This window comes from Triturus cristatus, chromosome 9 (assembly GCF_964204655.1).
Source record: "Triturus cristatus chromosome 9, aTriCri1.1, whole genome shotgun sequence".
Taxonomy (NCBI): Eukaryota; Metazoa; Chordata; class Amphibia; order Caudata; family Salamandridae; genus Triturus; species Triturus cristatus.
Genome location: NC_140592.1, coordinates 734,172,102 through 734,460,459, shown reverse-complemented (window position 1 = coordinate 734,460,459; position 288,358 = coordinate 734,172,102). Strand labels below are relative to the sequence as shown.

The 288,358-nt window shown below is 45.9% G+C and overlaps 1 protein-coding gene and 1 long non-coding RNA gene across 3 annotated transcripts in view; one reads left to right on the top strand and one right to left on the bottom strand.

Annotated features, from left to right (window-relative positions):
* STX5 (syntaxin 5) overlaps positions 1–5,122 on the bottom strand; it is an 84,406-nt gene extending 79,284 nt beyond the window's left edge. Inside the window, exon 1 of one of the 2 annotated variants that reach the window (XM_085625968.1) lies at positions 4,988–5,122. The gene's annotated coding sequence lies outside the window, so the exon portion shown is untranslated. Of the gene's footprint in view, positions 1–4,546 lie in introns of both variants that reach the window. The other variant, XM_085625969.1, reaches the window with a different exon arrangement.
* Positions 5,123–63,703: 58,581 nt separating this feature from the next.
* LOC146798668 (uncharacterized) lies at positions 63,704–263,199 on the top strand. Its single transcript, XR_014969199.1, has 3 exons — positions 63,704–63,786; positions 90,931–91,041; positions 262,238–263,199. It is a non-coding gene; the product is annotated as an uncharacterized LOC146798668 (long non-coding RNA).
* Positions 263,200–288,358: the final 25,159 nt, after the last annotated feature.

The following is a 288,358-nucleotide window of genomic DNA, read 5'->3' as shown; positions in this document are numbered from 1 at the left end:
TGTTAATGTAATTCTTTTAATATTGTATTAGTATAAAATAGGCTGTCGCAAAATGTGGTGCTTAAAACAAGTGCTTTAAAAATACACACTTTTGTAATAAGTGATCAGGCTGTATCTAGAGCAAACTCTCTGCTGGTACTAACTTAATAGTACAACTCAAAAAGAATAAATATTTGTCACCATGAAACTTCAACCGACCCCATGAATTAACGCCTATACTGGCGCCAAAGCATCCTTTATATATGGTGATTAACCAATTGCACACATCTACATTTCTTTCAGGTTTCATGCATACTTTTGAGAACGCGTGTTTCTTCTTTAGCGCTCTATCCCTCTTTCTGCTTCACAGCACAGGAGCCCCTCCACCCTGCCCTATTATGAAAAGGGATATGGGGCCCATTTTCCGTGCTAGAATGAGAGCCCAAGTCACACTTTCTGGGCACGGAACAGGGTCTAGACAGGCTAGATGTATGGTGTTTTTTTTAAGACTTTGGGCATCTGGCCTGGAGTGATGGACTCTGGAAATGGGTAGAGTAGATAAGTCTGCTTCGCAGAACTGCAGGTATCAATGGTTTGCAGCTGCAGACTTTCAGCTGTTTTACTATCCATTCTTGCATTAAGAGAATAAATAGTGCATAGTTGTTGTGCCAGTGCTGCTTTGGGCCTCAGAGCAATGACCCAAAGGAGGGAAAAATTGCAGTAGAGGAGACATCTTGATTTGGGCATTAGTGAGGTGGGAGGGAGAGAGATGGGAGGACGGGGTGGTGTGAGATAGGAGCTCTTGTTGTTAACGAAGGGCAGAAAGACAGCCTGCTTTGCAAAGAAGGAGCTATCATTAATCAAGCAGGCGGAGTGGGACTGGGGACATGGGTCTGAGGGGACCACTGCATCACAATCATTACTTTAACAAGCATTGGCATAGCCAATAGGTCTCGCCTTTGGGACCTTATAAGTGTTTAGCTATGCAACAGTTGCATAACTAAATACTTATAAGGTCCCAAAAGCGAGACCTATTGGCTATGCCAAGCGGCCGTGTGTCTGCAAAAGTGATCCCGATAGAGATCGTGATCAAACATCAAAGCGGCTGCGAAAGTGAAAGTAATTGCGGTAAAGCGCGGCGCGCGCGCGCGCACATGCACTGTAGCTCCAGGCTGGCCTGGAAGCACTTTTTGGAGCCCTCTCAATAAGTCTCACCAGACCATCGCATGAGCTGGGTCAGGCAAGACCTAAAAAGGGGGTATAGTGGCTTATTTTCCTTTCTAGCATTAGCGCAGAAAGCACCCTTACCGCTAAAAGAGAGCAACATACGGGAGCTAATTTTTTTTTTAGGGGGGGGGGGGGGGAGGGAGAACAGGTGCAGATAGCAAGTTTCAAGACTGAAGTGAAGGTCTGGCATGGTGGGGAAGGGGATGAAAGAGGTAAGAACCTGCTTCTCAAGGTCACATCCATCATTCGTGCAGCAGGTGCATTGGGGACCAGGAGAGCAAAGGGCTCACAGCACCCAGGGATGGGTATTAGTGTTTATGGTGAATTCCGTTTTTGTTAGATGCATTTAATTTCTCACATTTAGTGGGGATCATGAGCTACAGAAAAGCAATACTGAAATGATCTCATATTCCCAGCCCCATGTGATCATCCATGCAGTTTCCACTTCCCCAATCTTAGCCATAAAGTTACGAGGGGGGCCCAAACTTAGAAACTTTTTTCTTAGGGGGCGGGCTCAGCTAAGTAAGGGCTGAAGACCTCGGTTTGAGTGTGCATCATGGGACCAATTTCGTTCCTACTGCCGCATTTTATCAAAAACAGAGTGACACTCCCATTCACCATGCACAACACATCTAAAGCAATTAACGTGAAAGACCACACAAGCATAGTCAAAGAAGGATGACAACAGAAGTCTCTATCCAGGCAGCCACTGGGTAACATATGGCTTTCTCCAAGGCACACCTACGTCCAGGAGCATTCAAAAATTAACTGTGACTTGTACAGCCTTTTACAGCTCCTTCACATAGGTCCCCAATAAAAACTGATGACTTGCTGACATCCACATTTGAATTAAAGATGGTGTTGATACAAACATGGTACTTTGTAAACAACTGCAAAAGCAATTAATTTATCACAATAAGAATACTGCGTGTAGGGATATTAAATTGAAAATAATTACAAATTAATTTGTTGTTCAAAAACATTGAAATTCCCCAAACAGCTCTACCTTTGCCACCTGTTGTGGCCAATAAAAAAAACTTGATATAACTGTTCGAAAAACGTGGAGTGAGGCACAAGTCTCCCTAAACATTTCATGATCTATAATTATAGACACTTTGAGAGAACATCATATCAGGTACTAGAGCAATAACTGTTTGCAGTTTCACAACTAGGTCTCAAGTTCTTGTAGTGCTATGGGCTGGATTCCGTAAAGCTATTTAGAGTTTGGCTTGTCAATTAAATGGAACTCCCCACTCCAAGTCAACTTCGACTATGAGAAAGTAATCGACAGCGAAACCCTTTGGAAACTCCTCCGCCACTATGATGGGTCAAATAAACTTGTAAAAATCATCAGTGACTCTTACAAGGGAATGGCTTGCAAGATAGTACATGGAGGACAGCTCACTGAAGCCTTCAAAGTAAAAATAGAAGTCCGCCAGGGTACTTTTTCTCTCTCGCCTTTTCTCTTCCTGCTAGTCATAGACTGGATCATGCAGATGTCCACAGCAATGAGAAGAAATGGGATCCTTTGGACGCAGCTTAATGATCTGGACTTTGCAGACGACCCGTCCCTACTCTCCCATGCTCACCTACAGATGTAAAAGAAGACCAACAATGTGGCAGCCACATCAGCATAACTTGGCCTCAACACCCACAGGAGAAAAACCATGATCCTAAAGACTTACACTGCCTGCACAACTGCAGTCACTCTAGCAGATGATGCACTGGAAGAGGTTGAGACCTCACCTATAGGGCAGTCTCATAGACAAGCAGGGCAGCACAGAGGCTGATGTCAAGGCAAGAATCGGCAAAGCAAGGGCTGCCTTCATTCAGCTAAAGAAGATCTGGAGCTCAAAGGCCCTAATGCTGCAAACCAAGACCAGGCTTTTTAACAACAACATAAAATCATTGGTTCCTCTGTATGAAGCATTAACTTGGAGGAGAACAGTGCCCACCACCAATAAAGTCCAACCTTCAACACATCTGTCTGATGAAAATCCTCCAAACCTGCCTCCACACACCATCAGCAACAACAACCTATGGCAGCAGACTTTCCAACTACTTGCTCATGAAGAAACCATGAAAAGACTCTAAGGCTGATTTAAAGCTTCTAACATATGCCTTTTATGTCTGCACTGACGCATGTTCCGCCTTGACTTTTCGGGACACAACCCATAGGTTGAGAAGACTGCTAAACTTGAGGCAATAATGGATGGGAATTTGTCTCCATCTCAGATTTCATTTCCTTTTGGCTATATTGAGGCACTTGGCTTCTACCTTTATTTTTTCATCTATGAATCACAGCATGGCTACATAGTGCCTAATTAGAGTTCTATTGAGATGTACGATGACAATTTGTTACCTGTATGATGTAAATATTTTAGTGTCACTTTCATTCTTCTTCGCCAGTTGTAAAAGGCTGAAAGAGCCCATGGCCTACTCAAACACAAAACTTCAATTAAAAAAACAAAATAAAAAATAAAAAAAACACACAGAGCCTACAATGTAAGCCCACTCTGATTTTCTAACATTAAATTGCCATCGTGAACAAACACCTAGGGACAACAGACACAACAGTAACCATAGCACCACATAATATTGTGAAACCATGTCACCGCTACACAAAACTACATAAGCAAACCCACCAGGTCATAATGGACTATGCAAAAGTAAAAGTGAAACTTGATTGATGCCACAGGCTACCGGGCGGCTACCAAAGAAACCACAGACCGGAAACACTCTAGCCAGGAGCAACAAACAAATCAAGGCATTCACACAACCCCTGCTCTAAGATACCACACTAGTTCCCTGTCCAGATACAAACCACTTACCACCAGACAACGCTATCGACAGAGAAGCATATCAATAAACGAACATCATTTTAGCGAGATGCCCCCGGAAGCAAACAGCTTGCTACCGACATCTGCGGTGGTCACAACTACGACATGGTCAACTTCTAATGTTGGGCAATTCAAAACTCTTCACCACAAAATTTACGTCTTTGGGGGCGTTCCCTTAGTCGCCCATATTATTATATAGGATGGAGGAAAGAGTAACAGACTGTAGTACCATTTCAAGAATAGAGGAGTAAACCTAATCTGCGCGAGAGGCCATACATGAAAAGACTGTGCATACAACAGTGTCCATGTCCACTGTGATAATGGTACACAACGTTAAATATACGAGTACGTACAATTTTCAACAGAGAATAACCCACATGGGAATTTGATTGGACATAGGAAGGGGACCTCGAAGGTATGAGGAACCCTGGGCTGGTGCTTAAACACCAAACGAGCACAATTCGGAAGGGTTACCCCTGTGGCGTTGAGGATATACGTACCAAGTAAGATCTAGGGTCATCCATGGGTGTTGGAGCTTGATGACACAACAGCTGGTATATCAAGATGGGTAGTTAGGGCTGGGGGAGGCGACGAGACCCCAAGCGATGGGTGCTACTATAGGCGGGGAGGTCCAACCGGGGCTCTTAAGAAACAAGTGACATCCATGTGAATGTGACGTCCCGAAGAAGTGGGGCAAACGAACATACGGTATCAGGGAGCAAAGAAGGTCTCGCTAGAATGGATCGACGTACCACCCAGAACAAATCCTGGGATCAACACAGGTAGAATGATATAGGCAGAGATGAAGAGATTATGGGATTCCCCTCTCACAATACCTGAGATTTCCCTCCCTGATCTAGGTTACTCCTCCCTTCAACTCCCTCGCGATGAGTACCCCTGCCTCAATTTCCCCCTGTCCCCTTTCTCCCGCCCCCTCTCACCAAGACTCTTCTCCGCTCTGCTTCCACAGCTGACTCTTCGCTCCGGCCACTGCTGACGTCACTGCCACGTACCCCACGCACAGCGTCATACGCCGGGAAACTAAGCCTCGCCTCTTTCCTGCCGGTGTCGTAGTCACGGAACTGCGTGCATGCGTCAGCTCGCCTCCCAGTCCCATCTGACGGTCAGCTGGTTACATATCGATACTAGATCCATTAATGGAAAGAAGGAAGCTTGCTTCAAGCTTAAATAAAACACAAAACAGCTAACTTTCAATACCGACCGTAGAACTGAGTTATCCGTGGCTGCGACGCTACGCCGACGGACTAAAAAACGTGAAATTCACAGCATAATCGTAGAAGCTTGACAAAAGATAGGGAAGAGGCGATGGTAGAGGAGGTGGTCTGACTGTTATACTGCCGACTTTAGAGCTGGGAAACCAAGGATCGATCCTCGGAGTCGTGTCCACGTCCTGTGATGCTGGGCAAATCAATTAACAATTTGCGAACATTCGTGACAAGAATTTTCAATTCTATGAAGGACAACGGAGGCGAGGATTCTGCTTCTCATTTCTTTGCTTTATTACAGCAGCCAATAAAAAACGATTTTTTTTATTCAATAAATCACAATAAACTACAAATCCCATGAGCACCCAGTACTCTATAACCATAGAGACTGTGCCTATATAATGTCCAACCGAGGCACACATATCCTCTTTCTTTGCGAAAACTGCAACTGTTAAGTCCAACACTGTCAACATAACACTTAATTGAGTTCTGTCCGTGAGGAGAACTTTTAGAAGAACCAAACATCACGAAGACCAACAGGGAAAACTTCGAATCCGATTGACCAGCTCCTGCTTGATAGTCCTGGTGTACGATCGCCACGCCTGGAGAAAGGGAAGACCACTCCCCGCGGAAACGTGAAACAAACACGTGTCATTTTCACTTGCCATTGGAATCTGAAATAGAGAGGAAATTACGTAATAACGGACATCCCCGAACTTTGTGGAATCAGCAAAATCTCATAACGGGGGAAAAAAAGACATCCAACATAATGCAATTGGAGTGCTATACAGACAATAATCTTACTTTCAATAAATCACAATAAACTACAAATCCCATGAGCACCCAGTACTCTATAACCATAGAGACTGTGCCTATATAATGTCCAACCGAGGCACACATATCCTCTTTCTTTGCGAAAACTGCAACTGTTAAGTCCAACACTGTCAACATAACACTTAATTGAGTTCTGTCCGTGGGGAGAACTTTTAGAAGAACCAAACATCACGAAGACCAACAGGGAAAACTTCGAATCCGATTGACCAGCTCCTGCTTGATAGTCCTGGTGTACGATCGCCACGCCTGGAGAAAGGGAAGACCACTCCCCGCGGAAACGTGAAACAAACACATGTCATTTTCACTTGCCATTGGAATCTGAAATAGAGAGGAAATTACGTAATAACGGACATCCCCGAACTTTGTGGAATCAGCAAAATCTCATAACGGGGGAAAAAAAGACATCCAACATAATGCAATTGGAGTGCTATACAGACAATAATCTTACTTTCACATTTATGAATCACGTAGATAAATACATAAATACCGGGTGGGATAATCCTCGCCTTCGTTGTCCTTAATAGAATTGAAAATTCTTGTCACGAATGTTCGCAAATTTGTAATTCTATGTCAGGACCAGAGGCTCCGATAATGCTTGTTCAAAGCTGAGCCACCACCACTGATGCAACATCCACAATAGGTTTGTAATAGAAAGATTTAAAAGTAGATTCCGTTGACCAATCGGCCGTATTCATGATGTCAGTAAGGCTTACTCCTAGAGAAAAAGACTTAGACACCATTGCGCCTCGAACAGAATGGGCGCCAAACTTAGATACATCAATGCCTGCTTCATTCATGAGCCAACATACCCATCTTGCTAAGGTAGCTGGAGTCACTGGCTTGAAAGGCTTTTGCAATGCAATAAACAGTTGACCTTGCATATCTGAACGAAATTCAGATGTACTTACCTCGTATGCTTTTAGACATTGCACCACACATACGTTAGGGTTATCCGGAAAAACTGGGTAAGACACCGAGGTAGAGTTACATTTGGTGCGTCTAGAAATAGTAAAAGTGACCCCTTCTGGGGAGAAACGAGGACCAGCCAGGTCTAAGGCCCTGATGTCGGATACTCTCTTGCAAGAGACTAGACATAATAGCATAGCCAATTTGGCTGAAAGTTGCTTGCGCGATAGGTATCTGTTCGCCGGCCAAGCCTCTAGGAATCGGAGGACCACTGAAACGTCCCACAGGAATTAATATTTCGGACATGGTGGTCTGACCATCCGAATGCCTCTAAGCAGTTTACAAACCAAGGGATGTTCTCCCACTGGTTTGCCCTCAAGTTGGGCGTGCCCCACAGAGATTGCTGACCGAAAATTATTTACTGTCCTATATGCAGAACCCGATGAAGCCAAAGAAGCTAGGAAATTCATGACCATGGAGACATTAGCTGTAGTGGGATCGGCGTTCTGTTGAACATACCAGCTACACCACTTGTTCCATGCTGATGAATACCGCTTGTGGGTATTAGCTGACCATGCCTGTTTGATGAATTCAGAAGCGTCCTTTGAAAGGCCTGGGACGTGTCATCTGTCCCGGAAATTCGCCACGCCACCAGGGGCAGCTGACCTGCGTCTATTAGCGGATGAGGGGTCTTGTGAGGGTCCAGCAACAGGTTCCATCTCTGAGGGAGGAGGACTGGTACAGCACAAGACATTTCCAAAACAATCGGGAACCACGCCTGTGCTCTCCACAAAGGTGTGACTAACACCAGTTCCGTCTGGTGACGCCTGGCCTGGGCCAGAACCCTGGTTATCATGACAAAAGGCGGGAAGGCGTAGCAAAGGACTGAAGAAGTCTGAAGAAAAGCATCCGAGGCCAGAGCCTCTGAATCTGGGCGCCAGCTGTAAAACCCCGGGAGCTGTTTGTTCAGACGTGACGCAAATAGATCCAACTGGCAAGGACCCCATAGGAGGTACAGCATCCGGAAGACTCGAGGGTGCAAGCGCCAATCGCTGTAGTCCCGTAGGTAACGGGAGTGTCAGTCGGCAACTTCGTTCCTGCGTCCCAGGAGATATTCCGCCACTACTGACAGTCTGTGCTGTAGACAGTAGTGCCAAAAATCCTTGGCAATCTCCGCTAGGGTACGTGACCTCGTACCTCCCAGTTTGTTCACGTATCGAACCACCGATACGTTGTCCATCCGCAAGAGGATGCAACAGTCTGTCTTCTACGGAAAAAGGCTGCGGATGGTGAACAAGCCTGCCAGCAGCTCCAGGCAGTTGATATGGAGAGAGAGCTCCTCTGGAGACCACCGGCCCCCCGTCGAGATCCGACCGCAGCAGGCACCCCAGCCCCAACGGCTGGCGTCCGACTCGATCACCACCTCGGGTTTCGAACCGAATATGGCTCTGCCATTCCACGACTCCATGTGATCTAACCACCACAACATTTCCAACCCCGCGTCCTCTGAAAGAGGAATCTGTTCGGCATAACCAAGGCCTTTGCGGATATGTTGAATTGTTGGAGTGCGCGGTGTGGAGGGGGCCTGGGAATATTGCCTGGATTGAAGAGGCCAGTAACCCCACTACTCGGGCAATGGACCTCAAGGACACAATCTGCCTGTTCACAATCAACTTCAATTCTTTCTTGATCGCTCTGATCTTGTACGTGGGCAGGAGAAGCTGGCAGCTGTGGGAATCTACCTGAAAACCCAGAAACTCCATAGATTGCGTAGAGACCAGGACTGACTTTTGGGGATTCACCACAAGTCCTAGGCTCTGAAGGAGATGAATGGACCACTCCAGATGTGTAGTCGCTAACTGAGGAGACCGTGCCATGAGAAAGATGTCGTCCAGATAGACGATCAGTCGCACTCCGCGCGCAAGGACTCTACCACCGGACGAAGGAGTTTCGTGAAGCACCATGGTGCGGAAGAAAGTCCGAAGGGAAGAACCGTGTATTCGTAATAAACGCCTTGCCAGAGAAATTGAAGGAAACGCAGATGCGGGGCATAGATGGGCACGGACAAATATGCGTCTTTCAGGTTCACTTGGACCATCCAATCTCCTTCCTGTAGAAGGTCGTGTAGCAGATGAACGCCCTCCATTTTGAAGTGGCGGTAGACGATCCACCCATTGAACTCCTTGAGATTCAGGACCAACCTGGACCCGCCCCCTTTTTTCTCGACCAGGAACATGTTGCTGAGAAAACCGTGAGGGTGACATTGAGTGGCCGCTATCACTCCTTTCTTCAGAAGGGATCTTATTTCTTCTGAGATAAAAGTATGATCTTGTTGGGAAAAATGTATGGGGTGGGGATGGAAAGTTTAGGAGGGAGTCTCATACATCTCCAGCTTGTACCCCTGCACCGTCTCCAAAATCCAAGGATCCTGCGAGAGGGTGTGCCAAATTGTTGAAATAACTGAATACATCCCCCCACGACCACCTCTGAACATAGTGTGAGAAAGTGGCTCTGTGTATACTGTTCCCAAATAGGTACATTGTGTACAGAGTCCACAGTCCCCAGAGGTTTGGTAGAGGCTAAAGTTAGATATAACCTTACTCTCTAAAGTGGTAGCTTGGTCGAGCAGTAAGGCAGTATCAGAGGACAGTGTAAAGCATTTGTTACACACACTCAGTCAGCAAATGGTCTCACACACTCAATAACTGAACTCTAGGCTAATGGTTTATAAATAAAAAATATGTTTGTTTTATTTTAGAACCAACAATAGGTATCAAAATATACTTTCTCAGAATGAGATGCTTTAGATCAGGGTTACTCATAGTACGGCCCGCGGCCCGGCAAGCCTTCCTCGGCGGCCCGCGGACCTTGCAGACATCCTACATGTGTTTAAAAAAAAAAATTAAATAGTGTAAACACTGCCGGTTGCAGCAGCCCGGACTCTGAGACTCTGCCCTGTGGGGGCCGGGGGATTCCAGTGATTGTCAAAGTGGAGATGCAGGGGCCTAAGAGGTGAACTACAACAAAGCTTTATTAACATGTAAATGGTCTTTTAAAGACCTGTGAAGTACTTGGTGCGGCTGTGTGTGAGTGCTGGAAAGCTGTCTCAGGGCGGCTGTGTGTGCGCGTTGGGAAGCTGTCTCTGCCCAGGCTGAGGGCTGACACACACACGGGTGAGATGACAGAGGGAGAGGGAGGGAAACAGAGGGAGGGAGAGAGACAGGGAGAGATAGAGGGAGGGAGACAGAGAGAGAGAGAGACGGAGGGAGGGAGAGAGAGGGAGGGAGGGAGACGGAGGGAGGGAGACAGGGAGGGAGACGGAGGGAGACAAAGGGAGACAGAGGGAGAGGGAGGGAGACGGAGGGAGACAGGGAGGGAGGGAGGGAGACAGAGGGAGATGGAGGGAGACAGAGGGAGGGAGGGAGGGAGACGGAGGGAGGGAGGGAGACGGAGGCAGGGAGACGTACGGAGGGAGATGGAGGGAGAGGGAGGGAGACAGAGGGAGGGAGAGAGACAGAGGGAGAGAGACGGAGGGAGAGAGATGGAGGGAGGGAGACGGAGGGAGGGAGACGGAGGGAGGGAGATGGAGGGAGACAGAGAGGGAGGGAGGGAGAGGGAGGGAGACGGAGGGAGATGGAGGGAGACTGAGGGAGGGAGACGGAGAGAGACGGAGGGAGAGAGACAGAGGGAGAGGGGGGAGACAGGCAGGGAGACGTACGGAGGGAGAGAGAGGGAGACAGAGGGAGAGGGAGGGAGACAGAGGGAGGGAGACAGAGGGAGGGAGACAGAGGGAGGGAGACAGCGGGAGGGAGACAGAGGGAGGGAGACAGAAGGAGGGAGACAGAGGGAGGGAGACAGAGGGAGGGGGGCGACAGAGGGAGGGCGACGGAGGGAGAGACAGGGGGAGAGACAGGGAGAGAGACAGGGAGAGAGACAGGGAGAGAGACAGGGAGAGAGACAGGGGGAGGGAGAGGGAGAGAGGGAGAGAGAGAGAGAGAGAGAGAGAGAGAGATCTGTGTATGCTGGGTCTGGTGGCTCAGTGGACGAAGGCGTCTGCTGCAGGGACCTGTGTTCAACCTCATGGTCACAATTTTTTTTTTGCTTTAGCCCCGCCCCCCCCCCCCTCTGACCCCACCCCCACCGGTGCGGCCCTCGGCCACAAACCACACTGTAAATTTGGCCCCAGAGAGAAAGTTTGTGAGTACCCATGCTTTAGATAAATACTTTTGCAATATGCAATTGGCTTTTGTAGAAAGTCACAGGTTGTTGCAATAGGCAACACAAGTTCAGACACAATAATGCATTGGGTTAAATGGAAATTTTAAGTTATTTGCCTTTTTTATTTATATTTTTATTGCAACCTTTAGAATTACATTCAGAATTCATTACAGTTTTAAACTTAGAGATTGAACTTAAGTATTGGTCACATATAAGAAAATTTATATACATAATATCTAAGAATTTAGAGCATTAAGCATAGATAAACACATTTAAACATCATTCAATTATACAGATCTATTAAGATTACTCCAAGTCTCAATCGGTTTCCAGATCTTATTACCTAGGGCTCTCGCCGTTTTACCTTTACATGCAAAAATCGCCTTCTCCTGATTATACATACCTAACAACCTGGAAAACCACACCTGGAAATTGTGGGGGGTCTATATCCTTCCAGCGAGCTGTTAAAATTATTCTATAAACCGCCACCCCCAAAAAAAGACATATTTCCTCTTCCTTAGTGTGTCCCAATGAATTATCATAGCCCAACATATACAAGGTGGGTGATTCAGCTACTGAGTGCCCAAAGACATCCCTCCAAAAACCAGCTATCATATTTCTCAAATCTTTAAGTTTATCGCACTCATAAAGCATGTGGAGTAAATGTGCCCCAGTTTTCCCACATCTTGGGCATTCTGAAGTTGTCCTTTTCCCCCAGGAGTAAAGCTTAGATGGTGTAAAATAGAGATCATATATGGTCTTGTATAACTGAGCTTTCAAATTAGATGTAACAAACACCTTCATTGAGAGGGTTAAGGACATATCAATGTCCACATTGGGATTATTTAATTTACTTGACCATCTCGTTTCCGTTTTTTCCAAGTCATCCTGCTGGCTTTCAATTCGGATTCCATATATAGTGCCAATCCTAGTTGTGGGTTTAGTCAAGCAGTCAAATAAGGGGATATTGTCAAGAAAAAAATCAGCACTTTTTATATTTAAAATCGTGTTTATCTGTATAAATTTGAATACACTATTAGCGGGGATGGAGAATCTACTCTGCAGTGCTTGAAATCTATTGATGTTGCTATGCAATAAGAAATCCCCTATTGTTAAAACTCCCAAATATTCCCATCTTCTGGATATGCTATCATATACCTGTGCTGGTAAGACTGTAGAATGCCACAGTGAGGTATACCTGTTATATTTAGATATATTTAAGTGCCTCGTAGTTTTCCTCCAAATTCCCCAAGCACTTGTTATAATCTTAAACTTGACTTTCCTATAATACGAGGATTCCAGCTGCTTTACCAAGAGACCGTTAGCCTTCTCTCCAATAGCCAGCTCGAAGATTGATGGTATGTACTTATCCCCGATTTCTTTTTGAGGTGTTTTAACAAAGAGTAGTATGGTCATCTGCTGAAGAAGAGTAGCCCACAAGTAAAATCCCAAGTTAGGGATTGACAAGCCCCCTCTCATAACTGGTAACGAGAGATACTGAATAGATCTCCTTATTTTCCCATACCCCCAGATGAATTTAGCCATCTGGGATTCCAGGGCCTTAATATTTTTATCATCCACTAATAGCGGGATCGCACGGAATAAATATAAGACCCTAGGTAGAATATTCATTTTAAGGAAGTTACCTCTTCCAATGATTGAAAGATGTAAACCATCAACCCTTTTCAAATCATTCTTGATTCTTTGGAGAAGAGGATCGTAATTTATTTTAATAATTTCCTCTATTTTGGAAGATATCCGAACTCTTAGATATACTGCGCTATCAACCCTTCTTGGGTCCACAAATTGAGTATTCTGAGTGGAGATGACCATTGTTTTATCTCTATTTAGAGAGTATCCAGAAAAACGACCAAAGACGTGAGTAATCTGTTCAATTTCTACTATGGCCTCGGTGGGGTGAGATGTTATTACCGCCACGTCATCGGCATAGGTTAAAATTTTTGTTTCAAAGGGGCCTAGTGTAACAGGTTTAATTACCTCTGTATTTAGTAATTTTAAGATTAGGGGTTTTATATAGAAGGCAAAGAGGATCGGAGAGCATGGGCAGCCCTGACGAGTCCCTCGAGATATATCGAAGTACCCAGACTCAAGACCCATTACCAAGACCCTTGCCTTAGGTGTATAGTACATCGCTTTGATAGATTTCATGAGACGGGGACCAACTCCGTTTTGCTCTAGTACTGCCCATAAAAACTCCCATGAAACCATGTCAAATGCCTTCTCAGCGTCCAGGAGGATCATCGACATCCGTCCCCCCGCGACACCCACGGCATCAAACAGGGCAATAGCATGACGGGTGTGATCCGTGGTGCCCCTGCCCAGAACGAAGCCGTGCTGCCACGGGGAGACCAGGCGCTCGACGACCCCCCTGAGGCAATTAGCTAAAATCTAGGAGTAGAGCTTTGAATCAGTATTTATTAGAGAGATTGGGCGGTACGAAGCAGCCAGATTGGGAGGCTTATCTTTTTTTGGAAAGATAACTATATTTGTTTCCATCCATGATCTGGGAGGGATACCGCGGACCTGTATGCCTATAAATAGATCGAGGAGTAACGGTATTATAATATTGCCTAAAATTTTATATAGCTCCAGTGGAATTTTATCTGGGCCTGCGGCCTTACCAGGAGCGAGTTCTGTAAGGGCCGTTTGTACCTCTAGCAGAGTTATATCCCTTTCCAGATCTTGTCTAGTAGCAGTCTCTATTCCTGGAGTACCCTCCTGCTCAGTTGCCCATCTAGCGAGTTCCTCTTTAATTGTTATAGGATCCAACATATCCTCATTTTGATATAGTTTCTGATAATATTCTTTGAAGACCTCTAAGATGGCCTCAGGTGTTGTATGTTCTTGGCCACCTGTCTTAATACTATCAATTGAACTCAAAGATTGTTTTTGACGAGTGCGGAGGGCCAATTGCTTTCCGACCTTCTCGCCCGCCTCGTAGATCTTCTTACGATGAGATTGATAGGTCTCGGCCGCTCTTTGTGACAACCTGCTGTTTATCTCCATCTTAAGAATCGTCATCTCTCTAAGACTCGGCCCACCATCTCCACCTTGCATTATTATAGCGGTGTGCTTCTGCTCTATTCCGGCTAGTTCTTGGAGTTGTAGTTCATTAACTCTAGCAAGTTCCTTCCTCTTTCTAGCCACATAGCTTATTGTTTCCCCACGGATTGAGGCCTTAAAACAATCCCAGACCGTTTCTCGCGAGGCGCTATAGCGATTACAGTCGATAAACCCTTGTGCCCATACCTTGATGTAGTCTAAATAATCATTATTAACTAATAATTTTCTGTCGAAGGACCAGTTTGACCGAGGTCTGAAAATATTATTAGCGCTCATTGTGAGCACTAAGGGATTGTGATCCGAGATAGTCTTCGGAAGTTTGTTTATTTGTGTCTCATTCACACAACTACTTGTCATCCAGATGTAGTCGATGCGAACGTATTTATTATGCGGGTTTGAAAAATATGTGTATCCCGGATCTAAGTGGTGCTTCATATCCCATACATCCGCCAGGCCTAGACTTTCCTTTAGTTGTAAAGCAGCTCTAAATACCTTTGGTTTATATCCGACATATTTAGATTGAACATAGCTACATATTGACCCTTTTTGAGTCAGAGAGATGTTAAAATCCCCACAAAATATTAGCGTATGGGGCCAAGATGCTAGCTCCAGTTCTAAATCGGTAAAGAAAGAGGGATCATCCTGATTGGGTGCATAAATAGAACATATAGTAATACCTATTCTTAGCTCAAGAATCACCCACCTACCCATAGGATCAACAGCCTTACATATAGGCTGTCCTAAAAAAGATTTTGCCAGAATAGCTACTCCTCTTGTTTTAGTGGTATGGCTTGTACATGCCAATAAATCAAAACCCGGGACCCTCAGTACATTTCTTTCTAACCATGGGATATGTGTCTCTTGCAGACAGAGTATGTCAAATGTATTTTGGGTAATCAACCCACACATTTGCTCCCTTTTCCCTCTATCATTGAGCCCCGCTATGTTCCATGAGCATAATTTTAGCCTAGCCATATTCTCCTATATTTATTATCCAGTCAAATTTTACTGTGTGACCAAACTTAACCACAAACTCATGAATACCATTTCTATCTCTACTTCCATTTTTGATTTCTACAACTAAGGTTGCTGCTTTTACGTACTTTCCACCCCCCCCTCCCCCTTCCTCGTCCCCTCCCTTATCGAATGCCCTTACCCCCCCTGCCCAGACCCCCCCCCCCAGCTTCCCACATGTGGGGTGAATAGACTCCGTAAGAGTCTATAGTGATGAACGTGTAGTGGATGAACCGGTGCTCACAATTAAATAAATCTATACACCTCCCTACCCTAGTGTCTTTAACGCCTTCTCTTTTTTTTCCCCTTTTTTCCCCTCCCTAAATTTTTAATTTTTTTTCTCCCTTTTTTCTCTTTTCCCTTTTCCCCTTCCCCCTTTCTCTTCCTTTTCCTTCCTTCCCCTTCCCCCCCTTATAATTAAGGAGTACTTCATAGCAATTCAAAATAAATAAATAAATAAATAAGCCAGAGACAGCGTAGGGAGACGACATAGAGAAGAAAATACAAGGAATATTGAAAATTTTCAGTTTCACCTATTTTCTATCCACATATGTAAACAGGAAATGTATCCCTAAAGAGTATCCAGATATTCCTTAGCCTTAATTTCAGAGGTAAAGAATTTTATCTGATCACCATTGATCACTTTCAGACAAGCCAGGTTATTCAAAAATGCCTGAGATTTTTTGTCCTGAAAAGGTCTGATGAGCTGGCGGAGACGCCATCTCCGCTCAACCGTTGCATGACAAAAGTCAGGTCGTACGAAATAGGTTATTTGACCACTAGTTTTTTTAGCTTCAGGTCTCGCTTTTTCCCAAACTGCCTGTCTTAAAAGAAAGTTTCCGAAATATACCAATATTGCCCTAGGATATGCTCCGGGTTTAGGTGTATTTCTCACAGTGAGGGGTAGCCGATGTGCGCGCTGCACCTCAATATCCCATTTCCAGGCTGACAGCTCAGGGAGGGAGTCCTGAAATAGTTTAACCATGAAGGAGCGAGCATCCCCCCCCTTCCGCTCCTTCCGGAACTCCCAAGACTCGTAGGTTACTTCGCCTTAGACGATTCTCCATATCCTCGAGCTTCCACATCATATCCGAGAGATATTTGTCATGCGCATCAGTCTTTACCCGATTCAGAGCTGTTTCTGTTTCATTGACCAGTAATCTTGACTCCATCTCAGTCATTCGATTATTAAAGGTGCTGATTTTCCTTGTAAGTTTATGGACCACACCCTGCACCTTACGAAGCTCTGCTTGAGCCTTACGACCGTCATGGGAAGTCTCTTCCCTATGAGCGGCTATAGCTAGCAAAACAGTTTCTAGCGTTGGCGCTAGTGTGTCTTGGGAAATTCCTGGCTCCTGGTGTTGATCGGGGCCAGGGATGAGCCCCTGTGACTGTCTAGGAGTATCCACTGGGAGAAGATTACTGGTAGGTGTATAGTCCCATGTCAAATCTGTTGAGTCATGATGGCTTTTCCTGTGTTTGAGTGCCATTTTCTGAGCAGTTCTGACTCTATTATCGTTAATCTCCTCGTTGCTAGAATCACTCAGATGAGATGCAGTATCAGTTGACCACCCCAACTCATCTGAAAAAGAGTAAAAATCGCTGGGATCTTTATCCTTATCCCTATCCTTATCGGTATCTTCCTCACTCGGATTTTCAGAGCCTTGCTGCCTAGTTTCAAGTCCGTCTGATACGGATGCTGAAGCATGATCTGATTGCGGGCCTCCTAGGCTATTTATTTGGGCAGAGAGAGTTACTTGTGAATCTTTAGCCAAAAAAAGATTACTCCCGGGGTCGGAGATGAGAGTCAAGGGGAGATTACTAGCATTTCCACCCCCCCCCCTCTGACTAGCATTTCCCCCCCCCTCTGATTCGATCTGGGCGTGCAGCTGCGTCTCGTGTCTAGTACCTTTTGATAAGTCTTTGGGATAATCCCCTATTGGAGGGGAGATCCGTCTCACCGTATGGTCCTGAGGCTGCATAACCCCTGCTGAGGAGTTACCTCCGACTTCGGTCCCTGCTTCAAGCTCCGATTTTGCGGTAACTCGAGCAGCACCCGACAGAGCATCCAGCGCGTTCCGCGTACTAGGCTGGCTCTGCCCGCCCCGACCCGGAAGAGATCTTGCTGGGGTTCCGCGGAGGAGCTCAACCACAGAGGGGGCAGGCTGGCCGCTCTTCCAGGCGACGCCGCTTGCATTCAGCGCCTTGGATGGCACCCTCTCTGTTGCCCCTGCCACGGGTGCTTCTGTTACCTCCCGGGTGGCCAGTCTCATCGCTCTTCCCTCTCTCGCCTCTCTTGCCCTCGCCGCCGTGGCAGTCACAGCAGTCGTGCCTTTCGCAGCATTTTTCGAAGGCATCTTGCTACTCTGCTGAGCCCCTGCAGCACTCCGGTAAGTTTGATGACAGTTCTTGTGGGACTGCATAATGTTACATATATACTGGATTACAGATAGGCCGATCAACGAGGCCAGCGCTGTGACTCTGCTCGTGTCCAGTGTTCCGTTTTTCTTAGCAAATACCTCCTGCAGCATTATAGTTTCATAACCAGCTTGGCTCAGTTTCTCTCCTGAACATAGTGATAGCGATAGCCTTTAGGTTACAGCTCTCCACATATCAGCCTTTAGGTGAGGTTTTTCCCCTGTGAGCACCGGTCAGTTCGCACTGCACTGCGGTCTCAGGCGGCCGCCATCTTCCCCGACGGTCTAGGAAATACCGTTATTGTGGTGTTTTTTTTTCGTTTTAAGTTATTTGCAATAGATTACTTTCAGGATTACTTTTGTAATTCCAGGACTGGATCCTAGATTCAGTCCTGGGTCAGAAACAAGTGATAAAAGGCGACTTAGTAGCTGTTATGATTTTTAGACAATATTTTGCTATTTTAAAAGTTGACACAGAAGAAATTTCATAGACAACAGTCAATGATTCCCTATGGAAGAAAATTCAAGTTGCAGGTACAGTATGTTCGCGTTTTTTTTGTAATCCAGTACTGGGTACCTAGACTCAGTACTGGGACCTCTATCTAAAACAGGTAAGTAATTACGTTTTCACAGTTTGTACGATTTTTAAAGAATATTTGAAGTTTGCAAAAATCGACACTTAGAAGAAATTTCACAGAAAAACAGTCAATGATTTCCTATGGAAGAAAATTGGGCTACTGGTAAGTACGGTTGTGAATATTTTTCAGGGTCAGTACTGGGCACCAAGATCCAGCACTGGGATCTTACCTAATAGCAGGTGAGTATTTTCGTTTTCAATGGGAAAGCTCCGGTTTGGAAAAAGACTTCAAGCTCGGGGACGAAGATTCTTCAGGTGCCACCACCACTTCGAGAGGTAAGTTGGGTAGTTGGGAGGATAGGTAGGTACCCAGGAATTGGGCACAGGGGGCCGCATGGCACCGGGTGCAGGGGTGCCTTTTGGTGTCGGGAAATCTTACCCTCTGTTGATCGCAGTTGGGGGGGGTACCTGGTTCTGAGGCTGCAGGCGTCGTCAGGAGCGTCGAGGGAAGTCCTTTGGTGCCAGACTCGGGGTCACAGTCGCCGGGGGGTCATCCTCGTGGTCTTTGTTCACTCCGGCACAGGCCAGGCTTGGCGGGTGCAGAGTGTGCAGGGTTTGCGGTTCCGGGCTGATGCCAGGGATTAGATGCTGAGTTTGAGCAGAGTCCTCCAGGGTTTGTGAGGTTGCTGGCCACAAGAGGTGCCGGGTTGTAGCAGGCACAGGCTCGAGGGTCGACGGGCCGGTAGGGCTGGGGCCAAAGCAGTTGGTGTTTTCCTCTTCTTAGCAGCTGCACGGTAGGTCTTCTTTCTTCTTGCCCTTCTTTGTAGTTTGGAATCTGGAATCTGGGTTAAGGAAGGTTCAGGGTGCCACTAAATACTAGATTTAGGGGTGTTACAGATAGGTAAAGGGCAGGGACCAATGGGTCCCTGTCCTGGGGTGGGTACACCCCCTATTCTGCCACTCTCCTGTGGGAGGGGGTAGTAGCCTAGTCCTCATTGGGCAGGGCCACCCATCTTCAAGATGGCGAGCGCCCAGAGATGTGTTTCACCTCGCCTCCCCCACCTGAGGGGTGGGGTTGGCAGGCTGGCACATCCCCTGTCCTTATTTAGGGTTTCCGGCCAGGCTGAGTGGGGGCTGCAAGTGGCCTGGGGAAGCTCACAGAGGCGGCATGCCTTTGAAGCTTCCCCCTGTCCATCCTGGGGGAGGAGACCTAGCACCTCGCCCAGGATGTGCATTTTTGCAGGCCCAGGAGAGCAGGGGCTCTCGTAGCCAGGGGTCCAGCAACATGTCTGCTGTGTGGCAGCCTAGGCAGCCTCTCAGACCAGACGTGGATTGTAGGTTAGGTTTCAGGGGGGATCTCTAAGATGCCCTCTGGGGTGCTTGGTACATTAAATCCCACACTGGCATCAGTGTGGGTTTAATGTGCTGAGAAGTTTGATACCAAACTTCTCAGTCTTCAGTGTTGCCATTATGGTGCTGTGGAGTTTGTGTTTGACGAGCTCTCGGCACCATGTACTCTTAAATGGCAGCACTGGACTTACAGTGTCCAGGAATGGACCTGGGTACTGTAGGGGCACAGGGCTCATGCTCCTGTGCCCCCACCACGGGCATAGGGTACCCAGATAGAGGGGTGGCTGATGTATGCCAGAGCAGTGTAGGTGGTGGGTATGGCACACAGGGATGTGTGCCATGTCGACTCTTTGTTTTGTTTTGTACCCAGACACTCAGCCTACAAGGGCAGTGTGTGTGTGTTAGGGTACAGGGCCTCTAAGGGTGGCACATTGAGTGCTGCAGCCCTTAGAGGCCTTCCCTGGCCACAAGGCCCTGGGTACCTAGGGTGCCATTTACCAGGGGCTGGCATGTGGCCAGGGTTTGCCAATTTGGGGTTTGAGGTTTTTAGGGAAGGAACATAGGCCCTGGGCACCTGATTGGCAGGAGTCCAGGGCACACTCAGTCAAAATACATTCAGCAATTCAGCAAAAAGTGGGGGCATCCCATGCAAGAAAGATGGCACTTTTTCACCCCCCCCAATGAAAGGTGATGAGACTAACCTTGACCTATGGAGTCTTCATTTTCTAAGTGAAAGAACCTGGAAAGTCCATCTGCATTGGCATGGGCAGTCCCTGGTCTGTGTTCCACTTCAAAGTCCATTCCCTGTAGGGAGATGGACCACCTTTGTAGTTTTTGGATTTTCCCCTTTCATCTGCATTAGCCATCTGAGAGGTCTGTGGTCAGTTTGAACCAGGAAGTGAGTACCAAAGAAGTATGGCCTCAACTTCTTCAGGGACCAAACCACAGCACGGGCCTCCATCTCAATGGCACTCCAACGCTGCTCTCTGGGGAGTAGCCTCCTGCTTATAAAAGCAACAGGTTTGTTTTGGCCTTCATCATTGGTCTGGGATAGGACCGCTCCTATCCCTAGCTCAGAGTCATCAGTCTGCACTAAGAACTGCTTTTAGAATTGGTGCTGAGCACATTGCTTCTTTCAGGGTGTCAAAAGCCTTTTGGCAACTAACTGTCCAGTTAACCTTCTTGGGCATCTTCTTGGAGGTGAGTTCTGTGAGGGGGGTCACAATGGACCCATATCCCTTCACAAACCTCCTGTAGTACCCAGTCAAGCCAAGAAATGCCTTGACTTGGGTCTGGGTTGTTGGATCTACCCAGTCCAGGATGGCCTGGATCTTGGTTTGTAAGGGTTGTACCTGGCCTCCACCTACAAGGTGGCCCAAGTACACCACAATGCCCTGCCCTATCTGGTATTTGGATGCCTTGATGGTGAGACCTGCATTTTGCAGAGCCTCTAAAGCCTTCCCAAGGTGGATCAGGTGATCCTGCCAGGTGGAACGAAAGACAGCAATATCATCAAGATAAGCTGCACTAAAGGACTCCAGCCCAGCCAGGACATGGTTCACCAACCTCTGGAAGGTGGCAGGGGAATTCGTTAACCCAAAGGGCATCACAGTAAACTGAAAATGCACATCAGGTGTGGAGAATGCTGTCTTTTCTTTTGCTCCTGGGGCCATGCCAATCTGGTACTTAGGAATTGGGCTGCCCCTAATTTGTCTATCAGCTCATCTGCTCTTGGAATAGGGTAAGCATCTGTCTTGGTGACAGAGTTGAGCCCTCTATAGTCCACACAGAACCTCATCTCTCTCTTTCCACCTTGTTGATGAGGTTTGGGGACCAGAACCACTGGGCTAGCCCAGGGGCTCTCAGAGGGTTCAATGACCCCTAACTCCAGCATCTTGCTGACCTCAGCTTTGATGCTTTCCTTGACTTGGCCTGACTGGCAATAGATTTTGTTCTTGACAGGTGCACTGTCACCAGTGTCCACATCATGGGTACACCAGTTTGTCAGGCCAGGGGTCAGAGAAAAGAGGCTAGCATACTGTTGCAAGACTTGCTTGCAGTCAGTCTGCTGTTGGGCAGAGAGGGTGTCTGAAAAGACTACACCATCCACTGACCCATCTTGTGGGCTGTAGGAGAGGAGGTCAGGGAGAGGTTCACTCTCTGCTTCCTGCTCCTCATCAGTCACCATCAGCATGGTGATGTCAGCCCTTTCATTGTAGAGCTTAAGGCGGTTCACATGGATAACCCTTTTGGGTGTCCTGCTAGTGCCCAGGTCAACTAAATAGGTGACCTCACTCTCTCTCTCTAGGATAGGGTAAGGGCCACTCCATCTATCTTGGAGGGCCCTTGGTGCCACTGTCTCCAAAACTCACACCTGTTGCCCAGGTTGAAATTCAACCAGTGCAGCTTTTTGGTCATACCAGTGCTTCTGAAGCTCCTGTCTGGCCTCAAGGTTCTTGGATGCTGTCTCCATGTACTCAGCCATTCTGGACCTTAGGCCAAGCACATAGTCCACTATGTCTTGTTTGGGCTCTTGAAGAGGCCTCTCCCAGCCCTCTTTTACAAGACACAGTGGTCCCCTCACAGGATGACCAAACAGAAGTTCAAAGGGTGAGAAACCTACTCCCTTCTGTGGTACTTCTCTGTAAGCGAAAAGCAGGCATGGTAACAGGACATCCCATCTCCTTTTGAGCTTCTCAGGGAGACCCATGATAATGCCTTTCAATGTCTTGTTGAATCTCTCAACAAGGCCATTGGTTTGTGGATGGTAGGGTGTAGTAAATTTGTACTGCACTCCACACTCCTTCCACATGTGTGTCAGGTAAACAGACATGAAGTTGGAACCTCTGTCTGAAACCACCTCCTTAGGAAACCCTACCCTGGTGAAGACACCCAGGAGGGCCTTGGCTACTGCAGGAGCTATAGTAGTCCTAAGAGGAATTGCTTCAGGGTACCTAGTAGCACGATCCACTACTACTAGAATACATCAGTTCCCTGAGGCTGTGGGAGGTTCAAGTGGACCGACAATGTCCACACCTATCCTTTCAAAGGCCACCACTGGTAGTGGGATGAGAGGGGCCTTTGGGTGGCCACCTGTCTTGCCACTGGCTTGACAGGTAACACAGGAGCTGACAAACTCCTTCACCTTTTGGTGCATCTGGGGGCAATAAAAGTGACTCACTAGCCTTTCCCAAGTTTTGGATTGCCCCAGATGTCCAGCTAGGGGGATGTCATGAGCCAAAGTTAGGAGGAACTCCCTGTACGTCTGGGGCACTACCACCCTCCTGGTGGTTCCAGGAGTGGGGTTTCTTGCCTCAACATATAGTAATCCCTCTTCTCAATAAGCTCTGTTGGTACCACTGACATCTCCCTTTGCTTCTGAAACAGCTTGCTGCCTCAGGCTTTCAATAGTGGGACAGTCTTGCTGACCCTGGCACAGCTCTTCCCTAGAGGGTCACCCTGGGCCCAAGAGTTCAACCTGGTAAGGGTCAAGCTCCATGGGCTCAGTTCCCTCAGGAGTATCCAAATCCTCTCCCTGTGGAGAGGGGTCCTGAATGTTTTGCTGTACAGAAGCTGGTTCCCCCGTCTTCTTACCTTTTCTCTTGGTTGGTTGGGCCATCATTTCAGGCTCCAGACCTACTTTTTCACCCTTCCTCTTGCTCTGTGCTCTGGTTTGCACACACACCAATTCAAGGATGCCCAGCATGGCTGCATGGGCCTTTAGCTCAACCTCAGCCCAGGCTAAGGTTTCCAGATCATTTCCTAGCAGACATGCAGCTGGTAACTTCGGAGAGACCACTACCTGTTTCAGGCCAGTAACCCCCCCCCCCCCCCCCCCCCCAGCCTAATGTCACCTTGGCCATGGGATGACTAGCGGTGACACTGTCAGCATTGGTGACTGGGTAAGACTTCCCAATCAAATATTGCTCAGGGGAAACCAGTGTGTCTTTCACCATAGTGACACTGGCACATGTATCCCTCAGAGCTTCTACCCTAGTTCCATTCACCCAGGGGTATTGCAAGTATTTCTTTAAGTTGGGTGGCCACACAGCTACAGTGGCAAACTCCACTTCCCCCAGTGAGACTAGACTTGCTTCAGTGTGTTCCCAGATTTGCACAGGGTACACTTCTGATACCATCCGTATACTTGCTGCCCCAGGAGTAGCTGTACTGGGTGCCTTAGGGGCTTTGTTGTGGGGGCAAGATTTATCTACAGTTAGGTGTCCTTACCTCTTACAGTTATTACACCAGGCCTTTAAGGGATCAAAGTTCTTCCCCCTATAGGGTTGAGGCACATAGGGAGTACTTTGGGTCCCACCCCCCGAACAGGTTTTTGGGGCCCTTTGGAAGACTCAGACTTTTTATCTTGGGGAATCTCACCACCTTTCCCCTGGGGGGGGGGGTTGTGACCACCTTCTTCTGGTCACCCCCAGTGGCTGTCCTTGTCACCCTAATCTTGATCCAGTGGTCTGCCTTCTTTCCCAATTCTTGGGGAGAAATTAAACCTAGGTCTACCAAATGCTGATGCAACTTTTCATTTGTGCAGTTACTTAATATATGTTCCTTCATGAATAAATTGTACAATCCAGTAAAATCCTGCACACCATGTCCAGCTAACCAACCATCCAGTGTCTTTACTGAGAAGTCTACAAAGTCAATCCATGACTGGGTCTGAGTTTTGTGAGCCCCCCTTAATCTAATTCCATACTCCTCAGTAGTGAATCCAAATCCCTCAATCAGAGTCTTCCTCATGAGGTCATAGGATCCTGCCTCTGGCCCAGAGAGGGTCAGAAGCCTGTCTCTGGAGTTACCAGAGAACAGTTCCCACAGGAGTGCCCCCCAGAGAGGTTTCTTTACTCTCTAGGGCTGTGAACCATTTGGTGATGTCATCACCTTCCTCAAATTTAGGGACAATCCCTTTGGGGATTTTAGGACCAGAAGTTTCCTCCCTAGCCTGGTTTTTATTATTGCTGCCACTATTGATGGGTGCTAAACCCATCTCTCTTCTTTCTTTTTCTAGAGCCAGGAGCCTGGACTCTAGCTCTAATCTTTTGGCCAGCCTTTCTAAAAGGCTGTCCTCTTCACTGGTGGGTCCCCCAGTGATCTCTCTGGTACCAGAGTCACCTGTGTGATCTCTAGGTCCCCAGATGCTAATTCTTGGATTGAAGGGTATGGGGGCCCTCTCCTCCCTAGGGAATAGTGTGCGTGGGGGGGGGGGGGGTTATTATCCACCTCCTCTTCTTCCCTTTCCTCATCTGACTGGCCATCACCATGTTCAGATGGGTGGTCCTTAGCATACTCAGCCAAGTGCTCCTGGAGCCCTGGTTTGATTGGATGTAGGCCCATTGGTATATATATATATATATTTTTTTTTGAAACCTTTATTACAGAATTCAAAAGATATACAAAGATGGGCCTACAACCTTCGGGCCGGCCGCTAGCAAACAGTATGAGCATAGAATACAGTCAGTAAACAGTCGCTGCAGCGTGAGAGAGGTCACAGGAGTTGAAAGAAGCGTTGGCGGCCACACCGTCCGGACCCTCCACATGGCGGTTCCATTTTTATATAAGAAACGACAAACAAATCCACAAGGCAGCCAAAAGTCAAAGCAACAGTATGAGCTCCCCAGGGGAGGACCCTACCGATCCACAGGAATAGCGGGGGGGGGGGATAGGAGACAAAGTGGACTCAAAGCCCAGAACCAAGGCGACAAACAGGCTAAGGAGACGGGGCCAGTGCCAGATCAGGCGTCAGCGGCGGGGTACAAATTCCGCCACGGTAGGTGTTCCAGGGGCCCCACACTTTCACCCATTTCCCAGGCTTACCTCTCGCAACATACACTACCTTTTCCCGAAACATACACCAATCCATGTTGTCCTTCCACGCCGAGACCGTTGGCAACCTCTGGGAACCCCACAATTGCGCAATGTCACACTTGGCCACCATATATCCCAGAGTCACCCACCACCTCTGCGGCACTGAGTAGTCAGTCGGCTCCCACACATTTAGCAGACATCTCCTCGCCTCGGGAAGCAGCGTCACATGCGTGACCGCCTGCAACACCGCGTGCACATCACGCCAGAATCGCGCCACCTCTGGGCATTCCCACAAAATATGGAGGAAGGTCCCTAAAGAACCACACCCACGCTTACACAACCCATCCACGGCATATCCCATACGCATCAGACCCGGCCCCGTAACATAGACCCTATGGAGTATCTTGAGCTGGACGAAGCGAAGGCGAGCCGGTATGGCCACCTCTTTCGGGGAGGCCACCGCAGACACCCAATCCTCGTCATCCAGCTCCAATCCATCGGCCACCCACACCTCACGAAGGCTAGTCAGCAGTCCCGAGCGATCGTTGATGAGCTTTTTGTAAATCAATGAAATCGTGCCGTCCGGTACATGCCCATCTAGTACTCTATCTTCCAGAGGGGAATACTCCGGGATGGAGGCAACATCCGGGAATACGGAGCACAGCGCGTGACGGACCTGAATATATCGAAAGTACTCCCTGTCCTGCAACTGGAATTCAGCACATCGAACGTTTTGAATCCCCCCCTCGTCCAGAGATCGCCCACCTTGCTGATGCCTATCATGTCCCACTTCTCAAAGCCCTTCGAGGTCCACAGAGAGCCCAGCCGCTCAGATGCATACAGCGGCGTCGCCCGGGTCAACCGATCCTTCCACCCCATCGCCGAGTTTGCCGCGTGCCACACCCGTACCGCGACCCGCGTAGGGCCCGTCAGACGTGCGTCGAGCGATCTAGAATAAAGCGCCCGATTATAGTCGCCACCCGGCAGTAATAGTTTATCCATTTCAAAGGCCGGGTTAAGAGCGGGCCCATAAAGGCCGTGGTTTATAGCAGCCAGCTGGGAGGCCCAGTAATATCATTTGATGTCTGGGAGGGCGACCCCCCCGTCGTACCACGGGAGCGTCAGCTTCGCAAGGGCGACACGCGGCCTACCCTCCCAGAACAAGCGTCGCTGCAAACTCTCCACCTCGCGAAAGTAGCGCGCCGGGACAACGTCCATCGTGTTCTGTAAAGCGTACAGGAAACGTGGCAGCGACATCATCTTAAACAATGCCGCACGGCCGAGCGGTGAGAGCGGCAAGCGCCTCCAACGCGCCACGTCCTCCTTTAGGCGCTGGAGGGGGGGGAGCAAGTTCTGTTTATATCGGGCCTCAGCGTCCAGGGTAATGTAGATACCCAGGTACTTAAATCCCTGCGGAGCGATCTGGATAGGACAACCCCGCGGAAGGATAGGAGCCTCCCCGGAAAGGACATACACACAGGATTTAGCCCAGTTGATGACTAAGCCGGAGTTGCGGCCAAATGAATGCAAAACATCCACAAGTACAATCAGTGATTTACGAGGGGAAGCCAGGTATAAGAGAATATCATCAGCGTAAAGGGATACGCGATCCTCATACTCGGGGGTCCATCGGAGACCACGGATAGAAGGGTGCCACCGCAGCCACTCCGCCAGGGGCTCCAAGGCAAGCGCAAAGAGGAGCGGCGATAGCGGGCAGCCCTGCCGCGTGCCCCTGCCCAGCTCAAACGGAGCCGACACTCTACCGTTTACCGCCACCTGCGCCAGCGGTCCGGAGTATAACAGTTTCACCCAACCAATAAATCCCGGGCCAAAACCAAACTTAGCCAGCGTCGCCCAAATATATGGCCACTCAAGCGTGTCGAACGCCATAGTGGTGTCCAGGGACGCCAAAATGGCCGGCTCTCGTATGAACGGGACCCGCGCGAGCACCCCATGCAAACGCCGCAGGTTGAGCGCGGTGTTGCGATGAGGGATAAAGCCGGACTGGTCCTGATGAATCAGATCGCACACCACGCCAACCAGCCGATTAGCCAGCACCTTGGCGAGAATTTTAGGTTCCGCATTCAACAGCGAAATGGGCCTGTAAGACGTGACCCGATCCCGCGGCCTCCCCTCCTTATGAATAACCACGATAGTGGCCAGACGCTGGTCCAGCGGGAGGGAACCCGCCGAGCGGGCCGCGAGGAACATAGCACGGAGATGCGGCGCCAGCGTGTCCGGTCGTAGTTTGTACAATTCGATGGGAAGGCCGTTAGGACCCATGGCCTTGCCGGAGGCGACCGAGCGTATGGCGAGGGCAATCTCCTCAGATGTTGGGGTCGCGTCCAACAACACTTTATCCTCCTCCGAAAGGGAAGGCAGCGCAATGTCTTTAAGCAGGGCATGGGAGTCCTCTTCCGAGCGGGAAGATACCGGGGAATACACCCCACGAAAATATTCTGCAAAGCAATCAACAATTTCTCCTGGTTCAGTGACACACACACCATCCAATTTCTCAATCGACGGGACAACTCGACTCGCTCTCTCCTTTTTATCCAGCCACGCAATCAATTTACCAGCCTTATCACCCACATCATACAGTCTCCCCTGTTGCTCTCTACTGAGGCCCCTGGCTGCCTCCGTGACGAGGGCCTTGTAGTCCGCCTGCTTGAGTCGGAGAGCATGTAATTTGTCATCCGTCACCCCACACTCCAACTCGCCCTCCAACTCGGTTATCTCAGTTTCAATACGGGTCACCTCCTCCCGCTCGCGCCTCCGGGAATGGGAAATAAGGGACAGGGCCTCCTCCCGGAGTACCGTCTTAAACGCCTCCCACAGAGAAACCGCGGACGACACAGACCCCACATTGTCTTCAAAATATCGCTTAAGAGATTTAACCAAATCTGTGCGAATTGTGGGGTCACGCAGATACCAGGGATTAATCGGGGCCACCCTCCCCTCCCCCCTCGGGACAATGTCGAAGTGCAACAGGAGCGGGGAGTGGTCTGAAATACCCCGCGCCAAATGTCGTACCTCCCCAACCCGCCCCGCCTGTACCGCTGGCATCAGGACATAATCAAGTCTCGAAAGACTGCCATGAGCCCCGGAATGAAAGGTGTACTGTATCTGCGTAGGATGTTTCAACCGCCAACAATCCACCAGCCCCAAGGTATCCAAGAGGCCGGACAACCACGCTTGGGCACGGGGGAGATCCCTAGGAGGGTGACGATCCTCAGTCCCGGAAACCACAGCGTTAAAATCCCCCCCAACCACTAGAATCCCCTCCGGAAGGCCAAGGAGGAGGCGCCCCAGATCCGCAAAAATAATCGTTTGCAACCCTGGCGGGACATAAACAGAAACGAAAACAATCACTCTACCCTCCAATCTACCCACCAGAACCGTGTATCGTCCCCTGTCATCATGGAGCACCTCATCAACTTCCAACGGGAGCGAGGTCTTAGCCATAATGCCCACACCCCTCGAACCAGACGTGAAGCCCGAGTGGGCCATAAGGCGATAGCCCCGTCTGTTCATGGCACGAAAGGAGTTTCCAATGAGGTGTGTTTCCTGCAGAAAGACTATATCTGGTGAAATTCGTTTTAGGAACTGCAGGACCACCCCCCGTTTTATCCTGTCCCCCAGTCCATTAACATTCCAGGACAAAAGACTCAGTCCCCTACCCCCCATCATAGCCGAAGTCGATCAGTCGCCCCCCAGAGAGCATGTTAGAAATAGCACAACAATACTTCTGCCTTGTGGTACAAATAAACAATACCCAACCCCAACCCAACAGCCCCAACAAAACTCCCCCCTCCCTGCACCCCTGCATGAGCCCAAACAGCCCCCCCAACTTGCAGTGTGCCTGTCGCCCCTATGTGATTTAAACTACTAAAACTCCCTAGAGGAGGAAGGAGAACCCCCTCGAGACCCAGCACCTCCTCCAATGGAGGGGAGACAAGACGCAACAGACAAAAGACCCTAAGCTTGGCCGAAAGTGGCATCATCCGGAGTGAGTCCCCGTGTCAGTACCTCAGACCCGGTCCGGTGGGCACTCTCCTCCCTTCCCCCCCCCCATCCCGATCATGACCCCCAGACAAAGTGTCCAGCCAGTCCCCGGCCGTTTCAGGACGATCAAAAAAATGAGTGCGACCATCCGCCTCCACCCGCAGCCTGGCCGGGAAGAGCATGGCGTATTTTAAGTTCATGCCTCGAAGCCGCCGCTTGACGCCCAGGAAACTTAGTCTCTGCTTCTGGACCGCCTGCGTGAAATCAGGATAAAAGTTCACTTCCATGTTCTCCAGCTTAATCGGCCCTTGCAGTCTGGAAGCTTGCAAAATCGCATCCCTGTCCCGAAAGTTGAAAATACGGGCAATAAGAGGCCGCGGAGGGGCTCCGACCTTCGGCCTGCCTCCGGGAACTCTATGGGCCCTCTCCACAGCAAAGAATGTACTCAGTCGTCGAGGCTGGAGATGGGTAGAGATCAGGTCCTCCACAAAGAGATCCGCCGCCGACTCCTCCCGTCCCTCGGGTACTCCGATGATACGGATATTATTCCTCCGGTCCCGGCTCTCGGAGTCCTCCAGGCGCCGATCCATGAGCGCACTTGCCTGACGGAGCCGGTGCACCTCCGTTTGAAGGGCCGCTACCTCGGTCGTGAGGCCCGACGCGGTGTGGGCCAAGGAGTCGACCCGGTCATTCGTCTTGGAGAGATCAGCCCTCACAAGGTTGACATCAATGAGGACCGCCTCGAGTTTGTGCGCCAAAGTGTCGAATTGCTGGCCCACCGAGGTCTTCATCTCAGCAATGGCGCCCATGACGTCTTGCAAAGTCAGAGCAGTGGGCAAATCCGGGGCATCCGGGGGGCACTCGGAGGACTTGTGCGATCCGCCGGGAGACCCCTTCGGGAGGGTGTAGCGGTCCATGACGTTGGCCTGATGTGCGGTGCCACGCCGGGTCGACTTGGCCTTCAACCGATCCCCATCCTGCTTTGTGGCCATCGTCGTGTATCTCGCACCCGCACTAGCCACGCAGTGGAGAGCAGGCAATCAAGGCCGAGAGCCTCGGGGGCCACCCCAGGACGGCAGAGCGGGCCACCGCAGGCAGGCAGGCAGGGTCTCCCAGCGAGGCCACCCCAACACAAAGAAGCGCTGTGAACCCACCCGCGATAATGGCAAGGGGACTCAAAAGCGAAAGTGAAAGTGTGGGGTACGCGACTCGCCAGGCCCAGCCCGCCGTTGTTGTTCACTTCACCACAGGGTCGCCCCCAAACTCGAATCCGGGGTCAGGAGAGAAGTAGGCCGCAAACTTCAGTCGGTGCTCACTCCGGCACCCAGGGTCCAATTCGAAAACGGAAAACGGGTACCACCTCGGCTCAGGCTCACCAACACAGTCCCCTCAACCGATTCAGGATGAAGACAGGATAAACGTAGGAGGTTGCGGAGGTCCTCGGGAGCCTCGCACCTACGCGGCCATCTTGGTTGCGCGCTAGGCTCCTCCTCCCCATTGGTATATTTTTAAGTTTGCATAGGGACCTCAATTCCTTGAAAGACAAGTGTAAGTAAGGTGTGAGGTCGATCTCCTCCACCAGGTCCATGTTATTATTTTCACTAATAGTTGGGTTTGTTTGAGTCATTCTAACCTGACAGTTCTAATCCTCTACCCTGACTATAGTGACTATAGTGACGTTTATTTTTCTAAAATTCTAATGGGACTTAAGCAAGGCCCTTTCTCACACATAGGATTAGTCTCACCTGTAGTTCCGGCGTCTTGGTGGTTTCCTTGGTTGCCACCGAACCTTCCCCTGCGGAACCAGTTTCTGGCTCTCCGGGAGGGATAGAAGTTAGGATTGCTGGGGTTGTCCTGGTAACCACCTCTGTGATGTTGCTGGCCACGTGGGGTGCCTTGGTTGTTTCCTTGGCCGAACGACCGCCCTCGATTTCGTCCAGCCCTGGTGAAAACCGGTTTGAATGCGCAGCGAAGTGACTCCTGCACCTTGTCCAGGCCACTGAAGGTGGCCATGAATTTGGTCAATTCTTTTAAGAATGGTTGACTGAAGAGGAGGCCCTGGGCCACAGGACCCGCTTCTGACGAGGACAGTTCTGCCAATTTAGGGTCCAGCTTGAGGAGTATGGACCTCCTCCTCTCGCTCGACATGGCGCAGTTGGAGTTGCCTAACTGGCACACCGCCCGCTGCGCCCATCCAATGAGGGCGTCAGGATTTATCGGGGATCCAGATTCCTTGGAATGGAATCCCATCTCGAGAATTTTTGTTATGGGGCCTGAAAGGTCAAGAAGTTTATCCTGGCATGACCGCCAGGCGCGGTCTATGCCTTTCTTGGGATCCTTGGCATACTTTTTTAGGTAGGTGAGCATCGTTGGATCTACCTAGGGTGTTTCCGCGACTCAAGCCACCAAATCTGGCCTGGGGCATTCCGACCGAAGCCGGGCTCTGACGTTCTTATCAAAAGGACGGCGGAGGTTGGACTGAACGTAATCCGCCACCTCCTGCGGCGGGAGCCATGCGGTAGAATTAGGATGGACCATGTCCGTTGGGTCAAAGGTCAAAACTTTGGGTTGAGGAGGCTCTGTGTGATGCTCTTTTCTTAGCTTTTTCGCTGGTTGAGGACTCTCTTCCTGATCCGAATCCGTATCCGTGCCGGCGGAGGAATCTCCCTGGTCTCCTTGGGTAGACTCCGTCTGGTCCGCTCGTGCAACATATGCGCGGTCATTAGCCAAAGCTTTGGAGAGCCGTGCAAAGTCCTCAGAGTGAGGGTTGGAAGCTTTCGGGTCTTTAGATTTTTGACGGACGGGTGCAGCCGGAATCCATCCTTGCTGCAGCGCATATTTATTTAAGTGGCGCTTGAGAGGTGCAATAGCCCTCACCAGGGCAGAATTGACGGTACACTAGCATCCAGGGCCTCCACGAGGTCCTGCTCTAGGGAGCCCGACGGCTCCACTCCATAATAATCATCTTCATAGCAATAGTCGGCCATGGTAGGTTGGAGACTACCGAACTATAGCGCTGCGACAGATCAGAGGAGTAAAGGGGGAGAGGCACGACCCCAGGCAAGCCGGGCTAGACAGCCAACAAAAACTTCAGGTAGTGGAGGGAGGGCCTGCCCCAAAAAACCTCTCTAGGCAGAGCCTATGCTGTTATTATGCATCCCTCAGCACAATGAAGCCTTGGGCGTCAGCGGGGGCAGAAAATAGAAAATACTATGGGCTGAAATTTGAATTTTAATCGTTCCCGCTCTGATGTCCTCCGTAATGGTACCGGGACGAAATTGACAGACAAAATGGCCGTCGCGCATGCGCTGTATCGACCGCCCGTAGAAATAAAAATAGGACTCTGCGCGATCACTGACGCGCAGTCGTCACCCCCAGAACTCCCGCTCCACTGTGAACAGGCTCGGGCGACTCGCGCCCCGCCGGGGAGGCTGACACACTCCCCAACCGTCACACACATGACCAGAGGCGCTACTAGAAGGGCTACAGAGAGCGCGGCTCGAGCGCTGCGGAGTACCACCGATTCAGGTATGCACAAGCAGGGAGCCCTTTAGAGCGCGTGCACTCGTCAAAATTGCCACAAACCAAGCTCACAACTAACCTACAATAAGGCATGGAACATAAGCATAATTATGTGCAAACACAATACAGTGCCCTCAAAACCCATACACCACAAATACAAGAAAAGTAGTTAGGGGGAGGCACATAACTGGCCGCGCAGCAGCAAAGAAAGAGGACATGTGTGCCTCGGTTGGACATTATATAGGCACAGTCTCTATGGTTAAAGAGTACAGGGTGCTCATGGGATTTGTAGTTTATTGTGATTTATTGAATAAAAAAAATCGTTTTTTATTGGCTGCTGTAATAAAGCAAAGAAATGAGAAGCATAATCGGAGCCTCCGGTCCTGACATAGAATTAATTTCCCCGTGCCTACCATAAAAAAAAAATTAATGTGTCCTTGTGTAACGTAACCGGTGCTCATGTAAAGCGCTCCAATTTTGCATTTTTGATTATTGGATACTCGTCTATAGTCTAGATATGTTTGACTCGACTTGATCGGAGTAAGTTGTAGAAATGAAGCGGAGGCAAATGTATGGGTTCAGAAGCTTTATTCTACAACAGCCCCTACACAACTGTGCAGTTCAGAGGTAGCAGGTCCCCACTGACCATTGGAACCGTTAGGGGAATAAGGGAATGGAATGTGGAATGTTAGGGGACCAATGAGGGGGCAGGGATAACACTAGGGGCTCTCGCGCAGGAGAGCAATAGAACCTTGCTGTAACGCGCCAGGGGCTGGTGCGTGACCTTGATAGTAAATACAACACATCTTCCTCTCCTGTATGTTTAACAACAATGCAATTGCTCACAAACTAAATCAACTAGTTGTCTGGGTTTGATGATGGTTCTACCAAACCTTCCCCTGGGACCGTGATTGTCAGACACACCTTCAGCATCAGAATGTGGATTGCTAATGGTTCTACCAAACCTTCCCCTGAGACCATGATTGTCAGACACAGCTTCAGTATCAGAATGTGAATCTCCTTCATCGCTCTGAAAGGGCGTGTGAGAGTGAGAACTGACTACATCATTCTGGTCCGGAGTGTGACAATCAGTGGATTCAGCGGTGGGTGGTGGACCACTGTCTTGAACATTTTTATTTCTTGAACACATTCTATTATCAAAAAGCATGGAACTGTGTCCCCTTTCACGTACATCATAATCAACCCACAAATCTTTATTAGCACTATTGGGCTGACATTGACTCTACTCTTTTTCCACTGAATGGCATTTGGCCAACCTGTTCATATGCCAAACTTTGCCATCACTGAGTCTGGCTGCATTGCTATAAAGTTTACTGATGCAAAGGGGAGCAGTGAATATGCTTTCTCCTGCTCCAGCGCGAAAAGGGCAAATTTACATATCCTCCCTGCGCCACAGACCCTTTATCACACTTATTCATTCACACACATTCATTGGTGGGGCCCATTAAAACCAGCACTCATGCGTCTCACTCGAATCTGCACACAGGAGGAAAAAGAAGCGCTGGACATGTGGGGATACCTTGTTACCTATCGGGAGAAAAATTATTTACATTATATACAGTATATACATCAGTACCTATAGAATCCTAACTTTAACATCAGGGCACTCCACCACTTAGTCGACGGACCAATTAGTTGGACTGGTTGATGTTGATTTAGAACCAGCTAAAACACATTAAAGCTTTGGAACTTTTCGATTAATCGATACCTTATTGAAAGAATCACAGACTCATTTAGTTAATCAATGCTTGGTTTATCTAATTAATTCACGTACATTTGCATAATCAGAATTTTAAATAAATCAGAAATTTTCAGTGAATATCTTGACATGAGTTTACATACAATTATATTTACCTAAAATTTCGACATCGGCGACCATTTCCAGAAACCCGTCAACCCTGCATAATCAAATCCCTTCTGGTAAAATAGTTTGGTCAAACGCAGGTTAAAACCCAAATGAGTCCGGGAAAAGTTTGTTCGCTTCAGCACGATACAGTCCCACCGGTAGTCAAGGGACCAGGCAATCGCACTATCAAATCGAACTCCACACCAACAGTCACCAATAGAAGATACGGTACCAACTTTTTCTCTACTAACTACCCCTTCTTTTTATACCTTTCCCCCTACTTCTAGATCAAATATGCAACATTTTAAAAACAGAAGTGTCCTGATTGGCTGAATCCCCCTGAATTTGCAAGAAGTGGTGACTTTCCCAAGAGGGTTTTCTTCACATTGGACAGAGTATGACATTTCCCAAATTTGTAAGTTTTTCCTCGGCTTCTCAAGCGAAAGTTCCAAAGTAACAACATGCAGACCTCCGGGTACAGGTCGCTATTGTATTTTCAGTCATTTACACTGGCTGGGTCTTGGCAATCCTCCACGTTCCTAATCTTGACAAGGAACACGTAGTCTCGCGGTTAGAGGTCGCCTGGAGATCTTCAGAGCCATCCGAGTCTGCGCAGTCGACATTGCGCTCAAATGACAGTGGCCACTACCGAACTCCATTTTGAATACTGCGGCCTAGTAGGCCCGAATGCCAACTTAATCAAAAACAAACATAATATTAATTTATACACGGAAATGAAGATTCTAATGTTTAAACCCACACTAATCCCAATATATATTCGTATTGGCCTAGTTTATAGCAACATTTAAAGCAATAGTACTCACCATTCCGCCATACCAGGAGCACACACCATCACAGAAGCAACATAGATCATGAAATTCTCTATTTCAACACATCCTATAATTAGTTTGCGTACCACAGTTAATTATTTAATTTTTAGCCATGCAATTTGCATTGTTAGTCCCACGTGTATCTTGTGTTTATTAAGGTGCATGGGTTGATTAATATTAACACTCCAAACAGTTAATACAGATTAGTATTTAGAATGATTACGTAATTAGTATTTTCATGCAAAATAGAGAAGGTATACAAAATTTTGTTTTACCTGCTCCACCAATCCCCCCTTTGGTGGTGATTTCTTAACATCAGCACAAATCCCACTAAATTTCACAAACTTTTAATGGAAATGAATTTCAGTTCCCTTACTTAGTTAGGTTACATCATAGTTTCCCCCATTTCATCCTCTCTTGACTTCTTATACATACTTTCTTTCCATTCTTCTAATTCTATATCTCCTAACTCTCTTTCTTTCGTCTCCTCTCTTTTTCTTTTCGCAACTTCCAATTTTATTTTATTTCGTAATTTTCTTCTTTTTATGCAAACAGATCCTAATCTAAAAATCAGTATTAGTATTATCACACATGTTATTGGCATTAAAATCTTACCTACAAATGAACTACCTAATTTTGTTAAGAAACTCTTTATAGTAGAAAATCCTTTACCAAGCTTTTTCCAAACACTTTCAACCTCCAATGGAACTATTTCTTCATGCAATTCAGTTATATTCTTAATATATTTCTTCAAATGTTTGCTCTCGTCAGGAATGTAAGTACAACAGTGTTGCACCTTCAGCATTCCACAGACTCCTCCCTCTTCTGCCAAAATGATGTCAAGGGCAAGCCGATTTTGCATGACCATGGCCTCATAGCAACCATTTCAGTATTTACGAGTAAGAACCCTCCAGCAGTGCTTGTTGATAAGCGATCCACTACTGTTGACAATTTCCTAATCTTATGTGCACTCAGAGATATTCCAACGGCTGGTATCAGTGCTCCAAAAATATCCCCTACAATTTCCGACCAACTTTCTCTCCTTCTCCGTGTTAGCTGTCTACCTATTTTGTGCAAACCGTCCTCTCCCCTTCCCACATGAAATATCTTGGGGAAGACCAGACCTAGGTAGCATGTACCATACCAATGGTCCGGCAACCGATAATAAGCCCTGTTTCCACAGATAAAATATAGTCCAGGAAATACCGGATCGTTTCCTCCCTTAAATCCCCATCCTCTCATGATTCTATATACATCATGGCACTCACTTGCACCTATAAAATAATTATCATAAACAGTTTTATTTCTTCTAATGCACAATTTCCCTCTCTGAGGCCAATCTAAAGCCATAGCCGGACTTGTTTCTCCCTTCAACTGATTCTCCTTTTCAACATCCCAGACTGTTGTCTCCTTCTTTCCCTCAGGTACTTTTCTTTGCATCTTAATTCTCCTCTCTTTTACCAAGTCCAAGAAGGTCTTCTCTTCTTTTCTCAGACTACAAGTAAGATTGTTCCTAAACAATTCTTCTAATGTTAATTCTCTAGTTTCTAAGAAATATTCACCTAAAGTTTTACCAGGTTTTATCTTATTTAGTTCAGGGACTACGGGGACTTGTGCAAAAACATTATCTACATCCGAGTAATAATATTCTAATTTCCCTGTTTTATAGAATAGACTTGCTAACACACTACATTTTATTCCATATGTCACAGGAAGGTGGTGGTAGGTAACACCTTCTGACACAGATGCGGGTAACTGCATACAAACATAGCAATCCCTAACGTCCATAGTCTTTACATATTCATACAATAACTTTGAAAAAACTTTATTAGAAAAATCAGTTATAGACCTATCTTTATGTAAGTTAGTTCTATCTAGCTGTTTAGTCGCATGAGTACCATAAACCTCTTCTCTATTAGTCTTATTCTCAGAGGGATTTTATATCCTCTCAAACGTTACTCTAAACAAAATTATTATTGCTAATACGATCCATAAAAGCATTAGTAATCCTGTACAACAACAACACACCTTGCACCATCTTCGGAGAAACCCACATGAAGGTTTTCTACTCTCTGTGTTTGCCATTTCGGAAATGATCAGTGTCTTTTGACTTAGCCTCTCTTATTCACAACTATAAATGTGTCTAAACCCAAGGCTCTTAAGCGCCTACTTGGTTCTTTCGGTAAATGTGTCTCATCCGGTATTTCAATCTCTTCCTTGTTTACATCAATCTGGCGTCCGATCGTCTTTGTCCCTGTTTTCACAATCTTTGTTCAGAACTTCCTGATCATCCGTCTCTCTTCTCTGATATCAGACAAGATAACTCTCAGGATTTCCGAATCTTCTTCTTCCTCACCCTCTTCCGGTACAGTCACTTCTAGACTTTCTTGGCTGTCTGCTTCCTCTTGTATATCAGATAGTGCCACATACGTCCATTCCGGTGACTTATACTTCTGGTTGGGTTTCTTGATTCTCTTTTCTTTTGTCATGTGCGTCTGATCAGAGTTTTCTGATTTCTCTTGACTGGACACTTCATTTACTTGTTCAGCTTTCGATGAATTTACTCTCGTCAGTCGATATCTCAATTTTTTTATTTTATTTGGCCAGATTTCCTCTTTCAACGGTCGTTTCAGTCTATTTCTCTTCTCACTTGGTTCAGTTTTCCAAGCTCTCTTTCTCAAAACTCGTTCTTCCTGAACCTCTCCTTCACTCTCTTCGGATTCTGTATCAACGCGACCTTTGTCTTCTTTTGTTTTCATCTTCAGGATCTCAGGTTCTCTATCTACAGTTTTCCCTCCTCGTGTTTCTTCCACGCAATCTTCCTGCTGACTAACTGCCCCTTCTTCTACCTGGATGTGTGTAGTCCCTACACCTCCTCGGGGGTCTTCCGCAACAGTCTTACTCTCACTCTCTGTATCTAATTCCTCACCTTCTAGTTCTATGACCTCAGGTGGAACTTCTCTCGTGCTTGCATGTAGTGCTTCTTTATCAAGAATCTCTTAGTCAGTTTCCTCAAGGTTTTCTTTTATCTTTCCTTGTAGACCCACTTGTTCGGACTCTGATTCGGAGCTTGTATCAGTAATTTCCAGACGCCTTCTGAATGGTAAATTTTCTGGCTCCGCAACCTGACTCGGCTCCAATTCTCCCCTTCTCAGAGTTTGTCTTGTTCTTGTTTCTTCTGATTCTGACTCTGAACTGCTATCAGATTCTTTTAAATACTCTTCCTCAGGTCTGTTTATGGGACTAGGGATTCGGAGAGTATGACTGGCATGAATCCAATTCTTTACCCTGGCACATTTCACAGCAGTCGTCGTGGTCAGAATCACTTGACGTGGTTTTCCCCATCGTGGGACCAGGCAATTTCTCCTTCTATGCACTTTAATCCTTACCCAGTCTCCAGAACTTAAATCATGAGCTGGCTTCCTTTCAAGGTTGGTTGCATCCGATCCAACCTGATGAAACACAGAATGAACGGAATCAGCCAACCCCTTGCAATAATCCAACACAAAGTCATCAGATAGAGGCAGTAGTTTGTTGACAGGAATGAAAACATGTCTCATTGCTCTACCCATAACAATTTCATGGGGACTCAAGCCAGTATTCCTATCAGGAATCAATCTAGTAGTCATGAACACTAGAGACAAGACATCAGGCCATTTTAAACCTGTGGCCAAACACATTTTTCCCAATCTGTTTTTAATGGTGCCATTCACTTGTTCCACTACTCCAGAAGCCTCTGGACGATAGGCACAATACAGTTTCTGTTGTACAATCAATGCTTCACAGATCAATTTTATTATTTCATTCTGAAAATGCTTTCCTCTATCTGATTCAATCGTCACTGGGAAACCAAACCTAGGAATGAATTCTCTCAATAGGAGTTTCGCTACTGTAACTCCGTCACTCCTTCTGGTCGGGTACGCTTCCACCCAGCGTGAAAACAGACAAACAACTACTAGAACATACCTTAGCCGATTACATGGGGGTATTTCAATGAAATCAATCTGCATTCTGGTGAAAGGACCTCCCTCCCGTCCTATTGTTCCCAAACTCACCACTGTTTTGCTTCCTGGATTGTACTGCTGGCTTATGAGGCATCTCTGACAAAGGCTCTCAGCTACAAGCCGGAACTTTGCATTATACCAGGTCTGTATGAAAAGTCTGATCATGGCATCCCTTCCCACATGTGCTTGTCCATGGTACATCCGTGCCATGGTAGAGATCATGCTATCAGGTATTACTGGTCTTCCATCCTGATAAACCCAAACTCTGTCTACCTCACGTGGTGCACACCTTGATTTTATCCACTCTTGCCTTTCCTTTTCCCCTGCCTCTTCCTGTAACTGTCTCACTTCTTCCCAGGTACTCACAGTGTTAGTAAAGAGTAAGGGACATGAGTTCATTTCCTTTTCCCCGATTCCGATTTACAGAATTTTGGTTTTGCGCACAGTACTGTGCCATATCATTCGCAAATTCTATGGCAGTCCACGGAGGCTCCGATTATGCTTCTCTTTGCTTTACTGCAAAACACAGCAGCCAATAAAAACAACTTTAAACTCCAGCATACCCCGGAAGTACAACCCCCTCCAGTAGTATGCCCCAATCACTGTCAACAATTTAGTATATAAAGTCCGAATCACGACATCACTTCCTCTTTCTTTGCTGCTGCAGCAGCAGATAAGTGTTTTTCCTTACCTTTTATCATTTTGGTAGATTGTGGGGAATTCTTTGTTGAAATGATATGCGTCGCTAATGACTTATATTTCAGGTTTGAGCTGACGGTGTGACAGCTTGTAGCGCGGTCGGCGGATCTGTCCCGAAGCGTTTGTTCTCGGCTCCGGTCCCGCTGAGGACGTTGTGTCTCGTAGCGCGCGCGCGTCGCTGCCTAGTTGCGACGTTAGGGGGCGGTGGAGAAGGAGGAGGCAGACGCGACACGCTCGTGCGCAGAGAGCGGTCGCGTCGTTACCCGGACGCTGTGCCTGTGCGCGAGAACTCGTTTTCACCACTTTTGAATTAACGGCTCCTCGCGCACAGCACAAAAAGACTGCACCCATCTCTGGCCTCATATTTTGAACGCATACCGGAGCGTGTGACCGGAATAGAGCCTTGCTCTAGGGGAGGGTACTGGGGTTTCTCCTTCCACCTTGAATTTGACTCAGAACCTTTAGTTTAGGTTGTGTTTTCGTTGGTGCACTTGTTAGGGACCAGGTTCTGTCAGACCCCTGGGCTGCTCCCCCCCGTGAATCTCCTCCAACCCTCCCTGCTTCAGGCAATGGCGTACTACGCCGAAGAGGAGGATCAGTGGGTTGAGTGTGATAATTATGAGGACTATGAGGAACCTGAGAACTTGGAGGAGAATTTGGTTGAAGCCCTGGATACCCACGTCCAGGGTTCGGTTAACAAGGCGTTAATAAAAGCCCTCAAACCTTTCATTAAATCCCTCCTTAAGTATGGCAAGAGGAAAATGAAGACTCAGCATAGTGACGCAGGCACTTCGCAGTCTTCGGCCAAAGTATTGGCGCGTATGGCAAAAAATGTTATGAAAGACCATGGATCCATGGCTGCTTATACCACGGATGAATCATTGCCTTCTACTACTAACACTTCTGACTCGGAGGTGGAGTCGGTGAGGCCCAAAAAGAAAACAAAAAAGGTGAAACATACAGCTTATAAGGCGGATGACAGCCAGGCCCCTAAGAATCTATTATTCGACCCTCAGAGTCTTATTCATCCGCGATCCTCGGAGTGGGTTCCCTGTCCTGAAGTGGCCCATTATGTGGGGGTAAACTTACGGCAGGGTTTCGAGAAGGAGGTGCGCGCCACATTAAGATCGGAGTGTCCGAGACCATCTCTGACTGGCAAAGTGGCGGACACGCCAGAGTTAGACCCTAATATGGCTACGTTTATGCGAAAATTCGCAAAAGACCCGAAAAAGGGTTTGGATAGAGCCTGGCGGGGGTGCCAGGATAAATTACTGGATGTTTCGGGGCCCCTTACAAAAATATTAGACGCGGCGGTCAACGCTAAAAACCAGAATGTTCCATTGGACACCTCTGATATTATGGAGTGGGCTCAGCGGGCCCTGTGCTTTTTAGGTAATGCCAATGTGGCGCTGTCAATAGAAAGGAGGCGCTCCTTCTTAATGAGAATAGACTCTCAATTAGCGGAGATGGCCACGACCGAACCGGGTTCCTTGGCCAATGGCATGCTGTTTGGTGACAAATTTGTCAAAGAGATGGGCAAATACGTGGCCACTTTCTCAGCCCTAGACAAGGCGCAAGCTAATATCAAGAAGGTGTTCCACACTGGTGTTTTTGATAGGGCCGGACGCGCTAGAGGTCGAGGGTCCGGCCGAGGCTATAACCAGACCTCCCGAGGTGCGGAACAAAGAGGCAGAGGTGGTCAGAGGTCGCAGTTTTACCCCTCCCGCAATAGGGGTGGACGAGGTCGAGGCCACAGAGGAGCCTATAGAGGACAACAAAATTCCGGAGATAACTCCTATTCAGGTAACGATTTTGAATACCACAGAATGCATGGTGGGAGGTCGTATTGCGTTGTTCCTTCACAGGTGGCAAGAGATTACGGTCGATCCCTGGGTGTTACAAACAGTGCAGGGCTTCCACATAGAGTTCTACGCCACTCCGACTCAGAGTCAGGTGCCCGGCTCCCTACATTTTTCCCTACAAGAACAGAGTTTCATCGACAGGGAAGTGGAAGCACTACTCCAAAAGGGTGCGATAGTGAGGTCTATTCCCCATCCTCGGGGTTTTGTAAGCACGATTTTCTTGGTCCCGAAGAAGGACAAAGGGTTTCGCTTAGTGTTGAATCTCAGGGAGTTCAACGCTTGGGTGGTGTATCGCCACTTCAAGATGGAGGGCATCCATTTACTGAGGGACATCCTCCTAGAGCAGGATTGGCTCGTCCGCTTAGATCTGAAGGACGCCTATCTGGCGGTTCCTATTTTCCCGCCACACAGAAGGTTTCTCCAGTTTCTTTGGCGCGACCAGTGGTTCGAGTTTTCCGCGATGCCCTTTGGTCTGTCTTCCGCCCCTTGGTGTTTCACCAAACTTATGAGACCGGTGGTCCAATGGTTGAGAGAACGAGGGGTACGTCTGATAATTTACCTCGACGACATTCTAATTATGACACAGTCGAGAGAACTCTTGATGAGTCACCTGTCTTGGACTCTCCGACTGTTGCAGGACCTGGGTTTCCTTTTGAATCTGGAGAAGTCGGTCCTGACTCCATCGCAATCGATGGATTTTTTGGGTTTTCAGATCGATTCTCTCACGTGCCAGTTACTTCTTCCCTTGAGGAAGAGAGTGGCTATCAGGAAGGAATTGAGGAGAGCGCTTGCCTCTCCGACAATATCATTACGGACACTGGCTCGCCTCGTAGGCCTGTTGGCTGCGTCTATTCAGGCGATATTCCCGGGCCCCTTGCATTACAGGGCCCTTCAGAGATTGAAAATTTTGCATTTACGCAAGGGTCTCTCGTATGCACAACAGATAGCCCTTTCAGCGGAGGCTCGTACGGAGATCAATTGGTGGTTAGACCATATGGATGCCTGGAACGGCAGAGCCATTTTCTCCTCCAGCCCGGATGTAGTGATAGAGTCAGATGCGAGTCGCTGGGGCTGGGGAGCGCGGTGCGGAACCATGGAGACAGGGGGTCGTTGGTCTCAGGAGGAGCTAAAATTGCATATCAACTGCTTGGAACTTCTGGCGGGAGCGTTTGCGATTTGAACTCTGGCCCCGCAGAAGATGTTTTGTTGCATTCTACTACGCATGGACAATGTGTCCGCGGTGAGATACATAAATCGACTCGGAGGGACCCGATCTCGTCTCCTGGCAGAGATAGCCAAGGACTTCTGGCATTATTGCCTGGACCATCGTCTGGTGGTGACGGCGGAGTATATTCCCCGGTCATCCAACGTGATTGCCGATTGGAATTCACGACATTTGCGGGACAGCAGCGACTGGAAGCTGCATCCCAGCAGTTTCGAAGCGTTGAATCTCAAGTGGGGACCCTGTGTGTTGGACCTGTTTGCGTCCAGACTCAACAGTCAGCTTCCACGGTTCTACAGTTGGCGGCCGGATCCTCTAGCGGTCGGCTCGGACGCCTTCCTTCACTCGTGGACGACGGGCATTCTATATGCCTTTCCACCATTTGCCATGATCCCGAGAGTGTTGGCTCACACTCGCAGACAGAAAGCGGAATTAGTCCTGGTTACGCCTTGTTGGAAAGCGCAAGCATGGTTTCCAACCGCCTTGACCTTGGTCTGTGCGCCTCCGGTGCGTCTTCGGTCGTTTCCGGACATTCTCACGGATCCTCAGGGGCTGCGACATCCGTTAGTGTTGCAGAACCAGCTGGTTCTCATGGCCTGGAGACTTTCAGGCGTCGCTGGCAGGTGCCGGGAGTTTTGCAAGACACTCTCTTTTTCTTATCCCAGGCTTGGGCACCCTCCACACACAAGCGATATGAATCGGCTTGGAAGCGATGGGTTAGTTGGTGTGGTGAGCGACAGAGTGATCCCGTGGGATCCGATATTCATCTAATCGTGAATTTTTTGTCGGAATTAGCCAAGTCCGGTTTGGCGTACCGGACGGTGAATAACTTTAGATCGGCTATTTCAGCGGGCCATCCGCATGTGGAGGGCAGACCGGTGGGGGAACACCCCTTGGTTTGCAAGGTGGTGCGAGGGATTCGTTTAGTGAACCCTCTTCAACCTAGGTACACCGTACTTTGGGATGTTTCGGTGGTTTTGCGTTTTTTGAGGAACTGGCCGAATAATGAAGCCCTGTCTAGGAAACAATTATCGGCAAAATTGACAGTCCTACTGTGTCTAATTTCATGTAGACGGGTGTCGGATGTGCGAGCATTGGATTTGGCAGGTAGAGTATTTACTCCTTCGGGAGTTTCCTTTACGATTTCCAGGCGTACTAAGACGCACTCTCAGTGTGTTACATACCCTGCATTTCCTCATCACAGCAAATTGTGTGTGGTCAAGTGTTTGAAGGTTTATGAAGATTGTACTAGGGAGTTTAGATCTGATGTTTCAGGACAATTGTTAATTGCTCTTCAGCGACCTTTTCGCCCGGTCACATCTGCAACCCTGGCCAGGTGGGTCACTTGGTTACTGGGTCTTGCGGGGGTGGATGTTCGGCAAGGATGATACGGCTCATCAGGGAGACAACTCATCTTGGCAGAGGACGGATGACAGCGTTTCCGGAGAGGAAATTCGAAGTTCAAGTTTTGGACACACGTCGATGAGGAAATCGGTGGTCCAGTGTTCAACGGTCAAGTTGCTGGACTGTGTTAAAGTGTTTTCATGCAAAGAAAGAGGAAGTGATGTTGTGATTCGGACTTTATATACTAAAGTGTTGACAGTGATTGGGGCATACTACTGGAGGGGGTTGTACTTCCGGGGTATGCTGGAGTTTAAAGTTGTTTTTATTGGCTGCTGTGTTTTGCAGTAAAGCAAAGAGAAGCATAATCCTCGCCTCCGTGTCCTTAATAGAATTGAAAATTCTTTGTCGCGCTTGCTAGACAATTTTTCATTCATTCCCAGCAGACACATAGTCAGTACCCTTTGTGTGGGCTGTGCATTTTACGACAGCAATTTGTCTAGGCAGCTGTATCGCCTCAAGCAACTTGCCAACCACTTCCGCATTCCTTATAGGAGTTCCACTTGATGTCAAGAACCCTCTTTGGGACAAAATCTGGCCAAAGTCATGCACCACTCCAAATCAATACTGACTATCAGTAATCATAGTGACTCGCAGATTCTTTCCCAACTTGCATGCTCTTGTTAATGCAAACAATTCAGCAACCTGAGCATATCTCACTCCTTTCAAACAAGACACTTCCAATACAGCCGCGACAGTACATACTGCATATGCTGCACTTAAGATTCCTTCTTCCGTTCTCAGACATGACCCATCCACAAACATCACATAGTCACTTTCTTTCAGAGGCACATCTTTTATGTCAGGTCAGGGCTTGGTGCAAAAATCAAGCACTTCCAAGCAATCGTGATCCACATCATCCTTTACTTCCACATTCACAGCATCAGGTAACAACGTTGAGGGGTTTACATTCAGACACCTCACAAGGCTCACATTTGTAGCACCCAAAATGATTTTCTCATATTTAGTTAGACGGCTATGCGTCATGAACTGCGTACGGCTCCTTGTTAAAAGGATCGCAACATCATGGGGTACAAACACTCTCACAGGATATCCCATCACGATTCCTTCACTCTGTTCCAAACTCTTACAGGTAGCAGCCACTGCTTTCAAACAACCAGGCAATGCTACAGCTACAGGGTCTAGTACAGCTGAAAAATATGCAATTGGTCGTCTCAGTTTTCCATGCTTTTGTACCAACACAGAAAGCACACATCCATCTCTCTCACTGCAATAGAGCTCAAACTCTTTCTCATTGTCAGGCATTCCTAGTGCCTGTGCTTCACACAAATGGTCTCTCAGTTGTCTTAATGCCTTCATTTCCACTTTGTTCAGTTCAAGGGGGTCTTTCACATCACCTTTTGTCAGACGTACCAGAGGTTTTGTAATCAGCGAAAAATTACTAATCCACGGACGACAATATCCCACCATTCCAAGAAACATTCTCACCTCTCTTTGCGTCATTGGTGCTCTCATTCCCTTGATTATTCTAATCCTGTCTGCAGTCACTTTCCTCAGGCCCTTCTCAATCTTATGACCTAAATATTGTACTTCTTTCTTACAAAATTGTAATTTCGATGGGGATACCTTAAGTCCGCCAATCTGCCAAATGATTCAACAATGCAACTGTGTCCACCACACATGCCTCTCGTGTTTTCGATGCCACCATTAGGTCATCGATGTCTTGCACCAGTACTGAACTTTCGGGCATTTTCAAATCTTCCAAAGACTTCTTTAAAATCTGATTAAATATTGATGGACTCTCCGTATACCCCTGTGGGATTTCGCACCATGCCAAAGTACGTTCGCCGAACCGGAACACAAAAATCTGTTGGCTGTCAGGGTGCAATGGGATAGAAAAGAAAGCATGACACAAGTCAATGACTGTGTACCATTTCGCATCATGGGGAATCTGATATAAGATCACTGAAGGATTTGGTACAATGGGACAACAAGGTACAACAATTTTATTCACTTTTCTCAAATCTTGTACTATCCTGAAAGTTCCATTAGGCTTCTTCAAACCCATGAATGGTGAATTACATGGACTGCTCATCATTTCTCTCAAAATTCCCTGTTCAATCATCTTATCTATTACAGGAGTCACTCCTGCAATTATTTCTGGTGTTAACTTATACTGGGGAATGTTTGGGTAGCTCACTCCTTCTTTTACAGTTATCTTCACAGGGTCTACTCTTTTCATTAATCCCATATCTTCTCCTGTGAAATCCCATACCTCGGGTTTCACTGTTTTCTTCAATTCCTGAGGCAATTCCTCTGGGTCAAATACAGCAAATGCCTCAGTAATTTTGGGTTCCAGATTAGCCATTGTCATTCTATACAGTACATCCTCATCAGGAGTTTCAAAAGCTATGCCATCAGGGATACAGAAAATCGTACAGTTCATTTTACACAACAAATCTCTCCCTAACAGACTCACAGGGCTAGTATCACATACAACGAAATGATGCATATCGGTAAATCTCCCTATTTTAACTTTTACAGGATCAGTAAGATACGTTTTTATCTGTCTATTAGAAACTCCGACTACTTGGATTGTGTCACCCGAGAGAGGAAGATTTTTAACGTCAGCTGATCTAACAGTTGAACGAGTAGCACCAGTATCTACCAGGAAAGTAATATTTTCATCATTTACCTTTCCATCCACAAAGGGTCCTGTCTGGTCTACCTCTAGAGTTGCGCCAAGTACGCAATCCCCTTCCTCTCCTAGGCACCGTCAATAATTTTCTTCTGACTCACTCTCATCGCACTGCAGCCAATACTGCGAAACAGCACTAGCGCACGGTAGCTTTGTTACCTGTTCCTCGGTTTAGAATCCTGTCTCATTACTAGGGGTGGGCGGAATTTGCGCAATTCACTCTCGCAAATTATCGCGAAAATGTTAAAAATCTCCGCAAACACGCGGAAATATCACGAAGATGTGGAAGTTTTTTTCCCACCCGTTCGCGGTATTTTCTGCATGGTCGCGGCTCGCCAACTTACCCATGCGGTTGCTCGCGGGCGCGGCCATCTTGTTTTCACTTGTCTCGCGGTGCATGATCACGAGAAGAAAGACGTGATCGCGCGACGCATGACGTTACTGCGGGCGCGAACTGTCGCGAGACAGCGCAAATGGCTACCAACAATCCAACATCTCGTGGAGAACGCGACCGGATCGGGAAAACTTGTCGGCAAACTCGGGGATTCAGGTAAGGCGATCGCGCGCACACGAGAATGTATTATTTTACAGCGCGAGCAAGAAACAAATTATCGCTAAGCTGCGGAATGCGGAAATTTTGACATTTTCGCGCTTTCCGCGGAACGCGAAAATGCCAAATTATCGCAATTTCCGCGAACGGAACGGAATTTTGGCCCAGGCCTACTCATTACTGTATCTCTGAGGATTTACGCTCTGTGGACAAGATGGCTTTAGCACCTGACACTGTTGGGCAACAACCTGCTGCTGTCGTGGCAGATGATAACTCACCTCATTCTGCACCTGTAGATTCAATGATGCATTATCGCCATTAGCACTCGGGGGAAATTTATACTCGGCTTTCCAATGCCCTAACTTTCCGCAATTACGACATGGCCATTTCTTTTTTGCTTCCTCTAAGCTAATTTGTCCTTTTCCTTTCCCAATATTAGGTTTTTGTCTCACTTGGCCCATGCCATTTGCCTGTTCAATCAGCTGAGTTTCTTGTCTCTCCGCTACTTTAACCTGAGCTTACATAGCCTTCTTGTTAGAACTGGGGTCTCTAGTTGGCAATGGTATACACCTTTGTCCAAATAGGGACCCTTGCTTCTAAATCAGGATAAGGGGATTACACTCCTAGATAACCCCTGCTCACCCCCTTGGTAGCCTGGCACGAGCAGACAGGCTTATCTCAGAGGCAGTGTGTTAAGCATTTGTGAACACATACAGTAATACAGTGAAAACACTACAGATGGACACCACACAGGTTTTATAAAAATAAGTATTCTTTATATAGACTTAACACAAGACCACAAACGACAAAAATCCACAATGCTGTACGTAAGATTGACTTAAAGATGGTAAAAGTTACTTAGTTCAAGTTGATGAAAAATGCGACACAGTTCTCACAAAAGTACCTGGATGCGTAACGCAAAATAAACAAAAGGCTCGCAGAGGGAGATGCATCGGTTCTGTGCTCGGGGGGAGATGATGCGCCGCCCCTCAATTCTTGCACAGAGTAGGGGATGCGTAGTGATCCTTACCGGTGCGGGGGTGATGCGTAGGTTCTCGGCCTGTGGCCCGGTTGCGGTGCGCAAGATGGCGCCTCGATGCGATGCAACAATCCTGGTGCGATGCGAGAAGATGGCGCCCTTGATGCAACGATGCGACGGCGATGCGTTCATGCCCTGGCAGCCTTGCGACGACTCTGTACTTTGGAGCCGCGACAGGCCCTGCTACACGCTTCTCCAGCGATGCGATGGCGACCCTCTCGATGGCGTCATGCTTCTCTGGTGATGCAACAGCAGACAGCTTCGACGAAGACACGCTTCCTGGGAGATGCGGTGGTGGCACGCTTCTCCGGCGATGCGACGACTACAGCTGCGGCGGCGACACGCTTCTTCTTGTTGCGTCGCGCTTCCAGCTCCCAGTGACACGCAGGCTTCTGCAGATAGAATTCCCAGCAAGGTAATTCAGAGGGGAGCTGGTGGTGAAGTCTTTTGTCCCTGAGACTTCAGCAGGAGGCAAGCACAAGTTCAAGCCCTTGGAGAAATATTCTGTAAGATGATGAAAGTTCTTTGGAAAGTCCCTTCTCCTTTCCTTGGCAATGATGACACCACTGCAGGCCAACCCAGCAAACAGCACACTGGCAGAGGGGCAGTCCAAACTCCTGCAGAATCCTTGGTTCTTCTCCTTGGCAAAAGGTTCGTCTTGTTCCCAGAAGTGATCTAAAGTTCTTGGATCTGGGTCCCAATATTTATACCCCAAAATCCTTTGTTCTCTGAAGGCAGAGAGGCCTCTGCCTAGTCCAAACATGTTCTTGAGCACTTTGTTTACAGGACTGTTTCTTTCCTTTCACAGTGCAGGGCAGAAACATCAGACGCCCCACAAGAAGTGGAGCCAGCATTGTGGAGGGAAAGCACAGCTCTGGAGCACTTTGTTGACATGATTCCTTCTCTTCTTTCACAATGCAGGGCAGAGACATCAGCTGCACCCCAGGGGGTGGAGCCAGCATTGTGGAGGGAAGGCCCAGCCCTATTCAGGTCCCAGGTGCAACTCCTCCCTCCCATCTAGATGCAGATCTCCCTATTCACCACTGGGCTGACTCATTCTGCCCCTGGGAATTCCCCAGCCCTGTCACTCAAACTCCAGACAAGGAATACACAACCTAGCAGAGGCAGGCTTTGGATAGTTAGACAAGAAAATACCTACTTGCTAAAAGTGGTATTTTCAAACACAGAATGATAAAACCAACTTTACTAAAATATGTATTTTAGCATTCTGAGTTCAGGCATACTAAATTCGAATTTCTACCATGTTCCCTGAGTCAGTTAGGATTATAAAATGTAATAATCTAACTGCCCATTCTGGCCTATAGAGCATAGGTAGCCTTGCAATAGTGAAAAACGAAAATGGCTGTAATTCACTATTAGGACATGCTACACACACCAGGGCATGTCCTACCTTATACTTACAATGTACCCTGCCCTTGGGCCTACAATAGGGGTGTCTGATATGAAGAAAAGGGAAGGTTTAGGGACTGGCAATTGGGTGCACTTGGTCAGTCAGCATGGCAGTACCAGACTGCACATAGGTTCTGCAATGGCAGACCTGAGACACACTTTACAAGCTGCTTCTGTGGGTGGCACAACCAGTGCAGCAAGCCCACCCCACCAGCAGCATTTGATTTACAAGCCCTGGGCACACAGGGTGCGCTGTACTAGGGTCTGACAAGTAAATCAAATAACCCAATCATGAAGTCACTAATCAATACATCAGTTTACCATAGGGAGAGCATATTCACTTTAGCACTGATCAGCAGTGGTAAAGTGCACAGAGTCATAAAACAGCCAACAACAGGTCAGAAAAAATACAGAAGGAAGCCAAAACGTTTAGGGATGACCCTGCAAAAAGGGCCAAGTCCAACACTTCTCTTTCAGCTTGCGTTGTTTTGCCTCGATTTCATCACTAAAATATTTTGCATGTCTCAAGACTTCATCTTTTTATTTTGCCAGTCCACTGTATGCTGTTTAATCATTTCGCTTACTTCAGGTACCATAAACAAATCGATATACAAAATGACTTAAATCCTTCTCGCTCAATTTCTCATCACCACTGTATTGCTTAAATACTAACAACAACCTTTCATAATAGGCATGAACAGATTCTTTAACTTCTTGGTGAGTTCTATCAATTTTTACCCAATCAGCTTCTTTTGGGGGTACTTTGTTTTTCAGGAAAGTAATTACCTGTTCATACTTTCTCATTACCTCCGGATCAGGGACTTCTGTTTTAGGATTCCTAGGGTATTCTTGAGTGGGCCAAGCTACTGTAATTTTACATTCTGCCCATAGATTTTCCGGTACAATTATGTCAAACAGACCATTCAAATCAATCCACAATACCTTTGATAATTTAACAAACCTTTCTACTTGTCGATACCACTCCACAGGCTTTTCTCGGAGCCTGGGGAAATCATTTGTAAAGGACAAAATGTCCTGTTTAGTCCAAGGAACATGTACATAACCTCCTCCTGGTATCTCCCTCATATGGCGGTCCGTGATTACCATCTCCTTTTCTCTTACCGGAAATGTCGAAAAGGTCTTATCTGTTGTGTCCTCTCTCTTCTGAAACCACCTACTTTTCCATCTGTCTACATCACCCCATTTTCTTAACAAGGCAATCAATTCTTTAATCTGAGTCAATCTTCCTGCAGTATTCAGATTCTCAAAATCTTTTTCAGAGAAATCTACTCTATATGGTTTCTGCAATGATCTTATTTTCTCAAAGTCTATGCCCATTTCACTTGCTGTCTCTTCCAGTTTTTCATGCAAACTCCTCGCTCTCCAGGTTATACTCTTGCAAAGAAACATTAGCTCTTCATCCTGATATGCCTTTAATTTTTCAGTTGGAATAGTCCCTACTATTAATTCCTCCAATGTTACCTTCAATTTTGCCACATCTAAAGGTTGAGGTTCTGTATCTTTTCGCTGTAAACTTCTTAACCAATCGCTCAATTCATCAGCAGTGGGACCTACAGGGATTGTTTAATTTCTAACTCGCTCCGTATTTCTTTCCGGGGTCTCTGGTGCTGATTCGGTTATCATCAATGTCTTACTTACTGGACTTTGGTTCATCGTCACATTTTTAGGTATACTTAAACCCGATGTTCCCAGCAATTTTCCCCATGCATTTTCTCCGGATTATCTTCTTTCTGTCTCAATTTGTTTATTACTATGGTAGGGGACTGTTAAACAATGCTCACTATCCTTCTGTTTATCAAAGACAGGTATCACTGGCCCTATGGCTACAGGTACAGCTTCCATGTTTTTAGTTAACTCTCTAATCTTTTCAGTTAGTTCCAGAGTAGTTCTAGCTAGTTCAGCTGAATTCTCATTTTCAATCCTGACAAGCTGTGCTATTTCAGAGTCTCTAAATGGATTAATTTTCCCTAAATCAGGTGGCGTTTGCTCAAAACTTTTATTTCGCAGGGTTTCTTTTACTGGCGCACTCAGCATCAGCAATGTAGAATTTGGTTGATACGGGGGAGGATTTTTATAAAACATGTCCTCTAGCACATCATCCTCCGACTCATTAACACCATACTTATTACCTTTTGTCCCTGTATTGTTTCTCTTTTCTGCACACTTTCTCCCACTTGTCTCTTCAGTATTTCTCAATGGAAACATCCTATCAGACATGTTTGCACTCCGCCATCTCCTCATTCTGTCATCATGACTTTCTTGCCCCTGCGGTCTACCAAACATGTAATTATACCTTCTGCCACTCCGATGTCGTTCCCTTTAATACATCTCTTCTTCCCACTCTGTCAAAGCTTCGAATTGAGTAGGTCTAGGTCTTGGTTCTAACCTCATAATTCTTTCTCTTAAGTTCCTTAATACAGCTAAACTAAATGAACCACTTTCTGTAAATGCTAAGACTCCGTCTTTTGTATACTTTGCCCAATTATCTAACCAGATACATGTATGGTACCCATATTTCGCTACCATAAAGGATGCAGGCGATTTCGGTGGAGGAAGTATCTGTCCTTCCCTAGTCACAATTGGATATCCCTTTTAAATAGGCTTTTAATTTTCCAGAACCATGACTTTTTCTCCTCCTCTGGTGGAATGTAATACATAATTTTTTACTTATTCTTAGTCCTAAATCACTCGACTTCTCAAATCACTTCTCAATGACTATTCCGTTGGCTGTCCAATCCCAGAGCGACTCACACCAACGCACCAATCCTGTGCGTCTACATCACACTGTAATTCTCCAATCCCAAAGTGACTCACACTAACGCACCAATCCTGTGAGTCTACGTCACTCCACAGCTGGCCAATCCCCGCGCGGTCTTTCTAACGTCAGCGTTTCTCACTACTCCTGCTGACCCCTCCTTTACAAAATTTGTCGGCAAACTTTTCTTACGTTTTTTTCAATACAAATCTGTTAGTAACGACATAAAAACACCAACATTGTCTGTTTCGCTAAGCAAAAGGGATAGTTTTGTTCATTTACACAAGAATTCTGTATTTCCAGTAGGCAGCGCTTACCTCTACCCTACCACAGAATTATGCTGTTTCGCCGATAAAGTAGCACTTCCCTCTACCTTACCCTTCTAACAAGCAAAAAGGCTAACTGTTTCTCTGGGGATAAAACACATGTGGAGACTACAATGCTCCTGAGAATTAAAGCCAGAGTTTCACGAGAGAACCTGTTGCTATTGCACTCAAGCACGTTCACACAGAAATGTCCCTAACGATAACACATGAACGATGTTACCAATTCGAAACCAGACAATGCGTTGTGTGACTTCACTTGCCACACATTTCCCCGTATACCTACAGGGCAACCAGACAATACACCGTGCGACTTCACTTGCCACACGTTTTCCCCATGTACCTACAGGGCATCCAACTTCCTACATCCCGGAAGTCTTCAAAACAACATAGAACGCAACACAACTCAACATAGAATGTTAGTACATAAATCAAAAATCAATAATCACCAAACAAATGCAATAAAACCATTACTAATCACCAAACTAGCCAAAAATAACCATCAATCTGCTACCAGAAAAACTGCTCCAGCGTGAACAGGGTGAATTTACAAATCCTCCCTGCGTCACAGACCCGTTATCACACTTACTCATTCACACACACATTCATTGGTGGAGCCCATAACACCAGCACTCATGCGTCTCAATCGAATCTGCACACAGGAGGAAAAAGAAGCGCTGGACATGTGGGGGTACCTTGTTACCTATCGGGAGAAAAATTCTTTACATTATATACATCAGTACCTATAGAATCCTACCTTTAACATCAAGGCACTCCACCACTTGGTCGATGAACCAATTAGTTGGACTGGTAGATGGTGATTTAGAACCAGCTAAAACACATTAAAGCTTTGGAACTTTTCGATTAATCGATACCTTATTGAAAGAATCATAGACTCATTTAGTTAATTAATGCTTGGTTTATCTAATTAATTCACGTTCATTCGCAGAATGAGAATTTTAATTAAATCAGAAATTTTCAGTGAATATCTTGACATGAGTTTACATAAAATTATATTTACCTAAAATTTCGACATCGGCTACCATTTCCAGAAACCCGTCAACCCTGCATAATCAAATCCCTTCTGGTAAATCGTTCGGTCAAACGCAGGTGAAAACCCAAATGAGTCCGGGAAAAGTTTGTTCGCTTCAGCACGATACAGTCCCACCGGTAGTCAAGGGACCAGGCAATCGCACTATCGAATTGAACTCCACACCAACAGTCACCAATGGAAGATACGGTACCGACTTTTTCTCTTCTAACTACCCCTTCTTTTTATACCTTTCCCCCTACTTCTAGATCAAATATGCAACATTTTAAAAACAGAAGTGTCCTGATTGGCTGAATCCCCCTGAATTTGCAAGAAGTGGTGACTTTCCCAAGAGGGTTTTCTTCCCATGGGACAGAGTATGACATTTCCCAAATTTGTAAGTTTTTCCTCGGGTTCTCCAGCGAAAGTTCCAAAGTAACAACATGTAGACCTCCGGGTGCAGGTCGCTATTGTATTTTCAGTCATTTACACTGGCTGGGTCTTGGCAATCCTCCACGTTCCTATCCTTGACAAGGAACACGTAGTCTCGCCTGGAGATCTTCAGAGCCATCTGAGTCTGCGCAGTCGACATCGTGCTCAAATGACGGTGGCCACTTCGGAACTCCATTTTGAATACTGCGGCCTAGTAGGCCCGAATGCCAACTTAATCAAAAACAAACATAAAAGTAATTAATACACGGAAATGAAGATTTTAATGTTTAAACCCACACTAATCCCAATATATATTAGTATTGGCCTAGCTTATAGCAACATTTAAAGCAATAGTACTCACCATTCCGCCATACCAGGAGCACAAACCATCACAGAAGCAACATAGATCATGCAATTCTCTATTTCAACACATCATATAATTAGTTTGCGTACCACAGTTAATTATTTAATTTTTAGCCACGCAATTAGCATTTTTAGTCCCACGTGTATCTTGTGTTTATTAAGGTGCATGGGTTGATTAATATTAACACTCCAAACAGTTAATACAGATTAGTTTTTAGAATGATTACGTAATTAGTATTTTCATGCAAAATAGAGAAGGTATACAAAATTTTGTTTTACCTGCTCCACCACTCCCTTCCTGACTTTCCTTTCAAGGCGAACTTTGACCAGATCTCCGATCTTAAATGAGTGATCTTTGACACCATGTTTTGTGTTGTACCATTCTTTGTAACACGTTTGTGCCTTCTCGATGTTGCTCTTTATGGTTTCGGGTGACCACTCTACCTGTTTGGATGTGGGCATCCATCCTAGGTCTCTGCTCAAGGGTTGTCTGCTTCTCATGAGCACAAATTGTGACTTGGAGGTGCTAGCACAAGGTGTGATTCTGTAGGCCCAAATGAGTTTAAATAGTTCTTCTTCCCAATTGAAACTGTTGTTCCTGGATAATTGTATACACTCTTTTAAGACTCAGTTGAAACGCTCAACGAGGCCGTTTCCCTCAGGGTGATAGAGCGAGGTGGTGTGCTGAGTGATGCAATTTCTCTCCAGGAACAACCTAAAGGCATCGGAGGTGAATTGTGGCCCATTATCGGTCAGTATGTGCTTGGGTAACCCTTCACACAAGAAGAGTCTGTCTAGAAACGAAATGACAGTAGAGCTATCTACACTGGGGACGATTTTAATCACAAGCCATTTGGAGAAGTGATCCATAACCACCAGGATGTATTTGACCACCCCATCATGGCCTTCAATGGGACTGGTTATGTCCAGGCCAATCCTCTCTCAAGGCATGCTTGGAGGGGGTAACGGAGACAGGGGAACTCTAGAGGCTCTTGTCTGAATCATTGCAACTGAAGCAGTCTCTAATCATGACCTCAATCTGTTTATCGATACCGGGCCACCAATAACTGTTTCTGACTCTTTGCTTGGTTTTTGAGAGAACAAGATGACCAATATGGCATAGTCTTAATATTTTATCTTTGAGCTTGTTGGGGGGGGGGAACGGCCTTGCCTATTCTGTACAGCACTCCGTTTTCAACGCTTAATTCATTCCTTATCTTCCAATTCGTTTTGATTCCTTCATCAAGTTGTCTCTTCTCGGGCCAGGAGACGTTGATGTATTTGCACACCTTGTGTAAAGTGGGGTCTTTAAGCATGTGTTCTTTCCATTCAGCACCTGTGATACCGTCCAGGTCAGTGTTGCCACTTTCTCAACATCCTTTTGCTCCTCTATGACCTCCTCATTCGGTAAGAGAAATCTGCTTAAGAAATCAGCAACCTTATTCCTAACCCCAGGCCAGTATTCAAAAGTGTAATTATAGTCTATAATTATAGTCTATAACAACTTGACTGATATTTTGCGGAGTCTGGGGGAGGCATTTTGTAAACCGGATGCTGAGAGGATTTTGATTAGCAGTTTGTGATCTGTACGTAAGTGGATGTTGTATTCCCAGATATAAACTCTGAAATAGTTAAGAGCCCAAGAACAGGCAAGCATTTGGCACTCGATCACTGAAGCAGCTGCGGTCAGTGATCGAGAAGCAAAGGCTACTACCCACTCATGGTTGTCAGAGTCTTTCTGTGCAAGGACAGCACCGAGCCCCTTGTTGCTGGCATCCGTGGTGACATAGGTCTAAGCTTTGGGTTCAAAACCTTTCAGAAAAGGCGCATTTCCTATATCCTTCTTGATGCGTTGTGAATCTTTGAGTAGAATTCTGTTAGACCGAGAAAAGCTCTCACATCATCCTTGTTGGAGGGAGGGGGAGCTTTCAGGATGTCGTCGACCAATTCCTGCTTGGGTTTAATGCCCCCCTGACTGATGGTGTGACCAAGATAAACAACTTTGCTCTGAGAAAATGTACATTTATCTAATTCAACTGTCAAACGATGCATTTTCAGAATCCCAAACACCTGCTTTAAGCATGAATCATGTTCTATTTGGTTGCCGCCCATAACCAGGATATCGTACTGGAAGAACCTCACCCCAACAGTGCCCTCAAAGAGAGATGTCATTATTCTTTGAAAAAGCGCTGCGGCAGAAGCTAATCCAAAAGGTACCCGTGTGAAACGATAGCAACCAAATGGTGTTATGAAAGTTGTATACTTTCTGCTCTCAACATGCAAAGGTACCTGATGGTACGCAGACTTTAAATCTATGATAGAAAATACATTCAGATCTTTCGTAGCATTGAACATTGCGCTTATGCGCGGCAAGGGGTACTGATCAACAATAATGTTTTTATTTAGGTCTCTGAGATCTATGCAGAGTCTAATTTTCTCATTGGGGCGTTTAACTACTACCAGGTAGATGTCTGACCTCGTGTACGCACGGGGAGGCATTGTCTTTTAGTTACATTTTGTGCTGGAAGCTGTTGAGTAGGCCTACTCTTCCTGAAAACAATTCGGGGTAGTCTCGGATTAGAGTGCTATTGCATGCATTGACGTCCTCAATAGACATAACAGGGTCATCACTGTTTGGATTGAGAATGATCCCTAGGTCAGCCTGATCATTCCATCCCAAGACGGAATGTCCTTTTTTAGCCACAGAGTTTGCAGAGCGCCTTCCTGTTTTTAAATTCAAACTCCAGTTCACGAGTCCCAATGAATTCAATGTTATCCCCAGTGTAGCTCTTAGCAATGACATTGGATTTTTCAAGGGAAGTACCAATTTTACTTACAAAATGCTGCTTCCAGACATTTTCGTTGACAATTGTGAACGGGGAGCCAGAGTCAGCAACTATGTTCATAGGTACCCCACCCATTTTGATTTCACAAATGGGTTTCTTGACCCTAGTGGGAGCAAGTTTCAGAATGTCATATTCAATTGAGAACACGTAGTTAATCTTGTCTGACCCCGAATCATCAGACTCCTCAGACCTGGAGTCGTACTGGCCCTGGATATGTCTAACTGGCTTCCTATGTCTGAAGGATTTCCTGTTGAATACTTTTGCAAAATGCCCCATCAGACCACAAGACGTGCACTTTTGAAATTTGGCCAGGCACTTTTTGAAGTCAGCTAAGTGAGACGAAGACCCACAGCGATAACAACTTTGTACAGTGACTTCATTGTAATTTTTGTGTACACCTTCTTGTCATTGAGTTTTTTCTTGTTAAACTCTCTTTTCTTGTCACCCTCACTTGGATTTTGGTGAGTACTTTCCTTGGACTTGAATTTGCTTGCATTGGATGTGTTGACTGCTTTTACAACATTGGGCTCATATAGAACAGCTTTGGCACACCTGCCCGTAAGTTCAGCTTTTTTAACCAAGGCAACCACCTCTTTCAATGGTGACTCACGCTTTACCCATAGCTTGTCCTGGATGTTAGGGTTACTGGCGTGCATTATAATTTGGTCATGTATTAACTCTTCTTGTAATTGCCCAAATCTGCATGTTAGGGCTAAAGTACTTAATTTGGAAACATATTCATCAATGCTCTCATTTTTACCCTGTTTTCTCAGTGAAAATTTGGAGCGGTCAACTGCAACGCATGTGATCGGTGAAAAATGAGCATCTAAGTAATCCAAGGTGTGCTGAAAAACATTATCACCCTCCCTCACTTTCTTCTCGATCTGGTTGTATGTTTTTAAACCACCTTGACCGAGGCAGTACAATATTTTTTTTTCTTTTCAGAAGTAAAATCCTCATCTTCTAGTTTCAATGTAATTGCAGAAATATTCCTTCCACTCCTTCCATGGCATGCATTGTTCTCCCTTGAGTGGAAGGAAAGGTTGTGGCTGAGAGAGATTCAAAGAGCTTAGGGCACACATATTGCACTGGTATGCTCTGAATACACAGTGGAAGGTGTGCTTAGAACTGACAAAGGTGTGCGTGTCACTGTCGGAGGAAACGCACTGTTGACTAGTGATGGTTGCGCATCACTGGTGAATCAGACTCACAGATTGTGGAGTGGAAGTCACTCACTCAGATGTCAGACTTGACTATGAGCAGGATGCGCTTTCAAATGTGTGCATCAAATGCGCTTTCAAATGTGTGCATTATTGATGAGAGAAACATGCGTGAGAGGATTTTGGCAGCTTGACAATGAGATGACACAGCAATTACAGTGTGCGTATCACTGGAACAGGGAACGCACTGATAGGTTGAGGGCAAAGGTGACTGTGACGAAGATGCCACAAGATGGCCATTATGTATGCTGTGCAGCCCAAATTAAAATGGTGCCGGACGTGTGCGTTTCAGTGACGTCATAGACTGGCTAGTCTCTGTGAGGGAAGCGTCAGGGCTGGAGGAAGGCGGGAAGTATTCCCTGATAGGAAAATCAGCTGTATGCAGGATCAGCGGGAGGCCAACAGCAGGATCACAGGAGGCAGACGCATGCAACGGCGAGTGGCGTGAGGCGAGCAGCAAACCGCGCCAGAGAAAGCTCACAAAGGGTGGAGCGTAGGAAGGCAATGAGGGGTGCGTCAGATGACGCAGCTAAAGATTCCCTTGGGTTCGCCAAAACCCCTCAACAAGCTCGCAGACAGTGCCGGTCTCACCTTGTGTAAGAAGAAACTCCTCTCCAATAACATGAAGGGAGCAACTCTGGGCAGAAAGGGTGCAGCAGGACTCCCAGAGACAGCAGGCCCATCAGATGCAGCACCTCGCAAAGTTGGTCAGAACGTCCGATCGCGTTAGCAGATTAGTGAATCTTCCTGACTTGCGACAGGTCCCGCAGCGACATCAGGCATACCGCAGTGGGGGCTGTTGGTGAAGTCCGCTTGTCGCCACTTGTAGAAACGAAGCGGAGGCAAATGTATGGGTTCAGAAGCTTTATTCTACAACAGCCCTTACACAACTGTGCGGTTCAGAGGTAGCAAGTCCCCACTGACCGTTGGAACCGTTAGGGGTGTCAGGAGAATAAGGGAATGGAATGTGGAATGTTAGGGGACCAATGAGGGGGCAGGGATAACACTAGGGGCTCTTGCGCAGGAGAGCAATAAAACCTTGCTGTCACGCGCCAGGGGCAGGGTATGCCCAGACGTGGGTCCCTTGCTCACTTTGCCACTGGATTCAAGCTAGCCTGGCTGATGGCAGCTGATTAGCCAGAAACCGGTCCCAGGATGCTTGTTTCAGGTCCAGGGAAGACATGGACTGTTCCCATGAGGCATAGGGTCAGACTGATTTGCATATGGCCATGTCTGAACTGGGGTGGTGGAGTGAACTAAAGAATGATGATGGATTAAACCCAGATCAGCTGACTGGGGGTGAGTGCTTGCAATGTTCAACACTCCGTCCATCATCCCCTTTGGTTTTGCTTTGTTCGCCCTAAGTTGGCAGGGTATGCCCAGATGTGGGTCCCTTGCTCACTTTGTCACTGGATTCAAGCTAGCCTGGCTGATGGCGGCTGATTAGCCAGAAACCGGTCCCAGGATGCTTTTTTCCGGTACAGGGAAGACATGGCATGGCAGTTCGGGCTGGACTGTTCCCATGAGGCACAGGGTCAGACTGATTTGCATATGGCCATGTCTGAACTGGGGTGGCGGAGTGAGCTAAAGAATGATGATGGATTAAACCCAGATCAGTTGACTGGGGTGAGTGCTTGAAATGTTCAACACTCCAGCCATCATCCCCTTTGGTTTTGCTTAATTCGCCCTAAGTTGGCAGGGTATGCCCAGACGTGGGTCCCTTGCTCACTTTGCCACTGGATTCAAGCTAGCCTGGCTGATGACGGCTGATTAGCCAGAAACCAGTCACAGGATGCTTGTTTCCTGTCCAGGGAAAACATGGCTTGGAAGTTCGGGCTGGACTGTTCCCATGAGGCACAGGGTCAGATTGATTTGCATATGGCCATGTCTGAACTGGGGTGGCGGAGTGACCTAAAGAATGATGATGGATTAAACCCAGATCAGTTGACTGGGGTGAGTGCTTGCAATGTTCAACACTCCGTTCATCATCCCTGTGGTTTTGCTTTGTTCGCCCTATGTTGGCAGGCTATGCCCAGACGTGGGTCTCTTGCTCACTTTGCACTGGATTCAAGCTAGCCTGGCTGATGACAGCCGATTAGCCAGAAACTGGTCCCAGGATGCTTGTTTCCGGTCCAGGGAAGACATGGCTTGGCAGTTCGGGCTGGACTGTTCCCATGAGGCTCAGGGTCAGACTGATTTGCATATGGCCATGTCTGAACTGGGGTGGTGGAGTGAGCAAAAGAATGATGATGGATTAAACCCAGATCAGTTGATTGGGGGTGAGTGTTTGCAATGTTCAACACTCCGTCCATCATCCCCTTTGGTTTTGCTTTTGACCATCGGATGCAGCACCTCGCAAAGTTGGTCAGAACGTCCGGTCGCGTTAGCAGGTTAGTGAATCTTCCGGACTTGCGACAGGTCCCGCAGCGACATCAGGCATACCGCAGTGGGGCCTGTTGCTGAAGTCCGCTCATCGCCACTTGTAGAAACGAAGCGGAGGCGAATGTATGGGTTCAGAAGCTTTATTCTACAACAGCCCCTACACAACTGTGCGGTTCGAGGTAACAGGTCCCCACTGACCGTTGGAACCGTTAGGGGTGTCAGGGGAATATGGGAGTGGAATGTGGAATGTTTGGGGACCAATGAGGTGGCAGGGATAACACTAGGGGCTCTTGCGCAGGAGAGCAATAGAACCTTGCTGTCACGCGCCAGCGTTGACAGTAAGTACAACATAAGTGTTCTTTTTTCGCAGTTTTTATTCAAGGCGAACGTGACTTTTTTTTCAGTTTTCATACAATTCGAGCTTGACCTGAAAGCATTATGGCTGTTTTTATTTGATATGCACATTGAAGGAAGCCGTTGCACACCTTTTTTTTCCATTTCATCTTAATTCTCAATGTAATCCTTAACTCTTGTTTTTTTCTTTGTTGTGCGTGCAGTCTGGGGCCGCGCTTCACCTCATTGCGCGGATTATGTATAACAATCAACAACGTGCAGCCTATGTAGGCTGCAAACCCATTCGCACTGCTTCAAAATACTGTGTTCCAAACTTTCCAAATTTTTTAAATAATTATTCATTTATTATTGTTTTTCAAATTAACTTTTCACAGTGGGGTAAAGGTTAATCAGGTAGTTAGAAGGATTGATTTTGTAGGTTATTATTCGCTATGTTGCAAATATTTTTACGTGTGATAATATGGATAATGAAGATGGTTTTCATTTTTTTGTAAACAGCTTCCCCTGACGAAGGGCAAATAAAGATGCCCGAAATGCATTGGGAATAAAAAGATTTTGGCTGCAATCCATGAATTGAATGTCCTGTCGCAATGTAGTAAGAGGCCTGGATGGGCACAACTATTTTGTGTGAAGCTTATGGATATTTGCATAACTTCATCGTTACAACATCAAGTCAAGTTTGAAAAACAATAATAAATGAATAATTATTTGAAAAATTTGGAAAGTTTGGAACACAGTATTTTTGAAGCAGTGCGAATGGGTTTGCAGCCTACATAGGCTGCACGTTGTTGATTGTTATACATAATCCGCGCAATGAGGTGAAGCGCGGCCCCAGACTGCACGCACAACAAAGAAAAAAACAAGAGCTAAGGATTACATTGAGAATTAAGATGAAATGGAAAAAAAAGGTGTGCAACGGCTTCCTTCAATGTGCATTCAGAATGATTTTCTCGCCTCAGTAGCCGTGTTGCACCCGCCAGTGAACTGGAAACGAAAGATGAATGAATACAGTTATTTGAACACCTTGACGACTGAAGTTGTTAGAATTCAGGGATAACGATTATGAGACTCGTGCACTCTGTTGAGCAGATGAGACGGCATTATCGGACAAGCATATCACAACCATATGGATGTCTGCAAGTTGATGTTCAGCAATAACTGACCTGTATCATTACTCAGGACACTAAACTGTCGAGCGTTTTCGTTATAATCACGTTGATTGCATTTTTTACACGATGTTTATGTTTGAGTTGAAAATATAGTATTGTTGCAGGCAAGCAAAGATTTATGGGACATGTAGTATAGAATAACTAACATAAGGCGGAAACACGTGGCCAATAAGGGGTGGTGCCCTTTAATTGTTTCTGACTAAAGGCAAGAGAATCGGAGTCACAGGTGTGAGTGGCGCGTAAGTAAGAGTTCAAATAGCGCGCGCAATAAGAGCTTGACAGTTTGACCAGTTAAGCGGTAAACAGCAGACGAACAACGTTTACACTCGCAGGTAAACTGGAGGCTTTGGGATGTACAATCATGTAACAGTTTGGCATGGGTACACAGGTAGTCAGCATTAGTTTAGTTTGGCATGGGTACACAGGTAGTCAGCATTAGTTTAATGTTTGGGGTGAGGGATGTAAGTATTTGATGTATAAGTCACGTTAAAATGATTGGGTGATGTTAAGTGGGTATTCAGCAATGCGGAAATGTTTAGGTAGGTTTTACATCGAGGAGGAGAGGGGGACGTCACCGTGCTGAATTAACTTTTCACAGTGGGGTAAAGGTTAATCAGGTAGTTAGAAGGATTGATTTTGTAGGTTATTATTCGCTATGTTGCAAATATTTTTACGTGTGATAATATGGATAATGAAGATGGGTTTCATTTTTTTGTAAACAGCTTCCCCTGACGAAGGGCAAATAAAGATGCCCGAAATGCATTGGGAATAAAAAGATTTTTGCTGCAATCCATGAACTGAATGTCCTGTCGCAATGTAGTAAGAGGCCTGGATGGGCACAACTGTTTTGTGTGAAGCTTATGGATATTTGGATAACTTCATCGTTACAACATCAAGTCAAGTTTGAAAAACAATAATAAATGACTAATTATTTGAAAAATTTGGAAAGTTTGGAAAACAGTATTTTTGAAGCAGTGCGAATGGGTTTGCAGCCTACATAGGCTGCACGTTGTTGATTGTTTTTATTTGATAGCCAGATTTTGCCACGCGTTTGAAACATTTTTTTTTTGCACCGAAATTTATGTGATGTGCACGGCTTCATGGGACGTTGAATGGCGACCTGGATTTGTTCGGAGTTCCAAATTTCCAAAAGCAGTAGCTCTAATGCCATATTCACCAATTTGCCTCAACCCAGGTCATGACCCTGATTGCCACATGACACTCACAAGAGCTCAATTTTGTAAATATTCTGTACTTGTATTATCCTTATCGTGCCACCTTTCGTTTTTTATAATCACAAATATATCTGTAACTTGTTAATGTGTAAATTCTACCACAAGTACCTATAAGTAGTTTTACCTTCCATTCTACTCTCATTCCTTATGTAATTTACTTAGTTCTATTGTAATATACTTCGTTCTATTGTAAAGCGGTCTGACACCTCTGGGTAAAGGTTGTGCTATATAAAAATGCACAAATAAATGAACATACCTTTTATTTTACTGCCACAGTACAGGTGACACGAAGGTCCTCTGCAAACCTGGAGAGCTCTGCCAAGTACCACGTATCAGGGGTTAGACTAACGCATTTTAATGCAGATGACCGCATCACGCCATTAAAATGCATTAGTCACGCATAATTAGAACTCCGGCTTTATGAAGTCATGAGGCACTGCATTTATTTGAACAAAACAAAGCCAGAACGCTCTGCCGACAGGGCCTGGGGCTCATTTGTTTTACTATGGTCACAATTAACTAGGTGACATAGTAAATACAAATAAAGTAACCCCAGTGCGGTCGCCAGCGCAAATGTCATGTCCCTAAAAAAAAAAAAAGCATTGGTATAGCCAAGCGGTCTCACCATTTGGGACCTTAGAAGTGTTTCTTTTCTGGAACGCTGTATGTAGCGTGAGGACGCGCTGGACGGCTTAATATAAGGCCCAATTGATGAAGGGCGTAGTCCAAGCATCAAATATATAGGAACTTGAGACGTAGAAAAAGGATAATAATTTCCAAAATCTAGATTGCAACTAGAGGAATTCCTAGATCAACGATAGCAGATTTCTACAAGTAAGGTGTCTTGCTCAGGAGGGCGGCAGACTCCCTAGCTTTTGTGAAAACCGGATGCAAGAAAGGCACCTACGTAAAGTTATAAGACCAAACATTGGCATCACACAGGTGTTGTGGGAGTCAGATTCCATGTCTTGATAAAGATCGTTTAATGGGACTTTTCACCATCGAAACGCGTCGATTCCTGGGTACATAATCTGTGTAGTGGCTGGAACTGCAGATATTGAATTTGGCACAATATATTGGGTTCCAGGTCCAATGTGTCTATAACACGGATGTGTGTTGCTTATGACAAATTGTACTGTCTTTTTCAATGTACTCTCCACGTTGAGTTGTCTTTTCTTATGTATGTCTTTCCTTTATTTGTATGAAATGTTATCCTGATGAATTGCTTTATAGACATATTGGTTGTTTTTTCAGCCACATGTAGTATTGTATCCATTACAAGTGATGTATGACTTTGAAATGTATGTAACTTTTATGCAACTTTGTTTTAACTGACTTTTTATGATTAATTGTTTTTAACTATATGCAAATAAGAGTGATATATTTTTTATTCCTTTGTGTTTGAGCCTTGGGTTTACAACTAGACTCTTCTGTACAATTGTGGTGAGAAGTAGTGGTTGGATTTTTGTAGGAAGTGTTGTATTGTAATTATAAACCAAAGAAAACTTTCTTTTCATTTGGCCTTATAAGTGTTAAGCCATGCAGCACATCATCCTGGGTGCTGTGCCACAAGGAATTAAGAGCTATACAATTACTACATGCATGGAGTGGAGTGCTATTGAGTGGAGTGCCATTGTGTGGAGTGGCATTGTGTGGCGCAGAGTGGCACTGTCTGGAGTGGAGTTGAGTGGCACTGAGTGGAGGGATATTGTGTTGAGTGGCATTATGTGGCATGGAGTGGCCTTATGCAGAGTGGAGTGGCATTGTGTGCTATTGAGTGAAGTGCTATTGAGGTGAGTGGCATTCTGTGACGTGGAGTGGCACTGTCTGGAGTGGAGTTGAGTGGCACTGAGTGGAGGGATATTGTGTGGAGTGGCATGGAGTGGCCTTGTGCAGAGTGGAGTGGCATTGTGTGCTATTGAGTGGAGTGGCATTCTGTGGCGTGGAGTGGCACTGTCTGGAGTGGAGTTGAGTGGCGCTGAGTGGAGGGATATTGTGTGGAGTGGCATGGAGTGGCCTTGTGCAGAGTGGTGGCATTGTGTGGCATGAAGTGACATTGTGTGGAGAGGAGTTGAATGCCCTTGTGTAGAGTGTGCAGCATTGTATGGCATGTAGTGGCATTGTGTGGCATTGTATGGAGTGGAGTAGTGGCATGAAGTGTAGTGGTACTGTGGAGTGGAGTTTAGTGGCGTGGAGTGGCTTTGAGTGGAGTTTAGTGGCCTTGTGTAGAGTGGAGTGGCGTAGTGTGGCATGGAGTAGCATTGTGTGGAGTGGAGTAGACATGAATGGCATTGCGTGTATTGGCATTCAGTGGATTGGTGTGGAGTTGCATTGTATGGAGTTGCATTACGTGCCATGGAAGGGAGAGTCATTGTGTGAAGTGGAGTAGAATGGAGTGGCACTGTGTGGCATAGAGTGACATTGTTTGAAGTGGAATGGCATTGTATGTAGTGGCATTGTGTGGCATCTAGTAGAGTGGCATTGTGTAGTATGGAATAGAGTGGGCTGGCATTGAGTGGAGCAGACTGGCTTAATGTGGCATTAATTGCAGTGACATCTTGTGGTGTGCAGTAGAGTGGCATTGTGTGAAGTAGAGTGGAGCAGCATTGTGTGATGTGGAATGGAATTGCAGGGAGTGGAGTGGCATCATGTAGCTTGGAGTGGCCTGGTGTGGCACTGTGTGGCTTAGAGTGGCTTTGAGTGAAGTTTAGTGGCCTTGTTTTGAGTGGAGTGGCGTTGTGTGGCATGGAGTGGCATTGTGTGGACTCGTGTCGACTTGAATGGCATTGCGTGTATTGGCATTCGGTGAAATGGTGTGGAGTTGCATTGTACGGAGTTGCATTACGTGGCTTGGAAGAGCGTGGCATTGTGTGAAGTGGAGTAGAATGGAGTGGCACTGTGTGGCATGAAGTGGCATTGTTTGAAGTGGAATGGCAGATGGGCTTAATGTGGCATTAACTGCAGTGACATCTTGTGGTGTGCAGTAGAGTGGCATTGTGTGAAGTAGAGTGGAGCAGCATTGTGTGATGTGGAATGGCATTGCAGGAAGTGGAGTTGCATCATGTAGCTTGGAGTGGCGTGGTGTGGCATTGTGTGGCTTGGAGTGGCATCGAGTGGAGTGTTATTGTGTGGCTTGGAGTGTTATTGTTTTTATTCTTTTTTTTTTTTAGTCCACATTTATAGATAAGTGAAAAGTCTTTAAGCAAGCCAATGGTTTATTCTTGGGTCCCCGGACAAAGGTAATGGTACTGTCTGATTGTTTGGGTACCCAGGGTTCCAACGAAACCAGCTGCCTAAATCCTAGGGAAGGTATATATAGAGGATGATATCTCTTTCGTAAATCTCACTTATAACATAGTCATCGAACCTTATAGGTTTTGTGAATTTACAGAATATTATATTATCAAGTTGTTAACCCAGTTGTCCCAGATCCCCCACATTCTGATTCTTTTTCTTGAAGAACTAGTCCTTCATCAAGACTTTCGCAAAAGAGCCCATCTTTGTAGTGACTACCCTGCCCCCATTAGACTTATCCAGAGCGGGATTCAGGAGAATATTAAAGTCACCCCCTATAATAATAGGAAAGTTAGATTGAATCAGATGACTATAAATAGTTTTTAGAGGGCCCTCATCATCTATATTCAGACCATAGTAGCCTACAAGGGTACACCATTCTTTTTGGATTTGATATCGCCAATGATCCATCGCCCCTTGGAGTCTGCCATAACATCTTCTAGTGTTGCTTTAGCCGAGTGCTTGATAATCAAAGCCACTCCTTTAGTATAACAGGGTTGTGGGGTATGAATAGAGAATTCAATCCGTCTCTGCTTAGCACAAATCAACTCCCATTCGTCAAAGTTTAAATGGATTTCTTGGAGGATAACTATATCATACTTCGATTGGCTCAGATATTGGAAGATTCTCCTCTGTCTACTCAAAAGTTTCTAACTAACTCACCATTGCAGAAATTAGAAATGTCATAGACAGCCAGCAAGTTAGTTGCTCAGAGACCACTCCATTTTTATTTGCAATATCCTGTGTACTGAGCCAATGAGGACTTTTTCTTCTTTTTTCCATAATATGCTCCCCACCCAGTGAAACTCAAAAATAACTTTCTCTAAATGTGCCCCCCCCCCCCCCCCAAGGGAACCCTCCCTAAAAATAGCCTGGGCCTGATAATAAACCACCCAGTAGAGCTCACCCCCCGGAAATACTTGCTCGGAGAACCAAATCGTCAAATTATCCCTGAACCTTGATTATATCTATGAAGAGCCCCACCTCCTTAGGTTCTCTAAAGTTAAACATTTTATTCTTCCACATTACTTTCAGAAGAGCGGGGAACCTCAATTGGACTGTTGCACCTAAAGATCTTCATGTTGGGATGAACTTCCCCAGTTCCCATTGTCTATCCTGTGTTATTCTAGAGAGGTCCGATCTAATCTGGAACGACCAATCTCCCTTGTTGAAGGAGCTGGCTGTAAGTGCATCGGATAGGACGCGTTCATTCAAAAGAAAGGTTTTAAAGTTAACTAGGATTCTTCTAGGAGTTTTCCTGATTGGGTTTTTTGAAAAGGGGTCTCTGTGGATTCTCTGAATGTCGGCTTTGAGATCCAAAGAGTCAATGGTCGGAATATACTCTTTTAAGAGGCCTTATGTAACATAACTGGCCCTTATGTAAGCGCTCCAATACCTTCGGGTCGAGCTTGTGCTATATAAATCTGCAACAAAAAAAAGCTTTTAATGTTATCACCCTCCAAACCCTCTGGGACATTAAGAACTTTGCACACTACAAACACTTGCATTTTAACCAGGGTAAATTCTAATTCTAATTAATGACTTGTTAGCCATATATTATATGCCTGCACAGAGGCTTGTTTGCAACAATAAGGAACTATAAACATCTTTGGCACCTTATAGCATTTGCACTTTATGTCGAGACCCCAACATTGAGTTGTTTTCTCTTTTGTCTTTGCCAGCATTTCGTAGCCTAAAACCTAGCCTGGAAGTCTAAAAGACTTCTTTTAACTTTTTTAATGTTTGAACTCGTAAATTATCTACTTGTGTTAGAAAATTTTAAATTGCTTAAGAGCCTGGTTTTTAAACAGAACAAACACTGAATATGCACAAAACGACTGCCAAAAGAAATGATTACTGAACTGGTGGTATTTCTCTTTTCTGAATGTTTACTTGTTTTTTACTGTGTATCTTTTATGGTTTTTAAAACCGAATAAATATTGAATTGAATTGAATTTTAATGTTTTCATCTGCTGTTGTTCTCAAGAGACTCAATTTTGTCCAAACCAGATTTTTTACCACCTTTTAATGTTTGGATCTCGGCGCGGTTGGTCTCTACTTCCTTATTTAAGGCCTCAAAAGAGGCTTTCATCAGACAAATCCTCTCTGTGATTGTGGAAAGTTTTACCTCTAGCGCTTCACATGTCTTGGATTTTTGCCTGGTTCTTTTCTGATATCACAAACTTACTCCTAATCTCCTTGGATAGTCCCTCTAACATCTTCATCAGTTCAGATTGATTAGAGCTGTTAGATTTCAGGGGGGGCATTAGGGGTCAATCACAAAGTCTCCTCAGGGAGGTTAGCAGGGTCGCTATCACAGTCCCCCAACACCTGATACCTATTTGAGGTTGGAAGATTCAAGTAAGCTGCCTGCGCAACCAAGGCATTATCACATATAGAGTCCATTGTAGCTTCAGGTGTTTTTCCGAGGGGGGGTCACAACTTGAGAAGAAGACTCCACCATTTCTAATCGGGGTGTACTTATTTGCTGAGTTTTTAGGAGCATCTTAAAGTACGATCTGAGAGACAGGGTTATTCTCAATTGGGATAGTTCCTTCCGCTGCCGTGCCGAGGGAGTTGTAGCGGATAATTGGGGTTTTTCAAGATTAGTAGGAATCTTGCCCGCTGCCTTCCTGCCAGATGTTTTTGACACAGCTCTGCCAGGGCCTGGGGCCGGAGGAGCAGCGATGACGCTTCCTATAGATTTTGAAGAGCCAAAGATTTTATTTCTTAAGGCATACTTACTAGAGGCCTGTTCCCCCCCCCCCCCCCCCCCCCATCACGTCTGCTATGCTGGCAACGCCCGTGGTCTGAGTTGAGAGGCCCGTAGTGTCAATATTAATATGTAGTATGGAGTTGTTTGTAGGTGGGCTATGAGAGACCACCAGACTCTCTTGTTTATCTTTGCCTTCCCCTCTCTTCTGGGGGTTCTGTTGTGGTGAAGGCAGGTCGCTACTAAGCACTCCTTTAGGGCGTCTAGGGCTCATGTGAGGAATAAAGGAAGTAACTGTTGGAGTGGTTTACAAATCTGTTTCAATAGTATCAATAATGACCATACCACTCAACAATCTGTAAAGGAATGGGAATGCCTTGAGGCAGATATCAACCCCTCAGCTCTATGCACTGTCAACTCAGTCAATCGGGCACTCAGCAGCAGCTAACTCTACCCGGACTGCCCCAGAAGGGAATCCTTGCCCCCACCCGTCTCTCGACGGCAATACTTCCGGCGGCTTGGAGCAACCGACCCCCGACGAAGCACAGGGGCACCCACGCACGCCCCAGGCCATGCTGCCAAAAAAAGAAAACTATCATGCAACCTTGAGACCCCCGTGACACCAGGGAGACCCCCCCTTGAAAAAATAGACAAACCCACCAAAATAAAGCACAGAAGGCAGCGGGAAAAAAACAGGCAGGAAGAGAACGCCTCAGCCACTGAACGCACTGAACGCCGACACAGAGGACTCCCTTCAGCCCGGCAGAACCAGGCTCCAGCGACGAGCCTCGTGTCCGCGAGAACCAGTTTTGAAAAAGCAATGGAGGAAATGCCGAAGAAAACCCAGCAGAGGACGAGCAGGTAAGGAGGTGTTTTTTTTTTTTTTACAAATGAGGTCAATTTAGTTGGTTCAGGGACATTTTAGAGAAGGAATATGCTACTTACCAGTATGCATCTGTTCTTGGCATGTAGTGCTGCAGATCTACACACTTGTGCATAGATCGCCATCTTGTGTTGGATGTTTGCAGTTTGTTTTTCCTCTTGGAAAGTCTTTGGAAGTCACGAGGTCGGTGACTCCTCCTTTGGATCGTATTGCGCATGGGCTTCGGCTCCATCCTCAGGTTGTTTTTCGCCAGCAGGGACAGATGGAGCGTAGTAGTAACAGTGAAGATGCCCATGTGTGTGCTATCTAAATAAGATAAACTGGAACAGATAAAGGTAGCCGGGGAGGCGGGTGGGCGTGTGTAGATCTGCAGCTCTACATGCCAAGAACAGATGCATACTGGTAAGTAGCATATTCCGTTCGAGGCATATGAGCTGCAGATTACACACTTGTGCATAGATTATATAGCAGTACCCACCGTTAGCGGCGACCACCCGTATCTGTTGCAGTGGTTTGAAATAACGTTTTGAGTACAGCCTGGCCCACACTAGCTTGTTGCTTAGTTTGCACATCTACACAATAGTGTTTGGTGAAAGTGTGCAGTGTTGACCATGTAGCTGCTTTGCAGATATCATATAATGGGATGTTCCCTAAGAATGCCATGGAAGCCCCTATTTTTCGTGTAGAATGGGCTTTCGGGGAAATGGATAGCGTTCGCTTTGCTTTATGGTAGCAGATTTGAATGCATTTTACAATCCACCTAGCTATCCCCGATTTTGAGATGGGGTTACCTTTGTGTGGTGGAGAGAAAGAAACAAACAGTTGTTTGGTCTTACGGAAAGATTGTGTTCTCTGAATGTAGTAGAGTAAGGCTCGTTTGACATCCAGTGTGTGAAGAGCCCTTTCCGCAACGGTCTGTGGTTGCGAGAATAATACTGGTAGTTCTACTGTTAGGTTTAGGTGAAAGGGAGAAATGACTTTAGGGAGGAATTTTGGGTTGGTAAAGAGAACAACCTTATTATGGTGCATTTGGAGAAAGGGTTCTTGAATGGTAAGTGCTTGTATCTCACTGACCCTTCTAAGAGAAGTGATGGCTACAAGAAAAGCGGTTTTCCATGTAGGAATTGTAGTTCGCATTTATGCAGAGGTTCGAAGGGAGGCCCCATTAGCCTTGTGAGAACGATATTTAAGTTCCACACAGGTGACGGTGGCACTCTGGGGGGAATTATTCTTTTAAGGCCTTCCATGAAGGCTTTAATGGCAGGTACTCTAAAAAGTGAGAGATGTTGCCTGTTTTGTAGGTAAGCTGCAATAGCTGCGAGGTGTAGTCGAATGGACGTAAAGGCTAGATTGCACCTTTGTAGGTGGAGTAAGTAGCCTATTATGTGTTGAATGGACACGTCCAGTGGATTGATGGTATTTTTATGGCAATAAATAACAAAACGTTTCCACTTGGCGGCGTAGCACGCTCTAGTGGTAGGTCTTCTAGCTTCTCAGATGACGTTCATACAGTCAGGGCGAAGATTTAGGTATCCGAATTCTAGGACTTCAGGAGCCAGATCGCAAGGTCGAGCTGCGCTGGGTCTGGGTGTTGGACCTCCCCATGGTTCTGGGTTAAGAGGTGTGGAGAGAGGTGTAGTTTTTGGTGCGGCACTACAGATAGTTCCAGCAGTGTGGTATACCACGGTTGTCTGGCCCACGTTGGAGCTACTAGAATTATTGTGAGGGAGTGTTGTTGTAGTTTGCACACCACTAGTGGAATGAGTGGGAGAGGCGGAAATGAGTACGCAAATCTGCCTGACCAGTTCATCCATATCGCATTTCCTTTGGACAATGGGTGAGGGTATCTGGCGGTGAAGCTTGGGCATTTGGCGTTATCATGGGTGGCGAAGAGGTCTATCTGTGGATGCCCCCACATTTGAAAGTACAGGTGAAGAACTTGCGGGTGAAGCTCCCACTCGTGGATCTGTTGTGTCTGCCTGCTGAGCAGATCTGCCACTGTGTTTTGGACTCCTGGGACATGCTGGGCTAGGAGAAAGATTCTCTGGGGTATTGCCCATCTCCATATGCTCTGTGCTAGGTGAGAGAGCTGTGGAGAGTGTGTGCCGCCTTGTTTTTTAATATAATACATGGCTGTCATTTTGTCTGTTCGGATCAGGACTGCCTTGCCTGAAATTTGAGTTTGAAAAAATTTTAGGGCTAGGAAGATTGCTAGTAACTCCAGATGGTTGATATGGAGTAACTTTTGTTGAGGTGTCCACTTGCCCTGTATGGTGAGATGTAGTAGATGATCTCCCCAGCCGGAGAACGATGCGTCCATTGTCAGTACTATTTGAGGAACCGGGTCCAGGAACGGTCGACCTTTGGAAAGGTTTGTGGTGTTCCACCACTGCAGAGAGCGATGGGTGCGACCGTCTACCAACACCAGATCTGTTAATTGACCCTGGGCCTGGTTCCATTGGCGCGCTAAGCACTCTTGGAGAGGACGCATCTGGAGTCTTGCGTGAGGCACTATGAAAATGCAAGAGGCCATCATCCCTATTAGTTGCATAAACACTCGAGCTGGAAGGGAGTGTTGTAGTGCGAATTTTACGCGTAGAGCTTGAATGCTTGTAATCCTGGCAGGATTGGGGTAGGCCAGTGCTCTTGAGGTGTCTATGGTGGCACCGAGGTATTGTTTTATGTAGGATGGCTGGAGATGGGACTTCTGGTGGTTTACTGTGAAGTCCAGCTGGTGGAGTAATTGAATGGTGGTAGATGTGTGTTGAACACATTGATGGTATGACCCGGCTTTTATCAGCCAGTGGTCTAAGTATGGGAAGACGTGGATGTGTTGTCTTCGCAAATGTGCTGCTACCACTGCTAGGCACTTGGTGAATACCCTTGGCACTGTTGTGACTCCGAACAGGAGCACCTTGAATTGGAAGTGTTGTCCGTCCACTACAAATCTGAGGTACTTGCGGTGAGCTTTGTGCACCGGAATGTGAAAATACGCGTCTTTTAGATCTAAGGTAGTCAAAAAGTCGTTTTGGGATATGAGCGGAAGTACCTGCTGAAGCGTTACCATATGAAAATGGTCGGAGTGTATGTACGTGTTTAGGGGCCGGAGATCTAGGATGGGCCGCAGAGTCTCGCCCCTTTTTGGTATGAGAAAATATAGGGAGTAGACTCCCATGTTTTGTTGGTTGGTAGGAACCGGTTCTATTGCCTGTTCTTGTAGGAGGGAGATTACCTCCTGCTTTAGGAGTATTAAATGTTCTTGTGACATTGGGCGCCGCCTGGGTGGAATGTTTGGGGGGGTAGATATTAGTTCTGAATTATTTGTTTCACCCATTTGTCTGAGGTGATGGTAACCTTGAAAATAAGGAGAGGGGACTCTCAGAGCCAAAAGGCTGGAGCACCCAGGAATACAAGTATAAGAATATGTGTACCTCTTGGCTATTGGTCAAAGATTACTATCCTTTCAATCATCAAACAAGCTTATATTTCCACTTCATTTTCCCCTCAATGCTGAATCTGTAAGAAGCACTTGTCATGAAACCAAAAAGGGTAAAATATATCTGTGTTTTAATAATCAATGTAAATTCATCCAAAAAATCTTTTGTATAACACAATAAATCATCCACAAAAAGTCATACACAATTTAAAATGCTAAAATCGCAAAAACGTTTTTGCAGTTTTTTTAAGAATTTTTTTTTTTACATGCCATAAAAAGGAGAACAATAATAAACAAGCAATGTGTCATACATATGTCAATTTGGATTTACCAAAGGCAGTGTCAGACATGATTCACTGATCCCTGTCTTTCCCTAACTGCACCAAATTTAACACATTAGAAAAAACAGGCGTCGACTCGTTTCGGTGGTGAAAACTCCACATAGGACCACCTTCCTCAGGACCCAAAATATTTTATCCTTGTGTATATATGTGTTCAACTACGATGTCGAATTCACCGGTACAACCGTACTTCGGCAAGAATGTCTCCTACAGAGGAGTACTTCTAGAGTCCTTGGCGGATGGCTGCGAACTTGCAAAGTTTACTTGATCCTTGTCCTAGGACGCATAGAGAAAGTTAACTTCAGTCCGAGTTCATATTAGTGGCCGGATACAATCTCGGTCGCTCTTCTATCTGGAACCGCATTCATTCCATGTGGGTATAAATCCATATATCGCGTTTTCTAATTGTTATATAGGGGCGAGCGTATAATTTATCGTCTCCCTTGGTCGTCGTTAATCAGGGTCGCGTGTTCGTTCCTCTGTTTCTCGTTTATTTCTCCCACTTAAGGAACGAACACGCGACCCTGTTTACACTGTTAAATGTGGAGGAACCATCAAATGATAAATTTGAAATGTATTTTCAATTTAAGTGAGGCATTAGTGTTTTGCAAATCCCTGGCTTTACCACGTGATCAATTAGGTTTATATAGTGCTACATACTACATTTATGCCATTTTCTTTGCTGTAAATAGCATGTTGTCATTACCTAAGCTATGCTACTCTTGCAACTAACTGGTCACTGAATTCCTTGGTAAGATTCAATTTCAGAAAGCTTGTTGCTAGGCTTCCTTGAGTGCACGATTATGCACAATGATAAACTGTCATTTTTGAATTAGGAGCACAAAATTCAAGTATGGCATAATTGTGTCTTTTTGTCTCCTCTAACCCCCAAACTAGGCTAATCCACACTTCTATAGCTTCCTACTTCATAAATGCAGTATATGAAAAGAGATATTAGAATGGTCTAAACCTGCTCCAGAAGCACACTTTTCAACTGCGTCATGCATTGTTTGTAACATAACATTTGCTATGCCATAGCAGTCCCTCGAAAGTATACTAATGCCTGCCTGAAAAAGGTGCTATTCGCAGATTTAAACCTAAGGTACTCTTAAGTCTGGATTTGATTAGGTATAAAGTTAAAATAGTGTTTAATCTCTTTACAACTGCACAGACAATGATTTATCAGCACAAACATTAACATCACAGATAACAGTACTTAATTACTGCAGATCAAAATGATGCTACAATACCAGCTAAATTCACATTAAATAGTGCTCAGGTCGATATATGAGGAAATAATGATCAGAATAATGTGGTTAAAAAAAGGTCCATCTAATGAGTGTGCCTGGAGGAAAATGAAGGGCTTGAATATTCCAACTTTATTGGGGTACCCCTGGGAATAAATGTGAATCTAGATATTGCATGACACCACAACCTAGGTGTTCTGCAGAAGTCCAGTACGTGTGTGTAGGGAAACGAACCAAGTTTTTTCAGACACTTGTCTGAGGCTAAATTAAAAAATAGGGTGGTAATGACTCTACCCAAAGCAGAAACAGTTGGGCTCAGCACATCCTTTGCGATGAAGACTCAGATGCAATCTACATTTCAATATGGACAGATGCTGGGAAATCAGATGACCTGCACATTACAAAACAAGCATTTACAATGCAATGGTCTCGGCATTGGTAAAGTTAGAGCTATTGGCATTGCTCATGACATTATTTTTGTTTGTTTTTGTTTTTAAAACATTTAAAGAAACGGCATTGTTATTTACAATGTCAATAGCTTAATCACTCTCAAATGCGAGACCTATTGCATTTGCACCTACACACACACTGATTAAGCTATTGACATTGTAAATAACAATGCCTTTTCTCTACATGTTTTAAAAACAAAAACATAAACAAAAATAATGTCATGAGCAATGCCTATAGCTCTAACTTTAACAATGCCAGGTCATAAAGTAGGATAGTTCATCAATGTATGAACAGATAAAAGTGAGTAGCCCTAGTGATAATCAAGTCAGTCATACTTTTCTGGAGCTGTCATGTGAATTGCCCTTCTATATAAGTAGTATAAGACAGCCAAATTCAACAGCTGATCAGCGTGTTCTAAAGACTCAGTATGCATGGGATGAAAATAGAGGCATCCGGCATAGGCAACGCAATCTGACTGTAAAGAGCACTGTTCACACATTGTCAAATGCATTGACTTAATTTATTAACGAAATACAGGGACAAATATCCCATTGGTGGATTTCTCATCAATACACAACCCACCAGCAACATCAGCTCAGCCAGTCTCCTACGTAGCACCCCATGTGAAACCTGCCTAAATGTTTTCAAGCATTGAACAACCTGACATCATACACTGCTTCACTTACCATTGCCAGGAAGTTAATACCTACAGTGCAGGCATGTCATTCACAGGGCAACCATGCACTACAGGGCCTCCGCAGAAGATCGGTAAATGGACAATGTTCATAGCTGCCTAGCCTCGACCTAAAAATGTAGTTGAGGTTTCCTTATACAAAACATCTATCTCGATGAGTGGTTACTGCTGTTGAATTTCTGGAACATTTAATTATACAAAAACATTACTTTCTGTAATTTGTTCATGCGACATAACTGCGATGTAACTCACCAAGTGTCACCTCTAAAGTACTTAAATGTCAGACTCTGAAAAATTGCAAAGGTGGAAATGTCATACAGTGTAGGCAATTGAAAACCAGACCGCCAGAAGCATAGAAAATTTAAGCACACGCACCCTGCTGGTGATGCACCTACAGATCGGCTCCTGAACCCAGAGAGCTCTCCGGACCAGGGCTGAAAAGTGCATTCTCCGCTCTCTTCGGTACACTACATGCCGGGACTCAGAGCCATCAAGGAAGGACTACCAACTTAGTAACGATAGGCGAGGGACTGTGAGCCGCAGTGGGCAGAGAAGAAGGACCACTCACTTAGTAATTAAAACCAAAATGCTACTACATTATTCGATTAAAAGTATCACGTGAAACAACTTTTAAAGGACAGTATATGCCACTGGTGGTAGCATGGGCAAAACAAACGAAAGACAATATCTCGTCGTGTCTCTGGCGGCCTTGCTATTATGAAGGGTGCCAAGAAACACGGTAGCCTTATCTGTAGAAACATTTCAACCAAGTTTTTGATACAGATAACAATCCACGCACGCTCTACAGAGGGTTGGACGCAGCATTAGGAAGGCATGTACACTACTTTGGGTGCTTTCTTGCCACTCCCACAAAATCAGTACCCTCTTCCAAAATGGCGGCACGAATGACTGGCACGTCGCAGCTGTGCGAATGGATTACCCGCATCCAACCCAATTAGCTTATTAATACCTGTCAACGAATCACTCGGAGCCTGACGGTTGACGCGCCGCGCGAAGCATCATAAAAACAGGACACCATTTAGTTGTTTACTTCCTCTCAGAGTTCTGCTACTGACTCTTTAGCTTACGCTCTAGAACTAGTTGCAGGGAAAAAAAGTAAACAATAAGCTCCGCAGAGGACAGGGTGAGGAGACCAGGGCAGCAGCTGTACGCAGGGGGAGCGGACGATCACACCACTGCCTTTCTCCGAGGCTGAGAAGAAAATGCCTCGGAGAAACGCCACGTCCTTTTCGGATTCGGGGGCGTGTTTTGCTGTTGTCTCCTCCCTGAGACTTCTCGCAAAAAACACGCCCCCCGATCCGAAAAGGACGGGGCTTCAACGGAGTGACTGGACCTCTTCTCCAGTGGCTGGCCAGCATTTAAGAGGCCAGCCAATGGAGAACAGGAGAGAAGAGGGGTGGGTGCAAGCCCCTCTTCTCAAAGTCACTCAAACTCATTAAATCTCGGAGCGAGACTGCGCAAGCGCAGCCTTTCGCAGCCGAGACCTAAAAATGAATTAGACTTCAGTAACTAAATGGGTCTCAGATTATACTGTCGTACCAGGTACCATTTTCAGCCAGTAGACCACTAATTTGGACTCAGAAGTTGATCCGATACTCAGCATTCAATAACTCACCTGGTCACGCTGCGGAGGAAAAATAATAAAAAAAACAAAGCAACTGTCAAATTAGAGTTAGTGGTGGACCATAAATGTGAATGGGAAGGGGTAAAAACATCTTTTGGCAGAGAATGCAGTTTTCCAAATATGGTGATCTAAGAAGTCTACAGAAGCAAAGTGCTTTTAAATGTATATATATATATATTAGGGAAATGAGTCTAAATCGGCACGCATGTTAAATATTCCTGCCACGTTTTCTGAAAAAAAACCATATTTTTTTGCACACTGTACGCTATTTATTTTAGGGCACTGAACTTGTCTTTCCATAATGTGTGAGTCCCATAATTTCCCACCCATGCACTTTGTGTTAGTCAGCGACTGCCAGCCATCTCTCTGCTTAAACTTTAGTGGAGTGGGACCACAGCCATAAACATTACCCCGATTCTTATGAACCTATTTTGCCTTACAACGGAAATTATCCAAAGTAGCCTATTGTACTGTAATCGTTATTCACAACCAGTCTATCATCCAAATACGGGGGGCGTCACATGAGTCTATTGGATTAACATATTGCATAGTTACGTGCATAGTGGGACTGCATGACTCACTACTTACAAGACAGACCAAAGGAAGTGGGAATACAGGGCAAAGCTATGGACTGGCTCACCTCTTTCCTAGAGAAGAGATCTGAACAAGTGATGGAGAAGGACTGTTTCTCAGACTATCTACCAATCACTTGTGGTGTCCCACAGGATTCGTCTCTTAGCCCCACACTATTTAACATTTACGTGCGACAGCTCACCAATATAATGCAGGAGTTTGACATAACAACCAGTTGGTTGTGTCTCTGACAAATGGCCCTAATTCAGAAAACCACCAGCTCAATCACTGTCTCGAGAAGGTGGCAAACTGGATGCCAAACAGTTGCGAGAAAAAACGGAGCTTATGGTAGTGGGAAATCTTGCCATACACAAACCCCTGATTCAATGGCCCAGTGACATGGGCAATCCACCTGCCCCATACAGGTCGGAAAAAATCTGGGACTTTGGCTGGAAGATACGCTCACAATGGACTATCAAGCCAAGACATGATCAGGAATTTGCTTCTTGCTACTTAAAATGATCAGGAAGATTATTGAACTGATCCCAGATCATTTAAGGAAAAAAACCATTAAGTCCCTTATAGTCTCACGCCTGGACTACGGCAACTCGTTCTATGTGGGCTTGCCAAAATATGTAACATGAAGACTCCAGGTAGTGCAAAATGTGGCAGCCAGGCTTTTATTAAAAATCCCACACCATGTATCAGTAAAAGAATCGCTTAAACTGCTTCATTGGTTTTCAATCGAAGCCAAAATCAAGTTTAAATCCCCTTGCATTGCCCACCGGGCCATAAACAAAAATGGCCCACTGAAGCTCAGACAACTGATAACCAGGTACACCCTGACTAGACATCGAAGATCCTCTAAATTGCAGCTCCTCAGGACAACCAGAGCCATAAGGGCAAGATCATTTGCTCATTTGGTACGAGGTTGTGGAATAGCCTCCCACTCGACCTCAGATCATTGCCGAATGAAATCTCTATTGGGAAAAATCTAAAGACCTGGCTAGTCTCCCGTTAAGTTCCTGATGGTCATAGCATATATTGCAGCACTCACTAGCGTGGGGAAGCACTCGGGCAGCCAGGCGCTTTACAAAACATAACCATAAACTGTCAAAGGTAAATAATACATTTAAGATAATGGAAGAAAAGACTATAAATATCATGCGATGTAATCAGGATTAGTTATCCAACATGACCCCAAATGTGAATGAGAAACATGCTACTTAAGAAGCATTTCCGATCACAGAACTTGTATAAGTAGCATGACTGTACTGAAAACATACAAATAAAGCATCAGAAATCGAAATAAAATGAGGAGTGCAATGTTGAAGCACAGAAAACTAAAACAAAAAATACCTTTTCCTGAATGCAGCGGTGATGTCAGGAGGCAGCTTGGAGGACTCAGCCCGCACCATCCGTGGAACATGAGTCCTTAGAAAAGACACCAGTCTCTGGGAAACCCTGCAGCACACTGATTTCCCAACAACAAAGGCGCATTGGAGTGGATGCCTGCTTGTGCCCCGGGGGGACCAGAGAGTGTTTTGCTGATACAGCAACACTCTAGTTGGTCCCTGCCTGTGTAAAAAGCACGCTACATGAGCGCAATGCCGAAGACATGCATCGCAAGGAAAGGCAAGGATTGTGTGTGCAAGGCTGCTCTTCCCCCGGCTATACTCCAGGGGAGTAAACTTTTAAAACAAGGAACTCTGGGCAGTACCCACAATTGCATGTGTGAAGATTTGTTCTGAACCAGAACTGAAAGTAAAATAGAAAACATGAAGGGAGGAGGGGCCATCACACGCTGTACAGTGTGATGGCCAAACAAAACAATCTCTTAGTGAAATCACCAGCGAGGGAGCTAAGCCCACAAAAGAGGGACATTTAAGCAAATGCACCAGTAACAAGCTAGCATTTGTAAATGACCCAGATAACAGCCAATGGCAACTGGTGGGTGTGCCAAACCCCACAGAAGAGATATAACAGGTCGATCAAGCTCGACCTAAAAATGGAGCTGAGCTCATCAAGCCTGGCCGCGTGAATCCACTGATAGTGGTGTCTTCAATAAACAAACTGCAATCATGTTGAACACAGCTTCCCATGGATTTCTGTGCCTTCTGATGTGTTTCCAGAGTGGGGCATGCATGCAAGCCTGGCTGTACCATATCTTGGGTCACCAGGGTTGCACTGCAAGCACCCCCGTACGTCAGAGCTGTGTAGGTATGATGCACTGCATGCCATTTGAGGTGAGCAAATGTTTGGACTTGTACAATATGTATGGTCGATTTGTATTTTGTTATCCCTCAGAACGTGCTGCAATGTGACAGCATGGGAGCAGGCGAGTTTGCAATTGAAAGTCCACCTGTTGAGAAACCACTAAGTTCTTTCTGCCTCAAATTATATCTAAAAACCCTGTTACTGCTGAAGCGCTGTGAGTTCTTACTAAGGAGTGTTTTACCGGCATTTCATCTAAAGTGTTGCTCTATTAACAATGGCACACAACAGGATGTACTTGCAGAAAGTATTTTACTTAAGGCTATGGATTATCATGGTGTCCTGATTCCATTTGGGGCTTGCATAGCTGAATGTCCGGTTCGGCATTGCTTTATGTTGGTATGTTTTTATCGTATTGGAATCTTGATGATGTTCACTTTCATTTTTAGAGAAACATATTTAGATTTAGGCGCACTCTCAGAGCCAGAGTACTTGAGCCCCAGGATATGAAAAAGAGCGTGGACTTCAGTAGGTACATTAATAAGCACATTACAGATTAACATATTGCACATTATTACCCCCATTATTAGTACCACAATAAGTATTCCAAGTACCTTTATTGCTATTTATGCATAGATTAGATTTGCTTATGAGACATACCTAGATAGTATGTCAATAATATGCATTGACATGGTTTCCTTCCACTACAATTCTGTGCTTTGAATGATGGCGACTGAATGCTCGATTAAGAGTAGGCCCATTCAGGGCGCGATTTCCGTATCAACACTCGGAGTTTGGAGAGTATATATTTTGAATGGTGGCGACTGAATGCTCGATTAAGAGGAGGCCCAGTCAGGGTGCGATTTCTGTCTCAACACTCGGAGTTTAGAGACTATATACAAGAGTTAGAAATACAGAGGATATATGATTCCATTTCCATTATTTTATTCTTCAATTTTGAGATTCTGTCTAATTGATTGGTATCGAGCTGTTACGATCTGGTATATTTGTGGGTTATTTATGATTTTCCTATAAGAATGTAATTATTGGAATCATGAGTTAGGGAGCATGCCATTTTAGATAGGTAACTCTGAAATGTGTTCATCCTATAAAAAATGAATTTGCATGTTACAAAATGGCCACCATGTTTGTAATAAAACCATGGGCTTTAAATAATTAAGTCCCTTTTTGATGTTTTGACCAACAACTGCCCAATTAATTAAGTTTTTGTTTATATAAGGTGATTGTTCACTCAGGTTCACTGACATTGACATAGGCCAGGAGGCCAAAACACGTTTGTCAGTTTCTTTTTATCGATGGTTGTATGACAAATAAAATAATTATCTGAAATTGCAAAGACTGGAGTGCTCAGTGTCTCCTTTTAAGATGTGGCTATATATATATATATATATATATATATATATATATATAATAACTTGTGGCAGGACATTTAAAATCACAATGGCGTTTACACCTCCTGATAATTCCTGGCGCTGAAGAAGGCTAAACCTAGCTGAAATGCATTCGCCTTGTACATTTGGAATAAAGATGCCTCCATGGATTCCCCTACTGCGGCCTCTGCCTTTTCTTGCGAGGAGGTTCTGTGCGATATATATATATATATATATATATATATATATATATATATATATATATATATATATATATATATCCACTGAAACAAACAAAGGTTACAGGGACGTTATAGTTTCATTCACATTTTACCCACCCACACCAACAGAAATTCAGCAGTTATAGTTATACTTATGTTAAGTAACTAAGGGCCAGATGTATCAAAGGGTTTTATTCTGTGTCTATGGGAAAATGTGTTCATACACAAGGCCCTAAAACTTGTGGCTTAAAGTTGCTTAACAGCACAAGTTATAGTTTTCACAAATAAGTATAACTATAACTGCTAAAATTCTATGGTATTGTATGGGTAAAATCGGAACCTGTCTATAACATCCCTCTAACCTTTTGTTTCTTCAGTGAATTTGTAGGTTTTCTTTTAAAGTAATATATAATTGAATCCGCAGAGGATCCAAGTCCCTAGATATACAAAGTTTAATTTCTTTAATAACTCCAAAATATTAAATAGATTTACACCAAATTACAAAATGGTCTCTTTCTGGCCCAAGATCTAGCTTCCGGTTAAACTTGGTGTAAATCTATTCAGCGGTTTGGCCTGCAGCCAACTGTAAAAATTGCAAATTCCCCATAGAAATTGCATAGAGAAAAATCGCTTTGGTACCCCCCTTTTTCTCAGCTCCCACTTGATGAATCATTCCGAAACTTTCCATGCTGAACTAGAAAAAGTAGGCTATGTTTTTGGAATATTTCGTGAAGATTCGTCAAACGGCACAAACGTTATTAGCAAAACAAAAAATGCTTTGTCTATGGGAAAAGTTGGTCCTAACTATAACTACCTACTGGCTTTCACCAGTAGATAATATATATATGTTGAAAATGGCCCTTTCTGCAGGGCCACCCAAATACCGTTTTCCTTCCTCCTCCCCTTTTGGGGAATTCATTTTGCTGGCTTTAGGATTCTGGGCACTTTACCATTGCTAACCAGTGCTAAAGTGCATATGCTCTGTACTCAAAATATGGTAACATTAGTTTATCCACAATTGGCACATTTAATTTACTTATAAGTCCCTAGTAACATGCACTATATGTGCCCAGGGCCTTTACATTAAATGCTACTAGTGGGCCTGCAGCACTGATTGTGCCACCCATGTCAGTAGTCCGTTAATCATGTCTTATGGCTGCCACTGCAGAGCCTGTGTGTGCATTTTAAACTGCCATTTCGACCTGGCACATAAACCTACTTGCCAAGCACAAACCTTCCCTTTAATCACATACAAGTCACCATAATGTAGGCCCTAGGCAGCCCTATTGGCAGGGGTCAGTGCATTTAAAACGGAGGACTTGTACTTTTGAGTTTTACATGCCCTGGCAGTAAAAAACACGGTAAATTCCTTTTTCACTACTGCACAACTTATTTCTCCCATATGGTACCATTAGGATTGCGTTAAAACATCTTTTAAGTGCAATTTCCTACTGGCCAATTACAGAGATTTGGGGTTTGGGGTCTCAGGACTCACAATTTAAAATCCCAAATTGTGGTGAAATCGGATTTTGAATTGCAAGTCTGAAAATGTGACTTTTAGAAAGTTGGCATTTTCTTACTTTAACTATTCTGTGTCTCTGCCTGTCTGAATACACGTCTGAGTTGGGTGACAGCTGGGCTTTGTGCATTCCCCCCAGACAGTCACACAAAAGGAGCTGAGGTGTGACATTTGCATCCGGATGGCCCATCACCAGGCTGATGGGCCTTCCTGAGATAGATTGGGTGGAAGGAGCTGACACTTGCCCCTGAATTGGGCTGTGCCTGTCCCCACACAAAGAACTGCATACCCCCCTGTAGTGACTCTGGAGCCAGGGCAGGAAAGTCAGAGACCTTGTGATCTTCAAAGGCCTCTTTGAAATTTCCCCGACTTCAAAGGCACATTTGGCTATCAGTACTGAACCCGTGACACCACCAAATCAGATCTTTGCTGGAACCAAGAACCTTCTGCCTAGGAGAGCTGCTGTGCTTTAGAAGGGACTGTCATTTTACTACCTGCATTGCTGTGTTGCCCTGCTGCCTGCTGTGCTGTAGTGGGGAATGCCACTTTTCTAACTGCTCGGCTGTGTTGGCCGTCTGCCTGCTACTTATTGCCTGGGAGTGAGAGGGACTAGACCTGCTTTCTACATCCTTGAACCCAAGTTTCTTCAAAGGCTTGTTGGCTTTCTTCCTGTTCTCTAAAGTCTCAGGGTGACAAAAGACTTCTTGAAACTCTGCTACTGCTGCTGGACTCTACCATCTGCGAGTCAACAGTCTTGGGCCTCAGAAGTGGGTTCTGCAGCTGTTTTCAGCAAAGGTTGATGCAGTGACCGCTGTGCGCCGATTGGAACTGATGCAGAGCCCTCCGACGCGGATGCAGTGCCGATTCGACAACAACAACAACGCAGGTCCCGACTGCGAGGTCAGATGATGAAACTTTGCAGATCCAAAGATCCCACTGAGAGGTTCAACTTCGATGCAACACAGATTCTCTGGCACCGATAGCGAGGCTCGAACTCAGCACAGTGCTGATCCTTCAACACCGACTACGAGGCTCAACTCCGACGCATCGACCCATATTCTTTTTTATAATATTTGTTGAACTAAAGTGTATTGTTAATTTTTTTCAAGTCGTACTTATATTTGTTTTTGGGTGTTGGATTTTTTACATCGAAGTGTGGGTGGGGATTGTTTAAAATATAAATACTTGTAAAGTTTTTAAGTAGTAAATATTTATCTTTTTTGTATTATTAATTGTTACTGTATTACATTTAATTTGCAATTAGTTTTATAAATGTTATAAACTAAGAAGTGATTTATTTAAAAAAATATATTTGCTAAAGTTTATTTTATGTTAATTTTTCAATGTACATATGTTTTTAAAATGTAGGCGTAAAATTAGTAGATTTAAGCATTCCAATGTCCAACAATTTTCCTGCTGTTTAAGTTTGAGTGGGAATAGTAAAATTGACCCCTCCAAAGTTCCACACTTTCCCAACTGCTGCTGGGGTTGGCGTGGGGATAATAAATTTGACCACTTCAAAGTCCAACACTTTCCATCCATTAAAGCCAAGGACAATGAATATCTGTGAGATATATAAGACTTAAGGAACTCTCATACCATTCTACAGGGGGGCCCCATCCTTTTGTGTTACCCCCTGCAGTGTGTTTTGAATGCACCATTCACCACACATTATCCAATAAGTGACATCAGATTCAAATTTGCACCTCAAGTAGTTTTACCATGGGTTCTGAAGATGGCTATGTTTTCCCTCCAAAGTTTGAGTTCATTTGTAGTCTTGCAGAATGGCTTTACTGTTTGGTAACACATCCCCTAGAACAGTGTATGTCCAGCTTCCGCTAGTCGAAGTGAATTACATTGCAAATATTTGATTTTGTGATAAATAGTATGTTACTTTTTATAATATGTTTTGCACACTGGGCACATTTATTTTTGCAGTTTAAGCCCTACCTCTTCAGTCTTCAACAATACATTATTCGAGGCCCCTTGTTTCACTTGTGATGATAAACTGGGAAATATGTGAAGTGTCATCTTTTTGCCTAACTGCAGGGTCAAAAAGCCATGGGCCAGTGACATTGTGATTTCCTGTTCCTCTTTTTTGCCTGTTTACGAGACTCCCCTGAAATGGGCTCCACATTATTTGGTAACATGGATACTCCCAGGGATGATTATAACCATGAACACCCCAGCAGATGTCCTGTCTATCTCCGCCTCCAACTTATGCCAGCGCAGGACCATAAATACAAGCAACAATCTCAGAATGGACAACCCTGTGTGGTAGACCCTTTAGTGACTGTCATCATAAGAAATACCATAAAGGGCCCAGAGATGCTGCCTGCTTAGCAAAACATAAACTGTGCACCCGTGTCTCGCACTCCTTCACCCATCACACTGCTAAGCGATGTGCCCCCTAACACGGTGATGAAAAGAGCACCTTCATTCACCATTTTTTCAACATTACTATTCAAAATATGACATGCTGACACTTTTCATCATATCTGCATGAAATTTATATTTCATGTGTTATTAAATATATTCAAAATATTTCTTTAGGGTTTGAACTCAAGTTCTTTTTTCCCTTCCAACAGATGAAATACTCCAAAGAGCACTTAGTTCGAGATCCCTCAAATGTAAACCGTCCCTAATCAATAAGGACAAAGAATTAAAAAAAGAGAACCTAGAGAATTACCCCGTAGTGAATTATACAAGCTTTGTTCATAAGTACATGGCCCGAGGAAGAGCTCGTCAAATTCACTCCCCAAAGGAGATCGAAACACATTGGCATGGCATTGGAGTATTGTGGTGCAACCTCTATAAGGGGACTGATTCCCTTATCTTTGGACAGATGGACACCCATAAACACCCACGCAAGGGGACAATTTAAAATGATTTTTATATTGATTGATCACAGCAGTTAGGTTGTTTGAAAATTATTTTTCATGTTTGTGTTTGATAATTATTTTCATTATTGTATTCATTTGTTATTGAATAGGTTCTCTTCTTTGTATTCATTGTCCTTATTGATTAGGGATAGTTTACTTTTGAGGGATCTTGAACTAAGTGCTATTTGGAGTATTTCATGTTTTGGAAGGGGAAAAAAACTGGAGTTCAAATCCTAAAGAAATATTTTGAATATATGTAATACAAATGAAATATATATAAATGTTTGGAGTACCCATGCTTACATATTGCTGGTGTAACAATTATTTGATTTAAAATGATCCAAGGTCTGTGCATACCACTCGAATTATAAAACTGTGACTATGCATCCCGTGATTCTTTGAAGCTGAGTGTTTTTTAAGTATTAAGGTATTAAATAGTAAGGTATACAGAAGAACATTAAATTACATCTTTAAATATGTATTTAATGAATCTGAATGGAAAGAAACTATTTTGGGATAACCAAGAAGTTACAGGGTGCTGAGTCCACTCATTGCTTAGCACTAGTTAGCTGTATTGTCACTCATGTTCTTGCTTCTTATTCAATAGCCTTCCTTGTGCATCCAATTCTTGTCCCTCACCTGGAGTTTAGCTTCGTTACCTTACTTAGGTTTTGCCTGCTTTTATCGTTTCACTGCTCACTTTTAGGGAACTTTATTTTTCTTTGTGCTTAACCACTCCCTGGTAGACCATGTGTCTTAAAGCTCTCTCTTCCCCACCACATCTCCACCCTGGGCTCCATGTTGCCGTCTCCCTCATGTTGCAAGCTCTCTTGTGTGCTTTTTGACAAGCTAAACAGCCCCTCCATTCATGCTCCATGTTGCTTTCTTGCTTGTGTGCTTCTCCTTTTCCCCAGTGTTGATCTCCCTCACGTGCTTCTTTTTCCCTAACCCACTCGCTCTGCAGTGCTTTCCCTCTCCCAGTCTTCCATTGCCTATCACCCGGAATCATTATTTTAAAATGTTGTTATTATTATTCCTTTATTTATGTTTTTTTTTGGAAGTACCAGGCAGCAAACTGTTGATGGCCACTCCGCCTTAAATAAAGCACTTTCACGCAACTTGTATTGGTTTGTTTTTTTAAACTAACCAATCCATCTCAAATTTTTAAACAAAATAACAAGGGCACCCAAGTCGTTATGTAGGTCGCACGCAAGGGTAATGAAGAATGCACAGGCATACTTCATTACATACACAGTATGGCGATAAGTCATTGGCAAAGCCGATAGGTCTCAAAGTACGCCCTATTGGTTTTTGCCAATGCTTGTTTTTTAAGATGCTGCTATCATTGGTCAGCATCTTATCACTGCCTTTTGTTTTGTGCTAGATTACTCTCCAGCACTTCTCGGAAAATGTTACTTCAGTACTCTTGACCCACCTCCAACCTGGATCAAATCATCTACTGAAGACCAGTAACACAGCTCTATTTCCATTTCATCCGATTGTCTAGAATATGTTAAATCCCACTGATTATGCAATGTAATGTTTTACACTCTCTTCCCGTCTTGTATCAGGCCGTAGCTCCTTAAAAATAAAAAAACACCGAACGCTACCAAAAATGCTGCTGAAAGTTTTAATGTAGACTTTTGAGAGAGTCTCACAATGATAGCCTGTGAGCTCATTTTATTTTCTTCTCACAAAAACACCCTTTTCTGTATTGAATTTTCCCAAAGACTTGCATTTTTCCTACTACTCCAAAATTCCCTTGGGTAAGAAACTATCATCAACACTTCTCACTTATAAGCAAATCAATTAATTCTCATATTTTGCAATGTTAGGTTCATGGTCAAAACCACAGATAAACAATTCAGCATACACTTCCTAATGCTGCTTCTGTCCATGGAAAATCTCCCCTCTCCCTTTTTCCCATCATCCTTCCTTCCTATTCTATTTTCTTTCACTCCTGTTTTACTCTCCTTTTACCATGTTAATAGATCTCAGGTTCTCATCTTCTTTCCGTGACGGAGTAATTTTTTCCCATGCTCTTCCGCGGGCCACATTTCTCAAATATCGCTGATTGATATTTTACCCTTTTGGTATTTCGCTTTCAGATGTATAATGTACTGGGTGACCTGAGTGCAGAGCCAGTGCATGTCCTAAAGTTTTTAGTGCTCTACACATTTCAACATTGTATAATATTGTGTTAAGTATTTTGTGGGGTTAAAGAGAAGTGCAATGAATGAATGAACACTTATCTGCAGTCCTAGCTATGACGAGGTTCAGCTATTAGTCTAGTTGCCTCAATAGTATCCATTTCTTCTGCTCAGGGAAAATCCAGGAATTCTCAAAGAGCTACAACTTTCTGAGGCATCATAATTTCGCTTTTGCACTTCCCAAGATGTATTGTGTGCCAGGAATTTCTTGATCCGTACTACACTGTTTTTTGCCAAATTTTGGGAACTGTGGCGGTGCTGTCCACCTCTTGTAATTTTCTTCAATTTCGTGGCAGCCTCCAAGACCTGGCTTGATTGTGTAAATTCCAGGAAGTACATGATGTTATCCCTTGGTTTTGAATTGTTTGTGGTGGTTAATTGTGGGTTAAGGCGTTTGCCTTTTAAAAGTTCAGAGGCCTGCCTGTTAGGATCTGCTGCAACCTCATCAGGAGGTCTAATAAGAAGAGTTTTATGTTTCCTTCTTTCCCAGTTGGGAGACTATAAAGCCTGATATTTTTGTCCCTCCAGTTTCTGTTTCCCAAATCTTCTTGAGGTTGCTGAAGTTGGTCGACTAGGAATTCTTAATCCTGAGCCCTCCTTGGAAGACGTTCAAGTTTATCTATTCTAGCTTTGCTACAGGTAATCCCTTTTTCCATGTTGTCCTATTTCCCTTTAATAAAATGTACAATGGTTAAGCCACAGGCCATAAAAGTTTTGAATAATTTCACTTATACAAAGGTATCAGCTAGAGTCCGTTGGTCAAGTTACTTCATAGATGAAAGAGGGTTGCTTGCACTTCTGCCTCCTTGAAAGTGCACAATATATCTTTTTTTAGCTGAAGATTTCCCATTTCATGTGGACGAGCACTCTAGGAACCATTTAGTCGGAGGTTGTTTTTAGCACTAGCGTTTGATATTGTCTCCAGTTTTTGAGGGTAAGTGTCCCGAGGATAATTTGCAAGTACCTATAACACAATATATTGCTTGCTTGTCCTTGTCCTATTTGTTTGTATGTATTACTGAATTGTTACTGGCTTGTTTGCCTGCCTATCTGCTTGGTTGCATGTCTGGCTATTGCTACCTTGTTTGATTACTTGCCAGCTGCTTACTTGCTTGTTTTTTGGCTTGCCATCTAATTAGTCTCTGGTCTGCTCGCATGCATGTCTCTTGTTTATTTACTTGCTTATATTTCGTGCTTGCTTGCCCTTCTGCCACTTGGCACTGTACAACTCAGCCCCTACGCTTTGTTTGTTGGTGATAGGCTCTCACAAGTATACTGCATGTGTAAAGCTGAGGCCCCTCAGGCAGTAGGTAAAACTCCAGAGAAAGGTCACAGAAGGCCTAAGAGTATAGCCTATCTTAAAAGCCAGGTTTTTAAGTTCTTCCAGAACAGAAGTTCTGTCTTTGATTTTCTCAGATAAAGCGAACGAGAATTCCATAACTTAGGTGCAAGCAAACTAAAAGAACCGCCATCAATACGATCTTTCTTCTCTCTGGGGACCTGAGCTAACAAGGCCCCAGAGGACCGGAGGCACCTCGACGGAGAACAGGGTTTAATGAGAAGGTGCAAGTAGCAAGCACCTGTCTTCCTGAAAGCCTTGTATCAATAACAAAGGGCTATGAAAGAAAAACGTTTCTTCAGAGGGAGCCAATGCAATTTACAGAGCGCTGGGGCCATAGAGACCCGCTTCAGTAGATTTAACAAAAGCTGGGAGGCAGAATTCTGGACACGTTGGAGCCTCATAAGCCAAGACTGAGAGACTCCCAGATATAAGATGTTACAGTAATCCAGCCGAGAAAGCGAGTGAGCCTAAAGTCTCAGCTTATTCAGATTTTGTTAATTTACACTTGTTTGTGACGGAAAACAGAAAAATCCTCTTGATTATTAGTTTTATAATACTGTAGTATGTGCTGTCACAGCATCTATCCGCATTATTGTAACCTATAGAGGACTAGACTACACTAAATAAGTAATGAGGCAGATCTACATGCATCCTCCCCCAGTCCATACAATATATATGACCTCTTGTCAAGGTCAGTTAAGTATTACACACCCTATGTGACTGCTCTTCTTTTTCTTCCCCCCCACCCCATGTCTAGCGGGAGGCTTACATACATATTGAAGTCTTACTCCATTCTTAAGACCACAGTATGAGAACGCTAATGATCACGAGGCTAGTTTTGTCACAAACACGAGTAAATGAACAAAATCTGAATAAACTGAGATTTTAGGTTCACGCCCTAGTATAAATGCTGGCAGGAGTAATTTACATGATGAAGTCTTATAAAGTATCTACACCCACCACATGATTTTGACCCCTATCACCATATGTTCGCTGTGCATGACATATGTAAATCGTTATGTGTACACAAATGAAAGTCAACATTGCTTTCCCTTTTTTTTTCACATCTTTTTCACTTACATTGGGTGCAGAATAGTGTCTATTTCACATCGGGACTAGTTCATAGCAATTACTGATGTTGATTGTATATGTATATTTTTTCGCAATTGATTTTTCCCTTTTATTTCTCCAATTCCTCAAAATATGTAAGTAAATGTATTTACTTTTAGGTATATAGGGTTTCAGAAGGGATTGTCCTAGCTGTGAGCATTGGCATCTGATAACCAGAGCACCTGAAGAAAGCCTACCAACCTACTTAGGCGCAGAAGGGCCGAAACAAGTAGACCACATTGTGAGATGTGAAGGATTAACAATCTGTCCCTAGCACTTCCATTAGTTTTTAGGTCTTGCGCCTAGCGTTGCAGTGCGCAGCGAGAGACCTCTTGTAGGGGGTTTGAAAATGGCCCTAGGAATCCTTTTGGGCCACGCGATTGGCCTTTGCTTGCGTCTTTTTATCCAAGACAGCACGCAATTGGCCAAAGGCGGGCGCATTGCTCCGCCCATGGCCTATTGGTGTCTGTTACAAGCACCGCTGCCATGTGGTTTCAATTATCGTGCCCAGACACGGGCGCGATAATTGAAACCAGATCGCTCGCTGTGGCGCGCGCGCACCACTCGCTGGCTTGTTTTGTTTACCCTGGTTTTAGGAAGAACGCTGCTTTTGTGAACTGTTTGGTGTATGAAGGGGCTGCCTGTCACTTGGATGCACGTGGTTTAACTTCATTATAATAAACGATTCCATTGCGCATATTATTCTTTGTTTTTTATACCGCCCGCGGCTTCGTTCTTTTATTTTATTTGAAACTGTGTTTGTTACAATGTTTCAGTTTTTCTTTCTTCATTATGTAAAAGTACCTCCACGCTTCCTGGGAACGGTGGTGGCGAAGCGGGATATAGCAACACTCTGGTCCCAAGCCAAATCCCCTACTGTGAGGCAATGGAGGCGGGGAGTGGACTGGTGTGGAGCCCAGGAGGAGCCCCTCTTTGAGACCCGGGGTTGCCCCGAACTTTTTGGCAAAGTGTGGGGCAAATGGTTCAACTTATTACCCGCTTGAGGGGTTCGATTGTGTCGAGAGCATGTATATCTGTAAGCAAATGTCGCACTCATTTCACCTGTGCCTTATGAGTTTCTGTTGTCTTCTGTCGAATGTAATTCATCTCAATAATGTGCTTGAATTGCTACCGATGTATTTTTGTTCTGAAAAACCAATACATTTAATTATCAACAAAAAAAAAAGTACCTCCATGCTCATGCAAACAATGTTCCATCCATACTTTGTGACGTGTACACAGACCAACATAAAAAACTGCATATTCGCATCAACCTGAACAGAACAAGATTGTCTCTTAAGATCTTCACGCTATTGCTTATCCGGCAAAAGATATATAGCAAAAGCGTAGGACGCGTGGGGGCTAATGCAGACTCCAATTCTCAGCAAAAAAGCCCAGTGGGTTAATGTACTCACTGCTGAAATGTGTGCCTAACCTGCAAGTCGCACTTCTCCATACACGGCAGCCCACCAGGCTCGGACTCCCATCCCGCGCAGACCATACCATTAGTACAATTCAGGTGGGTACCAGCAGCACCTATTATTGCAGCGCTTGGATAGCCCAAGCGTTGAGCACTTTATAAGACACAATACTATTATAAGATTGGCAGACAAAATCCACCTACCTTCAGAGAGCTGTGCTGGCAGTCAAAGCCCAGCAGCAAATGCAGAAATGACAGCATGCAGAGATGCACAACAGCCCAGAGGCTACTCATTGTGTTCGGTGATATCCTCACTAGATTAGCCCGACACTCTGATGCATAAAATAAATATAGCAGCAAAAAAATAAAATATATATATTTTTTTTTTACTTTATTCGATAGATATTTATCATAAAAGTACAAACATGCAAAGTACATAAAAACAATCCATCCATAGTACTACAATTACATCCAGAACAGCAAATAGCGAAAAAAAGGGACAAAAAATAAAAACAGAATTTAAAACAATGCTTTCTTAAAATAATAATAACAACGCAACAAACCCCCACTAGGAAACACGCTGGAAATGGAATCCGGGGAGCAAGCACTGTTCAGTCCGATCACTTGCATGCAGCGGTCTAACTTAGTTTTCGAATAGTTTTGCAACACTTGTTTGCGTCTCCCTTCGTTTCTTTACATATTCCATCTGGGGGAGCCAGGTGCAGACTGGAGCTCGGAGGTATCTTTCAGGTGAAACCAGCGAGCCGCCGTAATCACGAAACTCTTGCCAAAAATCTTTAAGGATTAAAACCGCTTTGAATGAAGTTCCAAGGTTGCAGCTTGTTTGAAGGATGCTCGGTGGCAGCCCCCGATGTCCTGGGCTCGTGAGGGCTGAGACCCTATTCGGAGCCCGTCCGTACTCGGCAGCCTCCAGGGGAACTAGGAGAAGCACGTGAATTAAATCTGACACAGACTTTGGTAGAACACAGTCCCATGTTGGCTCTCATCCCATTCTGACAGGGTGCACTCCCAGCCACCAATAGCGCGGTCACTTTAAACGACTTCTCCCGCCAACCGTTGCCCCAAAACAGATTACCTGAAACACGAAACCCCGGCCACCAAACTCCACACGCGCCTCGAAGGCGGCTCACTCCTCGAACGATTTTTTACTTCATAAAATGTAGCGGAGGACAGCTGATGCGCTCTGCAGTCAGGTACTTTATTACACATGGTTGGTATAACGGAATGATACAAGTATATATACACCAAGAATTGATTTTAAGGTTGAGGCATCACAGTTGCTAAAACGATACACGACATCCCTAAACGCGTGCAGCCATAAGCACGATTTCTGCACAGTTGTCACCGGGCCTCGTGTCCCGAAGATGACTCCCAGCCAGTCCTGTATTTTCCACCAAATCAGTAGGCATGCTGGTTCTTGCAGGCCAAGTCGTATAATGAGAAAATTAAAACTACGAGTCCCAACACGCCTCGTGCAGTGGGCTGAAGCATTCCGACTAAGTCATCCTTGTGACATGGGATCAGCTGGAAGCTACGCATGTAAATAGCAAAACGTTGTGTGTATTCATAACACCACACAGGCCCGGTGGGCCAGGCCCACCCAAACATGAGCCTGGCCCTGGTGGCCCACCGAAACAGGAGCCTTGGCCCTCGCAGTGAGGGCTTGAAGGCAGGCGCGCAAAGCACACCTCGTGCGTGTCAGCCCGGGCCGAGACAGCTTCCTGGGCGCGCACACACACAGACAGTTTTAGAGATTATCGCAGCCGCACCCGAGTACTTCACAGGTCTTTGAAAGACCATTTACATGTTAACCAGGCTTTGTTTATTTTTTCACCCCTTCCTCTCCACATGGCAAAGGCGACAATGTTCTGCTGGTGGATATTTCTTTTTCTATGCAGCGCAGGAGAAAAGAAGTTTGTTTATTTTGATTCACCTTTCCTGACCCCTGCAGCGGCTTATCACATCAGGCTGTGACACAAAGCTTGACTAATGGAGTAGGTAAGAGAATGTGTTACTATTTCTTTTTAAAATCTGCGCAGGCCCAGCAGGACACATAGTTGTGCGCTTCATTTAAACAGTTTGTATCATTATCGTGGCCGATGCAGGACAACTATAAAACAATACAAAATGCCCAGATAACGCTGGTGATAAATGATCCTGCTGGAGAGCAATCATTTGTCTGTTAGTAGTTTTTAAAAGCTGATGAACTGTATTTTATGTGGAAGCTCAGTGGGTTACTGCCTTTGTCACAGAGATCATTGTGCCACTTGCAGTTCAGAAGTTACAATCCTAACATAGGACAGTGACCAATGAACTGTCATCAAAGAGCTGCATACAAACATGAATGGTATAGTTAGAACTTTGCTTTTTTCTGATATAGTTAGAACTTCTCCAGTCTTTCATTATTCTAATGTTGCTAAAATGAGTATGTTTGGGCAGATATACATTGTTATCAGTAAAGCTGACCCCCATGGAATACTCTTTAAATCCTGAGGTTGTTTCCCCAGACCAAACCCTCTTAAAATATACTGCTCACCAGTATGGATGACATGTGATTCATATACCTTGTAATCCTCATTGGCTTATGTGACATTCCCTGTGGATTGATTTATATACTTGTAGGATTCATTGTCCCTGTATAATGTGTGCGTGGTGTAAAGTACTGACACACACTACACTGATATGAGTAGAGCTGTACAACAAATGAAATGCATATGAGAGAGGGGCTACGTAAAGATGAGGGGCACTGTTGGAGGGTGGCAGTGAGGGAATCCGAGGAAGAGGTCAATAGGGGGAGGGGCTATGGAGCGATGAGGGGCACTGTTGGAGGGTGGCAGTAAAGGAATCCGAGGAAGAGTTCATGGGGTGGAGGGGGGAGCTAGGGAGAGATGAGGGGCACTGCTGGAGGGTGGCAGTGAGGGAGTCTGAGGAGGAGGTCAATAGGGGGAGGGGCTATGGAGCGATGATGGGCACTAGTGGAGGGTGGCAGTAAAGGAATCCGAGGAAGAGTTCATGGGGTGGAGGGGGGAGCTAGGGAGAGATGAGGGGCACTGCTGGAGGGTGGCAGTGAGGGAGTCTGAGGAGGAGGTCATGAGGGGGATGGGCTACAGAGAGATGAGGGGCACTAGTAGAGGGTGGCAGTGAGGGAATCCGAGGAGGAGGTCATGGGGTGTAGGGGGGTGCTAGGGAGAGATGAGGGGCACTGGTGAAGGGTGGTAGTGAGGGAATCCGAGGAGGAGGTCATGGGGTCGAGGGGGGAGCTAGGGAGAGATGTAGGGCAGTGCTGGAGGGTGGCAGTAAGGGAGTCTGAGGAGGAGGTCATGAGGGGGAGGGGCTACAGAGAGATGAGGGGCACTAGTGGCGTGTGGCAGTGAGAGAATCCGAGGAGGAGGTCACGAGGGGGAGGGGCTACAGAGAGATGAGGGGCACTAGTGGAGGGTGGCAGTGAGGGAATCCGAGGAGGTGGTCAATAGGGGGGCCATGGAGGGACGAGGGGCACTGTTGGAAGGTGGTAGTAAAGGTTATTTACGGAGAAAGAGGTTATTGGTGCGGTGCCAAAAAAGACTTTCGCATCAGCGCTGAAGCCGGCCCTGTCATGGCCTTTCTGTTTTTGTTTATTTAATTAGCAGTCGGGTCATAAGGGCTACTGTGGAACATACTTTAAAGTGCGTGGCTAATTATATTTACCGCTATATTCAATGTTTTAAGTTTGAAGACCTAATGTTTTTACCGGGAAAAATGAAAGTGGAGCCCAATGGTGCCTGATATGGGGCTGGGGCCCAAGGTCAGCTGTGAGATAAGGTGCACTGGAGAGGAGTAGTGGATAATCAAGCCTGTAAGGGAGTGCGTTGCAGAGTCTGGGGTCAGGTGGAGGTAGTAATGAAGAGGGATTCTCCCTGAAGGCTCGCACAGATGGAGCCTGTAAGGGAGTGCGTTGCAGAGTCCGGGGTCAGGTGGAGGTAGTAATGAAGAGGAATTCTCCCTGAAGGTTCACACAGAGGGAGCCCGACAAGTGTCACTTGCCTGATACTCCCACCTCAGAAACCTCCTCATCCCCTCAAAGGAACATTACATGGAAAAAACACTTTTTGAGAGTAATAATATTTAGAAAGAGATTTGGAAAAGAGTGCGTTTTACTGGGCCTTGTAAGACTAAGAAGAGATAAAGGAGGGCCCGGAAGCAGGCCTGCCTAGACATATATGCGAAAAATCGAGCCCGCAGTGGTCCACCCAAATGCACCCTTGGCCCACCCAAATAAAAATTCCTGGAGCCGGGCCTGACACCACAAACGTGTATTCTCTGAGTAACAACACATTTTGGCAACGGCATCTAGACTTTGGTTATTAGGTGTGCAGTGTGCACACTTGATTATGATTCTACACGTTTTTAATATATAGTGCAGTATGCAAGTAAAATAATGCCCACTCTGTAGACACAATCTGCACGCTTCCTTCGATGACGCAAGAGGCCACGAACCCCTCATTTGCTTCCAATCTTTGACCTCCAAGCCTTGGCTCTTTCGAACCCGTTTGTACCGTTCTGAAAATCAGCAATGGTTTGCCGGATTTCCTCTTGGGTGTTCATCACGAACGGACCTGGGGAATAAACAGAAAAAAACACGTCAAAGCAGTGACGTAGATAGTGTGTTATTATAGGCCCTAGTGCAAGGAAGGAAATGTGCCCTATAGCAGTTTGTTTGAACTGTGAAATACATCAATAATCAGGGGCCCCGGTGCCCCTGCAACTGCTGCACCAATTAAAGGTACGTCCCTGCGTCAAAGACCATCTCTCCACTTACTGGGAAAAAAGTGCAGCAGAGCAGACACTCGGTTGTGAGAAGCGGCCTTCCTTCTGCGCCTGGGCCCTGCGCCTGTTTACAAATGCTCTAACAAGCATTTGCAATGCAATAGGTCTCGCATTTACGTGAGTCTGAGCTATTGACGTTGCAAATAACAATACCTGTTATTTTTGTTTTCGTTTTTAAAACATAAATAAAAGGCATTGTCATATACAATGCCAATAGCTTAAACTCGTGTAAACGCGAGACCAATTGCATTGCAAATGCTTGTTTAATCTTACCCCCAGCCCTGTTTTATTAAAGCGGCATTCCTTTGGAATAGGAGATCATTTTAATCTACCCTAGATGATCCCGCAATATTTCTACACCTACAAACCCTTCCTCCTGCTGATACGATCCACTACAAGTACATCAGTGGATATCATACACACCACTGATAGAAACTAGTGGGTGAGGGTCTCCAAATATTTTTTTCAGAGACTCTGGATTCTGGAACGGTGTGGTTTCACTCGCCTTTGATTTTTAGGTCTCGCCTAGCTATTGCGTTTACGCAATCGCTATCCGAGACTCTAGTAAGAGGGGCATTTCAAAGTGCTCCCAAAAGTGGATTGCATGGCGAGCACGCGCACAATCACGTGCATCGTGCCGCCATGCAATCCGTTTTGGTAAGCGCTTCAGCCCACTGGCGCCCTCGGCATCATACTTCAAAGGGTCCGCTCCCCAGCCTGGAATGCGCTCCCCCGCCCCCGCCAAGCGCGCGCGCTTGCTTTCACTTTCGCGCGGCAGGCGCTCGCTCGCGTCCGGACCAATTTGTCTTGTTTTAAAATGCTTGTAGTGAATTGAGGCCCAGACGCAGCTCTCACTCGCCTGTCTTGAGGAATTGCTTAGGAGATCAGCTGTCTCGTTCACTGGCAGAAAGAATGACACATACATCTTCTGCCTTGTTGTTGTTGTTGCTGTTTTATATAGCGCGAACACGACCCGAAGGTATCGGAGCGCTTTACTTGAGCCTTTTACATCCACATTTTCAATGGAGGGGCATCGGATATACTTGCCCATTGGCATGCATGGAACTTGCCTAGCTATTGCGTTTACGCAATCGCTATGCGAGACTCTAGTAAGAGGGGCATTTCAAAATGCTCCCAAAAGTGGATTGCATGGCGAGCACGCGCACAATCACGTGCATCGTGCCGCCATGCAATCCGTTTTGAGAAGCGCTTCAGCCCACTGGCGCTATCGGCATCATACTTCAAAGGGTCCGCTCACCAGCCTGGAATGCGCTCCCCCGCCCTCGCCAAGCGCGCGCGCTTGCTTTCACTTTCGCGTGGCGGGCGCTCGCTCGCGTCCGGACCAATTTGTCTTGTTTTAAAATGCTTGTAGTGAATTGAGGCCCAGACGCAGCTCTCACTCACCTGTCTTGAGGAATTGCTTAGGAGATCAGCTGTCTCGTTCACTGGCAGAAAGAATGACACATACATCTTCTGCCTTGTTGTTGTTGCTGTTTTATATAGCGCGAACACGACCCGAAGGTATCAGAGCGCTTTACTTGAGCCTTTTACATACACATTTTCAATGACGGGGCATCGGATATACTTGCCCATTGGCATGCATGGAACTTGTTGTAATCTAACGGGTTGAACAGCATTGACAATTTGGATAAGAACAGAACTCACAATCTTAAAAGGAAGATGGCGGTGTGCTGCGACGTCCTCTCCTCTGAGCGCTCCCCGAGTTCACCCAGCAGAGTCTGGGGTCTGTGCTGCAGAGCTGACCGCGGGGGCGGACCTCGAGAGCACCCACACACCGGGTAATTGCGGCTCTCTAGGACCCCCAGCCTCCACCACAGGTGTGAGGGGATGTCACAGTAATGTAGCCGGTAATCACTGACAGACCTTCTCTAGGGAGCGGGGGTGGGGGGAGGGGCTTATGGACTGATACAGCAAGTGGCGAGCGGGTTAACACAACTTTCGAAGAATAGGGGGCATCGGTGGTGGGCATCTGCCCACAGCGTGTGTTCATTTACTGAGCCGGCTCTCGGTTACAGCACTAGCTTTAATCAGCGACGGCCCGTGTAGGGCGTTTTACCGGGGCGGTGACGTGGGGCAGAGGAGGGGCAGGGTGGGGGGTTGCAAAATGTGGCTGTGACGATGTGAGGTGGGATCGCGTGCCAAACAACCGACGATCACCACTTTCTTCTCTCCCCACACAGCCACACTTGGACCGGACAACCAGCAGGTATTCTATACACGAGCCTGAGGCAAGAAACGGGGACTGTTTCTTTAACTGGGCCGAGCTCGACCTGGGACCCACCCCCTTCAGTGACGTCGGCTGTCCGGAACGTGAAATTCCCCGGAAGGACCGTGAGGAGGTGTGTTCTACACCTGGAGGCGAGGAGACGGAAGAGGCAGGAGACGAGAAGGAGAGGACCGGGAGACAGTGGACGAGTCGAAGAGGAGACGAGGACGTGGAGGACGCGCCCGCTGCAGAGCCAGGAGGCCAACGTACCGGAGAATCCCCGTGCCACACTTCAAGGGAAGTGTGGCTTCAGCAGGTACGGAGTCGTGTCAGAGCGTGGGTGGGAAGGAAGGGTTCAAAGCCTCCCTGAAGCACGCGACCGATCACCCCTCTAGAGTGACGCCAGACTCTTTTGTTTCCCCCCCCCCCCCGAGAACCTCCGACACACCGTATCACCGCCTGGGTTGCATCAAAAGAGCACCGTGTGACTCCTCACTCCCTTCCCCGGTTGTGCACACCTACTGTCCCCCAAACTGAAACCACCCTGTATTCTCTTTTTCCCTGGGCCCCGCCCGGTACCTGAGACTCCCCTGAAGACCGGACAAGCTGGAGAAGAGCAGGACCAGCGTGGAGAGACGAAGCCGCTCCAGCCCGAACCAAAGAATCCCCGAATCCCCCCTTCCGTACTACAGGAGTACCGCGAGACACAGACGTTCTTTGAAAACAATAAAAGCTTCTCTGAAAACCACCCGTGTCCCAGAGCTTTCCTCCGACCCGCTACAAGTGGTGGAGAATGCGGGCATCACGATAGCCATCTGCCCTCCGAAGATGGAAGAGATACTGCATCATCTAGTGAAAGGACAAGAACAGCTGGGCTGGATGGTAGAACAGCAACTCAGCTCGGCCAAAGCTGACTGCGAAACCTTCACCCATACAGTGTCGGCTCAACTTGAAGGCTTGCAGAAGCTCGTGACCGACGCAACCGGGAACCCCTTACCCCGAGAACCACGTCCATCCCCCACACCTTCAGGGATATCCCTCCAGAAGTATGTGCCGGGAGAAGTCCCCGATGCATTCTTACTTAACTTTGAGAGAGCCGCCTTGGCCTGTGGGTGGCCCGTGGAAAAGTGGCCCTTCTTTCTAGCCCCCTTCTTAACCGGCGAAGCCCAATCAGCGTATCAAGTCGCTAATGCTACCGGCGATACCGCATACGCCACGATAAAAACGAATATTTTGGACCATCTGGGCATGGACCCAGAAGCATATAGAGTGAGGTTCCGCAAAGAAAGAAGGGCTGTCGGCGAAAACCCCAAAACCCTTTTCTTTCGATTGAAAGCGGCCGCCGACAAATGGCTCACCCCTACAAGTAGCTCCAAGGAGGAAATCATGGACAAAATCTACTTGGAGCAATATTTGGATGCTCTCCCGTATGGGACGCAACGATGGTTGCGTCAACACTCCAATCTGACTACCGCTCAAGCAGTAGATATGGCGGTGACCTTCTCAAGAGCTCAGCCAAGAACGTACGCGTGGGAGCCCGAAAAACCCACGAAGCCCGCCTGTAAACCTGAGCGGAAACCCAGAGCTCCGACGGACATGATGATACCTCGTCCCCACAAAGTGGATGTTCCCACCTATAGAGGCCCGCAATGTTTCGAATGTGGGGCCTGGGGGCATATTGCTCGATTATGCCCACAGAAAAAGGGATCTGAAGAACCCATGGAAGTGGGATACTTACCGAAGACTGTCCTCTACTCAGCAGAACTAGGAGGAGCTTATCATGTAAGGGTTACAGTAAATGGGCGGCCCGCCAAAGCCCTGTTAGACTCGGGGTGTAAACAATCCGTAATCCAGGGGGTGTTTGTGCATTCTACTCAGGTGCTCCCCAACAGGTGGGTTTACATTAAATGTGTCCATGGGGATGTAAGGGCATATCCCCTGGCCCAGGTACCCCTAGAAATAGAGGACGGAAAGACAAAAGAAGTAAGGGTAGGGGTACTCGAAACCTTGCCTGAAGAGATCATCATAGGCACAGACAACCCCCATTTCCACAGCCTCTTTTCTTCGTCCATTAACGGGTCCCCTCCCACACCACAAACGGATGTACCGGCCCTACTCTCTCCCGATCCATGGGTCTCTGACAGGAGTTTTAGGTTCGCGCAAACAAGTGACCCCTCCTTGTTTAACGCATGGGAACAAGCGCATGTTGAGCAAGACAGACCATCCCCGAGCTATCCCCGGTTCTTAATTCAAGAAGGGCTCCTTTACAGACAGGGAAAAACGGACGACCCATTACAGTTACTGGTCCCCTCCTCCTTTAGGGAACAGATCATGTTTTACGCACACACACATTTACTAGCAGGTCACATGGGGAGCGAAAAAACTACCCACAGTATCTTGCGGTATTTTTATTGGCCGGGGATATACCAAGAGATAAAAAAAACACTGCTTGTCCAGTGAGGTGTGCCAAAGGAAGAACACTCACCGCCAACCTGCAGTACCGCTACAACCGCTTCCCATCATAGGGACCCCGTTTGAAAGGGTTGGGATGGATCTCATCGGGCCCCTTCCAAAGAGTCGGAAAGGCAACCTGTATGCCCTCGTAGTAGTGGACTATGCCACACGGTTCCCCGAAGCCTTCCCCCTCAAATCCCCGACCTCTAGGGCCATAGCCGAAAAAGTCATTGAATTGTTTTCTCGAGTGGGCTTCCCTAAAGAGGTCCTAACTGACCAAGGTACCCCATTTATGTCTAGACTAATGCATGAAGTATGTAAGATCCTGAATGTGCAACAAATAAAAACATCGGTGTATCACCCCCAGACCGATGGGCTCGTGAAGCGCTATAATGGGACCCTTAAAGCCACTCTTAAAAAGATGCTGTCGGTAAGCGGACGAGATTGGGATCTCCTTTTACCGCTAGCGTTATATGTTCTAAGGGGACAAACGCAAAGCAGTCTCGGCTGCTCGGCGTTCGAACTACTCTACGGACGCCAGCCTTGGTCTCTTTTGGAGATGACTAAGGAAGCCTGGGAGGCAGAAAAAAATGAGGAAAAAACATATTGGAGTACAGCCTCTCTCTCAAGAACACCCTGGGTAAACTGAGAGACCTCGCACATACCAATCTCGAGAAAAGTCAAATCAAACAAAAAATATATTACGATAAAGGAAAGAAATGGAGAAGGCTGGAGGTAGGCGACTGGGCTTTGGTGATGCTACCGTCCTCTACGAAACGGTTCCAATCTGAATGGATGGGGCCCTATAAAGTCCTCGACACTATAGGGAAAACCAGTTACCAACTACAGGTGTCCTCCAGAAAAAAACAAACGTATCACATCAACCTCCTAAAAAAATGGTTGGGACCTCCACCGAAGGAGGTTCGCTTGACCTTACCGACAAGAACGTCCACATCCTCCACCCTCGAACAACTGGAAATCAACGAAGACCTGAAGGAGCAAGAACAGAAGACATTACTGCATGTGTTAAAACCATTTGCCTCTATCCTTTCTGACGTACCCGGATTGACATCTCTTGCAGAACATCGGATAGAGACACGGCCGGGAACCACAGTGAAAGTAAGGCCCTATAGAATTCCAGCAGCCAAGAGAGCAGCCGTGCAGAAAGAAGTAGAAGAAATGCTGCGGTTAGGCATCATCCGGCCCTCCCGAAGTGACTGGTCATCCCCAATAGTTATGGTGCCCAAACCTGATGGTAGCACCCGTTTTTGTATGGACTTTCGCTCTCTCAATTCTGTGTCCACATTCGACGCATATCCCATCCCCAGAGTGGACGAACTGATTGAAAAACTCGGAGAGGCTAGATACATAAGCACACTGGACTTGACCAAGGGATATTGGCAAGTACCGCTACGGGAGGAAGACAGAAAAAAGACGGCCTTTGCCACCCCTAACGGGCTCTATGAATTCAATGTGTTACCCTTTGGGTTGCATGGAGCCCCCGCAACGTTCCAACGCCTTATGAACGAGGTGTTGAGAAACCATCAGAACTACAGTTCCGCTTACTTGGACGATATTATTATTTTTAGCCCTTCCTGGGAAGAGCACCTCCGACATCTGGAGATCATTTGTGGAACACTACAGGCTGCCGGATTACACATCAATTCGAAGAAATCCCGAATCAGATTCCACAAAGTAAAATACTTAGGATACGTACTAGGGCATGGCTTGATAGAGCCCCAAATCGAAAAAATCAGAGCCATCTCAGAAACGCCCTTTCCCACCTCTAAGAAAGAAATTAGAGCCTTCCTGGGGCTCATCGGTTATTATCGCCGGTTTATCCCCTCCTTTTCGGCCCTCGCAGCTCCCCTCACCCACACATTGAAACCGGACTTTAAAGCTCACCTGTTTCATACCCCAACCAAGGAGATGTGGGACGCCTTCACCGCCCTTAAAAAACTCATTACCACCGCCCCTGTGTTGTCCTCCCCTGACTTCAACAAGCCCTTTACTGTACACACAGATGCCTCCGACTATGGGGTGGGAGCAGTACTGTCTCAGATAGGGTCAGACGGGATGGAAAATCCCATCCTATACATCAGCCGAAAGCTGTTTCCCCGGGAAGTGCGGTACCCTACAATAGAGAAGGAATGTCTCGCCGTGAAGTGGGCGATCGACAAGCTCCGTTATTACCTGGAGGGTCACCAGTTCACTTTATACACTGATCATGCTCCGTTGCAGTGGATGAGCAGGAACGCTTCCTTGAATCCACGGGTAATGAGATGGTTCCTGTCGTTACAACCCTTCTCATTTACAGTTTGTCACCGAAAAGGGTCCGAAAATGGGAGTGCGGACTTCCTCTCCCGTTTTCCTCTCCCCGATCGGGAGATTCCTGGGGAGGACGTGTGTGACGATGTGAGGCGGGATCGCGTGCCAAACAACCGACGATCACCACTTTCTTCTCTCCCCACACAGCCACACTTGGACCGGACAACCAGCAGGTATTCTATACACGAGCCTGAGGCAAGAAACGGGGACTGTTTCTTTAACTGGGCTGAGCTCGACCTGGGACCCGCCCCCTTCAGTGACGTCGGCTGTCCGGAACGTGAAATTCCCTGGAAGGACCGTGAGGAGGTGTGTTCTACACCTGGAGGCGAGAATACGGAAGAGGCAGGAGACGAGAAGGAGAGGACCGGGAGACAGTGGACGAGTCGAAGAGGAGACGAGGACGTGGAGGACGCGCCCGCTGCAGAGCCAGGAGGCCAACGTACCGGAGAATCCCCGTGCCACACTTCAAGGGAAGTGTGGCTTCAGCAGGTACGGAGTCGTGTCAGAGCGTGGGTGGGAAGGAAGGGTTCAAAGCCTCCCTGAAGCACGCGACCGATCACCCCTCTAGAGTGACGCCAGACTCTTTGTTTCCCCCCCCCCCTGAGCACCTCCGACACACCGTATCACCGCCTGGGTTGCATCAAAAGAGCACCGTGTGACTCCTCACTCCCTTCCCCGGTTGTGCACGCCTACTGTCCCTCAAACTGAAACCACCCTGCATTCTCTTTTTCCCTGGGCACTGCCCGGTACCTGAGACTCCCCTGAAGACCGGACAAGCTGGAGAAGAGCAGGACCAGCATGGAGAGACGAAGCCGCTCCAGCCCGGACCAAAGAATCCCCGAATCCCCCCTTCCGTACTACAGGAGTACCCCGAGACACAGACGTTCTTTGAAAACAATAAAAGCTTCTCTGAAAACCACCCGTGTCCCAGAGCTTTCCTCCGACCCGCTACAGTGGCATACGGCCGATTGCAGGTAAGTTAAAAAAAAAAAAACGAATTTCGTTGCGCGCGCAGCATCGCCAAATGCGATGCAGCGCGCGTAACAAAATTCGTTTTCTTTTTTTTTTCGTAACTTACCTGCAATCGGCCGTATGCCGCATTTTGCAACCCCCCACCCTGCCCCTCCTCTGCCCCACGTCACCGCCCCGGTAAAACGCCCTACACGGGCCGTCGCTGGCTTTAATATGAATCTTATCTGAAGCTTTAGTAAGATTCCTCATCTACGTGTTACTAATTTCATCAGTCGTGCAGCGGATGAAAGGCTGAGTGATTTTGGATAGGAGACTCCGACCCTATACCGCGCCTACAAAACTCTCTGCAGACATTGCTTTAAACCAGCGAGCGACTTTCCCTTTCATTCCCACTCGAAGGACACGGGAGTTCCCACGACTTAAATCTGTATTAAACAATTGTTATTCAAAGAAGTACATGAATTTACGGGAGGTCATCTTTCCATGTGTTCTCTATGAAAGATCACGCTGGGGTGGAGGCGCTCATCTTTCTATTGAAGAATTAGACATTTAAACTTAAAACTTGACTTCCGCAGCCTTCAATTCTACTTTTTTGTTTTAATACAACTGATTTTTATCCTACCAATGTTGTCTTTCTTAATCTCTAATATGTTATGGCACACAGAGCGAACACAGCCGTCTCTGGGTGCTCAGTCAATTGGTGCAGTTATTAAATATGTTTTTATCGACCTACGAAGCATACAAAGCTGGGTTAATGCACGGCAAGGAAAGTACAACCTAATCGACAAATCGTATTTTGAAACTACACCATTTAAATGTGGAATTATAAACTGCCCAACGGAACTCTGGCGCAAAAGCCTCTGTTTTATTTAAAGCCGCAAAATACAACTACCCGGAAAACGAAAAGCTCAATATATGTACAATAACAGCTACGTATTAACCTATGTAGTACAGTCAACCGTTTAAACGACCCACTGGCCACAGCCAGTAACTTCAATGAAAAACAACAACTCTTTTTTCAGTAGCTCCCGGGTGTCCTATTAATTAAGCAATATGTAGCACATCGCTGCTTCTTATCACGGCGGGTCCAAACAGCCGTTCATCCTTCCGATGTCGACAAAACTGTGGTGGCCCGGTACAGGCCACGAGTGCTGGGTGCTGAGACAAATTGACCACAGGTGGGCTAGATACTGTTTAACCGGAAAGACCCAGAGCGGTCTTCCGTAACTTTATTTATACCCTCGAGGCGAGCCCGCCTCGAGGGGTGGGGGATGCATGTACAGCGTTATACATTGTAGTGTAGAGGCCGAGTGGCTCTCTACATCCCTCCAACACTTTAGATAATGTCAATCGTTAAAGTTCTCCCTCAAGGCGAGGGGCACATAAAGTCTCTGAGTCTTTGGCTTGGAGCAGGGTTACCTCGCAGCCGGGAGCCTGCTCCTCTGCTGGAACCACCTCTGTCCTCCAGGTTCCGGGAAACTGACTCTTCTCCTTGAGCTCGGTTTTCCTGGTGGCTGCCTGCGGTTTGCCCTGGTTCGCCTGGCAGTACGCCTTTGCGTCGCCTTGGGGATCCCCTCTCCGGGGCGGCCGGCCAGTCTGGGGACACGTCGTACTCCATTCCTGCTTCTTCGCTGTCCTGTTCTTCTGCTAGTTCGCCGTCAACCTTCTTGAAGTACGATGCATTCCTCGTCACTCTCAAATCACATCTTCTAGCCGTGATCATAGTTCCTTTTGTTGATAGCACTGTCCACACCTCAGGTTCGAAAGGTGTACGGAACTTCCAGCCAGGGTGCCGATCTTTTACTACCACCTTGTCTCCAGCCACTAGGTGATGCTCTCGGGCTCTCCGGTACTCACTGGCCTTGTTGTTCGTCTGTTCCCTTCGATCTTGCACCGCTTCATCGTCATGTGCCGGTGGGCTCCAGGACGGATCGGTCGGTATCCCGTCTCGCGGGGCTTCTTTGAAGAGGAGATGGGCTGGTGCACACTTCGTCGTGCAGTGAGGCGTGTGTCGATAGGCGTCGAGGAACTTGGTTAACGCTATCTCCACATCTTGTCCTTGTTCGACTGCAATGCGCAGGGCCCTGTTCAGAGTGCGCATCAGCCTCTCGACGTCCCCATTTGCCTGCGGCCACAGAGGGGTTATCCGCCTGTGTTTGATCGCTCGCTTCGCCATGTACTCTCTGAATTCTTGGCCGTGGACAGGTGGCCCATTGTCCGATCGGATTACCTTAGGGTTCCCCAGCATGGCGAAAGTCTTTTCCAGAGCCATCTGTATGTGTTGGAACGACGTGGACTCCACTACCTCCACCACCGGGAATTTCGTGTAAGCATCCACAAGTACTAGCATCTGTCTTCCATCCGGAAAACTGCCGAAATCCACACTCACTTTGGACCACGGGTGATGACATGGTTCTTCGGTGAGGACCGGCGCTGATGGTGGGTCACCTCCTGTGATCGTGCATGCTCGGCACCGCCGTACTAGCTCCTCTACTTTTGTGTGCATGGTTGGAAACCAGACCTTGTTCCTGAGACGTGCCTTGGTTTTCGCCATGCCCTGATGGCCTTCGTGTGCCAGGTGCAGACAACGCTCTTGCAACGCTCTTGGAACGACCAGGAGATGGCCTCTCAGAACTGCGCCACACTCCCCTATGCTTAGCTCATGACGAACTTGCCACATCTGTTGCTGCGCGTGTTTTGCTTCCCCCGTGAGCGCCTGGTTACCTTCCAAGAACCTCTTCCAGTCGTGAGATGCCAGGGCCTCCTTGACTTTGGTCAGGGTCTCGTCATGGTCCGTGGCTTGACCAACTTCTTCCAGGGTCATCGCATCTGGGCAGGCGTCTCGGCCTATCATCCGCACGTAGGCGTCGGAGTATCTGACATCCGTGGGGACGCATGCCAGGGAAAGGTCTTCTGGGTGCCGGGATAGGTAGTCTGCCGGGTTGTGTGCCCCTGGGCGAAAAAGTACTGTGAACCGGTATTGCTGCAGCTGTACTGCCCACCGTTCAATGCGGGGTGGTGCTAGCCGTGTGGTGCCTCCAAACAGTGGGACCAAAGGTTTGTGGTCCGTGATCACGTTGAAGTCTTGTCCAAACAAGTATAAATGAAAATGTTGACATGCCCACTTTATTGCTAAAGCTTCTCTTTCAAGTTGTGCGTACCTCGTCTCTGTATCAGACAGCGCACGACTGGCATAGGCGACTGGTTTCCACGTGCCTCTTTCGTGTTCCTGTAGCAGCACTGCTCCAAGACCCACCGGACTTGCGTCCACGACGAGCTCCGTCGGCCTTCCGGGGCGGAAATACGCCATGACGGTCTTATCTTGCAATGCCGCCTTGATCTTTGCAAACGCTGCATTGGCTTCCACCGTCCATACCCAGGGCTGATCACTTCGCGTGAGGACGCGAAGGGGTTCAGACAGGGCGGCCAGGTTTGGGATGAACCTCCCACAATACGTTGCCATCCCGAGGAAACTCCTCACTTCGGTGGGTGACTTGGGGATGCTTGCCGACCGCAGGGCAAGTGCCTTCTTCGGATCCACCTTAAGGCCTTCTCGCGTGAACGTGTAACCGAAGCAGTTAATCGATTCTTGATAGAACACACACTTCTCCTTGTGTAGTGTTAGGCCATGGTCTCTGAGCCGTTGCAGTGTTGCTCTCAACTGGGCATGATGGTCTTCTAGCGTACACGAGAATACCAGGATGTCGTCGCTTAGATTGATTACTCCTGTCAGGCCTGACAGGGTTTCCTTAATGGCATTCTGAAATACCTCCGCCGCCGAAGATACTCCAAAGCTGAGCCGCTTATACCGTCTGAGGCCCACATGTGTGGCGAAGGTCGTAATGTACCTACTGTTTGGTTCCAGCTCCAACTGGTGGTACCCCGCGTTAAGGTCTAATTTTGAAAACCATTTAGCGCCGTTTAGGTCCGCCACGATTTCATCCATGGTTGGTGTTACATGGCGCTCTCTCTTGACAGCAGCATTGGGTAGCCTCATATCGACGCACAGTCGAATCGCTCCCGGTTGTTTTGGCTTAGGAGCGACCACTAGCGGGGATACCCAGGGCGTGGGACCAGTAACTTTCTCGATGACGTCCAGCGCTTCGAGCTTTGCCAGCTCCGCTTCGACCTGGGGCCTTAAGTTGTACGGTGCCCTTCGGTGCCGCAGGGCTACCGGTTTGACTGTAGGATCTATGTGGAGCCGAAATTGTTTTCCTTTCAGCTTTCCTAACCCTATGAACAGTTCGGGGAACTCCTTCAGCATGTCCTTGGCGTGTGCTTCATGCACTTCGTTTGTGAAGAACACAAGTCCCAAGTCCTCAGCTGTATGGCAGCTTAGGAGGGTGCCCTTCCTTCCTTCAGTCACTTGAAATCTGGCCGTGGTGGTGAGAAAACTGCTGGTGACCGTTGTCTCAAAGGTACCTCTTAAGGGAAGGGGGTCGACTCCTCCATATGCGTATATTCTCGCTGTGGTTGGTAGCAGAGGGGGTCGGTGTGCCAGTGCTTCGAACTGTTGGGAGTCCATGACATTCACCATTGCCCCGGTGTCTATGAGTGCCCGGAGATCAGTACCAAATATCTTGACTGAGCACATGGGCGGCGGCCTTCGCCGGCTCCCTGATTGGCCTACAAAAGAGACCTAGTAGACCTCGTCGTCTTCGTCTTCCAGGTCGAGGTTCGGGTGGTGCGTTGCCCCCTTCTCTGCTTCATCTGGGTCAGCGATCGACAGTTGCCGGACCCGTTGTGTGAACCCTCTTGGTCTTCTGGGGGCAAACCGTTGTTGACCACTGCGGCACACTTTGGCGTAGTGGTTCAATTTCCCGCAGAGGGAGCATTCTCGCCCTTTTGCTCCGCACGTGGCCGTGGGAGGGTGATCTTCTCCGCAATTCCTGCAGGGTCCTCCAGGTGGCGGTCGTGCCCTGACTGGTGCGGACGTTGATCGCCTCCGGATCACGTCGACGCGTTCCTCTTTGATCGGAGGAGACCGTGTGGTGCTCTGTGCCGGAGGCGGTTTGTGGAGGGCTGCGGCCATCTCTTCCGCCCTGACGTCCGAGAGTTCATGTGACCTGGCCAGCACCAGGATCTGGTCCAGCGTGATGCCGGGCTGACGCAGTATCAGCTTCCTGAGCAGTATTGATTTGCACCCCAGTATGATCTGGCTTCTTATCTCCTCCCTCTGGTCGGCAAAACCGCATGTGGCCGCTAGCTTCCGCAGGCGCGCATGAAACATGTCAACTGACTCATCCTCTAGCTGAAGAGAGCGTCGAAATTTGAATTTCTCCAAGCCCGGATTGAATTGCGGATCAAAGTGCTGATTGAGAGCCGCCACCGCTGCGTTGTAATCATCCGCGTTACCTGTGTTTGGAAGGGTCTCAAACAGATCATATATCTCTGGTCCCCCATAGAAGATTAGCAGGGAGCGCTTCACCGTGCCGTCCGTTTCACGGGTCCCTGTGAAATAGTTGTTGAGCTGGCCGACCCACGCTCTCCATCGGGGGGCCGCAGTGGCTGGATCCGCCATCTCGCTGAAGGGCGGAAGTGGGTTCACTGTTGCATGGTTGTGGTGCTGGTCGGTCGCCCTACCCCCTCCTCCTTGGGCCGCCTGCTGGGGCGGTGGGGTGTTGTTACCTGCTACTGGTGGGTTGCTCATGCTGTTTTGCGGGTCGCGCCGGCGCGCCTAGCGCCGCGCACGCGATGAGCGGCTGGGCTGGGAGAAGTGGGCGGCCCACAGGCGCGGCGCATGCAGGTTGGCGTACTCACTCCGGCGTAGGAAGTTCCGAAACCCCTCTAAGCAGTCTGCTCCTGGCAGCAGGTAGGGAGGGGAAGGCATCCCCACACCCGGCCGGTAAAGTTCAGCAAACCGGAAGGATCCCACAGCATCAGATGGGGAACTTGCCGTTGCCAATGCTTGTTGGAGGCAGGGGTCCTTGCATTTGCCAATGCCTGTTGCCTGGGGAAGATGCACACGCTTCTGCAGACCGTCTCGGCAGCCTACCAGATCCTTATCTCCCAGCGCGCTGGGACATGCAGCCTTCGTTCCGCTGACATCGGGGGGCGGGGCGCCCTGGCAGCCATGTGGAGAGGCAGACTCCTGCAGGCGAGGGTCTCCGGGCTCAGCAACGGCAGCCGGTGGCGCGGACGCAGCGCACCTAGTCTTCACCGGGGATCAGGCAAGGACGCGCCCCGCCTCTGGAGCGTGTCTCCGACAGGGAGGGAGACACGCGGGCAGGCGCAGAGGAGCAGGGCGGCTGGGGCGCCGCTGCTAGGAAGCGCAGCCGGGCCGGAGGAATGCCGGCAGCGATGGAGCATCTCGGGTGGGCTGCGCTGACGCCGCGGCAACAGCTGCACCTCGCAGGTAGCACGCAGCGGGACTTCCGGCCTTGTCGCCAGTGTGGTGGCCCGGTACAGGCCACGAGTGCTGGGTGCTGGGACAGATTGACCACAGGTGGGCTAGATACTGTTTAACCGGAAAGACCCCGAGCGGTCTTCCGTAACTTTATTTATACCCTCGAGGCGAGCCCGCCTCGAGGGGTGGGGGATGCATGTACAGCGTTATACATTGTAGTGTGGAGGCCGAGTGGCTCTCTACAAAAAACCAGTACATTGAATTTGGGGAACAAAAACATCCTTTAGCTGCCCATAGTACCACGATAGCTCATCATAAATTAACGTGCGCTCTTCAGTGACACCTGGTTCGGCAGATCAGTAGTCCAGGAAGTGCACACATAGTTGCTCTGTGTTTTCATTATAAGTACACAGCATAAATATAGTGTATTTTACTTGTACAAAATTGTAGACCATATTTTTGTTTCGGGCGCACTCCAGATGAAACTGATTTTTGCAACCACTTATAAATATCGTTAGCCATAAGGTAATAGACGAGACTCCACTCCTCCTCATCTGTCTGATTTTACGTCACTAGCGTTCAAATCTGGGCAGTGTGACGTTGAATTCATTATGCTCCTCTCAATAATCACTCACTCCAGGGGCTTCAAGCCACCACCTAATTCCGATTCTGCAATGTAGCGCCCGAGCCTCTTGAAACGGTGTGTCACGAGCGGGAAGGCAGACAGGGCGACCTCGGCGACCTCGCGCATATGATGCGGCAAACGAGAACATGATGACGTTTTCACAAAGTGGGCATGCTAGGGCACTGCCCCTTGCGGAGGAGAAGGGCTGCGTTCTCATATTAGGGGACTTCTAATTAAAAATGAACGTCGCTCCAAAATGTCGCCCAAAAAGGGTCCCTGAATTTGTTCACATAGGAACTCGAAAGATGTTTGGAAAGTGGCAAGGACCTATGTTAGCTTTCCCCCCCGAGTATACTCTCAAGTGTTAGCCAGGGTCACTGGAATACTGTGGGAGGTGAGGACCAAGTATACAGCACAGATGACTAAATTATGTGGCAAGAAAAGTCAAACAATGCGGCCTATGTCGCTTATTTTGTAATACTATTACTTCATTATTTGGCCATTTTGACACATTTTAACATTGTGTGGTAAAATCTTTCAACTCATTAGTGCCACCTCAAACATCCAAATACACCAATAAGCTACTGAAAGGTAACCAGTCAACCTTAGTGAATGGCCTTCTACGTCACGCAGTTTTTAGTAACTTTTGATCCGTTTGCACCAGAAGCACATTTTTTTCTTAAAATCTCCATATTGTTTAGCAGATCATGGAGTATGTGGAAATTCGGCAACACCGTAATTATGCTGAAAATGCTGCTGCTGCAGAACTGCATAATTCCAGTGACCTCCTGTTAGTTTGTTTACCTCATGTATTACCATGTACGCCCAGCATACTCTTGTCTGTTATTCTATTTACTGAGCATACTCTTGTGTGTTAGCGTGTACACTCAGCACAATCTCATGTGTATGTTTAAAATGGAACAGGCCCCGTGCTTTACACTATTGGCTCCTGGAGCAGAGCAAAAACTATAATAAGAAGTAAGTCCCCCTGCAACATTTTTTCTTTCATCAGTGGCTCATCATTCCCTCATTCATACACTCCAATATACATGCAGTCTAAATAACAAAAAATTTTTTTTGTGTTTCTCTCTTTATTCGTTTTTTGTCATATCATACCTATCAATATATCATGTCTGAATTTCACATGTCAACTTTCTATTATACAATGTACATATACTATATAGCATACATTATTTCATTCGTTAATACTTCATAAAGTTCACAACAACAAAAAATGTGACTTCTTTAAAAACCACCGCTTCCAATCTTCATTCATCTACCACTTTCTCCTCATTCAATCCATCATTCATACAAATGCCTCAAATCAACATTTCTTAAAACGCATACAGGAATTCCAAAACGAGTCTTCAGTATTCATATAAAATGTAATATTTTCCATATAATTGTTTCTCTTTGGTGTTGAGCATCAAACAAGAGCAACAAGGCACCACATTATCATCTTAAACTTTTTTTTATACATTTGTATGTCCAACCTTTTGGTACATTTTCTTCCCTGATTATAATTTTACATCACATCTGTGGCTTTTACATCTAATCTAATATTTGGATTTTGCATATGATTAACATCCAATCAAATATGTATGTGGCTTATGCATATGATCTACGCGCGTTTCGGTTAACGTGGCTGATGAGGGATGTTACCCTGAAACTTGTCCCAACATGCTTGTTTCCGGTTCAGGGAAGGCTTGGCAGTTCGGGCTGGACTGTTCCTATGAGGCACAAGGTCAACACTTATTTGCCTATAGCTGGGTCTGAACTGAGGTGGCGAAGTGAGCTAAAGAATGATGGTGGATTCAACTAAGATCTGTGACTATGGGTGAGTGTCTGAAAATTCATTTGCCTTCTCGAGGCTCCAGCTTACTCCTAAACTCATTGAATCTGCTTGTCATGTTCAGTCAATAAGGGAGGAAGGCACCACTTGGGCCTTATTACGAGTGCAGCGGTCATCAGGACCGCCGTACTTGCGGTGGCGTCCGACGACTGCAACCACTGCGGGTCCGCCAGTATTATTCTGAGTGTGGCGCCCGGAATCAAGGATCCCACTGCGCCGGCAGTCTGAAACCGACCTCAATATGCTGGCGGAGTACATGCTGGCACCACCGAGCATATTACGAGTTGGTTTTCCACCAGCCATTTCATGGCAGTGAGCCCACCATGAAAAGGGTGGCAGAGAGGCAACGGGCCCCCTTCTGCTTCTGGGCCTGGGGGTGCATGCGGAGGACGCACGTGTGATGCCCCCCTTGAATTGCACCCCCACATGCCACACCATGCAGGAATGTGCTCCAGGTGCTCTCACAGCAGCGATCTGCTGGTAAGGCTCACCTATGAGCCTTACACAGCCACCACTGTGAGACCACCGCAACACCGCCTGCCTGCCCTGGATAACACTCATAATGCGGGCGCATGAAAGGCTTGGCGGTCCTCCTGTCAGTGCGGCGGTGGCGGGCTGACAGGAGGACCGCCAAACTCGTGATAAGGCCCTTAGTAGCTAACTCCAGTGCTTTGATTGTTTCTGTTAAAGTAAAACACAACATATAGTAAAGCCAAAAGTCTAACATGCGTCAATGCAAAAATAGCGAGCAGCATAGAAAATAATAAAGAGACAACTGCCATTTCAACAGGCCAGAGCTCTCACCCAAAACTGCTAGTTGGAGCATATCATGGGAAAATGCATGCAAAAATGAACAGTTTATATACTTTTTCCCCTCTATACAAGTCTATAGAGTGCAAGCATGTGATAGAAACGTGTTATTTTCAGCTAAAGATATCTAATGAGCTGGTAACAGGATCTTCTCGTGAAGGAAATGCAAGATGTCCTTGAACCAGGCATAATAATACATGAACACACTGCTGACTTCAGTAATTGCTTGAAAGCGTGCTTCTGGTTGCCAATATCGAAAGCGAGGCTACACTTTTCTATGAGGTCTAGGAAATGTGCAAATGCATTGCTTTGCATAGATAGCTTCTATGCTACCAAAGCCATGAAAATTAGCAGGAGGTTTGAGACTAAAGGGCACTTCAAATCAATAAAGCAACAACATTCTTGTTTATAGATAAAATATCAGTGCGCATTGTCATATACAGGAGCAAAGGGACTTTGACATTAAAAACATAAAAGCAATAGAAATACAAGGTTATGTTTTCGCAGTTACTTTCATGTGTAATAACAATGACTATACTGTCTGTGTCGGCACTTACTGAGACAATATAGTGGCACTGAGGTGGTCTTCCGAGACAAGTGTGATCTCATGACTTTGGCCTTATTTACTGTGGCGCATCGCACTTCTTTAGCGGTGTCCTCCTCTGACAGCAATCATCTGATTATATACCTTGGCTTGCATTTGTGAAACAGGAACTGGAGAAAATGGGTTTACCTGCTCTGTGGTATGAACCAGAACAGGTGTGTAGGGAGGTTTCAGGTAAATCCCTTACTAAGTCTTTCAGGGTTTACAAACGCAACATATGGCTGCACGATTCACGAGTTGGCATTATGACAAAATTATTTCTAAATAATAAGACTGCTTATGTGTTTGAGGACTTCCTGAATGTTATCTATCCAGTAGCAGCAAGGAAGCACTATATTCAATGGAGGTATGGTACACTACCACTAAGGGCCTTTACAAGTAAATGGCCCTCCTCTGTGAATAAAGCTTGCCCAGGCTGTGGTGCCGTCCACAAGGATGAACTCCATATACTCTTTTTTTGTCCTGCTTATAGTAAAGCCAGGAAGTTCTGGTTAGTACCTTTATGCAAGAACCTGGGCTTTGACAAATGCTTGGTTGCTTTGAGAATTCTCAAGACCGATACTTCAGGGCATATTGTCTTTGCACTATCGAAGTTTCTGATAGCCATGTGGTCCAAGAGATGTTTTATAATGGCGAATAGTAGCCAGGGCTGATTGCTTATTCTTGTTTTTATGGAATTGTATTGTATAATATGAATGTACAATTTTATACTATGTGTTGAAATGCCTGTTTTATTTGTAATCTTTTATGGCTGAAATAATGTCGAAATAAAGATTAAATTAAATGAAAATGATTATTTGATCCAAGAAAGAAATGGTTGCTTTCAATGGTATCACTATGAGAACCACCTTCTCCTCAGAGGCACTGTTGGTTTGTGTTCCTCCCCATTTTGACCTTGATGAGCCCAGAAACTGGTTCCTCAGTGAACTAAGTAGATCAGAGAATTCAAGATCTTCATTACCAATATGGCTATAAAGGATGAAGGGAGGAAGAAAGGGCTCCTTTGCCACTGTATTGGTCCCGAATCCATCAAGAACATTAGGTTTGAGCTGTCCGACACTGACTTTGACACTTTTAAGTCCTAAAACATATGCATTACTTTTCACCTCAAAAAAATGTTGATTACAAACGCTACATCTTCCATGTTGTGGGCCAGAATCCTGGTGAAACCATTGACTTGTTCGTCGGGTGCTTTAACATGCTCATGACGAACAGGTATAATTGTGAAGAGGCACTGAAGTGAACTTACAAATTTTGGTAGATGTGAGACATTATAATTTTGAAAAAAAGTGCACCAAAAATCATAGAAATTAGAGGACATTCAGAATTTGGCACATATTGCTCACACTGCTGAGCTTCAGGCCCAGGCAATGAAATGCTCCAGGTGTCTTGACACAGTAAACTGTGTTGTCAAAGGGTTCTTTTTCAGCTTTAAAGCACCTTGCAATGTATGCCGTAAGCGTAGCTATCATATTCAGCACAAGGGCAGGTGCCAAGCACAAGATGAAAGGTGTAGTAGATGCGGACAGGAAGGATATTTTCAAAACATGTACAGGTACCAAACAACCTTCAAAAAAGATTAAATACATCTGTCACCTCTAGGTTTGTTGAGACATGAACTGAACAAACTGAAACATACTGTGGTGCCAAAATACTGAGCCAGGAGGATACAAATAAGGACAACTCCCCAAGTGGGTCTCTGTTGTCAGAGTGGGCTGAACTTGCAAAAGACAAACGGCCTCATTTGCGCTTTCCGAACGACATCTAAGGTTTAAGTTCCGACTGCCCTATTACAAAGACAGCGGTCGGACAGTGGCGTAACACAAGCCCCCACAGCCCCCGCGGTGTGGTAGGGCCCCCAAGCTCCAGGGGGCCCTACAGCAGCACTGTACTCTGGCTGGAGAGCTCCTGATGGAGTCCAGTGGGGGGCTCTCCATGTACCTTGCAGGGTGGCCCTCTCAAGTTTCATTACGCCAGCGCTGTCGGAGTTTAAACTGGCCGGTCAAACTGACTGGCTTCTGATGGGCTCAAGGAGCCTGTCGGGCAGTCGGAAGCCACACATAATCCCTAACGGACGGCGTTTCCGCCATCGAGATTATGATGTCGGTTTCCAACAGACTTTCCATTTCTGGCTTTCTGACATGGAAAGCCTGTCAGAAAGTGACTTTGGGAGCCCCTAGCAGGGCCCCGTACCTTCCGTGGCCTACGGTTGTGGGCCTGGGAGGCACTTATGGTGCCTTCCTTAAAATCCCTGCAGGCACTGTGAGTGAGGTGCCTGCCATATGGTGCAGGAATTTACAAAAACTCAAATTTCTCTATGGGAGCTTGTGCTGCAGGCGGTTTCTGCCCGCACTACAAGCTCCCACAGAGAAATGGGAGTTTGCAACCATCTCATTGTAATACGGTGTTCAGAACTGCCAACCTACGATCGTCGATTCCCACACCGAGACGGCGTTGGTCAGAGACAATTCCGATCGACATCGCAATAGGGCACAAAGTGTGTTCTATCATAAGCAGGGCCCTGACAGAGGTTGATGACATAACATAGTTGGTGCTGGGCATTCAAGTTGCTGATCTGAAAATTCCTTTCTTGGAAGCCACCATTTGCCCGGCCGTCTGATGGTGCACAATTACAGACCACAAATGTAAGAATCTATGCATATGGCTTATGCACACAGCTCTCCTACAAGAGCTCATTAGTATGGTGTTCTCTACAAATGGCTTTATGGTCAATTTGACATTTATATAATCAAAGGATCTGCTGACACAAGGTGTTTGTTGGCTTTCAGATCAGTCAAGTTGGGCCAGCTACAGGTACTCTGCTGGCTTGTAGGAGGAATTAAGGCATCATTGGTATGTTATTTAGTGGAAAGATTCCTGAAGTTTTAAAAAGTCTGGGCTAGTTCAAATATAGACAGATTAACAGCACACAGGTTGGTCTATGAAGTCTGTTGCTCAGCATTTCAGTGGCATCCCCATTAATATTCAGCAGTAGCTAGAAGCAGAAATCCACAGCTTGCTTAAACAAACTGTTATTGAGCCAGTAATGTGGCTTAATCCAGGGGGTTTTCAGATTGCTCCTGCGCCCTAAAGACTATTGTGAGACCAATTGAGGATGTGTGTGGGCGCGCAGTAGCGGAATATCACAACCAAAGAAAATTACATCTCATACTTTGTATTCAAGACATGATACACTAACTTCATGGCACTTGCCTCTAAACTCGACCTTAAAAAATGCTATCATCAATTTGATCTGAAGGAATTGTCGTGTTAGAGTGCCACATTCACAGCTCACATGGTTTTGTTCAGGTTCAGATGACTTACCTTTGGTTTATCATCTGAGTTTTTCACTAGGGCATAAGAAAAGTCATCAATATAATTCTTAACTATTTCAAATACAGTGATACATTTTTTGAAAAGTGTGTGGAGACCTCGCAATATGTCATCTTTATACTTAACAAGAAGAAATGTGCTTTTTCCCAGCCCCAGTTGAAGTTTTATAGACACATTTTCTCTTGTAAAAGCATGTGGCCTGATCCACAGAAAGTAGGGACCCTCAGTCTGCAATTGCTGCGGCTGCAAACGTCTCCTTTGTTTGTTCACTTCTGGGCATCATTAGCTACTGTGTTAAGTCCATTCATTACTTGGCCTTACTCAGTACTCCCTCGAGGGATCTCACAATATAAGGGCAAACATACACATTGACTCAACATGAACCAGCCTTGAGTTAACACAATACATCACTGCTTGTGCCAAAAAAGAGAGCACACTAGAAGGCATACCCCCAAGGCTGAGGAGTGGCTTATGAACAGTTCCATGTTTAGCAAGGCATATACAACCATGAATGACCACCATGCCCTTGAGACCATCTATGAAAACCTAACAATACAATTCAGCCTTTTCCTGAAAGGTGCATGGCCTGCGAATCGAGGGCTATGGTTGCCACATTTTGCACAAGCGTGGGAAGGGCTACAATACTGCTGACGTCTTCTAGAGATTTACTTTGCCTTCCATGAAGCCTCACCCTTACTTCGCAGAAGAATACATTCCACGTCTGAAAAAGGCTTGCCCTGTAGATATCAGCAAAAGTGAAATCGATTAAGCTACCCCTAAGGGCCCCATGCTGACTGATGTAACAGATTCTCATCTGGATGTCATCCAATGTTAGGGCTGAAGAGACTGCAACAAGACCAATAATAACCAATGACAAATAGATCTCCATGAGATGAAGGCATTCAGGCATGGCCAAAGTGACCTTTGTCACAGGAAGGGGCTGCTGCTGAGAATGACCCATCTGGTGATTCCAAAGTGGCAGTGAAAGGAGGCTGGGACCTGGCATTTAGGGGTCATCCTAGCTTATTTCTGACAATTTGCCTTCTAAGACTGAAGGGACGGGACTCTTTCTCAGAAGAACTGGTGGAAGGGATGTTTGGCTTCGGTCACCTGTGAAAGTCAAATCAAGCAGTCACTATTTCAGCCTAAAGTGATATCTTTGCTATCACAGGGTTTCTGAAAAGATGGCACTGATTTCTGGACCATTTTAACCAAACTGTATTTACTGATTGTCATCAATGAGTACTTCAGACTTCCAGATGGCTGTTAACAGCATATCAGCAGATGATGTGGTTCCTGTCGTTAACAGTGATGTTTCAGATCACAACTTCATAAATGGAGAAGGCATGTTGCCTTGTTTCTTCTTTTTTGCAATTCCTCTTCTCCATTCTAATTGTGTCCTGACCAGGCCCGGACTGGTGCTTTCGGGCACCGGGCAATCCCCCGGTAGGCTGGATGGGGTGGGGGCTGGTTTTCCGATAGGGGGCCGGTTTTGTGGCTTTGGGGGCCGATTTTCCGTCCGACCGTCGTCGGACCGTGAGACTGTCTGACTGTCTGACTCTCAGTCCGACAGACAGTCAGTCAGACTTCCAAGTTCCCAGCAAAAGCAAGACTACTACTCCGACCGAGTCCGCTGTCTGAGTGCAGCTGCAGGGAAAACAGCAGCAAGCCTGATTGACCCGTGCAGTGTGCAAGTGGAACCGAACTTCAGGAGGAGGAGGTGCCTCTGCGCAGCGCGCAGAATGATGCACTGACTCCTCCTCCGCCGCGTCTGCGCGCCTCTCTAGGGTGCGGCTGATGTCGCGAGATTTAAACTGCGCGACTGCCTGCAGCATCAGGAGTGACGACGAGCATAGGTCCGACCGCACTTCTTGATCTTGGACGGCCATAAATTAATTATTCTTTCCTAGGCTAGCCCGCCGACGTAGCCCCCCTGTGTCTGCAGACTGCCACCAACAGCAGGTGAGTACGTAACGTTTTTCTGGCACCAAATCAATTAATATGACATTGATTCATCATGGTGGGTGGCACAAACAGTTGGCGGGCGTCGCGCCTCGTGCAGTGGTGGTGACGGGTGGTGGTCTGGAGATTCCATTACCGTGTATGCACAGCTCTGTCCTCTGTGTACATGTTGAGGCCTCTCGCCTGCTAGCGCCTTGTTTAACCTTCACTGAGCTACCCATTCCTGAGCTGAGCGCACAACTCAGGCTCAGCCTGAGTTGTGCGCTCAGCCTCTCACTGGACCTTCGCGGGTGCAGGCAATAAATCAAAATGTGTAATTATGATGATGAATCAATCATCATCATGATTACAATTTTTGATTTGGTGGCGCGCATGGTGGGGGCGGCCAGGCCGCGATTAAAGTAGGAGAATTTAACTAAGCTAATGCAACAGGCTGGCTGGCTGCATTTTTCGTTCTCCTACTTTAATCACGGCCTAGGCATGGGTTTGATTAATATTAGTGATCAGCAGTTGCTGTAACTTTGAGGGATTGGGCATGAAATCTGTAGGCTGCACCGAGCTATTTTTGCTCTTAGTTTGAGAAACTATTCAGTAAGATGCAGACACACTTTATTGTGGTAAATCACTGGCAAAGCTACGCATGAAACCTTTTTCATGGGCATTTAATCTCACTGCTTTCCTTTTATCCATACCCATCTCTAAACCTTTCCCATGTCAATTCCTCCTTTCTGTCCCTCAAAACTTACACCTGTTTGTATCTCTTCATATTTTTGTCTCCCTTTCTCTCCTTTGCCAAGTCTGTCTTACTCTCCCCTATTCAGTCTCTTCCCCTTTTTTTTTCTTTTTTTTTTCTCTCTCTACCTACGCTCAGTTGCTTTTCTTAATTCTCTTCCTCTTGAATTTATAGGGGTTCTGTCGTCTCTTTTCCCCATCTTTACCTCTCACTGCCTCCTGCTTCTGCATCACTCTACCTTCCTTCCATCTCATTGGCGACTGGTGGCTCGGAATTTCGTAGCTATTTGTTTCTGTTTTTACACGAATACAATGAGCAAAATCGTGTTTATGTGCCATTACAATACTTTTGCAATGTCTTCTCTCCCTCTTTTGAGCGGTATGTCAAGTCATACATTTCCCTATCTGATTTAGAATTGAACAGGGAACTCGCTGGCCGCACACAATAAATTAACTGATTGGTAAGGTTGGCAGCGTGTGATCGCGCACCAGAGCTTGCTCTCGGTTTGCCAAACAAGTGACCTACTGTATAATCAAGGCCCAGGAGGAGCGCTTGCACTGCTGCTGGAACCCTGTGAGCACCGGTATTCTCCCTGTCTAAGGAGAAGCTCCAGTCCTCCAGGAGAGAACTGAGAAATGCTGGAATTCCATAACGACGAGTACCGGCCCATTTAAAACACAGGTCATGATGACCAGTCGGCAGGGTTTCTTGACCCTAGAGCCAGAAAGGCCATCATTGTAGTACAACTGTACCCAGCGGTGCATCCTGCAAACCTGACCCCATGGTGTCCATTGAAATTGCCATATCAATCATGTGCCTTAGTGATAACTCCTAACAGTAAAATCTACTTATTTTTGACTAAAAACCGGAGGTAATCGTATGATCACACATTTGTTTTGCACTTTGAGGAGCAAAGGAAAGTGAGGCTGACAAACGTAATGTAAAAAAAGTTGTCTGTTACTTTGGATCTGCTGCAGTTTACAACAAGTTTTGAAATGCTGACTCGGAGGCGTCCAAGTTTGGTCCAGGAAGGCTAGATCCTTGGCTGGTGTTGGGATAAGCACAGACTGTTTAATGTGTTTCATTTCAGACTCGGTGGATGTGCATTTATCTCATGGCCATAACCTTAAAACGTCTCTATGACTATGGACCTTTTCAGTTAAGTGTTGCCTGCTGTCAATATTGGGACGTGCTCTGTCTGGCATGCATGTTGCCCCATAGGTGGCTGAAGTGGAGCCAGTCGGGGTGGAGAGCCTACTTGAGTGTGGCTAACAGTGACTTCGTTTGGAGAGCCGATCATGCAGAGAATGAGAAGGCTACTGTGATTGCTGCCTCAGCCTCTCGGGACTGCAGGGGGATGGGGGGATGGGGGGGGGTGGGGGGGCGACCGGCCGGGGGCCACCGAAAGTAAATCACAGGCCCAATTAAAAGATGTTTAGATTACTCCTCTCAAAGTCGGAATGGTTGTATTAAAAATGCAGAAATGGCTGCTGTGTGTTGTGGTCGCAAATTATACATTCTTTAATGTTCAACAATTAAACTCAGAAGCCACATAAACGTGATTTGCCTCAGTAGTTCAGCCATTGGGGAAGAAAGATGCTTGTGCGACCAGATACTGTCCTTGCGACACTGGGTCTGGTTTGATCTGTGCAGATATCACGAGCATTACCATACGGTGGCTGTAATAATGGCAGGCCAGGCTTAGACATACAGGTGTTTCACTGCGTAGAAGGGGTGGGGAATGAGAGATTGGGAGGTAATGTGTTTTTGTTAGTGTGTGAGAGCGAGACAGAGGTGCAAATCTGTGTGTGTGTGACAGCGAGACAAAGTATGTATGTATTTACATGTGTGCAAAAGCCATATTGTTTCTGTTCGTATGTTTGAGTGGGAAGCAGAAACACGCATACACAATGGGGGTGTGTGCGTGCAAGTGAGAGTGTGGGTGTGAGAGAGAAGATTAAGGGGAGACTGTGTGTGAAAGGGAGAAACCGAGAGAAATACGAATGGATTTTTTTTTTTCATTCTTTGGCTAGGGGGGTTAGTTTACCTATGTAAATACCCTTATATGTCACCTTCCGCATTCTGCCTAAAGTGGTATTAAAAAGTGTGGCCATACCCATAAAATAGTGCAGCACATGAACCTACAAGCAGTGTTTTTTTTTATAGTTACACGCGGTTACATGACACGCTTCAACAGCCGCAGTCCCCAAATGTGAAGTGTATGTGTGGGTCTTCCTGGGAGGTCGTGCCACTAGACAATGCACACACTGCAGGAGTGAAAGCGACCAGAGAATGTTTACTAACATGGTGCACTCCATGAGACTGCATGCAGTGTTCACTATTTTGATATGAAAACGTTTAGCAGTCAGACATGCCCCCAAACATGCAGTCATGAGTTGTCTCTTCAAAGCAGCTGAACATATGTACTTATCCTTCCTTCTAGAACAACTATGCCATAACAGTGGCCATGCATGTGATTGCCCATGTATGTAGTCTTTGTGACATGTGTTGTTTGCTGTGGGTACCCGTTTCTATCAGAGAAACCACAAAATGTTACTGACTGGCAGGCATATGGGAGAGAGAACTGCCTTCCCAGCAATTCTAGCGCCTACACATTCTAACTTCTACCTGCTGCAAGTGCGTTTTTTTGCTGAGAACGCCGCCCAACCAAACTCCTGGTGAAAGAGCACACTGGGGGAGTGGGTGGAGGGGGAGCTCATTCGCACTGCCTTCCACATCTACAGAAACGCAGGGGCCATGCCCTGCTGCAGGCTGGAAGGTCTGCTGTCACGCGCATCTGTTGGGCACACGGTACTGCGGACGCATTCAAAGGTGTAAACTGTACACAAGCACTCTCGCGCCTGCCAGTACAAATCCCCGTGCCAGGGACTCTGCTCACTACAGAAGATGGCTTGAAATGCCGCACCTCCAGCCTGCGCAAGATCTGACTGACCCATCCACCTTTCCATGTCTGTAATTGTGGCATGGGAGGAGGGGGGGGGGGCACTCTCTCCCTGCTGCACCTGCCGCATATCTGATGGAACCTCATGCATGTAACGAACACCCCAGCGTGCCCTGTCCTTACTGCAGGGGGGAGCCTGTTGTTGCCAATTCACTCTGCTCCGACGAGGCACACAAGTCAAACTGTGATCGCTTTGGCAATTCCGACAAAAGAAAATAAATGGCTTGTATTTTTCCTTCTTTTTTTTTTTCTTGCATTGTGAGCAGCCCTCCTTTTAAATGTACCTTTTTAGAGAGTGGCTGCCTGACTGTAAACCCAGCAGGTACAAGCAAATCGCCTTAAAAAGGGAGGGGGGTCCCGCTGTTACCACATTGCCACTAATTAATCTCCAAAACGCCTCTCGCAAGAGTAGTAACACAAGATCTGGGCTTGGCGCATGTGCTCGCCGTTGTGTTCAACCAGAACTTCTCTGTGATGCAGACGTGACCTCAATTTCCTATTATCACAGGTGCATTACATATCTTATAAAAGGTGGCTCCAAGCTTATGGGAGGCCCCACCGGATACACCCATCGCACAATAACGCACTAGCTGGTGTTTGTGAGCCTACGGTTGTGCCGATTCCAGTGTATAAAACATCTGTATGGTCTAGAGCGCCTTATTCGTTTTTATAGCAGCTTTATATTTCCTTGTCATATGAATGCATTTTTAATGCAGGCGTTCCTGAAATATTGAAAACCTAAAACACAAAAAAGAACTATGTTTTGGAAGGCCCACCACTTATATTTCGTAGCACTGTCCCTGGACAGCATGAAAAGATCTCATCATCGGTTTATTTTGATTGCAAGTTTCATCTACATTCAGAGGAAGAAACCACAAAAAGGCAAGTACAAAAGAGTCCGAGACAAAGAGAAGGGACCGAGAGGGAAACAAAAAGCGAAAATCAAGGTGGAAGAGAGAAGAAAGTAAGAAGAAAAGACAAATGCGGACAGAAAAGGGAACAGTGTGATCGCTCTCGCTCTCTCTCTCTCTCTAGCGCTCTCTCTCGCACTCTCTCGCTCTCTCCCTCTCTCTGGCTCCCTCACGCACTCTCTATTTATCCCTCTCAATCCCTGTCCCCCTATCGCTCAGTCACTCTCTCCCCCTCTCTCTCCCTCCCTCGTCGTGATGTTCTTTAAGGTCATCATCTACTATTTACTGTGCTTTGAAAGTTGATACAATTTGAATGTGTAATGAAAAATGTGCTGTAAAATTCACCATTTTCGCCTGCCGTTTTCCAAAATTTTCTTAGGGGAGAACACCCCTCCCCCCCCCCCCCAGTGGCGGTCGAGCGCGCTCGCTCGCAACGCGCCGGACGGGGGCTGGTCTGGCAAAATTTGCCAGGGCTGCTTTCAGTTCCCAGTCCGGCCCTGGTCCTGACTGCAGGTTGTGAGCTTGTCCACATGCTAGTAGGGTACACAAGCCATGTAGGATGTCCAGGTCCTTATTCTAATACAAGCACAAGCTAAATTCCTCGAGCCTTGTGCCTGCATTGCATAAAGTGTGGATAGCCCATGCATCTCAAGAGAAAATAGCACCCAATGTGGCAACTGTTTTTTTACCTTCTAATTCTGTGAAAATTATTGGGACTATTCACAAAGGTAATTTACATTTGTGAACAATTTAGATATGTAATTAACCCTTACACATTTCAGTAACTTCACTACTTTGGGCTATTCACAAAATCCGAGTGTACAGTTATTCAAAAGTGCAGATTTACACATCTCCACCACCTGAAAACGGGGGTGGAGCCACATTTACGAGTATAACTTACTACTACCAAAAAGAAACAGTAATAAGTCCAGCACCACACATGGCCAACACTGAAACTGTGACAACCACCCATAGAAAATAATAGAGGTAGAGACTTAAAATAAAACCAAATAGGAAATAATGTTAAATTGAATTAAGTTGTTTAAAATAGTTAAAACTAGTTAAAATATGAATACATATAATTTAATGTTTCAAAAAATCTAAAAATAAATAAAGCATTGACTTAAACTCTGAGACAAGACTCTTGAACTATGCTTCTCATCTAGTTACAGTATATGTAATTGGCACACGCTAATGCATTGGGGTTGTTTTGTTGTAAAGTTATGTCGTTAAAAGTATACAACATGATAATGTATGTATATATCCGCAAGTAATGATGTCGTCCATTGGAAAATTAGGTTGCTGAAAGTATGCTAATAAAATATGTTATGAAAAAATAAAAATAAAAAGCATGTTTACTATTTAATTATCAAATATTTCAACAACCATTTTTGAATTTTAAAATTGTTAGATTGAATTTTCATAAAATATAATTAGATTACTTTTAATTAATTATATGCATCACTTTTAGTAAATATTAATACATAATAAAACATTTTTTTTACTTGAGATGGGAATTCATTTTTAATTTAAACTTCAGCAGAATCATTTTTATTTCATCTATTTACATTATTTAAAAATTGATTTCAAAATTAAGTTAATAGTGCTTTAGCACTTTTTCTTTTGTTATTATATTTAAAATAAATATATAAAATGAATCAAAATAATATTTAACAAAAAATATTTTAGTAACTTTTCAAAGTTTAATTAAATTTTTAAATTTTCCCTATACTGTACGCAGATCGCTACCATCGGGTGGAGCTCTCCCTATGGTAACATGTAGGGAACATTTTCCTATACTTTACCATACAGAGGTCTCTGCTCCAATTGTGGTGATCTACCTATGGTAAAGTGTAGGGAAAAGTAAAAAAGTTTAATGAACTTAGGAAAAGTTAGTAACATGTTTTATGTGAAATACTATTGTAAATTAATTGTATCTATTTATTTTAAATGAAGAACACAAGAAAAAATGTACAGCACTAAACAAATTTGAATTAAATCAATCTCAAAATATTAATTTAAATAAAAAAATCCCACCTAAAGTAATTTGTTACTATGCAAGCATAATTATTAAAAGTGATGTATAGAATTAATTAAAAGTAATTTAAGTATAGTTTGTTCCAATTTAATCTAACACAAATTTTTTAATAATTACGTAACCACGTAATGCAGGTCGCTTCTTGCTGCAGTGGCATCTTGCTGCAGTGGCGTCGTGCTGCAGTAGGGTCTTGCTGCACTGGCGTCTTGCTGCAGTGGCATTTTGCTGCAGTGGCATTTTGCTGCAGTAGTGTCTTGCTGCAGTAGCATCTGGCTGCAGTGGCATCTGGCTGCAGTACCATCGTGCTGCAATGGCATCGTGTTTCAGTGGCATCATGCTGCAGTAACCACGCAATGCAAGTCGCTTCAACACCTGCTCTGAAGAGTGGCGAAAGGCCACGGAACGCATGTTCCATCTGTATATGCTCTGAAAATGTGGCAAAAGGGCTACGCAATGCAGGTCGCTTCTACACCTGCTCTGAAATGTGGCGAAAAGCCATGCAATGCATGTTCCGGCTGTACATGCTCTGAATATGTGGCCAAAGGGCCACATAATCTCACAGGGACCTCCTGCTTACTCCGTTGTGTTCTCTGGGCTTCGCATTTTATCCCGTCACGGACCACTCACCGATCCAGTCCTGTCAAATAGGACTAGACGTCTTCTCAGGTGCGTCAGCCATTTCAGGGACGGCATTAGAGGTAGGTGTGCTTTGATGGATCCGTTCTGTAATGCCTTCCACACCCTTCTTCTCCTTGACAGTATTCCGGCTGTAATTTAGGATCGCTGTGGGAGGTAAGTATCTCCCTTCTCTTGCGTCAGTTGTGGCGGCACGCCACTCGGAGTGCAGGAATCTCCTCATGCCTGTAGAGGACTGCTGCACACCGCAGTCTTAAGGCAGTCTCGGAGGCACTCTCTGAATAGTCTCTGGCCCACTGCTGGGCGTTGTTGGTGCAGGCAGGGTGACCACGATCTCTCTTCACCCTGCGTTCGGGCCACACGGGCCCCTCTTGGCCCATTGGGATCCCTGAGGTAGCCATAGTGATTTCTTCATGTTAGCTGCCCAAACGCCATTGCCTAACGCTAAATCAGTGACCCTGAAATTCCAGAGGGCCTGTTCCTGGGTCATTCGTACCAGTTGTAATTTGTGACATACCACCAAGATTCCTAGATTCTTGAAATAGTATAATATCCATTGTACAACACCTACATGGACTTTTTCGGCATGATTAACGATTTGAAGGTACAAGTAGTGCAAAATAAAGAGGGAAGACGGAAATTGGGCACATTTTCCTCCCCTCAAGCGCTGCGATTACACCACTGCACGAGACAATAGGAAGAGAAGGCGTAGGCGCTAAGAACGAAGTCGAAGGGATGTGACAACATGAAAGGGGCAGAGAGGGAGGTGGGGGGGGGCAGAGAGAGAGTTAGCAGGTGACAGGGTGCAGTGACATCAAACAAAGGCAGCTCTTTCCATGCACCCGGCGTTTGGACTCTTGTCTTCCACGCCCAGCCCCCAGAGGAGGCATCCGCGCTTCCTACAGTGTAATTGAAGAGGTTTCCTGCTGCGTTTGTGCGGTTTTCACAGGAGAAATGCCCCTGGGAGGCAGATACTCTGTGCTGCTACTCTGTATATGTGTGCTTACACAAAATAAAACAGCCGGGGGAGGCCAAGATCCTTGGTGGGGCTGAGAGAGCATGGTATACATCAAATACCGGTGGGGTGGGCACGTTGTAGAGTGAAACGTTGTTTTTACTGGGCACTGAAATACAATAAAAAAATTTAAGGAAAACTACACAGAGAAAGTAATGAGGTGGTGAAAAAAGTGACAAATGCTAAACTGTACCACGCAATGAAGCTAAATAAATTCGGTGCTAATAATAAGACCTTTGCGGTGTCTACAAAGCTTTCAAAATATCTGAAATCAAAACTTTAGCTGTATGTGATAGTTGAACAGGACACTTGATTTACACGACAGTTATTGTGTGCCTGTGACGTTACGTGTCTGGTCGAGCTGCGCAGAGACAGGAAATCACCGGAGCACTTTATGAAACTGTGAAAATGAAAGTGTTTTATCGCCTGCTTTAAGTACAGGACTCTCTGGAAAGAACAGGCATGTGTCTGAGGCCAAGGTCCACAACTCTCTCTGGCTGCGTATCCTTCCGCGTGCGGCAGAGCCGCCTCATCATAGGCTGAGCTGGGTGCCTGCTCACGCGCGAGCTGGGGCGTGGCGGCTGAACGCCTGTTTTTTTAACAGCCCGGGCCTGGCGCTTAATTGAAGAGCCTGTAGTCCTTTGATGAGGAGTTTGAATAATTTATTTATCACAGTGTTAATGACATCAATCACCTTAACCAAAACACTTGGAGGGCTCAGGGCAGGGATCCAATGGGCAACCTGATTTACAACTAATTATAGCAAGTTTTGATTGCTGAAGGGTGATGGGTTCAAATTGATGAAATGAGGAGTTGGGTGAGAATTTGGAGGTCCAAGAGGGAGCGTCAGAAAAGGTGTCCTGAGTGATAGCGCTAAATTCCAGTTGTATTTTTTAAATTTGATTCTCAAAGAAATCTGAGAGATCTTTGCATAGTTCGACTGAGGGAGTATTAGCTGAGTTACAGGCTTGGGCTGTAGAAAAAGTTTGTTGATTTAAAAAATCTCACATAGCTTTCTTCCAGCTGAGACAGTTTGTAAGGGAAATAATTCAGATCGAGCCCATTAAGCTAGGGGAGTAAGGCTAAGAACGAGCTGAATGTCTACTTGATATGGAGAGCGTACAATGTCCCCTCAGAAGGACCTGGGTATGCTCGAGGACTGACGGCCAGAAATAAAATGTTCTTTCTAAGTGAGCTCTTCCCTGTAAAGGTCCCACGAGTGACGAGTCCCCTATTACTGAGATCTTTTCCTTGTGTATGTACTGTGTGGTGTGAGTGTTTGAAATGTTTGCATGTTCAGGGACCAGTGTAGGCATAGATGTTCAGGAAGGACATCCTCTGTGAGTTCCATAAGATGGTGGTTCCTTTACAGGTTTGTCTTATCTGTGGCAGGAGTAACGGGCTACTTGTACATTTGTCTGGGAACTGCCCCTGAAACTGGGTGTGTCTGGTTATGGAATTTCACCCTTTTCCTTGTAGAACAGGTTTCCTTACTCTTCCCCAAAACTCACCATCCCAATTTCTCCTGTGATGTCCGTGATGATGTTTCACAATTCTAACAAGCCATTGACTGCTAGTTTTGCACGCACTCCTCCTCATCACTTTTTGTTGCCCTAATGTGATACCTTAAATGTGGCAAGTATGTCCAGGCTTTGGTCCCATGATGACTGTACAATAGGATTCAAGCTTTACCTTACTGAGGAGGCCTAACGAGGCAGAAAACAGACTTGGGTTGCTTGTGTACCCGTTCAGAGAGGATGAGATTTGTCATTTGGACTGGGGTGTTTCTACTGCAGAAGGACCAAGACAGGTTTGCCCAACATGGGGTAGTGGGCAACAAAGACGATGGACTGGAATGCAGCCTGAGCAATTGCCCGGGGCTGCGACAATTGCAAGTATTTTAACCATTGCCTTTTGTAATTTTTTCTTACACCCTTGACCGGTGCAGATCCACCTGACCTACACTATCTGCCCAGAAAAGCCCCTCAAGGTGAACATACTTCTTGATTGAATATTTTAAATTTCAATCAAAATTTGCACTTTGGTAAGCTCAGGCATCTCATCAGTGCTTTCAAAATTGGATTAACACTGACCTCCTCAGGCTCGCTACATGAACTCCATCAGACGTTGAAGGTGGTACATCAATACTGAAATGGTGTTTGCCAAACATAGGACCTGCCTTCTTTGAGCTGAGGACAAGCCTTTGACTCTGGAGCATCTTCCTGCAGTAATACAGGTGGAAGGAAAGGTGTTCAACTGCTCATTGAGGATACGCTGTGATCCCTGACTTCCAGGAAGACCTGAAGAAGGTTCAGCTGACTATGGAGATTCGTGTGGAGCCATCCTCAACTGATCAAGTGGCTGACAGGCCATGCAATCTCTGAAGCCCAGATGGACCTAGTCAAGACAAACTAATACCTAAAGTTGAGGAGCGTCATCTGAACTTCCTATGGTGGTGAGCTTGCACTATCTTTGACCTTCCCAGTACCTTTGGGAACCCTTTTCAGCCATTCAGGCACAGGAGGACACTGGGATCTTTCTCTGCCATTGGGGTTGCATTCCAGTGTCCATAGCTGGGCACCATTATTCTGGAATCAACTGATCCAGCTCCACGGCACTGTACATAATACTGCATTTTAAAGTCACAGTCAGACTCAAACCCTAAATGCCATTTCCACTGGCAACATGCCAAGCCTGTGGGTTCATTAAGCACTCCAGTCCCTAAAGTACACTGGTCACCCCAACACCATTTATGATACAGGCTTGTAAAGTTGACTATTCCCACTGGAGTCAAGAATGAAAGCTAACCCACTATTATAGGTTGTCCCCCTTTAAACCTTTAAAGACTGTGAGCCAAGTTTGTCCTTAACTGTGCTCACCCAGAACGGTGTCCAGCTGGACACCAGCTGCTGAACCCATAGTAACTGACCTTGACATCCTAGAGGTCTCTCTTTTGTAGTTTAGTTTGGGTGGTGGCTTTTTCCTTTAGGCCAAGAGAATTGTTGGGCTATTGTGACTGGAAACCCAGCAGCAGGCCCTCAAACCCACTCAATTGAAAAGCAGTGCCTCCAGAGTCAAACCTGCTAGTAGAGAGATCCGGGAGGTCATTTATAACTAAAACTTTATGATACATTTTGTTGTAAACAGCCATTTACAAACAAATTTAGCTAATATATGCCTGCCAAGAAGGGACAATTGGAGAAGGGAGAAAATGCATTTAGTTGTGTGGATTTCTCAGCCACCAGTGTGGTGAAATCAGCAGTACTAAATTCCACTCAAGGGGTGGAAAGTGGGTGTTCCAAGGTGTGGTTTGCTCTGGGAGTTTTGGAAAACCCAGACATATGTAAGTCTTGGCATTTCCAAACTACTCTCCAACTGCTTCCCAACCTGAAAATGGTCTGAGACTTACACTAGTGAAAGGCTACAGTAAGTCCATCTAGGATGTAAAGGAGAATGGCTCACCCCCAGATTTGCTGGGGATGTAGGAGAAATGAGTTCATTAAGGGAAAAAATGTATTTGCACACTGGTCTTGTGAAACTCCAATCATTCCTCCTGAGTGGAGTTCTCCAATATGGAGAACACCACACAGGGGAATAGGAGCCTTTAGAAGAAGTCACATAGCATTCCCAAAAGTACGCTGTCGTACGGCTTTGAGGAAAACAAACATTTGATGAGTGGAAAACTTGTACTAATCTCAGTTGCTAGTAATTACTTGGGAAGCATTCCACTCCATTATTTTTCCCGCTATGCTACTTTAAAAAGAGACCAGTCATATGCAAATCAGCCCTAGTCCTTTTCCAACAGGAACAGTAGACCCATATTTCTGGGAATGTTCGTGATTATGAAAAATTCATAAATGTACCTTCAGGTGGAGACGCAATCTACACCCATACTTTTATAACACTTTTTGTAAGTAGGACCCTTTATATTTTTCCACCTGTGCCATTAATTGAGAATTGTTATAAACAATATAGTAAACCTGGTGAGTTTTTCAAAGAATTCCAAGGCTGTTTCTCAGCTTTACAAGACGCTGAAACCTTTGTGGGGTTTTTGTACTGGTATTCTAGTTTTGTCTGCCGTGCTTTACTTATTTTAGTAAAATCCGAATAATCTTTGGAATTATAGCACCAACTCGCCATTGAGTTTATTTTGCGTTATGTACTGTGTCATGCGTGTGTTTTTTTTTAACCGTTCCACCTCCTAGAGTAAGGTTGATTGCTTAGTAGACTGCTGTTTTAATTGGAACCTTTCTTTTAAAAAATTCTAAATGTAATGAAATTGCATGTATTAGAAAGTGAAAACTGACTTTTGTTGCCTACCTTGCTGAGAATTATTGTACCACTGACTGCGGTGTCCGTCTGTTAGAGCGGACCCGCGTGGCAGTTAGCGGTCTAGTCCTCATTCGGCCACTTTCTCCCAGCTACAAAACACCGGATGCAGCGACTGCGCAGCGGTAGTTTGATCCGGGCTCAGCGCTGATTACGAGCGTTGGAGCCTTGCTGCTGTTTTAATTGGAACCTTTTTTTAAAAATTCTAAATGTAATGAAATTGCATGTATTAGAAAGTGAAAACTGACTTTTGTTGCCTACCTTGCCGAGAATTATTGTCCCGCTGACTGCGGTGTCCGTCTGTTAGAGCAGCCCGCGTGGTGGTTAGCGGTCTACTCCTCATTCGGCCACTTTCTCCCGGCTACAAAACATCGGATGCAGCGACCGCGCAGCGGTAGTTTGATCCGGGCTCAGCGCTGATTACGAGCGTTGTAGCCTTGCTGCTGTTTTAATTGGAACCTTTTTTTAAAAATTCTAAATGTAATGAAATTGCATGTATTAGAAAATGAAAACGGACTTTTGTTGCCTACCTTGCCGAGAATTATTGTCCCGCTGACTGCGGTGTCCATCTGTTAGAGCGGACCCGCGTGGCGGTTATCGGTCTAGTCCTCATTCGGCCACTTTCTCCCGGCTACAAAACACCAGATGCAGCGACCGCACAGCGGGCGCGCCGGTGGCGCGCCAAAGGCAAGCCCATCTGCGCCTGTCGGCGCCCGGAGCGCGACCTGCGCCAGAACCCCTGCTCAATTTCCCATGCTGGCCTATACTAGAAATGATCTTATGAGCCTCAATCCCGGTGAGTGTTCTGCCTTGAAACTAAGGCTGGATTGCAAGAATACTTCTCCTGGCCAGTGTAATCGGTGTGGAGTTATGCTAGGCATATCCAACATGAACAGGACCAGGGAAGAAAGACAGTTCAATAACACTTGGCTGTATAATACTATGCAGGACGGGTTGGCTCCTCAACCTAATGCTCAAGCAAAAAACATGACCACTAACAACTCTAAACCCATCAGTTGTGTCCTGGTCAATGCTAGGTCAGTAATTAAGCACAAAAACGATTTAGAGTGCCTTATACAACTGGAAAAACCAGACTTGAATTTTCTTTTTTTTTTTTTATTATTATTTTTTTCTTCGACAAAGATTTATAAACAACAAGAAATATCAAAAGAGCTGCATCGGATATGAAGTGACCCCCCAGCTTGACCGATTAAGCATTTCCCCCGAATTAAGAATAGGGCATTTTGCAAGCATACACATCATCAGAGCAATTTGAATAATCCGAGCAAATAATAATCTTACCACCCATACTGGAAAACTACTAAAGGGGAGGGGTTGATATTGATCACTATTCAAAGTAGTACATTACGGCAGAGAGACTAAATAATAAAATATACTTCATTACATGAAAAAAGACAGTGGTATTCCCCGTTATTTAGTCAACAAGATTTGCAATTGGTGCCCAAATTCGTAGCCCCCTCTCTCTCTTCTTACGTCCTTTTAGTTTATAGATGGATGACTCGATATTATATGCCGCAAATAACCGTGCCCGCCAAATGGAGAAGGTCGGGGGATCAACACGAATCCATTGGGAGGTTATACACCAGCGGGCGATAGCCATAGCAATGAACACAAACTCTGTCTCTGATCTTACCCTGCAGCCTGTTACATTATTGCTAATTCCGGATATGAGAAGAGCAGGATTGATTGAGACTGAGATCGCCAAGGTCGTAGAGAGGAAGGTTTCAATACCATAAATGAATTCTTTTAATTTTGGGCATGAGTAAAACATGTGAACAGTGTCTGCTGCTTGAAGATTATATCTATTACACTTTCCTCCCCTAGTAACCCCCCATTTAACAATCTTCTCGGGAGTATAATATAAATCAAATATTGACATGGAGTCTTCGATATTCATTTCTTCCTCCCCAAACTTATTGGCCCATTTTTCTGATTGAAACACTAAATCATCTGGAAAGGAGTCAAGCAATGTGGAATATAGCTTTCCCAACCGGGCCTTCTTTTGCACCAATTCGACCAGGGATATTGTTTCAAAATTGGAAGCCTCTCGATAGGATCCTTTCCCCAAAAAGCTCAGAATTTGCAAATATTTTAAAAAAATCACCCCTACTCAACCCATACTCTTCCTGCAGTATTGCAAAAGATGCCATTTGTCCATTACGATAAAGATCTCCCAATGCATGAATACCCTTATTGCCCCACTCAAATGTAACCTGATCCCGAAAAATTGGTGGTACGAATGGTGTAGTCACCAATGGGGTATAAGCATTAAAGTTCGAGATCTTTAGCTTCCATTGAACCTGTTTCCACATCTTGAATGCTGCTTTCACAGTTTTAAATCTTGTCTTTGTGTAATAGCTGGGTTCAAAAATCGACACAAAGCAACACTTAGCTTGATTCCCCAATCCAAATTCATTAATAGATGGGCGGCTCACCATTGGTATATCAGCCTTGGAGCCAACAAGTAATATGGCCATATGTTGGAGAATTGCAGCCCAGTAATAGAGTAGGAAATTGGGGATGGCCAAGCCCCCACGTTGTTTAGGAAGAATCAGCCATTTGGCCGCTCTTCTAGACCTACGATATCCCCATAGGAACCTAGAGCATACCCTTTCTATCTTCAAAAAAAAAGAAGAAGAAAATTCAAGAGGTATAGTCCTAAATAAATACAAAAACGTAGGTAAGATCAACATCTTTATAACATTACTCCGCCCAATCAGGGATAAGTGTAAATGCTCCAACCTCTCCAATTTCTTATTGGTAGAGTCGATTAATGGGCACATGTTCAAATCAGGAATTTTATCTACCCGCGTGGTAATTGTGATACCCAAGTAGATAGCCTCTGAAACAACTGGGAAATCGGGAGGGTATGTCATACCAGAACATAAAATTTGGGTCTTGTCAGCATTTAGCTTCTACCCTGAAAGGACACCAAACTGTGTAGCTAAATCTTTTACGGCTGGGAAGGCAGAAGCAGCATCACTTGTGAGGACCGCAATGTCATCGGCATAGGCCAACGCTCTGTATTCTGCCTTCCCAATCTCAATTGCTTTAATATGAGTATTAATCTCTAATTTCTTTAAAAAGGGATCAATATATAGGGCAAAAAGAAGGGGTGAACAGGGGCACCCCTGCCTTGTACCTCTACTAAAGGTAAATGATGCTGATTCCTGTCCTGCTATACGAATCACCGCTTCAGGGGATGTATACATTACCTTAACCGCCTGTACGAAACCTATGCCCAACCCCTTCCAACATAAAAAAGACTAGAGGGACCGCTAGGAGACCCTGTCGAACGCTTTTTCAGCGTCCAAGAGGAGAATTCCCAGCGGTGACCTCGTGGCTTGAGCCCAATCGAGAAGGGCAATTACCCGGCGGACATGATCCATCGTATCCCTTCCTGGGATAAATCCGTGTTGGTGTTGGGAAACCAAAGGGGTAATTACTTTTCCTAATCTAGTTGCCAATAGTTTCGAATAGATTTTACTGTCGCTATTAATAAGCGTTATTGGCCTATAAAAGGCAGGATTTAGCTCAGATTTCCTCTTTTTCCTAAAAACAATAATAGTGATCTTCCGCCAAGAATCGGGAGTCTGATAGTTGTTACGTGCCTGTTCTAGTATATATGTGATGTCATTATTAAGCTCTTGCCGAAATACTCTATAAAACTCCAGCGGAACGCCATCAGGGCCAACTGCTTTCCCTGAAGCTAGAGATGTTAGAGCCAGCTCAATTTCTTCCCATGTAAATTGAGTTTCCAATACCCCATTTTGATCCTGAGTTACCTTTAACGTTTCTATCTCCCTTAAGAATTCTTCCGGGGAGTCAGTCTCCATCCCGGCGGAATCCTGAGCATATAGTTGCCTATAAAAATTTTGAAAAACCCTTAAAATTCCTGCCGGGGTATCCTGAACCTGACCTTCATAATCCTGGATTTTAAGAATTCGATTGGCGACTTCCCGTTGCTGGATTCGCTTGGCCAAAACTCTACCAGTATTTTCACCCAGCTCATATGCCTCTGCCCTGTGTATATTTAGCTGCAACCTCCATACTGATATACCCATGAATTTTGGATTTTAATATAGCAATCTGTTGCTGGCAATCCTCTATACTTGCACCCTGCTGAATTTTACTCATTAGTTCACATTCTTCTTTCCTTAATTGTTCTACCCAATTTTTGATCTCCCCCTGTAATGTTCCTTGACAGAAATCAGGTCTTACAAAGAAATCGCACCCTTTTCCCTTCCGTTTCCTATCCGGCCTTGCAAGATCATATGAAGCTTCACGGGCTAAGAAGTTATTGAGACAGATGAGGATGGCACAGGGCTTTTCCTAAGATTGGCTATTCTTATTGTGCTGATTGAAAGGGAATCGGTGGGCCCTCTGAAGTTCCACTTTCCAGTCCCATTGCTTCAAATCCGGGAATGCCTCGTTGAACAGTTCCACAACAAACTGATAAACATCTTTGCCTTCCTTGCCTTCAGGAACACCCAGTTTTCGTAGGTTATTTCTCCTTGCCCGGTTCTCCAAATCCATCAGTTTCCATGCTGTATCCAACCTTTGGGCTTCTAGAGATTGGGTGCGGGCCTTTTGTACCACTAATTCGTCCTCTACTACAGATATTCTCGTTTCTGCTTCTCCCATTCTTGTGGCAAAGTCTGAACATGTCTTGGCCACCCTACGGATTGCGTTCTGCACTTTTTCGATATCCTCCCTGAATTCGTGCACTCTCGGCCCGGGTCTCCTCCCTGTGAGCTAAGATGCTTTGGTGGATAGTGGCAAGAGTTATTTCACCAGGTATACTTTGACTTTGGTTTGGATTTTGATCTCCTAGCACTACCACTCTGTCATTGTTTTCACTCAAATTTGGGGTATAGGAGTAATCCCAGACCATTGATCCGCCTTGGTCAGGAACTTTATCCAGAGTGAAAGGGCCGCATTTTTTCTTTCGAATTGTTGCCCCCATTTAAAAGGCAAGCTCTCCCTCTTCATGATCCAGGCCGGGGCCACTAAAATCACTCTCATCTTCTGCCCCCCCCCCCAGGGCTCTCATCCCCTGAGGAAATAGATGGGTCAGACATTGAATAAAATGGATCCACGGCATCTCCATCTCTTCCAGCACACAAAGCACCGACTCTGAATCTTGTGAACCAATAAGAGGTTGTATAAGAGGTTGTATAACCCTTACATTTGAGCTTGATGTTCCCGGCAAATCACCCTGTGCATTGTTTAAACAAACTACATTACCCATCGGGCATTGTTCCTGTGGCCCAACTGCTTCAGTAATCCCACCGGATTCGACCTCAACAAGAGTTATGAGTTCATCATATCTAGTATCAGGGCAAGCGGTCTCTATATCACTAACCGATATGTGCTGCATTGGCCCGCCATTCCTACTCCCCACAAGATCCACCACGGTAGATACAGTACCTTGCGTCTGCCCCTCCGAATCTCTGGAGTTATCAGTCACTGTAAGCAATGTTGTAGGCGCCACTGTTTTCCCTGAGGAATTAGCCACCAGTTTGGCGTCTTCCGTGTTTTTCGATTTATGGCGCTGAGCTTTGAACATTGAAGATACTGTATGCCTGGTACGAACAGATGATTCACCTCCGCTCACCCTGTCTGCTACTCGATCTGCGGCTCCGCCATCTCCCAACTGACCGCCTGCTTTTCCTGATATTGCTCGGGTTTTTTCCGAGTCTCCTGCTGACTTCACGGGACTGCCGTAGGGCTTGGCTCCCTGCCCGGTTACTTTTGGAGCCATCGGGGTAATTTGTTGTAGCCGGGTCACCTGCACCACTGCCCGAAATAGAGGATTCAACGGAGCCAGGCGCGAAGGTGCCAGTAACTCCAGATGCCACAGCCACGAGTGCCAAATCATGCCCACCAGAGTCCAGGTATTTTCTTTTCTCTCCCTCTCTATCTCACCACCTCGTACCACGAAGAAACAGAGAGAGAGGGAGGGGGGTGTTTCTCGGGGAAGTGCTGGAACTTGCTCATTTAGCCGACATGTCGACCGCCATCTTACCCCGCCACAGACCTGATTTTTCTAACAGAAACATGGGCAAATGACACTAGTAATCCTGACTGGAATGATGTAGTTCCAGCAGACTACTTTGTTACTAAAATGGATAGGATGGGGACTAAGGGGGGTGGGATCGCCTTAATTTACGGAGCATGTTACAAGGTGAGAATGACACTAGAACCCCTATTGGACGCGGAGGCAATGTTTTTGAGTATAAAACTAAATAACATTGAATTTTTCCAAGGGTTTCTGATATACAGACCTCCTGGCCCTAGATCATCTTTTATTACTGCTCTCCAGACTCGTATGGAATCTTGCTTCAATACGAATTCTTTTACGCTGCTGGGGGATTTTAATTTTCACCTAGAGGCAGCGAATAACTCAGACACTCTAAGCCTATCCGACACTCTAGCCAGTTTCGGGATGACGCAGATTGTACGGGAATCCACACACCAGGCAGGTCATACCTTAGATGGTATCTTTACTAATAATGTCCACATTGAAGTGATCAGCTCGCTTCCCTTACTCTGGTTAGATCACTATGCTGTCCACTTCACTATTAACATCTTGAATACTAACCTATGCCGTAGAAATAGACCCCCTGTGGTCAAAGTACGTTCTTGGAACAAAATTTCTCAACAAGAACTGACTACGGCCTTGAAGGAGAAAACAATCTGTAGTGTAAATCCCAATGAGGCAGCAACTGATTTCAATAAATGGATCTCCCATGCAGTAAATCCGCTGGCACCGGAAGTGACCAAGACGGCTAGGAAAAGATTGGTATCATCTCCTTGGTACTCAGCAGAGCTTAAAACAATAAAAATCAAATGCAGACTTAAGGAACGCATTTGGCGATACACGTATAGTTTGGTCCATAAGATTGAATACCGCTCAGTACTAAAAGAATACAAGGGAGCAATAGTATCGGCTAAGACTGCCTACTTTACTTCCAAAATTCAGGAAGCTACAAACTCCTCTAAAGAACTGTTTAAAACAATAACAGCCCTATCGCGCCGCCCAAAAGACACTGTCTTTGACCCTGATCAAGATTTTGTGGATAAACTCGCGTTTTTCTTCCAGACCAAGGTCCAAATGGTTTATGAGGAACTTCTGAACCCATCGGAGGTTAATAGAACAAATCATTTAGAGACGCTGGAAGAACTCTCTCTCCACTGTAGCCTAACTCAATTCACCGCTCTGAAAGAAGAGTAAGTGGTAGACATTCTCTCACTAACCAAGTCTGGGTTCCCACGTGACCCCTGTCCCCCTTATATCACACATCTAGCTCTGGACGAGGTTGGCACCTCGCTGACCCCTCTATTAAATCTAGTTATAGGAGCAGGGACTTTCCCTTTGGGTTGGAAAATGGCCTGCATTACACCTATTCTAAAAAAAAACATTGCTGGAGCCCTTGGAGGCTAAAAACTACAGCCCGATCTCCTGTCTACCTCTACCCTCTAAAATCTTGGAGAAAGCCATAAACCTGGAGCTGACAGCTTACCTTGAGGATAATACCATTCTTGACTCCACCCAGCATGGTTTCAGAGCTCGGCATTCTACAGAATCAGCTCTGATCATGGCTACAGAGGAGATTCGCAGGGTGATGGATGAGGGCGGTAGGGCGGCCTTAATACTGTTAGATCTCACAGCAGCTTTTGATACTGTGAATCATACAGTGTTAATAAATAGGCTGCAGTCCGTGGGAGTCAGCGGCAAGGCCCTGACCCTTCTTACATCTTTCCTTGACTCCAGGGAACAAATAATATACTGGGAGGGTTTGAAGTGGGAGCAGTTTACTCTCCCGGATGGAGTCCCTCAGGGCTCGGCCTTGTTCCCCACCCTGTTCAACATTTATGTAGCCCCGCTGGCAAGACTTATTAAAAGTTATGGTCTGGCGCTCGTGTCCTATGCTGACGACATGCAGCTAGTGGTGTTGGTCATCCAAAATGACAACAGTTCAGCTGAGCTGTTCTGTAACTGTCTCTCCTCGTTGATGTCATGGATGAATGTGAATTTTCTAAAACTCAATACCGAAAAAACCAAGATTCTGGAATTCGGAAAGAAATCTTCAATCTGGAGCTAACTTTGGTGACCCACTGAAGCCAGAACTTGTCTGTTGCCGGTGTCTAAGGCTAAAAATCTCGGTTTTCTCATGGACAAAAATCTCACCTGTGCCCCCCAAATAAACCAAGTGGCCTCAGCCTGCTTTTTCACATTAAAGGTATTGTGGAAGATTCTCCCATTTATCCCGTTCTCCCTGAGGAAAACGGTGGTTGGTGCCCTAATTTTATCAAGGATAGACTATTGTAATGCCCTTTATCTAGGCGCTGGAGTGAAACAACTCAACAAGCTTCAGTCACTTCAGAATGCAGCAGCGCGAGTCTTGTATGGTTTACACAAGCACCACTCCACCTCGGCCAGTATAAAACAACTCCACTGGCTTCCGGTGAGACATCGGGTGGAGTTTAAAGCTCTATGCCTTGTGCATAACGCTCTTTATGGAGGTGGGGCAGCAGACATACAACCACTATTCCCCCGATACATCCCATCGCGCTGTCTAAGGTCTATGGACACCAGGCTGATTCTTCCTCCTAGGAGGAAAAGTGTGAGTTGGGGAGGGAAACGTTTTTCATTCCTAGCAGCCAAACTATGGAACTCCCTCCCCGTCTCGCTGCGACTTCAGCCCTCATGCACCATTTTTAGGAAGGGCATAAAAACCAGGCTCTTTATGCAATGCTAATCAGATTGCGACTCTCAGATCATACTACCTAGTGCCAAGACGCCTCGGCATAAGTGCGCTCTACAAATACCTTCAGTCAGTCAGGTGTGCCTCAAAAGCCAAGTGCCTAAAGGGAGTAATTCGGTTACTCATTTGGAACACAATAGTATTGGTGGTCCAGAAACACCAATAGGATACTATCCGCTAACCAAAGGCTGCTGCAGGGTTTGAAGAAAAGGCCTCATGCTTATATGTATTCACCTAGAACTAATGAGAATGAGATTTAAAATCTCCCATGGTGAAATCATTCATTGACTGGCACAGCCACAAAAACCTGGAAAGCACTCCCTGTCAATCTACGAGCGTGCCCTAAAGTTCTCACCTTAAGGAGGCTTTTAAAAACATATCTCTCATGTCATAGTGGCACTCTTCATAACCATTTTATTTACAAAAGGCAACAAGACAGGGCAGCCAGCTCTTGCTCCAGTAGAGCCCCTTGTGCAAAAAATCAGGGAAGGCATAGACATAAAGGTATGCCTTTTGGTGCGGAAGAACACAAGCTATGTCTCTTCGCAGATAACATAATGTTAGCACTAACGGATCACTCAAGTTCAAACTAGGCACTGCTGGAAGAACTAGACTAGATTCAAAATGAAAGCAATAATCAACGATGATGCCTATTTCAATCAAAGAAATACATTAGCAACAAGTAGATGACAAATGGCCATTTAAAAGGGTACACACTTCAATTAAATATTTAGGAATACGGCTCCCCACTTTATAGAGCTGTTAGAGAAAATATTCGGTCGACGAACAAACAGGAGCCCCGTCGATGGAATAGTAAGGTCCACCTAGCTCAAATGAGGTGGGAACAGTGCTGTCTTAACACATGGGCATGCTGGGCAGTTGCCTGAGGGCCATACAGCATAGGGGCCCATGCTAATCTATGCACAGACCAGAATTTATCCAGGGGCAATAATTTATATTTGTATTCCTGTGAATTGTTGTGTAGGCAAGGTCCAGTGCGCTGCTTTGTCCGGGGTCCTATAATCCTATTAAGACGGCCCTGAGTGGGAATACCATCAGTTTGCCAGCCAGTATTATCCAGCACATTTGCAACAGAGTACGCTGTCCGCCAAACTCTAAATCAGGCCCTGTGTCTGGTCTTGAGCAAGAGCTCAATCCAGCAAACAACTCCAGATGGACCTTGAAAAAAGGGAGACTGACGTGCCCTAATATACTAAATAATTAGTATGCAGCCCACTTGAGAGACATAATAGAATGAACAGCAAGGGAGTTAGATAACAAATGCCTCTTCAATGGATCCAACAAAGCTGGACCATCCTTGAGGGATCAAGCATGGCTCCCAGGGAGTCAAAGACCACCAAAAACATACCTTTCCACCTCAACGAAAACTGTCGTAGATATTTGAGACCGATTAACCATATGAAAAGAAATCACTGTGTTCCCGTCATCAAATACCCCAATACATGACGATGCACAACTCATACCGGGAATACATCTAGTCCAGTGTAAAGCCTGGAAGAAAGGGAGATGCCTTACACTCTCAGATATGTTCCATAGCTACCAAATCAAAATGTTCCCGCAACGCAAGTCTGAATTCTAAGTACAAGACTCAGACAAGCTGCAATACATTCAAATATGACACTGGGCACTATTTCCACCTAACAGAAAGGCAGCTATCCGAGAACTTAAGCCACTTGAAAAATTTACCCGAGCTCATTTGGGTACAAAAGGGCTTAGCCTACGGGTTGTATACAATTTTGGACGATAACCATGAGAGAGGAAAATTGAAATAGCAATCACAATGGGAAAATATGCTAGAGACACTCGCAATAGGGCCCGGTAGAAAATCTGGATATCCCAAAACAATGCAGAGCAATCCTCGCCAGAGGGACATCACAGAAAGTATTCTATCAATGAAACATGACACCTGAAAAATTATATTCGTATATATCCAACTATCCAACTTATGCTGGTGATGTGGGCAAGGAGTATTATGTTTCATATTTGTTGAACTTTTTTCAGAATCTAAATACACTGAAAGGAAATTTGATCTGGATAAAGGAGGTTCTGGGTACCCAATCCTGGAGCATCCTGGTATTGCACTGCTTGGCCTCTGGTCCTACGACACCAGCGCAGACCAATAATCCAACAAATGACTGGTGCCTCCAAAAAGCACTGATTGCAATAAACTGGAAAAAAGGGACATACCTAACATCACTTAGTGGTTCTTCTGACTTTGGCAGTCGTTTGCCATGGAAAAAGTAACACATAATTTCAGGCAAGATGAGAAAACATGTTTGACAACGTGGTCACCATTAACAGACTATGTAAAACTTACAAACCACGCCAATATGTCACCAGTGAGATGGAAAGTCCTACAACTCCTTGAGCACTGAATATTTCCGAGAGACTAAAAAAACTTTGCTAGCGGTTCTAGAATGCACTTGACCTCAGCATTTTGAATGTTTCCAAAGATATCCACTGGTCTTTAGCCGGGTACTAACCCTGACTGTCTGAACCCTAAGAACGTATGATGGAAGAGGGGAGAAGAGAAGGAGGTGAGATTTTGGGCGTTACATTTAAGGTAACAGTTTTTTCCCTTTTCTCATTCTGTATCGTTTTTCTATTCACAAAAAAAAAAAAAAACAATGATTGAAAAAAAATCTCTTTTGGCTGCGCCTAAACTGGCTCTACGTTTCATATTTTTTTTTAGGACGACGCCTACCATTCAGTGCAGCTGTCTGGTTGCAAAGATATATTGGGGACATGCTGAAAGCGTCCCTAGGAATGCATTCTGGCCATTGCTTACCATTGGCTGTGTATTTTGTAACTCATATTTCCTTGCTTTCTATTTTCCGGCTTCATTTGTTTTAGGCTATGCAGCATGTCTTTGTCCCTCCTGTGGAGCAATGCCTGATTACCACCTTTCTGACTGGCTCTTTGTATTCTTTCATGAGTGCTTGCTTTAGGGAACTCTTTTTTTCTTTTTCATGAGGCACTCCAGGAGAGTACATGCGCTTTTAGTTGTCTCCCTTTTATGCTAGTTCAGTATGCAGTAAATGTGAGGTATTTCTGGGAAAAGGTTTCCTGTCGCCTATATTTCTGCTTGACTAGATCTACTTATCTCTGCCATTAACAGTTCATCAATCTGGCATGCCTGTGAGGAACAATTTTCTGTCTACGAGCTTCTTTATTTTGGTCAGTGCTCTTTACTAATAGCATAACTTAATCTTCTTCCTCAATTTCACACCCATGTCATAGGCGCTAGAAGTAGGGGAGTGGGGTGTGCCAGAGCACCCCAAAATAATTATGCTGTAGTTCACCAGTAAATGAGCAATAAACAGGCCTTTAAACTTTGTTTTTATCTTGTCACATTTGTTCTACATTCAAAGATAGAGGTCAACTGTTAGGCTCTGTATTCCAAGGGAGCTTGGTGTTTAGTTTTCTTTCTCTGACTGCAAAGTGACAGGATTTATTTGAAAATCTTGCTGGGTAATGGGGGCGTGGAAGTAAAAGCTGTAGGATGTTATTTTTTATAGCACACAACAAAATTTAAATGCCAGTAAATGAACTACACTAATATTTCAGAATTTATCAGAATTAGGAAAGCACAAATTAGGCACATTTTTGGGTCAATCTGAAGTGTGGTGGAAACAAACATTTTAATATGATCAAAAAAATCAATACACTAGGTGATGCCGATTTCCAAACATTATCGTTTGTGCGCTGTATAGTTTTATCAGTAAAACTGTATGGCTGTGTAAATGTAACAGTAATTTAAATTGAAAAAGTGTCGTCTGTAATGGCAGTGTGTTACCACACCATGCATATTCCATTCTATGCCACTCCATTCTACAAGACTCTATGTCACTCTATGTCACTTCACTCTGTGACATTCTACTCCACTCTACCCCATCGCACTATATGCCTCTCTACTACACTCTACGCCACTCCACACCATTTCATTCTAAGCCATCCCATGCTACTCTACTCCACTCCACGTCAATCCCCTCTATGATACTCTACGCCACTCCACACCACTCAATGCCACTCTCTAAGACACTCCACTCTACTCTGCTCCACCCTATCCAATACCACTTTACTGCACTCTATCCGACTTTACTCTACACCACTCCACTCTACACTATCCTATTGCACTGTACTACACTCTACAACACTATACACCACTTTGTGAGTAGGAAGGTAGGATCCTTCTGCATGGTTACCCCCACCTTTGCCTGGTACTGAGCTTTTTTTGACTAGTCTGACTGAGATCCTGCTAATCAGGGCCCAAGTCTCTCTGCTTTCTCCCTAAATTGTTATGTTTAGTACTTAGGTACATCCTAGATTGGATACTGGGGTACCCTTATAAGTCCCTAGTATATGGTACTAAGGTACCAAGGGCATAGGTACCCCACAGGTCCCCTCAGGGCTGAAGCATGCATTATGCCACCCATTGGAGCCAATTCAAAATGGAACTACAGGCCTGCCATTGTAGCCTGCGTAAGCTGGTGCTAGCACCACTTATAGGTATAGGATTCCTATATCTATGGTCACTGCACTTAAAACCTATAAGTCACCCCTATAGCAGGCCTTTGCAATCCTGAAGACAGGGTGCTTGGTTCTAAGTGAGAGGGTGCCCCTGCATGAGCAGGACATCCCTCCAGCCAACAGAGTCCATTCTCCCGGGTTGTGAGTGAAGTAGCCATATATCAAATAGATGGGCACCGCGTAATTACGTGATGACCATCTCGAAACTGGCTGCAACAAATCCTATCATATTTGGTATGAAACATGTTGGAATCATACCTCCCACACCCAGCACTGGAAGAGCCCTCCGTTTGGCTCTCCATGTCCCCGGTACCAGTCTTCCGGACCCGGACAGCAGAAAATGGTTGCTGCCGACCAGAGACACAAATATGCCCTCCTGCTGCTGAGCCAAGCTCGAGCAGGGAAAGGCATCACAATAGGCATCCTGTCACAGGGAGGTGTGACCACCTCCCAGACAGGATTTAGCGTATTGGGGCAGGGTGGGTGCACTTGCCAGTGCCACTTAGTTTGCATGTGGGGCACATTTGGTGTCCCCATGCATAGTCCAGTTCAAACCAGTCCTGGGAGCAGTTGGCTCCCGCTCTGGCGCGAAACTGGACAAAGGACATGGGAGTAACCTCCCCCCTGTCCAGACCCTGAGGGTCCCCTGAATTGTCCAAACCATTTCCTAAGGGTACTTAAGGGTTTACCTGTGGGTGGGTCCCTAGATTCGTCGTGGGATAAGATTCAGATCAGACACCACATCTTCTTCTACCGTCTGGGCACTCTGGACTTCGCTGGACTTCGTTTGGGCTTGACTTCATCTCCCTTCCAATCTGCTGCATCGTCTGTGCACCATACAGGAACCTTCCAAGGCCTGTGGGCATCAAAGACACCTGGAGGAATCTCCCTTGGAGTGAAGGAGTCATTCCCCTGCATTCTCAGGCACTGCAGCTAAGTCGACCTGTCTGCTGGTCCTGAGCTCCTCCGGACTCTGAAAGGTTCGGCAACACAGCTGGTGGCTTTCCACAGCTCCTGAGGCCTGCCCTGCCCTCTCACCAAGATTGAGGCCAGTATCCCTCGTGGGGGTTGCAATAACCGAACTCCTGTGCACCGCATCAACCTGCAGTTGCAAAGGCTTTCTAGCTTCCTTCCAAGAAGATCTTCGGACTCCAAGTAGCCCCAACTTCGAGCATCTCCTGTGACCAGAATCTTCAGCCACACATCATCGTGTGTATCGTGGCCTGCATCTTTTGGTGAGCTGCTTGAGGTCCTCTCGTGACTCCTGTGCCTCCGTCTGGCCTGTGGGTCCATTTGAGGGTCACCTTCACTTCTGATGGGCTCCCCTGATTGATTGGGGCCTGCCCGACTCCCCTGCTTGTGGTGAGTCCCCTGGACCTTGCTGGTCCCGACGTTGCTCCTTCTTCAGCTCCTGTGTTGGTTGCATTTGCCAACCTTCTGTCTTCCACGGGGTTTCTTCAGGGTCCACTGGGAAGGGTCCTTAATCTTTAAAAATCCAACTGAGACTTATACATAGACTTGTACGGAGCACGCAGTCGTGTTCTCACACTGCACACGCTCTCCGTGGGGTTCCTAGTCACTCACCTTGGGTGGTTCCTTGGGTCCTCAGCACTTCTATGTCCTCTCAACATTTTCTTGACCCAAGTAGTGGTTCTTATACCACTTTCTTAGTATATGGTTTGGTCCCCCCCTGGGGTCCACTGTGTATTACGTGCTATTTACTGTGTTTCTTTCCTAAGTATTGTGTGCACTGTGCATATCTCTAGGTAGGAGATATTGGTATCTGTTAGAGAGTATTACATAATAAATACATATTTTTATAACTACCTTCTGTGGTTCTTTTTCATTTAATCTATACTATAAGATTGCATTCTGGAATAACCAGCTGCTTTACACTACTTCTGGACTAAGCCTGAAGGCTGCTCTCCACAGCTGCCACTTAGAGAGCTTCCTAAGGTTGTCTAAGACCTCTTAAATCACCATAAGGGTTGTCTGGACTGGTGCAAGGTGTCTACTTACATAAGTGTACATCATATTCCAGGCCAGCTTCTCACACTATGCCACTCCACTCTACACCACTCCACTCCACTCCATGCCACTTCACTCAAATCTGCGCCACTCCACTCCACTCAAAGGCACCCTACTCCACCATACGCCACTCCACTCTACGCCACTACTTCAGTCTACACTACTATACTCTATGACATTCTACTCTATTCTGTGCCCCTTCACTCTACAACACCCTATGTGGAAGAAAAAATATATATCCATGTGTATGTACCACATAGATATGGTAATCAGTTCCAAATCACAACCGGACTATCTGAAAGTAATCAGCTATCTATTTCTATCCCTGAACCAGTTGCTCAGAGCTACAGCCCTGACCTGAGGCCCTCCACTGCTCTCTCTGACACCTCCAACAGCTGGCAATACAAACCACTCTGAGGCCTCCTGTCTTTCCTGTTAAATTTATCTCGACCTGTTTTCTGTTCCCTTGTTTGCCTACACTGCATTAGGTATAGTTTTGCACTGTGTTTTTGTAATTTTTGCATATGTGTCATTTCTATTTTCTATATGGCTGCCCATGTTTGGACTGTGCCCCTTTTGGGGTTTTGCTGGTGATGGCGCATTATGACATATGTGACGGCTCCACAAGAATGACCCAGGGTAGAAGAAGCTTGTTTCTAAGACATAACACTTGGATGTGTATCTGCCTTAATTTAATCTGTTATGGAGCTACTGGTGTCTGTGTTTTCTTTGCGTCACTCCGAGAAGGGTTGGAAAAGTTATTCCTTAACAGATGGTGCCATGTGACTCGGATGCGTGGAGTATCACACTTGTGAGTACCTTGCTGCTGTGGCCCTCCAAACCATAGAAAAGACCTCGCTTGCAAAAATAAAAAAACAAAGGACTGAGGAGTAACTGCAAATATAGCTGGCAGTGACACAGGGTACTGAGGAGTAACTGCAGTTAACTGACAGTGGCTCATCCCTTCGGGGGTCGTAGCCCAGGCATCAGAGAAAAAACCAGAAACCTCACAGAGTGTGGCGTAGGAAGCATTTGATTATCAGTTGGCACAGGAACACAGGGAAACTATTTTGAAATATGCACAAAATAATCAGTTATTGATCAATGACTGTAACTGAATTACATGTTGACTGACAGTAATGTGCAGCTATGTTTCCTTGCAATATTTCTTTGAATTATGTGTGAAGTAGTGTATTACTGCATTGGAGAAGCAAACTGTTTAATGTGTTTTCTCTAAGTTGTCAACAGATGTTGATTTCTCTTTACCTCTCTCTCTCTCTATCCGCTGCCTAACATATTTTCTTGCAGGATCCAATTGTTGTGTTTATCTTTCAGGGTGTAAATTGTGAGTGAAGGGCACAATGGGCATCGGAAATTCGAAAGGAAATGGGGAGGTGGTCAGACCCTGTATGTTGGAAAAAATAAAAACGTTGTTTAAGCAGCTGGAAGGAGAGAAAGGCTTCAAATTACCACCAGATAACCTTGCAGCTTAGATTTTAGAAGAAACAAATTGCCTAGAATATGTAACGCCTTTTTGTGCCCTAATCTAGACTTGGAAAGGGAATGAAGGGAGGTGGCCTAGATTTGGTTCTCTTTAGATAGTTGATATTAAATGCTTCATAGAGACTATAGAATTACGAGGTGACCCATCATGAGATTTGCAATATATAAATTTGCAACAATGGTATTCAACTGCTACAAAGAGAGCTCTCCTTTCAAAGGAGAAAGTCCAGGAAAATGTGAAACAATCACAGTCTTCTAACACAGAATCCTAGGACTGTTCTGCAGTAGCAGTAGTGAATAGCGAGTGCACAACATCTAATAACAAGCATTTGCAATGCAATAGGTCTCGCATTTGCGAAAGCTAGAGCTCTTGGAGCCGAAAATGACAATGCTTTTTACTTTCTTTTTTTATATGCAGTAGAATGATGATATTTGCATAGCGCTATTGCCAATCGTAGGACCTCGCGGCACTGGAGAACCAGAAATTGGGAAATAGGTTATGAAGGAGGGGAGACGAGTAATATGCTGGCTGGAAAAAACAAGTAACAACTATGGTATTATATGCGCCTGAAGCCACACCATTTTAAACAGGACTATGTATTTGACAAATTTGACGCATAATCCACAACCTACTGCATAATCTCAGATTACAACTACAAACACATCGTAGCTCAAACAAAAGCAACAAAAAAAAAACATTTACAATGCAATATGTCTGGTATTTACGCAAGTTTAAGCTATTGGCATTGTAAATGACAATGCCAATTATTTTTGTTTTTTAAAATATAAATAATAGGCATTGTAATTTACAATGCCAATAGCTTAAACTCGCGTAAATGCGAGACCTATTGCATTGTAAATGCTTGTTTTTCTTGGAGTCCTTAGAAAACAATCGGTGATGGCACCAGGTACCTGTATGCTTCGTCCGGGAAGCGTTTCTTACTCCCAACTTTGCTTAGAGTTACAAACACATTACACCGAAACTGTCACCCACGGGTGGCTATTGCATAATATGAAAACAGTTAGCAGTATTAACTGGTGGGGTGGGAAATACAGCCCCATCTAGTGCAGGTTTCACGTGAGAGTAAAAAAAATAAACAAATATATATAAAAACATATCTAGATTAATGTAATAATGGATGTGGCAAACGGCAATCCAGACTTTTGAAAGTGCATTTAAAGCTCTGGGGTCTCCACGTGCTCCTAGTGCTTCCGCGTTTGATTGGCTGAACTCTTGGCACAGCGCACTCCCACGGGTACAGTCCCTGCTTCCCTACGCCGTTCAGCCAGCCACAGCCCCCCGCTCGCATTTTTAACAAGTAATACTCATAAAACTACGAAGTGCAATTATTAAAACCCAATTAATCAAACCATTAACCATGGGCCCGCCCACATAAGAGAGAGGAAAATTAATTTAAACTAACGGGCATTCTTCAACATAAATTGAAGCGCTTTATTCTCACATAAAAACAGATCGCTTTACTGAGTACCACTGACACAGTCTGACCTACTATTAAAGAAACGATTTACTTGTGATCGCTGATTTTACTTACACTACTAAGTCACGGGCCTGCGCTCGAGGTGAAAGACATGCTTGTCTTCAAGATAATCACCGTGCAATAGAATGACTATGCTTCCTTAAAACAGCAGAAAGGGATTTCTACTTACAGCTAACCACTGTCAAACTGCACTTCCTCAGTCTGTGTACAGACTTTCAACTTCACTTCCCAGTGCAACTTTGATTTGCTGTGCAACCCTCACACACATAAAAGGTTGCGTGAGATAGGCTGCCTGTCCGTTACATGTTTTCACGACCAATACCGACATGTTCCTGGGCAGATCCTCTGTCAGCTTGAATTAACATCAGGCGCTTAGTTTCACTGTTACCTTGAACACTTCAATTAAGATGAAAAGGAATTATGTGAACAGCGGAGCTGCAGGTTCAACTAATTAGTTTACCTTTTTAACTCATCATGTTTACAAGACTGAATGAAAATTAATTTGCCTTCCCAGGGCTAGTTTCCTTGGTTCCACTGTTACTGATAATTATAATAGGTGGAATAAAGCCATTTTTTTTGTCAATGACCCTCAAAGGAAACGCTTTATTTTCGGCGCCTGCGTTTGGCATGCTAGCCTGTATTTTTGACCACCAAAACGTTTTTTTCTATCGGGTTAAGTAGTTTAAAAACCCCTTCGAGTCACGAGGATGATACAGTGCTTGTGAATCAGACACATCAGGCGATCCTTTCAATACGCAAGACACTATTTAAGTGGCAGTGAAAATAAAAGGCTAATTTGTTCTGCAGGGTACTGCCCATACCCCATCGCACTTTCCTTTTATTATGCTGCAAAATGGTGCTGACTCACCCAGAGACAAAAGCGCAGGTAAAGCACGGGTGCCGCTTTTCAACAGTTGCGGCACCCGCGCTTAACTAAAGTAAAGCGCTGGGGCCGCGATCATACCGTTTTTGCGTGCTCTGCTCGGGGAGCGAGTCAGAGACAGAAGAATGTGGAAACTGTCGTCATTACGCTACCGCCACAACAGAGAGAACCAGATCGCAGAAGAACATACACTGCCTAAAAGTAAACAACGTGAAGAGACGCAACGTGCATGAGCTGCAACGCTAGGGAGTGGGCGGGGCCTAATGCCGACAGGGCGGACACCAACCCCGCTTCCACAGAACCCGGACACAGAAGCAACGACAATAGATCTCGCCGAGGCGAAGCAGCGCATGTGCTGCATTCGCAGGCGAGACCTAAAAAGGAGCTAGAACTAAGGAAGGATTGGCCTACAACCTATAGCCAATGATTATTTGAATTAAGTAACTATGTGCATACAGAGCAGCATTTTTTGTCCTTGTGTAAACACAGAAGGGCTGCTGCTCTGCTGTGTATTTGGACGCACCACCAAGTGTTCATTGAAATAAATGAATTGAAGAAACTGTTTATCACCTCTAAGCCTTAAGACCCTTATGTCAAAATAGGGAAAGGAGCAGACTCTGAACAAGTAACTGATAGTACATTGACTGAGGAGGAGATTTTGTTGTTAGCCGAGGAAGAAAGGAAAAGACAGAGATTAGATGAGCATGGTGAATTCAATTTGTGGATCACAGGTAGAGACAGCAATGAGAGCAGTCACCCGACATTGAGACAAAGCATCCATTCTGCAGGGCCTGTTCTATCTGCACCTCATTTCTTGGCCCCTCCTCAAACAACTTCAATTTACACATCATTTTCAGGCCCCTACATACACTGTGAAAGAAATAACACACATGAGCAGACACTGGCTCCAAAACAAGGCTTATCATTTGGCCTTATTTCCATATATCACTTGAAGGTGATTTAACTATGGTATCTGACATGCCAATTAGCCCCAGAGAAAGTGGTTTCAGAACCCCGGTTTTAAATAGACAGCTATCAATTGGAGGGGACATGCTGCATGCTTTTGAAATCCAAGCTCCAACTTCGACTTTTGGCCTGAGGGAGGATTTAGGGCTGAGTGGAGAAAGGAAAAACAACGATGAGGAACATGAGCAGTTAGCCCACCTGAGGAGGAAGGCAGATGGGTTCTAGGAGGAGGTGACCACTAAAAAAGAGGAAATAGAATGCTCCATTAATAAACTCCTGAGTAAGAGAGATAACAGGGAACAGCTGATACATACACGGTCACGCACACGGGCGTTAAAAGGAAAGGGTGAGAACTCGTATAATGATGATATACTATTGAACACTAAAATGACTGCACGAAAAATAGTGTTGGGCGAGGCAGCCATGTTGAAATCCTGGACCCGAAAAAACATTTGACCGGGTGAGCTCGCCGTTCCTCACAGTGGTCCTTTAGAAAATAGGGTTAGGCCCAGTCATGGTCAGCATGATTATGGCTTCATACCTTGCCCCTACCTCCTCCATGCACATTAATGGCGTATTCACCAGCTCCTTCCCCCTTTTTTAGGGCACCCGACAAGGTTGCCCCCTCCCTCCCTCCTCTTTGCCCTTGTGGTAGACCCGCTTGCCATACACTTGAGATGAGCCACTGAAATTAAGGTGTATTCCCTTTGGGGGACAGGACCATAAGGCTCTTCTCTACGCAGTCGACCTTCTCCTTGCCCTAACAGAGCCAGACACCTCCCTCCCTGCAATAGTCCAAGTCTTGCAGGCATACAAGCGTATCTCAGGATACAAGATTAACCTAGCTATATCGCAGATGTTAAACCTCACACTCCCACCACAGCGCCTTTGCCACCTACAGACACCCCCCTCTTTCAGTGGGCCTCCCACTCTATCCAGTATTTAGGCTTCACAATCACAAACACTCTAGCTACCTGGACACGAGCGAACTGGCCACTTCTCCGGAGAGCAATTCTGGAGGACCTTCAGCTGTGGAGAGCACTTCACATTTCCTGGTTTGGCCGCATTAACATGGTAAAAAATTAATGTTCTTCCCAGACTCCTATACCTATTTCAATCACTGCACACCCCTATCGCCCCTGATGATATTAAACAGCTACAGGCATATCTTGGCTCTTTCATATGGAAACAGAAATGCCCCAGCGTTTCTGCTGTGCTTCTTATGCTCCCGAGAAATCAAGGGCTTGCCTGCCCCAACCTTCAAGACTATTATTGAGCTGCTCACGTATGCAACATTTCTGAATGGGAGGTGTGTGAGAGCGAGAAACACTGGGTGCACATGGACAGGGCAGCCGCTTGCAGGCCGTTCTGGGACCTAGCTTGGCTGCCTTAGTAATCTCACTCTCATAGTGCCTACACTGCCACCCCAACAACCACCGTGTTGGACATATGGGATAGGCTCACTATTAGTCGGGGGCTGACCACCTTTCCTTCCCCAAATAATCCAATTGCACGCAATCCCAACTTCTCTCCTGCCCTCTCCCGGGACTCTTTCTCAACTTGGGTCGAGGGTGAGTGTAGACTCCTGCAGGATCTCTTCCAAGACCACACAAACAAGCCCTTCGACCAGTGGAGAAGGGAATACTGCCTTCCTGAATCTGCCGCCCCCCTGATGCTGAGGCCGCCACCCATTCTCTAACCCTTTTTGAGCAGCTTGTTTGCACCTGTAGCTCGATGTTTAAGACATAAGACCCTACAACAGTCAAGCTTCCTCCCTCGCCACCCCTATCAATGGAAGGGGAGTCAGGGCTCTCCCCGGATGTCACCCAGAAGCTGTGGGAACAGCTGTGGTGAGAAATCTTGTGAATGCACAGAAGCATCCCCCAGCAGGAAGCAGCCTACAAGGTTATGATTCAATGACATTATACCATGGCCGCCTTCACGCCATATTCCCTGCGGCTTCTGCTGCATGTTGGAGATGTGGAGCCATGTGGGCGACTTCCACCACGTATGGTGGGCATGCTTCTCCCTTATAGACTTTTTGAAAGAAAATCCTGAGTCACATTAAGGGCTTTCTGGGCCACCCAATTCCGAATGACTACTGAGTTGTCACCTTGGGCATTCACCACGAGTCCCTGACTGCCATGACCCACAAGGACTGGTACCTGGAGTGCCACATGACCAGTGCAGCTAAGCTGCTTATAGCCCGGGCCTGGCGGTCCCCCTCAGCTCCACCTGCAGCATCATGGTTTACAGGACTCTGGCACATCATTGCTACGGAGAAGATGACGTATATATTGTCCTTCACAGATAAGAGATTCCTTCGCCTCTGGACACCTCTTATTGATTATATGTTCCGCTTAGCATACCTATGCTTTAGCCTCCCAGGTTGCGCGTGCTTCACCAATTTGACACACTGGGGTAATGCCCTCTTGGACTAGCTGGCTATAGAGGAGACCAGTTTGGGATCCTTTTCTTTTCCCTTTTCCCTCTCCTCCCTCTCCCCTAGTGTTTGTGAGTTAATGAGTTTCACCCTCCAAACAAACATACCCTGTCATGGGACCACAGTGCATAGGCACTCACCAGGGTTCCTCAGAATTTCCCAAGAGGGCGGAGAGGCAATGGAGGAAAAATTACAGTCCCTTATCAAAAACTCACTTCCTATCAGCACTAGCTAAATATAAAACAGCAATCCTGGATGCTAAAATTTCCTACTTCTCTTCAAAAATAATCTCTGCAGAAAACAAATCCAGGGAAATTTTCGGCATAGTGAATGACCTGGCATTCTCAGACCGCACCTCGTCCCAAATCCCCCCTTCACAGCCTCTCTGCGATCAACTCAATACCTATTTCGTAGAGAAAATTGCTACTATCAAGACCAACATCCCACCACCCTCCTCTGCCTTCATCGATCCCTCCCCTCCTCCCGTCCTATGCCTTTTTACCTCCATCCCTCCCCTCACTTATGATTCTCTTTTGGAGATACTCCCCAAAGTGAAGTCAGGGTCCCCTGCGGACGTCTGCCCGGCACGAGTCCTGCAGCAAATTTACTCCAGCTGCCCTGACCCCCCCATCGCCTTCCTCAACAGTTCCCTGGCACAGGGCGTTGTGCCCTCTGTGCTAAAGGCAGCTACAATAGTGCCCATTCTGAAAAAACCTGGCGCAGACCCCTCCATCTCGGCCAACTACCGCCCCATCTCCCTGCTACCCTTCTTGGGCAAGGTGATGGAACGCCATGTCACCGCGGCACTCAGCGCTCATGTTGAAGCAAACGGAGGACTGGCATCCCGCCAAGCCGGGTTCCGCCCCAGGCATTCAACCGAATCAGTCGTGGTTGCGGTCCTAGACAATCTCAAAGGGTATGGACGATAACAAACGCCAGGCACTGGTCCTCCTTGATCTTTCCGCCGCCTTTGACACGGTGGACCATACCATCCTACTTACCCGTGTCAGGGCGGCTGGTATCGGGGGATCAGCACTGGTCTGGCTCTCCTCCTTTCTGAGGGACCGCACCCAGGCGGTTCGGCTAGGCGACTTCACGGCCACTCCTCTTCCTGTCACCTGCGGGGTTCCCCAGGGTTCCTCTCTTTCCCCTTTGCTTTTCAATCTCTATATCTTTCCTCTCATTTTCGCACTCCAGCAGCTGGAGGTCACCGTTTATAATTACGCGGACGACCTCCAGCTCATCTTTGATCTATCCCCCTCTTCTCTTTCTGTTTCCAACTTCCAGTCTACTATGACATTCATCAGGGACTGGATGAACCACAGCCATCTTAAACTGAACCCGGATAAGACCGAGCTGGTTCTTACGGGTGGTTCATCCAGCCCCTGGAACTCTCTCTTTTGGCCCCCCTCTCTTGGTCCCTCTCCTACCCCCTCCACTTCGGTCAAAACACTCGGTGTGAAAATTAACAGCCAGCTCACTCTTCATTCACAAATTAGCTCCGTGGTATCCTCTTGTTTCCTCACTCTCCGCACTATCCGCACTATTTCCCGTTTCTTTTCCCCCCAGGCACTTAAGATTATCATGGCCGCATTAGTGATATCGCGATTGGACTACGCAAACGCTCTCTACCATGGTATCCCCGCATACAGCTTGCGTAGACTCCAGATTATTCAAAACCAGGCAGCCCGACTGGTATATGGCCTTCCTCGTTATCACCTTTCCACCCCCCTCCTCAGGGAGCTCCACTGGCTCCCTGTAAAAGAGCGCTCTCTTTTTAAGATCGGCTGTATGGCCTTCCAGGCCCGCCAGGGCACCGCCCCCGCTTTTATTTCCTCATTAATTCACCCGTATGTACCTGCAAGAGATCTTCGGTCTTCTTCCAAGTCCTTTCTTCAGACCCCTCGCTTCACACGTAAAAAGTGGGGCGGGCCAGCTTTTCCACCTTGGCTCCTACCTTTTGGAACTCACTTCCCGACCACCTCCGTTCTGCCACTCAGTACCTCTCCTTCCGTAGAGACCTGAAGACGTTTCTCTTCGACCAGGCCTTCCCTTCTTAAAAACTCCCCTAAAACACCCCCACTTCCTCTCTTCTGGTCTCTCTCCCTCAGTTGCCAATCTCCCCAGCGCCAAGAAACCGCAAGGTGTACGCTGCGCTTTAGAAATATTTTAAATTAGAAATTAGAAGAGGAGTGCACACATACATCATAAACATACTCCCTAGGCGCCACACTTGGCTTTGCAGTCATATCTACGTATAGTCCTAAATAATTCCATTACTATTGTGCAAATATCTGCTGAAGGCTATCTTGCAACTTTATTTCCCCATGATGTCTTTACTTGCACATTTCATGAAAAGATCTCGAGCAAAACAAGAGGTTGTGCTACACAGTCCCTAGCTAAGACTCTCCTGCGCTTGTCACTAGGAGCACAAATGCACACCTTGGACTCGCTCTCTTACAGGGGCCTTGATCGGTTGTATTGTAATACTTGCATGTGGTCCTCAATGTACTGCTACTACAATGCAATTGTCTGTGGAGAGTTAGTTTTTCTACAACTGCAATTATATTGTAATTTATTTTATTTTCCTTTATTTGAAAATTCAATTAATAGATTTTGAGCAAAAAAACCTGGACCCCCTAAGAGGTAGCTCAGATGACTAAGGATGCACCTGACCCGTTCACAGCCAGTGTGAAATATTATGAATGGCTTCATAAAATATGTTTGCCTATACCCCCTTCCCAGAGATATAGAAATGTAACTAAAGATAGGATATGGTAGCAGATGGTCTTTGGTAAAAAAGTGCGTTCCAAATTCCACAGGAAAGAGATTGGACAATACTGACTAATAATATGGATGTTAAAGAAAATAGATTGATAAATTGGTTAGAGTCTGTCAGAGACTAAATTAATTGCTTAGCAGTGAAACATAGTGATTTTTCTCAAGTCACGGCCACGCTGCAGAAGTCAGGCGAGCCAGTGGTGGATTACATTTTAAGATACAATGAAGCATGGGATAATAGTTCAGAAGTACCTCACATGACAGAGGCATATAAGGTATTAGCTACTCAGACACTTATGAATGGATTGTTAGCTTCTGTGGCCTATAGTTGTAAACTGTGCCACCCTCATTGGTCTACTAAAGGATATCAAGAACTGCACACGCTTCTGATAACTATGGAAAGGGATGGTATTTTCTAGGTAAAGAAGGACACAGCTAAAAATGACCAGGGGATGATGTTGTAACAAGTACAAAGAGAGGAAACTATCAGGGGGCGCAACATAGGGAGAATGAAGGACAAGGATATCAGAGAAGAGACAAGAGTAGGCATCAGTGTTGTTTTCCAGAGGTACAGGCACTGTGGCCAAAATTGTAGAAGTTATAGAGGTAGAAAAGAAAGATTGGGAAATTACAGGTATGATAGAAATGAGAGAAATGACAGGTATGATAGAAATGACAGAAATAACAGGAATGACAGGGATGAGGTCCAACCATCAGCACCACCCATGCCCAGAGAAACAGTACTCCATGAGGAACCCTTTCCAGGAACAACATGGATCAGCATAGGACCACACGGAGAGGAGGACGGTACTCAAACTGCAGAAACCCGAGCCCAGTGTTTTATGATGAATATGTCAGACACACCTGAGGAGAATCCCATGTTTCCAATTAAGGTAGAAGGTAAAGAGACTGATTTCCTAACAGACAGTGGTGCAACCCTATCAGCAGTAAGAAACAAGTTAGGTTCTAGTAATGGTGAAAAAGTAACTACTGTATCTGTAAATGGAATGCTGATGCACGAAGAGTTAACAGAACCCCTACCAGTATCTGTTTAGGATTTTACAATAATCCATCAGTTTCTCCTGTCACCAGATGCGCCCATCAATTTTCTTGTGAGAGACCGCCTCTGCAAATTGATGCAACAGTATCTTTTTCACAAAATAGGATTTACTTACAAGTGCCTGAGCACAGGTTAGAATTGGCTAATAGAGCACTTACTGCTTGCAAATTAAGTGAGGATTCTGTGTTATGTGCACTCCCTGCCTTGTCTCTCTCTCCGACATGTTATCAATGGACTCCATTACAGGGAGATTTCTATAATGACATGTTTCAAGACCTGCTTAAATACAGCCCTGACATTGCGAGTGATTTGGTCACTCATTTAGCGCAGTTGACATTAGTACCTGGGGCCATACACTGCAGCATTTTTCACAGGGTCAGTGACTGAATGGTACGTCTATCTGGCCTGGACAACGGAGATGCTTTAGAGCACATTGTATGAAGGCAAAGAAAGGTGTGCAGTGAGCACTGAGCTAGGACCACAGGAAGAGAGGTTATTTCAAGTGCCATCTTCAGAACCGCACATGTCTATAGCTGTAACACAAAATTACTACACAAAGATTTGGGCTCCATGGTCAAACACCTTCAGGACTTATCAAGAACTAAGGATTTTACATTTTCTTTGAGAATTGTGTATGTGTTGGAAGACAGAGAAGGATGGTGTTGGACATTCTGTATGTTCAGAAATGACAGGACTTCAGTTTGTGACAAGCTTGAAGGGAATAAGGCTCTACAGCTAACTAAAAACAAAGTTCTTGAGCAAGTAAACCCCGAGGCTTGGGTAAAACATAAAAATGAGGCAAAACTGTTGACAACATGCCTTCCCTATAAAGTCACAGTTAAGGAAAATGCAGAATTACCTTATGTGCGCTAGTACAGACTGCCACTTCAGGCAGAGGAGGAACTAAAACCTGTGACTAAGTCTCTCTTACAACGGGGTAGCATTAGAAAGATCACTAGCCCCTGTAATAGTCCTATTATTCCACTGCTCAAGGGCAAAACAGGACAATATAGGTTCATACAGGATTTACAACATAAACAACATTAGTCCCTTAGCACTTGTTGTGCCGGACACCAATACTATATTATCTTCTATACTTTTAGAAGAAGAGTACTTTTCGGTCATAGATCTTTCCTCTGCATATTTCAGCACTGAAGTCCATCCAGAGAGTAAGTACCTCTTTGCCTTCATAATAAAAGATACCGAGTACACTTCCTCCAAGACCACATCCCTTAGCTCTCCTGGGCAACAGTCGGATAAGGAGTCCTTAGTGGACAGTGTGTCCCTCAGCCCCAGTGTGGCACCACCCCGCAAGCGGTGGAGGGTACCCGCCCAGGGTAGTTGAGTTCCCCGACTTGTCCACAACCTCCCCCAGTAGCGCTGCTACCCATCCCTCCGACCCCCCCCCCCCTCCTTGGGGCCTGTTGTTTCTCCGTGTGCAGGGGAGACGCTTGAAGAACTGGCTGACGTGTGCAGCGCCGAGCTCGCATCCACCTTTGGCACTGCCCCACCCCCTGTGGTGGAGTCGTCCGTCCCTGCACCCACCACACCTACCCTTCCCCCTCCTGTCCCTGCGGTGCGTGGTCCTTCCCCCCCCACATGATGCCCCCCCTACTGTGGATGATATGGAGGAGTGAACTGTGCAGGCAAGCTAGGGGAGACACGTCCCGAAGTGTCCCCCACCAGGACTTTGCACATGGCCTGGCCTATGGGCCTTGTATATAGTGGACATTTCTAATCCAATATTTTTTATGCTGAATAAAGCTTTTTGTTTTTCATTTACACACTAATGCTTTTCTGGTCTTGCTGCTGGTGCTGCTGCTCCATGATTTGGGGTGTTGATAATGTGTTAGGTGTCTGGGAAATGTTTTAGTGTGCTGCTCATGGGGTGGCCCTTGGTATCTGTGTGCCATCACAAGGTCTCAGCAAATAACCTTTGGTCATGTAAGCTCTTAATGTATGGTGACATTGTCCCTAGGTGTGTTCCTTCCTCTGTGGACCCTGACATCTTCCCTGCAGGGTGTTTCCCAATTGTTGTGCTGGGCACTGTCTACATTTCCTGGGTGTGTGACGGATCCCTTCAACTTTGACCATGCATGCTCAGCAATGTCTCCACCTGCATCATTTGTGGCCCCCTTGGTGGTCACTGTACTTGTGTATGGAGTATATTGACATGACTTCCTGTGGACATGTTCCCTTTTACGCACTATGCATGTGTGTACTCCCAGCCTCGCACACATGTGTTACGTGTTCGGCAGGGTCTTTGGGCACCTGTCTGACAATTGTGGGCATTGTATCTGTGGGTACTCCACCCTTTTCCTTCCATGGGAGGCAACAACTTGCTGGCTGCCCCAGCACCTGTACATTCCTATCAGTCCTGGAATGTGCGTGACAGTGTGTGTTCCCTTTGGCTCTCTTAGTTTAGTAGGGTGGCACATGAATGTACAGTCTTGTGGCATCCTCTCAGTGTGTGTATTGTGCTGCCAGCGCCCGGGGTGGGTGAGCATGTGTCATTTGTCATCACACCCACATGTGGTGTGTCATGCAGTGGTGGATGGTCATCCACCATCATGGGAGTAGGACACTGCTGTCAGTGATGTGTTGCCATGCCACTCTCAATAGTTTAAACTTGCGTAAATGCGAGACCTATTGCATTGTAAATGCTTGTTTTTCTTGGAGTCCTTAGAAAACAATCGGTGATGGCACCAGGTACCTGTATGCTTCGTCCGAGAAGCGTTTCTTACTCCCAACTTTGCTTAGAGTTACAAACACATTACACCGAAACTGTCACCCACGGGTGGCTATTGCATAATATGAAAACAGTTAGCAGTATTAACTGGTGGGGTGGGAAATACAGCCCCATCTAGTGCAGGTTTCACGTGAGAGTAAAAAAAATAAACAAATATATATAAAAACATATCTAGATTAATGTAATAATGGATGTGGCAAACGGCAATCCAGACTTTTGAAAGTGCATTTAAAGCTCTGGGGTCTCCACGTGCTCCTAGTGCTTCCGCGTTTGATTGGCTGAACTCTTGGCACAGCGCACTCCCTCGGGTACAGTCCCTGCTTCCCTACGCCGTTCAGCCAGCCACAGCCCCCCGCTCGCATTTTTAACAAGTAATACTCATAAAACTACGAAGTGCAATTATTAAAACCCAATTAATCAAACCATTAACCATGGGCCCGCCCACATAAGAGAGTGGAAAATTAATTTAAACTAACGGCATTCTTCAACATAAATTGAAGCGCTTTATTCTCACATAAAAACAGATCGCTTTACTGAGTACCACTGACAGTCTGACCTACTATTAAAGAAACAATTTACCTGTGATCGCTGATACACTACTAAGTCTTCTCACAGACATGTTCACGGGCCTGCGCTCGAGGTGAAAGACATGCTTGTCCTCAAGATAATCACCGTGCAATAGAATGACTATGCTTCCTTAAAACAGCAGAAAGGGATTTCTACTTACAGCTAACCACTGTCAAACTGCACTTCCTCAGTCTGTGTACAGACTTCAACTTCACTTCCCAGTGCAACATTGATTTGCTGTGCAACCCTCACACACATAAAAGGTTGCGTGAGATAGGCTGCCTGTCCGTTACATGTTTTCACGACCAATACCGACATGTTCCTGGGCAGATCCTCTGTCAGCTTGAATTAAAATCAGGCGCTTAGTTTCACTGTTCCCTTGAACACTCCAATTAAGATGAAAAGGAATTATGTGAACAGCGGAGCTGCAGGTTCAACTAATTGGTTTACCTTTTTAACTCGTCATGTTTACAAGACTGAATGAAAATTAATTTGCCTTCCCAGGGCTAGTTTCCTTGGTTCCGCTGTTATTGATAATTATAATAGGTGGAATAAAGCCGTTTTTGTTGTCAATGACCCTCAAAGGAAACGCTTTATTTTCGGCGCCTGCGTTTGGCATGCTAGCCTGTATTTTTGACCACCAAAACGTTTTTTTCTATCGGGTTAAGTAGTTTAAAAACCCCTTTGAGTCACAAGGATGATACAGTGCTTGTGAATCAGACACATCAGGCGATCCTTTCAATACTCAAGACACTATTTAAGTGGCAGTGAAAATAAAAGGCTAATTTGTTCAGCAGTGTACTGCCCATACCCCATCGCACTTTCCTTTTATTATGCTGCAAAATGGTGCTGACTCACCCAGAGACAAAAGCGCAGGTAAAGCACGGGTGCCGCTTTTCAACAGTTGCGGCACCCGCGCTTAACTAAAGTAAAGTGCTGGTGCCGCGATCATACCGTTTTTGCGTGCTCTGCTCGGGGAGCGAGTCAGAGACAGAAGAATGTGGAAACTGTCGTCATTACGCTACCGCCACAACAGAGAGAACCAGATCGCAGAGGAACATACACTGCCTAACAGTAAACAACGTGAAGAGACGCAGCGTGCATGAGCTGTAACGCTAGGGAGTGGGCGGGGCCTAATGCCGACAGGGCGGACACCAACCCCGCTTCCAGAGAACCCGGACACAGAAGCAACGACAATAGATCTCGCCAAGGCAAAGCAGCGCATGTGCTGCATTCGCAGGCGAGACCTAAAAAGGAGCTAGAACTAAGGAAGGATTGGCCTACAACCTATAGCCAATGATTATTTGAATTAAGTTACTATGTGCATACAGAGCAGCATTTTTTGTCCTTGTGTAAACACAGAAGGGCTGCTGCTCTGCTGTGTATTTGGACGCACAACCAAGTGTACATTGAAATAAATGAATTGAAGAAACTGTTTATCACCTCTAAGCCTTAAGACCCTTATGTCAAAATAGGGAAAGGAGCAGACTCTGAACAAGTAACTGATAGTACATTGACTGAGGAGGAGATTTTGTTGTTAGCCGAGGAAGAAAGGAAAAGACAGAGATTGGATGCGAATGGTGAATTCAATTTGTGGATCACAGGTAGAGACAGCAATGAGAGCAGTCACCCGACATTGAGACAAAGCATCCATTCTGCAGGGCCTGTTCTATCTGCACCTCATTTCCTGGCCCCTCCTCAAACAACTTCAATTTACACATCATTTTCAGGCCCCTACATACACTGTGAAAGAAATAACACACATGAGCAGACACTGGCTCCAAAACAAGGCTTATCATTTGGCCTTATTTCCATATATCACTTGAAGGTGATTTAACTATGGTATCTGACATGCCAATTAGCCCCAGAGAAAGTGGTTTCTGAACCCCGGTTTTAAATAGACAGCTATCAATTGGAGGGGACATGCTGCATGCTTTTGAAATCCAAACCCCAACTTCGACTTTTGGCCTGAGGGAGGATTTAGGGCTGAGTGCAGAAAGGAAAAACAATGACGAGGAACATGAGCAGTTAGCCCACCTGAGGAGGAAGGCAGATGGGTTCCAGGAGGAGGTGACCACTAAAAAAGAGGAAATAGAATGCTCCATTAATAAACTCCTGAGTAAGAGAGATAACAGGGAACAGCTGATACATACACGGTCACGCACACAGGCGTTGAAAGGAAAGGGTGAGAACTCATATAATGATGATATACTATTGAACACTAAAATGACTGCACAAAAAATAGTGTTGGGCGAGACAGCCATGTTGAAATTCTGGACCCGAAAAAACATTTGACCAGGTGAGCTCGCCGTTCCTCACAGTGGTCCTTTAGAAAATAGGGTTAGGCCCAGTCATGGTCAGCATGATTATGGCTTCATACCTTGCCCCTACCTCCTCTATTCACATTAATGGCGTATTCACCAGCTCCTTCCCCCTTTTTTAGGGCACCCGACAAGGTTGCCCCCACCCTCCCTCCTCTTTGCCCTTGTGGTAAAGCCGCTTGCCATACACTTGAGATGAGCCACTGAAATTAAGGTGTATTCCCTTTGGGGGACAGGACCATAAGGCTCTTCTCTACGCAGACGACCTTCTCCTTGCCCTAACAGAGCCAGACACCTCCCTCCCTGCAATAGTTCAAGTCTTGCAGGCATACAAGCATATCTCAGGATACAAGATTAACCTAGCTATATCGCAGATGTTAAACCTCACACTCCCACCACAGCGCCTTTGCCTCCTACAGACACCCCCCTCTTTCAGTGGGCCTCCCACTCTATCCAGTATTTAGGCTTCACAATCACAAACACTCTAGCTACCTGGACACGAGCGAACTGGCCACTTCTCCGGAGAGCAATTCTGGAGGACCTTCAGCTGTGGAGAGCACTTCACATTTCCTGGTTTGGCCGCATTAACATGGTAAAAAATTAATGTTCTTCCCAGACTCCTATACCTATTTCAATCACTGCACACCCCTATCGCCCCTGATGATATTAAACAGCTACAGGCATATCTTGGCTCTTTCATATGGAAAGAGAAATGCCCCTGCGTTTCTGCCGTGCTTCTTATGCTCCTGAGAAATCAAGGGCTTGCCTGCCCCAACCTTCAAGACTATTATTGAGCTGCTCACTTATGCAACATTTCTGAATGGGAGGTGTGTGAGAGCGAGAAACACTGGGTGCACATGGACAGGGCAGCCGCTTGCAGGCCGTTCTGGGACCTGGCTTGGCTGCCTTAGTAATCTCACTCTCATTGTGCCTACACTGCCACCCCAACAACCACAGTGTTGGACACATGGGATAGGCTCACTATTAGTCGGGGGCTGACCACCTTTCCTTCCCCAAATAATCCAATTGCACGCAATCCCAACTTCTCTCCTGCCCTCCCCTGGGACTCTTTCTCAACTTGGGTCGAGGGAGAGTGTAGACTCCTGCAGGATCTCTTCCAAGACCACACAAACAAGCCCTTCGACCAGTGGAGAAGGGAATACTGCCTTCCTGAATCTGCCGGCCACCAATTTTTCCAGCTTTGCCACTGGGCTCTTCACCCCCCTGATGCTGAGGCCGCCACCCATTCTCTAACCCTTTTTGAGCAACTTGTTTGCACCTGTAGCTCGGTGTTTAAGACATAAGACCCCACAACAGTCAAGCTTCCTCCCTCGCCACCCCTATCAATGGAAGGGGAGTCAGGGCTCTCCCCTGTCACCCAGAAGCTGTGGGAACAGCTGTGGTGAGAAATCTTGTGAATGCACAGAAGCATCCCCCAGCAGGAAGCAGCCTACAAGGTTATGATTCAATGACATTATACCATGGCCCGCCTTCACGCCATATTCCCTGCGGCTTCTGCTGCATGTTGGAGATGTGAAGCCATGTGGGCGACTTCCACCACGTATGGTAGGCATGCTTCTCCCTTATAGACTTTTTGAAAGGAAATCCTGAGTCATATTAAGGGCTTTCTGGGTTACCCAATTCCGAATGACTACTGAGTTGTCACCTTGGGCATTCGCCCAGGGACATCTTAACGTTTTTGGGGGCCCTGGGCCAAACGTATTTTGGAGGCCCCTGTTCTGAACAGATTTTAATTTATTATCCTATTTTAACTCTTTCACACCCTATTTGACCAGGTTATTGACAGTGCACAGACACACTCATCCAAATTCTAAACTCTTTTCATCTTATATTCAGGGATAGTGACGTGTTTTCAATGTTGTAACACAGCAGCAGATCACCAATATTACTCCCTCCCATTTCTCATATGTGAGGTCCTGTTTTGATCTAAAAGAAACTTTTTTATGGATGTTGCATGAAATTCAAACACAACATTTCGCTGCAAAATGTATGTAATAGACTCACACACATCACTCACATTGAACATAAATTAAAAGTAAACAGTATTTAAACTATTTGTTTAAGAATCATTCCAGGTCACCAGGGCAAGAGTCTCTTCAGAACAAAGTTGGCTCTATCAGGGGCCCCCTGAAAGGATGGGGCCCTGGGCCAGAGCCCACTTTGCCCATGCCTTAAAACGTCTCTGCATTCGCCACGAGTCCCTGACTGCCATGACCCACAAGGACTGGTACCTGGAGTGCCACATGACCAGTGCTGCTAAGCTGCTTATAGCCCGGGCCTGGCGGTCCCCCTCAGCTCCACCTGCAGCATCATGGTTTACAGGACTCTGGCACATCATTGCTACGGAGAAGATGACGTACATATTGTCCTTCACAGATAAGAGATTCCTTCGCCTCTGGACACCTCTTATTGATTATATGTTCCGCTTAGAATACCTATGCTTTAGCCTCCCAGGTTGCACGTGCTTCACCAATTGGACACACTGGGGTAATGCCCTCTTGGACTAGCTGGCTATAGAGGAGACCAGTTTGGGATCCTTTTCTTTTCCCTTTTCCCCTCTCCTCCCTCTCCCCTAGTGTTTGTGAGTTAATGAGTTTCACCCTCCAAACAAACATACACTGTCATGGGACCACAGTGCATAGGCACTCACCAGGGTTCCTCAGAGTTTCCCAAGAGGAGTGCACACATACATCATAAACATACTCCCTAGGCGCCACACTTGGCTTTGCAGTCATATCTACGCATAGTCCTAAATAATTCCACTACTATTGTGCAAATATCTGCTGAAGGCTATCTTTCAACTTTATTTCTCCGTGATGTCTTTATTTGCACATTTCATGAAAAGATCTCGAGCAACACAAGAGGTTGTGCTACACAGTCCCTAGCTAAGACTCTCCTGCGCTTGTCACTAGGAGCACAAATGCACACCTCGGACTCGATCTCTTACAGGGGCCTTGATCGGTTGTATTGTAATACTTGCATGTGGTCCTCAATGTACTGCTACTACTATGCAATTGTCTGTGGAGAGTTGGTTTTTCTACAACTGCAATTATATTGTAATTTATTTATTTTCCTTTATTTGAAAATTCAATTAATAGATTTTGAGCAAAAAAACCTGGACCCCCTAAGAGGTAGCTCAGATGACTAAGGATGCACCTGACCCGTTCACAGCCAGTGTGAAATATTATGAATGGCTTCATAAAATATGTTTGCCTATACCCCCTTCCCAGAGATATAGAAATGTAACTAAAGATAGGATATGGTAGCAGATGGTCTTTGGTAAAAAAGTGCGTTCCAAATTCCACAGGAAAGAGATTGGACAATACTGACTAATAATATGGATGTTAAAGAAAATAGATTGATAAATTGGTTAGAGTCTGTCAGAGACAAAATTAATGGCTTAGCAGTGAAACATAGTGATTTTTCTCAAGTCACGGCCACGCTGCAGAAGTCAGGCGAGCCAGTGGTGGATTACATTTTAAGATACAATGAAGCATGGGATAATAGTTCAGAAGTACCTCACATGACAGAGGCATATAAGGTATTAGCTACTCAGACACTTATGAATGGATTGTTAGCTTCTGTGGCCCATAGTTGTAAACTGTGCCACCCTCATTGGTCTACTAAAGGATATCAAGAACTGCACACGCTTCTGATAACTATGGAAAGGGATGGTATTTTCTAGGTAAAGAAGGACACAGCTAAAAATGACCAGGGGATGATGTTGTAACAAGTACAAAGAGAGGAAACTATCAGGGGGCGCAACATAGGGAGAATGAAGGACAAGGATATCAGAGAAGAGACAAGAGTAGGCATCAGTGTTGTTTTCCAGAGGTACAGGCACTGTGGCCAAAATTGTAGAAGTTATAGAGGTAGAAAAGAAAGATTGGGAAATTACAGGTATGATAGAAATGAGAGAAATGACAGGTATGATAGAAATGACAGAAATAACAGGAATGACAGGGATGAGGTCCAACCATCAGCACCACCCATGCCCAGAGAAACAGTACTCCATGAGGAACCCTTTCCAGGAACAACATGGATCAGCATAGGACCACACGGAGAGAAGGACGGTACTCAAACTGCAGAAACCCGAGCCCAGTGTTTTATGATGAATATGTCAGACACACCTGAGGAGAATCCCATGTTTCCAATTAAGGTAGAAGGTAAAGAGACTGATTTCCTAACAGACAGTGGTGCAACCCTATCAGCAGTAAGAAACAAGTTAGGTTCTAGTAATGGTGAAAAAGTAACTACTGTATCTGTAAATGGAATGCTGATGCACGAAGAGTTAACAGAACCCCTACCAGTATCTGTTTAGGATTTTACAATAATCCATCAGTTTCTTCTGTCACCAGATGCACCCATCAATTTTCTTGTGAGAAACCGACTATGCAAATTGATGCAACAGTATCTTTTTCACAAAATAGGATTTACTTACAAGTGCCTGAGCACAGGTTAGAATTGGCTAATAGAGCACTTACTGCTTGCAAATTAAGTGAGGATTCTGTGTTATGTGAACTCCCTGCCTTGTCTCTCTCTCCAACACGTTATCAATGGACTCCATTACAGGGAGATTTCTATAATGACATGTTTCAAGACCTGCTTAAATACAGCCCTGACATTGCGAGTGATTTGATCACTCATTTAGCGTAGTTGACATTAGTACCTGGGGCCATACACTGCAGCATTTTTCACAGGGTCAGTGACTGAATGGTACGTCTATCTGGCCTGGACAATGGAGATGCTTTAGAGCACATTGTATGAAGGCAAAGAAAGGTGTGCAGTGAGCACTGAGCTAGGACCACAGGAAGAGAGGTTATTTCAAGTGCCATCTTCAGAAACGCACATGTCTATAGCTGTAGCACTAAATTACTACACAAAGATTTGGGCTCCACGGTCAAACACCTTCAGGACTTATCAAGAACTAAGGATTTTACATTTTCTTTGGGAATTGTGTATGTGTTGGGAGACAGAGAAGGATGGTGTTGGACATTGTGTATGCTCAGAAATGACAGGATGTCAGTTTGTGACAAGCTTGAAGGGAATAAGGCTTTACAGCTAACTAAAAACAAAGTTCTTGAGCAAGTAAACCCAGAGGCTTGGGTAAAACACAAAAATGAGGCAAAATAGTTGACAACATGCCTTCCCTATAAAGACACAGTTAAGGAAAATGAAGAATTACCTTATGTGCGTTAGTACAGACTGCCACTTCAGGCAGAGGAGGAACTAAAACCTGTGACTAAGTCTCTCTTACAACGGGGTAGCATTAGAAAGATCACTAGCCCCTGTAATAGTCCTATTATTCCACTGCTCAAGGGCAAAACAGGACAATATAGGTTCATACAGGATTTACAACATAAACAACATTGGTCCCTTAGCACTTGTTGTGCCGGACACCAATACTATATTATCTTCTATACTTTTAGAAGAAGAGTACTTTTAGGTCATAGATCTTTCCTCTGCATATTTCAGCACTGAAGTCCATCCAGAGAGTAAGTACCTCTTTGCCTTCATAATAAAAGATACCGAGTACACTTCCACAAGACTTGCCCAAGGCTTCACTGTGAGTCCCACGCTCTATGCGCAGGCATTAAAGAGAGACTTGGACAGCCTCACCTGGAAAGTGGTAGCCTCATCTTGCACTACGCTGATGACCTCCTTGTGGCATCTCCATCACATGAGGCTTGGGAAAAAGACACTGTAGCTCTGCTAAACCACCTCCAGGGGAGAGGACACAAAAAGTGGTGACTTACCTGGGTTATGTGGTATCCAAAGGTACACGCTGCATATCACCTGACAAAATCAAAATGATTCAGAGCATGCAGCCCCCATCCAACAAAAAGGAATGATGTCCGTCCTGAGGATGATGAATTACTGCTGCCAGTTGATATCTGAGTACAGATTTTATGATGCCATCTTGAGACAATGTACACCACACAACACACCCAACAACATTGTATGGACTAATGAACTTGCAGACTGGTTCAAGAAACTGAAGGAGACATTGTGTACTGCACCTGATTACAAATTGCCCTTCCATCTCTATGTGTCAGAGCAAAATTGCATTCCAAAGGGTGTGCTGACACAGCAGTATGGCTCTAGAAAAATACCTGTGGTGTACCACTCTGTGACTTTGTCTTCTACGGTGACTGGGCATCCGGCTTCTTTGACAGCAGTGGCCACAGCGGCTGTGATGGTAGAGAGGATGGCTCCCATTGTGTTGGACTACTCTTGTATTGTTGATGTGCCACATTCGGTATAGTTGTTGTTGTCATCTGCAGCAACACAACATTTTTCAGCTGCCAGGCGCAGAGGTTATAGGGTCACCTTGTTGTCTAACACTAATTTTACCATTAAAAAAATGCCGACCTGTTAATTTGGCAACATTTTTACCTGCAATAGGTGATTCTGATGAGACCCATGACCATAACTGTGTTGAGGTTGTAGAAACATGCAGCACACCCAGACCAGATTTAAAGCCGACGCCATTAGAAAAGGCATACGATGAATGGTACACTGATGGCTCCTCCAGTAGACTAACAGACACTGATTACAGAGCGGGGTATGCTATAACAACAGTAGGTACCATAGTTGAAAGTGCAGCTCTGCCACCGGGCACATCTGCCCAGCAAGCTGAGCTGTATGCAGTAACAAGAGCATACATCCCAGCTGAGGGGAAAACTGTTAACATTTACACTGACTTACATTATGCCTTTGGAGTTGTCCATGATTTTGGCCAGCTGTGGCAGTATCGTGGTTTCATAACAGTAGCAGGGCGCCCCATTCAAAATTGTGCTTTAGTACTTGTTGAAAGCAATACTACTACCCAACAGGATAGCGGTAATAAAATGTGAAGCCCATGAAGGCGTTAACACTGAGATCGCCAGAGGTAACGCCATGGCTGACGCAGCAGCAAGAGAGAGCATGTTACAGCCAGTATAGATGGTGCCTTCAATGGCCAAAAGCATTCCATAAATTCAGCTCATTCAGAGACAATTGTTGCTAGTTGATGTGAAGCAATCACAATGGTCTGAGACACCAGATGAGGAAAGTGTGGATTAATGCTAGATGTGAGCAGAATTATGGGGGGTTGTAGGTCAATCGGGATGTGAGGCATGTGGCCCCATGCTGTATGTTCCTTCCTCTTTACAAGGCTTGTGCATGGACCCACTTACATGGCACAAAGGGGAATGAATGCGCTAATTAGACAGAAGTGGTTTGCGCCAGAGATAACAGCATTCACTTCACAATTCTGCTCCCAATGTCTTGTCTGTGTGAAACATGCTAAAAGTCGGTCCCCTGCCACACATGATCACTTGTCAGTACCACAGGGTCCCTTTACCAACGTCAAAATAGATTTTGTCTATATGACCCCAGTGAAGGGATTCAAATATCCGCTGTCGTGTGTGGATCAATTTTCCAAATGGGCGGAAGTGTTTCCCACAAGAAAGAATCATGCAGCCACTGTTGTGCGATGCTTGATGAAAGATATACCCCCTCATTACAGAGTGGTTTTTCCCTCCTTCACAAATCTATTCCAGTCCTGACATGTGGCCCTCCAATGCCCACTGAAATCACCAGCAGCTGTCAATACAAACCACTCTGAGGCTTCCTGTCTCTCATTTTAAGTTTAGCTCGACCTGTTTTTTGTTCCCTTGCTTGCCTACATAGCATTAGGTCTAGTTTTGCACTGTGTCCTTGTAATTTTATGCATATGTGGCTATTCTATTTTCTGTATGGTTGCCCATGCTTGGACTGTGTCCCTCTGGGGTTTTGCTGGTGATGGTGCTTTCTAACATATATCCCCACAAATATGACTCAGGCCAGAAGAAGCTTGTTTCTAAGGCGTAACACTGGGATGTGCGTCGGCCTTGGCCTGCCAAAAGGCTGTGGTACCTGCAAATACATTTCATCTGCTACGGAGCCACTGGTGTCTGTGTTTTCTTTGCGTCACGCCGAGGAGGGTTGGAAAAGTTGTTCCCTAACACTTTACTCCACTCTATGCTACTCCACTCTACGTAATTCCATGCCACTTCACTGTACGCCACTCCATTCTACACCTCTCTACTCCACTGTACTCCACATCTTTCCCCTCCACCCTACACCACTCCATGCCACTTTACCCCACTCTACGCTACTCCTCTATGCCACTCTACGACACCCCACTCCACTGTACCCAACTCCACTCCACTCTATGCCACTACACTCAACAACATTCCACTCTATCCCCACTGAAGATGAAGTAGTGGGGGCGATACAAAACTGCAAGGGGGGTAAAGCGGCGGGGCCTGATGGCATGCCCGCCGAGATATATAAACATCTTGTGGTAGAGGTTGCGCCCTTCCTTGCGGTTTTGTTCAATCAAATCCTGCAAGAGGGTGTTCTACCACCCTCCTCTTGGAATAATGCCTCTATCACTCTCATTCTTAAGCCAGGTAAGGTTGCAACTGACTGTGGCTCATATCGCCCAATCTCAATACTTAATGCAGATTATAAAATCTTTGCGTCACTGCTGGCCAAGAGATTGGGTCAGGTGGCCCCCTCAGTTCTGCATCTTAATCAGAAAGGCTTTGTTAGGGGTCGCCAGCTCTACGAGCTGACGTATGATCTTATAGGAGCTATCGATATGGCCACAAGCTCATCTGCGCCTCTGGCTATCTTGACGCTGGATGCCGCCAAGGCCTTCGACAGGGTCAACTGGTCGTACTTGTCGGGGGCCTTGGAGAGGTTTGGCGTTGGTGGTGCTTTCCGCAGAGCTGTAGAACTTCTATACCATAACCCCCTTGCATCTGTTTTGGTCAATGGAGGCCTGTCCGATCCCTTTACTATCACAAGAGGAACTCGACAGGGTTGCCCACTTTCTCCGTTGCTTTTTGATATATTTATCGAGCCTTTTGCCCAAAAAATTAGAGAGGATAACAATATTAAATCTTTTCAATATAGGGATTGGGAAAAGAGGGTGTCCTTATATGCCGACGATATCTTGATCATGACATCGGAGATCAGTACGGCATTCCCTGCAATTATCAACTTAGCTCTTGAATTTGGAAGTATCTCAGGATACGAGGTCAATTCTGCCAAAACCGAAATCATGGCATGGAACAGCGACCTTTCAGGGTTTAATGAGCAAATGAGCAACAACTTGAGGTATCTGGGTCTGAGAATTATTAAAGATATAAACAAGATTGCCTCTATGAACTTCTCTATTGTTGCTAAAGAATGCCGGAAGTTAATGGGATCTTGGGTCCATCTCCCTCTAACCGTCTTGGGCCGTGCAAATTTAGTAAAGATGTCTATTTTGCCTAAGCTGACCTACATCTTTAATACTATCCCACTATATTTCGAGGCATCACTTATTAGCAAGATGCAGAGCGATATTTCCTCTTTTATCTGGAAAAACAAAAACGTGAGGATAGCATGGAAAAAAATCAGACGGCGCAGGGAGAAAGGTGGACTGGCTGGTCCGGACCTCCAGATCTATGCTTGGGCCTTTCAGATGACACATGCTCGAATGTTGTTAAAAACCCCGTCATCCCATGGAATAGGGAATATGTTTTCAGCCTTATTACAGGGAGAAGGAGTTGGGCAGTCAGGTTTTCTATTTAAGTTTGGGGACCCCAAGTTAAAAAAAAAAATTAAACTGAAGGTGCTCCATGGCTTAGCTAAAACCTGGTCTAACCTTAGGGCTGCGATTAAATTAGGGTACTTTTCAAACAGATCTCCAATATGGGACCTTCCAACCCCCCCTGGCTGGGCTAATGACGCCTTGATAACTCCATTAAAAGATGCCGGTATTCAATCATGGGGCGATTTGTTCTTGGAAGGGTCAGTGTTTCCTTGGGAGTATCTGGTAAACAAGGTCGGTCCAAACCTTTCTAGATTAAAGTATATACAAATCTCAAGCTGGGCCCACACACATCCAACTTCAAGTGCCCCTCGGAGTTACAACATGCCCCTAGGAGGAAATAGCCAACTGGTGTCAACATTGTTGGACAGAGCACCTCAACCTAAAGAAGTTTCCCTTTGGTACAATCTAATTTTGGATGAGATAGATGGGGAATTTCTTCTCCCTGATCATCTGTGGGGCACCTTATTGCCAAATGAAAATTTGAACGAACTTTGGCATGTGTCATGTAACACCATGTGGGACTTGGTTAAGCCTGCCTGGCTCCGCAGAAACCATCTTTTTACTATCCATAGGGCCTATTACTCTCCTCAGATGCTTTCTAAATTTACTCCAGGGGTTTTGGTGGCATGTCCCCGCTGTGGTTTAGTCGAGGCTTCTGATGCCCACATGTTTTTTGAGTGCCCCCATTTGTCATCTTTTTGGGATTCTATCGGCACTAAAATTTCTTCTGCTGTGGGTTTCACAGTTGTTGTGGACTTGCGGTTAGTAATATTTGGGATTGTGGACCAGAAGCGAAGTCCAGCAAAAAATCTTATGTTTTACTCCATCCTGACGGCTCGAAGAGTAATATGCAAGCGCTGGAAAGAGGCATCTCCACCTTCTCTATATGATTGGCAGTCGTCGATGTTACAAATCTCGAAAATAGATCTTCTCAGGTCCAGCAATTTCAGAAAAAGAGCTTTCTGGCACCTACTTGACTGGTCTCAATAGTAGCCTGGGTTTTTTTTTTTTTTTCTTTTTCCCCCAGGTCCTATGATTATGAAGCCATGGTTTATTCTCCCTGCTAAGCCGCATGGCACAGATGCCAATTCTTTTGAGGTTTTCAGCTATGGCGGAAGTGGTTTTTGGTTGATGCACGCTGAGTCCAATAAAGGATGTTAAGATTGGTTTGGACGTATGATATAGCTGTGGGGTCATGGTCAGCATCTATCTACGGTAAGACCTCTTCCAGCTATTTGCTGAGACAGCTTGTTAATGCCCCATATGCCTTTCTCTTCTGTTTTGGCTTATGCAAGTTTCAGCCATGGTGAAGATGAGGACAAAAAAAAACAAAAAAAAACATTCCACTCTTTCCCATTTCACTCTACTCTACTCTACTCCACTCTACAACACTATATTCCAAGCTATGCCACTCCACGCCACCCCACTGTACTTCACGGTATGACACTCCACTCCACTCTACGGCAACCTACGCCACTCCACTCTATGACAATCCATGCCACTTACCTCCAATCTACGCAACTCCACTCAACAGCATCCTTCTCCACTATACACAACTCCACTATACAACACTACTCCATTCTATGCCACTCTACTCTATGACACTCTACTCAATTCTATGTCACTCCACTCTATGGCACTCTACTCCACTCTACGCCACTCCTTCCACTACACTACACTCCATCCTAAACCACTTCATGCCCCTTTACTCCTCTCTACACCCCTCCACTCTATGACACTTCACTCCGCTCTACACTACTCCACTCTGTGCCACTTTACCCTATGACACTTTATACTACTCCACTCTCTGCCACTCCACTCTAGGATACTCTATTCCACTCTACACCACTTTACTCCACTCTACACCACCCCACTCTATGCCACTTTACTCCATGGCAATCTACTCCACTCTATGCCACTCCACTCTTCGACACTCTATTCCCCTCTAAGTCACTTTGCTCCCCTCTATGCCACTCCATACTACGCCACTACACTCTACTCTACTCTGACATTCCAGTCTACCCTACTGTATGTCACTCCATTTTGAGACACTCCATGACAATCAACTCTTTCACTACACTTTACACTACTCCACTCTCTATGACACTCTACTCCACTCTTCGACTCTCTACTCCACTCTCTACAACACTCTACTCGACTCCTCTCCACCCAATGCCCCTCACTCTTTGACACGCTACGCCACTCCACTCTATGACACTCTACTCCATTCCAGTATACAACACTTTACTCTATGACACTCTATGCCACTCCACTCTACGCCACTCCACTCAAAATCACTCCACTTCACTTTACTTCGCTCTACTCTACTTTACGACACTTCACCATATGATACTCTATACCACTCCATTCTACGACACTCTACTCCACTCTACACCACTTATTTTTTAGCCATGCTTAACAGGAGCCACCGTGGTGTACAACATGGCTAAAACACATTTGCAAAGTCAATAGCTCTAGCATTTGCTAATGCTTGTTTTGTAATGTGATCACGTTTGTTACCAAATGTATTATTTTCCATGTTATCCATGTTATCAGTTGGGCACACTAATACCTGGGTGATGCAACTGTGCTATAGAAAAAATGCTGCCAATATTTCACAAGCAAGTGTGTCTTTGCCTTTTCTAGTTCAAGAAGTTGGGTCTTTTTAAAGTATGTTCACTTTATTATCATGACGCATCAACTAGTTTGCAATAAAGATTACTAAAAATGTACAGTGGGCCATCATTGTGGTTAAAAGGTTTATGGTGTCACTTCATATGATGTCATCAGAAAGAAGACCGCGTGATACCACTTTCACTAAATCTATGATTTTGGTTAGGCCTGTGTGAAATTTTCATCACACCAATGTACTCCGTTGAATTTTCCAGCATTTCGGAATAGGCTGATTATACAAAAGTGCAGAAATCACGCAATTACATCACACTGCATAACTTCAAGTCCATTAGGGTAAAAGCCCTATTGTGGAAGCTTGGGAACAGTGCGAACAAACAGAACATGAACAGCCGCTATTTGCGAAATTATAGTACTAAATGTTAGATCTGCATTGCACGTAATTTTGTGCAACTTTCTAAAATTTGGCATAATTAGGCAAAAAGAAATTACACGAATTTCACACAGCCCCAGTTTTGGTCGACTTACGCATCTGCCTGATAGTGGTCTTTGATGGCAGGACTGGTCATATAAAACTATAGCTAATATATTTCTGCTTGTATCTCTATCTGGAACAAAGGTAGCGAATATCTATTGAGGTGAATGTCTGTTTTATCCGAGTCAGATCGTGTGGGCATATCGTAATAATAGCAGGGCAACGAAGAAACACATTTGTCAGGCGTTAAAGACCAACGTTTTATTATAAAGTCGAAAGCGATGATGGACTGGAATTCCGAAATGCGTCATCAAATGACAGAGGGGCAATGGAAGCTCTGCTGTGGACAATTGCAACTACTATCCCCTAACTGTAGACTGCGCCTAATCCATTTTACATTTTTACATAGATATTACAGGACGCCAACCCAACTGCGTAAAATGGGGCTCAGGCCTGATGACAAATGCCTGAGATGCAGAGCAGATTCAGCCTCATTTCTTCATATGGCTTGGTACTGCCCCCGTATATTTAGATATTGGACAAACATCTTTAGTAAGATAGATGCTATATTAGGAAACTCGCATAATACCTACACCCGCAATAGGCATCTTAGGATACGTCCAGGGTACGCCAGCTGAGACCAGAAAACTGCATGCACTTCTATTACTATTCGCTAAGCGTAGAGTCGCAATGCATTGGGGTGATAAACGTGCACCCTCAAGCAAGGCATGGATACATGATATCAGTTTTTGTCAAAACCAGTTATCAACGTATTGGGAATTGATGCCAACACAGTCCAGACCAAAAGACATATGGGAACCAGCCTTAAACTGGCTGCGCACATTACCATTCTGATGCTCCGTCCATCACCACCCCCTTTTGTACCGCTTTGTTCGCCATAAGTTGGCAGGGTATGCTCAGACGCGAGTCCCTTGCTCACTTTGCCACTGGATTCAAGCAAGCCTGGCTGAAGACGGCTGAAATGCCAGAAACCGGTCCTAGGAAGCTTGTTTCCGGTCCAGGGAAGGCATGGCTTGGCAGTTCGGGCTGGACTGTTCCCATGAGGCACAGGGTCAGACTAATTTGCATATGGCATGTCTGAACTGGGGTGGCAGAGTGGGCTAAAGAACGGTGATGGATCAATCCCAGATCTCTTGACTGGGTGTGAGTGTTTGATTGGTTCTGATGCTCCGTCCATCACCACCCCCTTTTGTACCGCTTTGTTCGCCATTACCATCAAACAGCAATACTCTCACCAGGGGGGAGGTGTAACACTCATAGGCATCCGGCACGCCAGCTTGGGTGATGCTCCCTCTGTTATGGTATAGTGTAACTCGAAAACACATTGGCATTGTTTATTAAAACACGCAGCGATATGTGGAGAATATGGTCAGGTGCGTAAGGCTACACTGGAGCAGTATGGGCCCCTGTGCAATGGGTGGGGGAAGCTTGAAGAAGACCTTGACATGTGGTGCAGGAGTTGTCTCGAAGAGTATATCATTAATAATGTGGTGGAACATCCAGCGCTATTGTTCATTATGTTGGTGGTCCTCCCTATAGCAGTGTAGTTTATAGTGCTGTATAGCTTTCCTAGATTGTATCGATTCTGACATGCTGACCGGTTCGGATTGTTTTTTCTCGTTGTTTGGTTCTAATTGAAATGTGAGATATGCACGGATGCCTCACTTGTATAACCCAATCAACAAATTGAAGTATGTGATTATTGTAACTTGTAAAAATTCCAATTAACAAATAAAAAGAACAACATTTTAATTCACAAAACTCTTTCATTTACCTATTACCAGATCTCAGTTACCAAGTGATCTCGTGCTTTCCATCACCCCAGTACCATTCACAATTCTCACGTGCCTTCTTCTATTTACTTAAACTTTATTGAAGTTTTTCAAATTGAACAGGAAACGATGGTCAAACACCTTGTTGCATCTTATCTGAAACATTTAAAAAATGGAAGTCTGGTTTGGTCATGGATGCCTCATATTGCAAACTGATGACTTATGTTTCATGGAAAGTGTATTTTTTTTTTTTTTTGATAAACAAATTTTTATTGTGTTTTGCGGCATAAAAGACAGTATCAAGAGTAAGATACAGCAGTGCATTGAACAAGGCATCAGTAACTGCATTTGGATAAGCATCAATAAACCATTGCAAAGACCCTCCCACCCTCCCCCATCCTCCGTCCCCACCCCCCGCGCCCCCACCCTTCAAATCATGCCCCCCAGCCACTTCCCCCATATCTTGCGGAATTTTTTGGGGCAGCCTCGCGCAGCACACAACGACCGCTCCTGGGCCGCACACCAGTCCACCCCTCTACTCCAGGTAGCCACTCTGGGTGGGTCCGGTTGTGACCATACTGCCGCTATGTCTCTCTTAGCCACCATAAGGGCAGTGGTGAGGAAGTACTTTTCGTTACGGGATCCGTCGATCCCATCCATGATGCCCAGCAGGGCCATTCTAGGCTCATGGGGAACCTCCCAACCCAAGACCTCCGCTAGCTCAGTTTCAATCGCTGCCCAGTAATCGTGTAGACGGGAACAAGACCACACCATGTGGAAAAAATCTGCCGGAGCCACCCCACACCGGGTGCAGGAGGCGTCCACGCGGAGACCCGCCCGGTACAGGCGGTCTGGGGTCAGATAGGCGGTGTGTAGGTAGTAGATTTGGATGAGCCGCAGCCTAGCGGAGGTGGTAAGCGACCGAGGGCCCATAAGGGCGTCCCTCCAGTCCGCCTCGTCCAGGGGTCCCACCCAGGCCTCCCATCGCTGTTTGAGCCCGCTCCAGTCCACCGGGGAATTGTTAATCAGGGATTTGTAAATGCGGGATATACCCCCCTTTCCCAGATACCCCAGCATCACCTGAGCTTCAGGTGGGCTATGGGGAGGCAGTCTGGAGTCTAGAGGGACGTGAGCCCGGACCGCGTGGCGCAGTTGAAGGTAGCGGTAGAATTGGGAGGGCCGCAGCGAGAAGCGGGTCTGAAGCTCTTGGAAGGAACACATGCGGCTCCCACGCCATAAGTCGCCCAGACAGGAGATACCAAGAAGATCCCACTGCCGAAAGCCCGCCAATCCCACCACCTCCCGCAGCCAGGTCCCGTGCCAAAGCGGAGTGAGTTGTGTGGACGTCCCCGACCATCTAGTGTGCCGCAGTGCCGCGCGCCACGCGAGGAAAGGAGCCCGCACGACGTCGGGGAGTGATAGGGGGACCGTTGTGCCATAGAGCATGTTTTGGATGGAGGAGAACCCAAGGCCTTGCACCTCGAGACGGTAAGCCGGGTCGCCCCAGCCTCCCGAGAACCAGTCATGGATCACCAGTAACTGGGTGGCCAGGTAATAAAGATATAGATTGGTCATGCTCAGACCGCCATCATAGGAGGGGACCCTGCATCGATCCAAGGCCAGCCGAGGCCTACCGCCGCCCCAGAGGAATTTGGTCACCATTTTATCCAGGTCTCGGAACCACGGGCGCAGAAAAGGGCATGGAGTATTTTGTAGTATGTAAAGAAATTTGGGGAGGATCATCATCTTGTATAGAGCGACTCTCCCTAGCGGATTCAATGGGAGGGACTGCCACCGGAGCATGTCTGACCTGGTTTTGTTGACTACCGGAGCCACATTAAGGGCCCAGCATAGTTCCGGAAGGAGGGTGACCCAAATCCCCAGGTATTTAAAGGAGAGTCTCCGGAGGGGGATGTCCGACTGCCAGTCGAAGCATTCCCGCGACGGGTGTAGCGGGACTAGGACGGATTTTTTGGGGTTCAGGTGAAGACCCGACGCTTGGCCAAATCGATGGAGGATCCGACGGACCCGGGGTCCCGAGGTCGCTGGGTCCGAGAGATAGAGGAGGACGTCGTCCGCGTATAGGGCGATTTTTGTCGGGGGCCACATCCGGCCATTCCCATCCTCGAAGAACAGGATCCGCGCGAATCAGCACCGCCAGGGGTTCCATCGCCAGAGCGAAAAGGAGGGGCGAGAGCGGACAACCCTGGCGCGTCCCCCGGCCTATGGGAAATGGGCGAGAAAGTGCCCCATTGACCAACACACGGGCCCGCGGGCGCGCATAGAGGACCATTACCATGGCTCGGAACCGGGGGCCGAAGCCCATACGCTCCAGGACCTCACCCAAGTACGCCCATCCCACAGAATCAAAGGCTTTTTCAAAGTCGACCAAGAGGAGGGCCAGATAGGGGGAAAGGCGGCCGCGGTGCGCCATCGCGAGGTGGAGGCGCCGTAGACAGTGTCTGGTCCCCCGCTCCGGCATAAAGCCACATTGGTCCGGATGGACCAGGGAGGCGAGCGATGGGCGTAACCGTTGCGCCAGGACCGTGGCATAGATTTTGAGTTCTGTGTTAATAAGGGATATCGGCCGGTAGTCGGAGCAGGACCGCGAGGGAGGCTGTGTCTTGGGGAGTACAACTATGGTTGCTGTATCCGTTTCGGGCCGGAACGAGCCCGTCTCCACCACGGCCGCAAAGAGGTCTCGAAGCCTCGGGGCCAGTGTCTCACGGTAGTGAGCGTAATATTCCTGGGGGAATCCGTCAGGTCCCGGGGTCTTCCCGGGTGCCAGGCGGCCGATCGCTTCTTCAATCTCCTGTAGCTCGATCGGCGAATCCAGGGTCTCAGAAATCTCAGGCTGCAGCCGCGCAAGTGTCGCCCCGTTTGTTCCCAGTAGCTCATTCAGGGAGAGCGTGGACGGTCGGAGACGGTACAGCCGGGAGTAGTAGTCAGCGAATGCCTGGGCTATCGCCACTGAGACCGTGTGGACTCCACCCGCGGGGTCCGCGATGGCTGGAATGATCCTGCCCGCCCGGGGATAGGTCGCCAGGCGGTGGAGAAGAGTGCCGTTTTTGTCTCCCCAACCGTACACCCGGGCCACCGAGGAGCGCCATAGGATCTTCGCCGCTTCCAGGGAGTGCAGGCGAATCTCTTCCCGCAGGAAGGCCAAGCGACGAGACCGTGCGGCATCGGCTAAGTTACCCAGACTACGCTCCAGTTCTAAGGCCTGGGCCTCACAGTCCGCGAGCTTCTGGGATTGAGCCCGTCGTTGACGTTGCAGGTGCCCTTTAGCGGCGCCCCGAACAGTCGCCTTGCCAGCCTCCCAGAGGACGGCGGGGGAGACGACAGAGCCCTCATTATGAGAGTAGTAGTCGACTATCTCGCCCCCGACCGCCCTCCGAAAAGCCTTGTCGTGAAGGAACCAAGCGTTCAGACGCCATATCGGACGGGCAGAGAGGGGGGGGGGACCGAGAGCGAGGAGCACCGGCGAGTGGTCCGAAAGGCCCCTCGGAAGAATGCGTGCGTCCCGCACCCCCACGCAGTCGGTAGAGGGCACAAAGATGAGGTCGATCCGGGCGTGGGAGTGATGGGCCGCCGACGTGTGGGTGTATTGGCGCTCCTGCGGGTGCCAGATCCTCCAGACATCGCAGAGGCCCTGGGATTCCGCCCAAGAGGAGAGTTGTTTTGCGCGGGCGACGCGGGTCGAAGAGACCGGACCCGTCGAGTCCATATGGGGCGAGTAGACAGCGTTAAAGTCCCCGCCGAGTATCAGGGCCCCTGCAGGAAGTGTCGGGAGGATATCCGCTGCGTGGGAAAGGGCTGACGGCAGGAGGGACGGTGCTGCGTAGAGGGACATCAGGGTAAGGGGTCGGCCCTCCAGAGTGCCACACACCACCAGTAGCATACCCTGTGGGTCTAAAAGCACCCGAGTCAGGACAAAGGGAAAGGACTTGCGAAGCAATATGGCCACCCCCCGGGATCCCCGAGCAAAACCTGAGTGCCATACCCTGTCATAGCCGTAACGGCCAAGGAAGGGGCAGTTGTTACCCAACAAGTGAGTCTCCTGGAGGAGGAGTACATCGATCTCTGCCCGTTGTGCATATTTGAGGACCGCCATGCGTTTGAAACGGTCCAGGAGGCCATTGACGTTCCAGGAAAGTATGCGCATGGCGGCCCTAGGGACAGGTGGGTCAGCCATAATCAAGGACAGAAGAATGAGCCAGTGGAGGCGCGTCCGAGTAGGTGCCCAGAGAGGAGGGACAGCGGAGCGCCGGGTGAGAGAGCGGGATAGACAGTACATGATACCTTAGCACAACAGATAAGGGGGAGTCACCCCCCACCAACAAATTCTCCCCAACGAGGAAGAAGCAACCCCAAACCAACCCCAACCCCCCACCCCCCGCCCTATACTTCGAAAACGGAAGCATCTGTCGCCCGAACCAAATGGAAGAACCACCAAACTAAAACGCTTGGGCTTGAGCGCTAGTGGACCCCTGATACATCAAAAGTGAAGCCTGATTTACCTGCCCTGGCCTAGAGCAACACTGACAGCGGGACGTTCCACCCCCGCCCAAACATTTCCCACCCCCCCCACCCCAAAGGTAAGCAAAGAAAGTCAGATGGTAGGGCTGCGAGAGAGGTCCGAAGTGTCCGCCAATTCAACCGGGTGGGTTGCAGGGCCTGTAAGCCGAGGTGACGCGGCCCGCTGCCCATCCGCCACGGGACTGGCGTGCGCGGCTGAGGAGGCCGATGAGGTTCTCGATCTCTGGCTTGGCCGGCCCCCAGAGCGCGTGGTGATCGCCTCCCCTGTTGTGCGCTCCCGGGGCAATGTCCGATGCCGCCGACGGGTCTTCGATGTCCGGGGTCTCCCCCGTCTCCCCCGAGGACCCAGAGGCGATCCGCGCCCAGAATGCTGCAAGGGGTGCTCCTCCGCCAGCCAGGTCCAGGCCGCCCGCGGGGTATCGAAGAAGAGAGTCTTTTGCTGGAAGATGACCCGGAGGCGGGCTGGGAATTGGAGCTGGTATTGGAGTCCCAGGGAGCGCAGTTTTTGTTTCACTTCAATGTAGGAGCGGCGCAGCTCCTGGACTTCGCGAGTGTAGTCCGGGAAGACCATGATTTTGTGGTTCTGATAGTGGAGGGCATCCCTGCGCCGGGCTTCACGGAGAATGGCATCGCGGTCACGGAAGTTCAAGAGCTTTAGGATGAACGGCCGGGGTGGAGCCCCTAGGGGCCTGGGGGCCAGGGAGCGGTGGGCTCTCTCCACCACGAACGAAGCCGACAGGCTGTCCTCCGGCATCCAGGATCGGAACCAGCGCTCCATGAAATCGTCCGCCCGGCCCGATTCAACTCCTTCCGGGAAACCCACCAAGCGCAGGTTGCTGCGTCGGGCGCGATTTTCCGCATCCTCGACCCGGCGGTGCAACTCCTTAGAGTGGGTGGTCAACTCCCGAACCTGGTCTTGCAGCTGGCGGATGTCGTCCTCGGCCGTGGATATCCGGGACTCAGCTTCTGAAATGCGGGCGGTGGCGTTCCTCAGATCTTGCCGGAGAAGAGCAACGTCCACTTTGACCTCACCCACCATGCCCTCGAGCGAGGCGCGGGACGAGTTGATGGCCTGCAGGATGGCAGCCAGGTCTGCAGCAGGGGCCGGGGCCTGTTCGCCCGTGGGGCCGGGCCCCTTGTCGGAGGTTGTGAATTTGTCCATCCTGGTTTGGGTGGCCCCGGACACCGGCTTGGCGGCTCTGTCCTTACCCATTTCTGGGCCGTCCGTCAGCGAAGGAGGGCAACTAGCCGGTGACAGGCCCGTGGGACGGCAGCGGGCAGCTGGGCCGCCGCGGGACAAACAGGAGGCTCGTCCGGGAGGGCCACCGGCCGGGAACGGCCCGGAAGCACCAGCCTCAGCGGTCAAGCCCTGCCGGGCAGCTCAGCAAAGCGGGATCCAGCAATGTAGGTCTCAGTGCCAGGCCCCCGGCCGTCGCCCGGGCCCCCCAGCCGGCCGCCGCAGGGCCGCAACCTCCGGCGCAGCCCAGGTCTCCAAGGGAACAATTAGCCGGGTCTCCCCTCAGTGCCCAGGAGGGGCAAAGTGTCACTCGTCAGGGTCCGCAGCCGGGATTCCAAGCGATGGAGGGGGGGGGGGGGGGAGAGGAGGGGGGGACAGCACATACACCCCCTCTGACCGCCGGTATGCGGCCCGAATCCGCGAGGGCCCCCCCGCACCCGGAGTCCGCAGCCGGTCTGGGATCGATGGAGCCGGTTCCGCGCCGCCACCAGGAGGAGAGGGGAGGGAGAAGGGGGGGGAGCCAGGGGCCCAGGCCCCCCCGGCCGCCGACACACGGCCCGATGGGGGGGGGCTCCCCCGGACAGCCAACCCCGCAGTTGCCCCGATGCAGCGGTCGCGGCCAGCCCCACTCACCGCCTGATTCGCCGCTCTGCGTCACGCGGGGGGGTCCGATCCAGCACCCCCGGGGCTCCGGATGGCGTCAGCAAAGCAGGGCAGCACCGGGCCAGTGTCAGCAGCACCCGCGGGAGCCCCGCGGCCACCGCGTCCCCCAGCCAGCAGTTTTAGGCCTGCTCCCCTCGTGGGCGCCGCGGGCTAAATTTCTTCAGCGTGGCCGCGCCGCGGTTCCACAGCCGCCACTGCACGCCGTCGGTCTGGCTCCGCGACGGCTAGGGAGGCTCCCAGAGCCCGCAGCGCCCCCAGATTCGGTACGGGGCGGCAGGGCAGCTTCACGGACCCCCGCACTCCGAGGGAGCCGGCCAGGGCAGTCCAGGAAAGGAGGAAGCCGGATTTGCGGGGACCGATGCCGGGAGCCTTAGTGAAAGGCGGCCATGCCGGTCAGGCGCCACCTAGCGCTGGAAAGTGTATTTTTAATAAACCATTTCACTACATTCTTCACATGAAGATAGCTTCTAGCATCTGTGCTTTCCATTCAAGAGTGCCCACTCAAGGCCTAACACCAGTCGAATGGTTCTTGTCTTTATCCATTGAAGGCTCAGGTGCAGGTTAAGGTCTGTTACCCTCTTGAGACTTTACAGTGGCCTGTCCTGCCCAAAAGATCAAAGACTGCTCATATAGAACGTATTGTTGTGTGAACTAACTTTCGAAGTAGGCCTTGGAGCTTTAGGTTATCCACCTTATGTGGAAGACAGGTGACCTTATTCTTACAGACTGTGATAATCTTTCCATCTTACTTACTCTTTTACTTTCTTTCGCCACTGTCCTTCTGTTGGGAGCACCACTAAGCTGGCATGCCTTTATTTTCTGCTACTACTATGATGATTAAGTACTTCTTGTCATTATGATGTCACCTGGGAAAAGTCTGTCCAGAATTTTACGTATCCCCTTAGTTCAATGGGCACGTCCAAAATATATGCTAGTGTATCCCCTCTTGTTGCAACTTCTCCAGCTACGTGGGCCAGTATCTCCCGTTACATCGACTGGACTGGGACTATAAAACAGCTCTGATCAATGTTTTACTGGAATTTACTCCATTACAGGAAAAATCTTGTTTGATTGGCCTGTCCATACAACCAATCCTATCCATCATCTGTGTACGTTTTGCTCATCTCTATGTTCCAATCATCTCACAGTTTCAATACATCAACACCATATCAATAGTACCTTCTGGTAGCATCTCTATACAATGGCTGATTGCAATGGTCTTGCAAATCAAAGGTGCAAACTGGCCACCAGTTGTTTACCATAGGTTGCAGAAATTAGAGGGTACATAGTTTGTACCTATTTCTAAGTTGCACTGCCCAGATTTAGGGCAAACTGCATAATTACACCTGTTCTGTGGCTGCTCACACCAGATTTGCACACTAGTTGGGCCCAACCTCTATTCCGCTGTCATACACAAACAGGAGTTTGCACCCACGCAGGATTACCCACTCAATTGCGGTTTGGTCCTTTATCTCTGATTACGTTGCCCTTTTAGGTTTGAATAAGGTGCTGAGAACATCACTTTGTGGGTTTGTTCGTTCGCTCATTTTCAACAACAGAATTTTCATGTAGTAACTCATTTGAAGGTACTTGACAAAGTGGGCAATTTGGATATCAAACTTTGTTTGATTTCCTAAGTGTAAAATCTTGCTGTCTTCAACAAACTCTGAAAAATATTACAATAACATGGGACTGCTTCCACTGCCCTGCAGTAGTTTATTAGATATAGAGTGGTAAATCAACATCAGGGAATGGAGAGAAGAGAGGAGAAAGTGCTTCCGATCCTCATTGATATCCTCCAGTAACTACTCACATACACAAACTAGGATACCTTGAAGTCTTTTTGTAGGTTGAGGGTCTACATCTGCTTCACAGCTTGTTATGCAGTAATACCCCCGATGTAATTCAACAGCATTTTGCTTTTAATATGTTCTAGCTCATATCCCTCTCTACAATTTCCCTATTTTGATTGTCCAGCAACACTAGTGTCTTGGATACCCTGATATTCAGTTGCAATAACTACAAAAAGACTTGGGTGCCAATTACGATCCTGTAAAAACCGGGTACGAACCGTCGGACGGAGGCTTTTTTTCGTCCGACTCGTACCCGGTTGTAAAACTTTACAAACATGCAAGTACGATTCGCACGGAATCACCGTTTCCGTACGAGTCGTACAAAACACCGACCAACGAAAAGATACATACAAATGTGATCCGGGGAAAGCGCCGACGTGACGTCAGGACGCTCTCAGACAGCGTTTCACGAACCAGGAAGTACGATTCGAACCGACAGTGGTCCGGACGGCAATATTTTTACGGCACCCAAAAAGTGCCGGAAAAGCGAAGTACGCCGCGATGCGAGTGGAATTGGGGGCCCGGTACGCGCCGTACCCCACCCCCAGCCCCTGTGAGTACGCGCCGACCCCCCCCAGCCCCCGTGAGTACGCGCCGACCCCCCCGTGTATGTACGGTGCATACCCCCCCCATGTATGGATGGAGCGTACCCCCCATGTATGTACGGTGCGTACCCCCCCGTGTATGGATGGAGCGTACCCCCCGTGTACGTACCCTCGTGTATGTACGGTGCGTACCCCCAGCGCTACGCGCTGGGGGTACGCACCGTACATACACAGGGGTACGACTCGTACGTACACGGGGGGTACACTCCATCCATACACGGGGGGGTACGCACCGTACATACACGGGGGGTACGCACCGTACATACACGGGGGGTACGCACCGTACATACACGGGGGGTACGCACCGTACATACACGGGGGGGTACGCACCGTACATACACGGGGGGGGTACGCACCGTACATACACGGGGGGTACGCACCGTACATACACGGGGGTACGCACCGTACATACACGGGGGTACGCACCGTACATACACGGGGGGTACGCACCATACATACACGGGGGGTACGCACCGTACATACACGGGTGGGGGTACGACTCGAACGTACAGGGGTGTACATACACGGGTGGGGGTATGACTCGAACGTACAGGGGTGTACATACACGGGGGTACGGCGCACTCACGGGGGCTGGGGGGGTACGGCGCATACTCACGGGGGCTGGGGGGGTACGGCGCGTACTCACGGGGGCTGGGGGGGGTATGGCGCGTATGCGGGCACATGTCTCCATGGTTGCAATGGGAGTTCGGTGCGGACGGTGTTTTTTCCATACGGTTGTGACATCGGACGCACGGGATAGATCGTACTTGCGCGGTCGGAGTTCACTTTTCACGTTTGTACGGTAAATCGTCCAGGGAGGTGTCGGACACATTTTCCGACCCGTGGACGTGTGGGGAATTATTCCCAATGCGACTCGTATGGGCTTTTTACCATGCGAATCGTAATTGGCAGTTTGTACGGCACTTGTACGATTCGTACGGTAAAAAGACCGGATCCGAGTCGGACGGGCAATTTTTTTACCGGATCGTGATCGGCACCATAGTCTGTGAAGAAATACTGGTGTGCTAGTGGTTCTAGCACCAGAGCAACAAGCATGTTAGACTTCTAAAGTGAAGTGGATCCGAAAGGATTTGTGTGTCCTTTCAATTGACATGGGGTTAATGTGGAATTTCTGTATCGAATTTCTAAGTTTGATTGTCAATTCCATCTTTGCCAGTACCATGTGAAGTAACAGTCATCTTTCAGGGTCAACAGCATTCTCCAAGCTGAGTACCATTACTGTGGCCTCTTCCGGGGTTTGGTTTCATTAGGTTCTCAATTGTTAGAAGGCTTAAAATGTTGTCCCAATCAATTCCGCCACTTACAAATTCAGTTTGGCTTGAGCGAATTAGAAGGACCACTACTTTGGGGACGATTCCGATCTGGGTCGGAAAGCACTCCGACCGAGCCGGATCCGGGGTGTTTTCCGACCGAGCCGGACCCCTACAGTCCGACCGAGCGAGTACGATGCGCACGTATGCTGTCGGACTCGGTTCGGTCGGACTCCCATAGAAGTCAATGGGAGCCGGTCGTACGACGCGTACATGGGCTCCCATTGACTGAATGGGTACGTGTCGAACAAGAGCGCTCCCTACAGTGGGTACGAATCGGTGCCACCCGCACCGTACATGCCTGTGTTGGGGAGACCCATAGGTCTCCCCCTGTGTCCGAGTCGTAGGGCTGCGGGTGTCAGGGGGTCCAACGCAGACCCCCAAATTCCGACTCCGGGAGCTTTTGCGAGCCGGACACTCCGGCTCACACAGGCTATCCGACGCGTGCATCGTACTGGCTCAGTTGTAAATCGCAACCATTGCACGCCACGGTTAGCTTCCGACCGGGACGTACGGAGTGGTTCGGACCCGGAAACGACTCGGTCGGTGATTTTCATGTAGCTCGCATCGTACTTGCTCGCTCGTACAGCTGTACGAGTCGGCTGGAAAACACGCGTACGGCTCATTGTTTTTCCGGCCGAACCCGATTCGGTGCTCTTCCGACCGAGATCGGAATCGGCTCCTTTGTGTTTGCAAAGAACTATCAATTTGGTAGAGTGATTTTTGTGTTCAATATTGTGCAACTAGAGGACACTAGTGAGTCCATCCTCATTTTAGTTTATTGTATTGTATTGCAATTTCCATTTGTATAGCGCTTATTACCCTGACGAGGTGTTGAATTGCTTACACCGGGCAGCACGCTCCCCTGGAACCCAAGATTAGTGGATTAATCCAGTTGCTATTGGTTAGTGAGATATGTCTTTTGCTCTCAATGATGGCATTCCATCCATGTACTCTAGTGTCCTTGTTGGGAATTAAATTAGTAGGAGTTAGGTGTGATCATTAGTTGGAGGCCTAGGCGAGTTTTAAGCAGATGGTTGGATTCCGATCTGGGTCGGAAAGCACTCCGACCGAGCCGGATCCGGGGTGTTTTCCGACCGAGCCGGACCCCTACAGTCCGACCGAGCGAGTACGATGCGCACGTATGCTGTCGGACTCGATTCGGTCGGACTCCCATAGAAGTCAATGGGAGCCGGTCGTACGACGCGTACATGGGCTCCCATTGACTGAATGGGTACGTGTCGAACAAGAGCGCTCCCTACAGTGGGTACGAATCGGTGCCACCCGCACCGTACATGCCTGTGTTGGGGAGACCCAAAGGTCTCCCCCTGTGTCCGAGTCGTAGGGCTGCGGGTGTCAGGGGGTCCAACGCAGACCCCCAAATTCCGACTCCGGGAGCTTTTGCGAGCCGGACACTCCGGCTCACACAGGCTATCCGACGCGTGCATCGTACTGGCTCGGTTGTAAATCGCAACCATTGCACGCCACGGTTAGCTTCCGACCGGGACGTACGGAGTGGTTCGGACCCGGAAACGACTCGGTCGGTGATTTTCATGTAGCTCGCATCGTACTTGCTCGCTCGTACAGCTGTACGAGTCGGCTGGAAAACACGCGTACGGCTCATTGTTTTTCCGGCCGAACCCGATTCGGTGCTCTTCCGACCGAGATCGGAATCGGCCCCTTTGTGTTAGCAAAGAACTATCAATTTGGTAGAGTGATTTTTGTGTTCAATATTGTGCAACTAGAGGACACTAGTGAGTCCATCCTCATTTTAGTTTATTGTATTGTATTGCAATTTCCATTTGTATAGCGCTTACTACCCTGACGAGGTGTTGAATTGCTTACACCGGGCAGCACGCTCCCCTGGAACCCAAGATTAGTGGATTAATCCAGTTGCTATTGGTTAGTGAGATATGTCTTTTGCTCTCAATGATGGCATTCCATCCATGTACTCTAGTGTCCTTGTTGGGAATTAAATTAGTAGGAGTTAGGTGTGATCATTAGTTGGAGGCCTAGGCGAGTTTTAAGCAGATGGTTGGACGGATTAGTAGATAAAATAGAAGAGATTAAGTATTGCTAGGTGGCAGGGTCTGACTTTCAAAGGAGGACAGATTATGATCTTTGAGATGAAGGGTGGGGAAATTTGCAGAAATACAATAATAGAGATTAGAACATTGGAATGTTGGGAGCTCCATTGAAAACAATGGAGTGCTCCGGGCTTATAATGGCTGGTATAAGCCCGGAGCACCAACATTCCAATGTGTCTTTGTTCACAGCTCTGGCTGTGAACAAAGGCTTCAGGGAGCATGAGGGGATTTCAATCCCCTCGCGCTCCCTGAAGGCTTTGTCTTGTTAGAACATTCTGCCCTCTAGTGGCAGAATGTTCTAATAGCCTTATAGCCCTTCGTAGCAGGGCTATACCGGCTTTTAAAGTCCCTCTGCTTTGTTAAAGTCCCTCGCCTTCGGCTCGGGCCTTTAACGCTGCAGCGGGCCTTAAACAGACGGTATAGCCCGCTACTGCGGGCTATAAGGCTATATTAAGGCAAACATGTACATGACATACAGTAGGCTCTGCTGAGAGAAAGGAGGCATGCAGAGGATGGAAAGCAAGGAGAGGTTCATGCAATGACAAAGTAGAGGCAACACTCTGAAGTTTTAGGTTAAAGTCGAAATATTAATGCAAGGTTTAGGAATGTAGAGTAGGCTTTTGAGACAGCATGCACTCTGATGAATTAAAACTGTAGAAAAAAACATCATTATTTACACATGAGATAGTGGTATATTAGTTAATAGGTAAACACCAAAAGCAACCACCCTACTGCACAGTTCTCCAGATAAGTGTTTCCCTTTTTTATTCTGCACATAAAATAGTACAACTTCAGGAATGAAATTCTGTACTTCCAACTCAAGCAACAATAGCTTAAAAACGAAGTAGCTGATAAAGCAGTAAACAGAAGAACTGGCAAAACACACAAATGTAAATTGAATCTGTTGCCAGTATACCCTGCAAGTGCTGCAGAGGGAGAAACAGGAAAAAAGGAAAACAAAGAGAAAAATAGGAATTATGTAGCAACTGGACAGAAATACAGTATAAAAAGAGAACAGGTGGCAACGAACCTTTACAGACAAAGCCCATGTGTGGCACCTCATGTGTGGTTTCTTGAAGAAGACTTGCTTTCAGAGAAAAATCTTAACAAGGCAAACCTAGAGTACATTTTTATAATCCCCAAGGGGCTTCCCTGACACATACTGATTCATCAAGACTTGTGTCCCTACCATGCCCAGTGTTGTAATCAATTATGCCATTTCAGATGTTATCAGTGATGTCAACATTAATGTCATTAAACATGATGTGATTGCTGCAATTTGTGAAGTCACGAGCAGGGCATGATGTGGGCACAAGTTCTAGTTAGCTCAGTAAACTATAACTGATGAATTTCTGTGTTTTTTTTTACCTTTAAAATGTTTCATTTTAACTGATAGTTTCACCTAGCTATAACATCACTTTAACCTTAGTTCAGTGAATATATCGCCACTGGGTAGTTATAGGTAGCAATGGTTTCCATAGGGAATTGATTTATTGATTAGTTTATAATTTTAGCGCTCTTTGATGAATCTTCACAAAACTTTCCAACAAAGTCTAAGCCACCTCAACTCCTTCTGGAAAGTTTCAAGTTGATCCATCAAGCAGAGGCCAAGAAAAAGCAGAGTCCTAAAATGTGTTTTCCCCTTGCCACTTTCCATAAGAATTTTAGACACAGATACAGCTGAAACGGCTGAACAGAATTACACAAATTTGGCAGAAAGCTAGATCTATACAAAGAAAGTGTGTTTTTTGTGATCTGGTGTAAATCCGTTAATTAGTGTTTGAGAAATTAAGGTAACAAATGTATAGATATCTGGACGGTTCGGTATGCGAGAGTCTCGCGAGATTCCCGCAGGCACACAACTTCAAAGAATGGGAAGATCTGATTGGCTGTGAGGGCTTTGGGGGAGTCAGAGGCTCCTGCAAGTCCCATGAGAGCGCTCGCTCTGATTGGCTGGTCGCAATACAAACAGAAATGTTGCAGCCGCCATTACAGGGCTCAGGGACTCGGTCCCCATTTCCTGAAAATGTTAAATAACTAAGATATAAAAAGGTGGGGTAGGGTAGGAATACCATAGCCCCCTAACCCTTGTCTGGGATGTCCATGAGGGACCGCAGGGTCAAATTTGAAAAAAAATAATTAGGTCAGCAAGATCCTGCAGGAGTCTCTGTGGAGCCTGCGTGGACCCGGTACTCCCAAGAGAGTCTAGCAAGAGACCAGACAGATGCGCTCACTCTAGTCCAATGGGAAGATATCAAGAAAAATGTTTAAAATAGAGAAGGCCTGGTGGGGGTTCAGCAGCCGTCTGCAGGGGGTTGGCCACCCGAAGGGGGTTATGGACAAAGGCAGGTCGGAAGCCAGGCCCTGTGCCCAATCCTATGCTGCACACACCCGAAAGCAGTGCTTGGCTTGGGGGGGGGGGGGGGGGGTGTTTGGAGGGTTGGCATAGTTAAATATGGTAATGAAATCTTATTTTCTTGAAAACAAAGTAGGTATTCAATGAAAAAAGCAAAGGTTAAAGTGTTGTTATATTTAGGTATTGTAATAATATCTTACTTTACATTAAAGAAAATCCTTAGAAATTCACTTAAAAAACAAAGGGTTAAAGTGACGTTATAGTTATAAGAAAACGTAAAAACATAACATTCTAAACAAAAAAAACATACATTCAGCAGTTATTGTTAACTGAAGAATCTATAACGCATGTCATCGCCATGCACTGCTTATGACTTCACAGATTACATCACTGATACAATGTTCTATGACACCATTGATAACATCACTCATGGCATCTGAAATTACATCACTGTGCGTGGTGGGGGCTCGAATGATAGTTTCCTCAGTTAAGTATAACTGGAAAATGTCAGTGTTTTTTTTAGTTAAAAAAGTTACATTTCAAATGACATTTTCACCTAACTACAAGGCCACATTAACCTTTGTTTTTTTCAGTGAATTTCTCTCTCTCTCTCTCTCTCTCTCTCTCTCTATATATATATATATATATATATATATATATATATATATATATATATATATATATATATATCGAAGTGACTCTGTTCCTATAATTCCCTGCAATTAGAAAAGACAGACACGGACCCTGAAAAACTGGTGCTGTATGTTTATTCTTAACAATCCGCCATGACGCGTTTCGAGACAGTCGATGTGTATGTGAATTGCACAAGAGGGTGCGCCTGAGAGAGCAAGAGTGACAGTAGATTTAATGAAACCAGGATATGACAGAATAAGAATCTGGGATATGATAGTTCGTTTTTACACATTAAATTGTACAAATGTACAGTTTTGGACACAGTGAGATGAAGTGAATTTGCCTAGAGTTTCTTGATTTTTGGGCTAAGAGCTGAAGCTAGGATTAAAACAAATCTTTTGTTTCCAAGGCCATCAACATTGCGATCAGATCCCACCTCCTCCCACACACATATCAGTATTTATGTAGTTGAACAATGGAAAAGTAATGAACAGGTTTTCTGACACACAACTACTCTACAACTCACAGATGCAGAGAAAAGTTTGCCTTGGTGGAACAATTTTTGCTGAAAACATTCCAGTGCCATAATATTTGAATTCCTGCCACTGTAACAATGGCCTCGCCGTCTGAAGACATTGCCAAATATATATGGGATTAAGTACCCCCTGTTGAACATTTTAAGGATATCGCAAGTCACAGACGAGTACCATGAACCTATAGAGGAACATCCCTCTAAGTCCCTCTGAACTCCCTGTACAAATGTCCTAACATCCTTTGACAGAGTATAGTTACACTCTTAAGAGCTTTATCTATATTCTCATCTCTGTATATATCTTATGATCTCTGGCCCTCTATAACTCTTAGGGCCTAATTATGAGTTTGATGTCAAACCCGTGGTGGCTGTCCCTGGACCGCCAGTCTGGTGGTCCACTCGCTGTATTACTACTACTGAACTGGGACTGCCCCAGAACCACTGCTACAGCAAAGATCTTTAATCCTGTGGCGCGCCGGTCAGAGGCCCCAATATGCTGGCGGTGCAGCTGCTGCTGCACCGCCAAGCATATTTTGATTTTCCTCACTGCCCTCTTTGGAAAGGGCCTCCTTAGCTTCCTCACCGCCACCCTGGGCCTGGGTGTGCATGTGCCCCTGTCTGTAGGCACCCCCAGTTCCTGCACGGCATGGACTGCACAGTCCATGCCGTGCAGGAATATGCTTCGGCACTCACATTGCAGTGCCTTTCTAAGGCTCAGATATTAGCTTTTGAAAGGCACCACTATGGGACCTCCAAAGCACTGCCCGCCAGACCACAAATGAACTCGTAATCTGGCGGGCGGTGAGCAGACGGGTTTGGCGGTGCGGCAGCGGGAGGGTGGGGGGGTCGCTGGCATGGCAGCCCGCTGCCACACCAGCAAATTCGTAATTAGGCCCTTAGTGTGTTTTCTAATTTAGGTGGGTGTCCTGCATGCGTTCTATTGAACTACATTCCAATGAGAGATGCCAGTACCATTGTTCTCTTGACTTTGTTATTTATTTATTTATTTGACAGTAAGGATAATTATGTTAAGTTTAGCTGTTGTGGTTGAGAGGACCACCATTATAGATCCTCTCTAGATCAGCTTTTCCCAACTGAGGGTCTGGATTCACTGGTGGGTCAATAGATGATTTTTAGTGGGTCTCGAAACTCCTGGTCTATATGTAAGTGATATTTAAAATGATTACCCCTGTTTGTGCACCAGTGCAAACGTGCTTATCAATGTTCCTAAGTCCAGTTTTAAAACAAAACCCTTCAAGTATTCCCAAGCAATGCTACGTCTGAACCTGCCAAAATTTGTTGCTGCTGTTTTTTTACTTCACAGAGCCATTTCAACAGAGAATTTGCTTACTATAGGTGATCATACTCAGCTAAACCACCTGTGTATGATTTTCACACATAAATGATACATATGGATGTAGTCTAACGTCCAGATCTACTGACTTTGGATCTGGGGAACTAGGTTTGAGTCTGATGTTGGTTCAACATCCTTTGATACTGGGCAACTCACTTAATATCTTGTGCTTATAAATAGCCTGTCCTATTTTCAGGGTGGATTTCTAAGGTGTTTTCTCAGTGTTTTCCAAACCTTTTGAAACCAGTTCTTATCCATGTTTATTCAGCTGCTTAATCCCGAAAGTAGACACAAACGGTGGTTTCCAGTGTTTACGAAGCATGTCTTTTTGCAGTGATTTGTTATAAAGCACATATTTTCTTTAAAGGAGAATTAATGCAAGATATGCAGTGTCTTCCCATTGGCTGTGTGTCCAGTGGACTCATGTTAAGAATGTTTTAAAAAATTGAAAGTGTGTGTATTGCACACTCTCATCTCATTTCCCTCTCACATCTCATTACCTCTCACACTTACTCTGTCAGGACTCTGTCTGGTTTGCACAAGTATTAATGAATTAAAAAATTAAGAGTGGGGGAGTGGCCAGAGCAGAGACCTGTGAAGGTGCACATCTGCTGAGCTATGGATCTCGGTTCCTCGCCGACCTGACCGACATCACAGCTCCTCCAGAAATGGCCCAGATGCTGACTTTCTGGAGACCCCTGAGGGTGTAAGGAGTCACAGGTCTTTGGTTGGTGGCCATAAAGAGACTCCACTGGAGCGTTTTCCCCACTGGTTCTCACCGTGTGCGACAGAGTGGTGAATCCAAGGTGGTGGACAAGGGGGGTCATGTTGTAACATGAGCCACAGGGGCCACAATGTAGTTCTACCACACTGCAACATCTGTAGTCCACCTTCTTGTCTTCCACCTAGTCAGGAAGAGGATCCACAGTAGTGTCTTGACCCCCAAAGCAGAACACAACATCGACATTACTAGTGTATGCATGGAGAAGCCTAGATCGGTGCACCGGTGACCTGCCCTTGGCGAAAAGAGTTTTCCATCAGCCAGCAAGATTCAGAGGCTGCACGAGGAGCCAGGTCGCCTGAACGCATTGACTCGTGTAACTAGCATCAAAGGACATCCTTACACTACTTCAGGAGCTTAGAAAATATTGTCATCTCTGCGACAGGACCTTACAATGAAACTTATCAAACTAGGTCACTCACTCAAAAAGTTGGAGCTGCAACTTGAGCAGGTGGAGGGTCTCATCCCGGATCAAGTCCATGAACAGGATGAGCAGACGATCTTGCTGAATGCGCGTAATCGGCAGCAGCAGTCCTATGCTGGGCAAAGTGGACTATGGGGTTACACAGGCTTGCGAAGAGGCTTTGAACCAGTCATTCTTACTTGTCTCATGGGTTTGGTTCACTTTGTTGTTTTTTTCTTAATTGCACAACACAGTTGGTGATTGGTTTTTCAGTCCCACTGAGAGGCACACAAAGGCACTATACATTCTAGTTTGAACACGATTCCTAGTGATAGCACATAGGAGGATAACAGTTTCCACAGCCCCGGGCCATATTGGATTGCATGGGAGTTCGGGGCATGCAGACGAGGATTTATTTGCCCAATGGATGAATCCTCCGAAGGTGATCTCCTTTAATGTTCAAAGACTTATCTCTCCAGTGAAGTGACAGGCATGCTTATCTGGCTCCACGGAAATTATGTTGATGTAGCCCTCTTGCAGAAGACCCATCATCTGCAGGGAGATACTCACCGACAGACAGACGATTTGTTTTTGACACAATTCCACTCCATGAGGCGCGGATTGTGGTTTTATAGGGGAGTAGGGTGGGAAGTAATTTAATTATAATTAATTCATAATTGTATTAATTACTATTTATGTAATTAATATTTTATATTGTTAAGTGTTTTAAAACATGTTAATAATTAGTTATTGATTGGATATTAATTATTAATAAATAATTGGTAAATATGTTAATTGTGTAATTTTTTTATGAGTTGGTTGTGGGTTGATGGGGGAGTAGGGTGGGAAGTAATTTAATTTTAATAACATTTTTGTTATTTTTTTATATACAATATTTATTTAAAGTTATTTTATAGTGTTAACTGTGTGAACTAATTTATTTTTGATTGTTTTTAATTTGCTTGTTAATTGTTATTACTTAATTAATTAATTGTTAAATAATTATGTTAATTGTGTAATATTTTACAATATTGGTGATGACGTTTATAGGGGAATATAGTGGGAGGTAAATTATTTTTGAAAAATTAATTATTTGTTAATTAATGTTAATTATTTTGCAGGAGTGGGAATACTAAATTACTCCCCTCCACTTTCCAACACTTTCCCTACTGTTGCACTTGCTGGAGTGGGAATAGTAATTTTTACCCACCCGCTATCCAACACTTTCCCTACTATTGCACTCACTGGAGTGGGAATAGTCATTTTTACATACCCGCTATCCAACACTTTCCCTACTGTTGCACTCACTGGAGTGGGAATAGTAATTTTTACCCACCCGCTATCCAACACTTTCCCTACTGTTGCAATCACTGGAGTGGGAATAGTAATTTTTACTCACCCACTATCCAACACTTTCCTTACTGTTGCACTCACTGGAGTGGGAATAGTAATTTTTACATACCCGCTATCCAACACTTTCCCTACTGTTGCACTCACTGGAGTGGGAATAGTAATTTTGACATACCCGCTATCCAACACTTTCCCTAATGTTGCACTCACTGGAGTAGGAATAGTAATTTTTACATACCCGCTATCCAACACTTTCCCTACTGTTGCACTCGCTTGAGTGGTAATAGTTATTTTTATCTACCCACTATCCAACGCTTTCCCTACTGTTGCACTCGCTGGAGGAGGTATAGTAATTTTTACCCACCCGCTATCTAAAACTTTCCCTACTGTTACACTTGTTGGAGTGGGAATAGTAATTTTTACCCACCCGCTATCCAATACTTTCCCTACTGTTGCACTCACTGGAGTGGGAATAGTAAATTTAACCCCCCGCTATCCAACACTTTCCCTACTGTTACACTCGTTGGAGTGGGAATAGTAATTTTTACCCACCCACTATCCAACACTTTCCCTCCTGTTGCACTCACTGCAGTGGGAATAGTAAATGATTCCCCTCCACTACCCAACACTTTCCCTACTGTTGCACTTTCTGTAGTGGGAATAGTAATTTTATCCCCTACGCTATCCAACATTTCCCTACTTTTATAGTTAATGTAGTGTAATTAAATAAAATATATATATATTTTAATTTTAATATTTTAATTTATTATATATATATTTTATTTTTATATTTATATTACAGGTTTATGTATATATATATATGTATTTATAACTTTTTTAATGTTTCTAACATTTTATAATTAAATAAAATAATTATTTATTAATACTATTAAGTTAATGTATATTTAAAAATATATATATGTATGTTTAATTTTTTTAATATTACATTTATCATTTATCAGTTTTTAACATTTTAAAATAATTTTAACTATGTTTTTATCAATTAATCATTATTTTTATTTTTTAATTATTTTTATATTATTTTTAAGACATTTTAAAAAACGATATTTCAAACAACTCTATTTTAAACAACGATATTTTGGTTTCAATATTTTTGTACTTACCATTGTAGAGATAGGCTATCGATATTCTGTCTATCGATATTGTAGACTCGATATTCCTGTAGCTCGATATTCTGTCCGTCGATATTCTGTCAGTGATCCTTATGGGACACCACTAAGACTGTAATATGAGTCAAAATTAATTTTGCACTTGGTTTCCTTTGAGCATCCAAAAAAAGGAGATCTGGAGGCATATTTACAAGGGAAGTGGCGGAGTGAGGCGTTAGCCTTCCTCGCTTAACGGCTTACTTCACATCAGCAGTGCTGCACCATATTTAAAAGAATATGGTGCAGCCCTGCATTTACCCCTGCGCTGGCACTAAACTTAGCCGCCTAGCGCCAATGCAGGCACACTTGCACCATAGTGCAAGGGTGTCTGCATGCAGGGGCAGATTGTTTATGTGCAGGAAGGTCCCCCTTCCTGCACATACACAATCTTTAAATGGCGTTTTGTAATGTCTATGTGTGCTGCTAAATGTAGCACACATAGAAGTTGCAAAACAGCATTTTTTTAAATGATTGTTTATGTGCAGGAAGGGGGGACCTTCCTGCACATAAACAATCATAGGCAATTTGATGTTTCTATGTGTGCCGCACAAGACAGCACACATGGAAATAGCAAAAATGAGGAGAAATAAAGTATTTCTCATCATTTCGCCTGTTTAAGACCAGGTTTTCCCTGGTCCTAATTTTGGCACTGACTCCTATTTACGCTGCCCTTGTAAACAGGAGGCAGCATCAAAATCAATGGGTGTTGGGCTGGAACCCATTGCCCTCCCCTTTTACGCTAAGTGTAGCATGAAAGGGGGCCTTATTTACAAGGCGGTATTAAGTAACATTAAGTGGCTTAACTCTTTTTTTTTTTTTTTTTTTTTTTATACATCTTTTATTTTCGAAGTTTGTGCATACAGCCATCTCAAATCAAAGGGTGCGACAATGAGGACACAACAATATCTTACTTAGTGCTGCAAGGGGTGGGGGAGCAGAAGAAACAGGAGTAGCCAGACATTGTCAGTGTAGACATCAGAATCAAATCAATGCAGTGCAACAAGCAGGTGTACAGCTATCGAGACATCTGAGGTGACATTACAGCTAGAGGGCACCCTCCGCCCGCCACCCGTCTGCCCGCCCGCACCAGTGTTCTTCCCATCCATATGGGGGGGCCACAGTGCGCGGGGGGGGGGACGTACCAACCATCTACAAGTCAGTGGCCTCGGCCAGCCTCTCCTAAGGGACATGTGGGGGGGGGGGTCAGCAACGTATATCACCCAGGCGCCCCAGCTCCCTCTGCAGGCACCGCAGCTGCAAGATAGCACCGCAACGGAGCCCAGATATCCGTGGGACGGGAAGTTGGCGGCAGAAGCTCAGAATATGTACTAATCTGTTCCTGACAGTAGGCGAGGTCACGCATCCAGTCCTTGAACTTCGGGGCCCTTCCCCTGCCCCATCGACAAGCAACCCGCCTCTTAGCAAGCAGAAAGGCCAGCGCGATAAATTTGCGGTGCACCGCACGTATGGGCTCTACATACCCCAGCAGAGCAAGGAGGGGGGAGGGCTCAACCTCGGAATTGATCATTTTAGAGAGTGCCTCGCACACTTGACAACAGAAGCGGTGTACCGTCGCACATTCCCACGCTAAGTGCAGAAAACCAGCCCCAGGAGCTCGGCATCTATCGCATCGGTCGCTATCCCTAAGCTGAAAGCGGTACAATCGCGCAGGGGTATAATACAATCTGTGGACATATTTATAATGTATTATCCTAAATCTACTGCTGGCGGAAATGCGTTCCGTCTGCAGCAAGCAGAATTCCCATTGTTTATCCGTCAGCGGGGCTGGCAGCTCATGATCCCATTTGACTCGAGCAGCCAACGACGGCGCAGCCACTGAGGAGTGCACTGATCGCTATATTTTAGAAACGAGCTTGGCCGGGACTTCGTCTCGAAGGATGCGTTGCAACGGTTCCATAGGTGGGGGCTCTTGTGGAAAGTCAGGTGTGAGCGCCCGTATCCCCTGTCGAAGCCGGAGGTACAGAAAGACGTCAAGGGGAGAAGGCTGTATGCCTTCATACAAGTGGTCCATGGATCGGAATGTGCCATTATGATACAAATCACCCCACGTCGAGACGTGGATGGTTCGTAATAGCTTCTAAAAACCCACTTCTTGCAGCAAAGGCATCCTAGGGTGATAAGCCAGGGGCAAGAGCGGCGCGTATAGCATGCCCAGTCCCAACATAGCGGTCAAGTGATTCCATGCGGACACCGTGCCGAGCACCGCCGAGGGCGTCCTATCTTTACCCGTCACCGGGATGTACAATGCTCCCTCTATAGGGACCGGGTGTGCCAGCCAGTGTTCGGCAGCAAGTTGGGGCATGTATCTAGGCTGCCTTATCCAGAAAAAAGCGTAGTGAGCCTGAGCTGCATAATAGTACAGTTCAAAGTCCGGGATGCCAAATCCGCCCTGACTGTACGGCTTAATTAGGATCTCCCATCGCAGCCGAGGCGCCTTACCGCCCCAAACAAGTCTAATAAGCTCTGTACGCAATTGACGAAAAAAGAAGGCGCCAGGGTGAAAGGGAATATTCAGGAAAAGGTACAGCAACTGCGGTAGAATCACCATTTTAATCAAAGACGATCTGCCCGCCATGGAGAGAGGAAGGGTAATCCAACGCGCCACGCAATCCGTAATGCGAGTAATCGCCGTGCCATAATTACCCCGCATGAGCTCCTCCCTGTTTTTTTCCACGTGTATGCCCAGGTATTTAAAGTCACCCTCACACCAGGCGAGGGGGTAGTCCAGCCCGAACCGCACAGTGGAGGACGTTAAGGGGAGCAACCGAGACTTGCTCCAGTTGATCTGGACCCCGGAAATCCTACCAAAGCGGATAAATTCTCTAAGGATAGGATTGAGATTATCCGCCGGATCCCGTATATAGAGAGTGATATCATCCGCGTACATAGATATTAAAATCTGTCTCTGAAAACATCGCAACGCTTTGTCCCTATGGTGTTGTCGCAATTTTGCAGCTAGGGGCTCCATGGCCAGAGCAAACAGCAGCGGCGACAAAGGGCACCCTTGTCTGGTGCCCCTGGATATGGGAAACGGAGCAGACAGCCGGCCATTCACCAATACCTTGGCTTCAGGGTCTATGTAGAGTAGCTTGATCCATGAAATAAATATGCCGGGGAACCCCATACGCTCAAGCACTTGGAACACATAATCCCATTCCAGGGAATCAAAGGCCTTTGTGGCATCAAGGAAGACCGCGGCCATGGGTAGGTCGTCATGCACTGAATTCAGGATAGAAAAGAACGTGCGCAGATTGTGAGACGTCGCTCGCCCGGGTACAAACCCAGCCTGATCGGGTAAGATCAAGTTGGGGAGTAGAAGATTAATGCGAGTTGCTATGAGCTTAGCAAGAATTTTCACGTCGCAATTAAGCAAAGAGAGAGGTCGGTAAGAATCACAGTTATCAGCCGCTTTTCCGGGTTTAAGTAGGGACGTGATGAGGGCCATGCGCATCGAAGGGGGCAGGCGACCCACCTCCAGAGCATCCTCATACACCTCCCTCAAGACAGGCGCCATGAATTCAATGTAGGTCTTATAAAATTCGATGGGTATCCCATCCAACCCAGCGGCCTTACCAGACCGCATGTGCATAATAGCTTCCCGCACTTCGTCCAGCTCGAAAGGGGTGCTCAGAAACTCTCTTTGCGCCGCACTAAGCCAGCCCAGCGAGACATCCTCAAGATATTCATGCAAGTGGAGATCGCCAGCCCTAGCCGACGTATAAAGCTTGTGATAGTGCGCAACGAACGTATTGAGGATCTGCGTGGTGTCTCTGTACAGTGTGCCATCCTCCCCCATAAGCTCCACTATGATGTTAGAAGGCCGCATCAGTCGCACTGTCGCCGCCAAGGCCTTCCCCGGCCTCTCACCCTCACCATAGCGGCGAGCGATCCAGTGTTTGCCTCTAAATTTCGTCTCCCTAGCGGCTTCATCAGTGTACTCCGTAATTTTTTCGCGAATGCTCGCAAGCGTGGCATCGTCGGGCTTGTCAGCCAGCGACGTCTCGAGGGTCCTCAAGTCCGTTTCCAAGAGGCGCAGTCGCGCCAATATACTTTTCAGTACGCCCGACCCCTTAGCAATGCACATGCCCCGCAGCGTCACCTTAAACGCATCCCAAATAGTCGCGACATCCTTCACCGAGTCTTTGTTGCGCCGGAAAAAGTCCAGACACTCGTCACGCAACTCTTCCTGAAACACTTCATCCAACAGCATCATGGGCTGCAGACGCCAGGCCGACCGCGGAGGGCCAAGGTCCGGTGCCCGCAGGGTAATCTTAACCGGCGAGTGGTCTGAGAAGGTACGGGGGAGGTGACTTGCCCGAGTGAGCGCTGCAAGAAAGCGAGGGGCCAAGAATACATAGTCAAGCCGTGCCCATGATTTCGCCTGCGCCGTGACGTGTGTACCTTCCTGCACAGTAGCGTGGAGGTGCCTCCACGTGTCAATCAAACGGCGCTCCTCAATTATCTCCAGAAGCGCACTGCGGGATTTGGTGAAGTGATGGGGAGCCGGGTGGGACCTATCCATCTGCGGGACGAGAGTGGTATTGAAGTCTCCCCCCCATATGAGGTGTTGTGGGCCTGCACCTATTATGGATGCCCCAAGGTCAGTGAAGAAGTGCGGGTCATCTATGTTGGGGCCATAACAGCAAGCCAGGGTAACAGCCAAGTGTCCAAGCCTGCCCCACATCAGACAATACCTGCCCTGGGTGTCACTCTTAAAGCCAGCCATGACGAAGGGGGTCTCCTTTTTCACCAATATTGCAACCCCTCTAGAGTATGAAGAGTAGGAGGAGAACGCAGTGTTCTTAGCCCATCTACAGGCAAAGGCCGGAGTAGTCTGTGCACTGAAGTGCGTCTCCTGTAAAAACGCTATGTGTACGGCATGGCGGTCTAAGTAAGAGAGAATCTGTCTGCGTTTCCTCGGGTCCCCCAGGCCTCTAACGTTCCAAGTCAATATGTTCAGGTCAGTGTCTCCCATAATCAGGTTGGTGAGAGGAAGGAACATGGCGCACAGGCAGAGGGCCCCCAGCCACGAGACCCACCAAAGGGAAGCATATCAACTGCACCCTCCCTACCCCGCTCCCAGCAATCCGGTGTGCCTCATATCGCACGAACGGACCATTATACAGTCCTCGAAGATAATACCATGTCAGCTCTGTCAATAGCAACCCTGGGACATCAGCTGCGCACAGCAACATAACAACATAAACGAAAAAAACAATGCGCCCACCCCTCCCTTCCCACAACCCCATCGGGAATCTTATATCATTTGCAATTACAGTCCTAACTAGTGATGTGAAATTACCTAGCAAATAGAATAAAAATAAAGAGACATCATTGCATTGAATGGAGCCGTGAAATATCAAAGCAGGTGCACACCCTTTTACCCCCCCCACCCACTGAAGCACCCCCAACTTGCCAGAAAGTACATCCCGCCCACCTCCCCAAATTACCACTAAACAGCTCAACAGGAGCAACAAAGTCAGTTCGTCCATAGGGGTACACCCTTCGGGGGACATCCAGGGGTCACGCATAGCCACCCTCTACGCCGAGCTCCCCAGTACAGTCAGAGGAACAGGGGAGGGTGGTGCCTGGAATACATTACCAACCGCCAGCCATCCTCCAATCAGGACTATGTTGTGCAGCCTCGATGCCAACTCTCAGGCGGGCATGTATGAAGGATCTCCAGACAAGAGCCCGACAGCCCTCCCCCGGGCACCTCACCGAGCTCAGGGAGACAAAAGGGAAGCAGTCACTGTTCGTCCTCCTGCTCCGCATCCCCCTCGCCTCATCGCCCAGCACGTGCACTCTTCAGGGTTTTCAAAAAATCGTCCACTTGTTGCGGGCTCGTAAAGAAATGCTGCTTCGCCTGATGAGTGACTCTAAGCTTTGCAGGATACAGTAGCGCATCAATTTGGAGGGCCCGAAGTTTCTTCTTCACATCGATGAATTTACGCCGCTGCTCCTGGACGACTGGTGTAAAATCTGGATAAATGGTGAAGTTGACGCCATCATAGGAGAGTTGCTGGTTCTGGCGTGCGGCCCGCAGTGCAGCGTCCCGGTCTCTATAATTTAAAAGCCTCGCAATGATGGGCCTAGGCGGAGCTCCCGGTTTGGGTCGCGGCCCAAGCGAGCGATGTGCCCTCTCGACGATGAATTGCTTGGAGAGCGCTTCTGGACCGACGGAGGCAAGGAGTATCTTCTCCACATATTCCTCCATGCGCCCAGTGTTGGTGGACTCCGGCACCCCCACCACGCGGATATTATTACGTCGGCTGCGAGCTTCCAACTCCTCATTCTTAGCGGCGATAACTCTCAGCACATTATCCATTCTCGAAAGTTGCGAGGTATGTGTACCAGTGGTGTCATCAGTATCTGATATCCGCCTTTCAGCCTCGGTGATGCGTTCTTCATGAACGTCCAACTTCTGCGCAAAAGCATCCATGTGCGAGGAGATGCGATCCACCTTGTCGACTATAGTAGCGAAGCCTTGTCTCATCTCCTGCATCATCTGCTGCATGTCCGGCGGCGGCGAGCTCGGGCCCGCGCCAGCCGCAGGGGGGCCGGTAGAGCTCTCCGAATCCAGTGCGCCTCGTAATCCCTTCTTGGCCCTTGGGGCCTCGAACGTGAGCTTCGGCTGCCTGCTGTCCTGTTTTCCCATTATGGGTCCTCTGGAGAGGGCACAACCACTGAAGAACAGGGCGAAGTCGCGGATCTCGCAGGTCGGACCAAGCCAGCACGCAGTCACACCCCAGTCGCAGACGTCCGCCGCACATCGGAGGGCCCAGTTAGTCCACTACGACGATGTCAGGTAGGGAGCAAAGCACACCGGTCAGCCGTCACAGGGAGTGGCCGCCACCAATGTCCAGCAACAACAGGAGAGCGGTCACGGCCGCAGAACACCTCTATGGGCGCAACACCTCCGGATATGTAGGGGCCACTCGAAGGGGGGAGTGCCCCGCGGACAAACGGGCGGGTAGGCGGGCACCCCACGCGTGGGACACCGCCAGGTCGCTTCACCCTGGGCCTGCAGGTCGGTGGCCACGCGCACCCAGCAGCAGCAGCAGGGAACAGAGGCAGGACAAGGTGGCTTCAGTAGATTCTCCGAAGGGACAATATAAGTCCAAGGAAAGCTCAGGGCCCCACAAGCAGCCGCCGATCGGGCACACACAGGTCAGACAGTGCCCCCAGCGCGCGGCAGGACATGCTCAGCTGCGCCGCAGGTTTCATTCCACGTCCTGCCCCCACTGAGCTCAACGTGGGCACAACAGCCAAAAGTACGGGGGGGGGCCCGCACAGCAGTGCTCAATGCCCCCGCAGGTGTGTGCAGTACAGACAGTCGTAGTCGCGCCGGGGGGGAGGCGAAGGATCCTCTATTGCCCTCTCACCCTCACGATCCGGCAGAGGAGGGGGGGGGAAGCCAGGCAACACACCCCCGGCCGATGCAGGCACGGCCCCAGACCGCAGATGGAACAAAGCGAGGCGAGGGGAGGGGGCCCTCTCCCCGCCCACAGCACTCACCGGGAGCTCAGGACCCCTCCGGACCGGCCTCAGGCAAGCGCACACAGCCCCCGGGAGGGGGGGGGGCCCAATCACAGGTCTCGAGTCACCAGCGTCGCGGCGCTTACCACTCGCCGCTGGCGATCAGCTCCTCGGAAGCAGGGGGGGCTCGTCTCCTCGATGCTCGCTTCGGGGCCCACCTTCCTCGTGGCACGCCTCGGTCTTGCGTAGTCCAGACGTCCAGCCACACACTGCTCTCAGCCTCCGCACGGGTCACGGTCCCACTCAAGCCGCATCGATCTTCGCAGCGGCAGGCTCTGCGGGTATCAAACTAGGACCGAGGCTGCAGAAGACCGGCAGGAATACCGCCACACGGTCGCTGTCGGGCAGGCGGTCAGGAAACAGGATAACTGCAGGATTATTGAACCAGGCTGCAGGAGCCTCACACAGGTGCGGCCATTCTGCTTGCGCGCCCTCTAGCGCCCCTCCTAAGTGGCTTAACTCTGCCTTGTAAATAAGGCGAGGCCCTTATCTTCATCACAACATCACTGAAAGTGACATTGTGGTGGCGATAGGGGCTTGTAAATCACAGCTTGCCGAAATCGAACAGCAGCACAAGCATGAAGGAGCGGTGCGTACAACTAGGGATTTGAGCAGAATTAGGGGAGAGCTGCAGCAACTTGGGATGAAAAAAGACGCTCACAAGCTGCCCTTAACCAGGCAGAAATACTATGAAAAAGGCAATAAAGCTGACAGGTTTCTAGCATAAAAACTGAAACAACTAAGGATCTAAATCCATATCAAAGAAATTTTCGACATTAAGGGCACCAGCCTAACCTCTACAGCTGGCATTTTAAACATCTTCATAACATACTATTCAGCCCTGTTCTCACAGCAGCACCTAGACATCCCAAAGTCAAGATGAATACTCAATACAATATGCACCTCCTGAGTTACCAATGGATGTCGGGAAGCTGAAGGAACCAGTCATGGCGGTCCAGGAGAAAAATCATGGTCATGCCCGGCAACAAAGCTCTGGGCTAGATGGCTTCACAGCCTTATTTTTGCATACTTCTCTCTGTTGGTTAGCACCTTGCAAAACCTTTATAACCATTTCCTCACCTCTCAGTCGATCACTGATTCCATATCGATTTCACATACTTTACAGCTGCTGCAGGCGGGCATAACTCCAACTGCATGTGGCTACTGCTGGCCAATCGCACTCCTCAACTGGGATGTTAAAATGTATGCTTCCATTCTGGTTAGATGCCTTCACAAGCTTTGGTCTAAAAGAATTGAGGCACAACAATCAGGCTTCGTGCAATGCTGCCAGACTGGTGACAATACAAAATTGGCTTTTAGTCTTATACAGGTAGAAGAGCAGCGTAAACAACCCGAAGTCCTCCTCTCGGTTGATGCAGAGAAGGTGCATGACAAGGTTGATTGCCAATATTTGTTTAAGGTACTTGACTGGGTGTCAATGGAACAAAAATGAAAATGTTTATTCAGGCTCTATAGAGCATTCCCTCTACTAAATCAAACTTAATGGCAAGCTCTCCCCAATGATATCGTCGACTAGAGACACGAGATATGACTGTCACCTCTTATGTTTGCACTCTTCATGGAACCACTTGACCAGAAAATTCCAAGGAACCCATCTATTAAGGTAATTCAGGTGTCATGCATAGAGCACAAGGTGACACTTTTTCCGACAATATCCTCTGTTTCATTAGCAAGACCGATTTCTCAATTCCGGACCAACAGACTGAACTAGTAAGTTCTCAGAGATCTCGGGGTTTAAAATAAACTACTTGAAGTCCCAGGGTCTAGGGGTGGCCAACCCCCCTGCTCTTACAAAACAGTGGCTAAGAGAAGCTGGTTTTAGCAGGTCGAAGTCCCATATTAAATTACTGGGAGTGTTCCTTCTAGCTAAATCCTGAGACCTTTACAGATGTAATATTCCTCCCCTGCTACACACTCTGTAAAAGGACAAGTAGTGCTGAGGCAGTCTGGGGATATCATGAATGAGCAGCATAATGAGTTCATAGATGAACTTCATCCAATGGTTGGTCTAAGTTGCCCAACCGCTCCTTCTCCCTGTACAGACCCTAGCTTGCAAACAGGAGAAGTGGGGAGGTCTACATTTGCACGACCTAACTCCGTCAGGCATTGGACTGGAACTATAACCCGGACAACTAGCCTTGGGTCCAAGTTAAACAGAATTACTCTGCCACCTCAATTGCTTATCTTTTCTGGCTGCCTCATAGAGTCCGTCAATATTCCGACTTACTTGGATATTGTGGGCAGTTCTCACAGATCAATGGAGCCACAACATTTCTTCCCTTGCTGAAACCCATCATATTTTCCCAATTCCGCCCCCTCACTCATTCAAAGATCCTAGATTTTGCATGTGGAATGGGGGTAGTGCTCCACGGCTCGGCGATATTTTTGATAATGAGGAATTGTTGTCCTCTGAGGTTCTAAGGGACCGATTCACCCTCTCTCAATCAGACGCTTTATGCCTTTGTCAGCTGAGTCTCTGGCCTACGGGAGGACAGAGAGTGATAAAGAGGGTAGAGAGCAAACACAATAATAATACCTAATCACTAATAGAATTAGATACAAAGTTATTACCTGGCTGTATAGACATCTGCAAACCCTCACATCACAGACCACACACAAATATTACAACAATGGGAAAAGGACTTTGAGCTTTAAGTCACTGAGGATTCCTTGGCCAGGGTTTTAAGGAAAGGGAAGAAGTCTCCTATCTGCAAGTAACATAAAGAAAGAGCATACAAGTTCATAATGCATTGGTAGCTTTCCATGTCAGGCTGATGGAGAATTTTGGGAGGCCTGATCTATGTTGCTTTGGGAATGCAGTTTTATCGCATGAGTGGCTAAGCCGTTTTAACCACTGGTTCTCTTGCTGGGCGGTTCCGGCGAGAACAATGTTTTTCTGCTAAGCACTCCTTTGGGGAAACCAATATAACACTTGTTAGAGATGGCCCATCTCTTAGTCGCCCAGGTGTGGAAGCAGACCATAGCCTACCCAATCGACAAGTGGCGGGGCAAAGTATGGACGATTTTCGCCATGGAAAATGTGGCTGTCCCCTTTCACGACAGAGTCCACAAATCTCAAAGAACATGACAGCCTTTCATCACTGCAAAAACAACAGTTGATGGACAGAATGCAGAACAATGTCATACATTCACCCTAGTACAGAGATCTGGGTCTAAATCCATCTTTTGTTTTTGCTCACCAGGCCATTCCAGTTTGAACCCAGCCATATGCAAATCAGTCTTGACCCTGTGCCTCATGGGAACAGTCCAGCCCGGACTGCCAAGCCAGGTCCTCCATGGAGTGGAAACAAGCATTCTAGGACCGGTTTCGGGGTTTTACCCCTCTTCAGCCAGGATAGCTTAATTCCAGTGGCATGGAGAGCATGGGACCCACGTCTGGGCATACCCATCCCACTCGGGGTGACAAATGCAAAAACAACAGTTGATGGACGGAATGCAGAACAATGTCACACATTCACCTCAGTACAGAGATCTGGGCCTAAATTTATCGTTTTTTTGCTCACCATGCATTCCAGTTTGAACCCAGCCATATGCAAATCAGTCTTGACCCTGTGCCTCATGGGAACAGTCCAGCCCGGACTGCCAAGCCAGGTCCTCCATGGAGTGGAAACAAGCATTCTAGGACTGGTTTCAGGGTTTCACCCCTCTTCAGCCAGGATAGCTTGATTCCAGTGGCATGGAGAGCACAGGACCCACGTCTGGGCATACCCATCCCACTCGGGGTGACAAATGTAAAAACAACAGTTGATGGACAGAATGCTGAACAATGTCATACATTCACCCCAGTGCCCTAAGTTGGCTGGGTATGCCCAGACGTGGGCCCCTTGCTCACTTTGCCACTGGATTCAAGCTAGCCTGGCTGATGACGGCTGATTAGCCAGAAACCAGTACCAGGATGCTTGTTTCCGGTCCAGGGAAGACATGGCTTGGCAGTTCGGGCTGGACTGTTCCCATGAGGCACAGGGTCAGACTGATTTGCATATGGCCATGTCTAAACTGGGGTGGCGGAGTGAGCTAAAAAATGATGATGGAAACAGGTGCAGATGTGTCACGCTTCTCGAAGTTGGGTCCCAGTGGCAAACAGTCTCCAGAGGTCCAAAACAGCAGCATACACCTCTTAGCAGGTCAGAACTCCCAGCAAGGAAGTCCAGGGGAGCTGGTGGTGAAGTATTTGTGTCCCTGAGACTTCAGAACAGGAGGCAAGCTCTATTTCAAGCCCTTGGAGATCTTCCTCAAGCAGGGGACACAGAAAACAGTCCTTTTCTTGGCAGAAACAGCTAATGCAGGCCGACCCCAGACAGCAAACAGCAAAGGGGCAGCTCCTCCTCAATTTCTCCAGCTCTTTTCCTTGGCAAAGGTTCCTCTTGATTCCCAAAAGTGATCTAAAACCCTGGGGTCTGGGTCCCTCATTTGATAATACAAAATCCTTTGTTCTCTGTGGTAGAGAAGCTCTTTCCCCAGCCAAAACCAGTTCTGTCCTCTCTTGTGCAGCTTTGTGGCAGGAGGTGGAGACCAGGCCCATTCAGGTGTTAAAGAAATCTCCCCCCCCCACTCTAAATGCAGCCCAGGTCCATTTTGCCCAGCCCTGACTCACCCTGGAAGGACAGGACACACCTACCCCCCCCCCCCCAAGCGGCTGTCTGAACAGATTGCACATCCCTGGCCCCTGTCACTCCAAAGCCAGACAGTCAATACACAACCTAGCAGAGGCACACTGGATGGTTAGGCAAGAAAATACCTACATTCTAAAAGTGGTATTTTCAAACCCAGAATGTAAAAATCGCCCGCACTAAAAGATGCATCTTAACATTCTGAGTTTAGGCAAACTTTATTTTCCCATCTTGTTCCCATGGGCAGTAATACTCATAAAAAGTTATGAGTAAACTCCCCAGTCTATCCTATGGGACAAATTGCCTTACAATAGTAAAAAACAAAACTGACAGTATTTCACTAACAGGACATGCCACACACATCAGGGCGTGTCCTACCTTTCACATACACTGCACCCTGCCCACAGAGGTACCTGGGGCCTACCTTAGGTGTGACTAACATGTAAGTGGGTGCACTTCCCAGGTCGACATGGCAGTACTAGACTGCCCACAGGCACCTCAATGGCAGGCCTGAGACTGTTGCAAAGCGTATTGTGTGGGTGGCACAATCAGTGCTGCGAGCCCACTAGCCGCATTTGGTTTACAGGCCCTGGGCACATACAGTGCACTGTACTATGGACTTAACAGTAAACCAAATCAACAAATCATGGAAACATCAGTCCATATAACCATTTACAAAGGGCGCACTTGGGCACTAAACAGCAGTGGAAAAGTGCCCAACGCATCTAGACCAGCAAAAACGGAGTCCAACACACAGCAAAATAAAGGAGGCAAAGGCAAAAAATGCAGGGGAAACCCACGCCAAGGCTGAGAGGTCTAACAGTAGGCAAGTGTTTAATTTCGCTTTCCCTCCTTATTCTTCATTATCACATATAAGAGGAACTCAAAATACATAACAATAGGATGTGCGCTCCACAAAAACGTATCCTATGGTTGATTTAATACGCTATAATGCTGTTCATGAATAATGGCAACCACAGCCACCCAAAGAGTGCACTTAACTGATTTGCCTCTTAGTTCACCTTTGGCAATGTTGTCAGGGTTGGGGGAGTTGGGGGGTATAAATGTTTTTAAATTCATGTTAGAAAACTAGCACTTACTCAATACCTCTCAATGCACTGATAGAATCTGTTGTACTAAGTTGAAAAAGTTCTACATATTAATTAGATGCACTTTTTTAATTTTAAAGTGGCTATGACATGTTTTTACACATTTGCTGCAACAAGTATTTTATACATGAAGGTGTTCCTAAAGTTAAGCTGTGCAGGACACCTTACTTATTTCCTTTCTTTAACAGTGATACATCTTTAAATACATGCTTGCCTTTTATTTAACATATTTTTTATGTTAGTACTTAGTCGAGTTAACAACAGCCCAGTGCTGCTGCTGACTAGGGGGCCTCATGTAAAGGTCAGGAGGGCCGCATGCGGCCCCCGGGCTGTACTTTGAGTATCACTGCTATACGAGGACAAATACACCCTGGAATACTCCTTCATTCTTGAAAGCCACCCACCGCCTTCTTTATCACAGCATAGGAATGTCTCAACATTAAATTAAGTCTCGATGTTGATAATATCCTTCTCGACTTCGATGATCTCCTTTTCGACGTAGTATGTGTCATAGAAGTCAACCCAGCCCTCGACAGCGAGCATGTAAGAAGTGTACCACTTCTTGACGTCGAAGTCCTCAACATCAAATGGGGACACTGTTTCAAACCTTGGCTTCCCTTTTTGGACCCCCTCTGCAAGAGTCCTCAGAGTATGAGAGAGGGGCACTGGTAGTGGGAGCATCCTCTTCTCGCCCCTCTGATGTTTCGCTTGCAAAATATTCCTGCCTTTTTAGGTCGAGCCTGGGCAGCGCATGTACTGCTCTGCGAGGCATGCTGTATTCAAGTATGGACTTGAAGCTCCGCCCACTCTCCACCCTTATTTTTCATTGACTTGTGTCATTGTTCTTTGTAAATGCTGGCTTCTGTTTCATTAATAGGCTTTTAGTCCCTCCTTAGTACTGCCTTGTCTTCATTTGTAACCTCCCATGAAGAGTGGCCCTTTTACTTCTGCTGTTACACGGTATGTCTTATTTAGTCTGTAAGTACTATTTTATTTAATGAGTTTCTCCTACTGCAGGCACGACATGCTTTCCTGCAACATTCAGCGTGCCTTGCGCACTTTCACTTTCCAAGCAGCCCGGGTCAATGGCGACCGCTTCTTCGAAATCAAATAGGTTTTGCATTTACAAGAGTTTGAGCTATTGGCATTGTAAATGATGTCTTTTATTTATGTTTTAATTATCAAAACTGATACATAAAAGGCATTGTCATTTACAATGCCAATAGCTTGAACTCTCGCAAATGTGACACCGATTGGATTGCAAATGCCTGTTTGTCTTTCTTCTTGGGGTTGCAGGCGAATCTTCTCATGTTCTCTTCGGATGCACCTGAAGAGGAAACTGCAGTGACGAAAGCATCTCGGGTCATGAGGGTCATAGGCTACAGATTCGATGGGGGTCTGTTTAAGCTATTTTTCAACCACATTCTGGGCATTTTGCGAAAAGAGAAGGCATTTTGTAAAAAATATTTTATCCAGTAAGGAAACTACTGAAAAATGCTCAGTCCTAAAGGACGCCGAGTGAACCAATTTTAAAAATGTTCTGAACTGTTTCTGTGAGGGAAAACAGGCCTATAAAGGCCAAGGTCAGTGTTCCAGGATTCCTTTAGGAGAAGCCAGAAGAAAGAACTGAGGTAACAGCACCCGACAGGGCATGATCAAACAATGATGGTCTAGGTGCCCTTAAAGACATAGAGCCTAATTCACAAAGGTAAACTTCTTTTCTATCCATAAAGTTTAATTTTAATAATAGTAATTTTATGACTGCTGAGATTCCTGCTCTTGTGGTGGAGACTTTGCACATAAAAATATAGGCATGTCCTATTTTTTATGTGAAGTGCTCTCATCCCCTACTGCGGAGTTTCAGCAGTCGTAAAATTACTAATATTAACGCAAAAATTGTTGTTAGTCTAAACTTACACAAAAGTGTATATTCACCTTTGGAATCATGTCCACAAAGTTCCTTTCTTACTCCTACATACTGTAGCATAGAGGGCTACATTGCCCTGTCCTTCCTTTTTATTCACTTTAAAGGATAAGAAAAAGGGTGTGTGAAGAAGCTTTTTAAAATGTGACTTTTCTTCCCTGTTAGTGACTGGGCATAGCCTTATGTATTTCTCACAGCTTTTAAAGTGAATTATTGGAATTGGCAATATAGCCTTTTTAGGCTGCTAAATTATACATTTTGGTCCTGGCCTTTACAAAGTAACGCGAAGATATTACTCAAAATGTGAATTTTGGAATCAGTTCTTTGGGATCCATGCATGTGGGCGGGACTAGAAGTGTGTGTTCCTTGTGGAAGATCCAGACGGTATGAGAGTTTGTGGTACTGTGCTATTTAGCAAACTGAAGTTGGGGACATTCTGTATGAGTGTAATTGTGACGACATGATTTTTGTTGGAGTATGGTCAAGGGAATTTTGAGTTCAGGTCATGTATGTTTTTTTTGTTTTACAGAGTTTTATAATAGCACGAACTTGACCCGAATTGGGTATCGGAACGCTTTACATAGCACCAGTTGCATTACATGAGGACACATTAATTTTTGTTAGACACGGGGATATTAAGTGATGTGCCCAGAATCACAGTATGTTCAGCATCATTGCCAAGACTCGAACCCAGGTCCCCAGATTCGAGGACGACTGCCCTAGCCGTTAGGCCAACTCCTCTCCCCATGTTTGTGTTTTGTTTTGTTTGGTGCCTCGAAAGTGCAGACAAAGGCAGATGGTGATTCCCATGAGCCTGAATGATTGTGCTGTGAGGATTCTATCTTGGGTTAATGGATGTCCTCACGCCGGAATACGGTACATATTACCTGTGCCTGGAAGGGGATGGACTGTACCTTCTGGGGGGCTTTGCCTGTGGTACTGTGGTATAATGGTAGTTATGTGCCTCTAGAACCCCAAATATGTTATGGATGCACCATCTTTATTTATCTGTCAAGGAATGAATGTCTACTATACAACATGCACCTACTCAATGTATTGCCTTTGTGACGATGTATACGAGAGCCCATTGTGTGACAAGTGGAGCTTACTACATGTTTGATATGCTGTACTGTTCTTATATATATGACAAAAACATTAAAAAAAAAAAAGGAAACCCTTTAAAAAGGAAGAAGGTGGGTTGTGCCCTCGCTGTCACATGATTCAGCGTCAGTGACTACATGTCCTGCATGCATAAATGTAGTGAGGAGTCATTGTGAGAGTCAGACGTACTGGTAGGGCCTCGTGTCCGAGGAGGTTACAAGATTTGCATGTTGTTGACTGTTGTGCTATGGTAACCACAACTTAGTTGTTCTCTCATTTCTTTGTAAATGTAAATGTCAAGGTACTTATAGTGCACACTGTCACCAGACGGCCACCTTGCGGTGTCACCTTTTGCGGCTTCCTGGCGCTGATACTCATACCGCTGTGGAACCCCTCCTGGCATTCCCTGTGAAGTGTCCACTCCTGGGCACCCCCAGGGTGAAGCCAGGCATCCTTAGCGCTGTTGGGGCCGGTGTGGAGGCTAAGCAAGTTATTGCCCAGAGTTGCAGGGTGGGGCCCGTGATTAGAATAGGCACCGAGGCGAGAATAGACAGGTCCAAGGAAATTGAGCCCGAGCCCCGCCGAGGCGGGAATCAAACCCTGGTCCCTGGCCAGAACTCTGCTTCAGGGTCTGCCGCTCTAACCATTGAGCCACACTCCTCCATGTTTGTTTGACATGGGGTATGGGGACACAGAAGCCTACAGCTAGTCCCTCTCCTCTGAGGAAATTAGGTTACTGGTGGTGGTGGTGGAAGCGTTTATAGGTAAGTTGTAAAGACCCTTTTTACTGGCATCCACGGCGGGGGCGCTGCTTATCGACTCTCAACTGTAAAGACCTGCATAGTTCCCATTTACTGCAGTCAATTGCCTATTTCTAGTTGTAGGTCATGTGTGGCTAGTATCCTGTGTGCGAATACTTCTCTATAGCAAATGACTCATGGGTGCACATTTGAAACAAGTAGCGTGTGGCTTTTAAAAGGAGAGAGTCTCATTCAATGGACGATCTATGTTTATAGTGGACATGACCATCTACACTTCCCTGTGCTCAGTACACGTCCTCAAAACTGGTTGTACCTGTTTGGAAAGTCATCCCTTCCTGTGTTTACAGTATGTTTTTTGCCTCATTGAACCTGACCCTTTCCAGCTCCACACCCCCACATCAGCTCTCCTTTTTGCTGTATTGCTGGTCATTTCGTAGCAACAGTGGGCTTATTTTTGTCTCAGTGTGAAGCCAAAGCACACTGATACCTTGGCCAGTTGCAAATGACTTCACCAATGACTATACGTGCCAAAACCCATGAAAACAATCAAATCAATTAAATTAACTTATCTTTGAATGGTAGTTAACTTTGAATTAGAAAGCATATCCTTGGTTGGTTCAAGCTACTTGCCTTGCCTCCAAAGCTGGTTCACTACTGGTACCTCTAACCAGTAATATAGACATTGAACACTGAGGTCACCAACCATCAGTGTTAGGTAGACAATTTAAGGACAGAAGCTTTTCTGGCATTTGCCATCCCGTCTGGGTTGGGGAAACCTCTTATCCTGGATATACCTTGCTGCACAAGCTCAAACGTAGAGGAGCTGGACTGCCCTGACCCCTTATGCCTGGAAGACCAGCACAAGCTAATGCAGTTTCCCTGGGAAGATAATGGAATTACCCAGGAATTATGAAATTTCTGCCTCTTGCCGCCCAGCTTGCTCGCTCTGATGAACAGGGCAAAAAACATCCCTTCAATATCTAAGGATGAGAAGCTGCAGCTGTGGTTACACGAAGACAAGTGGTGAGCATGCACCATTTTCACCCTCCCTGTGGTATTAGCGAGGTTGGTGCCCTCATCAGGGCACAGAGAGATCTGGAGATCTTGACATTTCACACCACTGATGTGGATTTCGGTAATAGTGGATGAATCTGGTCCTATTGATTCCAGAACCAGTTGAGTTTTTCTAGCCAACAAGGTTACAGTTTTGGAGATGCAGTTGTTCCCTTAATGATCACTTCCCAATAGGAACTAGTGAGGCTTTGGGGTCCAGAGGGTGCCCAAAGTGAAATGGGTGCGTTCACCACCAAAAAACGTGACCATAGACGGGCATATACAATACACAGGCTCTTAAATATTGGTACCGCTGGGGAAACCATTCTAGGCGCTGGCCCAGTATGACACCTGTAGCTGCCTTTAAAAAACTTTGAGGCCAGTGGGGTTCTTAACCGTTCCTAAGATTAAACCAATCCTGACTGGACAATGATTACTGATTCTCTAGATGCCTTTTAGTACTGGACACCAAGACTCTTGGTGCAGTTAGCACTCCATATACTTGACTTGGGTGGGAACCTTGGTATCGGATGTATGACGTTACAACGCATACATTTACATCGCGGTACATTACAACGCGGTTTTTACAACGCAAGTCGTTACAACGACTTGCGTTGGAGAGCGCTGGACTTAGGAGTAGTATAATTTACTATTCCAACTCCAGTCTACGTACAGTAGGGAAGGTGTTGGATAGTAAATTATACTATTCCTTGTCCTAGAGCGCCATCTAGCGCAAGTCATTGTAACGACTTGCGTTGTAAAGACCGCGATGTAATGGCATCGCGTTGTAAAAATTTCGTTGTAAAGGTTGTTTACCTTGATATCTGATTGACATTCGTTTCAGATGAAGCGGATTTGGGATATTTGTTACTGGGAAAACAGCAGCTGGGGTTACAGATAATTGAGTTATCCAATGTAACCCATAGAGTCTGAGACCACTGAGACAAATGCCCTTTGACAGACAGTTCTTGATGTCAAAGGGTTCACACTGTGGAGCCAGCTAAGGCTGTGCCATTGGAAACCCTTTGGTTCTGCTACCTCTAAATGGGGCAGCGAACTGCAAGGTTGGCGGGACGGGAACATCTCTGATATACAGCAGTGCTCCTGCCCCATCAAACACTAAATGACCCCTTGAGTTTCTTTCAGTATTAACTGGGCCTAGCTATATCTGAGTTTCCAACCACTACCACCTCCTAGAGGAGAAAACCTTCACTGCTTGCTTTTGCCATCCATGGAGAATCAAATCCTCAAAGGGAATAATTTAGTAATTAATTTGTGAGTGGAACAGTATTGGTAGCAACAGTGGTAAATGACAATATCACACAGAAATCCTCTCAGTAACCACTAATTGCCACAGAACGTCGAGAAAAGGCCTTACGCCTAATTGCATTCATGCATAGGAGGGAAAACCTGTAACTTCTTTTAGGATCCTTACATTTCTGTGGTGAAGCTGTGTAATGTTCAGCAGCTGTGTGCTGGCTTGGTATCAGGCCAGAGCTGCATTTCAAATGGTGAGAAATGCTTTGATGTCCGCGGGAAGCGGTGCCACTAGGACCTCAAAAGAACAAAGGAAATCTGGGTCTTGTGAAAAGATAAACGTGCATTTCAAAAGGTGGGAAATTCTTTGATGGAAGGTGTACACCTAGACATCAGAAGGACATGGGAAGTTCCTTAAACCAAGGATGAAACCGAGAGAAGGAACTGTCATAACCTTCTTCTCAGAAACATCTGGAGAAAGACTGTCCCACTGCTATCTGGTCAGATTTACGCCTTCAGCAAAGCCCCCCTCTCAATTTGAACCCTTTGTAACGGGGAGAGTGGGTATGGAGTGAAAGCTAGCCCACTTAAGGCACAGCTACAATGGTATGTTGGGAGATCACTTGGCATCTTCCATGTGGGGTGAAGAGGAGTCCAGGAGGTGTCCACTCTGTGGCTGGAGAAAAACTCTTGATGTCCACTTTGGGTAGTGCAGAAATACTTATTTGGCAAATACCAGAGTTCTTGTGTGTGACAGTGTTTTCATAGAACTCTGGTAAAGGAGAGATTTTTGCCCAAGAATCCCCCCTCCCCCCTTTCATAGAGCAGAACAGCTCTCTCTTCACTCCAATGGCTTCCCTGCACTTTACTTGGAATCTGCAGTAGAAAACGGCAAGAGCCATCGAGTGTTATGCACTAACCTTGCCATAGGTTATCTATGTTGGCTTAATTTATCTACCTCCCTACGGTGGCTATGAGGACACGCTTCAAATACAAGGATCTATAATAAAAGTACTTCCTCCTTGAGAGGAAGCAGGCATGCACTGGACTCTTGCAGCTCTGGCCCTATTATCCTGAGCAGAGAATCAGTGAACAAGTGACGGTGGTGCAGAGGGGGCTGTAACTCCTTCTTGCTTCTTGACAAGTAGACTGTGATGAAGTAACCTGCATTGCAATTTACTGTTTTATGTATTGCTATTGCAATTTACTGTTTTATCTGCTGCTTTGTAGAGGAATATGTGCATTAACTTTTGTGAATACTAATGTCCTGGCTTATTCAAGGTTGTGAAAAGAGAGAAAGAGCAGATCGAACAAGTTACGTACCTTCAGTAATGCCTTTTCTGGTAGAGACTCTATCTAACAGCAGAGTCCTCACCTTAGAACAAGGATGTAATGGAGGGGCCCAGCATGCTCCAAGCCTTGCCATTGCATGCCTTGCAGAATGCGTGCAATGGCATGTAAGAAGAAATTGTTAAACGCTCAGGAAAGCCAACCTGTTTTCCCGAGCATGCCCCTTCAGCGTAAGGGAACCACATTGAGCCCAAGACCAATGAATGTCTGTGTGATCCGTTTGACACCGGGGTCCCTCATCACATTCTGCAGGAGGGCCCATCATTTTGCATTATGCCACTGCCATAAAATATTCCCCAAGCATCAGAATAGATCCAGAAAAAATTTAAGCAGTACCCATACAAGGAGCTAGTGCCTGTGGCTCTGCACCGCCGTCGGCTGCGCTAGATATGACGTGCACTGCCTATATAGTCGCCACCCATGCCTGCTAATGTCAGTTGCTGCCCCACCAGATGCAGAACCAAAATCAAATTAGTCTTGACCAGTATGCGGATACCTATTTAGGTGAAAGAGTCTTGTTCACATTTCGGAGAGGATTAGCGGGTCGGTGAGAAATCTTCAGTTAGATAGCGTCTCTTCCAGTATAGGAGACACCGAAGTTACAAAAAGGGGGTAATGGTAGTAATGTATATGAGGGCGCACATCAATAACCACTAATGAAATCAGATTGGGTATACAGTAATGGTTGTCAGAGCAGGAAGATAAATTGCATAGTAAAATCAGTTTGTGGTGCCACTCGGGATAAAAAGCACCCTACTACCTAGGTGCTACAATACATGGGTCATGCAGAAGCAATCCCCGTGATAAACAGAATTTGACAGCGATATCCCAGCACTCAAGAATTATAGTTAATATTCATATTGGTTATTAGCCATAGTAGAATAAGGCAAGATATGATAATGAGAAACTGGCTACAGAACAGAAAGGTCCTTACAATGATATATGACAAAAGATAATTTAATTAAGAATTTTACAAAAAAAGGGAATAGAAATCACAATCATAAATGCAAGTCAAAGTTCCCTAATACATTAAGTTCTAATCATTGTTTCATGAAAGAAAGACCTATAGTCTCCAAGTCTTGATCCAGATGGATAACAGCCGACACGTGTTTCGTCACGTATAGTGACTTCCTCAGGGCTGCAGAAAGAATATCAACATCTCAGTTGACTAAACAGAATACATATTGAGATTTATGCATTTAGTTTTTTAGTTGTTTTCTAAATTTTAAAAGAATCCTTATAGAGAGAAATGAAATATAGAGAATGGGAAGAAAATAAATACACGAGAGAGTTGTAGAGAAAAAATTACTAAATTAAGAATAAAAGAAAAAAGAAAAACGTGATATTTGTTATTCAAAAATAGAAAAGATAAGCAGTGAGGAAAGAGACATCATTTATCCCATTACCATACTAAGTGTATGAAAAGTGATTTAATTAGTGAGTTTGACCGACAATAGGATCCAAGTGTCCCAAAAGGAGGTATGGGTACTAACCTTCGATTGTAATATTCCGAGACGATATAAGTGTCAATCATTCGATTTGAGCTAAGTTTCGAACGATAGGTCAATTGTTCATTTTTCAAAAGACGTATTCATACGTTCGAAAGCTTCTATATAAAAAATCTGAGAGAGAACAAAAATAAGAATAGACAAGATGAGAGAGGCAATTTCTATTTATAATGTATGTTAAGAGTAAAAAATTAGCTATTTGGAAAAAGGGTAAATACCCGTAATCGTTATCCTAGTAGATATTTGAGAATGCTGTTAGTTGACAAAGAAAATGGTCCTGGTATTTATTCTACTTGTCTTTGGAGGTTCACAAAACTCCGGCAGTAGTTTCTAATCGAAATAAAGAACAGTGAGGCAAATGATAAATTGCTGCAATTAAGAAGAAGACCTAAATTGGTTTAAGAAGTAAAAGAATATCTATTACTATACCTAGTGTTTAAGAAAGAGTGACCCTATTACAGTTCACTATAACCCAAGGTACCTGGTTATGTAATCTCTGGTGATTGGTCGCTGTGACGATCTTCATATGGTCGTCTAAATATTGATTTCTACATGGTAAAGAAGACAGAAAGATAAAAATAAGATCTCCAAGCAGAGAGTCCATATCGGTTAAAAGAATATAAAACCTACTTACTTAGTAAGGTTACTGGCTCCACCATGCTAAGTTAGGCCAGAGAAACGACTATGATAAGCCCTGAAAACAAATAGAAAAGGTAAAGAGTGTATTTAAAATACATGGAGGTAGTTGGTTTTGAGGACATACATCAGATCCCACGCCGTTTAAAAATAGTGCGGACCGTGGTTGTTATAAAGAAGAACATGGCAGTGAGACACAGATGCCATGGACTAGAAGAATATGCCCATAGTTAATTCAAATATAAATAATCGGGATGTTATATGGTATTTTACTGGAACTGAAGATGGTTATTAGATATCTTTATTAAGGAGTTTTAAGAAAGGATAAATACCGTTATATCCACTCAAGATATAACAATGTATATAGGAAATAATTTTGGAATCTACTAGGTCCCCTTATCTTAAACACAGATCGGATATTATAAGTTGGAACAACTTGAAAAGTAATAGGGGACAAGTAGTTATCAAGCAAATAAAGATATCTAATAACCAGGTTAGTACCCATACCTCCTTTTGGGACACTTGGATCCTATTGTCGGTCAAACTCACTAATTAAATCACTTTTCATACACTTAGTATGGTAATGGGATAAATGATGTCTCTTTCCTCACTGCTTATCTTTTCTATTTTTGAATAACAAATATCACGTTTTTCTTTTATTCTTAATTTAGTAATTTTTTCTCTACAACTCTCTCGTGTATTTCTTTTCTTCCCATTCTCTATATTTCATTTCTCTCTATAAGGATTCTTTTAAAATTTAGAAAACAACTAAAAAACTAAATGCATAAATCTCAATATGTATTCTGTTTAGTCAACTGAGATGTTGATATTCTTTCTGCAGCCCTGAGGAAGTCACTATACGTGACGAAACACGTGTCGGCTGTTATCCATCTGGATCAAGACTTGGAGACTATAGGTCTTTCTTTCATGAAACAATGATTAGAACTTAATGTATTAGGGAACTTTGACTTGCATTTATGATTGTGATTTCTATTCCCTTTTTTTGTAAAATTCTTAATTAAATTATCTTTTGTCATATATCATTGTAAGGACCTTTCTGTTCTGTAGCCAGTTTCTCATTATCATACCTTGCCTTATTCTACTATGGCTAATAACCAATATGAATATTAACTATAATTCTTGAGTGCTGGGATATCGCTGTCAAAGACACCGAAGTTAAGTAACTTGGGCTTCTGATAGACCTCTACTGCAGATTCCTCACCTTAGAATAGATACCAGAGCAGTACCCCCTAGGACGTGGGTCTGTAAAGTGGATCATATCAGAAAGTCCAGCAGGACTGGACGGGCAACATGCTTGTCGTGCCGGACCTGGCTGTCCAGACCGTGGTGCTTCGTGCACGTATGGAGGGACACCCATGTCGCAGCCTGGCAAATGTCCAACATAGTAGGAGCAGCCTTGGCTCTGGTCAAAGAAGGAGAATCCTTCTTAGGCAAAGCGTAGCACTTTAAAAAAAAAAAATGTAATTTTTTTTATTGAAAACCATATATAATACAATACAATAAATCCAGCTGTACATCATATAAATTTCATCAAAAATAATTGCACACATATTAATAATTAATAAATAGCGTATATTGATCAACACTTGGTAGATCCTAAACGGTCTTTTAACAATGATCCTTTTGAAGAAGAAAAAGATCCAAAATAACCCACCTAGCAAATTTTAAAAGTATCTCCAATATTTATATCAAAATTAGTCTAATGGCCAGAAAAACACTATTTCATTAGAGAATGTTCTCTCATATCCAATAGGGCAGACTTAAAAAAGAGAAGATTAATTCAGATAGTGACTTTAGGGAGCTTAATCAAAAAACTTTACCCAAATCTGCTGAAACTTCTTAAGTCCCCCTATTCGCAAAGCGTATCTTCGTTCGCTATTCTTAACATCAGACATTTTCCGAATCCATTCGATTTTTGAAGGAATTAAAGCCGATCGCCATTTTTGAAGTAAAAGAGATCTGGCGACGGCCATACCAATATAAAGAATTTTACTCCACTTCTGCACTGCCTGCAAATCTGGATCATAGCCCCACAATATCAAACGCTCATTTCAATTAATTGAAATTCCGCATTCTGTTGTGAAAAACTCAAAGATATCACTCCATAACTTCTGAATCAGTGGACACTGTAATATTATATGAGTCCAATTTGCAGCTGGGTGAATATGACAACGAAAACAATGACCCGATTGACTAGGATAGACCTTAGCAATAAAAGCAGGGGTTCTATACAATAGCCATTTACTAAAAAAAAAAAGCATCCTTCTCCAGTTAGCGCCTCTCAATGAACTGAAGTTTAAGCTATTGATTGTAGTCCAGATATTAACTGTAAGTTCTTGATTTTCATATTTACCCCACTTTGTAATTGCCTTAGTCTCCAAATCTGACCCTTTAATTCTAGCTAGTATTTTTTTCCACTCCTCAGGTTTTTTTATTAGTTTATCTCCCAGTAGATCATAAACTAGCTGTTTCTGAGTCAGAGTATGAAACAAATCAAGATTTTCGAGAAATTTACTAAGGCTATTATATGACCCTAAAAGGAGAAAATCTCCAGGGATTAATTGAGACATTTCTTATTCCGAACAAAATCGCATAGCTTCCAAAAACCAGCTTTCATCCAGATTTGAGAGAGAATAGCTGAGTCTTTGATGCCTGCAGAGATAAAAAGTTCAGCAGTGGGAGTCATATCATTAATAAGTGGAATAGAATAACGTCTAAAAAAGGCCTGATATTTAAAAAAAAACAGTGTAAACACTTATATCTGACTAATTTTGGAGAACGAAATATTGCTAATATGTGATGGATCTGGTTATCTTTAAGCATTAAATTCATGAAAAATTGAATTTAAAAAACCCGACTGTAAACCCTGCTTAAATCTAGACATGTATTGTGCAAAATACGCAAAATAATATTCATTGAGATTGGGGAGGGCTAGACCGCCATTTTCCACATTTTCATATAAAGTGCTAAGTGCGATTCTGGGAATTTTCTTATGCCATAGAAACGCTGTAAACATTGACTCTATTTTCATAAAAAAGGAATTTAATAATACGCAGGAAATTGTAGAGAATAGGAAACAAAACAGTGGAAGCACTGACATTTTGATCAGGGCAACACTTCCTAAGATGGAAAGCGGAAGAGAATCCCAGCGAAAAAATAAGTCCCGAACTTTTCGTAATAGCGGTACGAAATTCAGATCATACAGATCTGAAACAGATGGTGAGAAATAGACCCCTAGATACCGTTTAGGATTCAGATTAAAACAGGAGAGAATATCGGGGTGTAAAATCTCCGCTGTACATCCACTCAAAATTGTCTCAGTTTTTCTTTTATTAATTTTATAGCCGCCAAATGACTCATATAAGTCAAACATCTGAAAAACTTTGGCCTGCGATTCCTCTTCAGGTTTTATTAAAAGCATGATGTCGTCGGCATATAATTTAATCTTAGCCATAAACGGAAGTGGAGGACTAATATGCCGATTCTTTCTGATCGCAATCGCAAGAGGCTCAATAAAAAAGCGAATAACACCGCAGATAGCGGACAGCCTTGTCTAGTTCCCCTTTTTACTTTTACCTGACCAACCTGCGTGGAATTAATAATGATGTTAGCCGCGGCATTCTTATATAAATTTGCCACCAAATCTATAATTTTGGAAGGGATTCCAAACTTTGTTAAAATACAAAATAAAGTCTCCCATATAACCAAGTCAAAGGCCTTTTCGGCGTCCAAAAGCAAAACTAATGCTGGAATCTTTCGAGTTTTAAAATAATCCAGTGCTTCCACTAAAAAATGCGTATTAGTTCCCAATTGCCTTCCTGCAATAAAACCATTTTGATCAGAGTGGATTAAATGTGACGCACACCCATTAAAACGATTAGCTAAAAGTTTCGTAATTAGTTTATAATCCGTATTTAAAAGAGTTATCGGGCGATAAGAATTAGGGTCTTCACCACTTTTCCCTTTTTTTAAAAAACTAACTACACTCCCTTCTCTAAATGTTTGTGGTATGGGTCCTCCGTCCAGAATTGAATTAGCCAGAGTAAGGGAAAATTCCAAAATCTCGATAGCAAATATTTTAAAAAACTCTGAAGGGAGGCCATCTGGACCACAGGCTTTACCATTCGGAAGGTTCTTAATAGCTTCCCCTAGCTCTTCTCTTGTGAACGGCCTCACCATCTTGCTGATTCCTAAATCTGTTAAAGTGGGTAATTGGTTTTCTTGAAGAAACGCTTCCAACAATGGCTTATTATTGGGTTGTTCATAACCATATTTCTGTAACGTCCTGGCTTTCTCGGGTTGGGACAAACATACAACGGACCAGAGAAAGGGAGGTTAAGGATGATTTTAATATAAACAGATAAACAACTACAGACAACAAAGAATACCGGTACTGGAATCACCAGTTAAAGTACGATACCCATTCACAGCTCTTCTAACCGTCCTCCGCATGCACACCGGTCCCGGTATGCTCCAACGGAGGGCACAGTGCTAAGCAGTGGCCGACAATGCCACTCAACCGCTGTGAAGGGTAGTTCCAAGGTTGTGGAATCTACGGGGGGCACGTGGGAGACACCCGGCTGGGCTCTCTACCACCTGGGAACAGCCACTCTACCAGTTTCCCCCAGAGTACTGCCACAACACAAAGACGCTGGGAACACCTCCTAGTGTGCGTCTATTGTATCCGGGTTTAAGTGATGATACCCAAGGTGGTGCAGAGAATGGATGAGAGCAGCCGCTCTACCTATCCCAGTTCTCCTACGAGTGTCGATGGCTAAGACGCGGAAACACCTCCTGGATAGCGTCTTAGCTCTAAGCGTGTGTTTACCCAAGTAACGAGGGTTGGGAGCTTCGGCTCGCACCAACCTCGATTTCTCCAAATTGTCAGGCCGTTGAGAGCTTCGGCTCTACCAACGGTACTTGTGCCCAATGACGTTGAATACGGCTCTCAGAACGGGACAGGACACGGGCAGGAAGCACACGCCAGCACCTCTCCTCCGCTCCTTAGAATATTCCTTCAACCGCTCCACTCTCCAACGGGTCCGTGTACCTCAACCAGGTACTCCGGCAAAGATCAGAATATCCGACGCCGAGTCCCAGTGATCTTCTCCTTAAGTAGTACTCTCGGCGTTGTATAACCATGACTCTTGAGTTGCATAGCATGAAAACTAGGCGTTACCCTTGGTGTTATGTAACCAGAACTCTTGAGTTGCATAACATGAAAACTAGGCGTTACCCTTGGTGTTATGCAACCAGAACTCTTGAGTTGCATAACATGAAAACTAGGCGTTACCCTTGGTGTTATGTAACCAGAACCCTTGAGTTGCATAAGGCAATTGTTGCCGGAGGGCATTCTGGGAGTTGTAGTCTGCTCTCCTCCAAGCGCACCAGGTTCACGGAAGTGGCATCGTGGGAGGGAATCCATGTGCGGGAGGGGATTCCTGACAATATCTTCTCAAAATGTTTAAGCATAGTGTCTCCTATTACTTCCCTATCCTCAATGCGATGGCCTGAAATAGGGCAGTTTAATGCCAATATTTGGTTACTTACAGCTTGTTCCCTTGCTTGCCAAGCTAGGAATCTGCTGGTATAATTACTCTCCTCATACATTTTTTGCCTGTGCTGCTGATAAGAGAGCTCACTTTTTACATAATAATTCTCTGCAAGATTCCGTTTGGCTTGCTCCCATTGTCGATGTTTTGCCAGGGTAGGGTTAGCAAGAAAATTACTTAGGAATCTTTGCAAATTTTGTTCAAGCATTTGTTTTTCCTCTTTCCTTCCCTTTGAGATCTCTGCATCTTTAGCCACTGCAAGCCCACAAAAAAAGGCCTTAAAAGAGTCCCAAATCATATGTATAGGGGCTGAGCCATAATTTCGGTCAAAAAATTCTCTAATTTCGATTTTAATTAAGGAAATCCAAGTATCCTCTGACAGATACTTATAATTTAATTGCCATCTTCTTAAGACTTTCTTACCGTCCCCTAGTTCTAACTCTAAACTAAGCAGTGCATGGTCCGAGAAACTGCTCTGAAGACTTTTTTGTGATTTAAAACACAAACTCCGGGAGATAAGATAAGAAAAAAATCAATCCGTGAGAACGACTGGAATCTCCCTGAAAAACAAGTATAGGCCGTTTCAGTAGGGAATGCAGCACGCCAAGGGTCGACAATTTCAAGTATTGGGCTGTAGCTTTGAACCACTTTGAGGGATTGATGCTTTAGTTGTTTTTTCCCTTTGGTTAAAGAATCAATCTTAGGATTCATCAACAAACTGAAGTCCCCTCCCACAATTATCTCCCCTAACACTAACAATAAAGATTGAAAAAAATCCTCATAAACGGTGGGACTATCCTCCACTGGAGCATAAAAACTTGCAAATGTCAGGGGTCTATTTCTTACCTTGCAAGTGATCCAGCACCATCTTCCCGCCTGATCACTTGCTGAGTTCACCACCTCTACCTGTATTTTCTTAATTAAAAAAATAGCTGTTTCCCTATGGGCAGCAGAGGCGGAGGAGAAAACTTTATGCACAGCCCATGACTTGAACATTGGGAACTCGGCTACTTTCCTCGCCGGTATATGTGTTTCTTGCATCAGAATTGCCCCTGGATCTTCTGTCTTAATCCAGGCCCTCATTTTTCTCTCATTGTTGAGGTTGTTTACGTTGAAGGAAATTACTTTCAACAATTCTCTACCCCCCTCCAATCTCCCTTCCATTAGATCTATCAAGATATCACAAGCAAAATTCTCAAAATGCGGAAAGCAACAGTCCCCCCTCCAACTTATCTAATTCATGCAGGACATATGATTCAAGATAAAAAAAAATGTTTTTCATTTTTCTCCGTATGCTCCCTTTTCACCCCTGTGAACCCTCCCTTATAACCCCCCCCACCCCCAAGGAAGTGTGACAACTTCCCCTGACCACGCTGGCCACCTTTCCACCCTCCCTAGACATGACCTTACACCCTAGGTGGCCGTCAGTGACCCGTCCACCCTCCCCTTAGAGAAAAAACTAAGGTTAATAATATTACCCGTTTTGGACTTGGCAACTTTTTTTTTTCTTTCCCTTTTTTTTTCTCTCTCTCCCTCCCTCTCCTCACTCTCCTCATTCTCCTCCCTCCCCTCCTCTCCCCTCCTCCCTCCCTTAATGACCCCTGTACATTTTTTTCAAGCCTGAAAAACATACCACTGACTATTTTAAATCGAAATTAAATCTTGAAAGGATCACAATCCAAAAATGCTCCTATAATACTATTACACTACTATGCTCAATAGCTCATTCCAGTGCCATATATAATCTACGCAGTGTAACAGAAAAGTAAAATAAGTTATATAAATGTTTAAACAGAGCCAATAAATATAAGTCGACTATAACCCTACTAAATCTATATCTAAATCTAATGCAACCACTGATAAATAAATAAAGTGAATGTGCAATATGTGCAATAAGCAAGATGACCAAGAATAGTACTATCAGCCACCTCCAATTATAAGAAATTGAGGTAGACCATATATCAACTCCATATCAGGCAAGGAACGGCATGATGAAGAGAATATTAAAGTTCATTGTGCATTGAAAATATATTAATCTGTAGTGCCTCCATAAGCCTGCATGTCACCGCTTCCACGAACACCGTGGAAAAAAAAAAAGGGGGCGGACCTATAAAGTGCAAAATGTGCATACATGTACAAATTGTACAACCAATCTATGGGCTTACTTATAGCATAAACCTATATAAAAAAATTGGCAATACAGACTACAATTTCTGCATCCCCCCCGGAAAAATACCCTACACAATGCGTCACACAATGCGTTAAAAAACGACTCCGAGGGGCAGAAAAAGAAAAAAAAAGTGAAGAGAATACAATGCAGAATAGCAGAAAGAGAAGAAGGAAAGAAGAGAGAGAAAAAAAGAAAAAAAGGGAGAAGACCCAGAGTTTAACCAATCACTTAATGAGAGACTATCACAGACTACGAAAAACTAAATTCGAGACAATAAAATAAGTCTGTTAATCACTCATTTTTCTTTGTCTTGGTTCATCTTCTGAAGTAGTTCTTGAGCCTCTTCAAGAGAAGAACATAGATGCAGCTTTCCTTTCCATAGGACCTTTAATTTGGACTGCTGGGCAATCGAAGCCTTGGCTCCTGCATTCTTAAATTGACTCAGCAATCGTACAAAGTCCTTCCGTCTCCGTGCTGCTACCGCCGACATATCAGGAAATGCTTGCACTCTGCCTCCACCGGGTAGGACAATTTCTCTCTTCTGAATTGCTTTGGTTAATACTGTCTCTCTAATGCGATAATCCGAGAAGTTGACAATCATTGTCCTAGGGTACTTTGCTCCAGGAGATTTGTGAAAAGGAACTCTATGGACCCTCATTATTGTAAGATCTTCCGGGGCCTTATCCAGCAGATGGTTTCTAATTAATGATTCGATATAAGCCACCGGGTTAGGTTGACCATCTATGCGTTCACTGTCCTCCGGAATCCTGGTGAAACGTAGATTTGAACTCCGTGCATAGTTCTCCATCTCGTCTATCTTATTCTGAGCGACCTGGACTTTCTTCTGGAGAGACACAATGTCCGAATCCCATAATACAGAATGGTCCTCAATATCAGAAACTCGATGTTCCAATTCTTTGAGTCTTTCGGGTATTTGCTGAACCATAGTTTCAATCTTATCTAAACGTTGATGCAATAATAAGTGTTCCTGTGCTTGCGCGGTTTTGCACTCTCGGATTTCTCCCAGAATAGTTTCAAAGAGCAGCTGCATCTGTGTTAGCGGGACAACCCTAGACTGGGCCGAGTTTGCCGAGTCTACAGGGTCTAAAACACTTACAGTAGTATCCTGCTCATTATTAGTATTGTCCGTTCCCTGCTGGAACTCCGGATTCCTTACATCAGGCCCTGCATCCAACACAGGTTCGAGTTCAAGTACGGGTTCTGGTCCCAATAATATCCTGTGCTCATGATGTACTGGGGGGAGTGGAGACCCCAGGGCTTCACCACCCCTGGGGTTATTTTGTAACATTTCCATCATTACCCCCTGAGTCACCTGAGCAGTCACTAGCAGCTGTCTTGATTGAATCTGGTCTACCAGGCTTTTCTCAGGGGGAGTCTCTGCTTCCTCCCCCGGCGGGAGCCCAGTATAAACAGTAATGGATGTGCCCTTCTTCTGATTTTCCGAGGGCCATTCTAGAGGAAAGGATTTATCCACTGAATTGACAGGTGTAGTCCTCTGATTGATCTTACGATTCATAGAGAAGACCGGGTATTCCTTAGAGGGATTGGTCCCAGTTCCCGAAGTTAACAACTCTGCTACTGCTCCTTTCACGACCTCACCTTCCACACTTGTTCCCAGATCTGGTGAAAATTCCAATGAAATAGAGGTAGAGGTAGGGATAGGGGTAGAAGGGGTAGAAGGAGTTCCAGGAGAGTCTGACAATGTCGAGGAGAATTTCTGGGACAGAAGGGCCACTTGAGAGGTTGTAACGTTTTTATCCCTCTTAATATTCGGAGCAGATTTACCTCTTCTCACAGCCAGGATACGAGCCTGGGCTGTCTGACGCCTGGCTTTCTGAGCTGACGAAGGGGAGGTAGGGGGGACTGAGACTGGGGCTCCTGCGCGTGCTGTTGCGCCTCTCAAAACCATCTGGCGCAAAGCTCTCAATTTAGTACCGCTCTCAGTTTAGTCCCCAGATTCACTCTGATGAGCAAGACGAAGTGTTAGTTCACTTAGGACATTTCAAAACATAGTGGCCGATTCTTCGCCCGACCTGGCCCGGCACTTTCCTTACTTTCTCAGTTTGTTTTCCTTTTTTCTTTACCGGGCTCTACAAGTGCAATCAGTCTCGGTGTTTTGCTCACTAGCTTCTTTTTTCCTCCTTTACCCCTCCTTTCCTTCCCTCTTTACTCCTTTTTCCCCCCTTTTAATTATGCCTCTCTTTCGTGTCTTATTTCCACCCCCTCAAGCTGTATTGCTCAACTTAGTCCCGGAAATCTCCCCTGGAACCTCTGTACCTGGATTATTTTCTTCCAAGAGGCTCCTCTTCCTGTATCTGCACAGCCGTCATCTCTCTCCGGCCCCCAGGGAACACTCTGGCTGCCTCCCAAGGAGCAGCCACCAAAAGCACCAGGAATACCAGGAAAGGCCAGCTGCTGTCGAAAAATGCCCGGTAAAGACGTGACACCGAGCCGCATCAAACGGGGGAGCGCGAAGACCTCTTTATCGCTCAGGATCAACCGGGCATCTCAAGCTCACTTCTTCCAGCAACAGCGTCCAGCTCTCAGCTGCCTCCAATCCCCGAATCCTCGGCACTCCTCACAGCATGCGCAGAAGAGGGAAGAGTCCGTACATCATCTCGTGCCGCAGATCACAAGGAGCTTTACTCGGCAAAAATCCCCGGCAAAATTCTCCGAAATTCACCCGGATTCTAACACGCTGAAAACGCCAGCCCAGTGCGAGTCGCAATTCCTGTGGGCAGGGTAAGGCAGCGGGTCACCTGTGGCTACTCGGAGGCGTGTAACTCCGCAGCCATCAACCTCCTCCACTCTACTGCAGATGCCTCACCTTAGAATAGATACCAGAGCAGTACACCCTGGGAGGTGGGTCTGTAAAGTGGATCATATCAGAAAGTCCAGCAGGACTGAACGGGCAACATGCTTGTCGTGCCGGACCTGGCTGTCCAGATCGTAGTGCTTCATGCACGTATGGAGGGACACCCATGTCGCAGCCTCGCAAATGTCCAACATAGTAGGAGCAGCCTTGGCTCTAGTCAAAGAAGGAGAATCCTTCTTAGGCAAAGCGTAGCACTTCTTAATGCAGAGCTTGATCCAGCATGAGATGGTCCATTTGTGCACTGCTCACCCTTTCTTGGTTCACTCAGTGGTGTTTAGTCCAATCAATATAGAAGCTCAGAGCCCTCTTCAGGTCCAGGTGATGGAGACGCTCCTCCTTCTAGAGTAAAGATCATCAGTAGGGTGATAGTTTCACCAATGTGTAGAAGACGTCACCACTTTCAGTAAGAAGGATGCACGTCTGAAGAACCAACTAGTTTGGATAGAAAGTAGAATAAGGTGGATTAACAGAGAGGGCCTGAAGCTTGTTTGCCCTCCAGGCCGATGTTATAGCCACTATGAAAACCATCTTAAGGGTAAGCAATCTGAGGGGCCAGTTATGCATGGGTTCAAACAGGGAACACTTGAGGAAGGTCAAAACCAAATTCAAACCCCACTGGGGCAAGACGTAAGGTGAGGGGGAGGGGAACAAATGTCAAAGCCCTTTAAAAAAAAGCATCACCACTGGAGACTTAAACACGGAAGGCTGGCCCGGCAATTACAAAAAAGCCAAACTAGCCGACAGATAACTTCGAACTGTGCCCAAATCAAGAGCTTGCCGTGCCAAAGACAGCACAAACAACAAAACCTTAGACAATTTGGCATGAAGTGAGTCAGCCTGTTTGGTTGCACACCAGGCCAAAAATTTGTCCTAGCAGCAGGCATATACAGATTTGGTAGAGGGATGCCTGGCTGCCACAACCCCTGGAGGGAGGTCAAAAGCATTCAACTACCGCTGTTCAATCTGCAAGCATGGAAGTACAGTGTGTACAGGTTCAGATGCAGAACCCTGTTCTCCTGCTGAGATAGGAGGTCTTCCCGAAGGGGTAGCCTAATCAGGGGAAAGATGATCATGCTCTGGAGTTTGGGATGCCAAACTTTCCTTGCCCAGTCCGGAGCCACCAGGATGACTTGGGCTTGTCTTTCTTAATCTTCTTCAGAACTCAGGGCTGGAGTGGTATCAGCAGAAAGGCATACAAGAATCTCGAGTACCACCCTACATGGAACGCATGTCAAAGCAAGAGTTGCTTTGGAAACTCCCATGCCCAAAGTGCTGACATTGCAGGTTCTCAGCAGTGGTGAACAGATCAAGCCAAAGTTCTCTCCATGCGCTGAACAAACCTTGGGTTAACTCCAGATCTAACCACCATTACTGATCTGCTAGCCGTCAATCAATCAATCAATCAGTCATTTGTTAAGCACGACTACTCACCCATTAGGGTCTCAAGGCACTGGGGGAGGGGTTAGCAGGATCCAGTCCATCAAGGGGGGGGGGGGGGTCTGACGAAGAGCCAAGTTTTGAGGTTTCTTACGAAGATGGGGAGCGATGTTGTCTGTCTGAGTTGGAGCGGAAGGGCGTTCCAGGCTCGGGCCGCGAGGAAAGAGGAGCGGCCTCCGGATCGTCAATGGCTGAGTTTGTTTGTCTTGGCGTTCAAAGATTCCGCCAGGTGCTGTACCACCAGGAAAATCTCTTTATGCAACAGCCAAGTCCAGAGGCGCAGGGCCTCCTGGCATACGGTCCACAACCCCACCCCGGTTTAAATATTGGGACCATAGCATGAATATCTTGGACTCTCTGACTCTGGGGATAGGTGCGAAACCGCAGTGTCCCGAATGTCTCCAATGAAAAGGAGAATTTGTGAAGGAGTCAGGTTTGACTTCAGCATATTTATAGTGAACCTCAAGAATGTGAGAAAATATTCTATAGTCTGGAGGTGGGTGGGGCCCGCCTGGGGCGAGCCCACCTTCAGCAGCCAGTCATTCAGGTTGGGGAATAGTGGGAACCCCAACCTCCACAGAGGGGCTACAACCACTGCCACCATTGTCATGAACACTCGAGGGCCACTGTTAAGGCCAAAAGGACGCTCAGCAAATCTGAAATGCTCTTGGCCCACTGTGAACCGCAGGTAAAGCCTGTGGGCCTGCAGGGTGGGAAAATTAAAATAAGCATCTTGCATGTCTAATGCTACCCTCCAGTCTCCAGGATTGAAGGCTGACAAAACCTGAGCCAAGATGAGCATATTGAATTTGTCCTTTCTGTGGAAGGGGTTGCGAGAGCAATGATTTGGAATTGGATGGAGCCCTGCATATTTTTTCGGCACCAGGAAGTAGTGGGAATAACAATCACAAACTAGTTCTGGCGTCAGCACTTTCTCTGTGGCTCATTTGGCCAAAAGCCTGCCCTTTCTGTTGTAAAAGAGACAGGTTGTCCTCTGTCAGCCATAATTGGACGGTGACAAGGGCGGCAGAGTTTGTCAAGAATGAGATGGAATAACCCAAGTAACAATCTGGAACATCCACATGGCAAGAAGTGCCAGATTCGGCCACGAAAGGGTGGCTGTGTCTTGAGGGACACATCGAAGAAGCTTGGGCATTGCTGTAGCAGGTGGAGTGGTGGACTGGGGCACACATTGCCCTTGATGTCCGCGTGACCTACGGAGTCCACGGCTGTGAAAGGAGTGAGAAGACTGTTGCATTAATGCATCTGCTGGTGAAATTGGGTTCTCTGGCTAAAACCATGCAGGTGGCAAAAGTTTGCTGGCTGTAGGCAAAGAGCAGTGGACAATCTGAGGGAGCGAGCTGTAGCCCTATAGTCCTTGAAGCACTCCAGCACTAAATCCACCTTATCCCTGAAAGCAGTGGGACCCGTTGAAGGGCATGTCCTTAAGTGAGGATTTGATGTCCCCTGAAAAGCCAGTGACGCGCACCCAAGCATGTCATCGGCATTTCAGGGGACATCAAATCCGCACTTACAGACATGCCCTTCAACGGGTCCCACCGCTTTCAGGGATAAGGCGGATTCGGTGCTGTAGACAGGCAAGGCGAGACTAGTAGATGATGAAGCCTTGCGCCTAAAAGTGTCAAGGAGTTTGGATTCCTCCAGTGTGAACTATATGGAAATAACAAGCTCCAGAGACCTTTAGCCCTACACCTGACCTTTACTGTATTACGTTCCAAACCCCCCTAGTGGTGCCCTTTGGGCTCTGGACCCTTGGAAGTGGTGTTAGAGGTACTACTCCTGCCTAAACCTAAAAGTTGCCACTTGGAAACATTTTCACCAAAAAGTGCCAGAAGAACCAACAGAAGAGCGGGACCTACCTGCAAGACAATCACCCACGGTGTATCACCAATCGGCCTGACTTTGCGGTAGCTCCCACTATGTTCTTCTCCGCAGCAGCAAATCCTATTCAGCGGGACCTCCAAGCAATGGTATCCAGCCTTGTGGGGCCCTCTTTGGCTATGGCTTGCAGGTTTGTCTGCTGGAGGTTTTCGACTTCCAAAAAGTGGTCAAAGTACGAAGATAAAAAACCAGCACAGGGCTCGACGGCAACAGGCTCCCTATCTCAGAAGATGACCTCCTCGGCCTGGGAATTCAGTTTCTCCTGCTCTCAGTGCTTTCCCACCATCATAGATGGCTTCACCAAGACCTCATCCAGCGCTCCCATGCGACGAAGACTCTCCTTCGAGCACAGCCTGCTGTTTTGCCCTGCTGAACTCTACCTTCTCCTGAACATTTCTTCAAAAACATTTAAAAGTCCAAAGGTAAGTCAAGACAGGCCCAATCCACCTGGTGTATCTGAACTGTGCTCCATCACGCCTTAACTTTTGACTTTGTCCTAATCTGCATGACCAGATAGCCACAGTTGGCACTTTTATCTTTCAGGTACTATTTTCATAACTCCAGTTCTACTGATTAGATTTCATTTCTTTTGATGTCATTTTGTTTATTAAAAATTGGTTTGGGACTTTTCTTTTGTTGTGTTCTCACTTTATCACTGTCTATGTACTGCATAAATACTTAACAAAGTGTCACTAAATTAAATCTGACTGCTTTTGTGCCCCACTACCAGTGTTAAGCATAGGTCAATTTAGTTACTCTTGTGGTTCATCTAGACAAGCAGTGTGGTTGCTTCTTAACAACCCCCTCGATCAATAACCCAATTTTTTACACAAAATCATTGAAAATGTTTTACTCCTCGACAGTGGTTTCCGTTGTCTTTGTCAGAGGAACTGACATTTTTTTTGTTCAGGTATGTAGGGACAGGTTCAGGCGAGACTGACAACAGTATCTGAGGATCACCTGTAGCTGGTGTTGATGCAGCTCCAACTCAGGGAAGTATAACAAATAGTGACTTAGCTCATCTACCACGGCATTGTTGATACCTTGATGATGCTCTGTAGAAAATCATTGTTGATAACTGCCTAGTCCCAGAGTTTTGCACCACTTCTGATAGTGTGTCTATTCTGAGGGTCAAAGATTAGCCCTTCAATGTTGTTGCTGACTGCCCAGTCCCACCGCTTATGCACCTCCTCTGATATTCAGAAATGCTTGGAGTACATTCATATAATCTACAATTATAGGACATTGTTGTGTAGCATTTTGTACTTGTCCATTCAAACTGCCTTTAATGCTTTCTTTTCACAAATTCTGCATGTAAACTCCCACCCCTTCTTTGTACGTGACTTGACAGGGTCATAGAGAGGGAATGGATGACAAACTTCAAGTTGTTGAGAATCCTCCACAAGAGCATCACCGCTCTGAGGCAACCGGTACTCTGTTTGACATCCTCCCATGTTCCTGAGAAAAGATAGAAGCGAGGGGGGGGGGATTAGCAAAACAAGAAAATTGTCAAGTCTTATGGAACTGTTCAAAATTGCCACAGATCCACTGGAAAGGCGTCCCAGAGCTAAATACCTACTACTTTAAAGGAACTACTGCTGCACCTGGCCAGCTTAAAACAAGGAACTGGAAGATGATGTTGACATTCTGATGCAAGAGACCTCCTTGGAATCATTCGATTGAGTAGGTCGGCAAGGTGGGCTGCTGCAGATCTATACATCACGGCCGGCTTCAACTGCTCCAACTCTGACCTCAGCTCTAACTTGAGGCAGTCTGGGCAGAGCTCAGCATGGCACCTCAACGACCCGCTGCCCAGAAGGGAGGTGAATGAATGAAAGAGGCAATGGCGATGGCAGCAGCCCAGGGGATCCTGGCCACTACTGAAAAGAACCGAGAACCAGGAAAGGAACCAGCTCCGGTACCCGACGGGGGCCCCGGCTCTCAACTTGGCAAGCTGGTACTCTGTTTGCTACGCTCCGGGAGAGTGGGTAGTTTACTCCAATCCTGTGGATCTGAGAAGTCCATTCCAGGATTAGAGTTGGCCGATGTACTCATCACAGCAGTACAGGAGGGCTGGTGCCTAGGCTCATTCGGCTGCCGGCAAATTGAACCTGTCCCTCGAGCCTCAACGGACTAGTGGGGGGATTACTTCCTCCCGCCTGAAGATCAGTGAGCAAGAACCAGAGATGACAGCCTGTGTCAGTCATGTATCCGCCAGCTCCAGCAATGTTTTACCACTCTTCAGACGGTCCTGAGCCTCGGTGTCCATCAAGTGCAGGTAAGACTGAGCCTTTTGTTACATCCATAACGGAGCCTATTGGGCCGGAAGTCATCTTTTCTTCTTAACCAAACCGGATAATGCCCAATTAAAGCACTCTGAGCAGTGCAGGGACCTAAACGGATTGGATGAGGCTCCAGATTTCAACTGTATAAAGGGCAACACTCCGCTGGGACTTACTTTTTCAAAAGGGAAGGAGTCAAAGGAGCTAGAGGTGCTAGAGGAGGGAAAGGACGAGGAGGTTCATAACCCCCTTCTACTGTTTTTGCAGGACGATCAAAAAAACCCTGCCATGGCCGGCACAAAGGTTGGTGATGGCACTAGTCCTCTGCGCAAATGGGTGGCTTCAAAGAGAGAGGTCAAAGCTATTGTCACTCGACTATCTAAGTCCGGCAAAATAAATACCACAGCATCTGAGGGAGGGGGGCCTCGAATTCTATCTCATGTTATTATCAGTCACTCTGGCCTGGCTCAAATTAGCAGCCGAGACGGGACCGTGAATGGGACTCCCGATTCAGTGGACCTCTTGCCTTCACCCTCCTTACCAACGGATCATCTTGATTCTACGAAAGGGCCTACAGCGGGAAACTCTGGATCTACCGAGTGCGAGGAGCCCTCTCTATTCAGAATTTTACAGGCATTAACTACTCAAAGAGCGGAGGCTCAAGAATACTATCTCCAAACCAAAGCGGATAGTTGGGAGATTAAACAGGCTCTGGCGGATGTCACTACCAAGGTTGCCTCACTGTCTTCGGAAGTAAGACTTGCAACAGAGGGTTGCAGCAGTCGAAGAAGACAATACCTGTGCTGCAAGATTCGTCAAAACTCAAGAGACCCAAACCCTCTGCTGGCAAACGTTGAGGATCTTGAAAATCGACAACGTCGCATCAACTTGAGGGTCTTCGGTATACCTGACGGGAGGGAAGGCTCGAACCCTAGGGCTTATATAGTTGTCTTATTCCAGCAGGCATTCACCATTCTTGCTGACTGAGATATGGACTCGCAGGTCAAGCGGCGAATCAATTACCTGCCTCTATCACACAAGGGAACCAAGCTAAGTCAACCTATCCTCGCCCAATACTGGTCTTTCTAGGAAACTTTCTGCTCCGCAAAGCAATCTATCTTAAAGCCCGCCCTTCCACTCCTGTTGAATTGGTCTCAATTTCCATCTCTGTAAGGTCGGACCTTTGTAAATCTACAATGGACAAGCAGTGGAAGGCTTCATCAGTTAATCAATCCTTTTAAAACAGTCTGTTCAAAAGTCTTTCTGCAGGAGCCAGCCTGGCTATACATACCCAAAGATGGACGGTCTCACTTCTTTTACACAGAGACTAAAGATAAGCAAGCTCTCTCGAGATGGCAGACTGTCTCTACTTAGAGAATCTAAGAAGGAGTTGTAATAATATATGGAGGGGAACATATTCTTTCTGGGAGACGCCTCTCTGTCTTTCTTTCAGCTTCCTGATTGATTTACTTTTTCTTTGCACAGGATGGTCAATCAATCAATCATAGGCATTTGTATAGCGCACTGCTCACCCGGAGGGTCTCAAGGCGCTGGGGGGGGGGGGGGAACGCTACTGCTCGAACAGCCAGGTCTTCAGTTGCTTCCTGAAGGCGAGATGGTCTTGCATTGTCCGGAGGTGGATGGGGAGGGAGTTCCATGTCTTGGCTGCCAGGTAGAAGAAGGATCTTCCTCCGGTGGTGGCTCTGCGGGGGACGGTGGCGAGAGCGAGGCTGGCGGAGCGGAGCTGACGGGTGGGCTTGTGGAAGGTGAGGCGGCTGTTGAGGAACTTGGGGCCCAGGTCGTGGAGGGCCTTGTGTGCATGGGTGAGGAGTCGGAACGTGATTCTTTTGTTGACTGGGAGCCATTGCAGGTCTCTCAGGTGTCCGGAGATGTGGCTGTGTCGGGGGATGTCCAGGATGAGTCGTGCTGAGGCGTTCTGGATCCGTTGGAGTTACTTCTGGAGTTTGGCGGCGGTGCCGGCGTAGAGGGCGTTCCCGTAGTCCAGCCGACTGGTGACGAGGGCCTGGGTGACCGTCTTCCTGGTCTTGGTGGGGATCCACCGGAAGATCTTTCGAAGCATGCGCAGGGTGTTGAAGCATGAAGACGAGACGGCGTTGACTTGTCTGGTCATCGAGAGGGAGGAGTCCAGGATGAAGCCTAGGTTGCGTGCGTGGTCCGTTGGCTTGGGGGTGGCTCCCAGGGCGGGGGGCCACCTAGAGTCGTCCCAGGCGGAGGGTGATGATCCCAGGATGAGGACCTCCGTCTTGTCTGAGTTCAGTTTCAGGCGGCTGTTCTTCATCCATTCGGTGACGTCTTTCATCCCTTCGTGTAGGCTGGCTCTGGCGGCGTCCGGGCCTCTGGTGAGGGAGAGGATCAGCTGGGTGTCGTCGGCGTAGGTGATGATCTTGAGGTTGTGTTGACGTGCGATGGTTGCGAGGGGGCTCATGTAGACGTTGAAGAGGGTGGGGCTGAGCGATGACCCTTGTGGAACGCCGCAGATGACTTTGGTGGCCGCTGACCGGAACGGGGGGAGGCGGACTCTCTGGGTTCTTCCGGCGAGGAATGAGGTGATCCACTCCAGGGCCTTCTCCTGGATGCCGGTGTTGTTCAGGCGCTGTATCAGGGTGCGGTGGCAGACAGTGTCGAACGCTGCGGAGAGGTCCAGGAGGATGAGGGCCGCAGTTTCCCCGTTGTCCATTAGGGATCTGATGTCGTCTGTGGCTACGATGAGGGCGGTCTCCGTGCTGTGGTTGGCTCGGAAGCCGGATTGTGAGCGGTCGAGGGATCCGTTGGTCTCGAGGAAGGCGGCTAGCTGTCTGTTGACGGTCTTCTCGATGACTTTGGCAGGAAACGGGAGGAGCGAGATGGGGCGGTAGTTCTTGAGGTCGGAGGGGTCTGCAGTTGGTTTCTTCAGCAGGGCACTGATCTCGGCGTGTTTCCAGCACTCCGGGAAGGTGGCGGTGTTGAAGGAGGAGTTGATGATGTCGCGGAGGTGGGGTGCGATGATATGGTCGGCCGTGTTGAAGATGTGGTGTGGGCAGGGGTCCGTAGGGGATCCGGAGTGGATGGTGTTCATTGTGCGTGTTGTGTCTTCGGTGCTGACTGGGGTCCAGGTGCGGAGGGTGGCGGTGGGGGGCATCGGTTCGGTGGTGGGGTTCGTGGTTGGTGGGCCGAAGCTGTTGTGAATGTTGGTGATCTTGTCGTGGAAGAAGGCTGCGAGGGAGTCGCAGAGGTCTTGCGAGGGAGTGATGTCATTGTTTCCGGCGTCGGGGTTGGAGAGCTCTTTGACGATGCTGAAGAGTTCCTTGCTGTTGTGGGTGTTGTTGTCCAGTCGTTCCTTGAAGGCTGTCTTCTTTGTGGCACGGATCAGTTGGTGGTGTTTGCGGGTGGCGTGTTTGAGAGCTGTCATGTTGTCTGTGGTCTGGTTGGTGCGCCAGGTGTTCTCCAGGGAGCGGCAGTTCTTCTTGGAGGTGATGAGCTCGTCGGTGAACCAGGAGGCTTTCTTGCTGCCGCGTCTGCTGGGGGGTGGTGGTGGTGGTGATAGGAGGGGGACAGGGGGGTTGGGATCCGGGGAGGGTTTGAGAGGTCGTCTTCTGCAAGCTGTCAGTCAGCGACAGCAGGGGCAGGGGATGATTTCCTTCTGCAGATATATGGGGTTGGGTCTAGCTGGGTTCGGTCGGGGGTTGACATCACTGGAGAGTAGCTGTCCATCATTCCATTGGCGTGTCTGGGTGGGGGGGGCAGGGAGGGGGTTAAATAGCTAGTCAATAGTTGAAAGTTTATACACAGACGGAACTAGGCAGGATGACAGAACAATGGGGAGATAGTGGAATTTAACTTATGGAATGGTTGATAGGAAATATATGTGTTGGAACAATGCAGGATTAAATCAAGCCAGAAAGTGGCAATTAATCTGCGAGGACCTTCAGGCATTCAGGCCACAGATACTAGGTTTAACTGAGACTCACCTGGCTTATAAAGACAGATCTGTGTTTAATCAATTGGAGTTTGATGTGTTAACATGTACTGCCCAGACAGCTTTCATACGGGGAGCTGACATACTGAAATCTACCATTCTAACAGTTACTGTTCTCCGCAAATTAGCTGATTCTAAAGGGAGATGGGCGATAGTCCAGCTGCTGATCTCGGGGTATAAAAGTACGATCTGTGTAGTGTATGGCCCTAATTCTGATAACCCAGACATCTTTCACTATTTAAGCTCTGAATTGTTGGGGTGGGACAGGGATCTGATAATCATGGGGGATTTGAATTGCATTATGGATGAAAAGATCGATACTACCAACACAAAAACGCAGGCTAGAATAGTTAGGACCCAAGCAGCTACATTCGAACTTTTGCACACTCACCAGCTAGATGATGCTTGGATGACACTACTCCCAACGCTGCCAGGGTTTACATTTTACTCATCCTGAACAAACAATAATCACATATTGTCATGATTTTTAGAAAGAGATCACTATTAGAAAATGCTCACATAGAGGTCTGCCCTAAAATCACATCTGACCAAAACCATGTGATGTTAACACTACAGATGCAGACAATGGTCAGAAATGTCCATTGCGATGTCTCATTTCCCCCGAGACCTACTCAGTTTTGTGCGTATCTTAGATCAGTACTGGGGGAGTACTTAGATAATAACAAGGGCACTGCTCCTACTTCGGTGGTATGGGACTGTTTGAAAGCCTTTATCAAGGGAGCCACTCTCCAGTTCATTTGAGCTCAGAACAGGCATGTAACTCGAGAAGCTGAACAGTGTCGTATTGATTACTTAGATCTTGAATGACAGCACGCACAGGCGATTATCGCAAAGGATTCAGCGGAGCAGCCAATATTCTTGAAGCTCTTAGAAACACAATCCATGCTAAATAGAAGATTAACGGAGAAAGTAGCCGCTAGCTACCATAAGTATAAAATGTTACAGTATGAATATGGGGAGAGGGTAGGACGGCTGTTGGCTATCTAGATCGCTGATAAGAAGGCAAGATCTAATATCAAAAGTATCAAAGGGGAGGGTGGAGCGCTTTATTCTCGGCCACAGGATATAGTCAAGCAGTTTGGTTTATTCTATTCCAAACTATACTGTGAGTTAGCTCCTCATAAAAACCACACACTCCTGGAATAGTTGCGGGAGGGCCACTTACCATGGGTTGAAGCCACTGAGTCAGCAATATTACAAAAAGATATAGAGATAGCGGAGGTAGAAGATGCAATTAAAACTCTGTCTCCTGGCAAGGCAGTGGGCGAGGATACTATCCCATTCGAGTTTTATTAAATCTTTCGGGATATTTTGGCACCGGAGCTTACAGAATGAATTACCTATATTACCAACGGGGGGAAGCCCGTGCATACTGGAGTGTGACTAATATAGTGGTATTTCCCAAGAAGGGAAAATCGCCTGAAGACAGAAGCTCCTACCACCCAATATCTTTGATCAACTCTGACGCCAAACGTTTCTCTTAAAATTTGTCCACACGCGTGGCTCCCGTCATCTATCGGTTAGTCTCCAATCAACAGCACAGGTTTGTCCCCAGCAGAGATACCTCAGCTCATATCAAGACTGCTATCGCAGCTTTGGAAGTAGCTGGCAAACTGAATAAACATTTCGGGATGATCATGCTAGACACCGATAAAAGCTTTTGCTGGAGTAGATTGGGTAACACTCTGGTCTACTATGACAGTATTTGGATTTGGTACTCAGTTTATCTCCCTGGTGCAAAAACATTACAAAAACCCAGTAGCTACGGTCAAACTGAACGGGGCACAAGGTAGGTCTGTCCACTTTCTCCCCTGCTGCCCTATGCATCAAGCCTTTTAAAAGACACATTTTGCAGAATGTGGGAATCCCTTCAGTATGTCTAAATGGTACAGAACTAAAACGTACTGCATACGCAGATGATGTTGCTGTCTTTTCTGCCAACCCCGTTGAAGTCATAACCTGTATAACAAAAGAGACAGAGCTTTTCTGCTCCTTTTCAGCATACAAGATAAACCTGGCTAAAACTCAGACGATTCTAAATTACCAACCTGATATCTTACCAATATCCCTAGGTGCTACATGTACGGCTACATACCTTGGTATTCTCCTCAGTAGTCAGGTAGAGGATAATATTACTCTGAATCAGGTGCCACTCCTCAAATTAGTCATGGCAAAGCTGCACAGCTTGCATAGTCTTCCTCTTAGTATTCTCAGTAGGTGTATGTAATTAAAATGTGCATCCTGGCTAAGTTTTTATATCTATATCGTTCAATCACGCTACCGGTACCACTGTCTTTTTTTAAGCGCTTGGAAAGTGCTATAGGTAGTTTCATCTGGGGGTATAGACGTGCTAGAAGGGCCCTCAGCTCTATCAAACTGTCTTATAAACAAGGGGGCTTTAAGCTCCCAGACTTCAAGTTGTATTACTGGGCCACATTCCTCAGGCGGATCCAGACTTCGTTAAATGGGTCCAAAGCTGGCCTGTCTTCAGTGGCATATCAATTAGCTTGCGGACCATCTTTTGGGTTTACCTTGTACACGACCTCTGACTCTAACTATTACAAACGAGTTAGATTCAAGGTAGTTAAGGACATCACCAGGATCTGGCAAGAGATCTGTAAGGAATACTCTCTGCCGACATTCCATCAATACACTGTTCTATAGGGTAACCCAATATTTCCTGAAATATTTCGGGATTATGTTGGCAGAGTCTGGCAGTGTAAGGGCGTCAACAGTCTAGGGCAATTGTACGAGGGTCAGGGGTTTCGCTTGTTCGCTGCTTTAAAATAGGCGTTTGGGCTTCTGCATAGCTCCTTCTTCAAATATTTACAAGCAAGGGATTATTTTGTATATGGACAGTGTAGGAGAGTAGGGTCTGCTTTCTATGTTCACCCCCACTTTTTGCTTTTGCTTCACTGGTTTTCGACTTAGATGTGGCTGTGGGCCTGCTAATCAGACCCACAGCCCAGCTGTTCTCTCTCTAAATTCACTATGCACTTTAGGTGCATAACCCAATTGGTAAGGATCACCTTTTTGGACCCTGTACAGTGTACCTTAGGTACCCAGGGCATAGGTGTACCCTAGGCCTACCAGGGGCTGCAGCATGTATTATACCACCCCTGGCTGGCCTTCCATTATGACACAACTGGCTGATCACTCAGCTGGGGCAAGTTCGTGTACTCCCCCTTGCTTAGGTGTAGTATTCCTATACCTACCTTATATATAGACACATGGGTAACCTATCAGTCACTCCTATGGCAACCCTTAACAATCCTGAAGGCAGAGTGCTTGGTAACATGTGAGATGGTGCTCTAGCATGAGCTGAGCCTGTCTGCAGCTTTTGGAACCATGTCCTTATAGCTGTTCTATGATATCGCCTACCATATACTCCTAAAGTGCCTTATAATCCTCGCGGTTATGGTAACTATGGTTTGGCTTTATTAAAACATGTTGTGTAAGGTGTCTAACACTTTGGAATACTACCCCCACACCATTTCTGGCGGTGAGGATAGTATTCCTCCCTTCTAGAGGGAGAAGACATGTTGAAGACCTATTACCCGGTTAAAGTTATCCAGAGCCCCAGCGTCACAAAATGGACGCTGCTGCCACAGACACGAGTCTGACCTCTTGCTGCTGGGAGACCTTCCAGCGAGGGAGGCTTGGACAATAGGTTTCCTGCTTTGGGAGGTGCTAGCACCACCCTAGACAGGCCTTAGTGTACTGGGGCAGGGAGGGATGAATGCAGGGGGCACACAAGGTGTTCCACGCATAGTCCAGTTCAAACCAGTGCTGGGGCACTCCAGCCCCAGTCCCGGCGCGAAACTGGACAAAGGGAAAGGGGTGTAACCACCCCCTCCCTGGTCCCACCCATAGGAGGGACCTAGCAGGTAACCCAGCCCCCCCGATTAGTATAAGAGTGGGAGCTGAGTCCCTAGGACTTTAGATTATCCTGAACCTGCATCTTGAACAGAAACTCTGGACCTTCGACATTCTACTACGGAAGAAGATTGAAGGCCAAGGAGTGACCACCCTGGGCAACCAGGCACCATCCAGCGACCGCTGCTTGCTTTGCGACTGATCCTACGAGGGACGACTGCAGAGACTGACCAGCGCCGTGACTTCCAGACACCTCTGAACCAGATCCACATCTACAGCAAAGCTGAGACCCGTGGAGGCAACGAGGGACGTGGGACCGGCGACTTGGGAAAAGTGGCTAGTAACTGACTAGCGCGACTTCTGAGGCTTCCTCGAGGCTGTGCTTGGGGAATTGAGAAGCCCCAATCCCGAGCACCATCTGCAAAGAAGATCAGCTCCCCACACTTCACGTGTTCTGCGTGGGGCCTTTCTGCACCTGAGTTGCTCGACGTGTTGTCCGGTTGCTGGCCCGTTGGCTAGTGACCTCTGTGACGACGAACCTTCAATTTTGCCTTGCTGGTCCGGCTCCTCCAGACTGGCACCCGCTCCCCTGTGAAAGGGAAGCACTCCAGACCTTCCTGGTCTGCGACAGAAGCAAGTCCTCCATCCTGCGTGGGTTACGCTTGCCAAGGCTTGTTGGGTCCTAACTCGACATCGACGCCGCCGACAGCAAGAGCCTTCGTGGGACAGCTCGCCTCCTGGTTCTGGTCGTCCTCGACGCCTCCTGGTACCCGTGGCTGCTGCGACAAGCTTCACCTCTTCACCTGCATCTTCACGACATCGCCTGGTTCCTTCCTGGTTCCTTACCGGCTCCTGGCTGGTGACCTAGACTCTGACCCCTCTGCTTGCAGGTATCCTCCTTCCTGATTCCATCCTTGGAATCCACTGGACACTCTTCACTGACTGCCTGTCAGCAACTTTCTTCAGGCATCCATAGGAGTCGACGACGAAACCCGACGCAAGTTCACACCTATGCACCCGCAGCCCGTGGGCTAGGTAACTTGAGTACTCCGGTGCTCACAAGGGTATTGACTATCCAAGTGTCTAGTTTCCAAGTCTCTAACTCCTAGTTCCTTCTGAAGTGTCCTTAAACTCTTAATTTCTAAATACTACTATTTCTATCGACTTTAACGCATTACGCATGAGTGTTTCCACTCTGCACCTGAATCCCGTGGGCCTCCCACTGCCTAGCAACTGATAGGATAGTGTAGCCCCAGCGATTCCCTAGGCCTATCCGCTAAATTAAGCCGTTTCCTCAAAACTCACATATCTGAAGAGGAAATACAGGAGGCACTGGATACTCTAGATCAATCAGTACCTTCCGTCAATCTGAAATTGCAGCAACACAGGACAATTTTCATGCTGTACTACATGCCCAAGCTCATCTCTATTCGGGCAACACCTCGATCTTCTGCCAAATCATACTGATCAAAATGTAAGCTGTTTGCGTCAGATATAAAGCACATGTTTCTAGACTGTCCAATGCTGAATTTATTCTGGAACAATGTATCCTCAATGTTTACAGTGCATCTCGGCCGTGAGTTCCAGCTCATGGAAAAGGAAATTCTTCTTGGGATTAAACACGGGGCTAGTAGCTATGAGAGATCATTAAACTCTATTAACATTGTATGCGCTTGCCTGTGTATTGCAAATCAGCCCAAATGCTAACGAAGTCTGGGCACTGCTCAGACAGGTGTTTGAGTTCGAACTAGCTCTAGCAAAGCTAGAGGCTCTCGTTCCTTTAAAAGGATCTGGTCTAGTCTTCAATGGATTTAATCCTGCATTATTATTTTACTCTATGTATTATAATGTCCTGTGAAATGGTTATACCATCTTTTTCTCTCTCTGTGTCTCTGATCATGTATTCTTGTTATTGGCCGTATCTAATATATCTATTAACTAAGTACTATGCATACCATTTTAGGTATTCATGTAAATGCTCTCCCATTTTCTTCCTCTTTCTTTGTCTTTGTTTTTGTATTACCTTATTTTCTTGTATTTTGTCATACCAATGGCTAATATATATATATTTTTTTAAATAGAACTTTTAAAACAAGCGCAACAACACAGATTCCTTTACAAAATATACAATTATAGTTTAGTCACCATTTTCAGCTAAAAAAATATTTCTAAGTACGTTTTATTTAAAACCAATACACATGAATTTAGAAAAAGCTAATCCATCCCTCAATCTCTTCAATTTTCTTTGTCCATGCACTTAATCCAAACTGTCACATCTGTTATAGCTGCAAGAAATCGCATTGACAAAAAAACTCTATTTATTTAGCAATATAATTTGTAACTGACGCATGGTGATTAATGCATAGTTATAGATTTGTAAAGAGATCTGTTTTTTGTGCCTGTTTAAAATATACAACGTGACATGTTTTGGTAATGTGCTTCCCACCAAAAAGGTGGTCTCAGGCAGTTCTACTTCTGTTTCACTTCACGAGTACTGGCTTGGTGAGTTTCATTCTTGGTTTGGCCACTGAAGAATACAATTTTGTATTTACCTCGTGTATTCGGAAGAACCTCAAAGAGTACATGCACGTGAAGCTACATTAGTCTAGGTAAGAAAGCACATATGATAGAAATAGAATTTCTGTGGCTACATGACAGGGTGCATAAAGAGAAGTACTTATGCAGCAGTTTAAGTAGCAAACATTCTGAAACCAAAACATTGTGCAGTCTGTTGCCCCTGTTTCTGTTGGATTGGACGCAGAAAAGGACTAACGCAAGGCCTGACGAAAAAAAAACAAAATGGGCTTCTAGGTTCTGACACGAGCTCTGTCGCTGATAAAAATTTGATTGACAGTGCCGTCTTGTGAGGGGAATGCCTTACCGTAGGAGACCTGAGGAAGGGCAACATTTTAGATGGAAAAGGGATTGACTTGCTTACATTCAGAATGAGATTTAGCCTCCTGCCATGTCAGTGTTTCGATTAAAGGGACACCTGGGGCCTTGCTTCCTTAGATGAACTGTGACTGGGACCAGGAATTTGGTCAAAATTCTTGGGGAGGACTTCAAACCAAAGGGAAGTGATCTACATTGATTATGCTGACCAGCCACCAACCACATCAGATACTGTCTGTGCTTCAGAAGTATTGAGTTATGGAACTATGTGGTCTGGAAATCAAGGAAAGTCGGAATGCTCATTCAGCGGCAGAAAGATAACCTCTTGTAGAGTGACCATCTTGAATGACTGCTTTTTGAGGAACATGTTTAGAGCCCAAGATTCAACTCTTTACCATGAAGAACTTGAAATATTTGATTGCACTAGATGTTTGGCACCTATTGCATTACTCCCTTGAAAAACAAACAAAAGATTCCCGGTTGCAATCTCTGAAGGCGAAGACTTTTGGCCAGATGTAGGAGTAGGTGGTAAGCCACTCACAAACGATAAGGGGACCCCTTCCCCTTTGCGACTGGCATTTAAAATATTTTTTAAGAGCAGGCAGTGGTCCCACGGACCACTGCCTACTCTTAAAAAATTAAACAGTAATGTTTCATTTTTCTTTTTTTAAATGCATCCCATTTTCCTTTAAGGAAAACGGACTGCATTTAAAGAAAAAACTGCTTTATTTAAAAAGCAAAAGACACTCAATTGATGGACGGAATGCAGAACAAATCCAAACATTCACCCCCAGTCAAAAGATCTGGGTGAAATCCACCATTCTTTTGCTCACCATGCCACCCCAGTTTAGACCTGGCTATATGCAAATCAGTCTTGACCCTGTGCCTCATGGGAACAGTCCAGCCCGAACTGCCAAGCCAGGTCCTCCCTGGACTGTAAACAAGCAACCCGGGATCGGTTTCAGGGATTCACCCCTCATCAGCCAGGATAGCTTGAATCCAGTGGCACAGTGAACCCGGGACCCACATCTGGGCATACCCGGCGCACTTAGGGCGTGATAGCAAAAGACACACAATTGAGAGCAGGGTCAAGACTGATGGTGAGCAAAAAACGATGGATTTAGGCCCAGATCTCTGTACTGGGGTGAATGTATGACATTGTTCTGCATTCTGTCCATCAATTGTTGTTTTTGCATTTGTCACCCCGAGTGGGACGGGTATGCCCAGACGTGGGTCCCATGCTCTCCATGCCACTGGAGGCCAGCTATCCAGGCTGATGAGGGGGGTGTAACCCCAAAACCGGTCCTAGGAAGCTTGTTTCCAGTCCAGGGAGGACCTGGCCTGGCAGTTCGGGCTGGACTGTTCCCATTGGGAGCAGGGTCGTGACTGATTTGCATATGGCTGGGTCCAAACTGGAATGGCATGGTGAGCAAAAAATAAAAAAAGATTTAGGTCCAGATCTCTGTACTGGGGTGAATGTATGACATTGTTCTGCATTCTGTCCATCAATTGTTGTTTTTTGCAATTATTTAAAAAGCAGTTACAGGCATGGTGGTCTGCTGACCCCAGCAGGCCACCATCCCTGGGAATGCTAGCCATTCCTAATGGGGTCACAAATTGCACCTGCCTCATGAATATTAACAAGGCAGGCAATTTGAGACCCCATTAGGAATCACAAACAGTGTCTGAGACACTGTTGTGCATTCCTATTTACGAGTTGCAAATTGCGAGTTGCAAAACGACGCAGTTTGCGACTCGCAAATTGGTAAGGTCGTACATCTGGCCCCTTGTTCCTACCTTGGTGCATGGCAGAGAGGATTCTGTAGGAACTACAAGGTATGGCCGCAATCTACAAGTTGAATCACCAATTGATCAAGCATAATATTCATCCATTCAAGGGCAAAATATGGAATTGTTCCCCCTACACCCTGGGATGCAGGGGAGGCAGTCAGCATTGAAAAGCAAAGCTCCTTTGGGAGAGTCGTGGGAGCAACATTGGAATCTTCCCATTTCTTGGACGTGAACTGGCTATAAGACTGCTTTTGTTGACCATTCTTAGAGGGGTAGTTTTTTTAATGTGGTTTGACAACAGTTAATTTTGTCTGCTCCAGTTGCTTCGGTGCAAGGATCCTCCTTGTTATGGCTAAACTCGTTTACAGCACAAAAAGTAGTCAGTTGCCAGATTTATAACTCTTCAAATGAGTGAGCACCATTTGTAATTGTCTTGGAGAGCTTCATCGTCTTTTCCAAATAGTACAATGATTTGTCCACTGTTTTTCTTTGGACCACGGGGTGAAGGCTGTATTCTCCAGCCATCCCGCTCTGCATAAGACAGTGCCCCGCCAGCTGGTGGATGCCCTCATTCAATACGATCACCATGATTGTGATGAGGCATTGGCACCCTTCCATATAACAGCTTGTGCTTCTAACCTTCTGTCCTCAGGTTTTAGGTCCATCAAAGGCAAAATATAATTCCACTCAGTGACTGTATTTACCCAGGGAGGCCACTATGCTGGCTGCCTTCACATAGGTAACTATGGAACACAACCTCTTTACCAGATTTTCTCTGTGCATGTCATCTCTGTAAGGGTCTTAAGAGCTGGTCATAGCAGATTATCTGACCAAGTCAAGCTTGGGGTGGGACTCTGAGGTATGCTGGTGCTCAGGCTGAGCTGAAGTAATTCTTCTCCAGATGGAATTCAATGGCTTGGACTGGTGCCTTCATGAGCTTCAATCCCTCGTCTTGTTCATAATCCTGGGTTGAGATGGACTTGACCAAATTTCTTAATTTGCATTGTTTCTCAACAGATGTCACAGGCAGAGGCACTACATCAGGGGGCTCTAAATCTTTTTTGTAATAAGAACTACTTATGTTCAATGAAAATCCTCCCAAGCTACTAATATACTAGAGATGTAATAGTAACTACATAAGACAAGGTTACTTAAGTGGCTACCATATGCAAGATTAACAGCAGTGATTACCTCTATACATGAGGCATAGTTGCCAGCAGTAATGTAAAAAATGCTTTGTCAATGTGGAATGCCTCTACATGGTTAACACAAAACTGTCCACTAGCAGCAAGTTTATATTAGTAATAAATGCTTATTCCCCAAACATCAACATGCGAGTTCTAAAAATACACACATTTTCATCTCAAATAAACTGGGCCCGATTCACAGAGGTAAAGTTAGATAAAAATCTAACTTTACAACTTTTGGTATTCATAAAGGACATTTACTACTCATAAATGCCCTTTGTGAATACCAAAAGTCGAACTTACCGACTTTCAGTATTCACAAAGGGCATTTACGAGTAGTAAATGACCTGTTTCTTTTTTTTTTTTTTTAATGCTACTATAATAGTGATAGGTAAATACTGTCTTCGTTTTCAATGAAAATTTCTATAGTTTATATGCTACTTGGTATCGTGGAAAGACCTCCCTTTTATGTCTGTTTGGGTGACATTCTTGTTTTGTCCGTTTTTAAAGGAAGATTTTACGGTGATTCTCATGGGCATTTAATCTCTTCTGTGCAAGCCTTCATAACATTCCGGTGATGTGATGATTATATATGGAATTATGGAGACTACAGGAGGTTAATTCATTTTGTATAGTAGAAAGACTTCCTTGATGATTATAGAGGAGTACGTTGCATTCAGCTGACATTCTTATTGCGTCTGTTGTCCTGATTTCATTTCATGTTGACAGGGTGGAGAGCTGTCTAATGCCAATATGGCACTATATTTGCGTTATCCCTACTAGTGGAAAACGTCCCCAGGATGCACTCAGGATGACTATTTTCAATAAAGTTAAAAGCAAATGTATCTGGAAATTTCTTGATTCTATTTATTGCAGAATTTTCAACAATGATTCTTATTCATCAATTGTTTCAAAAGATTCGCCCAATGCATTTCGGGCCACGCCCTTCTTCAGGGGATTATATTTCACGCATGATGTCAACAATTCATGTAAGTTGTGGTCAATAGATATTTAAAACAGTATGTGACGGTGCACTGGTCTATGCCTTGTGTCTTACATGAACAATGCCAAATCCCCCATGTAGAAAGCTTAACTCTTCGGATTCAGTGGTGTGGCCAATATGTCTCATGTGTCTTGTAATATGGCGTTCGTTTACTGTGGAGACACCTAGCCCCATATTGGTGTGGTACCTTTCTAGTGTTTCTAATATTTATTACCATCAGTGTGGGATTGCGTTCCATGGTACGTTGTCATTAAGCCCCACATCATAGGTTTTCAGACGGTGAACCCATCTCTGCTCCTTTTCGAATAGGATGCGTTCCGCATTCTCATTTTTTGTTGTTAGGGTTTCCAGTACCACTCAATTTATTTCTTCGGTCGTATGTTTTTGATTGATAAAATGGGTGCTCATTTTTGTTGTCAGTTTTTTACATTTAATGTTACTCCTGTGTTCCACGATTCGCTGTTTTAACTTCCGACAGGTCATGCCTATGTATTTAAGGCTACAAGGGCATGTGATCATATAGATCACATGAGTCGTATTGCAATTTGTATGATTTCTTAATGTCCATTTCAAATCAGGTTTAAGTTGTAGAGTCTTGGTGATTTTTGTTAGTTTGCACACAGAACAGGTTCGGCATGGGCAATGGCCAGTGATTGGTGCAAGGTTCCACGTGTCTGTTATTGTTTCTGTTCTCGAAGTGTTCGTCTGTGGTCTTGTATGGACCAGCAGGTCATGGATTGTCTTCGTTCTTCTATTCGCAAATCTTGGCTTTGGCCATTTAAGGGTCCATGATATGAGAATCTTACAGTTCTTGTTCACACTTTTCTTGATTGTATAGGATGCCGTGTTGTATGTCGTAACGCAGGTGAGTATGTCTTCATCTTGTCATTTTATTGAGGTTTCTAAAAGGTTGTCTCTGTTTTGGTTCCTTGCTCTCTTTTGCCACTTTTGGATCACTCCTGGGTGGTTTTGCGCTTTCAGTTTCACGCTCAGGTCTTTCGCTTGTTTCTTATAGTCCTGGATTTTGCTAGAGTTTCGTCTTATTCGCAGGAATTGGCTACATGTTAAGTTTTCTCTTAAAAGACGCTGGTGAAAGCTATTGAAAGAGAGGAGACTGTTCGCACTGTTGGTTTGTAAAATGTTTATGTGTTGATATTGTAATTTTCAATGTATAATGTGATATCTAGGAAATCCAATTGGTGTTCATCAGCTGTATATGTAAATTGGAGGAATTCATCTCTGTTGTTAATCCGTCTGTGGAATTTTGGTAAACTGTCTGGGAGGTCGTTCCAGATCATGATGACATCGTCGATGTAGCGTTTCCAGAAGAGTATTTTGGTTCTGTAGGGATTCGTATAGTTAAGAATGTGTTTGGTTTCAATGTCACTTGCATATAGTCCTGCTATACTGGGGGCGAATGTGCTCCCCATGGAAGATCCGTGTGTCTGCAAAAAGACGGTTCCATTGTATTAGAAAAAAATCTCTGTAAGAGCTAGACTGCAGCATTCCAGTACAAAGTGTCTTGGGGTATTGTACTTCTATTCCTGTGCAAATAAGATGTCTTCAATGGTTTGTAGTGTCCTCTGTTGTGGTAGGCTTGTGTAAAGACTTTCCACGTCAAGACCTACTAGGCACATTGTTCTTTCCTCAAATCTCAGATCCTTTAGTTGGTTGAGTAGGTCTCTGGTATCTTTAAGGTATGTGGTTTTTTTTTTGGACCAGAGGTCATAAATAATAGTACGGAAATTGAGATAATGGCTCACTTATAGAGCCTATGCCCAAGACATTTAAAAACGTGAGTTGTCGACATGTTTCAGCCCTTGGGTGCCCAGTCGGGTCGTTGGGCTTTCTTCAGGTCACGTTTTTAAATGGGTGCAATAGAACAGTGACTCTTCTATTTACGCACCACTTCTCTTTTTAGCCTTACCCCATCATCAACCAAATAAAAATAGTTCCATAATAGATGGAGGTAATGTTAGACACACTTCACTCTCACTCTCACCATCACTAATTGCTACTGTGAATACCAGTTGGTCTTCCTCCCTCTTAGTCAGATTGTACCTATTTTCATGAGAATTTTGCACTGCTGCTACCCATGTTGTATTTGTTCTGTTTGCGATGGGACATATGCACTGCTGCTGCCAATGCTTCCCCCTTTCTTTGGGAATAATGAAAAGTGTATACTACTGTCTATTTATTATCTGTTCAGTGAGAGGGAAGTATGCAGCGCTACTTCCTGTTGGATGCCTGTTATGCTGTGGTGGCCGGTGCATATAAGCGCTGTGGGGTGAGGCGGGAAGGGCAGGAGGGGAGTGACAGATGACGGAATAGGCAGAATAAAATAAATAAAACCATGTACCTTGTGCTCGCAGCATCACCGATTCGGTGAGCGCAAGGTAAGTGGTTTTTTTTGTTTTTTTTTAAAATGTGCTTATGCCGTCATCTATCACTCCCCCCCCCCCTCGCCCAGCCGCGCCCCCACCTCGCTTACCTGCACCGGCCGCAACTGTTTTTATGTAATCCTACTGTGAGATAGTTTACAATACCCATGCTGTACTTTTTGTGTGTGAGGGAAGCTTGCCGCGAGAGCTCCAGTAAATTAATTTACTAGGTTACCGGAGTAAATAGCATTAGCTGGAAGGTTGGTGGTCTGGGTATTGTTCCTCGTAGTCCCCAAATATACCAGTGCTGTAGACGGGCCAAGGGATGTAGATTATTCTAGTTTTATCCTGGCACTGATTTTGATGGACTGATGGGCTTAGTCTGGATGCCAGTGTGCCCAGGTCAGAGTGCAATTGGCCAGGGATTGATGGGTATGCCTGAACCATAATGTTATTAGATTTGAGAGGGACTTAATGTTCAAATGCCATAGAGGAAGGGTCTAAGGAGAAATTTGCCTAACATCTGGAAGATGAGCTCCTCTTCAAAGCTGCGCTTGGGATGCATGCTTCTTCTGAGTTTTGCCAGTGTGAGATATGTTGAGGAACTTCGACAGGATACAGGGCTAATCCAGAGAGCAAGACTCATAAACAGAAGTCTATCCTGAGCCACAGATACATTCTCCTCTCAGACGGCCCTACCACTCCGAAGGATGGAGTTGCATGGACTCATTGGCAACACTTCACCTAGGGCTCTAGTAGAAGCACAGTAAGCGTATGGGCATGCTGGGTCACCACTGTAATCCCTCCAACCATATGGGTGAGTCTATATAAATGGAAGTTCCCTTTCTAGCTCTGTGTGGGTACTGGTCTTGGTACACAAGTCAAATGAAGGCTTTGACCTTTGGTCAGGTTGGGAAATCTTCGAAGGCTAGTGTTTTAGAGCCTCATTTCGAGTTTAGTGGATGGGTACTCCATCACAAAAGTGAAGGGTATCTTGTCTGCATTATTACAAGTGCTGCAGGATATAATTCATTTGTAATAATGTGGAAGTGATATCCATTATGTTTGTGAGGGAGAAACCCATCCGGCAATCTCTAAATCAGGTCCCTTGTTATCTCCATAGCGAGGGAAAGGGATGGAGCACCCTCACAGAAGACGTATATGTTCCACAAATGCTTACCCCTTGCTCACAGATGAGCTCCAGCACAGAAGATATGATAGCCTGGGTAGTCTTGTATCTGCAGTAACACAAGGATGCCAGGTTTCATCATGTTCATGCTATCCTACATCTCAGAAAATGTGCAGAAGCTACATTTTCTGAGTGTTTGTGTGTTTCTATTGTGCATGTTATTTGAGCTAAGGCCAGTCTCCAACTTCGGGTTAGACTCATCTCCTCAGAAGGATCACTGTAAGTCCCTGCAGGAGTGTGCAATCCATTCCCAGTTGTGTACTCCCAACAAAGGAATTTGGCACATGGCACTGGTATCTGTACTCAATTGTGGAGAAGCAAAACAATTTCCAGGTAGATAAAACACCTGTTGGAAAAGCTATATATTGTATGAGAGTTGGGGCTGAAATTCATGGAGCAAGTCCCTATGCCACTGTCCACACGTTTGCATCCAAAGCCTACTCCTGTTATGGGTCACCATCATTTACTCTGCCTGCTGGAACAAAACAAATGACTCCTTCCTATACCCCTCATTCAATTTGGGGTGACTGGAGAATAATGCCGGGCCCCACATTCAACGGAGTACGCTTCACCTGTTGTTTGCACTGATCATTTTGCACATGTTCTGTGCTTAAGGGAGTTTGAACTGCTGCAACCTGTTCTGTACCGGGTCTGTGTGTGTGGGAAGCTTCAATGACCATACTGCATCTCTTGTGTGTGGGGGAAATGTCTCTAGTCAAGACTGTATCGGAGTGACAACAGTGTAATGCAGCTTCCTGTACATATAGATTTAGACCCAGAACCCTATTCCTGAGGCTGTTTAATGACTCTTGTTCAGAGTAATTTTCTCCGTAATACAGGTAAACATCTGGCCACTGCCAGTAGGCTACTTAGGAGGTCTTTTGTTGAATGGAATGTTGAGTGGTTCTTGGGCCCTCTACCAAAACAGCTGAAGGCGGCTTCGATGTTATGATCTCTTTTCTTGATACAGTACCAGTCTCTAAGTAGTGGTGTTTCCGGTGGCTATGCGTGCTCTTACTCCTTGTCCAGATAGTGGAGCGTCGCCTGAGCATCCTCATCTCTATCACAGAGTCTCCATCTGGAACAGAAGAGCATGTGAGGAGTGAGCATACATAATAGCTCTCCCAATTATTTTGTGGTGCTGTTACTCCATGCCTAAGAAGGGGAGTCAGACACACAATTTTGTTTTCTACCCAGGGGCCCAACCTGTGACAATACTGTGATGACATATTCATACTGTATATTTACTTCTCCCAATCCACACTGGTTTCTCCATAGCCTGTACTGACCTCTGTCTCCTTATGTTGCCTCTTATCTCTATGCTGGCATCTCCCTCTTTTAGTTGTTCCCTTCATGCTCTGTATGATATGTCTATGTTGGTACCTCTGTACTATATGTTGACTTCTCTCTCTTTTCACTTGTTTCTTGAAACTCTACATTGATTTCCAACTCTCTCTAGGTTGGCTAGATCTCTCCCATTTTGATCTTTATGTTGGTTCCTCCCAGACATTTATTGACTCCTCCATTCATTGGCTCATTATCACTCTATGCAGACTTTTCCCAGTCTATATTTTCTGCTTCCTTACTATGGTTATATCTCCGCTAGGTAAATAGATTTCTCCCTTCTATATAATGGCCTTTTACTACTTTATAGACTTCTCCATCTCTATGATGATTCATCCAACACTGACTATTGATGTTTCCTTTTCTACAATTGGTACCTCTATGCTTTACATTGAATACTCATCCTTATAGTGGCTTCTACCCATTCTGTTAGATTTTGCCACCAAGTGCAGTCTCTTCTGCATAGCGTACTGAATTATAATTCTATGTGGTGGTTCTATCAAGTTCTATGCTGGAACTTCAACCATATGCTGGCTTCTCTATAGACTATATTGACATCTCCCATTTGTTTTTTTCCCCAGGATTTCTTATTGGTTTTTGGCTTTCCAATCTTTAATTCAACGAATTGGTAGGTTCACAGTTCAGCACTGGAAGGAAAGAAGAAGGGGGAAAACTGAGGAGGAATGGAACCAGAATGGGCCGTGATATCCAGAAGAGTAGATTGGATGAAAGTCAAGACGGTCAAACCTTTACAGCTTTTAGTTCCTGCCCCTTGCATGTGCCTATTTAAGTCTGGCAGAACAGTCCACTTTTGTTTTAACAGTTAGATTGTGTATGTTGGGTGGTCAATCAGGAGTGCAATTTAAATAATTTTGTCTCCTGCTCACACAAGAGGCCTCAATGTCAGGAAGCAGGGATGGAGGTATTGATTACCAAATGGCACTTGGTGAGCACGGTGGAGCAATACTCAGAACCCACTCACATTGAGTCTTTTCCAGACAACTAAAGGCTAGCTGTCTCCCTACAGAGTTTTGACACTATGTACATTGAGGCTTGCAGTTGAAGGAGAATGCAATATGCAACAGAGCTTTGAAAAGAAACTAGATTTCTCAGCAAGCCTTGAACTCTCACATAGCCTGGAGTAGTGGCGGCCTTCTCTGACACTTGGGCCTGCTTTCCATCATTAGCCACAACATCTTTATAAGGCAATTGAGAAAATGTTTTGCTGAAGCTGGGACCTTGCTACACTGTTAAAGGATGCTAAAAACCAGTTACTCCCTTTGAGTGTATTGAAGGACATTAGGAATCTAGAAAAAGTATTTCTGGAGGTCTTGTTCTTAATGCAATAAACTCCAAATTACTTTAAAATGTTTATGAACTTTTATAAGACTGTTGATTTGATGCATTTCACTTGAACTTGTCCTGTGACAGAACAGAAAGAACCGTTATGCCAAGACTATGTGCCCATGTTAATTTTAAGTGTCAAGGCATAAGTTATCAGAGTTCTATTTGTACATGATTTTTTTAGAAATAAATGCAGAATATTTACCATTTATTAATTACCTTGCAGTGTTGTACAACTCAAGTAGAAACTATAACTCATTTTATACAGTGCATAATCACAGACCTTGAGGTACTTTTTCTCTTTTCATGTTGAAAAGTGTTTAGTGAACATATATTTAAAATACTCTTAATGTGTGTGTTTTATTTTTGGGAGTTCCATACCAAAGTACGGAGAGTTGGTTGCACTGAGAATTTTGCCAAGGTTTATCCATTCACTATTTCAGTTAAGTTCAGAACTTCTATCTCTCATCCAATCCCCTTTGTCGTTTCTACCGCTGGCCCTCACATTCCAGAGTATCTGGTAAATTTGGAGACTATGAGAAAGTGAAGAGTGCATCACTCCTGTGGTGTTTTCTGAACACAAGGTTAGTGCATCCTTACAGATTTCCTAGCCCATGCTGCCATCCAAACAAAGGGATGGTCTTAGTCAGCCCTCTTTGTCAGATTTTAGAGGCTATAACTAAATTGCAATAGGAGGTCAGTTTAGTGAAATCACAAAATAAGGCATTACATGCAGAGTTAACGGCAATGAGACAGGAGATAAGTAACATGTTAAAGTCACAGAAGAAAAACTAAGTCAAGTATCTCTTCCTCGTGGGAGGCAAGTTTTCCTTGCACATTCCTGTTCTGGGGGTGATTTCAATTATACCTTTGGCACCTCCAGAAAGGTTCTCTGGAGAACCAAAGACATCTGTATTATTTTTTTTTTTTAACAACATATTTTATTGAATTTTCAACGATCCAGATGGGAGGAGCCCGACAAGAAAAGTACAGAGGGAGTGCATAAAATAATGTCTCTGGGTACAGTGTAACCCCCCCCCCCTAGTCTGTAGAACATCAGACCGGGAAACACATGTAACCCCCCTAATGTGCACCATACATACTTAGGAAACATTGCATGTAGAAGCCACGGAAATTTCCAGCCACGTCCCATGGACAGCAATACACTAGACAGGTAAATTATTTACCACCAGTCGTTCAATGGGATCACGAGCGGCGGACTGCGACATTGGAGGCAGATCTATACCTCTGTATGCGGCCCACCGAGACCAATCTGTATTATTTCTTAATCAATAACCTGAGCTAGTGCTTGTTTTGTCCTGTTTTCTTGCGAGTGGAGCAACATCAAAGTTTTCCATTAGTAGAGAGAAATTATCCTTTACTCTTTTGAGCAGATGATGAAATTGTTTATCCAGAAATCGGACACTCTTTATTCAATTAATTGTTATCGCTAAAGCAGGGACATCAAGATTTATTAATTTACTTTACCACATTAAAACGCTTGGTAGTTGAGAAAGGTTATCCTGCGCAAAAAAGGGCCTCCTTACTCTATCAAAGGCTGCAAAGCAAATTCAAGCATATCTTAACGGAAATGTTTAATCCTCCTATTAAGTATGATGAGCTCATAGGGCTCATAGGGCTAGTAATACAGTTTAATCATCTTGTAACTGAACGTTGGCCTATGGTTTAATAGAATAGACTTACTGAAACTTTCAACTCAATGCAATAAGGTGGCATAAGAGGGCCCGGAGCTAAAGAAGAAGTGTTTGAATTGCAGAAACTCATGACATTTTCTCAAAGACTGTAAAAGTAAAACACAGAATTATAAAAGTAAAGGACTGGTAACATTGCCCATTAACAGGCCACAGCTGGGGGGGGGGGGGGGGGACTAAATTCCTCAATAAAGAAAGGAACAACTGTGGATCATATGGTGATTACCATGAAGATGATTTTGTGGCAGGGAATTTAGATTCTGGCGCTTCAAGCAATTACATAGATAGTATGTTTGCTAAGATAGTAGGGGGTGCTGAAGGACAAGAGCTTGCGGAGGGTAGGTAACGGGAGTGAGAGTAATAATGTAAACTTTTATGGTTGCACAATATGACACCTATGGGCGGGTGCAGGGGAGGGCAACTTATATCTGTGTATTGACTGCAACAAATGTGAAGAAGACGCTGTGGAGATGAGAATAGCAAATAATAAAAATGTTGTAAAAAATTTAAAAAAAGATAGTATGTTTGCTATATCTTTGCAGAGTTCTGTAATTGAGAAAAGATTCCTGGGGATGTTAAACAGTCAATGGGTTTCTAACTTATCCTCAGTTCAAATGAGTTTCCATATGTGCATGAATTCTGTTGTCTGCTTTGGAAAGATTCATTTTCATTTGAATGTTGCTCCTCAGTTTAAGGCAATTGTTGGAATGCCCTGGTTGACCTTACATACCTCATATGTTGAGTGTGCCACCTGGATGAGTCAACTGAATTCATATTATTGTGAAAATAGTTGTATTTCTTCATGGCAATCAAGAAAATGTTTTCATTCTAAAATGCTCACAGGAATGAATATTTTCTAAACTACTGGTTACGCTATCTCTTTAGCCCATTGTTATTAAGAATTTTGTGATGATTTTGATAAGAAAATAGCAAATACCTCCATATAGAAGTTATGTTTGAAAGATTGATGTGGAGGCTAGTGCATAAACAGCCTGTAGTCGAGTGTATGTATATACTGAAAGAGAAACAGAATAGCTTTGACAGTACCTAGACAAAAATCTGGCTTTGCTAGGCCTATGTAGTCACTTGAGTGTTCTCCATTATTTTTTGTTTAAAAAAAAAATGGATGTGATCTGAGAACATGTATAGACTACAGTGTCTCAACACAATCACAGCGAACAGCCATTATCCTATCATATTAATATTGTTTTATGATATCAGTTTTGAAGCACAAAAGTGTTTACAAAATTGGGTCTCAGTGGAGCTTATCATCTACTCGACGTGCGAGAGGGTGATGAGTGTAAACTGGCATTCCATACTCTCTTTAGGTTTTATGAACACCAGGCCATGCCTTTTTGACCCTGCAATGTTCCAGTAGCATTCCAGCGTTTCATTGATGAGGTTTTGAGAGGATGTTTGGATGTGTTTTGTACTGTCTACTTAGATAATATTTCAATCTTTTCTGACTCTTTAGAAACTCACATTTTACATACTAAGGTGGTGTTACAGAGATTAAAAGTGTACCATCTTTTCACTAAGATGGCTAAAAGTTGTATCGTATGACTACGGTAGAGTTTTTGGTATACTTAATTACACCTGAGGGCATTAAGATAAATCACAAGAAAATGTCGGAAAATTGTTCATCACCACGTTTACTCAGGCTATTCAAATATTATTGTGCTTTGCCTATTTTATAGGAGGTTCATACATCAGTTTTCAGAAATTAATAATCCCCTCCTCACGTTACTACAAAGAGAGCAGTTTTTGCTTAGTCAAAAGAAGATAAATCTTTTTGTTTTTCAAAGAATATTTTTCTAGTGCTCCAATTTTACAACATTCTAATGTAGACAGGCCTTTTATTGTTGAAACGGATGCTTCCCTATCATGCCATGGGAGGTGCTTTATCTCAGAGAAATCCAAACAACACTCTTCAGGTTCTTCTAGTAGGTTACGTTTCCAATAAATTATCACCCGCATAGTTGAAATATTCAATAACTGACAACAAACTTAAGGCCATTAAGAGATCTTTTAAAGAATGGAGACAATATTTGACAGCGACCAAATACACTATAGAAGTGTATGCTGTTCATAGAAATTTGCAGTACCACAAATCAACCAATAACAATAATGGGGTAAACCCTGTGTCCCTCAGAACCTGTGTGTAAGCAATATAATTTACAATGATTTCTGTTGGGTAAAACAATTGCTTAGTAAACAAAATAAATTCAAGTGTCGAAAAGCACAGCAGTGTCTTTCCTGAATAGCAATCAATGTCAACATAAACACCGTGACTTTAGTGAGCCATGTGACATAAAGTGCATGCATGCTACAAACAGATATCCAGAGTACAAATTACATCAACGTATAGACAATACAGGCTAGTGTAGGTCCATCCCTTTATAAATACATAAAGTTCTGCAACCACCCTTTGGACTTCCTTCTTCTTAATATAAGGGTGATGAGACTATGGACGTGGGATAATCAAGAAGCGTTGACGTTTCGACCCAGAGGTTATGCTTAATTCAATATAAGTCACAGCGGATCTTCCTCAGGAATGGTCTATGACATGTGGACAGCCAAATCGAAAAAGAATAAAAAAAAGAAAACACCAGTCCTGGATGGAGTCTGAATCACGAATCAACAATGGGCCACTATTTCCTGATAATAAATCCTGGCTGTAACTTGTGGAAATCACTGCCTCCGATTAGATACTTTAGGTTATCACGAGTAAAACATGGACATTTATTGCCTGGTTGCGAGTTACAAAGAGAATCTACCCTTGTTATGACTGTGATCTGGTTAGATTGTCTACTAGAGTTTGGCACTGAATTCCACAGTTCACTTGCAAGGCTATCCACATGTCATAGACCAGTCCTTAGGAAGCTGTGACATATATTGAATTACGCATACCCTCTGGGTCAACACTTCAACGCTTCTTGATTTGATTATGTGGTAATCCACAGGTTCTGATTAGCAATAGAGAGCCTCAATTGATTTCAAAAGTCCTGGTCTGCTTTGTATAAATATCCAGATATGGAAGTTCTTCTGTTCACCAGTGACCAAAGCCAGATGGAGTACTTAAATAACTCCCATTTAACAGCAGTTGAGATATTGCATTTAACAGTAGTTGAGATATAAAGCCTTGTCACAAGAGGAGAATTTGAGTAAGAGGTTGTGGTTGGCAGAGTGAACATACAATAATACAGAATAGTCAGCTATTGGAATGTCGCCTTTTTTGTATGTATGGTCATCAACCCCACACACTTTCTTTGGATCAGTCCCTGTCTGAGGCAGTTCCTTCTATACCAGAACACTTAACTAAGGTAATGACATTTAGCCTTAAATAAACTAATGATACTTATACTTTCTATAGTGATTGCAAAAGAAGACCAGTGCCCCAATATGTTGTAAGTGAAAAAATGAGATTACTCACAAAAAATTACAAGGGTAAAAATCATCTAAATTTCAGCCCATATTTTTGGCTCCATTTCGGATCAGGCAGATTTTGAAGACAATTAGTGTACAATTGAAGTTGCCTAAGACTATGAAGATTCAACCAGTTTTTCACGTATCGCTGTGAAAACCTTTTTATGCAAAAAACATGTCTTGCTTCACATCCTTAGCCAGTTCAGGAGTCTGTGGGAAGAGATTGTGAAGTGCATGTGATTTTAGATGAAAAAATTGTAAGACAAAAGCTGCAATATTTGGTGAATTGGCAGGAGTCTGGCCATCACTCATGATCATGGGAACCTGCATCTAATGGTCATACTCTACATTTGCTGAGAGAATTTTGTGCAAAACATCTTAATTCACCAAGATGCCGGCTATCTGAAGCAGGGCTGATGGTATTGGTTACTGCTTGGGTCCTGGCGAGCAAGCAGGAGTAATACTCCAAACCTGCTAATGCCAAGTCTTTCAGAGGGAACAAAAGAGCAGCAGTCCCAGCAGAGGGGCAGCACCGTTTGGACTGAGGGGTCTTGTGCATGGTGAACGCACTATGCAATAGCATCTTGACAACAAATTTAATTTCTCTGCCGGTCATGACTTCTAACAATGTTTGGAGGTGCAGCAGATGTCTTCTACATTTTGATAATACCTTCCCTCGTGCCCCACGATGTCTTAGGTAGGCAATAATAAAACAATGTTGACCAGTTGGCTACCTAGAATGTATTGAAGAACACTGGAAACAGATAGATGAATTTCTGGAAGTCATGTCGTTACTAAAAGCTTTTGCTCAATTATTTGAATATTTATATGAACTCTTATAAGACTGAGTTTATTTCATTTCACTTTAAGGATTCCTGTGGCGGACCAAGAAGGACTATTACGTCAGAACTATGTACTCAGCTTATGTATAAGTGTTAAAGCATGGGATATTAGAGTGAGATTGGAATGTGTACACCACTTGTTAGAGCTGGAATCGCAAAATAATTAAAGTTTGTAAATTAACTGTGCTATTCTTTATGAATGAAGTAGAAACTGTAACTCACCTTACAGGAAGAGTACTTAATGACAAAACTTGAGGTAGTCATTCTAATTTACAGGGACACGTGTTTAGTGAAGATATATTTAAGTTACTTGTTGTTCAGTGTGAGAAATGACCAGTTCCATACCAAAGTACAGAGAACTTGTTACACACGTTTGAGAGATGACCAGTTCCATACCAAAGAATACAGAGCTTGTTACAGAAAGCCATTACCAAGGTATAGCCATTCAGTATTTCAGTTAAGTGCAAAACTTTCATGGCATGTTACTAAAGATATCTCTTTACCTTTAGATATGTACTACAGCCTGCATACATCATTGACCAGGTAAAGTGAACATTCAAAGTGGTGGAGTCCAGAATCTTTTTTCTCTCTCTTATCCCTTCCACTTTCCCCATTTCTTTTACTGGACATCATATTCCTGTGTATGTGTGTTGGGATGGGAATGTCCCATGCATGGTATACAGGTGTGTTCCTGTGCCATGAGTTCCTGGCTGTGTGTGTATCTGGTATACTGACTTTTATGTTTGGCCCTAGCATCACACTAATCTAGCAAAGGCCTACGCTTCTCTTTGACTGTGCGAGGTCCAAGACCTATCCTGTGACTTATAGGGCTGCTCCAAACGTAACCGCATAGTGAACCGAGAACTACTGTTCCTCTTCTGAGTGTAGGACATAAAGAGGTGGTGGAAGCATTTCATGTTTTATGATTGATAGATTGACAAGACCTTTTTATCTGAGTCAATAAAAGAATGGCCTGCTGTCCCAATTGTATAATGTTCCACTATTTTGTGAATACCCAAAAAACGTGTGCCAAGATTCAGTGTGTATTCCGAGTGCTTGTAGCACAAATCTAGCAGTTGTAAGACTGTGTGTTTGAATCTGAGTAATGAAGCCCCTTGGGACCCGTTTTGGCTGCCAATGGATTAGCGGGGCACATTATAGACCATGAGAAATACTTTCCCCAATCAGTGGAAGTGTAATGGTGCATTCTGTGGTTGGTGAAGATCGAGAAAAGGAAGTGAAGAAGATGGAGACAGGGTGACATTTAGAAATCCCATGAATACTTTGTTAGCAAGGGGCTTCTCATTAGTTCTTCCTGACCACTGCCATTTGGTAAATTGTAAGGGTGCAGAATGGGACTGCAGCTTCTATTGTTCAAAGTAAGAAAGCTTCTGGGTTAGGCATGCTCTTTATCTACCCCTGATTACTGTTTAAGAGATACTGATGACAGTGGCAGAAAGGTCACACATCATTTTGCCAAACCACCCAACTCTGTTCCAGTTCCAAGTTCTTCATGACAAGGAAGGGAGTGTTCCACAGAGCAGATGAGCATTTGCTGTGTGACAAGGGCTGGTATCTACCTGATAGCCTCTCAGAGATGAGGTTATATCGCCTGAAGTTTCAATTTTCTGCTGGAGGACCTAAGGATCTGCCTAGCGCCTAGAAGCCTGCTTGCCTGTTAAGAGAGAGAAGGTGTCTGTCTGGCCCTGCAACAGGAGAGACTGTCCACCAAGGGATGCTCAGTGTACTCTAGGTCTGAGGAACAACGAGAGAAAGCAGACTGTCTGAACTGCCAGGAACAACCCATTCTGCAGTAGGGCTTCCGGTCTCTTCACAGTTCTCAGTGAGATCGGCCAGGTCCGGGATGCAACTGCCTCAGTGTACTGATCAGCCCAGTTGTGGCAGCCACTGCCTCAACGGACTTACCCACCAGGGATGGAGCCACAACTGCAGTGACGAGTACTTGCACTGTGGTGCAGGGGCCTACTGTCTGACATCAGACTAGCCAAGGTGGGTGTGCCTAGATAGACATATGCTGTGCCGGCCTCTCTGGTAGCCTCTGTTGAACCAGAAGCATTCATCCTGGGTCTCAGCTTGCCGTAGGAGTGAGCCATAAAGTTTGCCATCTGAGTATCACAAAAGATTTCCTCAGGGCTAGAAAATTATACAATCCACAATGAGTCAAAATTATTTTACCATGTGGTATATGCCGGCAGCTGAAGACTTGCATTCAGCCTGTAATATGCATCAACCGCATCATCAGCATGCTATTCAGAACTTAAAATTGACTCCTAGTGTATATCACCTATAAAGAGTATACATCCCAAAAATATGTTCCAGTGAACAATCCTGTTAGTCCGTGGTATTTGCTGTAAGTACATTAACACCTCATGTGACACAACAAAAAGCTTCCAGCTTTCCTACTACATTTGATGTGAGATATTAGGCAAACAAAGTAGAGAGATGGTGGGTGTACCATAATATACCGGAGAATACATTAGTGTGTTTATTGTGAACAAACAGCACAGTTAAGGGCATTACCACCTATAAATCACAAGATGTAACGTGCGTCCACTGCCTGCATGTAGGATATTCTCAAATAATCATCCGTAATTTCCCAAAAGGGGACATATTGAATCTTGTAAGAGTTAGCAATATATTAAAGCTGATAGAACATAAGTTCTAAGAGCATGGTAGCAAATAAACGTTGTGGTAACCTACTTCATACTCTCCATAGGCAATAATATGTATGTTATTGCTAGAGGAAATTTATAGTATAATCAATAGGTAGGCGTAATCTTGACAACATATTATAATTGTAATTGTATTTATATAACACGTACTACCGCTGACGAGGCGTTAAAGAGCTTTTCTGCATGCAGCATGCTACTCTCGAAACCAAAGGTGGATTAGTGGTGGAATTCATATAGGGAAATATAAATTGTTATTGGTGAGAGTGGCAGCCATGTGAGTCTGTTAGTTGCTTGAATAGGATAAAGGATGGATAGAGGAGGGAAGAGTTTAGAGAGGTTTATTTGGGAGTTCATAGTAGTAAAAGAAGTTTAGAATGAGTCAGAGCGGAGGTAGGGGATATTTTGGCAGAGGAATAGGATTGAGGCATAGAGTAATGGTTTTGGGAGATAAGTGAACTTTTTTTCCCTCTGCAGTGGGAAAAAAATATATAAATATGTAGATACACAGCCACACATAAGAGCTATACACACATAGAGATTTTATCATGATATTCAAATGGAAAATAATCAGGAGATATAAAATTGTACTAGATAAAGTCCCATCTGTACATGCACAGATAAATATGTACAAACTCCATTTTTGCTGTAAATTAAGTTTTTCAATTTTATTGATCATTATGTTTTTTATTTATATTTGTCCTTGAATATTTCAATACTAAAGCACTTATAGATATAATTGCTATAATCATATTTACATTTTGTGACAGACATGTGTATTGATCCACTTATATATAGATAGAATGATAAAGTTATACATATATGTCTATAATATATTTTACGTATTTTACTCATTTTTTAAATATATTTTTTATTCCTCTAAATGTATAAATATATATATATATACGTACATACACACACGTGTATAAATATATACACATATATACATACATATATATATAGAGAGAGAGAGATACATACCCATTTTTTTCCATTAATTAGTATTATTTTTTAAAAATGTATTTATGTATTTATGTCTATTGAATAGTTAACATTTACACATACTTTCTGTAAATTAAATGTTTATATGTTGTATTGTGAGTGATCATAATAAATAGTGATCCATAAGCATGTAGTCAAATACTTATATGTTATTTATGTAATGACCTATATACATTTTAAAGTATACAAAAAAGTGATGGATGGAATGCATATATCAATCTCAGCCAATGGTAATTTGTCGGGCTGCAACCCAAACCATTGTTATTTTGCACACCAAGTCACCTCAGTTTGGACCCAGCTATATGCAAATGAGTCTTGATCCTTCTCCAACCGGAATATTCCAGCCCAAACTGCCAAGTCAGGTCCTCCCTGAACTGGATTACAAGCAACCCGGGACCCGTTTCAGCCTAGTTATGGGCTCATCAGCTGGGTACAGCTTGGTTCCAGTGACACCATGTGCACGGGACCACTGATGTGCATATGGCTGGGTCTAAACTGAGGTGGCATGGTGGGAAAAAACCGATAAGATTGGAATGCGGCCTAGCGATTGCCAGTGGCTGTGATTAATTCAAGCATTTCATCCATCACACGCCCTAAGTGCAAAGGGTATGCCCAGACATAAGTACCGGGTTCACTGTGCCAATGCAGGGCTCAAAAAATCCACTGGGGCGCTCTGGCGAGCCAGATTTATTCAGGACGAGCTATTTTTAGGGCCTACTCTCCCTTTCTGACTAGTAGCAAAACAAACTGACTTTTGACCTCTGTCTCTGAAAGCGGAGCAAATGTGACAAGATAACAAGATTTAAAGGAACCTTTATTGCTTACAAAGTGAATGAGCAATAAAGATGCCTTTAAATCTTGTTACCTTGTAACATTTGCTTGCTTTTAGAGACAGAGGTCAAGCACATTACAGTTAGGTCGAGTAGATTTTACAAGGTATTAGACCTGCGGGTCTAGTAACATTTTTGTGGCTTTTCGAGCTCTGCCCTGGAAGCTATACCTGGCTGAAGAGCCCTAACTAGGGCAAAACTGGTCCTAGGTTGATTGTTGTCTGGTCCAGGGGGAACCTGACCTGTCAGTTCAGGCTGGACTGATCCCATGAGGAACAGGGTCAAACCTGATTTGCATATGGCTGGGTCCATACTGAGGTGGCGTGGTGGGCAAAACAACGATGGATTGGGATGTGGCCCGAGCAATTGCCTGTGGCTGAGATTAATTCAAGCATTCCATCCATCACCTTGTTATCTTTGCCTTATAAATTTCTTTTTTTAAGTTTATATATTGGTTTTCCATACAAAACAAACACAAATCATACAGGGCAATAGTCACAGGTTCACAGAAGTGAGTCCTTAAGGAGGGATAGATGCAAAAGTCCATGAGTAAGCGTTACATCACATGTCAGGACAGCATCGTTTAAAGGGATCACACTATGTGCGATAGACTGTAATACATGAACCAAACCAAAAAGCCCTAACATAATGCGGTAAACCCAGCATTAACACATTTGGTTGTCACATTAGTCATGAAGAAACAAAATGGTCAAACATGTGAACCATCAACATCTGTGCTAACATCTGAATCAGGAGTCATCATCCTCCTCATTAAATTTGTCAAGAAGTTGGCCCCATACCAGTATCTCCTCCACTGCCCCTTCATATGTACACACCACATGCATATGTTGTTCCTCTGCTGCTCCCCACTCCAGGAGATCTCTTAGCCAGTGGTCAACCAGCAGCCTCCAGGACCCCATCACCATATGACCACTCTCCGTTTGTCTAACAGAAGAGCTAGCTATGCAAGTTTGAAGGGGATTTTCCACCCGTTGGGTCAGACCACCACTCCCAACAGGCAGGCCATCAGAGTTAGAGGAATCACCTGCCTGGTGACCCCCTCTATCCTGGAAACCACTGCCCCCCAAAACTGCTGAACCCCAATACATAGGCAAGCCAAATGGAGAAAAGTAGCATCCTCCTCCCCACGTGCTTAAATTGAGCTCCCCTAGATGGATCCATTCTGTTTAACTTGTAGGGAGTTACGTAAGTATGATGCAGAAAATTAAAATATAGCAATTTAAAGCTGTTATTACAGGAGATAGTGTGCACCATTTCTAAGGCATGTGACCAGTCAGTGTCAGAGATCGGACCCTCCAGCTCCGAGACACGGCGTGCAGCACAGGGTTTTTTCAGCATGTTCACCCCGAGGATTTTATAAAACGGGGTATTTAAGGCCCGCCTCTTACCCCATTGAACAAGACCCCCCAGCACCTCCGACGTCTGTGATGCGGCAGGAAAGTCACTCTACACCTCCCTTGCGACACTCCAATTTAGCATACTGCAGAAAGTGACTGGAGCCTATTCCAAAGGTATCCTGTGCCTCTTGAAACTAAATGAATCACTCCCCAGGAGACAGATCGTCTGTCATCCGACAGTCCTCACTCTCCATTGCTCATAGACATCTGGTGCCCAATAGCCATAAATGGTGTAAGGTCCCAAATTTGCAATTCCCTATCAAAGGGAGCCTGGCGGAGCACCCTTCTAACCACCTGCTCCCATAGAACCGCAGTAGTTCTGACCAGATACGGGGCTGGGTGTTCCAATGCTATATACATTTTAAGCATAAACATAAGGAGAGTGTATATTTTAACCATAAGTAATATATACACTTGTACATTTGTTAAACGTAAATATAAGAAAGTATCTTTTTTATTCATAAGCAATATGTGCATTTGTACAAAGAAATGCATACATCTGAATACATACATATAATTAAAGTATACATTTTACAAACACACGTATAGGCACCATTGGTGTCTTGTGTATACTACTGCTGTACAGTTGCATTTTGAATATGGGTCATGTAGGGAAGTGCCAGCTCTTAAGTAACCTTCTGAAGATAAGATGGTCATCTGTGGACCTTATGTTTGTAGGTAATGAATTTCATAGTTTGGCTGCTTAAACACAGAAAGATGTTCCACCCATGTTTTTTTTGTATGCTGAGATTTTAAAGCAGGCGCCAATCCAGTGGAGGTTTCTTTGATATATGTATTTTGTGGTTTTCTTTCTGATGAAAAGTGGTTCTCTTCCATGTATTGGTTTGTGGGTGATACAAATCAGCTTGAAAGATCTTCTGGCAACCGGTAACCAATGTAGGGCCCTTAAGGCAGGGGAAATGTGGGCTTGTGCAGTGGCGGCTGGTGGAATTTGAAAGTGGTGAAGTGTAACCGTAATAAATATTTTTTGAAAGCGCAGACTTATAGTGATGATGGGGACTTGCGGGGGGGGGGGTGTTCCCCCCCCCCAAATTCGTTTTTTTAAATGGTGCATTTTGATGCAATTTTCAGCACTATTTTTGTCATAAATGGACCAAAACTACTCCTGGAGAGTTTCCTTAGCATTTCTTCAATCCCTTGTCTTTTCATGCAGGATAGCGGGGGCTGAACTGCCTAACTTGTGAAGCGAAAGCTTGGTCATAACGATCATGCCTGTTGGTTATTAACACAATGAATGTTTGAGGCACAAAAATACCAGGCTATGTATTGCTAGTATGCAGACATTACCTGCACCTGCTTCTGATATGATTTGTTTATAAGGTGGTGTCTGTGTTTTGACCCCCACCCCACAATTGTAAAGATTCAAGTAATCACCGAAAACCTAAAAAATGCGTAGAAATGTAAAGTTCACCATATTTTTTCCACTATCTGCTGCAGTTGGGATATTTGGAGGCAAGGTAGCAACCACAGGAAGTGAGTGAATTACAGGATGCTGCTGCTTCAAAGCATTCTATTACTTCAGTCTACCCACAGATGTAGCTTCAGAATTCTCACAAAAAGGCAAAGGGTTGGATAAATGCTTCAAAACTGTATCGTTCAAACAATTGAAGATAAGAGTTTGACAGGATCGTGCCTAAACAGTTACATTGCAAAAATCTGTTTTTTAGGCATAGCAAGATTAAGTAATTTCCCCAGAATCATAGGATATTGGGCCGATGCAGAGACCTGAACCTGGTTCCCCAGTTCCAAAGTCTACAGCTCTGGCCTAACAACACATCCTTTCCTAGTGTTTTTGAACGCCAGGTCAGTCATGCCTCTGTGGATGCTGATTTGCATGGCCCACTCCTGTGACAGTTACCGTAGAGCACCTGCTAGGTGAAACAAATCACTGTACAAGGATCTGCATAAGTGGCAGGGCCATGGAATACAGAAGTGGCACCTGCGCATGCAAAAAATACACCAGACTTACATTTGAGACCAGGATTTCAATTTCAATCTGTAGATCAAACCTGCCATTTTACTGCAACAAAATTGCCATCTTTTCCACAGTTCTCAATAGGAAAAATACCATTCCTTAATTGTGATCGCACCAGTCGTTTGCAGAAGGACTGCTTTAGTTCTAATGTCACATTATCAGAACTTTACAACTGAGGGGTCGTCGATTACGATATGGCCCGCAAAGGTTTAGGGCTGTATCGTAATGAGCCAGTAGGTTTCCTTTCCGACCACCTCATTATTTTGGAGGTGGCCAGAAAGAAAACCCGTCGTCATTCCGGCTGGGTTCCGATGGGCTCGGAGAGCCCGTCAGCCAGTCGGAATAAGCAAGTAATCTCAAGGGCGGGTCTTTCCACCCTTGAGATTACGATCACGATTTCTGACATGGTTTCCATGCCAATCTGTCCGACATGGAAACCATGTCGGAAAGCGTGTTTGGAGACCCGCAGCAGGGCCCCCTTTGGTGCACGGCCATCGTTTGGTCCTTGTGGCAGGCACCTTGACGTGCCTGCCACACGGTGCAGGGATCAACTGCACCTCCCTTTCCTCAATGGGAGCTACGGCCGTAACACGAGCTCCCATTGAGGAAAGGGACCATACGACCAAACTGTGTTCGGACGCATTGAAATCAGTCGGTCGGGACCGCGGACAGGGTGTAGGTCGCGCCCAAGACCAAGTCGATGTTGGGCGCAAGTCATACCGCTTGACATCATAATAAGCCTCATAGCTACTGCACCTTGTGCGACGCACTTCCAGAACCTCTTAGACTCGCTGGTAATGTGCTGGGTTAATGATGTCATGGTGTACATGTAAAAAAAGCATAAAAATTAATAGACTATGGGTGGCTGATATTCGATATTTGTGGTTAAAAGGTTGCACACCCCTGAAACAACCTATCCGAGCTAGTTTACATGTTTTGGTGAAAAGGTAGGACTAGTTAACAGCAGCACTTTTGACGTGGATGACAGCTTCATGTGAAGATAACCTTTAGGGTTTGTTAACTCTGGGATGGGTAGGTAGTACTATGGAAATGCTTAGGGCCTTATTTACTAGAAAGTGACGCAGCACGGCACCTCAAGCCATTTGGCTGCGCCTCGCTGCGTCACTTTCAAAGCACAGGGATGCGTCATATTTACAACAATATGTCGCATTCCTGTGCTTTCCCCTGCGCTGGCACACAATTGGCTGCCAATGCAGGCACCCTTGTGTCATGGTGCAAGGGTGTTTGCGTTTTACGGGAGTTTATTTTTTGTGAGACACCTTCCTGCATAAAAACAATTACGTGAGGTGTTTTACACACAGAAAGAGGAAAAAACGAGGATAAATATAAGTATTTTTCCTTGCTGTTCTTCTTTACACCTCCCCTGGGTAAGCGTAGGATTCTGATGCATTCCCAGGTTTACGAAACGTTGTAAATCTGGGAACATGGCAGAATCCATGGGTGTTGCTTGTAAACACCCACAGCAACAACCATGGCATGCACCTTTCATGCAAAGTGCTGCGTGAAAAGGGGCTGCATTTACAAGGCCACGAAAAACCACGCAGGGTGGCTTCACGTGGCCTTGTAAATTTGGAGCTCCACACTGCACTGCCGGTGCGTCTCAAAAAATGGCGCAAGGGGCTTGTAAATATGCCCCTTAGAGTTTTAGATGAGAGGCTGGTAATTTGTTGGCAGCTTCAGTCACATTTGGGCAGTCTTATTGAGGTTTTGATCTGACTATCAGGCTCCCTATGAGCATTAATACAAAGAAATTTCCAATCAAAAGCAGGAAAAGCATTTTGGATCAGCTTAAGAAACATGTGGGGATTAAATGGGAAACAGCCTTTTCAACCAAACTGTTACAACGCATGCCATTACATCGCATGCCGTTGCAACGCAAAAGTTGTGCAGCAGTGGGCAGAAGGTGTTGGATTCAACTCCAACACCTTCCCTACTGTTGCACACACTGGAGTTGGAATAGAAAATTAATCTATTCCAACTTCCAGCGCTCCCCCGACCGAAAGTCGGGGTAAAGTTTTGCATTGCAACGGCATGCGATGTAACGGCATGTATTGTAACGTCAGATATTCGGATTAAACATGTGCCTGCCAAGTTTTGATTGTGTACATTATAAGCAACAGTGACTGTATTGTGTAAAACTGAAAACACCAACTACTAGTCACAAATCGACCAGAACTTTAGAGAATTATGAAATTGCTCAACACTTCTAGACATGGGCAAACAGACATAGGAGCTAGTGTACAGATATCAAGAAGGTAATTTATCTGCAACTTCTTTTGGAAAGCAAACACACTATTCATATACATGCTTCAATTGCTTCCCAGTGTATCTTTTGGCAAAAATGCCCGCAATACCAGTGTTATGAATTGGAAAATTGGGGTCTCTGTATTCCTTTATAAGCCCATACAATTGGTGCTGTTTAATGCTGAAGTGCCATACAGCATGTTTTCAATTTTCCCATTAAAATGCTGAGCCATTTATTTTCATTCAGTGGTTGCTGTTCTGCATGGATTTGAGTCAGCTGGGACACCCCGGGTCTCAGACCAGGGAGTAATTAAGAAGGGACATTGAATCGGATCCCTGGCAGGCCCAATATTTATGTCCTTAAATTCACAGGCAAAAACAGGAATCAATTTCTGAACAGTGAAAGTAAAACACACTATGGCAATCCATGTTATCGATTTAGTTCCAATTTTTAGGTCGAGCCTGGGCAGCTGTGGAAATATGGATTTTTATGGTCAGTTATGTCCTCTATCTTGGACCCCAACGGTTTCATGTATAAATCACAAGTACATGTATGTTCCCTCCAGTTCCAGTTATGAAGACGCAAACACATGTGCGTCCACCGTCAACATGTCCTCTTTCAGATCCGCCATGAATGGGCCGGATATTCTATTCCTAAGTATGAAAGGCCACCGGCTTTATATGGTTCACTTATCCCATTTTACAGTTCAGACGAGTAGGCCCTGATTCTGCCATCAAGTCTTTTCTGCCTTCTGCCTCTGAAAGCTCCAGTCTGAGCTCGCATCTGTACCCATGAACTTTGTCCTATTCCCTGCGCGGCTAACGGTGCCTGACTCCAGCCTGTTGCCTGCCAAAAAACTGTATTTCACCTTCAAGATTATCTGCTTTGCTCCGCTCCCTATCCAATGCATTCCTGTCTAGTAGTTTAAGTAAACATTCTTTCAGCTACCGAGCAAAAGGCCCGGCTTCTCTGTCTTCATGCAAGTAATTAATAGCTCTATTACTATGGAAGATTTCTGCCCTCGCATCTAGTGTAGACACTTAGACGCTTGTACACGCACTAACGGACAGTATAGTCAGTATAGAATAAGATTCTATCCTAAGAAGACCTTTCTTTTTGGATAACACAGTTCTTTAAACATAGGATATTAGATATGATTTGGGATTAGGTTGACATAACCCCAGACTTCTGTCTCCACATGTAGAGCTAAATGTCAAAGTTCCCTTCATCCCCTAGTTACACGTCAATCACACGTCATGCTGCTGCGTGCGCATCTCTACCAAGTATTTCTGCTGACATTGCGAAATTCTTTCATGGAACCACCTATTTATGACGTCATATCCAATGACGTTCTTTAAGCTACGCCCAGTTACACCTACTTTAGTGACGCATGTATGTTCTTATCTTTACTATCAACTGTTACGCCTCCTGCATTTGTTTCACTGTAATGCATATTGTATAAAAATGATTACCTGTCAATAAAGTTGGTCCTTCACTTCCTGAACCTTCGTGGTGATGGAATATGGAGTCCTCGATTCGAATCGATTTTGGAATAAAGCCCGTTCCGAACCTCTAATACCACGGATTCTGCCTCTTATTTTACTGAGCTATTATTATAGATTTTCCGCAGCAAATTAAGTCCCGGTAATTAAATTATTTACCACATAAATGGCGCCCGAATAGGGACACTTTCTCATCTCACGCGCCGGAGGTGCGTTGCAGGCCCGGTCTCCTGTCACAGCTGGACGGACAACAACGCGTACCCACAGGATTTCCTGTATCTCCCTCCTGCCGAGCGGGGGTAACTGAGGCTGCGATCAACACCCAGACGAGGCGGTGAGAAGTGCGAAGTATCCCGACCAGAGCCTAGCTGAGAGAGCAAGATCCGAGGTATACAGAGGCCCACCAGTTCCGAAGTTCCGAAGTATCGAGTCGAGTCCAGTCCGGTCCGAGTCCAGTTCAGTTCAGTTCCGAGGCCTTCCGTTCCGAGCTACCCGGTGAGTACCATTATCGGGGAGGCGTTCTGACGTGCACATAGGTTGTGCCGGTCAAGACGGGTTTGGGTACACAAATCCAGTCTGCACTGTTTCAGCAGTGTATCTGTACTGTTTAGCAGTATATCAAGTATGTCTAGTATATGAAGTCAGAATTATCTAGTTAGTATCGAGTATTATGCTTAGTGAACGGCCATCATTGTCGTTCATTAAATGTTAAATGTTTTAAATATGTTCTGCATATTGTGGTGTGAATGACTGTTCATTATTGTGTTTCGTTGTATTAAACGTGTTCAAAATTTAGGTATCAGATCAGATCAGTTCTCAAAATGCCGCTCTTTTCGAAATTAAGACAGATCAAAACTAGAAAAGGGTTACTTGAAGAAGCTGTTCCCATTCCTCCTAGGGACACTCCAGGGTACTTTATGTATCATAAACATGGCCTAGACGCCATATTATTTCTTGATTTATGGGTAGACTACACCAAGGAATTACCAGAAAGTCAGAGGTGGCCCGCAGCTGGGACCTGGGATGCAGAGTGCATCGTGAAAGTAGAGGAAGAATTATGGAAAAAGAAAGCTAGACAATCACAGAAAGACGCCATTGAATTATGGCGTAAAGAATCGTATAGACGTACAGAAAAAGCACGTAGACAGGAAGAGAAGAGTAAGGAGAATTCAAATAAAGTTCGAGAAAATATATTAATTGAAGAAGGTATTCGAGTAAAATCAGAACAAGTAGACAGACAACGAAATACCCTTATGAATGGTATGTATCCTCTCCTGGCCGAAGGATTACCTAAGGCTACTCCGGAGATACCAAAAGACTTGCCACCCCCATTGTTTCCGATAAAGGTACATCCCAGAACCGCAGAAGATGTTTTTCTTTCCTCTTATTTAGACGACGCAGCTCCCGAGTATACTAATGCTGCGCCACATAGACCGCCTGCAGAGGGGGTTCAACGCCGAGACCCTCTTCCGTCTGTACCTCCGCAACAGCAAACTCCGACACAAGTTCAGGCAAGCACATCTGCTTCGACATCTGTATCCACACCTATAGTTGCTATATCACGTTCGACGAATCCTTTCACATCCAACACCCCAGGTGGGGCTACCGGAGGTACATCAAACATTTTTTCCACGCCACCCAGAGTAAATAAACTTTCCTTTCAAGAATTAGCTCACCAACGTACGCCCAAACTAGTAACTCCCAACACGCTCAAGGAACTTCTAATAGATTGTAGATATGACCCGGTGCCCGGAAAAGGGGACGAAATGATGCTAGCATCATTACGTATCCGACGAGCTGCTATATATTTAGGGAAGCTACCAGGAATGACTACGCACTTAGAAAATATATATCACTTTGTCCAGTCAGGACGAGATTCCGAAAGTATTGACAGAGCCATGGAGTACCAAAAAGTGGAAATACAGGGGGAACTGTTACGTTTCCTCATAAATTGTGTGATCAGAAATCAAGACCGACCAGGGGTAAATCCGAAAGAAATGCAAATTCTTACCACATGGAGTCAGAATATATCAGAGGGGAGACATGATAAACGATCATGTATAGTAGCTATGTGCCGAAAGATCCGCAAAGAAATAGAACGAATACACTAAGACAGATTAGCAGTAGACGAACCTGAACAAACCGAGGAGGAGGAGGAATTAGAACTGCCCCCAGGACAGTTAGAAACTATGGCCTATGTAGGTAGAGGAAGATCTCGCAATAATACTAGATGCTTCACTGATCCGATACGTCCGGTACGTCCAGATAATAGCAGAAATTTCCAAACTCCTATAATAAATATAAGGTCCCCCGAACATTCGTTCCAAGCCGCTGACAACCTACTCCGAGAACGAAGGGGTTATCATATACTCGATTCTATGGACGAACAAGAATTAGCCAGGTCAGCCGTTCATTGGGTTGACAGTCCCGGAAAATATAGTGATGATACACTAGCACACACGTTTTTGAACCTCGCCCCAGATGAACAGCGTTTAGCTGGTACCTATATGATTCAACAACTCCTTATATTATATAAAGGCCAACACTCCGATCCTGGTCCATTACCTGATATATTGACTAAATTACTCACGAATAAATGGAGAGGTTCAGGTACTGAGTTAATTAGAGAAATACTGGAATACAGAAAGCAGTACATTCTTTTTGTATGTCCCGAACATGTTTCACTGCCCATCAAGGAAAGAACGACGTACTATATGGATAGACAGAATCCCTTACGCGAAGTGCACCCGATAAAAGGTGATGACAATCAGTTTAAACGTGTGTTTGTATACACACCCATATCTAAAATAGAACTCTTGTTGCCTGCCAAAAAACTGTATTTCACCTTCAAGATTATCTGCTTTGCTCCGCTCCCTATCCAATGCATTCCTGTCTAGTAGTTTAAGTAAACATTCTTTCAGCTACCGAGCAAAAGGCCCGGCTTCTCTGTCTTCATGCAAGTAATTAATAGCTCTATTACTATGGAAGATTTCTGCCCTCGCATCTAGTGTAGACACTTAGACGCTTGTACACGCACTAACGGACAGTATAGTCAGTATAGAATAAGATTCTATCCTAAGAAGACCTTTCTTTTTGGATAACACAGTTCTTTAAACATAGGATATTAGATATGATTTGGGATTAGGTTGACATAACCCCAGACTTCTGTCTCCACATGTAGAGCTAAATGTCAAAGTTCCCTTCATCCCCTAGTTACACGTCAATCACACGTCATGCTGCTGCGTGCGCATCTCTACCAAGTATTTCTGCTGACATTGCGAAATTCTTTCATGGAACCACCTATTTATGACGTCATATCCAATGACGTTCTTTAAGCTACGCCCAGTTACACCTACTTTAGTGACGCATGTATGTTCTTATCTTTACTATCAACTGTTACGCCTCCTGCATTTGTTTCACTGTAATGCATATTGTATAAAAATGATTACCTGTCAATAAAGTTGGTCCTTCACTTCCTGAACCTTCGTGGTGATGGAATATGGAGTCCTCGATTCGAATCGATTTTGGAATAAAGCCCGTTCCGAACCTCTAATACCACGGATTCTGCCTCTTATTTTACTGAGCTATTATTATAGATTTTCCGCAGCAAATTAAGTCCCGGTAATTAAATTATTTACCACACAGCGCATGCACTGCTCTGCGAGCCATGCTGTATAGGAGTATGTACTTGAAGCCCCGCCCACTCTCCACCCATATTTGTAATTGGCTTGTGTCATTGTCCTTCGTAAATGCTGGCGTTTGATTCGTTATTAGGCTTGTTAGTCCCTCCTTAGTACCGCCTTGTCTTTATTTGTAACCTCCCATGACGACTGGCCCTTTTACTTCGGTTGTTACACGGTACGTCTTCTTTAGTCTGTAAGTACTATTTTCTTTAATTATTTTTTTTACTGCAGGAGGACAAGAGGGTCTCCCGTGTTCAGTTGTGGTCACTGGCTCATTTATTAAACTCATAGCAAATGGGGAGCTCTTCAGGGGCCATGGGAGACAGAAGGGGGCAACTCAGTGATGCCTTCAAGCATTTGGAATGCAGTAGGTCTTGCATTTGCGAGAGTTTAAGCTATTAGCATTGTAAATGTCAATGCCTTTTTTTATTTATATTTTAAAAACCAAAACATAAATAAAAGGCATTGTCATCGCGAAAAAGCGAGACCTATTGCATTGCAGATGCTTGTTATCTCAGGTTTTACTTAATCTGTGTTACCTACTAGCGTCAGCTATTTCCAAGTCTCAGCACAGAGCAGTGGTGACAGTAGCAGGCACTGGCAGCATTCAAAATTCTGACGGACTGGAAGCAACAAAGTGCACTGTTTCTGAAGTGACCATTTATCAACCATGTACATACTAATTAGGCAACTTGCTTTCTAGACACAGAACATACTTGTTGGATAAATGGACACTTCAGAAGCATCGGTCAGGCAGGCAGAATTTAGAATGCTGACAAATGCGTGCCACGTGCTAATTGCTACTGTTGCAGAAGGAGAGGGAGTGCGATCACCGCCGGGAAAGAGAGAAGATACAAGACGAAGGGAGAGAGCAAGGTTAGGAAAGAGGGGTGAACTTTGAAGGATTTACAGCTACAAGAGCACTTAACCATCAGTCTTCTTGTCCTCAGCTCAGTTCGGTTGGTGTTGCAGGCAGGGCTACTTCACACCAGCAGTCCACTTCTCTGCAATAAGCTACTCCACTGCTGACACAGATAAACGAGCGTGGAAGCATGCGCGAAGTGTATCTGTTTATATCACATGACCTTGCCTCACTGAGTCATGAGTAGAGTCTCATAACTCTGTGATAGGTTGTAACCTCTCCCTTTCTCAACTCATCATGCTGTGACAACTTGGGAAAGGGGTGGGTTAGTGAGAGGTGTGGTGCTGAGGTGTGTAAGCCCCTCTCCCAGATCCCTGAAGACACCACCATATACACACAGTGTCTCTGTAGCAGATTGAGCCCCGAGCGGTTCTCTCCCATTTATTTAAAGCCTCTGACCATGCCTGGACAGAGGCTCCAGGGTATGTACATCTGGGTCCTCGGATGGCAGGACCGCTAACCTGCTACATCCCTCCCCAACTTTGTCTTGAAAATTAGAGTTTCTTTACTTGGCATACAATGTCCTTGAGCCGCTGACTGGGCTGAGGGTTTGGTCAAAGATCATACCAATGGGGCTGGCTATGTGTGGGCAGATCACCGGGTTTAGGGCCGGCTGCATGTCACCCTGCAGGCTTTCTACAGGATCCACCAGACCCCGACCCCGGGGCTCGCTGCACAGTGTGTTACCTTCTCTGTCCTCATACCAGTCAGTGTTCTCTTCATTGTCTCCGGGAGGGGTTTGTTGGGGTGAGATCTCAATCCATTTGAACCACGAAATGTTTCTCAAGACTTCTTCTTGTCCTTTCTCGGCTGTCACCATAGTTTTGTCACTTCTGATGGCAGTCCAGACCCCTGGCTTAAATGTTGTCCTAAACTTCCACCCCGGCTTGCGGTCCTTGATGACAGCATAATCACTGGGTAGGAGTGACCGGATCCTGGCTCGCCGAGTTTGACAGCCGAGGGCATTCCGTCGCTCACGACGTGTTTGGGTACCTTGGATGTCATACAGTGGTGGAGTCCACCCGGACAGGAAGGAATCCTATTTCAACGAGGTCCATTAAACATCAGAGTCCACAGTGCCCGTTGGGTTGTTCAGTGGGGAGTGTGCCGCTATTTTCCCAAGAACGATTGTAGGTGGTGTTCTGGGTTTTCTTGCTCAGCTGTGGCAATTCGAAGTGACTGGTTCATTGTGTTCATATGGCTCTCGAGCTCCCCACTGGCTTGCGGCCACTGAGGAGTGATGCGATGGTGGTGTATCCCAAGCCTATTGTGGAAGGGTGGCCCATTGTCACTCTTAATCTCGGTGGGTAACTCAAAAATGTTGAATACCTTCTCGAGGACTGGGGCGACTTGGACGAAGGTTAGTGGGTCTATCCCTTCTCCAAAGGGGTACTTCGAGTATGTTCCATCAGGACCCAGGTGGTCTGTTAATCGGGAAACTCCCAAAATCCATACTTAGCTTGGCACAAGGGATCACACAGGGTTCGTCGGTGATTACGGGCACCGGCCTCTCAAGCGCGCCTGTCAGTTGGCATACGGGACATTTGTGAACGAGATCATAGTCCATTGCTTCCAACCCAGGAAACCATACCTTCCCCCGCAACCTTGTCTTCATCTTCGCTGCGCCTTGGTGTCCTTTGTGCACCAGTAGCATGATGTGGTGCCTCAGTTCTTTCAGGATCACAATACAAAACCCATGTAGGAGTCCCTCCGGGGTAGTGCTGAACTCGTACCGCACTGCCACATCATTGTCAGGGTCTCTTTTTCTTCGCCTGGTCAGTCATTGCCGTCTTGAAAGAAGACTCGCCATGTGGCACTTAGTACTACTGTTCGTACTCGAGTGATGACAGGGACAGTCTCAGCAGCCGCTTTGATGTCATCCGGCCACAGGACGAGGGGGCAGGTCGCATCTGAGGCCATTCTGATATAGTCCTCCACTCCGTCAGGGCCGTCACGGGTGTTGGAAGGCGAGACAGGAAATCGGCGGGGTTCTTTGATCCTGGAGGGTATATGACCTCCATCTGGTAGTGCTTCAATTGGTTGGCCCACCTCTCGATCAGTGGGGACAGATGAGGAGCTGACCTTCAGAAGAGGGGCACAATAGGCTGGTGATCTTTGATAACTTTAAAGGGTTGGCTGTTTAAGTACAAGTGGAAGTGTCCACAGGCCTACTTGATCACAAGGGCTTCCCGCTCGATTTGAGTGTAGTGCGTCTCTGTTGTTGTCAACGCCTTGTTAACGAATGCCAATGCAGCCCATCGACCTGGGTCTTGCTCTTGAGCCAGTATAGCTCACAGTCCAATAGGACTGGCGTCAACCAACAGCTTGTGCATTTATCAGGATCAAAGTAGACGAGTGTGGTGTTGTCAAGAAGAGCATCTTTGCTTTTCTGGAAGGCGCCTTCTTCCTGGTGGTTCCATGCCCACTTTGCAGCTGCCTTTATGAGGGACCTCAGGGGTTCAGAGAGAATCACCAAGTCTGGGAAGAACCTCCCGCAATACATGGCCATTCCTAAGAAGCTCCTTACTTCTAGGACGGTGGTGGGTGCTTGCGCTTGTTTGATCGCTTGTGACTTGCGAGTGGCTTTCAGGTGTCTGTGGTGTTCAGAAGCAGTGGTCGAATGGATCAGTATGTCATTGGTGACATTCAGGACTCCCGGCAGGCCGGACAAGGTTTCCCTTATGGCATTTTGTAATACTTCTGTGGCCGATGAGATGCCGAAGTTCAGGCACATGTATCGGCGCAGTCCTTGGTGAGTCCTGAATTTTGTGATGTACCAGCTTTCCTCTGCGAGGAGTAGCTGGTAGAACCCAGTGTTAAGGTCCAGTTTTAAGAACCAGCGTGAACCATTGACATCCGCTATTAACCCATCCATGGTGGGGGTGATGGCGCAGTTGGGGAGTTGCATGTCAATACACAAACAGTTCTTCCCCGGGTGCTTGGGTTTGTCTGCAATCACCATTGGGGAGTCCCAAGGGGTGGGTCCCTTACTTTTTCTATCACGCCTCAGTCAAGCCTCTCAAGCTCTTTCTCCACCACCAGCCGTAGCTGGAACAGGACGTGGCGATG